The 288,358-nt window shown below is 38.1% G+C and overlaps 2 protein-coding genes, 1 long non-coding RNA gene, 1 other non-coding gene and 5 pseudogenes across 6 annotated transcripts; 5 read left to right on the top strand and 4 right to left on the bottom strand.

The window, feature by feature from the left end:
- Window positions 1-18,385: 18,385 nt before the first annotated feature.
- Window positions 18,386-25,848, bottom strand: LOC147822540 (uncharacterized). The gene is made up of 2 exons (XR_015445599.1): window positions 25,358-25,848; window positions 18,386-20,096 (listed from the first exon to the last, which is right to left on the bottom strand). It is a non-coding gene; the product is annotated as an uncharacterized LOC147822540 (long non-coding RNA).
- Window positions 25,849-39,941: 14,093 nt separating this feature from the next.
- Window positions 39,942-42,212, bottom strand: LOC101702141 (MAP/microtubule affinity-regulating kinase 4 pseudogene; annotated as a pseudogene).
- A 1,607-nt stretch (window positions 42,213-43,819) lies between these two features.
- LOC106010764 (cyclin-G1 pseudogene) lies at window positions 43,820-44,320 on the top strand (annotated as a pseudogene).
- Window positions 44,321-56,434: 12,114 nt separating this feature from the next.
- Window positions 56,435-100,209, bottom strand: LOC101716793 (ligand-dependent nuclear receptor-interacting factor 1 pseudogene; annotated as a pseudogene).
- Window positions 100,210-119,491: 19,282 nt separating this feature from the next.
- Slc25a53 (solute carrier family 25 member 53) lies at window positions 119,492-127,800 on the bottom strand. Of its 2 annotated transcripts, none has more exons than XM_004861478.3 (2): window positions 127,662-127,800; window positions 119,492-121,997 (listed from the first exon to the last, which is right to left on the bottom strand). In XM_004861478.3, the coding sequence occupies exon 2, from the start codon at window positions 121,964-121,966 to the stop codon at window positions 121,046-121,048; it is 921 nt and encodes a 306-aa protein (XP_004861535.1). In that variant the 5' UTR covers window positions 121,967-121,997; window positions 127,662-127,800; the 3' UTR covers window positions 119,492-121,045. The 2 variants fall into 2 exon arrangements, with proteins under 2 accessions (XP_004861535.1, XP_087052832.1); XM_087196706.1 differs by lacking the exon at window positions 127,662-127,800 and adding an exon at window positions 127,309-127,605.
- Window positions 127,801-127,862: 62 nt separating this feature from the next.
- On the top strand, window positions 127,863-205,955 carry LOC101716447 (uncharacterized). Of its 2 annotated transcripts, XR_015445600.1 has the most exons (8): window positions 127,863-128,142; window positions 128,408-128,575; window positions 128,667-128,794; window positions 129,160-129,206; window positions 138,780-139,078; window positions 192,398-192,546; window positions 196,417-196,627; window positions 198,149-205,955. It is a non-coding gene; the product is annotated as an uncharacterized LOC101716447 (transcript). The 2 variants fall into 2 exon arrangements; XR_015445601.1 differs by lacking the exon at window positions 129,160-129,206.
- On the top strand, window positions 129,215-130,924 carry Zcchc18 (zinc finger CCHC-type containing 18; annotated as a pseudogene).
- Window positions 141,053-141,654, top strand: LOC101716101 (N-alpha-acetyltransferase 50 pseudogene; annotated as a pseudogene).
- Window positions 205,956-206,980: 1,025 nt separating the features above from the next.
- On the top strand, window positions 206,981-240,257 carry Fam199x (family with sequence similarity 199, X-linked). The gene is made up of 6 exons (XM_004861477.3): window positions 206,981-207,516; window positions 216,638-216,857; window positions 231,866-232,015; window positions 232,340-232,501; window positions 233,661-233,927; window positions 235,142-240,257. Exons 1-6 carry the CDS (start codon window positions 207,320-207,322, stop codon window positions 235,310-235,312), a joined length of 1,167 nt encoding a protein of 388 aa, XP_004861534.1. The 5' UTR covers window positions 206,981-207,319; the 3' UTR covers window positions 235,313-240,257.
- The last annotated feature ends 48,101 nt before the right edge of the window (window positions 240,258-288,358 follow it).

A 288,358-nucleotide genomic window follows, 5' to 3' on the forward strand; every position in this document is an offset into this window, starting at 1 on the left:
GGTCTGCGCTGCAAGGTCCGAGGGTTGGCGCTCGAAGCTAAAGATGCAAATATTTCTTTGCACCCGCAGGCCAAAAGAAAGAACCTGCTCTGAAAGCCAGGAGAGGACACCCAACGTGAAGGCGAAGACCAGAGGTCCTCCGAGGAAAATCAGCTGACACCCTTCCCTTCCGCTCTCCTTTATACTAATTCTGACACCAATCCTCCTTAAAGTGGGCCTTCCACGCCCAGAACCACGCTGACTCAATTCAGCTGGGTGTTCCCGCTCAAGTTGACAAGTAATCAATTAACCACCGCAGACCATAGCAAGACAAGATTCCCACTTTCACCATTTCAGTTCGGCACTGTGCTGGAAGTTCCTGCCAGAGCAATTAGACGATAAAAAGTTAGACAGTAAAAGCTATCCAACTTGGAAAAGTGCAAGGAAGACTGTCTCTTCTTGCAGGTGGGCTGATCTTACATATAGACAGTTCTAAAGAATCCACCAAAAAGCTATTCAAGCTAATGAATTCAGTAAGGTTTTAGGATGCCAGATCATCATGTAACACGCCACTATGCTTCTGCACACTATAAATGAACAGTATGAAAAGGAAATTAAGAAAATAATTCTGTTTACTGTTTCATCAAAAAGAGCAAAATACTCAGGATCAAGTTCAGCCAGTGAGACGCAAAACTCACACACTTAGAACTATAGAACACTTTTGAAAAAAGTATAAAGACAGACCTAAATAAGCAGAAAGACAGCCTGTTTTCATGGCAGGGAGACATCATTTGTTAAGATGGAAATGCACTCCAAATGTATCTACTTCTTCAATTTCAATTCTTAACCCAAATTCCAATAGGCTTTTTGCAGAAATATAAAAGCTGATCCTCGAATACGGAATTCCAGGGGACTCTGAAATCAAAGTAACCTTGAAAACAAAGAAAAATGGTGGAAGACTCCCAATTCCCGATTTAAAAGCTTAGTGTGAGACTACAGCCGTCAAGACAGTGTGGTGTTGCAACTGAGTCCAAAAGTAATGCATACCCCCGTGGGTAGGCACTTTCAACAGGTGTGGCAAGGATAGTCAACATGCAGAAGGGTTTACATTTGTTGTGATCTTCCACAATATTTCATTCCAGTGTCCCGGGCAGGGCCATGGCATTCAGCAGACCTCTGCCAGCGTTTGGCATATCCAGTGCTTCCTGAGGGCACGGTGCTAAGGCTGCAGGGGCAGAATAGATCTCCTCACTGAGCTGCGGTCAGTCACCAGAGGGGACAATGTCCCAGGAGCATTGTGGGAAGCCCACAGAGCTTGGCACGCTGCTGACGAGAAAGCCTTGTCCTGGGACAGACCGCCCCGTGCCCCTGCTGCCCTATGCCATCCCTGGCAATTTCCTCCTCTGCCTCGGTTGCAGGCTGTCCAGAAAGCAGGGCTCCCCCTCCCCACCTCAGTTGCTGCACCCTGGGAATGCTGCCTGGCAGGTCTATTACCATCCACCCCCCTTGCTCCTCACACCCTGGAGGTGTAGAGGTTCCCTCCTTGCTCCTTGGTTTTGCTCTCGAAAAATTCTCCCTTTTTCCTCCGTAAAAGAGATCTAATTCTTTGAAAGTGCACACGAACGTGTCATGGGCCTAGGATTGCCAGATTTTTGCACGTAAAAATACCGAAGCCCAGGTACGTTTGAGTTTCCCAGTAAACGATGGCTATTTTTAGTATGATAGGCCCCCTTGCTGGGGACCAGACATGATGTGCACAGATTGGTGAGGGGCCAGACTGCAGGCCCCATGGTCCCACGGTCGGTGTTAATTTGTCTCAGGAACAGAGAAGTGTGCAAAAGACCTAGATTTCCTGGCTGTGTGGGAAAGCCATGATCACAGAGCTTGTGGAAAAAAGGTAACTCCCACTGAGGCCAATATACAGTGCAGACCTCCTGCTGTGGGGAAGGGCCTGGACTTGGCCCCTTTGAGAGGCTAAACTCGGGCCCTGTCTGGCCATCCTAATCTTACTACAGTCGCTGTTCCCTCCCGGGATAGTACACTACCCGCTCCCCTGTGCTCCTTGCTGATGAATAAAAGCAAGCAGGCCCACTGTGCAGTTCATCAAAGCCTGTCCACCAGAGACAGTCAGTGTCCTCCCGGGACCCCACTGCACATGGAATACCGTTTCTGTCTTTCTTTCTGGAGTGAGGCCTTATCTCAGCATTGTTTTCATTTGCATCTCTCGAATGACCAGTGATGCTGAACATTTTTTCATCTGTTTATTTGCCACTTCTTCTTCTTCATCTGACAAGTGTAAAGCTTTTGATGTCACAAACAGATCAAAAGAACAAACCTTGAGAGTATCTCTGAAAGGCGTTACTTCTCCAGAAGGGTGCATGGTTGAGCTAAATGAAGCCAGTCAGCACTCACAAGTGGCCTCTTGGGTTTTTATTCCCTGACACACTGTCATCACACAGTCATCACCCTTCAGTGAGTGGTGTGGCCTTACAGTCTAACCAGATTGGTTAATTCTTTGTTGTAGTTGCTGGGCAGAACAGATCTTGTGACTCAGGAATGTCTTTGTTGCACATAATATCATGGCTGGTGGACTGGCACATGGCCTTTTGTCTTAAGTTGTCTTTCTAAGAAATGGTGAAAGAAGCACCTATATGTTTCACAAAAATAGGATTTTACAGAAAAGTAGAGTTTCATATAAAATGGAGGTATCCTAAATATCCCCTTAGGTGGAAAAGAGTACCTTTCTTACAGATTGAATATTGAGAAAATGTGGCACATATTAATATAGCACTGCTTGGGCATTTTTTTTTTACTTAAATGTTTAACTTGTTTAGGTTTTCAGACATGTTATGTGGCAAAAATCAGTAGGAAGGCTGCTTCTTGTATTTTTGAAGGGGTCCTAAAAGGCAATATTTTGCTAGACATTGGTTAAAATGGTTACAAGTTTTGAAAAAAAATGCCTTTTAAAATCCTTGATGACAGAAAAAAAAAGCACAAGCCATGCTTTCAATGAGTGGCAGATAAAGACAAAGTCCTGCCTATTTCCCAACCCTGTGGCACTTTCTATGTCATGGCTACATCAGTTTCAGGATTGGTTTGTTCCAGAATGCTCTCACAACTTTTACAAAGACTGGCAGCCTCTTCTTGGTTATTCTACTCGGCATAAGTTGAGTTAGATAACAAACATCCCCTATGGCTTATTACAGCAGAAAAATGGGAACAATTAAAAAGTTTATGTTTATCAGACATTATCTTTTTTATAAAAGGCAATTTGAGAGCATTGTTAATGAAAGAAAGAAGAGGCAGGACATGAACTCAACAGTCCAAGCAAGTTTATTGACAAACCTGAGAGGGACCTTTCTGATCTGATGAGCAGAAAAGAGAAGGTTCTCTCTTATAGACTTAGAGGGGGTGTGTTAATGGTTTGGAAGGGGTGGGAGGGCCTCAGTTTAAGGAAACTTTAGCAAGGGACTTTTGATGCCTTTTTTTGATAATCTCACATTTCATTGGGGAAAGCAAAGGTTAATAAACAGAAACTTAGATCTCTTGAAATGGTGGGCTTTTGTCAAGATAGTTGTAGTCCTGCCCAGTCTCTATCATTTACTAAGTTTATGATAAGAAATAATTTTATCTTATACATTGATGTGTGTTTGAATAAATATTTTTTAGCTATGCTGTACTTCTTCACAGTTTCCTGAAAGATGTGGGTCCATCATTACATGGATAACAATTTTCACAACTTTAGAATGATAAAGTCAGAAGGTGCAAAAGTAGGGTATTTTTTCCTGTAATTTGGATATCTTTCTAGATCTTTTGATATTTTACATTTTAAATGCCCATGACTACTAAAGTTCTTTTTATAATCTTGGATTCACTTATGAGCATCTTTTTTTATCCAGGATAATTTGCTTTTGATAATATAAAATTTTGGTTAAAAATAATTTCATGAAGTCAGTATGAATGTTTAAGTTCAAAGGCCCCAAACAAAATTTCAAAGATTTTTTAAATTAATTAATTTTATTAGGACATAACTACCATACATAATGATCACATTTATCACGAGGAATTTGTACCTATACATAACACATCTTAATTCACTTTATTCCCCATTCCCCTCCTCATTCTTTAACCCTTCTTTGCCTCCCCATTTACAAATTTTGTTTCCATTTCTCCCTTCAATTCTCTCTTTGTTTTAAATCCATTTTCTCATCCTTCCATTCCCCATCACCTCTCCCTCGTTTCCCTTCCTATTTGAACAAGTTCTTTCTACTTCCCAATGTTAACCATTTATTTTGCTCCTTATTTACATTTTGGATTTCTCACACAAGAGAAACAATGCAATATTTAAACTTGAGTTTCTGATTCATTAAAGATTATGGTTTCAAGATGCATTCATTTACCTAAAAATGTGAAGTATATCCTTTATGGCAGAGTATTACTCCACTGTACGGAAATACCCCATTTTTTTTATCCATTCATCTGTTGATGGGCATATAGGCAGTTTTCAAGATTTAGCTTTTTTTTATTATTATTTTTTTGGTACTGGGGATCAAACTCAGGACCTTGCACTTGCAAAGCAGGTAGTGGAACCACCACTGAGCTAAATCCCCGGCCCCAAGATTTAGCTATTTTAAATTGTGCTGCTATAAACATGGGTATGCATGTATCATTGTGTGATGATACCTTTAATTTTGGGAGGAAGATATCTAGAAGAGGAAAAGCTGAGTCAAATGAAACCCCTAGTTTTAGTTTTTGAGGAATTTCTATATTGATTTCCATAGTGGTTGTACCAATGTATACACTCTCACCAAAAGTGGAGCCAGGTTCTTTTTCACCCACAGCCTCATCAGCTTTTGTTATTTATTGCTTTATTGATGATAGCCATTCTTTCTGGAGTGAGACAGAATCTCGATGTTGACTTAATTTGCATTTCTTAAGTGATAAGTGATGTTGCACATTTTTTCATATATTTATTTGCTGTTTGGACTTCTTTATTGGGGGGGCATATCAGGGATTGAACTCAGGACCTTGTGCTTGTGAAGCAGGCAGTGGAACCACTAAGCTAAATTCCCGGCCCTTGCTGTTTGTAGTTCTTTACCTTCAAAGTGTCTATTCATTTTTAGATGTCCATTTTTGGACAGGGCTTTCAAATTTGAGGGGTCTAATTCTTTTGAGTTTTTTAAATATTCTAGATATTAGTTCTGTGTCTGAGGAGTATCTGACAAAAATATTTTCTTATGTTGTGGGTTGTCTCTTGACTCTGTTGTTGGTTTCTTTTGCTGTTCAGAAGCTTTTTAACTTGATGTGTGATCTCATTTGTTGATTCTTGTAATACAGTCTGTGGAATTGGGGTTTTGATCATAAAGATTTGTCTATCCTATGTCTTCAAGAGTTTTACCTATTCTAACTGCCAGCGGATTGTTTCTGATTATTTAGATTTTTGATACTTTTCAATTTTAATTTAGTGCACAGTGAGAGGTATGGGTCTAGGTCAGTGGTAGTGAACCTTGGCATGTGTGCCACAGCGGGAACACAGAGCCCTCTCTGTTGGCACATGAGCCAAGTCACTTCAGTCAAGGTTTGACAAATTATCAGCATGCATACAACAGCAAACATCACATTAACTGTGCAAAAACATGCCAAATGCAAACTTTTACCACTCAATAAAAATCAGTTTGTATCATTAAAACCTCTGTTATTGTTTTTCTTTTAATAAAAAAGATGTTAATAGGTGAATTATTTTTTTCTAAACTAAAACCTCAGTATTCAGGTTTAATTGCAGTGTTGGCACTTTGCAATAAATAAGTGGGTTTTGGATTGCAGCTTGGGCACTCTGAAAGGTTTGCCATGACTATCCTAGGTTCACTCTTTGGCATGTGGCAAGATGTTTTCCCAGAGGCTATTCATTAAAGAGGCTATCTTTCTTCCAGTGAAGATGTTTGGACCTTTTGTCAAAGATAAGGTAGCTGAGTGTGCTTGGAGTTGTTTCTGCATCTTTTATTCTGTTGCAATGATCCTTAAGTCTGTTATTTGTCAATAACATGCTGTTGTTATTATTGTAACTTTGTAGTATAACTTCAAATCTGGGATTGTGATGCACCCTGCCTTACCCTGTTGTCCCAATTTGCTTTTTCTATTATATATCCTTCTGGATAAATATGACTTTTAGGATAGTTTTCTTTAGTTTGGTGAGGTATACTATTGGTATTTTGGTTGAAACTGCATTAAATATGTGTGGGAGATTAACTAATTGTCAACTTGGAGTGCCCAGCTGAGTCAGCATGGTTCTGGGTATGAAAGACCCACTTGAGAATTGTTGTCAATGACATAAAAAGAGAACTGGAGGGGAAGATTGCATGCTGTTGATTTTCCTGGAGAAGCTTGGCACAGCTGGTTTTTCTGATACAAACTTTGCTGTTCAGAGGAGGAGCTCAAGTCCTCGCTGTTACTGGGGATGGCTGCTGGTTTCTTCAGGGGAGTGCTGGTCTTTACCTTAAGCATTGCTTCCTGGGTCCAGTGCAGATCCCTCAGCCTAGTGGCACAGACCCTTCACCCTTCCAGCACAGACTTTCTAGCTTTTACCACTGGCCCTTGGGGCTTCCCAGTGCAGAGCCTCCATACAGACTTACATGAGACACTGCCGTGGGCTCTAGGCCTCTGGCTGGACTCATGGGGGACATTGCCATAGGATCCAGGCCCTTGGCTGGAATCTTTGTCTCTAGTACATGGACAGATCTCTTGCACTCCTCTGCATTTGATTTTTTGGGTGAATATTATTTAAAAATCCTATAAGTTATGTGTTCTGTATTAAGTCTATTATAAACCCTGATTATGACAATCTGTATAACAGTTTTGGAAATATGGCCATTTTCATCATATTGGTTTTGTCTATCAAAGAACAGGGGATATCTTTCCATTTTCTGATATGCTCTTTGATCTTCTTTTTAAGAGTACTGTAGTTTTCAATGTAGAGGTCTTTCACTTCTTGGGTTAGACTGATTCCTAAGTGCTTCATTTTTCTTGATGATGTTGTGAAAAGTTTGTTTCCCTAATTTCTCTCTTTGTGAGTTTGTTATTTGTGTACAGGAATGCTATTGACTTTTGAGTGTTGAATTTGTATCCTGCTACACTACCAAATTTGTTTATCAATTCTAGGAGTCTTTTGGTGGAGTTTTTGAGGTCTTTAATGTAGAGGATCATGTCATCAGCAAATGTTATGGCTTGTGCCTAGATGTTCCCCCAAAGACTCATGCATTCATAGATGGGGTGGCTTTTTCTGAGGTGGCTGAATGTAGAGTGTGTGATTGATTCATGGTGCGGTGCTAGGCTCAAGAGAACTAGAATTAAAGGTGTGAGTTCTACCCACCCAAGTAATCTAGATAAGATATAAAGGATAGAAATAGCTGTGGTTCCCCCTTGTTGCCTTTGTTGTGTTCCACCACCATAAACTGTTGCCCCTTTGCATACCATCCTGTCTTGGAGCCAGCTCATTATAGACTAAAACCTCTACAAACTGTGAGCTCAATAAACCTTTCCTCCTTTAACTAAGGGTTTCAGGTATTTTGTCTCAGCAACAAGAACAGTAGCTAACACAGTAAATAATGATAATTTAACTTCTTCCTTTCCTATCCTTATTTCTTTTATTTCTTTCTCTTGTCTAATTGTTCTGTCTAAGGTTTCCAGAACTATATTGAACAGGAGTGGTGATAGTAGGCATATTTGTCATGTTCCTGAATTTAATGAGAAGGATTTCAGCTTTTATCCATTTAGTATGATGTTGGCTGTTGGTTTGTCATAGTTGGCTTTAATCAGATTGGGATAAAGACCTTCTATTCCAATTTTCTTTAGAGTTTTTATCATGAGTGGATGTTAGACTTTGTCAACTGCTTTTTTTTGCTTCTATTGAGATGATCACATGGATTTTGTCCTTGCTTCAGTTAATATTGCTTTGTATATATTGAAACCATCCTTGCATCCCTGGGATGAATCCTAATTTGTCATGGTGTATAATCTTTTTGAGGATTTGCTACATTCTGTTTGCCAGGAGTTTGAGGATTTTTGAATATGTGTTCAATAAAGATGTTGGCCTGTAGTTCTCTTTTTTGGTTGGGTCCTTTCCTAGTTTTTCTATTAGAGTAATGCTTACTTCCAAGATAGATTTTTGAGAGTACTGCTTTCCTTTCAATTTTGTTAAAGATTTTGAGGAGCAGTGACATTAGATCTTCTCTAAATTTCTTGTAGAATTCAGAAGTAAATCCATAGGGACCTTGAATTTGTTTTGTTGGTAGTTTTATTTCTTCTACAATTTCATTGACTGATAGGGTTATTTAGAATATTTATATCTTATTGATTCTGCTTTGGTAATTCATTTGTACCTAGGAATCTATCCATTTCTTCAGAATTTTCCATTTTATTAGAGTACAGGTTATTAACATAGGTACCAATTAACTTCTGGGTTTCTGCAGGATCTGTAGTGATTTCACCCTTTTCATTTCTAATTGCGTGGATTTGAATCTTTTCTTTCCTTCTTTTTTATAAGGTTGAATATAGCTTTATCTATTTTATTGAATCTTTCAAAGAACCACTTCTTGGAGTCATTGATTCTTTGTATTTTTTTTGTCTCAATTGCATAAATTTCTGCTTTGATCTTTATAATTTGCTCCTTCATATGCACTTTGGGTTTAACTTGCTCTTTTTTTCTAGAAGCTTGAGGTTCAACATTAGGTTAGTTACTTGAGATTGCTCTGTTTTTGTGATGTGGGAATTCACTGCTATAAATTTCCTTCATAGGACTGTTTTCATTGTGTCTCATAAGTTCTGGTATGTTGCATTGGCACTATCATTCAATTGTAGAAACTGTTTAATTTCTTTTTTAATTTCATCTGTGACTCATTGGCTGTTCAGGAGAGTTTTATTTAACTTCCATGTGTTTATGTAGTTTTTGTGGTTTCTTCTGCCATTGATTTCCAATTTCATTGCACTATGATCTGATAATATGCATGGGATAATTTCAATTCCTTTACATTTACTTAAACATGCTCTATGATGTAGTATGTGATCTACTTCAGAGGAAGTCTCATGTGCTGCTGAGAAGAACGTGTATTTTACTGTAATTTACTGGAAAAATCAACTCTGATATTTCTTTGTTGATTTTTTTTCTAGTTGACCTGTCTGTAAGAGTGGACAGTTGAGGCCCCCTATTACAATTTTACTAGTGCTCATCTATCTTTTTCATATCCATTATTTTTTATTTTATGTACTTGGGTTACCCATATATGGTGCATATATATTTTTGATTGTTATCTTTTCTTATTGGACTGTTTCTTAACAAGTAGATAGTGATCTACTTTATCTCTTCTAATCAGTCTTGGATTGAAACCCATTTTATCTGTAATTAAATAGCTACTATTTTTCTGAGTTCCTATTGCATGGAGAATTATTTTTCATACTTTAATTTTCCATTTATATATTTTTTAGTTAAATGTTTCTTGTCTGCAGGATACTGTTGGATTTTGTTTCTTGATCCATTCTGCTAATCTCTTTTCATTGGTGAATTTAGACCATCCACATTGATGGTTATAACTGACAGGTATTGACTTATGAGGACCAATAATAGGTACTTTTTTCCGTTAACTTAATCGGTACAGTTCATGTACAATACAGTTACATTAATCATTGGGATCTTGTACCTTTACATGATGTATCTTGGTTCTTATTTTTTCTCCATTCCCCTGCCCTCCCTTCAACCCCTCCACCCTTCCCTATTTACAAAGATTTTGTTTCCATTTTTTTCCTTTTCTCATATTTTTCTTTTCCCTTCTTTCCTCTCCTCTACCCCTCCCACTTCCCCAATTCCTTTAGAACTTTTCTTCCTATTTCACAATATCTATTGTACATTTTGATCCTTATTTACAGTTTTAGTTTTTCACACCAGAGAAACTATTTGGCATTTACACATGTGTGTCCTATTTATTTCACTTAAGAGTATGGCCTCAATGTACATCCATTTATCTATAAATATCTCTAGTTTCTCATTCATTATGGCTGAATAGTACTCCATTTTATTTTTAAAAACCCCACATCTTCTTTATGCAGTCTTCAGTTGATGGGCAATTGGGCTGTTTCCAAGTTTTAGCTATTACAAACTGTGCCGCTATAGATATGGGTGCGTATATATCACTGTGGTATGATTCTTTTAATTCATTTGGGAAGATACCCAGCAGAGGAATAGCTGGGTCAAATGGAACTTCTAATCCTAGTTTTTTGAGGTATCTCCATATAATAGGTATTGTGAAATAGGAAGAAAATATTCAAAGAGGGAGGGGAACTAAAGGGGGGGTATGGGGAGGAAAGAAGGCAAAGAAAAAAAAGGAAAAATTGAAACAAAGCTTATGTAAATAGGGAAGGGTGGAGGAGTTGAAGAGAGGGAAGGGGAGTGGGAAAAAATAAGAACCAAGATATATCATGTACAGGTACAAATTCCCAATGATAAATATGATCATAATGTATACCTAAAATGTACCAATAAACTTTATGAATAAAAAAAGAATAAGAGATCAAAGATGGGAGGATGAGGTAGGATAGATGAAATAAAAGATTGGTGGAAAGGTGATAAGGAAATCATAACTAAAAATTATACTTTGTAAGAAGACTACAGCTTCCAGGACTTAGCCAAAGTGATCCAAGACAGCCTCATGCCAACATTCCTTGGCTAGATTTAAACCTCTTTACTAGCAGACTGATCACTTAAAAACCATAGATTGACTCAATTAAAAAAGTAAGGCATAGGAGCCTGGACCTTAGACAAATACTATCTCAAAGTCAACAGAACTTTGCCATATTTACACTAGTCCCCTACCATACTCATCAATAGAAGACCATAAATTGGTCCAATTAAGAGAGTGAACAAAAGGTTGAGCCAAGGTAGAGAATGTTTAAACCACCTATTTAAAAAACATATCTTTAAATGTGCTGATACCCTTTTGTGGAGGTGGACACATTTTTCCTCTAGCTTTTCACCCCCTCAATAAGAGTATAAATGTATTTAGTTCCAAACTGTAATGTGTCTCATTTCTCTAACCATCTACACTTCCCTGAGTGTGTTATACTCTCTGTCTTTGCCTAATAAACACTACTCATGCCTCATTCTGACAATTTCTGGAAAATCCTGTTTCTGTGACAGGAGTCAGTGAGCCTACTAAGGTAGGGTAAGTTAAGATTGGGAAACACAGATTCACCTTGATGACAGGGGGGCATAATTTTGCAATAAGATAAAAGCTTTTTTGTTGTAAATTGACCACATATGCAAACAGGATAGCTTTTGAGTAGAACATTTCTAATTATTAGGTTCTGAGAAAAATATTTTTTTTAATGAAAAATACAATGCACAGGAATAAAGTTAGTTTATTTGTTTAAAAACAATATGGCCAAAATATTGATCTCTTCTTAGTTAAACCTACAGCAGAATGTTAAAAAAGAGGTTTTATATTTGTCAAAATAATATCCCATATTCTTTACTGTCTGTTAAGATTAAATGTTTGAAAAACTTAATTCAGAAAATTCATATTTTTAGATATCTGTTTAAAGTTTTGTTTTACAATTCTGGTCACACAAACTACTGTCATGTGATTTTCCTTATTTTTAAAAATGTTATTGTCCTGGTATAATGTAGTCAGTCATGATTGTTGTCTTAAAATGCTGTAAAAGTAACTAAATTGTTTGGCTAAATTGTTACCTTATTTATTGCTTATAGTCATACAATTGGCAAGGGCTAAGTTCATCTTGGTGAATAAGAGATAGTCTTTTTAAAAATGAATTAAGTTGTTGCAGAAGAAGGGGCTTCTGGGCCACTGTATCACTGCTCCCAGTGCAGAGGAAGGGGTTTCGGGACAGCCATACCATCACTCCCAGCACAGAAGGGGCTTCCAGGCCGCCTTACCACCTCTCCCAGCGTAGAGGAAGGGACTTCTGGGCTGCTGTACCACTACACCCAGCACAGAGGAAGGGGCTTCTGGGCAGCTGTACCACTGCTCCTGGTGCAGAGGAGGTGAGCCTTGTGGGAGCCAACAGCACACATACCCTATCCCTGCCACGTTGAAATGAGAAGACACAAAACAAGTCTCAAAACCAGACTTCCAGATCACCTACAGCAACCTCAAAGGGAAACAAAATGGAACAATCTGATACTCAACCACCTGGACTCCCTGAACTGGCAACAAAAGAGGATCTGGAAAAAATGAAATCAGAAATAATTTCTCAGAAAACAGCAGAGATTGTGCTCATAGTGCAAGACATGATTAATAAATCTAGAGAGGAGCTGAGGAACATGATGGGATCCCAATATAGGAAACAAATGGAATCCATAAAACAGATGCAAATAGATTTCCAGGAGATTAATAACTCCATTGAAAGTCACCAGAAGATAAGATTGCAATTAGTTATCAAGAAAAAAATTGCTTCAAAATTGTAAAGGACCATGAGAACCCAATCCAGCAGCTGCTAGATGGTGCAAAGAAGAATAACATAAGACTGATTGGAGTCAAAGAAGAAACAGAAGAGAGTGCAGATGATATAAAAAACTGTTCACAGAAGTCCTGGTAGAAAACTTCCTAAGCTGTGGAAAAGAACTTTACATACAGATAAGTAAGGCATATAGGACTCCAAATAGCCATGATCAAAAAAAATCTACACATAGGCATATAATTGTTAAGATTCCAGAAATGCAACAGAACAAAGTTCTACAAGCAGTTAGAGAAAACAAAAACAAAAACAAATCACATACAAAGGAAAGCCCATCAGAATCACAGCAGACTTCTCAGCACAAACCATTGAGGCAAGAAGACCTTGGAGTGATGTATTCCAAGCCCTAAAGGAAAACAGCCTCCAACCCAGATTGATGTACTCTGCAAAACTGTCTTTCAAAATTGATGGAGAAATAAGATACTTTCATGACAAAGGGCACCTGAGGAACTTCATGAATACCAAACCAGCACTCCAACACTTTTAGAGGATATCCTAGGAAAAGACAATGAGGATCACAACCACAGGAAGCACAGCAGAATGAATCCATCTGGCATGACAAGAAATTAAATGTAAAGGGGGAGAACCCAACAAAAAGAAAAGGTCATGACAATGATAAGTGTATATGTATCAGTTATAATCATCAAAGTCAATGGTCTCAATTCACCAATCAAAAGAAACAGACTGGCAGAATGGGTCAAGAAGCAAAATCCAACAGTATGCTGCATACAAGAAACACACTTAATTCAAAAGGAAACTCATAGACTGAAAGTTAAAGGGTGGAAAACAGTACTCCATGTGATGGGAACCTGAAAAAAAAGCAGGAGTAGCTATCCTCTTGGCAGATCAAGTGGATTTCAAACCAACACAGATTTAAGAGAGACAAAGAAGGACACTACATCTTTGTAAAGGGAATAATCCAACAGAAAGAGGTGACAATCATAAATATCTATGCACCAAATGCTAGTGCACTCAACTATATAAAACAAATACTAATGGAAATGAAAAGTCATATATGCACTAACACAATAGTAGTGGAGGACCTCAATACCCCACTGTCACAAATAGATAGATCAACTAGACAAAAATAAGTAATGAAATATTAGAACTCAATCGAACTCTTGAACAAATGAACTTAACAGATGTTTACAGAGTGTTCCAGCCCACAAAATCAGAATACATATTCTTCTCAGCTGCACATGGGTCATTCTCCAAAATAGACCACATACTCCCACTAATAGAACATGTTTAAGTAAGTGCAAATGAAATGAAGTTATCCCCTGTATATTATCAGACCATGGTGCAATGAAATTGGAGATCAATAGTAAAAGAAACTGCAAAAATTACATAAACCCATGGAAATTGAACAACACATTTCTGAATAACCAATGGGTCACACAGGAAATTGAAGAAGAAATCAGACAGTTCCTTCAATTAAATGACACTGATAATACAACATATTGGAATCTATGGGACACAATGAAAGCAGTCTTACGAGGGAAATTCATAGCAGTGAATGCATATTTTAGGAAAACAGAGCGAGCCTAATTAAACAACCTGATGCTGAACCTCAAGCTTCTAGAAAAAGAAGAGCAGGACAAACCCAAAGCTCATACAAGGGAGGAAATTATAAAGATCAGAGGAGAAATCAATGCAGTGGAGACTAAGAGAATGATACAAAAAATTAATGAAGCCAAGAGTTGGTTTTTCGAAAGAATCAACAAAATTGACAAACCCTTAGCCAACGTTATCAGAAAAAGGAAAGAAAAGGCTGAAATCCATGCAATAAACAATGAAAAGGATGAAATTACAATGAACCTAGCAGAAATCCAGAGGATCATCAATACCTACTTTGAGAACCCTTATGCCAATAAGATGGAAAACACAGAAGAAATGGACAGATTCCTAGACACCTATGATTTACCAAAGTTGAACAAAGAAGACCTAAAAATTCTAAACTACAAAATATCAATCAATGAAATAAAAAACATAATTAAAAACGTACCAACTAAGAAAGGGCCAGGTCCTGATGGCTTCACTGCTGAATTCTACAAGACATTTAGAGAGGAACTACCGCCATTACTACTTAAACTCGTCAATGAAATTGAAAGGGAAGCAATACTCCCAAATTCATTCCTGGAAGCAAGCATCACCTTGATCCCCAAAGCAGAGAAAGACCCAACTGAAAAAGAGAACTATAGGCCAATCTCACCAATGAACATAGATGCAAAAATCCTTAATAAGATACTGGCAAATAGAATGCAGAAGATCATCAAGAAGATCATACAGCCTGACCAAGTGGGATTCATCCCAGGGATGCAGGGATGGTTCAACATACACAAATCAATCAATGTAATACACTATATCAATAGAGCCAAGGACAAAAACATATGATCATCTCAATAGATGCAGAAAAATCATTTGACAAAATCCAACAAGCATGTATGATAACCCTACAAAAAATTGGAACAGATGGTCTCTACCTCAATCTGATTAAATCTATCTATGAAAACCCAGCAGCCAATATCATACTAAATGGTCAAAAACTGAAATCCTTCACACTAATATCAGGAACAAGACAAGGATGTCCACTATCATCACTCCTGTTCAACATAGTTTTGGAAACATTATCCACAACAATTAGACGAGAGAAAGAAATAAAAGGAATAAAGATAGGAAATGAAGTCAAATTGTCATTATTTGCAGATGACATGATACTTTATATAGAAGACCCCAGGAATGTCATCAAAAGTCTTCTAGACTTAATAACCAAATACAGTAGAGTAGCTGGACACAAGGTCAATGCACAAAAATCAATAGCTTTCCTCTACGTGAACAACAGACTCACTGAGACAGAAATTGGACAAACAATTCCTTTCACAATGGCATCCAAAAAACTGAAATATCTAGGAATCAACCTAATGAAAGAAATCAAAGACCTCGTCTCTGAAAACTATAGCACTCTGAAAACAGAGATTGAAGATAATATCAGAAAATGGGAAGACATCACTTACTCCTGGGTAGGAAGAATCAACATTGTGAAAATGGCCATACTTCCAAAACTGCTATATAGATTCAATGCAATCCCCATTGAAATCCCAGCACCATACTTCACAGACCTTGAGAAAACAATCCAAAAATTCATTTGGAACAAGAAGAGACCCAGAATAGCAAAAGCAATTCTAGGTAACATGGCAGGGGGTATCACAACCCACAACTTGAACCTATACTACAAAGCTACTGTGATAAAAACAGCATGGTACTGGCAAGGAAACAGCCCCGAGGACCAATGTAACAGATTAGAAAATGCAGAAACAACTCCAGACACACTCATCCATCTCATCTTTGATAAAGGTGCCAAACACCCTCACTGGAGGAAAGATAGCCTCTTTAATAAATGGTGCTGGTGAAATTGGGTTTCAACTTGTCAAAGATTAAAACTAGACCTATATCTCTCACCATGCACTAAACTAAAATCAAAATGGATTAAAGATCTAAATATTAAAATAGAAACACTGAATTGGCTGGAAGATTGGTTAGGTAGAACTCTTGAAGCCATTGGTGTAGGAAAAGATTTTATGAACAAAACCTTAGTTGGCCATGAACTAGCACAAACAATCAACAAGTGGGATCTCTTCTTATTAAAAAGCTTCTGCACAGCAAGAGAAACCACCAGCAGTGTGAAGAGACAACCCACAATATGGGGAAAATTTTTCACCTGCTGTTCCTCAGACAAAGGTCTACTATCTCAAATCTATAAAGAACTTAAAAAAGTCAGGCCTCCCAAATTTAAAGACCCAATCCAAAAATGAGCATCTGAAGTGAACAGACATTTCTCAGACAAAAAAGTAGCAATAGCAAGTAAACATGTGAAAAAATGTTCAACATCACTGGACATTCAAGAGATGCAAATGAAAACAACACTGAGATTCCACCTCAACCCACAACGAATGGCTGCCAACATGAAATCAAGCAATAACAAACACTGGCGAGGCTGTGAGGAAAGAGGAACCTTGCTCCACTGCTGGTGGGAGTGTAGACTGATGCAACCACCGTGGAAATCAGTAGGGAGATACTTCAAAGAACTAGGACTGGAAGTCCCATTTGACCCCACTATTCCCCTGCTGGGTATCTTCCCCAAAGAATTAAAAGCATCATACCACAGTGATATATGTGCACCCATGTTTATAGCAGCACAATTTGTAATAGCTATAAGTTGGAAGCAGCCCAAATGCCCATCAACCAGAGACTGGATAAGAAAATGTGTTTTTTTTACAAAATGGGATACTACTCAGTCATAAACAATTAGAAATTAGACATATTTATAGCTAAATGGATGTGCATTGAGGCAATACTCTTAAGTGAAATAAAGAGGACACACATATGTAAATATTGAATAGTTTCTCTAGTGTGAGAAACTGAAAGTGTAAAAAAGGACTAAAACGTACAATAGATAATGTGAAATAGGAAGAAAAGTGGCAAAGGGGAAGGGAAAGTGGGAGGGGTAGGGGAAAGGAAAGAAGGGAATGGAATTTATATGAGAAAATGTAAAGAAAGTCTTTGTAAATAGGGTGGGATGGAGGGATTGAAGGGAGGGCAGGGGAAGTGCGAAAAAATAAGAACCAAGAGAGATTATGTAAAGGTGCAAATTTCCAATAATGAATGTCATTATATTGTATACCTAAAATGTACCAATTAAATAAAATTTTTAAAAAATGAATTAAGTTTATTGGTACATGTTAGATATACATAATGTTCACATTCATCATAGGGAATTTTTACCTGTACATGATATATCTTAATTGATTTTTCCCATTCCTCTTCCATCCCCTCAACCCATTTCCCCCTCCTTATTTACAAAAGCTTTGTTTCCATTTTTCCTTCTTTTCTCCATTTTTTGGCTTTCTCTGCCTTCCTTTTCCCCCTCCCCTGCCCTAGTTCCCCTTTCCATTTGAGCATTTCCTTCTCGTTTCATAATATCTACTATACATTTTGGTCCTTATTTACACTTTCAGTTTCTCACAGCAGAGAAACAATGTAATATTTACATGTGTGTGTTTGATTTATATCACTTAAGAGTTATAGTCTCAAAGTGTATCCCTTTACCTAGAAATGTCTCAAGTTTATCCTTTTTTATGGCTGAGTAGTATCCCGGTGTGTGTGTGTGTGTGTGTGTGTATATATATATATATATATATATATATATATATACACACACCACATCTTTATCCATTCATCTGCTTGATGGGCACTTGGGTTGTTTCCAAGATTTAGTTATGATAAATATACACTCATGTTTATAAGAGATAGTCTTGCTCAAAAATGTATGTTCTTAGTTGGTATAGTATACATTAATTTTTATGTACTATATTCAAAATTGTTTGCAGCACTGTATGTATACCTACACAATCCTGTGTTACTAATCTGTAATTCTTTGTCTTGGCATTATTGAATTGTGTGCTTTCTCCCAAATGATAATTCACATTGGTTTACAGGAAGAGGGGACTCTTAAGTATTGGCGTAATATACCTTTTCAGCAGGGCTAAGCTTGTTTCACAGATATATTGACTTTCTTTAATTAACTTGGTCAATGTTTGTTAGTACAAGTCTACTGTACAGACTGGATTTGTTTTTTCTCTTTTTAGCTTCTTTTATGTCTGTAACATTTGTAAATATTGCTTGTTAAAGTTCTAATGTTTGAGGATGCTGAGTACAAAGTAGACAGGATTAGACTTGACAGTGCACTCTAGATAAATTCAGTCTAAGAGCCTTTCTTTTAAACTGTTATTGCTCATCTGTCCCGGCCCGCGGGTAAGTCAACGGAGACCCTAGAGGGGGAGCGAGGATGAGAGGGGACAGGGGACACGAGAGATGGAGACAAGACAGGTTTCTGATCAAGTCTCGTTTATTGCAGAAGCTGTTACAACATATATACCGTAGGGCTAGAGGGGAGGAGCAAGAGGAGGGTACTGGGGCTACTTCCTTGTTGCCGGGTAGATTTGCAGCAGGCCCGGATATGTCCGTAAAAGGCACTCAAGAGTTCTAGCGGGGGGGCAAGGCCCCCCACAGGTCCTCCCTTTAAAATTATAATTTTAGAAAGGCGTCAGGAGAGCCAAGCCTGCGGGGGCTGAGCCTGTCTTGGGTCAGAGCAACACACGTGTCTGCACCGTGCACCTTACCCGTCATCGGTTAACCAGAGAATCAAGGCTCTGGCACCTGTCTTAGGCGGCACACGAGGGCTCTCTCATTGCATGGCACGCTTGCTCAGTTGCCCGTCATTGGCTTGCCAGCCCACTCACCAGGTGGGGCGAGAACACTTCGCCACGGCAAGGACCGAATCGATGGTCCGACATTCGTCCTGGTCAGCCATTGCCAATCTATTATAGTAGACCTGTATGGGCGCTGTTTTTATTGCCTCTATCTGGGCTCTAAGAAAGGCCATGATTTTGTTATAAAGTACGGGCCCTAAAGAAATGAGCAAGAGTAGACCCAATAAGGGTCCCAGCAAAGGGAGGAGATAAGGGAGGAAACCATTGAGGCCAGTCCAGAGGGGATTTTGAGTGAATTTTTGTCGTCATCTGTTTAAATCTTCCTGAAGTTCGCGAATTTTTCCCCTGACGATCCCAGATTTGTTGGCATAAAAACAGCAATGTTCATTTAAGGCTAGACTGTGAATAAGAGAGTTAAGCTACCCTGATTAAACTTTTGAAGATAACCAATGTGGACATGCTACAATAACATATTCAGAACTTAACCAATATGAACGTTTTGTAACAACATATTTAGTGCTTAAATATCAAGGACAACCAATACAATCAATTTATAACATATTTAGATAATATTCATTGTGATATGTCTCCCATAAGATTATATAATATAAAATTTACTAGGGGGTCCCTTTAATGAATTAAGACCAGAATAATCATTTTCTGGGTGGCCACTTCTATATTCATCAAAGGGAGTTCCCATCTATAATCGTTTTGACAAACAATTAAGAATATATATCTTTTTATTTTATAACTGTTAATTGTAATTTGATTGTTGCATGTGGGTAACAATGCACGTCACTTTCATAAAATAAATTTCAGTGGTACTTTGATCAATTAACAACCTGGGAAGAAAAGCATGTCTTTAGTTTAATAATATTATCTATAAGTCAATTTAACAATAGGCGAATATCCTTTGAAGAGGAAGGAACATATTGAGCTCAACTGTACAAACACAAACAACAGACAATAGACAAACATATAAGACAGTGTATAAAATTAGGGTGCACCCAAATATAACTAGCCAAATTGAATTATACTATTCTCTTTATGATTATTAGATTGTAATTGTAGGCGCCATTGTTAACTGGTTAAGATTGGACAACCTCAGGTCATCGGCATCATCAGCACACCTATCAACTTGTTTTACTAGGCGTTCTGGGAGCCACCTGGCTGACTTCATTTCCTTGGAGTAAATACACACCGATCCTCGGCCCCAGATAAGTACAGGATCCGGCCCGTGCCATGAGTGGTCCAGGGGGTCTTTCCACATCACCGAGGCAAATTGTCGTTGCGTCTCTGGTTGCCAGAAACGATTGGCTGCAGATAAACCTTTGGCATCCAAATTTAAGAAGTTAAGAATAAATAGTGCATGTGATATCAGATTTCTAGGAGACCCCTTAGTAGGATACCATTCCCCCTTTTTTATTTTGTCTAAAGTAATTTTAAGTGTGAGATTAGCCCTTTCTATAATGCCTTGTCCCTGTGGATTATATGGGATTCCCGTTATATGTGTTATTGTAAATTGTTTGTAAAATTTGGAGAAGCCAGAGCTGATATAGCCAGGACCATTATCTGTTTTAATTTGTTGTGGGCAGCCAAGCACTGAGAAGGCAGTGAGGAGATGAGCAATGACGTGTTTAGTAGCTTCCCCAGACTGCAGGGTGGCAAATATGAATCCACTATATGTATTAATGTTGACATGTATATATTTAAGATTTCCAAATTTAGGGTAATGTGTGATGTCCATTTGCCATAGGGCATTTGGAATCAAGCCACGAGGATTAACTCCCAGATGAGGTGTAGGAAGGTGCAGAGTGCACGTAGGGCAGGCCTTAACAATTTGTCTAGCTTGTTCTCTAGTAAGCTTATACATAAGGCGAAGCGTGTGAGCATTAAGATGATGGAATTGGTGTGCCTTCTGTGCTTGGTCAATCGGACTGGGGGCATCAGTATTTATTGAATAGGCAAAAGCCTGAGGTCTTGTGGCTAGGTCTGCTAAGCGGTTGCCCTCTGCAAGTGGGCTGGGTAGGTTAGAGTGGGCGCGAAGGTGCCCAATGAAAAAGGATTTGGATCGTTTTCTGATTAGATCTTGTAATTGGAGGAAAAGACCACCAGTCTGAGAGGCAAGTTTGATCAGTCCACATGTTTCTAATAAGGGAACAGATTGGGCAATGTAAGCACTGTCAGTAAAGAGATTAAAAGCTCGGGCAGGAAATGCGGTAAAGACCGCTATGACTGCCTGGAGCTCGGTTAACTGGGCCGAAGAGTGGGTGGTTCAGAACTGGACAATGTTATCATCCCACACATAGGCAGCCATTCCAGTGGAAGAACCGTCTGTAAAAACGGGTAGAGCCTCTGGCAGAGGAAAGCAAGAAGTGATCTTCGGGAAAATGAAGTCATGTCTGTTGGCAAAGTCAATAAGTTTGCTGGGAGGATAGTGGTTGTCCAATAACCCTGAATAAGAAGCAAGAGCAATTGGCCAGGAATCGGTGGTTTGTATAAGCCAATCGACCTGGTCCTTAGGGTAGGGTTGGATAATGACATCAGGTTCTTTTCCAAAGTACATCTTTCCATGGTCTCTGCCCAAGATAACTAGGTCTGCAACTGCAACATAATAGGGGTAAAAGACCCGCTTAGGGGAAACTGGGAGATGAACCCACAAAAGGGGAGCGGTTTGCCAAAAGACAGCAGTGGGAGAGAGGGAGGTTTTGCAGATGATATACTGTAAAGGAGAGTTATAATCCATAAAAGTAATTGTTTGATTTTGAATGGCTTGTTCCACTGTACTGATGGCTTTGCGCCCCTCGGCAGTGAGCTGTCGAGGTGAAGTAGGGTGGTTATCACCTTGTAGGGTATCATAGAGAGGCTTCAGGTCATGTTTAGTGAGCTTTAAATAGGGCATAAGCCAATTAATGTCTCCTAGCAATTTTTGGAAGTCATTTAAAGTCTTAAGACCGTCCAGCCGCAAGGTAAGCTTTTGGGAGGAAATGTGACGTCCCTTCATCTGAAATCCGAGGTAGTTATAAGGGTCTTTTAGTTGAACCTTATCAGGGGCAATCTGGAGGCCATGAGATTCAAGTGCCCGTCGAAGGTCAGCATAACAAGCTAAAACCTCACTTCCTAATTGCCCCGCTACAAGGATATCATCCATGTAATGGATAATATACATTTGAGGCCAATTGTCTCGGGTGGATTGGAGTGCCGTGGCTACAAATGACTGGCACAGGGTGGGACTATTGGCCATGCCTTGGGGCAGAACCAGCCACTGAAAGCGCTGCATTGGGGTACAGAAATTGGTCGCTGGAAGGCTAAATGCGAAGCGTTTTTGATCAGCAGGATGTAAGGGAATGGTGAAAAAGCAATCCTTTAAATCAATAATAATCTTGTAATACCCAAGGGGAATGGCTACCGGCGAAGGGAGACCAGGTTGTAAAGCTCCCATGAGTACCATGGTTTTATTAACTGTTCTAAGATCTTGTAAGAGTCTCCATTTTTCCGACCGTTTTTTAATGACAAAAATGGGAGTATTCCAAGGGGAGTGGCTAGGAATAATATGGCCAGCATGAAGCTGTTCCTGCACCAACTGTTGAGCTGCTGACAATTTCTCCTTAGAGAGGGGCCACTGATCGACCCACACTGGATCATCTGAGAGCCAGGTAATCTTTTCAGCATGGGCCGCAGGAGTGTCAATGGCCCCTATGGAAAATGGCCTAGCCCTGCCCGAGGGGGCCGAGGGACAGGCTCAATGGGGTGAGTAAGGTTTGTAGGGTGTTTCCCCAGTCCCGTTCCTGGAATGTACCCATTTTTAAACATCTGCATAGTGACAATTTCATTGGGGCTGGAAATAATTATCCCCATTTGTGATAGTAAGTCTCTTCCCCATAGATTAATAGGTAACCCTGAAATGATATAAGGTTGAATGGTGCCCTGATTACCATCTTGGTCTCTCCAGGTCAGATCTTTGGCACTTTGTTTAGGATTTTCACTCTGACCTATACCCCCGAGATGGGTGAGGGTGTCTTTTAATGGCCATGCCTGAGGCCAATCCTCTCCCTTTATGATAGTTACATCGGCACCAGTGTCAACCAGCCCAGAAAATTGTCTCCCATCTAACCACAAGGTCACGAGAGGCTTTTGTGCTGAAAGTATCTCTGACCAGTAAACATCAGATGAGCCGAATCCCTGGCTGCCTCGGGCGTTGTTTAGAGCCTTATTAGAGGTAGAGAGAAGGGGAAGGAGTAGCAATTGAGCAAATCTTTGGCCTGATTGAATGGTATTAATAACTTTGGGAGAAGAAACCATAACTTTAATTTCCCCAGAGTAGTCATTATCTATCACTCCTGGGTAAACCACCAGCCCATTTATGGTACTACTGCTTCGGCCTATTACGAGGCCAAAAGTCTCTCTAGGTAAGGGTCCAAAGACTCCTGTGGCGAGGGCCTGGACTCCCATTTCTGGGGTCAATACTGTGTGGGTGGTGGCACTGAGGTCCAATCCGGCACTTCCTTTTGTGGCTCTGATGAGGTCTGAAATGGATTGCTGTTTATTGGAGCAAAATTGAGCGCCCCGTAAATTTGTTTGGAGTTGGGGGCCTGGGGCTGGCCCCCTTTCCCGTTTCCCGAATTCGAATCCTTAAGAGGGGGAAGGGGTCGGCCCTGGGCATCAGTTTTGGATCGGCACTCACTCGCCCAATGCCTCCCCCGATTACATCGGGGGCAGGGCCCAGGGGGCGGAGCATTGGGGCCCTGCATTTTAGTGGTCGGGCATTCTCTAGCAAAATGGCCGGTGGCCCCACACCGGAAACACTTATTGCCGACGTGGCGTTGCAAAAATTGTTTGACTGTGAAGCCTTGCATGGCGGCCGCCATGGCAAGGCCCTGTTGGTAGGCGACCCCAATCTCAGAACAAAGGCGAATGTAGCCGGAAAGGTCAGTTTTCTTTTTATAGGGGCGGATAGCGGCCTGACAGGCGGCATTGGCGTTCTCAAATGCAAGCTGTTTAACAAAATCTGTCCCTGTCTCCGCGCTCCCAAAAATCCGGCCTGCCGCCGTGAGAAGGCGGTGGACAAAGTCCGCAAATGGCTCGTCTGGGCCCTGCCGAATGTTAGTGAGGGAGGCACTCACGTCTCCTTTGGAGGGGAGCTTTTTCCAGGCCCTAGTGGCGGCGGTCTGAATCTGGGCATATAACCCCGCATCAAATTGTATTTGTTGGTCGTTGGCGGCATAGGCCCCCTCCCCAAGGAGCATGTCAAGCACCCATCCATTCCCCGCCTGAGCATTGCGCCTAGCAGTTTCTCGGCAATTTTTAACATATTTAGATTTCCATAATAAATAATCACCTCCTGTAAGGGTGGCGCAGGCCAGAGTCTGCCAATCAATTGGGGTGAGCCAATTTTCTGCCACCGATTCTAAAATAGCCATGGTGTAAGGTGCACTGGCCCCATATTGAGCTGCAGCCGTTTTAAATTTTTTAATGACCTTAAAATCAAAACCACTGTGGTGTCTTCACGCCTGTCTCTGTGCGTCAGTAGTTTTAGTTACGGGAAAGGCTTCCGCATTTTTAAGTTTCAGGGATACTCCCGACCCGGATGGCACCCTAGGGGCCGCCCCTCTAACGGGGGGTCGTGGCTTAAGTTTGTCTTCTCTACGGACATTTTTATGGGCTTTGCCTGTTCTTAAGCCTTCAAGCTGGGTAATAAGTTCTTGGTGTTCCTTTTCTAACCTTATCTGTTCTTTTAGAAATTCTATTTTGTCCCGGAGTTCCTTTTGGGGATCAACAACAGGACATGCCAGAGTGGGAGTGTCGGGGCCTGAAGAGATATAAGGAGGGGGATATCCGGAGTCACCCCACAATGCTCCCCCCGCGGGCTCCTCCGACCCGGAGCCCTCTTGGGGCGGATCTGGGGGCGGAGGCGGGCCACGATAGGCTTGAAGGGAGGGATATAGGGGCGGAACCTTCCGCGAGGGTGGGGCTGTCCTAGAGGCGGTGGCGGAAAGCAAGGAAGCAGGGGTTCGGCGAGGCCCTGCCCTACAGGGCTTGGCAGGGTTCGTGGCCGTTTGGGGTTGGTCCGAAGGGACGTCATGTCCGTCGGGGGCGGGATCGTCGTCACTGTCAAAGGACATCAAGTCCTCTTCTTTGTCTGACAAAGAAGTCGTGGTCTCAACGGGCCTGGGCCCCGGCGCCATATTGGCCCGGGAGACTGCGTCAGAATCACTGGCAGGTGTCAGCCCCTTACCATCTCGGAGAGCTACCTCCCCAGCCTGTATAGCCTGCGCCACCAGTGGATCCCTCGCTTTATGAGAAATAATATCATTAATCAAATTCCAATATGAGAACGCCGCAATAGGGACCTTCCCGGGTCCGCAAGTGGCATAATAATCCTGGAGAGCTTCCCCCACCTTTTTCCATCTCTGTTCGTCAATGGTTCCCTCAGCAGGGAACCAGGGACAGAGATCTTTAATATAATCAAAAAATCTTAACAACTGTTTGACTGTAACCTTTACCCCTCGTGCCTGTAATGTCTTCTTGAGACCTTGCACAAACAATTCGTGCTGACTAATGCCCTGTCCCATAATCGCTGCTCAACTTACCGAGGTGCAAAAAGACGGCAGGTCCACGTCAATTGCAAGCCTCTCCCGTGTCGAGTGTGCTCTTTGTTCCTCAATCTTAATCTTAGGGCCCCTGAGCAGCGTCCTTCACTGGATCCCCCGTTCTCTGGCCCCACGTTGGGCGCCACTTGTCCCGGCCCGCGGGTAAGTCAACGGAGACCCTAGAGGGGGAGCGAGGATGAGAGGGGACAGGGGACACGAGAGATGGAGACAAGACAGGTTTCTGATCAAGTCTCGTTTATTGCAGAAGCTGTTACAACATATATACCGTAGGGCTAGAGGGGAGGAGCAAGAGGAGGGTACTGGGGCTACTTCCTTGTTGCCGGGTAGATTTGCAGCAGGCCCGGATATGTCCGTAAAAGGCACTCAAGAGTTCTAGCGGGGGGGCAAGGCCCCCCACACTCATCTTTGGCACGAAGTGTTTTTATGACAATTACTCCAACCATCTGTCACATCCCCTCCAATGTGGGACATGTTCTCACTGACCATCACAGGGAAAAGCTACCATGGCACCAAGGGACAAAGCTGCAGATAGTTAATTGGCAATGCCTTTAGGAAAGAAGAAAATACATTTGGAGGGAAGAGAGAAATGTTGCAAGCATCGAAGAGTCACCTGTGTTTCAATCCTAGCAAAATAAGTAGAATTGCAGATGTTTTGAAAAAGAGTTCTTAAGCATGATTATTTTAAAGCAAAAATTCCTTCTAGCAGGTATATTGTTTAGCTATCTCCTGGGATTGGCCTTCTTTTGCATTTGGCTTCACAACTTAAGTGACACTTTTTCAGTCTTAAGCATTTGGCTTCTCTTTGCTTATGCTCCAGTTTGCTACCTTTGATGAAATCAACATACCAGTCCAACATAAGAAAGCGTCAGATGATAAAGAACCCCAAGGTCCTCAAGATTGAAGGCTGAAATAAGCAAAGGGGGGATTGTAACAGGAACTATAAAATGGAACTTTAAACATTAGGGTTCTTTTTTTCTCTTTAGATACTAGTGGCTTCCTGAGGCCTAGGGCATAAATGATTTCTGTAACTCATCTAAGCCCAGATGAATGAAAAGAATATGCAGATGCTGACAACAGGAAGCCTTGAGCCCATTTCCTTTCCACAAGAAATGGGACTGTATCAGTCAGTGCTCATTAGAGAAGCAGATTTAATACAAGATATATAATATATAAGGATTTACAAGGTAGGCTTACAATGGCTGCTCACAGAGACAGATGAGAAAGAGTTCAAAAGGGCTGTCTGTGCAAAGAAGACCCAAAGGTTCCAGTCAAAGTTCAAAGGGCTGGAGCTAATGGAGTGACTCATTTGAATTCATAGTATGAGGCCAAAGGATATGTGCTGAAAGGCTGAAGAGCCTGCACTGGAAGCCAGGAGATGATTTCCAAGGTGAAGGTGAAGATTGGAGCTCCTCCAAAGAAGCAGAAATGAACCTACCTTCTTTGTAACCCTTTTTATTCCACTCAGGCTACAAGTCTATTGGTTGGTTCCACTCACACTCAGCATGGGTCTTCTGCCTTCAGTAAATCCCTTCACCCATATGCAGAACTATGCTAATTCAATTACTTGGCCATTTCTTACTCAAATTAACACAATAACTATCACAATCCACCCCTTGTCAGCTTGACAACCAGGCACATTTCCTCAAACCACTCTTAGTCTCCAGATACAATTACAAGATCATAATTACACCTAACATGGTACAACTATCCTGGGTACAAACAGAAATGTACTAATTCCCTCCCCAGAATAGAAGGCAATTTTTCTTTGAATAATGCATATTCCTAATATTTAATCCTTTGAACATTATAACATAGATTTAACAATACTTAAAAGAGCCAATATTAAGCCTATCAACATCATATTACATAGGAAACATATTGAAGGAGAATTATAATTACAATCTTCATTTCTGTAACTGATCATGGGGTCGTAATCAATATTTAGAACTCCCTTCTTCTATTCATTCTGAGTTCCCTTGGCTTTTAGCAAGTACTTTGGCAGGCCTTGGTTCTTTCCCTGGTAGGGTGACCCATATCTACATTCCTGAAGGTTCTGGGCCATTTATCATCCTTCCAGAATTGGGTTGTTGTAGTTTTTCATTGAATTTATTGACAAGGCATGGTAATACCAAGAGATGCCCTAAGGGATCTCCTGTACTCCAAGCATATTCTTTCTTTCCTCCATTGTGGAGTAATAGTCCAATTTCCCCTTGGGAGTCTTTGTCAATCACCCCTGCCAATACTATGATTCCTTTTTTAGCTTGTTCATTCAGAAGTATGAGGAGATCAAATGATCAGGGGTAAGTCTTAGCTTCCAGTTCAATGGAATGATTGTTGTGCTTCCTGGTACAAGCCTTCCATCTCTGGAACTAAAACTTCTAGGCCACCAGAGAATAAGGTCATGGGAACAGGAAGCAAAAATGGTTTTAGTGGATCACTAGGTGTAATGGTGAGTGGTACCATTCCCACTTCCACCTTTGACTTCTGGACCCATGAATCCTGGCTTTGGGAGACAGAGTATCATACAGTGAACACTGATTCAAAGCATATACAGCCTTTTGAAGAACCTTGCCCCAGCCCTACAAGCTATTGCCACCTACCTACATACCTACCTACCTTGTTCTGTCACTGCATCTTCAAAAGGCCATTTCACCTTTCTATCAATACAGCTGCTTCTGGACAGTGAGGAACATTGTAAGACCAGTGCATTCCATAAGCATGAGGCCATTTCCTCACTTATTTGGCTGTAAAATGGGTTACTTGGTCAGAGGCAATGCTGTGAAATTCTATCACGGTGGATAACATATTCTGTAAGTCTATGGATGATAGTTTTGGCAGATACATTACATGCAGGGAACGCAAATCCATACTCAGAATAAGTGTCTATGCCAGTAAGGACAAAGCCCTGCCCTTTCCATGATAGAAGCAGTACAATAAAATCAACCTGCCACCAGGTCACAGACTGATAACACAGGGAATGGTGACATATTAGGGACTCATGTTGGTCTCTGCTGCTGGCATATTGGACATTCTGCAGTGGCCTTGGTGAGTGGGAGTCCATGTTGCTGAGCCCATACATAACCTCCACCCCTGCCACCATGGACACTTTGTTCATGAGCCCATTAGGCAATGACAGGAGTGGCTGAAGAAAGAGGTTGACTGCTATCCACAGAACTGGTTATCCTATCCACTCGATTGTTAAGGTCTTCTTCTGCTGAGGTCACATTTTGGTGAATGTTTATACGTGATACAAATATCTTCACACTTCTTATCCCATATCCCAAATATCTTTGCAACCAATTTTCCAGTCATGTTCCTTCCAAGTTTCTGACCACCTGGCCAGACCATTGACTACACCCCAATGAATCAGTATATAGTCACACATTTGGCCATTTTCCCTTCTAGGCAAAATGTACTACCAGGTGCACTGCCCAGAGTTCTGCCCACTGGAAAGATATACCTTCACTGCTGCATTTCTTGGATGACCTGGAAAGGGGTTGTAATCCTGCAGCTGTCCACTTGTGGATGATGCCTGCATAATGTGTAGAATGATCTGTAGCCTAGTGTCTGCTTCCTTATCATATGGTATACCCCATGAGGCCATAGGTGCATGTGTGGAGAGAGAAGTATAGCAGGATTAGAAACCTTAGGCACCTGGGCAACTTCTTAATGTAACTTACTTGTGCCCTCTATACCTGCTCTGGCTCAGATACATATATGCTCCTTCCTTAATGATGGACTATTGATTTGCACATCCAATTTTATGACTTGGTGGATCAGATAATACTCAGCTCATGACAGGTGCATCAATCAGTGTTTACTAGAGAAACAGATATAATACAAGATATACAAATATATAAGAATTTACAAGATTGGCTTACAATGGCCACCCATAGAGGCAGATGTGGAAGAGTACAGAGGGTCTGTCTGTGCACTGGAGATCTGAAGGATCCAGTAGAAGTTCTGGAGCTCACTGCTATATCCTGTGTAAGTCTGTATCAGAAGACCAATGGATCTGTGGTGGAAGACTGAAGAGTATTCTGGAAGGCTCAGGCTCTGTGCTAGAAGCTAGGAGATGATGTCCAAGATGAAAGCAAAGACTGGAGTGACTGGAGCTCCTCCAAAGAAAGAGAAGCACATCTGTCCTTCTTCACTTCCCCTTTATACAATCCCTTTGACAAGGTGCCCTAGGGTGGATCTCCCATATCCTTAGGTGTGAAATTGCTGAACTGATTTAGTTGAGCTTCTCTTACTCAAGTTGACACAATTAATCAACTGTAACAATAGGCAACTCAGACTGCATGGTAACCTGATGTCTCATAGTCAATCATTAAGTTTTCACTAGGGTCCAGTAGCAGGCCTAAGGCTATTTGTCAAAGGGAGAGTAGTTGTCTGCAGATGATGGCAGAGCCTTGCAGCAAAATCCTAAAGGCCTCCACTGCAACTATGGAGACCTGCCAGAGACTCCAAGGAGAATCCCTACCTGCCAATGACATTTCAAGTACAATCAGATGTGCTGGATCATATGGCCCCCAGTGGAAGAGCAGCCTGCATCGTAGCCTGGACCTGCTGCAGAAGCTTATCTTGTTCTGGCTCCACTCAAAACTAGCAGCTTTCTGAGTCACTAGGTAAATTGGCCAGGGTAAAATACCTAAGTGAGGAATGTGTTGCTCCAAAATCCAAATAAGCCTAGTAGGTGTTGTGTGCTTCTTCTTTTGGGGGTTGTAGGGGAGCCAGATGAAACAACTTATCTTTTACCTTTGAAGAAGTATCTCTACAGGCTCCACACCACTGGACTCCTAGAAATTTCACTGAGGTAGAAGGATTTAAATTTTAGTTGGATTTATTTCCCGTCCTCTGGCTCTCAAATGCTTTACTAACAAATCCAGAGTGGTTACTACCTTCTGCTCACTTGGTCCAATTAGCATATTAGCAATATTATCAATGTAATGGACCTGTGTGAAAACTTGAGGGAGAAAAAGGCAAACAAATCCCTTTGAACTAAGATTTGAAACAGGGCTAGAGAGTTAGTATAACCTCAAGATAGGACAGTGAAGGTGTATTGCTGGCCTTGTCAGCTGAAAGCAAACTGTTCCTGATGGGCTTTATGGATAGGCATGGAGGAGAAGGCATTTTCCAAATCAGTAGCTCCATACCAACTACCAAGAGATGTATTAATCTGCTCAAGCAAGGAAACCACAACTAGTACTGCAGCTGTAACTGGAGTCACCACTTGATTCAGTTTACAATAATCCACCATTATTCTACAAGGTCCATTTATCTTCTTCACAAGCCAAATGGGAGAAAGCGCCTATGCATCTTTCAAGTCCTTGATAGTTGCACTAATTTCTGGAATCCCTCCAGGGAAGCAATATTGTTTTTGATTTACTATTTTACGAGGTAAATACAATTCTAATGGCTTCCATTTAGCCCGTCAACAATAATAGTTCTCACATTACAGGTTAAGGAACCAATGTGAGGATTCTGCCAAGTACTAAGTGTAGACATTTCTTGTTTAATAATCAAGTTCTGTTCCTGCAACTATGTCTGTAAAGGAGGTCACTAAATGAGGCATTGTATATAGTATGTACATCACAATGTTCAGAAAACAGAAATAGCCAAAAGAATGTCCAACCTGATGACTTTGCTCTTATTTACATAACTCTTACATGCAGTACTGTAATATATAACAGAACGTAAAACTACAGTACTGTACAGTACAATCAGGAACAATTACAATACTCTGTAAACAAGTTGTACTCTGCAAAAAATACATTGAGCATCTATAAACAAGATATATAGAACTGTACAAAAATGTGTTGTAAGTCCAAGTGGTGGGTTGTAAGTCTGAACAACATACCTTGGTCTTAAGTCTGAACAGTTTTTAAACAGGTAGGTTGTTAAATGAGAAATATCTGTATATCTATCCCAATTATGCATTCTGGAACATAGGAAATGACTGTAGGATGGATTTGAGGACCTACTTGACCAACTGTGAGTCAAACTTTTGCTAAAATTCCATTGATCACCTGACATCTATAGGCCCCTATTCTTATTGGAGGGCCACTATGATATTTTGAATCTGTTAGAATCAACATTAGTTCAGAACCAGTGTCTAATAGTCCTCAAAATGTCTGATCATTTCTCTTCTTCCAGTGTACAGTTACCCTGGTATAAGCCCTTACATCCCTTTGGGGAAGGATGGGACAAAGACTGACCATATAAATGTTTGGTGGTCCACCAGAGTCCTTCCACAAGGGGACCCAAGCACTCCTCCATTCAAGGCATTCTGGGTCTGTCAACTGGCTCAAATCTGAGGAATGTTTGCGGGACCATGATTTTCTGTTGCTACAATTTGAAGGCTTCTGTTCATTTGCTCTTAAATTTTTATAATTATATAAATCTAGTAAAATTAGTAGGCTTCTTATGTATTTCACTTTGGGAACACCATGAATAATCAGCCAATACCTTAGGCCTACGCATGTCAGACCATTCTGATCATTGTTTTGCTTTTGGTTTCCGTTATGGTAAATGTGTGCACCTTGCCTTTGGCAGTTAAATGCCACCACTTGACCTCTGCTACTCCAGGATACAATTAAATCCATTGCCCTTAAACCATGGTCTCCACCATGCAGTCTAGCACACAGAGCAGTGCATTTACAGGACTCTTCAGGGATTCTGGTGCTTCCTTCACAAATCTGTTTCCAACATTTTAATGAAGTGTACATTTTTTGGATCTTTCCAGTGTGGAGTATTAAGTTTAACATGATAAATCCACTCCAGTATTCCTATTTCCCTGAGCTTTTGAATCTCCTCATCAACAGTACACCACAGAATATCAGGCATCTCTAACTCATTCAAAATGAGTCATCTTTTGATCCATACTTCTGCCAACCAGCCAAATAAACTATTAACACATTTTTTACTCCATGAGCCACAACATTAAATTCAGAATCTCTACTTAACTGGCCCATATTGACAAACTCAGCCTGATCCACATGAATGTTTTTTCCACCTTTACCTCATATCCTCAAAATCCATTCACATACTTCCCTCTGCTTGTAAGAGTTAAAAATCTCAAGAAATTCTTTGGGAGAATAGTGGACTTCCTCATGGGTCAAACTATTTACCTTACTCTTAAGAGTCTTATCCAATTTGAGTCTGGTTATAGGCCTAGAGGCAAAAGTGGGTGGTGAGGGTAAGTCCTAAGAAGTGTCAGCACTATCATGCTTGGTCAATACAGGATTAGTTTTCTCAGGTATATAAGGAGAGGCCTACACCACAGGGGATGGGATGGGGGTGCCTCAGCCACTGTGAGTGGGGAATTCTCTTCCTGAAAAATAAATTCATTAGAGTCTAGAAGCTCAACATCCTCATCCTAATCAGAATCCTCACAAACATCTACATCTCAATTTCTGGGATCCCATTTTTTTCAAATCAGTGCCCTCACCTGTACTTTAGATACCCTTCGAGGCTGTATTTTATTAAATTTATGCTGTATTTCATTCAGCCAGTCAAATTATGAGGGCCTGTGCCTGGGTTTCTGCAGTCTCAGCCCTGCAGCTAAAAGGAGAAGAGAATCTCTTTCAGGATACACTTAGAAACTTTTAACTTTGTTTGTCTGGAGCTGGGAATTTAAATCTTTGAGCTCCTTATTTTCCCTTACTAATTTGTCCTCATATTTAGAAGACTTAAGATTTCCTATGTATGTTTTGAGCTCATTATTTTGCTTTACTAGCTTTAGGTTTCATCAAATTAGAGAGCCCAGTCTAGGGACCACTAAAGCCACTAAAGAATTTCATCTTTACAATTCTGTTTCTTTAGAGCCACTTCTGGTATCAAAAGTTGTATCAGTCAGTGCTCACTAGAGAAACATGATATAATATAAGATATATAAGGGTTTACAAAGTAGGCTTACAATGGCTGCCTGCAGAGTCAAGTGTGGAAGAGTGCAAAATGGCTGCCTGTGGGGTGGAGATCCAAAGGATCCAGTCCAAGGTCGAAGGCCTGGAGCTCACTGTGGTATTCCATGAAAGTCCGTATCAGGAGGCCAAATGGTCCATGCAGGAAGGCTGAAGAGTCTGTACTGGAAACTGAGAGAGAACATCCAAGGTGAAAGTAAAGACTGGAGTTCCTCCAAAGAAACAAAAGTGAGCCTTCCTTCTTTGTAACCCTTTTTATTCCATTCAATCTACAAGCCTATTGGTTGGTGCCAATCTCACCCAGGATGGTTCTTCTGTCTACAATAAATCCTTTCAGCCACACCCAGAAATATGCTAATCCAATTAGTTGGCCGTTTCTTACTCAAGCTGTTGCCACAGTTAATTAATATAGGAACAATGAGCCAAAGATGGCTATAAAGGATAAAGCAAGTGTAGAGATTTGCATTATCTCTCAGTGCTCCTCCTCCCTTCTGTTCCCTACTACAAAAGAGCCTTGCCACTTGTAAAAGGTGAGATGATGTTATGAGGCAAAGAGGCCACTCCATTTCCTTGGAGCTAGCTTTGAATAAATTCTTTTTTTCCTTATACCAATATACATCACCTTCTTTATTTGGTCACTGGTGAACAAATGAACCTGATTGTATGAACCTAAGTGGCCAGTAACAAACCCTTCTGAGCTTTGTTGAAGGAAACAGTTGTGGAAAATCATTATTTGATGATATAAATAGCCACAGCTCTTCAGCAATCCAGTTATTAACATGAGGAGTACAGTAGATTTCAAGGTGACTTATCTCTAAGTAAAAAGCTATATTGGGTGGTATATAATTAGAAGCCAGAGGATATTAGTGATTTAGATTTTATTCAACATGTATTACTTTTACTTCTAATTTTTTCACTTAATATATTTTATCAATATATACTGTTGAATTGCCACATACTAATTTTGTGTATTTATGGAGTACACTGTGGCATTGCAATACATGTATACAATGTGTAATGATCAGGTCATGGTAATGGCATATCTGTCACTTTAGACATATTATTTTTTTGTGTTGGGAACCTTCAGAATCCTATTAGATATTTTGAAATATTCAATTGTTTTCAACCATGCTTATCCCACCATGATACAGAATATTAGAAGACATTTCTCATATCCAACTGCACATCATGTCTATTAGCCATCCTCTCTCTCTCCTGCACACCTTTCCCAGTTTCTGAAAACCTCTATCCTTTTTTCTGCACTTTTGAAATCAAATTTAACTTTCACATATAAGTAAAAGTCTTTGTTTTTCTATGGCTGACCAATTTCTTAACATAGGGTCTTCCCATCCCACCTATGCTTTTATTATCATTACCCTTTTTTATTTTTCCATTATATATAGATTCTTTTTAATTAATTTTATTGGTACATTTTAGGTATACAATATGTTGACATTCATTATTGGGAGTTTGTACCTTTACATAATATATCTTGGTTCTTATTTTTCCCCCTTCCCCTGACCTCCCTTCAGCCCCTCCACCCCTCCCTATTTATAAAGACTTTGTTTCCATTTTTTCCTTTTCTTATATTTATTCCTTTCCCTTCTTTCCTTACCCCTAGCCATTCCACTCTCCCTTCCCTTTTGGACCTTTTCTTCTTATTTCACATAATCTATTATGCATCCTGGTCCTTATTTACACTTTCAGTTTCTCAGACCAGAGAAACTATTTGGTATTTACACAGGTGTGACCTACTTATTTCACATAAGAGTATGGCCTCAATGTGCATCCATTTAGCCACAAATTTCTTTAGTTTCTCATTCCTTGTGGTTAGTAGTACTCCATTTTATAAAAAAAAAAACCACCACATTTTCTTTATCCAGTCTCCAGTTGATGGGCAATTGGGCTGTTTTCAAGTTTTGACTACTACAAACTGTGCTGCTATGAACATGGGTGCACATAAATCACTGTGGTATGATTCTTTTAATTCTTTGGGGAAGATACCCAGCAGGGGAATAGCTGGGTCAAATGGAACCTCTAATCCTACTTCTTTTAGGTTTCTCGGTATGGATTTTCACAGTGGTTGCACCAGTCTACACTCCCACCATCCATGGAGAAGTGTTCCTTTTTCCCCGCAGCCCTGCCAGCATTCATTATTGGTTGATTTATTGATAGCAGCCACTCTTTCTGGGGTGAGATGGAATCTCAGCATTGTTTTCATTTGCATCTCTTGAATGACCAATGATGTTGAACATTTTTTCATGTATTTATGTGCTATTTGTACTTCTCTAAGAAATGTCTGTTCATTTCAAATGCCCATTTTTGGATTGGGTCTTTAAATTTGGGAGGTCTGTTTTTTTAAGTTCTTTATATATTGTAGATAGTAAACCTTTGTCTGAGAAACAGCTGGTAAAAATTTTTTTCCCACATTGTGGGTTGTCTCTTCACACTGTTGTGGTTTCTCTTGCAGTGCAGAAGCTTAAATCTTACTCTTCTTCATGCTTCAGGGAAGGATCAGACTTCCCAAAGATCCAGGCTTTATTGAAAGCTCCAGGTTATTCTCAATCTTATCTTCTAAAAATACAGAGTCAGACAAAAGTAATACTCATTAGATTATAGAAAACAAAACAAAAAGAAAACACAAACCCCTCAGTCATTGTCCCTCCTCTACTTGCCTTTTCTTCCTCCAGGCAAGATCTTGGAAAGAGCTGCTCTAGGTTGGCTTCCCATCTTCTAATTCCAACATCACAGAGTATCACCTCCATTGTGGCATTTATCACACTGTTTTATAAACAAGTTTAATTGTCTCTGCTTCACTAGACTGCACATTTTTTTGTGGTCAGAGGCTGTGTGTTTTATTTTTGTATACCCTTAAGAGGTATGCATTGAGTCTAGAATATATAAAGAACTTAAAAAAATCAGGCCTTCCAAAATTAAAGGCTCAATCCAAAAATGGGCATTTGAAATGAACAGACATTTCTTAGACAAAGAAGTAGAAGTAGCAAATAAGCACATGAAAAAATGTTCAACATCACAGGTCATTTGAGAGATGCAAATGAAAACAACATTGAGATTCCACCACACTCCAGAAAGAATAACTGCTATCATGAAATCAACCAATAACAAATGCTGGCAGGGCTGTGGGAAAAGAGAACCCTACCCCGCTGCTAGTGGAAGTGTAGACTGGTGCAAACACTGTGGAAATCAGTATGGAGATACCTCAAAAAACTAGAGTTGGAAGTCCCATTTGACTCAGCTATTTCCCTGCTGAGTATCTTCCCCAGAGAATTAAAAGAATCATACCACAGTGATATGTGTGCATCCGTGTTCATAGCAGCACAATTCGTGATAGCTAAAACTTGGAAGCAAACAAATTTCCCATCAACTGGAGACTGGATAAAGACAATGTGGGGTTTTTTACAAAATGGAGTATTACTCAGCCATAAAGAATGATAAACTAGAGACATTTATAGCTAAATGGATGCACATTGAGGTGATACACTTAAGTAGAATAAATAGGACACACATGTGTAAATATCAAATAGTTTCTCTAGAGTGAGAAACTGAAAGTGTAAATAAAGACTAAATGGTATAATAGATAATGTGAAATAGGAAGAAAAGGTGCAAGGGGGAAGAGGAAGTGGGAGGGGTAGGGGAAGAGAAAGAAAGGAATGGAATTAATATGAGAAAAAGAAGAAATGGAAACAAAGTCTTTGTAGATAGGGAGGGGTGGAGGGGTTGAAGGGAGGTCAGGGGAAGGGAGAAAAAATAAGAACCAAGATGGGTTATGTAAAGGTTCAAATTTCCAATGATGAATGTCATTATATTGTATACCTTAAATGTACCAATAAAAGTAATTTTAAAAAAGAGAGATGCATTGAATATCTTCTAGACAGTAGGCAGTGTTAAACTATGGTAAAATGGAAGAAGTTTGGGTTTGGATATTAGTATACCTCAGTTAGAATCTCTGATCTTTTTCAAGTTATTTAGCCTCTCAGAATCTGTTTCCTCATCTCATTTGTAAAATGTAATTGCAATATTTTCCTTGTAGAATGTTATGATGATTAAGTGAAGGAATGCCTAGTAAATAGAAGGCATATAACACATTTATTTCCCAAGATACTTATTGGAGCGTGATTTACAATTGTCTACATTCTGCCTCCCCCTTTTAGATTGTGAATTCCGGAAGAGCAAGGAGAATCCTATTTGCCTTTGTAAGCTTCAGATCCTAACAGTGCCTGACATATATTAGGCATTAAAACAATGTTTTCTGAATTAAAGATCCACTTCCTTTCCTCCAGAAATTTTGAAGACAAACTTTAAAGGACAAATTTTAAGGGAAAACGGAGAGATTCACATAAATAACTGTAAAAGAAAGCAAAATATAATGAGTAGCATATGGAAGCTCTGAGCAAAGTGCTTGGGAGGTTGACAAGAGTCAAACTTAACTTCCGACTGTGTAGATAAAAGTACTTCATGGAACTGGGCTCATAGGGGCTGGAACTTGAAAGATACTACATTTGATCTTAGCCAAAAGGCTGAGAAGTGATGGAACGAGAAAGATAAGTAGGATTATTTATAGAAAATATAATAGGAAGCATATTTCAGGCAGTAGGATCATTGTTAGAGTTTAGGATGTGTGGCAGAATGTAATATAGGTTGACATCAAAATTACTCCTTTAATTTTAAAACAGCTTTAGTTTTACAGAAAAATTGCAATAATAGGAAAGCTTCCATATGTAGGGCACCCATTTTTCCCTATTTGAATATCTTACATCAATATAACATATTTTTCATGAATAATGAACCAATATTGATACATAATATTTGTTTGTTTTTAATAGTCTATTCTTTTTTCACATTGTTTTTTGTTAGTGCATATTGGTTATACAAGTTAATGTATTTTATATGGGCAGATATATATATGCACAAAACATTCTTTGATTATTTTTATACCCATAACTCCGTTTTCCCTGCCCTCCCCCTAGTTTCACATTTTTGGATTCAATGAATAAAATATATTTTGATTATATTTATCCCCCCCTCAGTTACTCAACTTTACCCTCTTATTCTCTTCCTCTTATGTAATAGTTTCCCTTCTACTTCCTTGTCATCTTTTTATAGAATCCATATATTAGGAAGAACATGCAATAGATACATTATTATTAAATATGGACTACATCTTCAAATTTTTATTGTTTTTACCTAACATCTTTTTTGTGTTCCAAGATACTGACATAGGAAAAATATAACTCCCAACATGTTAGGTGTCAAATGTGCCACGTTCATGGTCTCAGAACATTGAGGAATGATGTCATGAACCAAAGGAGGAAGTTGAGACAGTTTTTTGTTGTTGTTGATTTTTGGGGGTTTTTTTGCTTTGCCAGTGTAGAGATTGTTAGTCTTCATACAGCATTTCTCTTGCTAATTCTCCACACATGCCCAATACAGCAGCCATGCTGAGATTACATACTGAGTTCTCTCAAGTTACACCATGCAGTCCCACTTCTGTCTGGGCTTTTGCTTTTACCCAAGCCCTGGGTGACTCCTATTCATCCTTCAAAGCCCAACTCCAGCATCAGTTCCTCTGGCACTTCTTTCCCAACCCTCCTTGTTTTTTCTTCTGGGCTCCGTAGGACAATGGTTTCTCTAGTGCTTGTCCTCCATAGACAGAGGCTCCTTGTGTCTCCGTGTCCAGCACTGGGATTGGCACAGAGTAGGCACTGGTCAATGACTATTTATTGAATAAATGTACTACTAGAGTAGGAAGAGGCTAGAGTCCAGTGTAACATGGCAGCGGGAGTGGATGAACGGGCCCTGATAGAGGACCTGGGTCTGGCGGGTGAGGCTGAGTTCTGTCCCGCTCTCTTCCACTTCATCCTCAACCCTCACCCCTGCCACTCCCCTCTGCAGAGGACCCCAGGAGGCTCAGGAGCAGCAGCGCAGGCTAAGACCAACACCTCCTCTTCGGCCCCTGGCAGGAACGGAGGGCCCAGGCCAGCGCGGGGGACTCTCCTAAGTTTATCGGGAGACAGGCTGCAGGTGAGGGGCTGACAGAAGGGTGGGGTAATAACTTAAAAACCGGAGGTGACAGCGGCAGCTCCTCGGGAGACCTCTGCAGAAGGGATGCAGTGGTATTTACAAGGATTTGTACAAAGTGCCCCCTCCCCAGCCTGGGGCAGTGGAGGGGTTCGAGCATGGGAGTGGGAGGGGAAGGAATCGGCCTCCCTGACCCCCACTGTCAGCTCCCCAGTTCTCCAGCCTTTAGGCTCAGCAGCTCTCCCTGCCTCTGCCTAAGATCTAATTCTTGAGCTGTTAGGAGGGATGGAAGTTTCCTCAGTTTCCCTTCCTGCCCCTGTCCGGTCCCCAAAGTCTTCTCAGGTGTCCCATGGCAGGATGAGGGGAGCAGAATCAGATGGAGGCTCCGGGAGGTGCCAGCTCCCACCGCCAAGGGCCCTCCCCTCCCCGTTCTCTCTGTCAGGAGGCCCCAGAGAGCAGCAGAGGGGGCAATCTCTGCGCCCCAATGTAACCCAGGGAAACCAAGACGGTGATATGGGAGAGATTCCCCTCCCTGTCCCCTTTTCCTCTTGCAGAAGCGAAGGGAACAGGAGAGAGAAAAAGGGACCCGGAGCCACGGAGGCTCAGAGCTCGAGGTCCTTGGAGATGCGGGTGACCAGGGTGCGGAAGGCCAGGGCAGTGCCCGCCACACAGCAGAAGAGCACACCCCGCAGGCCCTGCCGGGGCAGCTGGCAGACCTCCACTTTGAAGCGAGACAGGGGCTCAGGCCCGCCTGCACCCCCGTGCAGGCAGGCCAGCAGGAAGGGCTGTGGCTGGCGGCAGCAGCAGCGGGTGGCCACCGTGGCCTCGCACAGAGCTGCCATCAGGGCCTCCGGAGGGCGTGAGCTGGTCAGCTTCACACTCCAGGGGAATCGGAGCAGCCGGGGGCGGTTTCCGCTTGATCCCAAGGTAGATGGCCCCTTGTGACCTCAGGTCCCCCGATTCTTTCAGGTTCGTCTGTGACCCGTCGGGTCAGTTTGGAGGTCAGCTTGGTGAAGAGGTTGGTGATGGTGCGTGGCCGCCCAGCGGGCAGGGGCGCAGACTCATGGGCCAGCGTGGGAGAGGCAGGGGGCCCGTTCTGCACACCGCTGCCACCCCCTCCCCCTGCCCGCCGGTCCCGGACCTGGCCACCGTGGAAGGTGCTGCGGACGGTGGAGCCTGGGGCCAGGCGGCTCCGCTCCCCGGACGGGGGAGCCAGGCTGTGACTGGAGGGGGAGGCAGGAGGCACCTGTGGGGTGCCTGAGCTGTTTTCTTTGCCATTTGCCAACAGGGACGGGCCCTCAGCCCCAGGGCGCTCTGTGCAAACATAGGTGTTCCTGCGGGTCATCATGCTTGGGGGGAGGTTGTTAGGGGTGCTGGTGCTGTCCTTTCGCCGCTCGGGGATCTCTGCCTTGTTAGGGTTGTGAGCGCTGCTGACCATGGGGCTGGAGGGGGGCAGCCCCTGGCTCCCGCTGCCTGCCACGCTGCAGCTCGCCTTCCGGCAGGGCAGTCGCTCCTCCTTCAGCTCCGCCTCCCCCGTGCTGGTCGGGCTGCGCTTAGGGTGCAGGGGCGCTGGGGACGGGACGGGCCGCAGAAGTGGCTGTGCCTGCGCTGGCTGTGGTAGGTAGAGGACGGACGAGCTCTGCTGCCCTTTGCAGTGGTTGGTGCCTTTGCTGGAGCTTGTTCCGTTGGTGGTGTCACTGGGCGCCCGCACCCGTGCCAGGGCCAGCCCTGGGGCGCCCCTGTCGGTCCCCACCCTCCTCAGTCTTCCTGCCCAGCAGGAGGTAGGTGGCGGTCACTTCGTTGTACTTCTGGCTGGTCAAGGCCTCTTTGATTTCTTCCCGTGTGTAGCCCATCCCCACCATCACCTTAATTCTCTTGGTGTCCCCGAAATCCTCCTCGGGCTCTGTGTATGGCTTCAGCTCCTCACCCTCATAGCCGATGTTGATCCATTTGTCTTTCATTATTTGCTCTAGGGTATAGCGTTTAGCTGGATTCAGTACCAGGAATCTCCGCAGGATGCTTTCACAGTCTGCGGACATGTAAAAGGGGACCCGGTACTTCCCCCGGAGCATGCGCTCCCGCAGCTCCTTGAGGTTGTGGCCGTTGAAGGGCAGGGAGCCGCTGACGAGGGTATAGAGGATGACGCCCAGGCTCCAGATGTCCACCTCTGGCCCCTCGTACTTCTTGCCCTGGAACAGCTCCGGGGCTGCGTATGGGGGGCTCCCACAGAACGTGTCCAGCTTCGAGCCCAGTGTGAACTCGTTGCTGAAGCCAAAGTCGGCGATCTTGATGTTGGCCTCGGCGTCCAGCAACAGGTTCTCAGCCTTCAGGTCCCTGTGTACTATGTTTTTCTGGTGGCAATAGTGTACAGCCGACACGATCTGTCGGAATTTGGCCCGCGCTTCCTTCTCCTTCATGCGGCTGTGTGACACGAGGTATTCAAACACTTCTCCGGCACTTGCGTACTCCATCACCAAGTACAGTGTCTTCTCTGTCTCGATTACCTCGAAGAGCTTCACGATGTTGGGGTGGTTTAGGCCCCTCATGATGTGAACCTCCCGGAAGAGCTTCTGTAGGCTGCTGGAGTTCAGCTGGGTTTTATAGATGATCTTGATGGCAACCTCCCAATCAGTGAGGATGCACCGGGCCAGCTTGACTTTGGCTAAGTTGCCCTTCCCAATGGTTCTCAGCAGGCGGTAGTTGCCCATGTGGGGCTGCTCCTCAGGGCAGGAGGCGATGGAGTTCCGGCAGCGGACACCGAGGGAGTGGCTGGACCAGGACGGCCCTTTGTCTGATGATCGGCCACTGCCCAAGGTGCCATGCCTGTCCGAGTTGCGATCGTTGTGCGGGGTCAGCGCCGTCCGCGAAGACATCTTCTCCAGGTCCCTGGGGCAGGGATCCCGGGGTCCCCTCTCTCCCCCCCCCCCACCAGCTGGGGACGCCAGCTCAAAAGCCAGGCACCGTGGACGCCAAGTCTGCGCCGTGGGAGGGGCAGGGCGAGGGGACGGGACGGGCTCCGAGGGACCTAGTGGCCCCGCGCAGGGAGGCCCGGGGCGCCATGGGGGCAGCCGGCGGTGGCGGCGGAGGGGGCGCGGAGGGGGCGCCGAGACAGTTTTATTGGAAATAAGGAGAACAAGAATAGCTCCTGGATTTCCAGGAGGAGTCCTGACTGGGTGGCCCTTTGTCAGTGGTAATTTATACAGCAAAATCACAAAGTTGGTACAACATATGTCAAACAATAATCAAACTATAAGATTACAAGTATAGCCACTTAACTAATATTGATCCAATAGTGAAATGAGTTACACAGCAAGGATGTATGCAAAGAACAAAGACATTTTTGGGAAGGGAGGGAAATATGGGTCCAGGATGCCTTTTCATTTTCTGATATCCTCTTTGATTTCTTTTTTTCAGAGAACTATAGCTTATATTGTAGGGTTCTTCCATTTATTTGGTTAGGTTAATTCCTAAGTACTATATTCAATTTTTCTTGCTGTTATTGTGAATAGTATTGATTTCGTAATTTCTTTCTCAGTGGGTTCATTAGTTTTTTCTCCTTAAATTCTTTTATTGGTACATTTTATTGGTACAATACATTTTTGGTACATTTATCATTGGAAACTTGTACCATTACCTGATGTATCTTGGTTCTTATTTTTTCCCCATTCCCCTGGCTTCCCTTCAACCCCTCCATCCCTCCCTATTTACAAAGACTTTGTTTCCATTTTTTCATTTTCTCATATTGATTCCATTCCCTTCTTTCCTTTTCCCTAATCCCCCACTTCCCCTTCCCCCTTGCACCTTTTCTTCCTATTTCACATTGTCTATTACACCTTTTAGTCCTTATTTACACTTTCAGTTTCTTACTCTAGAAAAACTATTAGGTGGGCCTGGTCCGACCTGGAGGAGGGCGGTGCAGTTTTGGCGGCGCTGAGGAGCCTTCCACTCAGGACAGTTCTCCCTCCCTGGGACTCTCCCCTTCTGCCCTTGAGTGTCCTTGCCTCCTAGGCCTCTCCTATCCCATACCGTGGGGCAAGGTGAGAGCAGGCCCAAGGAGAGTGATTACGCCAAGGAGCCGCAGTCTCTAGCAAAATAATAGAAGGCCTGACAACAACTGACTCCCAGAAACTGCTACACCAGCTGAATACCCTGTTGGAGCAGAGGGCCAGATGTCAGCCAAAGGTCTGTGGCTTGAGACTAATTGAATCTGCACATGATGATGGCCTTAGAATGACTGCAAGACTGAGGGACTTTGAAGTGAAAGATCTTCTTAGTCTAACTCAGTTCTTTGGCTTTGATATGGAGACATTTTCTCTGGCTGTGAATTTACTGGACAGATTCCTGTCTAAAATGAAGGTACAGCCTAAGCACACTTGGGTGTGTTGGACTCAGCTGCTTTTATTTGGCTGTAAAATCAATAGAAGAGGAAAGAAATGTCCCATTGGCAACTGACTTGATCAGAATAAGTTAGTATCGGTTCACAGTTTCAGATTTGATGCGAATGGAAAAGATTGTATTGGTGAAGGTATGTTGGAAAGTCAAAGCTACCTTTGCCTTTCAATTTCTACAACTCCATTATTCTCTCATTCAGGAGAGATTGCCATTTGAAAGGAAAAATAGCCTAAATTTTGAAAGACTAGAAGCTCAGCTTAAGGCATGTCACTGCAGGATCCTATTTTTTAAAGCAAAGCCTTCTGTGTTGGCCTTAACTATCATTGCTTTGGAGATCCAAGCACAGAAGTGTGTAGAGTTGACAGAAGGAGCAAAATGTCTTCAGAAACATTTCAAGATAAATGGCAGAGATCTGACCTTCTGGCAAGAGCTTGTATCCAAGTGTTTAACTAAATATGCATCAAACAAGTGTTCCAAATCAAATGTTCAGAAGTTGAAGTGGATTGTTTCTGGATGTACTACATGGCAACTGAAGCACAGTTACTATAGAAAAACTCACCTTCCAACAATTCCTGAAATGATTTCTTAATTGGTAATTTTGGTTGTTATTTTCTGTATAGAGAAAATTGTATAATTTTCTTCTACAATTGAAGTATTGAAATAGTATCTTCAAAATAAACCAACTGGACTTGGAATAGCAAAAGGGAAAAACTGGTATCACCAATCTAGTCAGCTAATATTTGAAGGCATTTGCTATATATAAGGTACAATACCCTAAGGGCTGGGCATGGTGGTGCATGCCTGTAAGCCTAGCACTTGGGAGGTTGAGGCAAGAGGATCATCATATGAATTTGAGGCCAGCCTGGGCTACATAATTGAGTTCAAGTTCGGCCTAAATTACATAGTGAGACCCTGTCACCAAAAAAAAAAAAAAAAAAAAGAGAAAGAAAAAGAAAAACCCTTAGGAATTTCCAATCTCTGATATATATGTTGAGCATTTCATTAAATTAGCAGCTTAGAAAACAATGTCCTCTTTAATAATCTGAATTTTTAAGGTAGAGCTGAAGTAATTTTTTTTAATTGCATATTTTTCTAAATGTAGCCCTAAGCTCTAGCTCATTTAAAGTTATAATAGGACCAAAAGTTTGATCCATATATGAACTAATTTGAGACTGATAGCTTATAAGCAGAATCATTATGAACTTGAATGTTACACCTAAAGAAAAAGTAATACAAAGCAGATGATTGCTTCTGGGTTTCTGAAAATTACCAGTATGTCTCAACATACTGCTATTGCAATTGGAATAATAGAAAGTAATTACATTCATAAAAAACATAAACTCAGTCACTGCATATGTTCTATATGTTCTTGCCATCTAAATTTATTAGCTTACAGTAATGATTTATCTTTTCCTACTCAAAACTAAATGTTAATATTTAATACGTCCACATATGATTATGAAACTTGGGCATGAAAAATTTACTTTTAACAGCTAGTAATATTTAGTAATACTTTTGATAAGTTGGGATTTTTTGTTCTTTACATAAATAGTATTATTGCAGCAACAAAAAATTTCTTTGAAGCCTTTCTCCACAACCCTGAACTAAGGATTCCATAACGTTACAATTGATTTAAATTATGAACCCTCGAGCTGGGGATTTAGCTCAGTGGTGCCTCCACCTGCCTCGCAAGCACAAGGGCCTGAGTTCCATCCCCGGTACAAAAAACAAAACAAAACAAAATAAATTATGAACCCTCAAAACATCACAACTAGATTAGTATGATGTTCTCCATCTTTGGAAAACTGCCTAATTAATATACTGCTGCAGTAAGACTGTTTAGATTTGAATTCATCTGTAAAGCTAAAGACATAAATGTGAAACAATACAAGCCTGAAAAGGTGAACTATGAATCTTCATTTGTAGCATTAAACTTTCTATACTGGATCAATATATTATATTTAGGTGATTTGGAAAATGGTAACCTACTTAATTTAAATGTTAAATTTTAAATTATGAGGTTTACATTAAAACCAACATCTCACACATGCACTTTTTTAAGGCATAATAAAGGTTATATTCTAGATAATGCAATGGCTTCTTGGCACCCATATACAAGTAATAGATAGTTCAGAGATGAAAATGTTATTGCTATATGGGAATTACCTTTACATTTAAAAACATTTTGTATTAAGTCAAAATAAAGACCTATTAAGTTTGGCATATTCATTGAGCTATCTTTGATGTTTCTTCTAAAAAACAGGTGACATTTGTGTCAATGATAAAAATTTCTATACAGAATCTACTTCCTCACTCTTATCAGTTCCGTTAAAAAAATATGTTCTATTATATTACATAGCTAAGTCAAAATCAATTACCACTCTGAAAACTTGCTTTACCCTGAGTTCTGGCTAGATAAAGTACTCCAGGTTTTACTATGGACTGTTTCTATAAAACTGTCATTGCTTCAAGTTTTGTTTTGTTTTTTAAGGAATAGAATATACTTTCACAAATTTCCATAATGCGTCTTAAGAAAAGTAAGGAGGCACTGCCATAATTATGAGATTGCTGAGGTAGTGTTTGGAATTCTCCACATGAGCCAATCAATATAAGGAAATGTACATATATTGTCAGTGTTGTCAACAGTTAGTGCAGCTTGAAGCCTGAGTTTAACCAGAATGGATGTAACCAATTTTGACATCATGTTACAGATAACTAAGGATTGAAAAATAAGCCAAAGAACCCCAGTATATTATACCACTAATATTTTTAAGCCATGTTTTTTTGATACCTTCAGTTTTACCATAAGGCTGACATATTTCAATATTTTGAAAACATCAGTGTTAATTTTGAGTTGGCAGAGGTAACCTAACCAACTACCTTCATGTTTGGTACAAAAGATATACCTTTCAATAAAATTATTGAAATGCAAAAAAAAAGAAAAGAAAAAACTATTAGGTATTTACACATGTGTGTCCTATTTATTTCACTTAAGAGTATCACCTCAATGTGCATCCATTTAGCAATAAATATCTCTAATTTCTCACTTTTTATGGCTGAGTAGTACTCCATTTTATTTAAAAAGCCACATTTTCTTAATCCAGTCTCCAGTTGATGGGCAATTGGGCTGCTTCCAAGTTTTGGCTATTACAAATTGTGCTGCTATGAACAAGGGTGCACATATATCACTGTGGTATGATTCTTTTAATTCTTTGTTTGTTTTGTTTTGTTTTTTGGTACCAGGGATCAAACTTGGGTCCTTGCACTTGCAAGGCAAGCGATGGAACCACTGAGCTAAATCCTCGGCCCGATTCTTTTAATTCTTCGGGAAAGATATGAAGCAGGGGAATAGCTAGGTCAAATGGGACTTCTAGTCCTAGTTCTTGAGGTATCTCCATACTGATTTCCACAGTGGTTACACCAGTCTACACTCCCACCAGCAGTGAAGCAATGTTCCTTTTTTCCCACAGCCTTGCCAGCATTTGTAATTGGTTGATTTCATGACAGCAGCCATTCTTTCTGGAGTGAGGTGAAATCTCAGCATTGTTTTCATTTGCATCTCTCGAATGACCAGTGATGTTGAACATTTTTTCATATGTTTATATACTATTTCTGCTTCTTTGTCTGAGAAATGTCTGTTCATTTCAAATGCCCATTTTTGGATTGGGTCTTTAAGTTTGGGAGGTCTGATTTTTTTAAGTTCTTTACAGATTCTAGATAATAGACCTTTGTCTGAGGAACACCAGATGAAAATTTTTTCCCACATTGTGGGTTGTCTCTTCACATTGCTGGTGGTTCTCTTGCTGTGCAGAAGCATTTTAATAGGAAGAGATCCCACTTGTTGATTGTTATACTTGTTCATGGGTTACTGAGATTTTGTTCATAAAATCTTTTCCTACATCAATGTCTTCAAGAGTTCTGCCTAACCTCTCTTCCAGCCGGTTCAGCATTTTCGTTTTAATACTTAGATCTTTCATCCACTTTGGTTTTAGTTTAGTGCATGGTGAGAGATATGTCTACTTTTAATCTTTGGCAAGTTGAAACCCAATTTTTCCAGCACCATTTATTAAAGAGGCTATCTTTCCTCCAGTGAGAGTGTTTGGCTCCTTAGTTGAAGATGAGGTGGCTGAGTGTGTCTGGAGTTGTTTCTGCATCTTCTGATCTGTTCCACTGTTCCTCAGGTCTGTTTCTTTGCCAGTACCATGCTGTTTTTATCACAGTAGCTTTGTAGTATAGCTTCAAGTTGGGGATTGTGATATCCCCTGCCATGTTTCTGTTGCCTAGAATTGCTTTTGCTATCCTAGGTCTCTTCTTGTTCCAAATGAATTTTTGGATTGCTTTCTCAAGGTCTGTGAAGTATGCTGCTGGAATTTCAATTGGGATTGCATTGTATCTATATAGCAGTTTTGGAAGTATGGCTATTTTCACAATGTTGATTCTTCCTACCCAGGAGTAAGGGATGTCTTTCCATTTTCTGATATCATCTTCAATCTCTGTTTTCAGAGTGCTATAGTTTTCAGAGAAGAGGTCTTTGATTTCTTTCATTAGGTTGATTCCCAGGTATTTCAGGTTTTTGGATGCTATTGTGAAAGGAATTGTTTGCCCTATTTCTCTTTCATTGAGTCTGTTGTTCATGTAGAGGAAAGCTATTGATTTTTGTGTGTTGACCTTTTGTCCAACTACTTTACTGAATTTGGTTATTAAATCTAGAAGACTTTGGTGGTGTTCCTGGGGTCTTCTATATAGAGTATCATGTCATCTGCAAATAATGACAATTTGACTTCTTCATTTCCTATCTTTATTCCTTTTATTTCTTTCTCTTGTCTAATTGCCATGGCTAATGTTTCCAGAACTATATTGAACAGGAGTGATGATAGTGGACATTCTTGTCTTGTTCCTGATTTTATCGTGAAAGTTTTCAGTTTTTGACCACTTAGTGTGATGTTGGCTGTTGGTTTTTCATAGGCAGCCTTGATCAGGTTGAGATAAAGACCTCCTATTCCAATTTTCTGTAGGGTTTTATCGCGAATGGGTGTTGGATTTTGTGGAATGCTTTTTCTGTATCTATTGAGATGATCATATGTTTTTTGTCCTTGGCTCTGTTCATATAGTGTATTACATTAATTGATTTATGTATGTAGAACCATCCTTACATCCCTGGTATAAATCTGACTTGGTCAGGGTGTATGATCTTCTTGAGGACTCTGTATTCTTTTTGCCAGTATCTTGTTGAGTATTTTTGCATCAATGTTCATTAGGGAGATTGGCCTGTAATTCTCTTTTTGGGTTGAGTCTTTCCCTGGTTTTGGAATCAAAATAACACCTGCTTCCCGTAATGTATTTGGAAGTATTGCTTCCCTTTCAATTTCATTGAAAAGTTTAAAGAATAGTGGCAGAAGTTCTTCTCTAAATGTCTTGTAGAATTCAGCAGTGAAGCCATGAGGACCCGGGCTTTTATTTGTTGGTAAATTTTTAATTACATTTTTAATTTCACTGATTGTAATTGGGGTGTTTAGAATTTTTTAATCTTCTTCATTCAACTTTGGTTATTCACATGCATCTAGGAATCTGTCCATTTCTTCTGTGTTTTCCATTTTATTAGTGTACAGGTTCTCAAAGTAGGTATTGATGATCATTTGGATTTCTGCTGGATCTGCTGTGACTTCACCTTTTTCATTCTTAATTGCATGGATTTGAGATTCTTCTTTCCTTTTTTTGATAAGGTTGGCTAAGGATTTATTAATTTTATTTATTCTTTCAAAAAACCAACTCTTCAATTCATTGATTTTTTTGTATGGTTCTCTTAGTCTGCATTGCATTGTTTTCTGCTCTGATTTTTATAATTTCCTCTTGTATGAACTTTGGGTTTCTCTTGCTCTTCTGTTTCTATGAGCCTGAAGTTCAGCTTTATGTTATTTATTTGATCTCTCTCTGTTTTCCTAGTATGGTCATACACTGCTATGAATTTCCCTCATAGAATTGCTTTCATTGTGTCCCATAGATTCCTGTATGTTGTATTGACATTGTCATTTAATTGTAAAATCTGTATAATTTCTTCTGTAATATCCTCTGTGACCCATTGGTTGTTCAGGAGAGTGTTATTCAATTTCCACGTGTATGTGGGAGTTTTGTGTTTTCATATGCTATTTTTCTCCAATTTTATTGCACGATGGTCTGATAATATACAGGGGATAATTTCAGTTCCTTTGCATTTACTTAAACATGTCCTATGAGCTAGCATGTTGTCTATTTTGGAGAAAGACCTGTGTGCAGCTGAAAAGAATGTATATTCTGATTTTGTGGGGTGGAATACTCTGTAGACATCTATTAAGTCCGTTTGTTCAAAGGCTTGATTCAGTTGTAGAATTTCCTTGTTGATTTTCTGTCAAGATGATCTGTCTATTTGTGACAGTGGGGTATTGAGGTTCCCCACTACAATTGTCTTAGTGCTTATTTGGTTTTTCATGTCCCTTAATATTTGTTTTGTATAGTTGGGGGCATTCCTATTTGGTGCATATATATTTATGATTGTCATTTCTTCCTCTTGGATTATTTCCTTTACAAGGATGTAGTGACCTTCTTTGTCTTTCTTTTTTCGTGCAGGGGCTTGAACTCGGGACCTTGCGCTTGCTAGGCCGGCGCCGGAACCATTGAGCTAAATCCCTGGGCCTGTCTTTCTTAATTAGTATTGGTTTGAAATCTACTTTATCTGCAAATAAGATTGCTACACTTGCTTTATTCCGGGTTTCTGTCACATTTTTCCATCCTTTTACTTTTAGTCTATGAATTTCTTTTTTAATTCAGCGTGTGTCTTGTATACAGCATATTGTTGGATTTTGCTTCTTAATCCATTCTGTCAATCTATTTCTTTTGATTGGTGAATTGAGGCCATTATCATTGATGGTTATAATTGGTAAATATTGGCTCATCCTTGTCATGATGTTTTACTGTTGTTGGCTCTTTAATTTCTTTATTTTTCCCCCTTTCCCTTTAGTTTCTTGCCTTGCCTGATGGCTTCACTCTGTTGGGTCTCATGGAGTAGTGACCTTCATTGTCTTTTTCTAGGATATTTTTTAGAATTGTTTGGTGTGCTGGTTTGGTATTCATGAAGTTTCTCAGCTGTTCTTTGTTGTGGAAATATCTAATTTCCCCACCGATTTTGAAAGATAATCTTGAAAGATACAACAGCCTAGGTTGGAAGTTATTTTCTTTTAGGACTTGAAATACTTCACTCCAGGCTCTCCTTGACTTGAGGGTTTGTGTTGAGAAGTCTGCTCTGATTCTGATGGGCTTTCCTTCATAGGTGATTTGTTTCTTTTCTCTAACTTTTTGTAGGATTTTGTTCTTCTGTTGGGTTTCTAGGATCTTGACTATTATATGACTAGGTGTATATATTTTTGGTCATGGCTAGTTGGAGTTCTATATGCCTCACTTACCTATTGTCAAATTATTTTCCTCTGTTTGGGAAATTTCCTGCTATTACTTCTGTGGACAGTTTTTTAAAGTCATTTGTACTTTCTCCTGCTTTATCATGGACTCCTATCAATCTTATGTTATTCTTTGCATCATCTAGCAGCTGCTGGATCAATTTCTTGTGGTCCCTTACTATTTTTAAGAAGTCTCTCTTTTCATGGTCACTAACTCCAATCCTGTCTTCTATATTTGATATTCTATCTTTGCATTGACTCAACGTGCTGTGAATACTTTCTATGGAATTTTTAATCTCCTGAATATCTGTTTGAATCTGTTTCATGGATTCCATTTCTTTCCTATGTTGGCCTTTCATGATTTTCATTTCTTTCTTATGCTGCTCATTCATGGCTTCCAGCATGGTTCTGAGCCCTTCTATTTTTTTATGTTTCTTTTCTAGGGTCTCTAATCATGTCTTTCATTCTGCTTGCTGTCTCTGTAATTATCCGGGAAATTATTTCTGTTTTGAATTTTTCTAGAGCCTCATTCATCTATTTTGTTGATTTCTGTGCTGTCAGTTGAGGGTGTCCAGGTGGTTGCTTATCAGATTTTTCCACTTCATTTCCCCCAGAATTTGCCTTCGGTGAGCTGGAAGTCTGGGTTTATGCCTTGCTAAGGTATCTTCTCATTTCTAATTTTGTTGTTGGTGCTGTTTTTTGCTTTAATTCCTGGGATGATGCTTCAATATTTCTTATTGTGAGTATCTTTATTACTTGTATTTGGAGCCCTTATGGATTGATTGCTTCTCAGAGATATCTTCCAGGTATAGCTGGGCTCTTTAGGCTTTGAGTCTCTAATAACTCTTTGGCAATCTCATTTTCCATATACCAGGGAGGACAACTGATTAGATCAATCATGACATCTTAGCCCAATTGACACAATGAGCATCAACAATATCATCAAACACAGCTTAGAAAATCACAATTTGTGGTAGCAGTTAACATGTCACCTTTGATCATCTGAACTAGATAAAAATCTAGGGCCAGCCCAAAATATGCTTGTAGTAAATAAACCCTTCAATATAGCAAATTTACCCTTTGGGATAAGGATTTAGAAGGGGTTGGGGAGGGAGAGATAGAGAGATAGAAGGAGAGGAAAAAGTTAGAAGTGAGGCCAGAGGACATGGGAATATCATGCAAATTGTAGGAAACTATTGAAGACAGGAGGAAAAGACAGAGTGAAAGAATAGAGACAAGAACAGAACAAACTGACAGCAATAGGGAAGCTGGAAACTGTATTCACCTTCCTTTAAGAATAGTGACAGTCAAGAGGACAGAGAAAAAGAAACAATTTGAAACAGGACAGGAACAGGAGCAATGAAGGAGAGAAATGCAGAACATGAAGGGAGAGAGAGAGAGAGAAAAAGAAAAGAAAAAAATATATATAAAGGGGTCTCCGGGCCTCCCCCAGGATGTCTCTCCTGTCCTGGTAGACAATGCGGGCAGCAGTGTAGAGGTCTAATTCGATTAGTCTCAGTAAGCCAACTATAGTCTACTGAGATTCAGGCTGATTTCTGTCTCCAAGGCCCAAGTTGAGGTCCCTGACCTCCTGCAGGATAGAACTGCAGGGTTCTACTGGAGGTTCCAGCTGCCCTCCCTCCTAAGCAAGTCCGGGTTTCTATGGGAGGTGCTGATCCCACCAACTTACCAACCACAGTGGTCTAGTGTGGCTTTATTGCAGAGATTTTCTTTACTTTCCCAGTGGGCTTCAATTTTCATTGAAGAGCCTCAGAGAGGCCCTCTCTGTTGTTCACTTTTGCTCTATCTTCTGGAGCTCATAACCATGGCCTTTATGGTCCCCCAGGCACCTCTACAGTCTGGATTCAGATAACTTGCAGCCCACGTGGCATGGTCCAGTGGGGAGGCTGCTGAAGTCCGTGTGACCAAGTGTTCCTGCTGGGTTCATTATTAATGTATAGGAACACTCTTATTTTTGTTTGTTGATTTTCTATCCTGCTACATTGCTGAATTTGATTATTAATTCTAGTAGTCTTTTTGTAACTATTTGTTGATCTTCTATGTAAAAGATTAACATCTGAAAATAGTAATGAGTTGACTTCTTCCTTTTCTATATGTAACCCTTTAATTTCTTTCTCATGCCTTATTTCTCTTACTAATATTTCGAGTACTATATTGAACAATAGTGGTGATAGTGGACATCCTTGTCTTGAGCCTGACTTTAAAGGAAAAGCTTTGAGTTTTTCCCTACTCAATAAGATGTTGGCAATAGGTTTGCCATAAATGGCTTTTATCAGATTGAGATGGGGTCCTTCTGATATAGGAGAACTATAATTCCCAACCTGCTAGATGTTAGATACATCAAGTTCATGTTCCTCAAAATCAAAGAATGAATTCCAAGGAACTATGGAGATTTATTGAGAGATAGCTCCTAGAGACAGTAAGGGTCCTGAAAGTGGGATGCCACTTAGGTAATTTCTCTAAGAATGATTTATAGAGAAAATCATGAGGTTCGTACAAAAATCACGAGGTGAGTACAACATGGGTCAAATTATAATCAACCAATAAGATTACAAGTATAGCCGCTTAACTAATATTGATACAGTAGGGAAGTGGGTCACATAGCAAGGGTACGTGGAAAGAAAAAAAGGCATTTTGGGGAAGGGATGGGTCTTGATACTCTGGTCACTCACCTGGGTTACAAATGTCTATCTGGACTTTACTGGACCAGGTGATACCAATTATAGTATAATCTCAAGTTATTGCTTACCCTCAGGGAAGGATGTAGGGCTGGTAATTTACATCTTTATCTTGAGGTCTGGCCTTCAATGGATGTACCTCCAGCCACAGTTGTGTTGTGTTCTCATCTTCTGCACTGGCTCCCTTCAGGGCCTAGCCCTTTCTTACTGCCTATTAATTTCCAACTAATTTAGCTTTCTGTAATAATTTTATGCCTATTTTCTTCAGGGTTTTTCTCCTAAATGGATGTTGGATTTTGTCAAATGCCTTTTCTGTATCTATTGAAATGGTGATGTGGTTTTTATCTTTGCTTCTGCTTATGTGGTGTAGGGCACAGGAGAACGGGACGTTATGAGAACTTCTGCAATAAGTCCTAGTCTTCTGTGAGCCATGACAGCACAAGGTGAATTAATTAATATAGACAGAAAAGATAGAAAAATGAGACTTAGAGAAGAAGCTGAGCTTTGGGCCTGATCACTGCTGCTCTCTGCAGCAAAGACAAAAGACCCTGAGCATGATACACCTGTATTCCGTACATCGGTAGCAACAACTGTAACAGTTGACTCAGAGGGCAGTGGTGGTGATAATCCTAGAACAATGAGGAACCATGAAAATGAAGATTTTGTTCCTCCCCAGGATGTCTTTTTATTTTTGTGTATATGTTCATTAAAAAGATTGGCCTGTAGTTTTCTTTTTTAATTGCATCATTGTCTAGTTTGGAATTAGGGTAATGCTAGCTTCCAGGAATTAGTATAAAAGTACTCCTCTCCTTTCAATTTCATTAAACAGTTTGAGGGGTATTGGTGTTATATCCTCCCTGAAGTTCTTCTAGAATTCAGTGATGAATCCATTCAGTTCTAGGCTTTTATTCGTTGGTAGATTTTTAAAAAATATACTGCTTCAATTTCATTACTTGCTATTGGATTATTCAACATTTTTAAGTCTTCTTATTTTAGTGTTGGTAATTCATGTGTCTAGGAATTTGCCCATTTCTTCAAGATTTTCCAATTTGTTGGAGTACAGTTTTTCATAGCATGATCTTCTGATTTTTGGCAGTGTGTGTGTTGTGATTTCACCTTTTTCATTTCTAATTGTATTGATGTTGGTTTTTTCTTTTTTTTGTAAGTTCAGCTAAAGATTTCTCTATTTTGTTTATTCTTTCAAAGAAACAGCTTCAAAATTCATTGATTCTTTCTATTGTTTTCTAGTTCCAATTTCATTAATTTCTACTCTAATCTTTATGACTTCTCCCCTTGTACTGTTTTGGTTTGGAATGTTCTTGCTTTATGAGCTACATCATTGGGTTGTTTATTTAAGCTGGCTCTGTGTTTCTAATATAAGCATTCACAGCAATACTTTTCCCTCTTAAGACTACTTTCCTTGTGTCCCAGAGGTTCTGGTTTGTTTGTTGGCATTATTGTTTGATTCTAGGAATTTTTTAAAATATATGGCTCTATTAAGAAAAGTATTCAGATTAAAAAGTATTAAACATGTTCAGATCTACTTTTCATGCTATTTAACATATGCACATATACAAAAAAGGAAATGGAGAAAGGGAATAAATTGCTGCCCAATAATACATCACTTTAAGCCAATAATACATTAAACACTCAAATAGACTGAATTCTAAATACTGCTTTGGATTTACAAAACAATTTTGTAGAGATATAAAATAAGTATCCTTCACACTTGAGAAATATCTCAATATTTAAATAATGCTGCTGTAATATACTTTCTTTCATGAAATTAAAAAAATAAAAATGGTAAATAGAAAGTATCATCATTTCATGGTAAGGAGATCAAGAGTACATATACAAACTCAATGATAAAGTTATTTTTACAGCTCATTTCCTCCCTTGAACTGTAGAATTACAACAGAATATAATAACTACTGTTGGAGAAACATATGAGAAGTTTAGCTAAAGATACAATAACAAAAACCCTGTACAAATATCCAAAATTGGGGAATTTCAGTTAAGACAATAGAAAAATAAAGAATTTTTCCTTCCAAAAAAGCTATCTAAAGATAATATTTCAGGTACCCCATGTATATTAGTCACATGTCATGTGAATCAAGTTTTCTGAATTCCTTCAATAAAATTTTATAATCAATTGATGAAAAAACAAGTTTCATATTCAAAAACATTTTCAGAAGGCATCTATAATTAACTTCCAATAGTCCTTCTTTAGTTTGGATTTCAGTGGTATCCAAAATACTAAATATAAAACTCTAGGAAGAAATAATTCCTAAGTTAAAGTTGTATGGCATTCTCAGTAGTGCAATGAAATCTTATACTGTTCTGCTCAACACATAAATCACACCTTTGTCCACGGTATCCACACTGGTATTTAAGTAGCTGTCTCGGTTATTGGAGTGGCTGTCAAGGAACTGCAGGGTTCAGCAATATCTTCAGTTTCAGATATCCACTGGTGGTCATGGAATATATTCCTGGTAGATATGGGGTGACTACTGTGTTATTAAAAAGGCTTATTTTTAAAAGTTATTGTATTGAAGTCTTTAGGTACAGGACATTTTGTTATTTTTGTTGCATCTTTTTAGGCATTTCTTCAAGAGCTATTTCTTTCTCTCTCAGCACCTGTTTGTCTTCTTATTTATTTATTTTTTTTGTCTCGGATCATTTCTTTCAATTCTGGTGGTGTCACTGGGAAAATATCTTCAGTATAATTTTTATTAAAGGGATGACTTTGTTCAAAAATTACATTTGAGTTCAATGAACCTTTCTGCTATTTCTCTTGGGAGCAGTGTTTTATGTTGGTTCTCTTTCCTTTGGTTTTGCTGTGGTGTGGGAGAATGTTATGTTGTGGTATATCTGAAGTTGGCAAAATACTGCTAAGGGGTTCAGAAATGGTGACATTTGTTTCCCCATTTGTGACTGTGTTAAAAACACTCTCAGTTTTTCTCTTTGTGCGATCAATCTTAATGGTTTTTGCTTTTCTTTTCTTACCAAAATTCTATTTGTTTTGTGCTTCCTTCACCACAAACTCTTTATATGTACCACTCTTCACTAAACTGCTAGAGTAATCAACATCTTTTCCAGAGCCCAAATGGTCAGGAATTTGAGTAAGCCAAACTCTCAAATATTTAGTGAGACCAAATATCTTTTTAAATTCAGCATCACTCTTCAAATATGATGCCTTATTAATGCTTTCTTGAGAATCTTTCTCCTCCTTGCTTTCTTGAGTAGTTTTGTAATGTTAATGCCATGTCATTCCGGATCAATGAGAGGCTTTGCCTGAATTTTCCTCTGTGGGTTTCAGGAAGACCCTCTGTAGGTTGTTGGATATTTTAGAGGGGTGGGGAACAGTACATCTAGGGACATGGGTAGTATACCATCAGGGTTCTCATAAGGGAGAGAACCAGAGGAGAGAATATTGGGCTGCAGTTACCAGCAACACAGAAAGTGCTGGAGAATGCCACTAGGAAATGTTTAATTTTGTCCTTGATTTCTTCTCTGACCCATTAAGTGTTCAAGAGTGTGTTATTTAATATCCAATTGTAAACGAAATTTCTGTGGTTTATTTTGCAATTAATTTATAGTTTCATACACTATAATCTGATAGGGTACATGAGATGATTTCTGTTCTTTGTTTTTATTTAAGCAGGCTTTATGCACTAGTGTGTCATCTATTTTGGAGAAAATTCCATGTGTTTCTGAGAAGAATGTGGATTCGGTTGTAGTAGGGTAGGCCACTATAGATATCTTTTAAGTTTATTTGATTGAAAATGTGTTTCCACTCTGATATTTCTCTGCTAATTTTTGGTTTAGTTGATCTGTCTCCCTGTTAAGGTGGGGTATTGAAATAATCCACTATGATTGTGTTGGTATTTATTTGATCTTTTATGTCCAGTAGTGTTTGTTTTATTAAGTTTGGTACCCCACTATTTGATGCATATATATTCACAATCAGTGTCTCTTCCTGTTGAATTTTTCCTTTATCTAACATGTAGTGACGTTTTTTGGACTCTTCTTATCAGTTTTAGCTTGGAGTTTATTTTGAGAATAAAATTGCTATCCCTGCTTGCTTTTAGGGTTGTGGTGCATGGGATACTGTTTTCCATCCTTTGATTTTTAATCTGTGAATTTCTTTTTGAATTAGATGTGTTTCTTGAATGCAACAGCATGTTGGATTGTGTTTTTTTTAAATCTAGTCTGCCAGTCTGTGGCTTTTAATTGGGGAGTTAAGCTAATTTACACTGAGAATTATTACTGAAATGTATTGACTTACTCTTGTCTTTGTGTACTTTTTCTATTGTTACATCCTTAATTTTCCCTTTGGTTTAGCTACTCACCTTGCTTGATACATTCATTCCATCTGACTTTTTGGCTTTTTGTGGCTTTGTTATCTTCGTCTAGGATATTCTTGAATATTTTCTGGAGTGCTGGCTTTGTGTTGCTGTATCTCTTAAAGTGTTCTTTGTTGTGGAAGGTCCTTATTTCTACATCAATTTTTACAGATAGTTCTGTAGGGTATATTAGACTGAGTTGGAAGTTGTTCACTTTTAGACCTGGCCTGAAGACTCTGGTCTGATAACTCTGAGTTATCCTGGCCCTTAAAGTTTGTGTTGAAAAGTTATGTTGGTTTTCTCTGACAGCTTTTAGCATTCGAGTTGTCTTTGTTATTGATGTTGGATATCTGTGATTTTGACTATTATGTGCTGTGGGGAGTTTCTATTTGCATCATAGTTTTATGGTGATCTGTAAGCCTTTCTTATCTATGTTTGAGTTCTTTCCTCATACTTGGACATTTTTCACTCATTTTCTGTAAACAGACTTTATTCTATGTGTGCTATCTTTTAATTTCTCTAACTCCAAATTGTCATAGGTCAGTCTTCTTAGAGTAATGTAGTAGGTGTTGGATGAATTTTTCTTGTCTCTTATCCCTTTTTTGGCTTTTCTGAGTAAATTGTCATGAATTTCCATTTTGTGCTCAATTTCTGAAACCCTGTCTTCACATTGGTCATTTCTGCTATTTATGAATTGCATAGAATTCTTTGTTTGGAATTTCTGTTTGCCCCCTTTTCATGGTGTCTATATCTTTGCTAAATTTGTCATTCCTAGTTTGAACCATTTTTGTCAGTTCTTCCAATTTTTTATTTGTTTCTCTCATATCCACATTGGTCATTTTGTATATTAGTTTTACTATTTGGGGGGGGGGCTTATGTCCTCCTAGAACTCACCAAGTTTCTTTACTTCCTCTTTAATCATTTCACTCAGCTCGGCTATCTGGTGTTTACTTTCCTCTCCATCAGTGCCTTTTGGATCTGCCTTGGGAGAGTTGGCTTTTTGTGGGCATTTTGTTTCCTCATTCTTTCATCTATCTATCTATCTATCTATCCATCTTGTTGCTAAGGGTTAAAGTCAAATAGAGTGAAGAGGATCTCTTTAGTTATGTTCTGTTCTCCAGTTATGTGTTCTTGGCTTAATTTGTCCAGAGATGTTATTTACTCTTTCAACTTATTTATTTTAATCAGGTTGGAACTTGGCAGTGGGTTGTAAGGAGAGAATATCTACTGGGTATAACAGTGTCAACAAATCCAAGCATACTTCAATCATAAACATTAAAACTTGTTTTAATAATTTTACCCTTTTATCAATATGCCTTACAGACTACATTGTCCTGGGATGTGGGGGCAGGGGGTAGTGGAGATGAAGGGTAAAAGACAGGGGTATGTCAATGGGATAAAAGGAAGGTAAAAGAAGTGTCAATAGGTTAAAAAAATAGACAAAAAGTCCAACTCTGTTGGAGTTTTGTTTTTTTTGTTTTTGTTTTTGTTTTTTTGGTACCAGGGATTGAACTTGCACTTGCGAGGCAGGCAGAAGAACCACAGCTAAATAGTCAGTGAGATTGTCAGTGCCTGTTAATATGTTTATAAGTAATTTTATTTGGATCTTCTAAGCCCAATTTTCTTAAGGATTAATCTGGCATGCCCTTAAATTATACCATTTAATTTATAGCACTAGCTAATTCTTATTCTCTAATGTACTTATACAGTCCCATATTATAATCATCTTCCAAAAACCCCACCTCTGAGCACATGAGATATTGGGGTAATATTTTAGATTTCAACCCATAACAAAAGATCTCTCCAAAGTAAAAGTAACTTTGTTACTCAAATGGGGTACTGGCAAGACACTTGACTTGTTATTTATATGCAACCTGTGAGCAGTTTTCCCTTCAATGAGAAACCCCTAATTAGAAAAGGGGATAAAAATTTTGTTCTTGACTTTATCTAAAATGATCAATGACACCACCTTGGCCCTGGAACATATACAGGTAAATGTCAGGTCACAGGTCACAGTTGTTGTAGAAGATAGAATTGCCCCATAATTCTTCCTCATTTTCAAGAGTCAGTCTGTGAAATTGTTAATATATTCTCCTGTTTCTATATTCATACTATGAACAAAATTTAAGGGTCAGTACAGAAACTTAAGGAAAAAGTCATCTTTCTAAGATAGACCTTTATAATTTGTAGGAATTGTTTAGCTGCATGGGTCTGAGATCCAGAGGGGAATGGTTGAGGGCAAAACTATGGGGTGCCTTTACCCTGCTACTTAGTCTTATTTTAGAAGTCTAAAATAAATACTGTGTAAGAAAATTTGAAAAGGTTTGGTTTCAGTCTCTCAGACAGATAAAGTGGCTGATGGGGTGGTATACTTATGGGGAAACTTACTGCAAGCCAAGATGGTATAGAAATTAAGAGAAGATATTCCTGGGAGGCAATTCTTGAGGTGATTAGGTTTCTGGATGCTTTTCAAGCAAGGAATTGATTGCTCTTTGTTTCATATCATTTTTTCAAGAATAGTTTTACAGCAAATACCCTTGGAAGATATAGCTAATTTCTCTTTCAGAAGTAAAAAGCAGGAATGCATACTGTCCAGCATAATAAAAATTTTGTCTCTCATTGAAGTGAATGGAAGGCATATTACTGCGCATGTTAAAATATTCACATTCTCTAAATTCAAACATTCACTCCTTTATTGGATCCAGCTTATAATCCTGTAAAGCATTCAATTTTAGTATATGTGCTGCTGAACTAAGCATGCTGTAAAGCATTCAGATGTCATCTGTCCCTCTTCATGTTCTTTTTTGAAAATTAGAACTGTAAAAACTATGATCATAAAAATTAGATTATATTTAAGTTATTGAGGATAAGGACTTCAACCCAGAAATCTGAGAGGAGATATATTTCAATGTAGAGATGTAAATCCAGAGTTGTACATGGGCATAAATCCTGCTTCTTCTATTATGTTGAGAACTTTGATGATCGATTAAGGGGAAATAAGGATTATACCCACCCTTCTTTTTTCAAAACTACTTGAATGTTAAGTAACTTTGTTTTATTTTTTATTTGTCCCTTCTTATTTCAGTGAGGAAGGAAGATACTTTGTGACACTAGTCCTCAGTAGTTTATAATGATTTCCTTTAAAGCCCAAGAATTGGTCAATTTTTTGAGTGTTTCATTTACACTTTTTAATAAATTGTAATTTCCTCTCTTCATTAGGATATAAAAAGTTGTAAGGGACATCAGTCTCAGCCAGTTGTTGAGATCAATATTGGATAACCTATAAAAATGAACCATTTTCTCAGAAATGAAATATGACCTTCCAAGACAGACAAATCACAAAGACTATCTAACTTTGGCAGAACCCTGCAATCCCAATACAATGAATATACTCATACAGAAAAATACTATAGAGAGCATCCCTAAATGAGAGGGATGAGAGGGTCATGTTTGATTGAGGAGAAACTATAGAAATCTGGGTTTTTGGTCCAATTCAGAAGAATTCTTGTGGGATATGATACCTCCAGGACTCCTCTTGGGATCATTAGGGTAAGAATTTAGGATAAATGAACCACCTCAGAGAAATATTACTTATTATTATTCTGGAATATCAGACAAATATCATGAAAAATGGAAAAAAATTACTTTCTTCCCAAGCAGAACAGGAGCTATTACGATGCCTTAACTGCAAGCAAAACTTCGGGGTGGGCTTTGAGATTGCCTTATATATCAGGAACAAAATATTTGAAGCCAAGTTTTCTTTGCAGAGTCGTGTACACTCTCAGAGGCCTCTGTACTAGTTCAGGCCTCTGTATTGTACTGTAAGTCACTTAATGTCTATCAAGTTTTTTTTGCTGCTTTAAAATGCCAGTGTTAGTCCATAGTGTGGGGCCTAAGCCCATCATACCTCACCAAGAGACAAAATGTTTTCCACATAAACTGTGTCTAGAGCCTGGCAACCTGTTAACAACCCAGCCCTAACCACAATATCCTTCTTCCTCACTGACAGATCCCAGCAACAGCTCTAACCACAGACCCCAGAGATTTACTTAGCCCTAGCAACATCACCTGCCAATTAGAGTCTGATGGGAGGGAGACCCTGGGCCCCCAGTCCCCTCCCTGGACCTATATCCTGCTAGCTCAACTCCTCCACTCCTCCTCCCCAATAAAAGCCTGCTTCGTCTTCCATTTGGGGATGATTATTGGACTCATGGCCCAGGTATATGATCACCAGAGATGATAAACTTCTACTTTAAATTTTCTTGTGGCTGATTATTTTGTTGGTTTTGCCATGGGTCTTTTCTGTACTATCACATATTTTCTTTGTCCTCACTGTTTCCTCAATGAAAAAAATGTGCTTTTTACTGAGGACATATGACATTCAAAATTTTCTCCAATGTTATTTTGGCATATCGGTCTCATACATATCGTATTATGTGACAGGGTCATTCTAAGAAATTGAAACCTTTAGGACATTTTACAGTAAATTTAGGTGCTTTGTATTTGAAAATTCAGAAATCAAATAAGAACATTAGCAAAAAAATGTTAAAAATTCACAGGAATAGAACTGTGGAGTTAATACTTAAAACTCAAGGTTGACTGATACTGAAGAAATCTAGGCAGGAAAGAGGAAAAATGGGTTTGATATTGAAGCCCAAAAGAGGAAGATAACACATCTGATTATTCATTTCAGTGACATTGTTCAAAATGGATTCTGTTCTTTTCCAGGCCATATTGTTTCATTTTGAAAATGCAAACCTTCATGACTTGCAATTTTGCATCTCTGAGGTTATAGAAGTGTCCAATAAGAGGAGTTCAAGACTCACCCTTTAGGTGCTCAGCCAATGATAGACCTTCATCACCTGAGCCACAGTCATTGGCCCAAAGTGCTTGTTCAAGTAGCCAAGGATGGCAGATGTAGTAAGATGCTTCTGCTTTTCTTACTCCCTAAATTCTTTCTGTTACCAAACCTGCCCCATACATGATACTGTGGATATGTAGCATTGTAGGTGCAATAAAGAAATACAGATTACTATTGGAGTGCCTGGTTTTAGGGAATTGCTGAAAGAAATTCCTGATTATAAGAAAATTCATTGTCTCAAAATCAGAACAATCAGATACTAGGATCAGGTTCAACTCCAACTCTTATCACCAAGCACTCACTCCCTACAATCTCCATACTGTATTTATGTGTGTCTGTTCATCTATGTCCAGTGTCTCACATGTGGTAAATGAAGTTTATAAGCGTTAGAAATTTCATGCTGCTTAAGGGCAATAACTCCACTAGAGGATACAGGAAGTCATGGAATGTGAGATTGGTCATGGAAGGGGTAGGTCAAATGTAAAACAAATCCAGTGTCTACCACTTTGGCCCAGTGAAGCAAAGACTTATTTGTGTGCATCTACTTTGTGTGGCACACAACAACTCATCAAAAAAATGTGTGTTGGGGTTTATTTCATCAGGAAGGCTGCTTGCTTCTGGACACTACTCCCACAAGAATTCTTGTCTTAGTGCCCTTCCTCTTTATTCTGGACAGGGCTGTGATTGCTCTGACCCATGGGTAGTGATTAAAGTGTTTGTTGTCATGCCTGTTTCAGAACTAAGACTTAAGAGGGCTGATTGTTAAAGATCTCTGAGCTGCTGCATAAGAAGGCTCCCCTGCTGGTGATGCCACCTGAGATGCCTATGGGACTCTACAGAGAGGAACAAGATTCAGCTGAGCCAGCCCTCCAAGCATCAGGCCTTTGACTACAAGTCAAACCTTACTGAACTAACTTAGACATTAACTGAATGCCACTGAGTGACCCTTGTCTGGCTAATAATTTTAAGGATTACTTACATGTTGTAGCTCTTCCTGTCTTATTTGAACAATATTTGGAACTTCAAAGTTGTACAAATACTTGAAAAAGTCATCCTAGAAGTTATTTTAAAGATTAAATGATCTGGGAAAGAGCTAGATATTAATATCCAACTAAGACCTCAGTATAAATCCCAGACCCTGGAAGGACTATGTCCTCAGTGAAAAAGCACATTTTTTTCCATTTGAGAAAGAGTGAGGACAAAGAAAATTGTATCATTTGGCCTTGATTTCTTGCTTGGGGTAAAAAGTTCCCTTCCAAATTTGAAATCATAAGCTTATCCACATTAGTAGCATTGTCCAGTTACATTTCTGAAAACAAACCCAGAGTTATAGTGAATGTAAATCTCACACTATCTGGAGGAACCCAATCTAAATTGAGGCTTTAACAACACTTATAAAGCCCTGACAATTGGTATGCTTATCATTAAAAACAAAAATCTGGAGGCAGAACAAGATGGAGCGATATCAATTGGTAATCTCTCCAAAGACACACCAGATTGAACAGGTATTCATACACTAAACTACCTTCATAAGAACTGTGAAATCTGCTAAGATACTATAGCCCTTGTATTTTTTATAACATAATGAAAAGGTACCTTAAAGAAAGCAGGAAGGAAGGAGTTGTCCGGAACATCCCTCTAAATAGCTCAGCATGGACAGAGATGCCTCCCACATGGGTGAGGGAGAAGCAATTAAGCCCAAGCCTTAGACTTGAAAGCCAGTACTACCAGACCTACCATGCTGAAACCCAGTGCTGGAAAAAACCCAATCACTCCATATCCAGGGTGATATCTGAAGACTTAAGCTGCTGAAACTTCATTAAGCCAGGAGATTGATTGGCTCTACCACTCTTCCTCCAAACTTGGGTACCAGAATCGGGAGCAAGATAACACCTGCTGAGGATCAAGGCACAGAAGCTAGCACATGGCTTTGTCCCTATGATACCTACCACCTGGTAGAAACTAAAGGCCCTCTATGCAGGCCAGAGCTCACAGATGGAGCCTCTATACTGACTGGTCTAAGTATCAAGAGGAGACCTGTGTGCCAGCAGGACAGAATCTAGTTTTGTCTTGGATCATTTCCAGCCTTGAAGTGGACCCAGAGGCTTAGCAGGTTCCTGCAGCTGGGAGTCTCAGGAATGACTCAGATTAGCACCAGCCTTAGTAACCCAGGTATTTTCTGAACCACCCATCCCCCACAGCACAATTATCACCAGCCCCATAGGGCTCTAGAACTGCCCCACCATCAAGTAGAGACATGTGACTTGGGGGGAAAGACTTGTGTTTCAGCCTGCATCATCACCAACTGTGGTATGGCCCTCAGTGCAGCCCTGAAACTGTGCAGGTTCTTTGGCTGTGCAACTCAAGTGGCCAAAGGACAGTCTTCAATGCTACTGGAACCTTGGGAAACACAGCAAAGTCCAAGGCCCCACTGGCTGAGGATAGGAGAGGGAAGTAAAAGAATTTGCCCTAAAATTTTAGTGCTAGGTTGGTGAAACCAAATACTAAGAAGATCATAAGGGTCCCATCCCAAAGCATGTTTGTGGACAAAGCCTCTGGAACAGGTCCAGTGCTGGAAAAGATAAGAAGCCCCATTCTATCAGACTTCTGTTCCAACTAGCATCATATGTGGCTGGTTGCAGTGGTCTTAGGCCTTGAGTCCACCTCAGTAATAAGCAGCCCATAGCAGTGTGGACCTTGATTCTACTCCAGTGTTGTGCTGAACTTAATGGGTTGGGGAGTCAGGTTATGACTCAGCTTTGGGAAATTTGTGGCCACAGATGTGGCATAGGATCCTGGGATTAGTCTATCTGTGATTAATTTTCTCAGAGCCAGGCAGAATCCTGTCACATTTAAGTACATGCCAGTAACTGTGGGTGCCTAGGCTTCAGAGAGAAGCTTGTAGAGCCAAAGTACTGCTTCTAGGTACTCTCCTGGTTCTTTCTGAAGAACACACAAATACTGTATTTGGGACAAATCTGGGCTTGGATTGCCTTCTAGTATTGAAACAGTGACAACAGCACATTCATGGCAAATATGGACCTCAATGCTATCCACTGCTGAAATAGTGGAGTTTACTACAGGGCCAGATAAATTAAACACCTGACTTAGAAGTATTGGAAAGAGAGGCACAAAGGAAAGCCATATTAGGAAACCTGAAAGAAATACCTAATCCTTTAATGCCCATATGTCTATGCCAATAAGCACCGAGAGCTTTTAAGAAACCATGATATCACCTATCACTCAAAATAAGGTGCCAGAAACTGACCAGATAGTAATCAGTGTGGGTAAACTCTTACATAGAGCACTTTAAACAACTGTTTTGAGGAAATTAACTCAGTTTGAAGAAAACTCAAACTGTTCAGAACTCTAACAAATAATCTGATTAAAAAATCAGGGAAATAGATCTACATAAACATTTACCAAAGGTGATATAAAAATGACTAACAGGTACATAAATAATCATCAGGGTAATGCAAATGAAAACCACAATGGGATATCAACTTACCCCAGTAAAGAATGGCTACTATCAAAAACTCTGACGATAACAGATGCTGGAAGCATGTGGAGAAAAAAGATCTTTTGTACACTATGGAAATCTAAGTTAGTACAGCCATTAGGGAAAACAGTTTGTAAGTACCTCAAAAATTGAAAATAGAACTATTATTTGCAATCCCATGTTCATTGCAGCATACTTCACATTATCCAAGAAATAAAAACTAACTGTCCATAAATTGGTGAATGGACAAAGTTTGGCACATACATACAATGGAATACCACTCAACAATAAAAATAATGAAATCTTGTCATTTGTGACAACTTGGATGGAGTCAGAAATCATTATGTTAAGTGAAATAAGCCAGGCATATTAAGATAAGTACCATACGGGCTCATTCATGTGGACTCTGAAATAGTTAATCTAATAGAAATTAAGAGTGTAACTGCGGTTACCAGAGGCTTGGCAGAGTAGAAGGGAGGGATTGGGAAAGATTGATAAATGGGTACGAAGTTACAGTAAGAATTAGAAGTTCTCCAGTGATTTGCATAGTAGGATGACCATAGGTAACAATAATGTACTATAAATTTCAAAAATCTAGAAGAAACAACTTTGAAAGTTTCACCATAAACAAATGATAAATATTTGAGGAGATAAGTATGTTTAACCTGATTCAAACATTACACAATGGATATATGTATCAAAATATTAGATGGCAACCTACTGATATTTATAATTTCAGGGGTTGATCTTATGTTTCTGTGGTACTGGGAACTGAACCTAGGGTTTCTGCAGACTTACATCCCCAACCTTTTTTTTATTTTTTATTTTGAGACAGGGTGTTTTTTGTTTTTTTTGGTACCGGGGATCAGGGTCTTGCTAAGTCACTAAATTGCTCAAGCTGGGCTCAAACTTGCACTCCTTCTACCCTAGTCTCCCAGACTGCTGGAATTACAGGCATGTGCCACTGTACCTGACTTGATATGTACAATTTTTGTGTTTTTATGTGTCAGTTAAAAATAAATTTAAAGACCCCAATCCCCATGAATAACAAACAAAAAATAATAATCACCATCAGCACAACAAAGAAATCAAATGTGCACACCTTCAAAGAGTTATCATGTACAAAGTACAGTGGTACTTTGGTTCATGAACTTAATTCTCTCCACAATTCTGGTTGTAAACCAGATTGGATGAGAACTGAACCAAATTCAATAGTTAGGTTCAATGTTGACCTTCTAGTGAAATTTCATTTGGTTCTTGTCCAATTTGGTTTGTGACTAGAATTGTGGAAAGAATTAAGTTTGTGAACTGAGGTGGTGCTGTGATAAATAAGTGCTTAATATGTTTAAATAAATGACAACATATAGAAAACATAAAGAAAAGCAACCAAAGATAAAAAACAATCAAATAAAATTTCCAGAAGTAAAAAATGGATGCTCTGAAGCAAAGGAGCAAAGGAATTTTAAATAACAGATTAGACTCATCTAACTAAAGAATTAACATGCTGGAACATTAATTGAAGAAATTATGCATAATGCATCCTAGACAGATCAAGAAAATGAAGAGAAAAAAGAGAGATGCTAAGACACAAAGAATGGACTAAAAAAATCATACAGTACATTTCACAGGATTTTGTACATAGATATACAAGATGTACAAGATGGTCACATTCAATGACTTGAGGAGCAGGGAATATAAAGGTTTGGCTGTTTCCTCCCAAGGAAATTCAGTAACTCTGATGGGTCATTTCACCCTCAGAGCTCCCCTTACAATTAAAAGGGGCTTTTGTTTGACTTGTATTAAGGATACACTTCTCCCTTTGCCCATTCCTGCTATCTTCTTTCCCTTTCCTGGGTGAAAAATAAATGTATCTAAAAAATATACATATGAGAGCATCTGACACAAAGTACCATCAAAAACCCAACAAAAGGATCAATGTGCAATATGTATATGTTCCAATATCCCATGGTGAACATATTCATTATGCTTCACCAAATTATACTAATAAAAAATTTTAGAAAGCGGTTATTGTGGTGCTGGATAGCAGAAAGTAAAGAAGAATGAGATGTCGCCCTAATTCTTTGTGCTATTACTGTCTAATGAAGAGCTAGCACAGGTATACTTCCAAATGACAAAATCCTTCTGTGGAGCAATAAATAGTATGCACATTTTTCAGTTGGAGAGCCTGAGACTCCAGGAGGGAGCAATCAATGTAGGCTGGGATAGTGAGGGCATCTTTACAGAGGAAGTATGATTTGAGCCATGATTTGCAAGGTGAACAGGATTTGGAAGACAATGTAGGAGGTGGAAGTGAGAGTTCATGAAAGTGAAGAAAAGAGCTTACCACAAAGCCCCTGAGTTGACCATGCTGAAAGCCAATGAGTCAACAAGGCATTTTCTAATTGTTCCCTAGCAACCTCCCATAGCTACTCAGAGTATCCTTATCTCTGCAACTTCACTAACCTAAAGTGGGGTTCAAGCAGGAAAAATCATATACCTTTATTTCACTATCAGTGATAACCAGATGGAGCCCAGGCAGCCAGGAGACTGAGCTCATACACCTGTCTGGCACTGAATCTCATTCTTACTCCCTCAACTTGCCTTAGGGCCTGACTCTCAGGACTGAAAATCAGCATAACCACATTTCATTGATTGCTGAGTATGCACCCTGCACTCTGTTTGCCTTATCTCACTGAATTTTGACAATAATTTGTAGGCCCTGTCTTCAATAAGTCCATGTTGCTAGAACAAAATAACAAACAAGCACAAGTTAAAAGAGGAAAGGTTTATTTTAACTCACAGTTTGTAGAGAATTCAGTCTATAGTTGGCTGGCTCCAAGGCAAGGCATGCCAGAGGGACATGGCAGAGGAGAAAGAGTCTGTGGCGGGATACACAGAAAGTGGCAAGCAGCCATCCTCCCTTCCCTTTTTATTCCATTCAGGCTACAAGCCTAGTGATTGGTGCCACCCACACCCAGGTTGGGGCTTCCCATTATCCACACCCAGAACTATGCTAACCTAATCAGTGGACTAATTTAGTTATTGCACACTCATAATCTAGTACCACACACCCACAATACAGCCACCTCCCAAAAGCCCCACCTATGAGCACATGAGGCTTTTGGAGGACATCTAGATATAAGCCATAACATTTCTTAAATCACAATAGTCCCTATTCTTCACAGGACACTGAGGCTCAGAGAGGTCAAGAAGCTCCTTACCCAAGCCAGTACAGGTACAGCCAGTGAGAGGCAGAACTGAGGTTTGAATCCATGTCTCTTCTGACTCCAAAACCTGTGCCTTAATCACTACTATCAGAGAGTTTAGTCCCACTAACACACATCAGTCATTGGACCCAATGCTCTCACCATGTTTTTCTTCTTCCTGTTAACTTACTCTAGCAACACCATTTGTTTCCAGAAAATAAAGACACCATAAGCATACAGAGGGCTAATTATGAACAAGATGATATTAAAAAATCAATATTGAGTAAAGTGCATGGATATTTGTTAATGTCCAAGTCCTTCCGCAACCAGCCTATTTAAATCACAAATCCTACCCTTCCAATCCAAACTCCCTCAATCTATTCCTTATTTCACAGCATACAACATCTTCTAACATTTATAATTTATGCACATGTCAAGTGCAGTGATTATATGGCTCCTCTTAGTGGAACACAAGCTCAATACGGAGTAAAATCCTTGTCTTGTTCCATGTTATCTCATTCCTATCAGTTATTTGGAAGAGTATCAGGCATGTAGAAAGTGTTTAAAATAAATATTTATTGAATACTTCAATGTCAAAGGTATTCATTATAGCATTATTTATGATAATAAAACATAGAAAATGTTCATCTGTGCCTGGAAATAGTTAAATCATGATCCTTTAAAAATTGTAAAGTACTCACATTCTCCCACAAGACTTTGTGTTCTGTAAATCTTCAGGCTCCAAGAGATATTCTTATTCTATCTGAAGATCTTTTTCCTAGAAGTGTGACAAAACTCCCTAATCTTGCCTATTGTCTCAGCACAATTCATAGTACCTCTTTCACTTTCAAAGTGTCCACATTTATCGGACAAGAAATTATATGTTCACCCTTCCTATGAAGAAGTAAAGAAGCCTAACATATCAAGTCCTTTTCCAGCCTTGACCCAAATGCTGTGCAAGGATCTGCAGCTCTCCTAGGTGAGGATGGGTTCCAATCTTCTGGAAGGATTAGCCAGCCTCTCTTTAAGAAGATAATGAGGAATGATCAAACTAAGAATGTGATTTTGAGTGGTTTCTGAGTAAAACTGAGCTTGTTGGAGTGATACAAGAACATGGATAAAAGAATGCCTACAGTGCAAAGTTACCCTCATTGGGGAGGGGTAAGACTGAGTGCAGCCTGCTTTCTCAGCACATCTGTGCCCAAACGAAGCAAAAAGTTGGAGAAAATAAAAAAAAAACAAGTGGAAGAAAGAGAAATCAAGGGATCTAGACCACTCCCATAGTCCTTGGTTTGACCTACAACATAGGCCATGTTCTTGGTGTAGAGGGGCCCCAGCTAAGCCTTGCAGTGCTGGCTTTTGCTGGCAAATGGAAGGCACTAGGACACAGTAAGACTTTGGGGACTATTGAATTAAGTAGTTAACTGGAGATGCAGAAATCATGAGAAAGTAGTGTTCTAACCTGTTGATGATCACACACAATCATAAATTTTACCACAAGGACACATAGAAAAGCCACCCAGAAAGAAGGAATTTGATTTCAAGAATGTATTCAACCAATTTCCAATATGATTAGATATTAGAAAATCTGTGAATATGATTTAGAAGGTAGAGAAGAAGAAATGTAGGTAGAAAAGTAACTATAGTTCTAGAACATGACCAGTGTTACTGAAAGTTACTCAAAACCACTTTATATCTTTACTCACTAAACTTATGACGAGACATTCCAGAAACTCTAGACTCAGCTTGTCCACTTCTCATATACTAGTTTACTACTTGGCCAGAAAACTTTTACAAAGCCAGATTGACTGACATCTTAACTCCAACAAGACTGAGGAACAGACCAAAACACAGTAGAATTTGTAACAGGGACCTAGAGATTAGACCTACAGATGCCTCATGGGTAACTAAATGTAGGATGATGCTTTTCATCTCTGTTTTCAATTTTTTGTCTCCTTTATTACCTTAAAACTGTAGGTCAGATCCCTGCTCAGCTCTGCATGTAAGCATGTTAATTACTTAAGGAGTGTCTGTATTACAAAGCTTATTCATTCCAAATTTACCTGGCCTATATCATCTCCCTTCAAGACTTAGGACACCAAAATAAGAGTCACTAAAGTCATTTTCTGAATTTTCAGGGACATCCAATTGCCAGCTTTTACAAATTCCAATTTCAGATCCCCTTGAGCAATGACTAGAAATCTCCAGTCGTTGTCCTAAGGCTACAATCACCATGGAGTCCAGGGAAATCAAGCCCTTGCAGACCACCCCATGCTGAGGTCATATCCTCAAGTGGAAGCAATTACCCCATGATGGAAACCAAGGCTGACCTCTACACACACACACACACACACACACACACACCCACCTCCAAGAAAGAACAATCATGCTATTGGAACCAAATTGCCCCTCAAGCCATAAGGATTTCTCCAGAGGTACAAAACCAGACTGAAATAATGACCAATTAGACTATAGCTCACCCTAACAACGAACAGGACAGTCTGAACCTCTTCATCTGAGTGTGCCTCTCTAGCTGCTCAAACTGGAGTCTTTTTCTATTCTCCCTTACTTGTAACTCTGCCTAATAAATCTGCCTATGTCTCACAGTGACATACTGTATACTGAAAAGTTTGTCTGTGACATGAGTTGAGAGATGTACACCATAAACTGTGCTGAGGTCTCCATTTCTTTTGGGTTGAAACTCCTCATTCGGTGACAATTTTTGTGAATAAACCAAAAGACAAAAAGCATGTTAATCTCCAAAAGTCACTACAATTTTGTAAATGCTTGATATTTATGTCACCTAAATGCCTTTTTTTTTCCCATTAAGTTTATTGGTACATTTTCGGTATAAAATACAGTTACATTCATCATTGGGATCTTGTACCATTACATGAGTATCTTGGTTCTTATTTTTTTCCCCTTCTCTTGCCCTCCCTTCACCCCCTCCACCCTTCCTTATTTGCAAAGACCTTGTTTCCATTTTTTTTCCTCTTTTCATATTTTTTCCTTTCCCTTTTTTCCCTTCCCCTACCCCTCCCAATTCCCCTGCTCTTTTAGACCTTTTCTTCCTGTTACACAATATCAGTTATACATTTTTTAAATTACAATATCAAGATCTAGGAGACATTACCACAGATTTTACAGAATTTAAAAGGATATAGAACGCATATTACAAAAATCTTTTTTGAAATAAATTTGACAACTTCTGAGAAGTACCTTGGAAGACAAATTAATGAAACTAACTCTGGAGGAAATATAAAACTGGAAGAGCACCTATTAAAGAAAGTATATTCCTAGCTTGAAAACCTACCTATATGACAACAGCAGGCTCATAAACATATTAACTGATAAATTATACCAAACAATTAAAGGAGAAAAAAGAAGGAACACTTCTCCCCTCATTTTAGGAACTCAACATTGTGCTAATCCTAAAATTGGATAAAGATAATAGAAGAAAAAAGTATGAACATAGATAGAAATTTGTTTAACAAAACAAACTATTGGAAGTCAGATCTGGCAGGATGTAGAAAGTGGTTTTGTTATAGGAATCGCAGTGTTGGTTCAGCATTGGAAGATTCACCCCCAAAAGTCATCATTTAAACAGAGGAAAGGAAAAAGCCATATGATCCTGTCACTAGTTGGAGAAAAAGTATTGGACTAAATTCTACAGCTGTTCATGGTAAAAGCTATCAGGAGACTAGAAGTAGAACAGAACCTTCTCAACAGATTAAAGACGTATACTCCACACTTCCAGTGAGAAAACCTTATATGAATGGAGAAGATACAATGCTTTCTCCTTAAGGTGGGGAACAAGGGCAGATATGCTTACTCTTTATCGGTCCATTAAACTTTGAAACCTAGGCCCCACCAAAATAGTCTGGCAATAAAATGACACAACTAGGATAGGATTGGCACGGCAGAAGGAAAATCTTTATATGTAGATGAAATGATCATCTACAGAGAAAATACTAAGAAATCTCTAGGAGCCCCTAGAACTTGTACTTGAATTTAGCAGGATCAGAAAACACAAGGTATGTATAAAAATTCATGTCTGTGTATATGCTTGCTATAAATGAAGAATTGGATATTGAAATTTAAAAGTTATGTAGGAGTACAAAGGATCTAGAAAAGTTAAAAACAAAAACAAAAACAAAAACAGTGTTGGAAGATGTTTAGTACCTAATTTTAAGACTTCTTTTAAAGCTACAGTCATGAAGGCAGTGTTGGTGTAAGGAAAGACATATAGATCATTGGAATAAAACAGAGAATCTAGAAATAGAACCACACATAAATGGTCCACTGAGTTTTGAAAGATTATTTAACATTAGCATTTTATAGAATACAAACTCAATTCAAGAGCTGAGGAAGAGATAGTGTTTGCAGCAAATGGCACTAGAACACCTGGTATCCGTATATAAAAAATTAACCTCAATCCTTTTTTTTCCATACATAAAAATAACTTGAAGGGATATATGAACCTAAATATGAAAGCCTAAAAGTATAAAACTTTAAGAAGAAATTATAAGGGAAAATATTTATGAATTCAGGGTAGGCAAGAACTACCTAGGATACTAAAAACATGATGTATAAAAGAAAAAAATTGATAAATGGGATTCCATCAAAATTTAGAACTTTAAATGACATCATTAAAATGAAAAGTAGTCCTTAAACAGACCATATTTACAATACATATAACCTACGACCAAAATATATAAAGAATTCTTAGAGCTCATTAATAGACAACCCAATTAAAATGTAGACATAAGATGATAAATAGCCAGTATAGTACAAGGAATGGTGTGCAACTCTAGAATCAGAAAAATACTAATCAGTACAATAATAAGACTGAATTATACCCTCATTAGGGAGATGAAGCTAAAAGTTTTAAAAGCCTTGTCATGACCTTTTCTTTTTGTTGGATTCTCTCCCTTTGGATTTAATTTGTCACGCCCAATGGATTCATTCTGCTGGGTTTTCTGGGGTTGTGATCCTCATTGTCTTTTCCTAGGGTATTGTCTAAAATTTTTTGGAGTGCTGGTTTGGCATTCATGAAGTTTCTGAGGTGTTTCTTGTCATGAAAGTATCTTATTTCTCCATCAATTTTGAAAGATAGTTTTGCAGGGTATATCAATCTGGGTTGGAGGCTGTTTTCCTTTAGGGCTTGAAATACATCACTCCAAGCTCTTCTTGCCTTGAGGGTTTGTATTGAGAAGTCTGCTGTGATTCTGTTGGGCTTTCCTTTGTATGTGATTTGTTTCTTTTCTCTCACTGCTTGTAGAATTTTGTTCTTCTGTTGGATTTCTGCAATCCTAACTATTATATGCCTATGTGTAGATTTTTTTTTGATTAAGGCTAGCTGGAGTTCTATATGCCTCACTTATCTGTATGTCAAGTTCTTTTCCTCTCCTTGGGAAGTTTTCTGCCATCACTTCTGTGAAGAGTTTTTTTATGTCATCTGCACTCTCTCCTCTTTCTTCATTGACTCCAATCAGTCTTATGTTATTTTTCTTTGCATCATCTAGCAGCTGCTGGATTGATTTCTCATGTTCCCTTACAGTTTTAAAGCAATTTTTCTTTTCCTGGTCACTAATTGCAATCTTATCTTCTATATGTGAAATTCTATCCTCACATTGGTTCATTCTGCTGAGCAGACTTTCCATGGAGTTTTTAATCTCTTGGAAATCTGTTTGTATCTGTTTTATGGATTCCATTTGTTTCCTATGTTGGGATTCCATCATGTTCCTCAGATCCTCTATTTTTTTATCTGTGACTTCTCTAGATTTATTAATCATGTCTTGCACCATGAGCAAAATCTTTGCTGTTATCTGCGTAATTATTTCTGATTTCATTTTTCCCAGATCCTCTTTTGTTGCCATTTCAGAGAGTCCAGGTGGTTGGGTATCAGATTGTTCCATTTTGTTTCCCTTTGGGGTTGCTGTAGGTGATCCAGAAGTCTGTTTTTGAGACTTGTTTACGTGTCTTCTCATTTCCATGGGAGGGGATGCTTCTGGTGCCCACGCAGCTCACCTTCTCTGCCCTAGGAGCTTGGGATGGCAGCGGGGGGGCTTCCTCCTGGGTTCTGGGACTGGTTCAGCTTCTCTGCCCTAGGTGCCTGGGATGGAGGCAGGGAGCTTCTTTCCGGGTACCTAAATGCCTTTTAAAACCCAAAATGTTAATGTGAACACAACAGACCTCAAAGGAAAGCTCAAATACCATTGTATGACAAAACACTACTGTCATTCCAATGAGAAGTATGAAAGTGCCAAGAAAGGATTGTATCACAGTATGATTTAAAATCATGATAAATATTAGTCACTGATTTTTTTGTAAAAGGCTTACTCAAAAGGAAGCTAAGTATTTTCAGTTGATCTGATTGCACTGCATATGAGTATCAAGAATAATCTTGATTTCAGAACAACTTTACAACTTTAAAAAATTAATAGAAAACAAAAAATTATGTAAATTATGCCAGCCAATGCTTACTGTACAAAGCAGGAATTTTAATGAATTTATTTTAAATTAATTTAAAAATCAATGAAAACCTATTGCATCATGTCAACATAAATTACAAATTGAAAAATACATTTTCCAAATATTACAAAGGTGATTAACATTGACTAAGATATTTAAAACTCTCCTAAATACCTGGCCTAAGAGAATTCAGCTGGATTTTTATCTGCTTCTAGATGTTACCCATTGCTGTATCACATGAAATAAACTTCTGAAAAATTTCACAGAAAATTTCAGAGAGAATGAGAGTGAAAAAAGTAAAGATCCTTAAAATGAAAATATTCCAATGAAGGATAGCATAAAAAATAACAAAAATGATCATAAAGGAGAGCAATAAAGTGTAACAGGATTAAAGGACTCTTCCACAGTGGGCTGGAATTAAAATACCACAATGCTTTCTTATGGCAATGTAGTAGCTTATCTCTTCACCAAGTCATCCTCTAGTTATGGTAAAATTTTTAACTAAATTCTAAATTTCTGCAGAAGTTGACTTTTTAGACTTCCTTATTCTGATATTTCCAATGATGCCATTCTCTAGTTTTAAATTTATACAGTGTAATGAAATCACTCAGTTATATTATTATTATTTTTATAGTACTGTTGATTTAACCCACAGAGTGCTAAGATACAGCTCCAGGCCTTTCTTTTTATTAATCCAAAACAGAGTCCTGCTAAGTGCCTAAGTTGTCTTTGAATTTGTGATCCTCTTGCCTCAGCCTCCCAAGTATTTGGAATTATAGTCATGTGCTACCATGCCTAGAAGCATACACTTATTTAAAAAAATTATCTTCTTTGAGAGTTTACTATTACACTTGCTTACTTTCAGAGATTTGTAACAAAATACTTGGTTAATTATAATATTTGGTAATTTATAACAATATTTAACCTATTATTTGGCTTGATTTAAAAAATCTTTCTCTAATTGCTTTTTGAATTATAGCTGTAGAAATTTCATATTCTGAAATATGCTAAAATATATACACAAAGTTAAAATGGCAAGTGAAACTCAAAATGTAAGTTTTGCTACTACTATGAATAGTAACATTTTGAGTGCTTTCCTACAAAAAATTATACCTTTCAAAATTTTTTCTTATATTTGAAAGGCAATTTTTCCTTCTACTTTATGCTGTTCCTGTGTCAGCTGAGATGAAAGATACTGTGTAAAATCTACATAAGCCAAAAATCCAAAATTATCAAAATATACTAATTATTACAGAAGAGAATAAGTCCAAGGCAACATTTTTAATGTTAGTCCAAAGCTAATGCTTATCAATTTATGAAACTGAAATTTTAAAAGTGGTTCATATGGTGCCAACCAATATGGAATTATCTTATAGTAGCCTACCTTTCCTATTGATTACAATTAAGTCTCAGAGTGGGGGGATACAGAAAGAAATCTTTTCTTCTTCTTTCTTGGACCTGCTCCAAGGTAATCTCTGATTATAATGCTGCAGTGCTATGTTGGAGCAGAAACCTACAACCCAACTCCAAGAGATACTTATCTTAATGGACACAAGAAAGAAAGAAGTCCTGCTGGTGAAGAGTATAGAGAGTATCCCTGTTATCTTTCTTTGTCTTTTTTTCTCTTGAAACTTTACCCAGGAGGGCAGTCCTAGGCATGTACAAATGCTCAATATACACTCAAAAAATGGGAGAACTTTTGATTTCTAGGTATAGGAAAGGCAAAAGGGGACTGTGGCATCACGAGAGTGACCATGATATCTTGGGGAACAGATCTATCTAAGTCATTTGCTCATATTTTTGCACTCAAATTTTAAAAAGTTAGGTACAATCCATAAACCATGAAATATCCCAGCTCTTCCCTCATGTGTCTTTTACAACTGCAGTCATCATTTTACTTATTCATATAGTATAATCACTAAGTAATTGGTATTCTTATTTTTTAAAAACAATTATAGTTTAGATCAATCAAAATTAGGTAATATATTTTGTCTTTATTCAATTCCTTCTCTAATGTTCTACCTTTCTTTATGTAGGTCCAAGTTTCTGAACTATGTATTTTGCCTTTTCCCTTGAAGAAATTCTTCAAACACTCATTTAAGGCCTGGTCTTTTTGTATTTGTGAAAATCTTTTGTAGTCAAAGAAATCAACTTTAAAAAGAAAGATTTCTCAAAAGTTTTGGAATGAAGCAGTTCATTAATATAAGAACAAATAACAAAAAGCATCAAGCCATGAAAAAAACAGCGAAAATTAGAAAATAGTAACCTTCATATGAATATTAACATCCACATATCTTGAACAAAAGGTAATTATCCTCCTTGGATAGGACATAGGGTATGGCTTTCACTGGCTGGGAGGAGAGGAATGGTGGGGTCCAAGGATCTATACAGTTCCACCTCTCAGGACCCCGTATGTAGAGCTTCTCTCGGGTTCCTATGAGATGTGGACAACATATAAGGGTACAGATGCCACAAGGAGCCTGCTATCGTGTCTCTTTCATGGTATCCTACCCTGTGTCTTCCAGACCAGAGTGTACTTTTATTTTTACTTTTCTCTTTTCCTCTCTTATTCAGCACAAGTTCACTCTGCAGAGTCAGTTTCTCCCTCACTCTCACTTTTCAAATAAACTTTTAGCACTGTTTTTGGCTTGTACCATTCAATTCTTTGATCAAGGCAAGAAAGACCTGGGTTACATTTATTTAGTGATCCATTTCTCAAAGGAACTACCCAATAACACTCCTAGTTATCTTAGTTATCCTCTTAATTTGGTGCAAGGGGCAAGAAACACGTGCCGCTGAGTTCTGTGTTTATATTTTTAAATCATCCGGGCTATAACCAAGCATGCCAACAACCACAGACAAAGAATCCCACCTTGTTTTTCAACTTCCAGGATGAAATGCACAGAGGCTCTTCCTGCTTCTTCCCAGCAAACTGCCCATTCCATAGGGCAATGGCTGTGGCTGAGAGCCATCCCCCAGGCAGTTAATATTAAAATTTATATGGAACCAGAAGAGACCTAGAAAGCAATCTGTACAACAAGGACAAAGCAGAGGGCCTCACAGTCCTGGACTTCAAGTTATAGTGTGAAGCTACAATGATAAAAGCAGAATGATATTGGCAAAAACAGAATTGTGGATCAATGGAAGAGAATAGAGGATGCAGAATCAACTCCCGGCACACTCAGTTACTATACCTTTAACCAAAGGGCCAAATGCTTTAGCTGGAGGAAAGCTAGCTCTTTAACAAATAGTACTGGGAAAACTGGTTTTCCACATGCGAAAGATTGAACCTACACCCATCTCTCTCACCATGCACTAAGCTAAAATCAAAATGGATCAAAGACCTAAACATAGAACAGATTCGAGTAATCTGCTGGAAAACAAAATAGGTAAAACACTTGAAGACATAGATGTAGGCAAAGACTTTCTGAATAGGACCCTGGTTATGTAAGAAATAATACCAAGAATCAACAAATGGAATCACATCAAATTAAAAAGCTTCTGCACAACATAGGAAGCCACCAACAGACTGGCGAGACAACCTACAGAATAAGAAAAAAATTTGCCGGATGTTCTTCACAGAAAGGACTAATGTTAAACTCCCACCCACCAATTTAAAGACCCAATCAAAAAAATGGGCATCTGAAATGAATAGACACTTCTCAGATGAAGAAGTACAAATTGTCAATAAATACTTGAAAAAATGTTCATCAACACTGGCCATTCAAGAAAAAACAAATAACACCAAAATACCATCTCCCTCCAGAAAGAATTGCTATTATCAAGAAATAAATCAATAACAAATCCTGGTGAAGCTGTGAGAGAAAAGGTACAATTCTTCATTGATGGTGGGAGCATAAATTGGTACAATCACTATGGAAATCAGTGTGGAGTTTTTTCAGAAAATTAAAAGTAGAAATTCTATGTGACCAGCTATTCCTCTTCTAGGTATCTTCTTGAAAGAGTTTAAGACATCATATCACAGTGATATATGATGCATACTCATATTTATCACACCACAATTCATAATAGCTTAATCTTGGAAGCAGTCTATATGTCCATCAACAGATAAATGGATTAAAAAATGGCACTTATACACAATGTAATACTACTCTGCCATAAAAAAGGATAAACTTGAGTCATTTGCATGAAAATGGATGCACACTGAGACCATAATATTAAGTGAAGCAAGTCAAACAAGCAACCTTAAATGCTGCATGATTTCTCTTGTATGAGAGAGAAATTCAATATAAAGTGCAATATAAAAGACCTAATAGGACAAAAGAGAGAAAAAAGTTATTGTAATCCAGGAGGATGTATCTAAAAGTGTATTTTGATTTAGTATAAATGTCCCATGTGTTTTCTATGTTTTTTCCCTACTAATCTGGTTGTTGCTCTGTATATATGCTAATTAACTTTATAAGGACTTCTAAATAAATGACTCTGATATTGACAAAAAAGGAGGGGTGGAGGGAAAGGGGAAAAAAGAATTGAAATGTATTATATACATATACCAATTCTCCACAATGAATGTAATCTTTATATACTGCAAATGTGTACTAATAAGCATTTTTAAAATGCCTTCTTTAAAAACTAGCCATCTTACCCTTCTCTTAATTTGGTGCAAGAGAAACATTCATAAAAATTTCTTGATTCATATTAATAATTCATCATATTGAAATAATCCCACAACAGGGAAGAACTACACTAATTTCCTCCACAATCCTTTAGGCTGAACATTCTAGGAAGCCTTTTATTTATTCATCCTGGGTCAACATTCACACTTTTACCATGGCTTTGAGGCATAAGCTACTCACACTGGATGCTCCCATCATCCAGGCAATACATAATTATAATATTTATTTTTATAATGTTTATTTTATTCCTCAAAGAAGCTATAATATTTATTGCACACCATTTTATACATTTGTTGTTTTTTTTGTACCCTTGTTTGCTGTTTTATTCCTTTTCCATTCCTGCTTCTGTCTCCAATTATCTTCCTGTTCTCATTTTACATCTCCTGAAATGATTCTTTAGAAGTTTCTTTAAGAAGAATTCTTTCAGTGCAAACACAAAGCATTTCCATTTTCTCTGAAATTCCCTTATTTCTGAGTTAGGTTCTACAGAAACTGACTTTGAGATGAGATTTCGTGTACAAGACATGTACTCAGAATCAACACCCGAGGAATGTATGGAAGGAGGTCAGCATCGGCAGAGAGAGCAACACATCTTTACTTCAGGAGCAATGAAAGCCTCTTATGATCATCAAAGTTTTTCTTCTTTGTACAGAAATAGCCCTGAGACATTGGCTGTGGGGCATCTTGGAGTGTGTGTGTGTGTGTGTGTGTGTGTGTGTGTGTGTAATTAGGGACAAGGCAACTCCTGCCCCCTAATGCCATACTCCAAAGGACAAATGAGTGAAGGATTGTCACCTGCTTGCACTACCAGTAACTAAAATATCAGGTCAGTTCTTGAAGGCATCCTGGATGCCCTACTCACATGTATATCACAGCCTCCTTTGTCACTATTAAGTGATAATTTAACTGGTACTAGACCACCAAGTTAACACACATTTTTCACTCAGATCTTGCTTTTGGTTTGCATTTACTTATACACAGTGGCTGACTGTCACACTCTTTGTTTTTCTTTTACAAATCCTTTTTAAATAAACTATTATAATCACCATGTTTTCATTTTTCTGCAGCTTTAGTGTGATTGCTATATGTGCACTTCCTGAATCTAGGAAAGCATGTCATTCTTGAATCACATAAAATTACCAACTATTTCCTCTTTGAACATAATACTTCCTGGTTCATTCAATATTGCACCACAAACTGTTTGAGATACATAAGGTATGATAAAAATACAGTGAATGCCTACATTTTAGAAAATTATTACAGTGAGAAAAAATGCTAAGATGATGGTGGAGCAAAGGCCAGCAGCATATCGTATCCCCTCTAAGAGCTGGAATTTGAAAAAACAACTTAGTGAAGAGGGAAATAAAAGACTTCTGAGAATAAAAAAAGAGCTGACAGGAAAACTAGAAATCACAGAGTAACTGTAGAAAGTGAAGACAATGGAGAGAAAAGTAGTCTGAAATGCTAACCCTAGCTCCCAGGGAGAATGATCTGTCTTCACAAATACAAGGTAAGCCTGGAAAGAGTAGGCAGTTTCAGGGAGAAATACTGTTAGCCCCAAGAAACTCCCCTGGTTGTTGTAATCTGCAAACACACAGTGGGATATTACAGAGTGACTTCTTTTTTTAAAAAAAACTTTTGATCATTTTATTATCTTTTACATTTTTAAAATTTTATTTTATTGGTACATTTTAGGTATATAATATAATGGCACTCATCATAGGAAATTTGCACAGACTGACTTCTTCCACATGGCAGGAGAGAGTTGGGGAAGAAATCCATTACAGTGCCTGTGATATCTGAGAGTGATTATGCAGGAGCTATTTGGGGAGGGAGTTACTTGTTTAAGACTGAGCTGCTTCAGAAATCATAACTTATGAAACAGATTTTCTGTGGTCACCCTGCTACAGTGACTGAGTGGAAGACTGCCACAAAGACAGCCATAAAGAGGGGTTGGGCTAGTCCTAGAATCCCTGAGAAGTTTAAGCAGCAGTGAGCTTAGGTCAGGTAGGACACAGTGGCACCAACTTCTGCAGTGAGAAGCCATTCTAGTTATGTGTGGTTTTCTGAGGGTGGTGGTTCTTCATGCAAGAGCTGGCATTAATTTCAGCAGACTGCTTGACCCTTCCCCCATACATACTTGCAGCACAGAGCTTGGTCTTTTGTTTGCTTTCACCATGTGCCAAAGTAATCAGGGATACTCCTTAGCTTGGACAGTTGCCACATCCCAGGGTATATGGACAGACGAGCCTTGGAGCAATAGGGGCACCTCACAGGCCCACAGACCATAAAGCTAGTTGAAGATTGCAAGGACTTTGAGGTGCCCAGAGGGTACTAACACTAAGAGCTGCTGGAGTGAATATGGTCCTAGGGAAAACACCACATCATTGGTTGACCCCACCCAGAAAGAAACACAAAATGTGGGTATAGAAATAAAATAGGTCTTAATTGTAACTCAGTATCTGTTCCAATATTTGATGGATTCCAGCACTACAGGCCCTGGAAATAAATCACTTACATAAACATGTAGAGAAATTTTTTGGACTAATTTATATTTTTATTTGTTCAATTTTTGATATTTTTCTTATTCTTTTTTGCTGTTTTTTATATTTTTCTTTCCTTCTTATTTTTATGTTACTTTTTCCTAATTCTATTTACTTAGTTTTATTATTTAATTGGATTCTTTATCTCACTTTTCTTTCCTCCTCCTTCTCACCTTACTTTACTTTCTTTTCAAATTTTACTTTTTTCATTCTTCCCTTTCCCCATCCCTTCTATTTTTGTCATTATTAGTATTAAGTTTTATTACTTTTAGGATATTTAGCTGACTCTGCTGTTATTGTTGAATTCTTTTCTATTGTTAATTGTGGTATAGTTGCTGCATTTAATAGATATTTACTATATGTCAATATTTGGTATGTCTTCCTGTCTATATTGTTATTGCAGATCTCTTTTCTAATGTTAAGGGTGGGAGTAGGGAGTAGGTTGGGGAGGGGCCTAATTGTGATTGTATGGTCCTCTGGCTTGGCATACCAACCAATCACTGCAGACCTTCAATGTGAACTGGACAATCTTTCTGAGTGCTCATTGTGACTGAATGGTCCTTCTGGTTGATAGTACATTAGTCAATCACAGCGTGGTTAGATGAAGTGATGGTTAACTGATTGTATCAACTTGAGTAAGAAATGCCCAAGTAAATTGGATCAGCATAGTTCTGGGTGTGACTGAAGGGATTTACTGAAAACAGAAGAGCCACCCTGGGTGTGAGTGATAGCAACAAATAGGCTTGCCACATGAATAGAATAAAACAGAAATGAGGAAGGAAGACTCACTTCTGTTTCTTCCAAGGACCTCCAGTCTTCACCTTTACCTTGGATGTCATCTCCTGGCTTTCAGCACAGAATCTTCAGCCTTCCAGTGCAGACCCTTCTGCCTACTGATATGGATTTGCATGCGACACTACAGTTAGCTCCAGGCCTTCCACTGGATCCTTTGGATCTCCAGTGCACAGACAGCCCTTTTGCACTTTTCCACATCTGACTCTGTAGGTGGCCATTAAAAGCCAATCTTGTAAAATCATATATAATAAGTCCCCAACTAACAAACATTTGAGTTGTGAACTTTCACAGGAGTACTGCATAAGACTCATTTTGTTGGCTTACAAATGAATCTGACTTACAAACAATTCTCCTGGAATAGAACTCATTTGTAAGTATATCTTGTGTTAAATCTATTTCTCTAGTAAACAGTGACTGATACAGATAATTTCCCTGTCTGCCATCTCTTTTCCTTATCTCATGGGAATTCAGTGTGCCTGTATAGTCCTTTGGCTTGGCATCACATTGACCAATCACCATGGATGTCTTGTGCCTTTGAATCATCCTGTTGTCTCTACTACAGAAAGGTGGGAAGATACCCCAGAGAAGAAAAGGTCACAGGACCACATCAGCTGACTGATGCTTCATGGTGAAGATTTTGAATAGATGTCACTAAAATTTCCTAAAGTATGCAAATTTCAGTTCTAGCTCATTGAAAAAATTTGACCACATTAATCATAATCCATTATCCCAGTAAAATGACTCTAGGATAATTTGATCTGTTATTCCTTAAAGTCAAAATTTCTGGTCACCTCCCCCATAACTGACCTTGAATTGAGCTGGAAACTCCCTGACATGGACAGCAGGATGCTCCTGAATGTTAAAGGGGATAGTCATACATCCCTTGTCTCCATATCTAACTCAAACTCTTAGTGAATCAGAAAAAGTAGAAATGGCAAAACCACCATCTCCAAACAGAACATAAAGATAAATGGTGATAGTTACAAATATAAAAATTCTTAAACATCAACCAAGTGTAAAATTGTTTTCTTACTAATATATAGGTTCTAAAAATATAATAAATGCTAGTATGGGTAAATAAGAGCTGCTTGGGGAAACTAATGTTAACATAATTCTCTAAGAAACTCCTTGGGGGTAAAGATGAAATCAAGGGAATAGATAATATTTTTTAAATTTAAAGAATTTCCTTCAAGGATCTATGAAAATACATTCAGAAATATTTCTTAAATATATGGAAGAAAAAATATAAATTATAGAAATTGAACCAAACAAGGACTTACAGATGAAAAAAATTAAAGAAATAGAGATCATCATGAGAATTATGCCAAATGGCCAAGGCATCCAGTGGTGTCTCCAGCCAGATTTTTAAGGATCAAGTAATTCCACTCTAATATGATGGCTTGAAATTGTGATCAGATAAAAGCCCCTTTTTTCAAATAATATAATGTTATAATGAAACCTGTTGAAGAAGGCATGATAAGAAATTCTGAACAGATTATCTTTAAACAATGATACAGAAATCTTACTTGAAATATAAGTAATATTGCTATTATGGTTTGTGTCTAGATGTCCCCCCAAAGCCTCATGCATTCATAAGTGTAGCTTTTCAGAGGTGGCTGGATCTAGAGTATGTGATGCTGTGCTCAAGAGTGTGTGATTATTAAATTAGTTTACTGATTGGTTTGGCATAGTTCTGGGTAGGATTAAGGATGCCCCATTCTGGGCATGAGTGCTATCTGCCCTAAGAGTGGGTAGACTGGATAAGATATAAGGGACAGAAAGAGAGTCATCACTTGTCACTTGCTTGCTGCTTGCTGCCTTTTGCCTGCTCTGCTTTGCCAAGGACTGTTTATTCTCTGTGATGACCCTCTGCCAAGCCACTCTGCCTTGGAGCCAACTGATTATGGACTGGAACCTGTAAAAACTGTGAGCTAAAATAAATATTTCCTCTAAGTTTGAGTGTCAGATATTTTGTCTGTGAAACTAGAAAAATAACTTAGACAATCACATAAGATTAAAACCCCATAAGAGAATAGTTTACTGCTATAAATAACAATCCAGATGCATGAAACAAAGAACATATTATTAATGGCACAAATATACCTCATAAAGCTTTTTTGCAACATGACCTCTATTACGAAATTCATTTAAACATATAACCAAAGATCTGAACACAGAAATAGCTAAATGAAGAAAAAAATTTACCTTTTTCAGGCTTCATCAAAGCAGAAGTAACTAATTTAACTCATTGAGATTTATTTATTTTATTGTTTTCCAGTTCTGTTAGCCAGCTTTCTGTCATTGTGACAAACTACCTGAGATAACTTATAAGGAGAAAGAGTTTATTTTGGCTCACAGTTTCAGAAGTTTCAATCCAAAGCCATATGGCCCTATTCCCTTTGGGCCTATTTTGAGGCAGTAGATTGTGGCAGGGCCACATAGCAAAGAAAGCTACTCATCTTATATGGCCAGGAAAAGGGTAGGGGAATAGGATTCCAATATCTCTTTCAAGGGCATGCCCCAAATGATCTAAATTTTTTCCACTAGGCCTCATCTTACAAAAGTTTTACTAAATTTCAATAATAATCACAGGCTGGAAACTAACCCTTTAACATATGGGCCTTTGGGGAACTTTATCCAAACTATAGCAACATTCCAGCAATATACCAATATAACTATAGCAATATACCAGCAACTGAAATGCTGGAAGCACCTAATGAGAGCAGCCCAAGCCCTATTCTCTATTGGCTTAGCTGATGAAGGACCAGCAGGTCCTGGTTCACAGGCATTGGCTCAAAGTGTGAGCAGGTGACCTAGCCTGAACCTGGTGTTCACTTTCCTTTTCAACTCCTTGAGGAAAAAATTAGTGTTTAGTTTTGGTTTTAGGTTTTTGGTCTATTTGTTTCTTTGGGGAGTTTTGTTTGTTTTCCTTTAATTGTGGAAAATTAAGGATATGAATCATAAGCTGTAAGTGAATTTGCCTCCTCCATCTAACATCATCTTCAAAGAAGGATGGTGACCAATTAAGAAAACGAGGGTGAATCTTACATTCTTTTTTTCAATTTTTAATAATTCTGTTGTTTTTTCCACACTTTCAAATACATGTATCTGATAAAAATTAAGTAGGACGATGAAAACTTCTCTTTCAGTACACTGCTCCTCCCAAATATGATTGGTCCTGATATATTACACAATATAATAGACTTATTCTTTCATCATGTACTGTCACTATGGAATAATTGGAGAATAACAGGGTGGAAGTAGATGAGATGGGGCACAAGAAGGTTGAAGAAGAGGATATTTACTTTTATTTCCAATTTCCAGACATTTTCTACAGGTGACCATATCATGATTTTACTTGTTGTTCCTGAGTATTTCCTAATAGTATCTCTTTCACTCTGAATCGTGTCCCAACTTACCACTCCTTACTTCCCACAGTAACTGGATCATATAGGAAGTATAGTAGTTCTCCATTCTTTGTTGAATGGACAGATAAGTGAATGAACCATATTATACAAGAGAATGATTCCTAACAACTCATGAGATCATTACTGCATTGCATGACATCTGCATAACCCTTCTCCTGCTCTTCTTGCTTACAACCTCTCTCTTACATTGCATCTTTATTTCCTTTCTCTCCAAACCTATCTCTCCAAAGTGTTTTCCTTTTCTTTTCTTGAACCATGGATCGAACTCAGGACCTTGTGCTTGCCAGGCAGGCACAGTGCCACTGAGCTAAATCACTGGCCTTGCATTCTATCTTTTTAAAAAATTTTATTTTATGGTACATTTTAGGTATACAATATAATGACATTCATCATTGGAAATTTGCACCTTTACATAATCTCTCTTGGTTCTTATTTTCCCCCCTTCCCCTGCCCTATCTTCAACCCCTCCATCCCTTCCTATTTACAAAGACTTTGTTTCCATTTTTTCATTTTCTCATATTAATTCCATTCCCTTCTTTCCTTTGCCCTACCCCTCCCACTTCTACTTCCCCTTTGCCCCTTTTTTTCCTATTTCACATTATCTATTATACGTTTTCATCCTTATTTACACTTTCAGAATCTCACACTACAGAAACTATTCGTTATTTGCAAGTGTCTTATTTATTTCACTTAAGAGTATCTCCTCAATGTGCATCCATTTAGCTATAAATGTCTCTAATTTCTCATTTTTTATGCCTGAGTAGTACTCCATTTTTATTTTTAAAAGCTACATTTTCTTTATCTAGTCTCCAGTTGATGGGCATTTGGGCTGCTTCCAAGTTTTAGCTATTACGAACTATGCCACTATAAACATGGGTAAGCATATATCACTGTGGTATGATTCTTTTAATTCTTTTGGGAAGATACCCAGAGAGGAATAGCTGGGTCAAATCGGACTTTTAATCCTAGTTTTTTGAGGTATCTCCATATTGATTGCCACAGTGGTTACACCAGTCTGTACTTCCACCAACAATGAAGAAGGGTTCCTTTCTCTCCACAACCACTCCAGTATTTGTTATTGGTTGATTTCTTGATAGCAGCCATTCATTCTGGGGTGAGTTGGAATCTCAGCATTGTTTTCATCTGCATCTCTCGAATGACCAGTGATGTTGAACATTTTTTCATATGTTTATTTGCTGCTTTTACTTCTTTGTCTGAGAAATGTCTGTTCATTTCAGATACGCATTTTTGAATTGGGTCTTTATATTTGAGAGGTCGGATTTTTTTAGTTCTTTATATATTCTAGATAGTAGTCCTTTGTCTGGGGAACAGCTGGCAAAATTTTTTTTCCCACATTGTATGTTGTCTCCTTGCTCTGTTGGTGGTGTTTTCTTGCAGTGCAGAAGCTTTTTAATAAGATGAGATCCCAGTTGTTGATTCTTTGTGCTTGTTCCCGTGCTACTGAGGTTTTGTTCATAAAGTCTTTTCCTACGCCAATGTCTTCAAGAGTTCTACCTAACTTATCTTCCAGCAAGTTTAACATTTCTGTCTTAATATTTATATCTTTAATCCACTTTGATCTTAGTTTAGTGCATGGAGAAAGATAGGGGTCTAGTTTTAATCTTTGGCAAGTTGAAATCCAGTTTATCCAACATCATTTATTAAAGAAGCTATCTTTCCTCCAGTGTTTATGGTTGGCTACTTTGTCAAAGATGAGGTAGCTGAGTATGTCTTGAGTTGTTTCTGCACCTTCTAATCTATTCCACTGATCTTTGGGTCTGTCTCTTTGCCAGTACCATGCTGTTGTTATCACAGTGACGTTGTAGTATAGTTTCAAGTTGGGGATTGTGATACCCCCTGCCGTGTCTCTTCAATGTAGAGGTCTTTTGCCTCCCTAATCAGATGCATTCCTATATATTTCATTTTTTTGGATGCTATTGTGAAAGGGATTGTTTCCCTAATTTCTCTCTCAGTGAATCTGTTATTTCTGTACAAGAAGGCTATTGATTTTTGAGTGTTGACCTTGTATCCAGCTACTCTACTGAATCTGTCAAGTCTAGAAGTCTTTTGGTGGAGTTTTTAGGGTCTTCTATGTAGAGTATCATATTGTCAGCAAATAATGACAGTTTAACTTCTTCCTTTCCTATCTTTGTTACTTCTACTTCTTTCTCTTGTCTAATTACTGTGGCCAATGTTTCAGAACTGTATTGAACAGGAGTGGTGATAGTGGACATCCTTGTCTTGTTCCTGATTTTATCATGAAAGTTTTCAGTTTTTGACCATTTAGTATGATGCTGCCTGTTGGTTTTTCATAGATAGACTTTATCAAGTTGAGATAAATACCATCTATTCCAATTTTCTGCAGAGTTTTTGTCATGAATTTTGTCAAATGCTTTTTCAATATCTATTGAGATGATCATATGAGTTTTGTCCTTTGCTCTGATAATATAGTGTATTGCATTTATTGATTTATGTATGTTGAACCATCCTTGCTTCCCTGGGATAAATCTGATTTTATCAGGGTGTATGATCTTCTTGAGGACCCTCTGTATTCTGTTTGGCAGTATCTTATTGAGGATTTTTGCATCTATGTTCATTAGGGAGATTGGCCTGTAGTTCTCTTTTTCTCTTTTTCGGTTGGGTCTTTTTCAGTTTTTGACCATTTAGTATGATATTGGCTGTTGGTTTTTCATAGATGGCCTCTATCAGTTTGAGGTAGAGACCATCTATTCCAATTTTTGGTAGGGTTTTGATCATAAATGCATGTTGGATTTTGTCAAATGCTTTTTCTGCATCTATGGAGATAATCATATGGTTTTTGTCCTTGGCTCTATTGATATAGTGTATTACATTGATTGATTTGCATATGTTGGACCATCCTTGCATGCCTGGGATAAATCCCACTTGATCAGGGTGTATGATCTTCTTGATGATCTTCTGCATTTTGTTTGCCAGTATCTTATGAAGGATTTTTGCATCTATGTTCATTAGTGAGATTGGCCTATAGTTCTCCTTTTCGGTTGTGTCTTTCTCTGCTGTGGGGATCAAGGTGATGCTTGCTTCCAGGAATGAATTTGGGAGTATTGCTTCCCTTTCACTTTCATTGAAGAGTTTAAACGGTAGTGGAAGTAGTTCCTCTCTAAATGTCTTGTAGAATTCAGCAGTGAGGCCATCAGGGCCCGGGCTTTTCTTAGTTGATAAGTTTTTAATTACATTTTCAATTTCATTGGTTGATACAGGGTTGTTTAGAATTTTTAGGTCTTCTTCATTCAACTTTGGTAATTCATATGTATCTAGGAATCTGTCCATTTCTTCTGTGTTGTCCATCTTATTGGCGTATAGGTTCTGGAAGTAGGTATTGATGATCATCTGGATTTCTGCTGGGTCTACTGTAATTTCACCCTTTTCATTCCTAATTGCATGGATTTGGGCCTTTTCTTTCCTTTTTTCTGATAAGGTTGGCTAAGGGTTTGTCAATTTTGTTTATTCTTTCAAAGAACCAACTCTTGGCTTCATTGATTTTTTGTATCATTCTCTTAGTCTCCATTGCATTGATTTCTCCTCTGATCTTTATAATTTCCTCCCTTGTATGAGCTTTGGGGTTGTCCTGCTCTTCTTTTTCTAGAAGCTTGAGATTCATCATCAGGTTGTTTAATTGGGCTCATTCTGTTTTCCTAATATGCGTATTCACTGCTATGAATTTCCCTCATAAGACTGCTTTCACTGTGTCCCATGGATTCCGATTTGTTGTATTGTCATTGTCATTTAATTGAAGGAATTGTCTGATTTCTTCTTTAATTTCCCCTATGACCCATTGGTTATTCAGAAGTGTGCTGTTTATGAAATTTTTTGTTTCTTTTGCTATGGCTCTCCAATTTCATCGCACTATGGTCTGATAATATACAGGGGATAACTTCAATTCCTTTGCCCTTACTTAAACATGTTCTATGTGTGAGTATGTGGTCTATTTTGGACAATGACCCATGTGCAGCTGAGAAGAATGTGTATTCGGATTTTGTGGGCTGGAACACTCTGTAAACATCTGTTAAGTTCATTTGTTCAAGAGTTCGATTGAGTTCTAGTATTTCAGTACTTATTTTTTGTCTAGTTGATCTATCTATTTGTGAGAGTGGGGTATTGCAGTCCCCCACTACAATTGTATTAGTGCATATATGACTTTTCATGTCCATTAGTATTTGTTTTATATAGTTGGGCGCACTAGTGTTTGGTGCATAGATAGTTATGATTGTCATCACTTCCTCATGGATTGTTTCCTTTACAAGGATGTAGTGTCCTTCTTCATCTCTCTTAATCAGTGTTGGTTTGAAATCTACTTGATCTGCCAAGAGGATAGCTACTCCTGCTTTTTTTCAGGTTCTTGTCGCATGCAGTATTATTTTCCACCCTTTAACTTTCAGTCTATGAATTTCCTTTTGAATTAAGTGTGTTTCTTGTATGCAGCATATTGTTGGATTTTGCTTCTTGACCCATTCTTCCAGTCTGTTTCTTTTGATTGGTGAATTGAGACCATTAATGTTGATGGTTATAACTGAAACATATTGACTTGTCATTGCCATGACTTTTTCTTTTTGTTGGGTTCTCCCCCTTTACATTTAATTTCTTGTCATGCCAGATGGATTCATTCTGCTTTGCTTCTTGGGGTTGTGATGCTCAATGTCTGTTCCTAGGATATTGTATAAAATTTTTTGGAGTGCTGGTTTGGTATTCATGAAGTTCCTAAGGTGCTCTTTGTCATGAAAGAATCTTATTTCTCCATCAATTTTGAAAGACAGTTTTGCAGGGTACATCAATCTGGGTTGGAGGCTGTTTTCTTTTAGGGCTTGGAATATGTCACTGCAAGCTCTTCTTGCCTTGATGGCTTGTGTTGAGAAGTCTGCTGTGATTCTGATGGGCTTTCCTTTGTATGTGATTTGTTTCTTTTCTATAACCACTTGTAGAACTTTATTCTTCTGTTGAGTTTCTGGAATCTTAACAGTTATATGCCTATGTGTAGATTCTTTTTTGAGCAAGGCTAGTTGGAGTTCTATATGCCTCACTTATCTGTATGTCAAGTTCTTTTCCCCTGCTTGGGAAGTTTTCTGCCATTATTTCTGTGAAGAGTTTTTTTATGTCATCTGCACTCTCTCCTGTTTCTTCATTGACTCCGATCAGTCTTATTTTATTTTTCTTTGCATCAACTAGCAGCTGCTGGATTGATTTCTCATGTTCCCTTATAATTTTGATACACTTTTTCTTTTCCTGGTCATTAATTGCAATCTTATCTTCTATATCTGAAATTCTGTCCTCACATTAGGTCATTCTGCTGTGTAGACTTTCAGTGGAGTTTTTCATCTCCTGGAAATCTATTTGCATCTGTTTTATATATTCTATTTGTTTCCTCTGTTGGGATTCCATCATGTTCCTCAGCTCCTCTCTAGATTTATTAATCATTTCTTGCACTAGGAGCACAATTTCTCCTGTTATCTGAGTAATTATTTCTGATTTCATTTTTTCCAGATCCCCTTTTGTTGTCAGCTCAGTGGGTCCAGGTGGTTGAGTATCAGAGTGTTCCATCTAATTTCCCTTTGGGGTTGCTGTAGGTGATCTGGAAGTCTGGTTTTGAGACTTATTTACATGTTTTCTCATTTCAACTGGGGGGGGCAGGTGGGGTGCTCTTGATGTCCGCGCAGCTCACCTCCTTTGAACTGGGAGAGTTGGGCCAAGGCCCGGGAGTGGTGGTAGGGATGGTGGCCCGAAAGGCCCTTCCTCTGGACCAGGAGCAGTGGGAAGGTGGCTCAGAAGCCTTACCTCTGGGCTGAGAGCAGCGGGATGGATGGCAGCCCAAAAGCCCTTTCCTCTGGGCTGGGAGGGGTGGGAGGGATGGCGGCCCAAAAGCCCCTTCCTCTGGACCAGGAGCAGTGGGACAGCAGCTCAGAAGCTCCTACCTCTGGGCAGGAATTCTTTAAATGCTGAGAACTTGATTAGCTCCAGTGCAGTGGTCTGGTGGTCCGATGTCCTCTGTGTCTTTGTAATGTGGAAACAGGTGACTGTACAGAGAAGAGGCCAAAGGAGCGGGGGGGGGGGCAGTGGATTGCTGCCAGGGCTCGGGCTGATTCGGTGTTTTCCACGTGACCGGCGACCTCGGGATGGCATCTGCAGACCTGCCTGTCTGCAGTGGGCTGATTCGGTGTTTTCAGCATGACTGGTAACCTTGGGACCACATCTGCAGACCTGCCTGTCTGCAGCGGGCTGATTCGGTGTTTTCTGCGTGACTCTTGGGGGTTTTTTTTGGTACCAGGGATCAAACTCGGGACCTTGTGCTTGTGAGGCAGGTGCCTGAACCACTGAGCTAAATCTCTGGCCCAAGCTAGCATGTTTTTAATTATGTTTATCTATAAGCCAACTTGAGTTACAGGGAAACATCTTAAAAAATCCAAAATACCAAAAGAAAAAAGCTCAAACATAACAGTTCTACGTGTTGTAACAAATTGAACAGACAGACACATAAGACAACTTGTTTATAAACCAGAGTGCACTCAGATCTATTTGGCCAAGTTGAATTATTATAACTTTTATAATTTTTAGATTTATAATTATGAAAAAAGACTAGTCAGAACTTTGTAGATCAATTAACCGATATCTCTTATAATAAGAATCAAAAGGAATAAAAATCTTCTGCACCTGTGAAAGCAAAGACCATTTTAAGATGGGCCCTAACCTGACAGTTTATCTGACTGGAATACCCAGCTACATGGGCTTTTTATGGTTGCTTTTATAGCCACAGTTGTTTGATAGCCACATGTAACTGTTTTCTCTAAAGGGACAGACTGTTACAAGTAATTTTAACTATCTCCAGGGGGGTGCGCTCAGGCTAGGTTTGCATGTGGAAGAGACTAGGTGATACTCTTTGGAGCTAAGTATGAATTTTAAACAGTCAGGGAAGAAGGCCTGCCAAGGCTCCAACCTGCTGTGCTGCAGATGTCTACCTATGACAGTTTTTCTCATTTTGAAAAAAACAAAGGAAAAGAAGCCATCCCCATCTATCCCTCTTGTTCTGTAGCCAATCTAAGGTGTCCCTTAGACTTTATCTCATCCTGTGCCAGTGGAAACAGACTACAGGTGCAAGGACGTGGGCAGAGCCAGGTTAGCTATTTTTACCATTCTCTAATTTTGTCTGAGGGATGAAAGATAGATAAATTTGGACTAAAACTTTTACACTTATTTTTTGAATTTTAGAATTAAACCTAGACCAGTTTTTTATATGGCCCAGAGATAAGTGAAGGTAAGCTTTACTCTGGAAGGATTCCAGGGAGGGGGAACTCACCATTTTGGAAGCTTTGTCTTGAAATCTAGCAGCCACAGAAGAGGGAAGTGCCTTGAACCAAACACTGCTGAGAACTGTATTAGTTTTTCAGGGGCAGGGCAGTGCAAAAGGGACAGAATAGTGCCTTTAAGTATGGCACAAGCACTAAATCTTATCCATCTCAGGTGTAGAAGAACAATTAAGATCAGGAGCTTTTACAGAGTGGATCTGTAATCCTTAGCAAAAGCTATGATTGACTCAAACTGAATTGCCAAGCAGAAAGTCAAACCAATAATCAAAAACCTGAATGGCTGCTTTTTGCCTCTTGAAAGAGAATGAAAGTGTTTTAACTATATTGTTTAGGGTTTACCCTTTTAATGAATTACTCTGAATCTATAATATCTAATTTATGATTTAGATACCCTACAGGGTGTTGAGTAGCTCCCTGATCTTGTAGAAATACTTCCAAAGCCATGTTTTACCTATTATTAACATATAAACTGAGATGTCCTGTAGGCAGGCACTTGGAACTGCTTGTTTGAGCTTCTGGAATGTGGTCTGTGAATCAGGTTCCCAGGTTAAAATATGGGTATGTGTCTCTTGAGTTTTTTATAAGCTGATCAAGGGGGTCACACAATCTCATTATATCTTGCTATCTGAATGCTACAAAGCCTATAATTTCCAGGAATCTCATTAGATATTTTAGAGTCTTGGGCTGTGGAAAGGAAAGAGTTGGTTTAATTCTTTCTTTCCCCAGTCTTTGGATTTTCTTAGAAGGGCTAAATATCTTACCTCAAGTCTGCAAAGCTGTGCCTTAGATCTAGAAACATTATTACCTCCATCTTATAGAAAATTTAGCAGACCAGATGTATTGGTTTGAAAGCTCTTCTGAGGGGGCACATAAGAGCATACCATCTACATACTGTAAGACTGACTTGGAAAAAATTATAGTATTTTTTTTTGTCAAATCAGGATCCAGAGAGGTTCTCAGCTTTTTCCTGGTAAATAGTTGACAATTTAAAATAATTGAAGTGCTTAGTTTTCATGTTTCTTAGACCTTCAAGAATACATCCCTAGAAATGTCTTTTATTTAATCTCCTATCTGATTGGCAGGCCAGTGCGGTTCTTGTATAGGAACTGCTTGTGTTCCAGTAGGAACCAGTTGTTCCCCTGGTTGCCTGTCTTTTGAGGTTCCAAAATTAAGATAATATTTGTCTCTATATGTAGCAGCAGCTTATAATACTACTTGTCTCTCATTAAAAATCAATATTTGATTTAAGAGCAACATTACATCTTCTTAATCTAGTCCATAGGTTGAGTAAGTCCTCTAAAGACCTGAGTGATTATATCAGTGTCATCTGAAAACTTAATCTTGGGTCTCACTTGATCTGTCTTAGATCACTGAGAGAAAAAGACATGTAAACACAGGTAGTCCCATATTTGCCATTTACTTCTTGCAAGGGATGTTGTCTTTGAGGGACTTGAACAACTTAGCTAAGGATGTATATAGCCTCATAGAGATTAATTATGGCTGGCCTAGAAATTCTACCCTCAGCACCTGGTGGTTAGAGCAAGGAGTAGCCTCAGGCTTAGAGGTACTGAATGTCTTAAGGGTGAGATGTTTCTCATTTTTCTATGGCCCACATTTACATTTGAACACAAGCAAGAATCACTTCTTAATGTAAAGAAAATCTCAACATAAGGTTATTTTGACCATTTTTTCTTTTTTAGTATAATTTTAATTGTGAGATAACATCACAGTACTTTTCTCTGTGTACTTGGCTTTAGGAGGTAGACACACCATATAAGGGTGTAGAGAAATACTAAAACGTTCCTTAATGTATTCCAAAGGAGTAAGAGGTTTAGATATGGAGTTCCTAATCTGAAACAAGAGAAACAAATATGGCATCCCATAAGTCTCTGCTTGATTCCTGTGCCCCCTAGGGCATCCCCCAAGGTTTATACCACTCCAGGGTAGATAGCTACCATCTGGAGAGAGAACTAGAAAATAAAACCAGACTGGACTGTCTACCCTTTACCAGCGAGTGATCTTATCTTTCTCAGGTAAGTCATATCCTTATTCCAGTAGCTGTTCTTAAAACACAAGTTACAATTGACTTCAGCCATAACAGTCATGTTTAGAAAAGGAAGTACTGTTAGCAAACCAAGAGGTTTAAACCACTGCTATCTAGTTCCTTGAAAGAGAGAGAGGAAAATAAGTCAGCAGTCAAATTAGGGCACTTTTTCTGCAAAATAGATCACCTCCAGAGATGGTAAATCAGAGATTCTGCCCTAGGCCCTAAGGCAGAGAAAGCTGAGACATTTCTATTGTCTATCCAGTCATTTAGGCAACTTTTATTAACAGCAATACAAAAAAAGGTCCATTTAAAATTTACTAAGTATTTGAAACTCATAGGTCCTCCTAGTGGCCACAATCTACATAGTAAAGGCACTCTTACCAACTTCCTATGCACTCAATAATGAAGAGAAAGACTGAGCAAAATAGTTGCATATTTTAGTTAGCATGTAAAAACACAAAGGCAAGTAACTGCTATTTTTCCTAGTGTAAGAAAAAACAGGTGTTGCAAGTTGCCTTAGTCTGACTTTTTGGAAGGAGGAGCAGTCTGACTACAAGGGATTCTCAAATGAACTCCCAACGAGTTGGAGAAAAGTTTAAGGGCAGTTTTTAACTCACTAGCAGAGAGAAAAAGTCCAAATAAAGCTCAAGCTGGTCAAACACCTAAAAATCACCATATAGCACTCTGTAAATCCACAACCTATCAGCAAAGGTATTTTTTTCTACACTCAGCAATGATAAAGATCATGCCTGGGGGGAGAAAAAGTTCAAGTAGCTTTGAATTTATGAAAGATTTGGGGGTTTTATCATTTGTCTAGAGGTCTGTCTTATTAGTAGTAGAGAAACAGTCCAAACCTGTAGCTCAACTCTTAATAGAAGCTTAAGAAAGGGCTCTGACAGCATTGTTTTAGATCACTCTGAGACAGAGGATATCTGATGATCACTTAAAGATTCCCCTTTCACCTCACTGAGGAGTCCAGATAGGGACAAGATGTGGAGATTTTCTGCTGATTACCCAAATGGGCTGTCGGGAGCTAGTTTTTCCTAAGGGACCTTTGGGTATCCACCGGAGAGTAGCCCCGGCCATGACCCCTCAGTTGTCACCTCAGTTTCTGCTAGTTCCATGCAATCAGAGATCTGTCTCTGAAAGGAACCCAATTGCCTATCTGGTCATCATTCCACCCACCATTGGCATCAATGGGAGTGAGGATTCACCAGAGGGTAACTGGAGAAACCTGTCCTCTGCTTTGAGAGTGGCAGCTGCCCTAAAGGCAATTACTAGCTGGCAGATTAACCACTATTTGGCATTTTATAAGGTACAGATAAAAGTCCAAACTGTCTTTATCTGAGACAATTTCATAAGAGACCAATTTTACAACATTTTTAAGCAACTCAGTCCAAATGCAACACACACAAAACAAGAATAAAATGTAATTTTGACAAAAGACAATGCATAAGGAAAACAATAAATTTGTAAACATTTAAAATACAACTTAAAATTAAGACACTTTTGAAACAAAAGCCAAAACAAAGGCCAGAATTTATGAAACAAATGTCAAGAGCCTATGAAACAAAAAGTTACCATCTATGAAGCAAAAAGACCAAATTTACCTATGAAAGAAAACTCTTACCTCCAGCCAATAACCTCAACAGGACCTCCAAAATGATACAGGGGGAAGAGATGTAACTCCCAAACCTATTAGATATCCAAAACGTGAGTTTGTGCTCCCTAAATTCAAAGAATGAATTTTAGGAACAGCAAAGATTAAAAGTAGGAAAAATTTATTGAGAGAAAGAAAGCTTCTGTCTAAGAGAGACAGAAGGGGGACCAGAAAGTGGGTTGCCCACTCACCCCACTTTTCAAAGATGTTTTATACAGAAAAGCCATGTGGTGAGGTGGGTACAAAGTAGGACTAAACTATAAGACCCAATGGAAATTTACAAGGTGGGCATGAGGTGAGACAAAACTATGACCAATCAATAAGATTACAAAGTACAATCACCCAGGTAATAATGATTAAATGGTGATCAAATGGGAAAACAAGTCACATATAAGGAATTTTTTATTTAGAATATCAGTCACTGCCATCTATCCCCATGGGAAGTAGTGCCTCTTCTTTTTATAATGCTAACCAGTGAATGTGCCTCAATTGTTCTCCATTTTGGGTCCTGGAGGGCTGGCACCTTAAGGAAGGCCCCGTCTAATTGCCTACAAGATATCTAATTAATTTACATATCTACAATAGCAGCAGCCACTGGAGAGGATTATTGCAGGAGCAGGTCTTACATCTTTGACAGACTGAAGCACAGAGTGAGGGGAGTCTTGAAATATAGTAATATCTCCTTAAAAGATTTTCTAGTTTTGTTTTTCCTAGGTGGGTCTTTTCATGAGTTTCCAAACAAAAGAGTAAGCAGTGTGCGATGGGATAAAGATTCAGGTATCTGGCAAGGCATACAAGGGTGATCCAACCCTGAGAGCTCCCTGTTCTTGAGCCCACAGATTTTCTTCTGGTGAACATCAGCCAGGATTGTTTTCTGCATCTGGATGTGTACCATCTTTTCAAACCGGTAAGGGTGGGAGGATGTTGGGTCTGGTTTGTTTGGCAGCTTCTTTAGCTGCCTGGTCAGCTAATTGGTTTCCTTCTGTGATAAAGTCCTGTCCTTTTGGGTGACCTCAGCAGTGAATAGTGGCCACCATTTGGGGCTCCCAGATTGCTTCTAGGAGTTGAAGTATCTCTTTTTTGTTTTTAATTTCTTTTCCTCCTGCTGTTAGAAGTCCTCTTTCTTTGTATATTGCCCCGTGAACATGAACAGTGGTAAAGGCATACTTTGCTTCAGTATACATATTAACAATCTTTCCTCAAGCCCATCAGAGGGCTTGAATGAGGGCCCAGAGCTCTTCTCTTTGTGCTGACCATCCTTTGGTAAGAATGCCTACCTCAGTGACCTGGTCTGTGGTAAGTACTGCATACCCTGCCAGTCATTTTCCCTCTTGTATGAAGCTGCTGCCATTAATGAACAGGGTAGCATCTGGTTGAGGCTTGACTCTTCAGTGAGGTCAGGTTGGCTGTAGAACAGCTCATCAGTAACCTCTTCACATTCATGGTCTGGATGGCCTTTTTCAGCAGGCAAAAAGGTGGCTGGGTTTAAAGTCTGTACAGCCCTGCTGGAGCCCAGCCCCATGGACACCAGCAGCCCATGCCCCTTCGGACCATGCCACTAAAGGCATCTGAATCCACACAGCAGAAGTTCCTGGAGGAATATAAAGGCCATGGTTATGAGCCCCAGAAGATAGAGCACAAGTGAACAACAGAGAGGGCCTCTCTGACATTCCTCAATGGAAATTGAAGCCCACTGGGAAAGTGAAGAAAAACTCTTCAATAAAAGCACACTGGACCGTCATGGTTGGTAAGTTGGTGGGATCAGCACCTCCCATAGAAACCCAGACTCGCTTAGGGGGGAAGAAAGCTGGAACCTGCAGTAGAACCTTGGAGAATTTAATCCTTCAGGAGGTCAAGGACCTCAACTTGAACCTTGCAGACAGAAATCAGCCTGAATCTCAGTAGACTACAGCTGGCTTGCTGAGACTAATTGACTTAGAGCAGCACATTGCTACCCACATTGTCTACCAGGACAGCAGAGACATATCCTGAAGGAGAACTTTTTTTGTTTGTTTGTTTTGCTTTATATATTTTTCTTTTTCTTTTTTCTTTTCTTTTTCTCTCTCTATCCCTTCTGGTTCTATATTTCTCTCACTCTTTGTTCCTGTTCCTATCCCATTCAGAATTTTTTTTCTCTCTCTGTCCTCTTGATTGTTACTTTTAGAGGAAGGTGAATACAATTTCTAGCTTCCCCCTTGTCAGTTTGTTCTGTACTTGTCTCTGTTCTTTTGCTCTGTCTTTTCCTCCTGTCTTCAATAGATTCCCACAATTTGTGTGATCTTCCCATGTCCTCTAGCCTCACCTCTAATCCTCTCCCTCTATCTCTCTACCCCTCCCTCCCCAACGCTTTCTACATCCTTATTCCAAAGGGTAAATATGCCACATTAAAGGGTTACTTACTACAAACATATTTTGGGCTGGCCCTAGATTTTGATCTAGCTCACACAGTTAAAGGTGACAGATTAACTGCTACCACAAATTGTCATTTTCTAAGCTGTGTTTGATACTGATTCTGTCAATTGGGCTAAGGTGTTGTGATTGATCTAATCAGTTGTCCTCCCTGGTATACTGAAAACAAGATTTCCTAAGAGTCATTAGAGACTCAAAGCCTAAAAAGACCATCTATACCTGGAAGATATCTCTCAGAAGTAATCACTCCACAGGGGCTCTAAACACCAGTAATAAAGATACTCACAATAAGAAATATTGGAGTATCAGCCCAGGAAGTAAAGCATAAAACAGCACCAACAACAGAATTAGAAATTAGAAGACACCTTGGCAGGACACAAACCCAAACTTCTAGCTCACCAAAGGCAAATTCTGGGGTAAGTGAGGTGGAAAAATATCATAATCAACCACCTGGACACCCTGAAACTGATAGCACAGGAAGTAACAAAACCGATGGATGAGGCTGTAGAAAAATTCAAAAGGGAAATAATTTCCCAGATAACTACAGAGATGGTGAGCAGAGTGAAAGACATGATTAGAGGCTCTAGAACAGAAACAGATAAAAAAAAAATAGATGAGCTCAGAACCATGCTGGAAGCCATGAATGCCCAGCAGAAGAAAGAAATGGAAAACATGATCACCCAACATAGGAAAGAAATGGATCCATGGAACAGATTCAAACAGATATTCAGGGGATTAAAAACTCCATTGAAAGTATTCACAGAGCAGATTGAGTAAATGTGAAGATAGAATATCAGATGTGGAAGACAGGATTGCGATTAGTGACCATGAAAACAGAGATTTCTTAAAAAGAGTAAGGGACCATGAGAAATCAATCCAGCAGCTACTAGATGATGCAAAGGAGAATAACATGGGACTGATAGGAGTCCATGAAAAAGCAGGAGAAAGTACAAATGACACACAAAAAAACTGTTCACAGAAGTAATAGTAGAAACTTCCCAGACAGAGGTAGAGAATTTGACATACAGATAAGTGAGGCATACAGAACTCCAACTAGCCACAATCAAAAAAAAGCTACACCTAGACATATAATACTCAAGATCCCAGAAACCCAACAGAAGAACAAAATCCTACAGGCAGTTAGAGAAAAGAAACAAATCACCTATGAAGGAAAGCCCATCAGAATCATGGCAGACTTCTCAACACAAACCCTCAAGTCAAGGAGAGCCTGGAGTGAAGTATTTCAAGTCCTAAAAGAAAATAAAATCTAACCTAGACTGTTGTATCCTGAAAAATTATCTTTCAAAATAGATGGGGAAATTAGATGCTTCCATGACAAAGAACACCTGAGAAATTTCATGAACACCAAACTAGCACTCCAAACAATTCTAAGCAATAGCCTAGAAAAAGACAATGAGGGTCACTACTCCATGAAGCCCAACAGAGGGAAACCACCAGGCAAGGTAAGAAACTAAAGGGAAAGGGAGGAAAGCATAAGAAATAAAAGAGCCAAAAACAGTAAAACATCATGACAAGGATGAATCAACATTTATCAATTATAGCCATCAATGATAATGGCCTCAATTCACCAATCAAAAGAAATAGATTGGCAGAATGGATTAAGAAGCAAAGTGCAACAATATGCTGTGTACAATAAACACACCTAATTCAAAAAGGCATTCATAAACTGAAAGTAAAAGGATGGAAAACAGTTCTCTATGAGACAGGAACCTGGAAAAAAGCAGAGGTAGCAATCTTATTTGCAAACAAAATAGATTTCAAACCAAAACTAATTAAGAGACACAAAGATGGTCACGACATCCATGTGAAGGCAATAATCCAAGAGGAAGAGATGAAAATCATAAATAATTATGAACCAAATACGAATGCCCCCAAATCTACACAAAAAAATTAAGGGACATGAAAAACCAAATAAGCACTAAAACAATTGTAGTGGGGGACCTCAATACCCCACTGTCACAAATAGACAGATCATCTGGACAAAAAAGCAATAATGAAATTCTAGAACTGAATCAAGCTTTTAAACAAATGGACTTAATAGATGTCTACAGAGTGTTCCACCCCACAAAATCAGAATATACATTCTTTTTGGCTGCACATGGGTCATTCTCCAAAATAGACAACTTGCTAGCTCACAGGACATGTTTAAGTAAATGCTAAAGAATTGAAATTATCCCCTGTATATTATCAGACCATAGTGCAATAAAATTGGAGATAAATAGTATAAGAAACCGCAAAACCCCACAAACACATGGAAATTGAATAACACCCTCCTGAACAACCAGTGGGTCACAGAGGAAAATAAAGAAGAAATTAGACAGTTCCTACAAGTAAATGATAATGCCAATACACCATACAGGAATCTATGGGACACAATGAAAGCAGTTCTATGCAGGTAATTCATAGCAATGAATGCCTATATTAGGAAAACAGAGAGAACTCAGATAAATAACCTAATGCAGAACCTCAAGCTCCTAGAAAAAGAAAAGCACAACAAACCCAAAGCTTGTACAAGAAAGGAAATTATAAGGATCAGAGCAGAAATCAATGCAATGGAGACTAAGAGAACAATACAGAAAATTAATGAATCAAAGAGTTGGTTTTCTGAAAGAATAACTATGATTGATATACCTTTAGCCAACCTTATCAAAAAAGGAAAGAAAAGGCTCAAATCCATGCAATTAAGAATGAAAAAGGGGAAGTCACAACAGATCCAGCAGAAATCCAGAGCATCATCAATACCTACTTTGAGAATCTGTACTCTAATAAAATGGAAAAAACAGAAGAAATGGCAAGTCCTAGATAGATATGAATTGCCAAAGTTAAATGAAGAAGATATAGAAATTCTAAACACCCCAATTACAATGAATGAAATTGAAAATGTAATAAAAAATTTACCAAGAAAGAAAAGCCCAGGTTCTGATGGCTTCACTGCTGAATTCTACAAAACATTTAGTGAAGAACTATCCCCATTACTCTTTAAATTCTTCAATGAAACTGAAAGGAAAGCAATACTCCCAAATTCATTCCTGGAAGCAAAAGTTACTTTGATTCCAAAACCAGGGAGAGACCCAACTCAAAAAGAGAACTACAGACCAATCTCCCTAATGAACATAGATGCAAAAATCCTCAACAAGTTACTGGCAAACAGAATACAGAGGGTCGTTGAGAAGATCATACACCCTGACCATGTCAGACTTATTCCAGGGATGCAAGGATGGTTCAACATTCGTAAATCAATAAATGTAATACACTATATGAACAGAGTCAAGGACAAAAACCATATGATCATTTCAACAGATGCAGAAAAAACATTCGACAAAATCCAACACCCATTCACTCTAAAAACCTTGCAGAAAATAGGAATAGAATGTCTTTATCTCAATCTGCTCAAGGCTATCTATGAAAAACAGATAGCCAACAACTTTCACAATAAAAACAGGAACAAGACAAGGATGTCCACTATTACCACTGCTGTTCAATACAGCTCTGGAAACATTAGCCACAGCAATTAGCCCAGAGAAAGAAATAACAGGAGTAAAGATAGGAAAGGAAGAAGTTAAACTGTCATTATTTGCTGACGATATGATACTCTACACAGAAGACCCAAAAAACTCTACCAAATGACTTCTAGACTTAATTGACAGATTCAGTAGAGTAGCTGGATACAAGGTCAACACTCAATTTATCAATCGCCTTCTTGTACATAAATAACAGACTCGCTGAGAGAGATATTAGGGAAACAATTCCTTTTACAATAGCATTCAAAAAAATGAAATATCTAGGAATCAATCTAACTATGGAATCAAAAGACCTCTACACTGAAAACTACAGCACTCTGAAAAAAGAGATCAAGGAGGATATAAAAAATGGAAAGATTTCCCTTGCTCCTGGGTAGGGAGAACCAATATAGTGAAAATGACCATACTTCCAAAACTGTTATATAGATTTAATGCAATGTCAATTGAAATTCCAGCAATATACTTCACAGAACTAGAGAAAACAATCCAAAAATTCATTTGGAACCAGAAGAGACCCAGAATAGCGAAAGCAATTCTGCAGGGGATATCACAATCCCCAACTTGAAACTATAGTACAAAGCCACTGTGATAACAACAGCATGGTACTGGCAAAGAAACAGACCTGAGGATCAGTAGAATAGATTAGAAGGTCCAGAAACAACTCCAGACATACTCATCCACCTCATCTTTGACAATGGAGCCAACCATTCTCATCTGAAGAAAGATAGCCTCTTTAATAAATGGTGTTGGAAAAACTGGATTTCAACCAGCCAAAGATTAAAAATAGACCCATATCTATCACCATGCACTGAACTAAGATTGAAGTGGATTAAAGATCTAAATATTAATACAAAAACACTAAGCTTGCAGGAAAATATGTTAAGTAGAACTCTTGGAGACACTGACATTGTAAAAGACTTTATTTACAAAACCTCAGTAGTGCGGGAACCAGCACAAAGAATCAACAACTAGGATCTCATCTTATTAAAAAGCTTCTGCACTGCAAGAGAAATCACCAACAGAGCTAAGAGACAACATACAATGTGGGAAAAAAATTTTACCAGCTGTGTCTCAGAAAAGGACTACTATCTAGAATATTTAAAGAACTTAAAAAAATTAGACCTCCCAAATTTAAAAATCTAATCCAGAAATTGCCATCTGAAATGAACAGACATTTCTCAGACAAAGAAGTAAAAGCAGCAAATAAACATATGAAAAAATGTTCAACATCACTGGTCATAAGAGATGCAAATGAAAACAAAGCTGAGATTCCACCTCACCCCAGAAAGGATGGCTATGAAGACATCAGCCAATAACAAATGTTGGACAGGTTGTGAAGAGAAAGGAACCCTTTTCTATTGGTGGGGGTGCAGACTGGTGCAACCACTGTGGAAGTCAGTATGGAGATACCTCAAAGAACTAAGACTAGAGTTTCCATTTGACCCAGTTATTCCCCTGCTGAGCATCTTCCCAAAACAATTAAAATAATCATACCACAGTGATATATGTGCACCCATGTTTATAGTGGTACAGTTTGTAATAGCTAAACCTTGGAAACAGCCCAAATGCCCATCAACTGCAAACTGGATAAAGAAGATGTGGGTTTTTTATAAAATGGAGTACTACTCAGCCATAAAGAATGAGAAACTAGAGACATTTATAGCTAAATGGATGCATATTGAGGCCATACTCCTAAGTGAAATAAATTGGACACACGTGTAAATACTGGATAGTTTCTCTGGTGTGAGAAACTGAAAGTCTTAATAAGGATCAAAATGTTTAATGTGAAATAGGAAGAAAAGGGGCAAAGGGGAAGGGGAAGTGGGAGGGGGAGCGGAAAGGAAAGAAGGAAAAGGAAAAATTATGAGAAAAGGAAAAAATGTAAACAGAGTCTTTGCAAATAGGGAAGGGTGGAGGGGTGAAGGGAGGATAGGAAATGTGTAAAAAATAAGAACCAAGACATATCATGTAAAGGTACAAGTACCCAGTGATAAATGTAAGTGTATTGTATACCTGAAATGTACCAATAAAAGAATTTAAGGGAAAAAATAAAGTCCGGACAGTTTCCAGGGTGACCCTGGGATTTTTCGCAGAGTATCCCCTGTTACTGGGCCATTCTGGCAATAGAAAGCCAATTTATGCCCTTGACTATTCATCAGAGCCATAACTGAGGGGGGAAGGACTTTTACTCGAAGGCTCTATCCCAAGGTCAGTTTTTCTGCCTCCTTGATAAGAGTCACAGCTGCTGACAGAGCACAGAGGCAGGGGAGCCATCTAGCTACCACAGTGTCTACTTGTTTGGACAGGTAGGCCACTGGCTTCTGCCAGGGCCCTACTGAGTCAGGACTCCCAGGGCTACAGGGTCCTGAACAAGGACCTTGAGAAAGCCTTGAGGAAGTCTTGTCCAGGTTAACTGTGTTTTTTCCCCTGCACTGGGGTCTTCTCATTCAAAAGTGAAAAGTGGCTGGCTTGGGGGAGCTAGCCTCAGGCAACAGAAGGCATCTTTAAGATCCAGGGAGGTGACCCAGGCTGTGTGAGGTGAGAGTAGACTCAGTAGGGTGTAAGGGTTTGGAACTCCCCAAAGTAAAGTCACTGTGGCATTGTTGATTGCCCAGAGGTCCTGTACTGGTCAGTATCCATTTCCATCCAGCTCTTAACTGGCAGCAGTGGTCTGTTCCAAGGGAAATGGCATTCCTTTAAGATCCCTGAATGCTTCAGTCTGCTGGTGTGTTCCTGGATCCCAAGTAGTGCCTCTCTGGGTATAGCATATTGCCTCAGTCTGATAGGCTTTGTCCCTAGTTTAAGTTCCACCAGGATTGGAGGCTGGTTCTTGGCCATCTCAGGTGGGGACTTTTCAGCCCAAACCTCTGGAAATGTCTCTAGCAACTCTGGGGGGTTTAATTTCTTCCTGACTGGCAGTGTGCAGTTTCCGTTAGTCCTCTCTGGGGATGGTTACAGACAGTGTCAGTCCTTTTTGTGCATCTAGGGTCAGGTTAGCAGGTCTCTTGGGGATAAATGTTATGTGCACCCCAAGTTTAGTCAGCAAGCCTCTTCCTAGGAGAGGGATAGGGCACTCAGGCAGATACAGCAAATTGTCGACCACTTCACGTGCCCCAATTGGCAGGTCTTTGCTTGGCAAAACTGCCATGACATCTGAACTCCAGTTACACCCACAATGGTGGCGTCCCTCTTGGTGAAGGGGGCTACCGGGGTGGTCACTACAGAGTGTTCAGCTCCTGTGTCAACCATGAAACTGTCATTTTGACCTTGGGCTCCCTGGGGCCTAGAGTGAGGGAGCCCAGTCTTTCTTAATCTGACTCAATCTCTGCAAGTCCAGTCACACCAGGTATTGGAGGCTCATGCTGGTAATGGGAACCAGCGCAGTTGGGAGCTTGTGGACTGAGTCCCAGAGGCTTAGGTTGCTGGTTAGAGCTGGTGAAGTCAGAAGACTTTTTGCTTGGGGTGCTTTGCCTCGGGTTGGGGCACTCATTTTTCTAGTGCCCAATTTCTTTGTAATAAGTACATTGGTCTGGGCATAAGGGGTTTGTAGTCAGTTTCTCCCCTTGTGTGGTGGTCCTGGCCTGTGAGTGGGATCTCGTTTTCCAAGCACAGCTGCAAGGAGTGAGACCTTCTGTTTCATTTTTCTTTGTGCCTCTCATTGGGCCTCATGGTCTCAGTTAGCAAAGACCTTTGTGGCAACCTCAAGCAGCTGGGTAGCATTCATGCCAGCAAACCCCTCAAGCTTTTGGAGTTTGTGGCGGGTGTCAGGAGTGGTTGGGCCATAAAAGTAGCATTCACCATGTGCTGGTTTTCAGGAGCCTCCAGGTCAAAGGGCATGAAGATGTGAAATGCCTCTCAGAGTTGCTTGTAGAAGTCACCAGGCAACTCATCTGCCTTCTGCAACACAGAAACAGTCTTGGACATGTTAGTTGGCCTTTTGACAACCACACAGACTCCTTGTAGGATGGCCTCATCGTATCTTGTGGAGGGCCTCTTGTCCCCATGTAGTGTGAAAGTCCCATTGTGGCCTAGTCTCAGGAAACATATCCTTGGCCTAATCTGCTGGATCTTGGCCAGTGGGGGCCAGATCTGGGAGGCAGTTTCTGGCCTCAGTGATAATTCTACACCTCTCTTCAGAGTGTAGAGCAACTGGCAGCAGTCATCCCAAGTGTGCAAGTGGGTTGGAAAATGGAGTCCGTGAGATCCGAGCGAGACTGGGTCTTCTCAGAGTATGATGGAGTATGTTGTTTCCAGTTCAGAAGATCAGCTGTGGTAAAGGGTTAGTAATAGGGGATAGCAGGTCCAGGCTGGATGATGTCATTTTCCAGGATATGGGGCATTGGTCGGGTCTCACAGACTGGCAGCTGAACAGCTGGGGCTTGAGTCAACTGTAGACGGCTGACAAGAAATGTCTTAGGAGGAAAAAATCTTGTTGCTACTCGGGGTGGTGGAGGGACTAGAGGCCAGAATTGTGAGAGGTGGATAAAGACAAGGGCTGGCAGGAAATGGAGATGGGCTTGTTGGGGCTTCATAAGTGGCCTGCCTGATTGGACGGTGGCGAGTTGGCAGGTGGACTAGCAGGCAGGGCTGGTGTGAGGAGTTTGAAGGTGATGGGCTTTCAGGAAGAACAGGAGCCAGCAGTAGAAGTGCAAACGGTGGCTCATGGAGATAAAGTGGTGGCTGCAAGTCTGGTGGGCCCTGATGAATTGGCTTTTTCCAGGTCTCGGAGAGATGGCCACTACTTTGGGCTATGAAAACCTGACTCTGTCCCTTCCTACCAATGCAGAATTGGACCCAGGGGGATAGGGTCTAGGCAACCTCTAACCAAGAATCAATATAGAGCAACTGATCATGGTAGCCTGGTTTGTCAGTAATGACTTTCCAAACTGCATGCACAGTCTGAATATCCAGGGTTCTACGAGGGGGCCACCCTACATTAAACTGGGACCAATCTATTTTGCACAGGGTCTGAAACCTTGCAGGCTTCAGTCTAACTCCATATTACCCACTAAATCCCTTCTTAAAATTTTTGATGATGCAGTCTAGGACTGTGGGTTTACTATGGTTGTTATCCATAGTGTATGTAGTGCCCTTGAGTGGTGGTGCCACAGACAAAGGATGGGAGCCTCCCAAAGGAGACCACACAGGTGTCCACCTGCTGGCGTCCCTCACAGGAGCTTAGGTGCATTTTGGCTGAGCTGCGTGGGTAATCCCTTGCCTGGTCAGCCTCCCCGTACAATGTCACCATGGAACCACAGGGTAGGACCCAATCAGATTCCATAACCGAAGCTGTGGAGCTGCACAAACCAGTCATGGAGAACCATGTCTGGTTACACTCACTCACACATTCACCAGTTACTCAGAGGTTAAAACATTCCTGACTGAGTTCTCTGACTCAAGACCATGAGAGGTGATCAGACTCTCCTGTCCACTGGCACAGGCCTGACTGGGTTCAAACTGGGCCCCAGGGCAGGGGGCGGTTACTGTATCCTGATGTCCTGAAGGAGTGTTTTAGTCCACCTCTTCTCCTGAGTCCAGTCAGGAGAAGCAAGCACACTCATCAGTCACCCTCGCCTGAGAGGGGGTGGAGCTTAACAGAATCTTCTTGTGAGGGGGCCAGAGCTTAACAGAACATTACTGGAAGGTCATGCAGTTCAAACAGTCACAAACCATTTTGATACACTGGGCAGAAGCCCAGAAGCACAAACGTATATTTCCAAAACAAAACATTCTGTGGGGAAAAAAATGGAGGCAAGGCAAGGGCCTTATTTTATAGCACTTCTCTATCACTACTACCATACCACAGAAACTAAAGCTCAAGCAAGTGATTTCCTTTCTTCTCTTTGCTGCCTTTATACAAAGGTTCTTGAACCTGTGGGAGTTAAAAAAAATGGCATAGATTCCTTTTTTGGCTAGTACCACCACTAGACAAATTGATGAAAAAGCAGAGGGTACTGAGGCACAATTGTTAATGAGTCACCATGGTATCCAATCCAGGTTGACCAGTCTACTGCTTTTGACAATAAGGCAACAATGCTTGTTTTGGTTGGATATATATTTGGAGGATGTGCACGAGAACATGTTATGTATACTTGTGTTGCCAACCAACACCACAGTTGCAGAACTATTCAAGTATTTGAATGATTACATATCAGAAAAACTGAATTGGTCATTTGCCAGTAGATGCACAGACAGAGTAGCTGCTATGACTGGATGGCTTTCTGGCTTCAGTGCTGAGTCAAGGAGGTTGCTTCTGAATGTGAGTCTGTGCATTGTCATCCATAAAGAAATGCTGATTAGCCAAAATATGTTACCTGAACTTAACAATGTTTTGTAGGATGTGATTAAAATTATCAACCACATTAAAGTACAAGCCCTTAACTCATGTCTGTTCGTGCACGTCTGTGAGGAGATGGATGCACACACATCTTCTCTTATATACATAAGTGAGATGACTTTCTAAAGGTGGATCACTGGCCAGAGTTTTTGAATTATGACAGCCATTCAGATTCCTTTTAGAAAAAGCCACCACTGGTAACACATGTTAGTCACACCAAATGGGTCACAAAACTTGCTTATTCCTGTGATATATTCAACCTGCTAAAGAAACTTGATCTGTCCTGTCAGAGGAGAACAACTGTATTCAAGTTGGCAGATAAAGTGATAGCTTTCAAAGCCAAACTGGAATTATGGGGGTGACAAGTAAACATTGGGATATTCGACATATTTCAAACAGCAGGGATTTTGAAAAGACTGAGCCAGGGCCTTCTTTCTCTCAGCTAGTGTATGATCACCTATTTCAGCTTTCAAAAGAGTTTGATCATTACTTCTCAAGCACAAAAGACTTCTGAAGTTGGAAGGAATGGATCTGTGACCCACTTGTGAATAAACCAGGTGAACTGACTTTGTCCATAGTAAAAGAGGATCAACTGCTTGAGATTGCAAATGATGGTGTCCTTAAAAGTATGTTTGAGACAACTTCAAATCCCTATATGTTCTGGATTAAAGTCAGGGTAGAATATCCTGAGGTTCCCACAAAAGCACTGAAATATCTGCTTCTATTTTCAAAATCCTATATTTGTGATGTTTTCTGCAATGACAGCAACCAAAAGGAGATTGTGAAGTAGACAGGACACAAGAAACACACTTTAGGTGTCACTTTCTCCCATTACCCCTAGATGGGACTATCTAGTTGCAGGAAAACAAGCTCAAGGGTCCCACTGATTCTGTCTTATGGTGAGTTGTACAACTATTTCATTAAATATTACAATGTAATAGTAATAGAAATAATGTGCACAATAAATACAATGTGCTTGAATGATCCTGAAATCAGCACCAGCACCACCCCATCAATGGAAAAATTGTCTGCCACAGAACCCATCCCTGATCCCAAAATGGTTGAGAACCACTGCTTCATCTGACTTCGAGATACAGTGGACCCTTGACTTACAAACTTGATCGGTTCCTGAGGGCTGGTTGTAACTCAAATTGGTTGTAAGTTAATACAGTTAAGATCTGGATGTTTACCTGGGTACATGCTATAGATAACAAGAGGCAAATGAATCTTCCATTAACCTAATTAACTCAATTTTTTTTTTGGTACCAGGGATCAAACTCTGGTCCTTGAGCTTGTGCAGCAGGTGAAGAAACCACTGAGCTAAATCCCCAGCCCTAATTAACCCAATTTTTCATATATCAGACCAATCATAACTTGAGGGTCCACTGTAATTACACTTTCCTGGTTTTCCTCCTACTCTATCAGTTATTCTTTCTTAGTTTCCTTCCCTGGCACCTCACATTTTTCCTGACCTCTTAATGTTAGAAGTCCCTAGTGATATAGGCCCAATATTGCCAGGTCTTCTGAGTTTTTGAAGAAAACCCTGAAATCTGAGTATTTGTGTGAAATTTCCCAGTTTTTAAATTTTGAGAGGCCCTAATTCCCCCTAAAAGGTCCATACTAATATTCACCAGTAGACTCAGTTTGCAAACTCTGAGCTAGTAGTTTAAAACTCTAACACTAATCTAGAGTGTGATGGTATAGTCATCTTACAGCAAGTCTGGTAAAAATTTTATCTTTACCAAAGTAGAACAGGGGAATAAACTCTCCCATGAAAGTATAGTAGGTTAGAGGAAATTTGCCACTCTCCTCAGAATACATTTGAACACTCAGTAGCAGGGTCAAATGATGACCATATATGTGGCACCTGGCTCAATATCTTAATGTTTTGTGTGACTGTTATTGTCTTCAGGTAAGATGCATTGGTTTTAGCTGTTATTAGCTACAGTGTTTTTAAATAGTATTGTCTCCAGATGATTCTATTGGTATAAATTGGTGTTTCTCTTATACTTTCCTTCCAGTTAGTGACAAAACAACATTTATATATCAGGCCAAACTCCTTAAAAGGGTAGAAGGCTGAAGATGTAAAATATCTGTAATACATGAAAAGTATCCATTAGATACTTCTATGGCCCAATATTGTGCCAATCTCCATGGTGAACTCAAGAGAAAATTATGGTATATCATATATCTCAAGGATTTACTAAAGAAGAGTATGAACTAACTTGGACTCTTATATATCAACTAGCATTTATTGGACATCTACTACTTATCAGTTGCTAAATAAGGAATGAGAGGTACACAACCACAAACTAAAAGGGATGCATGCCCTCAAAGAATTTACAAAGTCTGGAAAAGACAGACACATCCACAGAATATGAATAAAGTAATAGAATGCACTATATTAGAGATATGAATAAAGTACTGTGTGAGTAGAAACAGTTTATTGTGACTTGGAGGATTATGGAAGATATCATACAGTAAGTAGAGTTTGAGTTGGGTCTCAGGTGATCTAGACTGGTGTAGATGAAGAGCTGGAGAGAGGAAATGATTTCTCATACCATTCAAGTTCTTCCACAATTAGCCCCACTGTTGTGTTCTCAGACCTAGCTACATCTTCCAAGAAATTAAAGCAAGCTTTTCATGCCTAATTCATCTATCAACCATCTTCTAAACTCATGTTTGAGTTCCCAGCTTGTTTGCTTTGTAGCACAGTGAAGAAGAGCAAAGGATCTGGAGATAAATTTAAATTTTGGTTTACGACTTACTGGAAATAAAATCTTGGGCAAATTAAAAGGAGAAATAGTGCTTATTTCATAGAATTGCATGATAAATTAGATAATTTTTATAAAGCATTGGTATAGAACCAGGTACAGAGTATGCACGCAGTGAATGTAAGAATTATGAATCATATCTTTACTTTATCCATCCCTCTGATTCTCAAGTCAATTAATACAGTACTTATAGCATCTCCACTTGTGTACTAGATTTATTAGGCATCATGGAACACACAATATGAATAAGACACTATCTTTGTACCAATGACATGACAGATATAAGATAAAAAATATGTAAGGACCAGGGATATATCTCAGCAGTGGAGTGCTTGCCTAGCATGCACACATTAAAGACGTAAAAAGGCAGGGCAGATTGAAAAACTTGTTTTCTTGCTTTGACCTTACAGAGCATGAGGAAGTCATACTTCATGATGACAAGGACCATCTCCAAATCTAACATTATTATTCTATGACTGTAAGTTCTATATCAAGATAAGTACTGGGGTAAAATGGAAAGGAAGAAAACCTAATCCTACCTGGGAGAGTCAAAGACAACTGCATAAAGAAAATAACATTTAAATTGGGTCATAAAGGATGGGTCGCATTTGGTTAGGAAAGCAATGAGGGCAAAGAGATTCTAGGAAGAAGTAGAAATAAGAAGGAAGGGAAGTGTAAGGCACACTCAGGAGATACCCAGTAGTCTTGTGTGGTTGGAAATTGAGATTCATAATGTTTAAGTAAGGAAAAATAGGTGGAAAGGTAGCCTCATGTTGAATTATGGAGAACCTTGAATGATATGCTGAGTGGTTTGGATTTTATGTTGTAAGGTATTCACATTGGAAGATGTAAAGCAGGTCCACTAAAAAGATTTGTAGCAATATTTCAGGTACAAAATAAATAGGGACTGAGCAATGACTGTGGGTCTAATAATTGAAATAGAAGGACAAATGTCTTTTGGTTCTTTTAAAAATATACTGGAGACTGGATAAAGAAAATGTGTTTTTTTTATAAAATGGAGTACCACTCAGACATAAAAAATGAGAAATTAGAGACATTTATAGCTAAATGGATGCACATTGAAGCAATACTCTTAAGTGAAATAAATAGGACACACATGTATAAATACCGAATAGTTTCTCTGGTGTGAGAAACTGAAAGTGTAAATAAGGACTAAAATGTATAATAGGTAATGTGAAATAGGAAGAAAAGGGGCAAAGGGGAAGGAAGTGGGAGGGCTAGGGGAAAGGAAAGAAGGGAATGGAATTAATATGAGAAAATGGAAAAATAGGAACAAAATCTTTGTAAATAGGGAGGAATGGAAGAGTTGAAGGGAGGGCTGGGCAAGGGTGAAAAATAAGAACCAAGAGAGATTATGTAAAGGTGCAAACTTTCAATGATGAATGTCATTATATTGTATACCTAAAATGTACCAATGATTAGAATGAATAATTGATAATGCAAAATAGGAAGAAAAGGTCCAAAGGGGTAGCAGTAGTGGGAAGGGCAGGGGAAAGGAAAGAAGGGAAAGGAAAAATGATGAGAAATGGAAAAAATGGAAACAAAGTCTTTGTAAATAGGGAAGGGTGGAGGGGGTGAAGGGAGGGCTAGGAATGGGGAAAAAATAAGAACCAAGATGCGTCATGTAAAGCTACAAGTTCCCAATGAGAAACGTAATTGTGTTGTATACCTAAAATGTACCAATAAAGGAATTTAAGAAAAAAAATAAAATCAACAGTAGGAGGTTTTAATGCTTCAACAACAACAACAACAAAAAATATATAAACCATTTTGTACATATTATTGAACAATTTTTAATTGAACATTTTTGAAGAATAGGGTCCATTCATTCTACAAATATTTATTGAACACTTATGTATAAGACAGTCTAGGTACTGGAACTAGAGTAGTGAATGAGGGAGTCCATTCCCTGATATGTTAGGATACTTGGGTTGACATACCAAAAAATGATAAAACTGGAAGTGCAGAAACTAGGAATAAGTTGATAGAGGGAATAAAATGTTCAGTCTTTACATACCAAGCTTAAAATGCCTACATCCCAGTGAAAATTTCAGGTAGGCTGTTGGATACAGATATCCTGGGCTTTTTTGTACTCCATCTCACAGTTCTCCATTATCAAAATGTATTTAAGGTTTGTTATTTACTTTTTGAAAACCTGATGAATTACTGGCATCTTTTTGATATAATATATTCTATTTGTTGATTAATGTATATAATATTGAACATGTCAACATAAGAGATCACTGAAAATGAATCAATTTCTCAAGAAATGTGTATTTTTCTCTTGGAACAAAACAAAAAAATCATTATCTATAGGAAACTCATTATAATCCTATGCATGATAGTCCTCTTTGCTGTCAGTAATTGGTAAAAAAAAATTAAGCAACTAATAAAAACCTAACAGATTATTAAGCACTGAGGAATATTATGAAACTTTGAGAAACATTAAAATTATAATTACAACCATTATTTTTGTTTACATTAAAAACAATATTTTGTGGAAATTAAAATCTCATCAGCAATTTTTGTATAAAATAAAATGCCTTTTTTGCAGCTACTAATACAAATAGTTAAGAAACTCTTGAGAAATAAAAATGAGGTGGAAAGAATTTCTCCATTAGCTATCAAGATTTATTCCAAATCTACAGTAATAAGGTAATGCCATACTGGCACAAGATTAAACAAATACACCCTTGTAATAAAAAAGCAGGCCAGAAATAATCCCATGAATATATTAATACTTTGTATTTGACAGAGTTGTCATTATAAATGGGGAGGGAAAGACTTTTCAACAAATGACATTGGGGCAATTGGATATTTAAAAAATGAAATTGAATTTCTCACATTCTACACAAAATTAATATCAAGAATATTAAAGACCTAAATTCAAAGGATAAAACTATAAAAATTTAAACATTAATATCTTATAATATCATTACGGTGTTGAGGTAAAGAAAGATTCCTTTGGGGGGCACGAAAAGCACTTATCATAAAGAGAAAGGATTGATAACTTTGACTATATTATCATAGAACTTCTGCTTATCAAAAGAAATCATCAATGAAATGAAAAAATAAATGACCAAATGGGGAAAGAAATATGCAGCACGTGTAAAGGACAAGGGACTAAAGTTCGAACAAAAAATTCCGACAACTTAATTTGAAAAAGTCATACTACTCACTAGAAAAAAATGGAAAATGTCTTAAACAAATATTTCATAAAATAGGAAATCCAAATGTCCAATAAGTGTATGAAAAGATGATCAACATTAATAATAATCAGGAAAATCTAATTATAAGATTCCATTTTAGGCAAAAAGCTACTGAACAGGCAAAACTTGTCTTGTAATACCAAGTGTTTGCCAGCAGGTGGAGCAATGAGACTTGTTGGTAACGAATGTTAAGGGTGTAAATTAGTACATAGCATTCGGAAAAGTTAGGCATCATCTACTTGAATTGAAAGTGTCCATGCTCCATAAACCAATAATTCAATTCTTATGAAAATACCCTAGAGACACCCCTGTTATGTACACTGCCAAGAATATTCATCGCAGCAATGTTTTGTTACTGTCAAAACCTGAAAACAAGAATTCCCCTCAAAGTTATCATGGATAAATTGTATATTCATACAGTCATATACTGTCCAACATTAAAAATGAACCAAATACAGATATCTGCAACAATATGATGAATTTTACAGTGTAGAGTGAAAGAAAATAGTTACAATTTCAAGTTTATAAAGTTCAAATATCAGTTAAAGTATGTTGTTTGGGTATGTTAATAAAGAAGATAAACCTATAAACAAAAGCAAAAATAAAAGATTATCACAAAAGTCAGAACAGGGTTACCTCTAGGATTAATGTTGACATTAATTACTAGAAAATGATTGCACTTTTAAACTTTACTCAGAATATTTAAATGGAAAGTTTACAGGTCTATATAATTTGACAACATTACCTAGGTTTTTATAAGGACCAATTTGTAAAAATTAGCTAAATTATAACATGCTATAGTTGTAAATCTGTTTATAATTGAATAGCTTTGAGTTTCAACATAATATAATGTAAATTGTATGTATTATAGTGCAAATATTAAAAAATGTAAAGTTAACCACCATTTTAGTTTGGTTTTTTTTTTTTTTTTTTTGGTATTTTGAGACAGGGTCCCATTTTGTAATTCAGGCTGGCTCTGAACTCACTACGTAGCCCAGGCTGGCTTTGAGCTCAAGACAATCCTCCTACCTCAGCCTCCCAAGTTCTGGGATTATAGGCATGCACCAGCACACCCAGATTAGTTTTCATTTTATAATGCTTTGTAATAACAGTGTCTGTATTTATGTATTTCTTTGTGTTGCCAGGGATCAAACCTTGTGTATACTAGGCAAGTGTTCAGTCACTGAGATATACCTCTAGCCCTATACAATTATCAGAGAGGTGAAACATGTTTATGTACACGTTCCAATCCCCTACAGTGAATGTAATCATTACATACTGCAAACATGTACTAATAAAGTAAAAAATGAAAGAAAAAAAAAGAATTTGAATCTACGAATACTGAATCTAGAAATATAATAATTGATATATGCACTTCTAGGTTCAGGAAAATTATTTTGTGTGTACACATAGAGAATGTACATTCAAATAATTGAGCAAATGAAGTAAATAATAATGTGAATCTGAGTAAAGGTTATATGGATGTTCTTTGTGCTTTATTTATACTTACAATGTTACCATAAATTCAAAATTATTTCTAAAATAGGAAGTTAAAATAAAGAAAGGGATATGAACTGATGACATAAGTGGAAATCAAAAATTGTACTTGGAGATAAAAGCACCTCTTGGATAAAACTGGAAAGGTGTAGTGGTAGTTTATTCTCTTCAGTTTACAACCCAAAGACATAAGCTAAGTTACAAAGCTTTGTAAACAATATTTTCTTCTGAGAGTTAGCCTTAAAATATAACTATCTGCTGTCCTATTTTTCCTTTCCATCTGCCAACTATGTGTTCTACTTCCTTGTATTCACAAGTATAATCATCTCCTCTATCCTTGGGTGTTGGTTCCATGATTCCTCATAAATTCCAAAATGTGCAAATCCTCAGATCTTTTATAAAGTATGGCCTTCAGTATTTGCATATAACCTCCCCTCTCTAGATTAATTATAATGCTTAATATAAGGTAAATGCTATGTAAATGGTTGCTATACTATGTAGTTTAGGGAATAATGACAAGAAAACTTATACATATTCAGAACAGTGTAATTTTTTCCCAGATATTTTCAATCCACAGTTGTTTGAATACAAAGTTACAGAACCCACAAGTAGGGAGGAATGACAGTGCTGTCCTAACCCACCTAAATCTGCACATATCAGATTCATCTGTAACTCTTGTGGACACCCATTTTCTGTTGACCTTGGCAAAAGCTCTCTGGTAGCAGATGGCCAATTCTGTCTTAATTTCTGTAGCATTCAGTGAGGAATTCTCATTTCTGGATCTCCAGTCAGGTGATTGATTATAAGGGCAAATTTGGTTCAGTAAGGAGGTGCAAACAGATTCTCATGATATCACCTATAAGGGGAGAATTGCAACACATATCAACTTAAAATACTAAAAATTACAATGTTGAAATGAATGGACTAGCTATGCAATGTGATTCTGTTTGTGAAATTTCAGTTCTTAAAGTTCTTCTAAGAGCAAATGTGCCATCAATAATACACTCATCAAATGTTCCAGTTGAAATTAATTTTTATTATTAGTATTATCATTATTGGCATTATTATCATTAGCATAAAATTAACCCACTATTAAAAGAAAACAAAACATACCCCCAAAGGCATATGTCTTGCTGACAATGAGTCAGTAACATTATCTTCATGTAGAAGGGACAACACCCTGAGGATATAGACCATATCACAGCTTGATAATCAATTCCAAAATTTGCCAACATTATTGAGCACCTAGGCACAATGGAGGATTTAAAAATGCATATACCAATCCCTGCTTTCAAAGATTGTTACAGTATACTAGGAGGTATTGAAAAACATCAAGAACACAACGCCACATGGATCAATGACATAATGGAATCAGTGGCATGTTGATGTAAGAGACAAATGTAACATTTTGTTGGGTAAAATAGAGAAAAGGCTCATAGAGAATGTGGGATCTGGACTAGACTTTAGGGAACCGGAAGATTTTGGCAGACTGGTCAAAAGAAGGAGCAGTGCAAGTGCAGAGGATAGTATGAGTCAAAGTATTGTGATGGATAAGTTCATGGCACATTTGGAGAGAGAACAATAGTTCAATTTGGTTGATGTCTGGGGTCCATGTGAGTGGGAGTGATGTGATAATATGTTGAAAATTACATGGGGACGGACCATATTTTGAATAGCTCTGAAAGTCAGTTTAAGATTTCTAATCTTTGTGTCATAGTAACTATATCCACATCAACAAAATACACAGTTATTTATGAAGCGATATGGTCATTTCACTTCCAGATTTCTTAGGGAAACCGAAGCAGTTTCTGGGCAAGGAAATAATCTTGCCAGCAAAAAAGTCCTAGCAGATAACACTAAGCAATCTATAAAAAAATTTTCTGTTTTTGCATGTAATTAAATGTCATGCTTCAAAGTCTTTATTCTTTATATCCAGGGGCCACATTTCTTCTTATTCCCAACTCCAGCCCCACCAGTTCTTATGGCACCCAATGAGTGAAACAAGCCAAATTTAGGATTTCCAGTCACAGCTGCTACCCTGCAACTAGGACCTATAATCTGAAGATGTGAGAGTGATTATGAGAGGGGTACTGAACAACATCATGAAAATGTAGCCATCTGAGAAGTTTTATGGAGTCCTCAGAGTCAAGAACAGTTTTTTGAAATTGGAGTCCTGCTCAGTTTGGTCTGGAGGATACGTGGAGGGGTACAAAAACTCAAAATGCCTGAGTAAGGTCACCTTATAAAGGTTCCTTTTATTAGGGAATCCCTTAAAGGAATGGCATTTAATCTGGGTTCCTAGTTATTTAAGGGCCGCCTGGCTCTGAGGCTATTGAAGCTCTGGATAGATAGACTGGAGTAACTTTCTCTTTCTGACCAAGGAATGTTGTTAGGATTTGTTTGTGCCCAATAGGATGATAGTTGGGAACTTTTCCCATGCAATGACAGTTGGCAGATGTTAAAGAATACCTGTGTTAGGTAACCAAGCCTAAAGAAGGAAGCTATATAGGAACCAACCGGGAAAGATTTAGAAGAACCAAGATGCCACGACCATACTGCCTACAGCTAATCAGTCTTTCAGCTCTTTTCTGGAGTGAGACTTCTTCTGCAGGAAGTCATGGATAGCAGTAGTGAGACCCCATGTCACGCTGGACCTTAGGATGACCAGAGAGCCTCCTCGGTAGATCAGGAGTACCTTTCGACCCCGAGTGTCCCACACATCCTGCACAGAGGCCCACAGGGTTGGCATTCTCTGCCAGCCAATGTGGGACTGCATATTGGCAACTAGCACAATCAAAGGATATAGAACTAGGCAAGTGATTGTTCCATTGACACTACCAGATACCAAGGCAGGAACCCAATGGGGCAGGCCTTGCTCTGCCAAGCCATCCTGGATGGGATCCTTAAAAGAGAAATAGAGAGCACTCCCCAGGCTGTTCCTGACAAGGATAGGCCAGAAACCACGATAATAGCCCAGTGACAGCCGCCCCCAAAACCCATAAGAGTTGAATTCCTTGAGAATGCTGAAGGTGCTGGGGAAGCGAGCTTGTTTTCGACCATCCTGGAGCACATTTTGTACTCTTTCAAAGGGGCTGAGTGCCACAGCTTCCACTACACCAGACATGAGTCCTGCAGCCCAGCGGTGTCTCAGAGAGTGTGGCCCAACAGGGGAGAGAGAGCCGAGCAAACTATCATAAGTCCCAAACAGTAGAGTCCCTTGCAATGTCTTAGAAAGAAGAGGGGGGTAGATTCCCCTGTAGAAGTATTGAGGGCCTTCATGCCAAAGCTGTCTCACAGCCTCTGACACTGCCACAGCATGGATCTGCTGCCGGAACACAACCTTATAGATGGGAAAAGTCAGAAAAGTAGACATAAAGTTGGAAATGGCCCCAAGAGTGTAGGCCTGGGAGTTCCAGCTTTTCATTCCTGGAGCTTCTGTTCGTGTCCTGTGCTGAAGTTCCTTCCCAGCAGAGTGGTTCTGCTCCTTCATGCTGAAGACAACTGGGGACTGATGGAACAAACTGGTAAGAGGGGGAAAAAGAGGTTAGCCTGATGATTTACATCTGCTGACAAGCATTTTCACTGCTTGGTTAGAAACAGAGCCCTGGGAAACTCTGGTCTAAGGAAACAAGCAACTCTGTGGGCCAGTTTCTGAGAAAGAGGCATTTTCTCAAGACATTAAGAATTCATCAATACCTCATCTGGGTATTTTTACAAAAGAGCTAAAGACATCATATTACAGTGATACATGCATACCCATGTTTATAACAGCACAACTCACAATAGCTAAATCTTAGAAGTGGCCTATATGTCCATCAACAGATGAATGGATTAAAAATGTGGTATTTATACAAAATGGAGTACTACTCTACTATTAAGAATAAATTTGAGTCATCTATAGAAAAATGGGTGCACCTTGAGACCATAATGTTAATAAGTGAAATTAATCAGATACACAAGCATAAATATCACATTTTCTCATATGTGAGAAACTTGGAGTATAAATAATTTAAAGAACAAAATAAAAGATAGATAGTAGGAAATATGGAGATGGACTGTGTAGATGGGAAAAATATCTGAGAGGGGGATCGGAGGGGAGAAAGGGAAGTAAAAAAAGATCAAGTTGCCATATGTTCATGTTCCAATTCCACATGATGAATGTATTTATTATGTATCACAAACATATATTAATAATTTTTTTCAAAGTAATGAATTAAACAACCTTAGTCAGGCATCATAGTGCATGCCTGTACTCCAGCATTTAGGGAGGCTGAGGCAGGAGGATCACAAGTTTGAGTCTCACCTATGCAACTTAGCAAGACCTTTTCTAAAAATAAATAAATAAAAATAAAAAGGACAGGGGATATAGCTCAGTGGTAGAATACCCCTGGGTTGAATTCCCAGTACTACAAAAAAATCAACCTTAAATTAAAGTAAAGGCAGTTTTTAACAGACATTTCTACAGTATTTTGCTGACAAACAGATGTTCCAGTATTCAAGGGATCATGACTGAAACCCATTAAACCAGGGAAAGAGGACTCCAAAGTACATTATATCCAACTTTCATTACATAAAACATCAAATTTGGTAAACTACTAATCCAGTAAATTCCATTTCCTTTTCAAAACTTTGTTGCTGTTGTTGTTTACAGTGCTAGGGATTGAACCTGGGGCTAGGCAAGCACTCTACAACTGAGCTATAACTCCATACTCCAAAAATGTTTTTTAAAGGTGCCCCGCAGTTGTAGTGCAATATTTTCTCTAGAAATTCGTAGTAAATTTGAGTAGGGGGTAAATCTTCCCCCTCTTCTCTCTGTAAATTTGAGATCAAATTGTACCTATGTCATGGCAATGTCCCACCTCCTCCTCCAAATTGAGGGCAGGAAAGAGCAGCTGCTCATTGCCAGGAGGCTCAGCACCTGGCATTTCCAAGCCTAACCTTTTAGGCTCATAGGCATTGACAGAGGTTTTCACAATCTTGGTGCTATTAACATTTTAGGCAGAATAATACTTTATTATCAGTGCCTGGCTTGTGCATTGGAGGATGTGTAGTGGCATTTCTGGCTTCTACTCACTGCATACCAGTAGCACCAGTGGAGACTTATCAAAAGCAACAATCAAAAATCTTTCCAGACATAGCCATTTGTTCTTTGAGATGCAAAACTGTTCTGGTTTCAAAATCATAATACAAGGCGAAATGTCAGTACAAGGACTCCAAACTATTGTTCTTATCCCAGAAAGGCCTGGAAGTGGGTGGGGTAGTGTGAGAAGCAACTTGGAGACTGGACACATGAAGGAACTTTGGGATCAAAAGAAACAAGAGCTAGGTATGGTGGTACACACTGTAGTTCCAATACTTAAAAGGCTGAGGCAGGACGATCACATGAGCCCAAGAGTTTGAGACCAGATTGAGCAATAGAGCTAGGCCCCATCTCAAAACAAAAGAAAGGAATGAGTGCTCAGTTCGGAGCTTTCTATTGTCTGGAAGTTAAGAGAGGCCTCAAACAGCTCTCCTACCAAAGGTCTTCTTTCTCAAATCATACCTGTGCCTAAACAAGCACAGGCAGTGAGATAAATATTTGTCTCTTCTTCCACCTCAGAGTGCAGTAATGTTCCAGTCCCTCCTCAGCATTTTATAAACACATGTTCACAGACTCTCCAACGCAGACCAATTTAGCATTATGAAAATTAGTAAGATTTGGCAGACTAGCATTCTAAGCTCCAGTTCTGTTATCAACTTTCTATATGACCTTTAGAAATTCACTGGAGTTGAATCTATTTCAGTTATAAAATTAGCAGACTGGGTAAAATGCTCTGTAAGTATCCCCATAACTTTATAATGTTTTAGGGGGTTGATGTAAAGTAATTCTGAGCAACAGTTGATAGAGGAATTGTACTTTTCTATCCCTGATTTGCCATTTATGCAAATTATGTTGAGGAATTAAAGGTGAATAATAATTTAGAAACACCTTGCCTTAATATCTAACTCCTTATTTTATAAATCTAATTCTTTTTATTTTATAGAGAAAAGGAAATCTACTGTTCTCCTGTGTATTTTTCTGTTAAAATGCTTTGGGGGCAGACACTTCTTAGACTGAATTCTGCCTCCATTACCTACTGAGCTCAGATAAGAAACTATTTTTATTCAGTCTCAGATTTTTCAGCCACAAAATGGGGACAATAAGACCTAACACAAAAGGTTACTGTAAAGATTAATAAGAAAATAAGATAAAGAGTTCAGAATCCATGACTTGGTGGCTTCAATAAAATGTTTGAAAAAAAGATGCTTCCCATCCTCCCTATCCATCTTCACAGAGTACATGCTCCTATTGGATACTCAGGCCAGCCAAAACCAGATGAAATATCATGCTTTAACAAATCCTATCTTCCCATGGGAGGCAGGGAAGGCTTTTCTCTCATGAAAGCAAAGGTGCAATTTAAACAATCTAGGAAAGCCCAGCCTCTTAACATGAAATCCAAAGCAAAGACTGTACCTAGAGTTGGTCTTGAGCAGTTACCACTTGAACTTGAGATTTTCCTCCTATGTTTACAACTTAGTCAAATGTCTGTTTCAACAAGGCTGCTCAGAGGCTTAAATGAGATAGTAGATGGAAAGTTCCTGGAACAGAGGAGGCAGCCAGACAAAAGTAGCTATTATTGTTTCATCTGAAAGCTTTATCTCCTAACCTCCAAGTTTTTAAGCTTTATTTGTTGAAACTGCAAAACGTGGTCTCATTAGAGCCATCATTTAGGTCACACACCCACACATGGGGCCATAGACAAGGGCTGATGCTCTGTATCCAGTTGGATCTAGCTTGCAAATTTGCAAATGTTCCTCTCAGTCCTGCTCAGACACCCTTCTTTGTTCTAATGGCCCAACCTTTACCCAATCTACTTTGTTTCAGTATTTTTATCAGAACTCTGAATTTCTGTCAGTGTTTTGGTCCTATCTGATTCCATCCTCACCAGCTCCAACTGCAGGTATGCAATGTGGTGATGATCCAAATATAAAACAAGATTCTGCTGAAAGGCCAGTATGAGATGCCATGGTACTGGCAAGCAGAAGCAAGAGTCTGAAGAAGAACCAAGAACTATTGCCAGCCTCACCCCTAACTTTGAGGTGAGCAATTGGCCTTCTCTGTCCCTCTTAACACTCTCCACCCTCCATCACCACTACCCCTCTGTTTCATCTATGAGAAGAAGGCCCCAACCTTGTGACGGAAGATGCTCTCTCCAAATATGGACTGTTTACTCCAAGGAATTCTAGGTACAGGGGTTGTAAACAAGAGGGCAGAAAGGAACAGGTAACTACCTTACCAGGCTGAAAATGAACCCAACAGCAGTTGAAAGGCATCAGACTCTTCACTCACTTCCAAGCATCGGGAGTCAAGAAGTCCCACAGAGGCCTCCTAGCCACCATCTATATAAAGGAAGTAATACCTGCTCTCTAAGAACCTGAAGTCAGGGAAAATGGAACAGGTTTTCTAGCCACTGGCTTCATCGCCCATTTACTCTGGACAACCGTGCATGCCGTTTCCATGGAGTTGCTCCTTCTCTAGGGCCGGTGATCCCAAGTCCAGCAAAGGAGAAGTCCCCTGAAGAGCTCACAGAAGGGCAACCTAGCAACCTATCCTTGAGCCAGGAAATGAAACAGCTATATCAGTGGCAGAGAGCTGTAGTGTGGGGGTCAGGTTAAATGGTGTTTCATTTCTCATACTTCTTCGTCAAGCAGGAGTTGAATGAGGAAGATGTTATGAAGAAAGTTTATAGAAGAATGGTTCTTAGCTGTTTGGGGGCCAAAAACTCATTTGAACATCTACAAAGCTATGGACTCAGAAAAATGTCCAGAGTTCAAGGTTTCAGAAAAGAGCCCAGATAGGAAACTGCTCTGGAGTTACACTTCATGACAAATATGCTGTGGACAGATGCACTGGTGGCAGGCCCATTTACTTATGACCTTCAGAATGATAAGGTGTTTAGAACAGTTAGTTCACAAACCTCTGTACACCTCAGAATCAACTACAGCAATGGTTAAAAACACAAAACACACTCACCTAGTAAATCAAAATCCCAGAAGTGGGGCTCAGGAATCTGCCTTTCTAACAAATTCTCCAAAATGTTTGGTACCAGCACTTCAGTTAATAGCATGAGTTCTGGATTCAGAGACTCAGTTCAAATTTTGAGTTCATCATGTAATTTTAGATAAGTCATTTCACCTCTCTGAGCCTTATCTCTTTGGGATTATAATGGGTTATAGAAAAATTTCTTTGGGGTTTTTGAGACAGGGTCTCACTTATGTAGTTCAGGTTGGGCTTGAACTCAGCGATCCTCCTGCCTTAGTCTCCTTAGTGCTGGGATTATAATGTGCACCACCACACCCAGTTTAGAAATGTTACTTTTATAAACAGGCAGCTTGTTATAGTGTAAACAGGAGAATAAAATGGAAAAGAAAGGTGCCTCGGTTTCTCTTCTGTACAATGGGTACCATAAAGGTTCCCTTTCTCTTGTCTCATACTTCCCTCAACACTACCATCACATCAAGATGGCTGTTGGGATGATTAGAGACTACCTATGTAAAATGCTCTTCAGACAGCACAGTAGGGCAAAGAGCTGGTAACAACAGAAGAGACCAGTGTGCAAAATCAGATGCTGTTACTTATTTGCTGTAGGACACAGGGCAGGATGGCCAAGCTTTCTGTGGTTGTTTCCTTATCTTTAAAAAGGAGATAATAGTCCTTGCTTAATAATTCTACATGGCCCCAAGTTGCTCCTCCCATCTTGTCTTGGCTCTTCTCCGCTAACCCTTAATCTGACCCCACAGAGGAGTGCTTACCTGGGGCAGTCTTTGAAGTCAGACTTGATGACTTGAGTGTGAGCACTTGGCTCTGCACTTCCTAACCATACTGCTTGGATGCTTATGAATCTTTCTCTGTTAAATGGGCAAACTGTTACTTCCTTCATACGGTTGCTGAGAATAAATGAGATGTCCGTGCAAGCGCATTTGCACACACGGAAAACGCTGAGCAAAAGCTTTTTCCCCTTCCCTCTATACAAAGGTAAAGAACTCTCATTGTTCACTTGTTTTCTGTCCCGCCTCACGTTTAACGCATCCGGTCTCAAAGAGCAAAGAGCAGCAGCGGAAGGGGGATAAGAAGAAGGGAAGCGAGGGGAAAGCAATAAACTCACGAGTAAAATGGGCCCGGTTGGTGCGTCCAAGCTGCACTTGACGACACGCCAGCTCCCGCGAGGGTCGGCCACAGCCCCCGCCGGCCCCCTCTCCTCTTAGTATTAGCATTGGGATGCGAGGCTGCGCAGGGAGCCCCCCTCTCCCCCCGCGCGCCCCGCTGATTGGTCGGGCTACTGGGCTCATCAAGCTCTTTTGTCTCAATGGGCAGAGGCTAAAAGCAGCCACGGCTACTGGGCAGGAGGAAATGGAGGGCGGGGGGAGTCGTGGCTGCCCAGGAAACCGCGCTGCCCGGACTCCGCTACCCATTGCTGGGCAGCGGTGTTGAGAGCTAGCTCTGTGGGGCAGCCCTGGCTTGCTTCGCGACCGAGGAGGAGCCATCCTTTTCCCCTGCAGGACCTCAGAGACCGGAAAGAGAAACACAGTTGTGACGCCCAAGCATCCGTGACACCCTAACATCCGCCGCCCACCTACAGAGCCTAGGTAAAGAAAGGAAGACGCGATTGTGGGGTAGGGAGAAGCTCCACCAGTTTAGGAGCGGTTCTTGGTTTGTAAAATCGGTAACTGCGAGGCAGGAGAAGTACTTCCATGGTCCAGCTACGCCGATGATGAGGGAGGTGGAGTTCACGTGGATGCTGCCCATTGGGTGGGATTTGCCAGAATTGGGGAGGGGGGCATTTCCTGGGAGGTGGGAGAAGACTTGAAAGCTGTCTGCTTTGAATTCCCTTTGCATCTCTTCTCTTCCCAGGAAGAAATACGGATATGGGGGCCTGACTAGATGCTATTCCCTTTCTCAGTGACAGCCCACCAAAGCTATTCTGAACTTGAACTCTTGTGCTGCTGATTGCACAACTGGCAGGCCAGTGGTTTCCCGATGGGAAACGTAATGAAGAGGATGGTGGGTTCTATCCAGAAGGTGGGATAGGGAATTTTCTGTCTGGTCACAGTGGAGGGGGATAGCAGGGTAACGAATGAGGCTGCTTCTGATGATAAACTCTTTCCCTCAGCTATGGCATAGTCTCAATGGCTTGAGCAGCCTGAACTTCAACCTCCTGTGGACAGAGGTTGACCACATCAGGAGCCTAGCTCTCTCTCATAGAGGGCACCAGTTGCAAAGGCTGAAAGTGAAATAATGGTGAGCACTAGTTTCTGAGCTTCTGTAAGAATTTGAGAAATAAAGGAAACTTTGAGGAGTGTGGTTGAGACCTAAGATCATGAGATTAATGGAGATCTTACTTATTACCATAAATCTGTGAGACTTACCATATTGTGCCCTATTTTGAGAGCTCAATATCAGCATCAAAGAATTCTAAGCAACAGTTGCTGCCCCTCCTGAAGAATAGGTGGGCAGGTGATTGCCAGTCTCCTGTGGGACAGTTTTAGTGCAGTAGGTGGATATAAAATGCATTGCAGGGTATTCAGGAGGGTAGGGAATTTGAGAGCCGATGGGTTCCCCCACAGCCTATTAAGATTTGACCTGTTTTTTCTCCCCTCTTACAGTTCCTACTGAAACAGAGGGAAGGCACAACCCAGGAACATTACTTTGGGTATGCTTACATATTAGGCTAAAAAAAAAAAGACCAAACATCCTATGTTCAGATGCCCTATTGTGCTCAGGCGTGGCTAGCATCCTTGCATGTGTGAGAAACACCTGGTGGCCAAATATCGCCATGCCACCATCGACCCATTCCATGATGAGGTGTCTGGAATAGAAACCCAGTCTTTTAATAATCCATATGACGGAAAGAAACATGAAATTGTTCTCTGGTAGGGTGGTATTCAGGGGGAATAAACCTTTTGTGACTGACTGACTCAAGTCAAGAGAGTCCTGCCAGATTGAAATATGTCAAAAGAACAAAATTTCAAGCCCTTAATGAAAACCCTTAGGGGCCCTGCCTGAGAGGTCATGCATTTGCTCCAGGCTGCCAACCCCAACCTAAATGTGGTAACTTTTAGCAGGCAGTGAAACTGGTGTTTGGGGAGTCTGAGAGAAGTGTGACTGCTCATGGTAAATTTAACACTCTGCACGCACAATGGGAGAAAACCTTCTGTGTGGTCCACTTAGAGGCAGCTGCAGAATACTATTCAGGCAGGCACCCTAGCTGAGAAAGTTACAAACTAAACTCACCTACACCAGCTCCTGGTAGGGGCTGAGCTGAACAAGGGCAGATGCTTCAGGTTTAAGCATCTTCTCAAGATGTATGCAAACAAGCAGTAGCAGCTTCTCAATTTCCTGGAGTTGATCAGGATGATAAGGGATAGGAATAGATGATACCCTTGATGACTCAGATGAGGATGTGATCCTGGTAGAATCTGGGGATCGTCCCTTTCATCCTTAGGTGTTCCAGCCTTTGGAGGCAGGAACAGATCATAGGATCAAGTGTTGGTTATTGATTCTGTCAGCAAGTCCAGGACTCAATCTCCTTCCCCCAGTGGTTCTGGGCATAAGAATGATGAGCCTAGAGTTATTTGTAGAACTAGGAGGCAAAAGTACACAATCCACTGTACCTATTGTTAGTAGCTAGGAGGTCTACTCAAAAGAAAACTGTGACAATGAAAACAACAACAAGGCCCAGGTTTTTTATTCTGCAGGAGCTGGCACATAGAGAAGAGATATCAAAAGAAGTTCCTGGAGAACACAGGGAACCCTCTGAGCCACTTATGTTGCTGCTACACCCATCCCTAAATGAACTCTTAACTGTATCCATAGTCTGTTAATGGGTAAAATAGTAGAAAGGAGGTGGGCTTCAAACTACATGAATTAATCCACAAAGTAATTTCTTTTTGGCAGGAAAAAGACATCTTACATATCACCACAGTGGAGAGGGATGCCCTGCCCTCTATCCTTGCTCCTTCCTTTGCCTGCTTAAGGATCTGTTCTCTCTGTGTGTTTTGCTTTGGTGACTGTATTCTGTTTATGAAAAGAATATCTCTGTTCAGCCTCCAAAAATAAAGAAAAATACAAAAACTAAAGTACAAATTATCTGAAAAGTCACATCGCTGTTTAACCATTGTTAGACTTTTGGTGAATTCCTAGCTATTTCCCTCTCACTGTATTCTCAGGTATATATGTATAGATAGATAGATAGATAGATAGATAGATAGATAGATAGATAGATAAAAGTGATCAAATATAAGAGCTGTCCTATACTGTATTTTTTAACCAAACAATACATCTTGTGGGCTTCTCTGTCAATCGATATATATATATATATATATATAATATTTATTGGTATATGTTTGCAATACATAATATATACTTTCATTTTGGGGAATTATCTTAATCTTTGGTTTTGGGGGGGTTTTTTGGTACCGGGGATCGAACTCAGGACCTTGAGCTTGCGAGGCAGGTGGCAGCACCACTTAGCTAAATCCCTGGCCCATCTTGATCATTTTTTATCCCCATTCCCCCTCTCTAACTTCCCTTTCCCTATCTTTTCTCTCTCCCTTCCTCATCCTTTATTCCTGCTCAAAAAGTTTTCCTTTTATTTTACTCTTTATTTATAAATAGGTAAAGAAAATTATATATATACAGTGATATATATAGTGATATTATGTATAATGAAATTTACTCTATAAATTTATTTATTTCTCTATAAATGGGTAAAGAAAATGTGATATATATAGTGATATATATAATAAAATTTTATTCAGCCATAATGAAGAATAAATTCAAGTCATTTGTAAGAAAATAGATGGATTTTGAAACCATAATATAAGTGAAAAGGGTTCACATAGAAATATCACCTGGTTTCTCCCATATGAGAAACCCAATTATATATAAGCATCTAATTTAATATCTGTGTGTGATGTTATCACTTGGGCTAGGTCTGAGGGTGCCTGAGGCTGAAATAAGGAACCTATCCCTCCCTTGTAGAATAAGTTTGCAGCTTTGCTGACTCCTGCTGTGGAAAAAAGATTTTTCAGGAAACATCAGGAAGAGATAGGAGAAGGGTTTATTAGACAGAGATTATAGAATGCAGTCAAAAGTGTACTGCAAGCACAGACAGAAATTGAGATGCATTCTGAGGTGAATTGAGTATATGTAAGGTGTTGTCTTCAAGATAAGGAAATTAGGATATGTATTCATACTGTCTGTCAGGTTACAATGCAAGCCATCTACATATATTTGAAGTTGAGATATGCTACCCACCAATATCATGGTTTCTTTGAGGGTGGAGAAAGTACAATTTGCAGGTGTAAAGGACAGGTCCAGAGCGGGGATTTATAGGCTTGTCTTTAAGACCTTAAGGAAATCTTTTTAAAAATTAATTTTATTGGTACACTTTAGGTATACAGTATAATGGCATTCATCGTTAGAGATCTGTACCTTTACATAATATAATTTTTTTCTTAAGTCCTTTTATTGGTACATTTTAGGTATACAATTTGTTTACATTTATTATTGGGTGTTTGTACCTGTGTTTGTACCTTGGTTCTTATTTTTTCCCCATTACCTGAGCGCCCTTCACCCCCTCTAACCTTCCCTATTTACATAGACTTCATTTCCATTTTTTTCTTTGCTCAGTTTTTCCTTTCCCTCCTTTCCTTTCCCCTTCCCCTCCCTTCACCCCTTCATCTTTGGACCTTTTTTTCTATTTCAAATTATCAATTATTCATTTTAATCATTTTAACCCTTGTTTATACTATCAGTTTCTCACACTAGAGAAACTATTCGGTATTTACACATGTGTGTCCTATTTATTTCACTTAAGAGTATGGCCTCGATATGCATCCATTTAGCTAAAAATGACTCTAGTTTTTCATTCTTTATGGCTGAATAGTACTCCATTTTATAAAAAAAATCACATCTTTATCCAGTTTCCAGTTGATGGGCACTTGGGCTGCTTCCAAGCTTTAGCTATTACAAACTGTGCTGCTATAAACATGGGTTCACATATATCACTGTGGTATGATTCTTTTAATTCTTTGGGGAAGATTCCCAGTAGGGGAATAGCTGGGTCAAATGGGACCTGTAGTCCTAGTTCTTTGAGGTATCTCCATACTGACTTGCACAGTGGTTGCACCAGTCTACATTCCCACCAACAATAGAGAAGGGTTCCTTTCTCTCCACACCTCCGCCAGCATTTGTTATTGGTTGATTTCTTGATAGCAGCCATTCTTTGTGGGGCGAGGGAATCGCAGTGTTGTTTTCATCTGCATCTCTTGAATGACCAGTGATGTTGAACATTTTTTCATATATTTATTTGCTGTTTTTACTTCTTTGTCTGAGAAATGTCTGTTCATTTCGGATGTCCATTTTTGAATTGGGTCTTTGAATTTGAGGAGTCTGATTTTTTTCAATTCTTTATATATTCTGGATAGTAGTCCTTTGTCTGAGGTACAGTGGCTAAAATTTTTTCCTCATATAATAGGTTGTCTATTAGCTTTGTTGGTGGTTTCTTTTGCAGTGCAGAAGCTTTTTAATAAGATGAGATCCCAGTTGTCGATGCTTTCTGCTAGTTCCCGTGCTGCTGAGGTTTTGTTCATGAAGACTTTTCCTATGCCAATGTCTTCAAGAGTTCTAACTTATCTTCCAGCAAGTTTAGTGTTTCTGTTTTAATATTTAGATCTTTAATACACTTTGATCTTAGTTTAGTGCATAGTGATAGGTATGGGTCTAGTTTTAATCTTTGGCAAGTTGAAATCCAGTTTTTCCAACACCATTTATTAAACAGGCTATCTTTCCTCCAATGATGGTTGTTGGCTCCTTTGTCAAAGATGAGGTGGCTGAGTATGTCTGGAGTTGGTTCTGCATCTTCTCATCTATTCCACTGATCCTCAGGTCTGTTCCTTTGCCAGTACCATGCTATCTTTATCACAGTGGCTTTGTAGTATAGTTTCAAGTTGGGGATTGTGATACCCCCAGCCATGTCTCTGTTGCTTAGAATTGCTTTAGCTATTCTAGGTCTCTTATGGTTCCAAATGAATTTTTGGATTGTTTTCTCTCGTTCTGTGAAGTATATTGTTGGAATTTCAATTGGCATTGCATTGAATCTATATAGTAGTTTTGGAAGTATGGCCATTTTCACTATATTCGTTCTTCCTACCCAGGAGCAAGGGATATCTTTCCATATATCTTGATTCTTGTTTTTCCCCATTCCCCTGACCACCCTTCAACCCCTACATTCCTCTCTATTTACAAAGACTTTGTTTCCATTTTTTCATTTTCTCATGTTAATTCCATTCCCTTCTTTCCTTTCCCCTACCCATCCCGCTTCCCTTTCCCCTTTGCCCCTTTTCTTCCTATTTCACATTATCTATTAAACATTTTGATCCTTATTAACACTTTCAGTTACTCATGCCAGTGAAGTTATTCAGTATTTACACATGGGTGTCCTATTTTGTGCATCCATTCAGATATATGTATACATATATATATGTATACATATGTATACATATATATGTATATATATAAAATTTATCATTCTTTATGGCTGAGTAGTACTCCATTTTATTTAAAAAAAACAAACCACACATAGTTTCTTTATCCAGTCTCCAGTTGATGGGAAGTTGGGCTGTTTCCAAGTTTAAGCTATTACAAAATATGCCACTATGATCATGGGTGCAAATGTATCACTGTGGTATGATTCTTTTAAGTCTTTTGGGAAGATGCCCAGCAGGGGAATACTTGGGTAAAATGAGACCTCTAATCCTAGTTCTTCAAGGTATCTCCATACTGATTTCCACAGTGGTTGCAACAGTCTACACTCTCATCAACAGTGGAGAAGTGTTCCTTTTTCCTCACAGCCCTGTCAGCATTTGTTATTGGTTGATTTCATAATAGCAGCCATTCTTTCTGGGGGAAAGTGGAATCTCAGCGTTGTTTTCATTTGCATATCTCAAATGACCAGTGATGTTGAACATTTTTTCATATGTTTATTTGCTATTTCTACTTCTCTGTCTGAGAAATGTCTGTTTATTTTAGATGCCCATTTTTGGATTGGGTCTTTAAATTTGGGAGGTCTGATATTTTAAAGTTCTTTATATATTCTAGATAGTAGACCTTTGTCTGAGAAACAGCTGGTAAAAATGTTTTCCCACATTGTGGGTTGTCTTTTCACTCTGTTGGTGGTTTCCTTGCAGTGCAGAAGCTTTTTAATAGGAAGAGATCCCACTTGTTGATTGTTGTGCTAGTTCACGGGCAACTGAGGTTTTGTTCTTAAAACCTTTTCCTACTCCAATGTCTTCAAGAGTTCTACCTAACCTCTCTTCCAGCCAGTTTAGTGTTTCTGTTTTAATATTTAGATCTCTAATCCATTTCAATTTTAGTTTAGTGCATGGTGAGACATATAGGTCTAGTTTTAATCTTTGGCAAGTTGAAACCCAGTTTTTCCAGCACCATTTATTAAAGAGGATATCTTTCCTCCACCAAGGGTGTTTGGCTCCTTTGTCAAAGATAAGGTGGCTGAGTGTGTCTGGAGTTGTTTCTGCATCTTCTAATCTGTTCCACTGGTCTTCAGGTTTGTATCTTTGCCAGTACCATGCTGTTTTTATCACAGTAGCTTTGTAGTATAATTTCAAGTTGGGGATTGTGATACCCCCCACCTTGTCTTTGTGGCCTAGAATTGCTTTTGCTATTTTAGTTCTCTTCTGGTTCCAAATGAATTTTTGGATTGTTTTCTCCAGGTCTGTGAAGTATGGTGCTGGGATTTTAATTGGGATTGCCCTGAATCTATATAGTAGTTTTGGAAGTATGGCCATTTTCACTATGTTGATTCTTCCTACCCAGAAGCAAGGAATGTCTTTCCATTTTCTGATATCTTCTTCAATCTCTCTTTACAGAGTGCTATAGTTTTCAGAATAGAGGTCTTTGATTTCTTTCATTAGGTTGATTCCTAGGTATTTCATTTTTTTAGATGCTATTGTGAAGGGAGTTGTTTCTCCAGTTCCTTTTTCAGTGAGTTGTTGTTCGTGTACAGGAAAACTATTGATTTTTGTGTGTTGACCTAGTGTCCAGCTACTCTACTGAAATTGGTTTATAAGTGTAGGAGACTTTTGGTGGAGTTCTTGGGGTCTTCTCTATAGAGTATCATGTCATCTGCAAATAATGACAGTTTGACTTCTTTGTTTCCTGTCTTTATTCCTTTTATTTCTTTCTCATATTTAATTGCTGTGACTAATGTTTCCAAAACTATATTGAACAGGATTGATTATGATGGACATCCTTGTTTTGTTCCTGATTTTAGTTTGAAGGATTTCAGTTTTTAACCATTTAGTATGATATGGGTTGTTGGTTTTTCATAGATGGCTTTTATCAGGTTGAGGTAGAGACCATCTGTTCCAAATTTTTGGTATTGTTTTTATCATAAATGCGTGTTGGATTTTGTCATATGCTTTTTCTGCATCTACTGAGATGATCATATGGTTTTTGTCTTTTGCTCTATTGATATAGTCTATTAAATTTATTGATTTGCATATGTTGAACCATCCCTGTATTCCTGGGATGAATCCCACTTGGTCAGAGTGTATGATCTTGAAGATCTTCTCCATTCTACTTGCCAGTATCTTATTAAGAAATTTTTCATCCATGTTCATTAGTGAGATTGGCCTACAATTCTCTATTTTAGTTGGGTCTTTCTCTGCTTTTGGGATCAAGGTGATGCTTGTTTCCAGGAATGCATTTGGGTGTATTGCTTCCCTTTCAATTTCACTGAAGAGTTTAAACAGTAATGGCAATAGTTCTACTCTAAATATCTTATAGAATTCAGCAGGGAAGCCATCAGGTCCTGGGCTTTTCTTAGTTGCTAATTTTAAATACATTTTTAATTTTTTTGATTGATATTGGGTTGTTTAGAATTTTTAGGTTTTCTTCATTCAAGTTTGGTAATTCATACATATCTAGGATCCTGTCCATTTCTTCTGTGCTTTCCATCTTATTGGCGTATAGGTTCTCAAAGTAGTTATTGACAGTCCTCTGGATTTCTGCTGGGTCTGTCATAATTTCACCCTTTTCATTCCTAATTGCACAGATTGGGGTCCTTCCTTTCCTGTTTTCCTAGGGTTTGTCAATTTTGCTTACTTTTTCAAAGAACCAACTCTTTCATTCATTGATTTTTTTTATCATTCTCTGAGTCGCCATTGTATTGATTTCTGCTCTGATCTTTATATTTTCATCCCTTGTATGAGTTTTGGGTTTGTCTTGCTCTTCTTTTTCTAGAATCTTGAGGTTCAGCATCAGGTTGTTTCTTTGAGCTCGCTCTGTTTTCTGAATATGAGTATTCACTGCTATTAATTTCCCTCATAAGACTGCTTTCATTGTGACCCATAGATTCCAATATGCTGTTTTAACATTCTCATTTAATTGTAGAAACTGTCTGATTTCTTCTTTAATTTCCTGTGTGATCCATTGGTTATTCAGGTGTGTGTTATTCAATTTCCATGTGTTTATAAAATTCTTGCTGTTTCTTTTGCTATTGATTTCCAATTTCATCTCACTATGGTCTGATTATATACAGGGGATAACTTCAATTCCGGTACATTTACTTAAACATGTTCTATGAGCAAATCTGTTCTCCATTTTGGAGAATGACCTGTGTGCAGCTGAAAAGAATGTGTATTCTGATTCTGTGGGGTGGAACACTCTGAAAACATCTGTTAAGTTCATTTGTTCAAGAATTTGATTGAGTTCTAGTATTTCATTGCTTATTTTTTGTCTAGTTGATCTATCTATTGGTGACAGTGGGGTATTGAGGTTCCCCCCTACTATTGTATTAGTGCTTATTTGATTTTTCATGTCCTTTAGTATTTGTTTTATATAGTTGGATGCACTAGAGTTTGTTGCATATATATTTATGATTGTCATCTCTTCCTGTTGGATTGTCCCCTTTACAAGCATGTAGTGTCCTTCTTTGTATCTCTTAATCAGTGTTGTTTTAAAATCCATTTGATCTGCAAAGAGGATAGCTACTCCTGCTTTTTCTCAGGTTCCTGTCCCATGGAGTATGTTTTCCACCCTTTAATTTTCAGTCTGAGTTTCTTTTTGAATAAATTGTGTTTCTTGTATGCAGCATATTGTTTCATCTTGCTTCTTGACCCATTCTGCCAGTCTATTTCTTTTGATTAGTGAATTGAGACCATTAATATTGATGGTTATAATTGATATGTATTGACTTATCCTTGTCATGACTCCTTCTCCTTGTTGGATTCTTCCCCTTTGCGTTAATTTCTTGTCATGCCTGATGGCGTCATTCTACTCTTCTTCCTGGGGTTGTGATCCTCATTGTCTTTTCCTAGGATATTGTTTAAATTTTTTGGAGTGCAAGTTTGGTATTCCTGAAGTTCCTAAGGTGCTCTTTGTCATGAAAGTATCTTACGTCTCCACCAATTTTGAAAGATAGTTTTGCAGTGTACATCAATTCGGGTTGGAGCTTGTTTTCCTTTAGGGGTCAAAATACTTCACTGCAAGCTCTTCTTGACTTGAAGGTTTGTGTTGAGAAGTCTGCTGTTATTCTGATGGGTTTTCCTTTGTATGTGATTTGTTTCTTTTCTCTATCTGCTTGTAGAATTTTGTTCTTCTGATCGGTTTCTAGAATCTCAACTATTATATGACTATGTGCAGATTTATTTTTCATCATGACTAGTTGGATTCCTATATGCCTCAGTTATCTGTATGTCAAGTTCTTTTCCCCTGCTTGGGAAGTTTTCTGCCATTCTGTGAAGAGTATTTTTATGTCAGCTTCACTCTCTCCTGTTTCTTCTTTGAGTCTGATCAGTCTTATTATTCTTCTTTGCATCATCTAGCAGCTGCTGGATTGATTTCTCATGGTCCCTTACTATTTTTAATCAGTTTTTCTTTTTCTGGTCACTAATTGCAATCATGTCTTCTATACCTGAAATTCTGTCCTCACATTGGCTCATTCTGCTGCGTAAACTTTCAATGGAATTTTTAATTTCCTGAATATCTGTTGGCACCTCTTTTATGGATTCCATTCATTTCCTATGTTCGGATTCCATCATGTTCCTTGGCTGCTCTATTTTTTTTTTGCTTAAATTCTTTTATTGGTATATTTTAGGTATTTTTTATCTGTGTCTGCTCTAGATTTATTAATAATATTTTCCACTATGGACTCAATCTCTGTTGTTATCTGAGAAATTATTTCTGATTTCTTTTTCTGCAGATCCTCTTTCATTGCCAGTTCAGGGAGTCCCGGTGGTTGAGTATCAGATAAGTCCATCTCATTTCCCTTTGGGGTTGCCTTGGGTGATCTGGAAGTCTGGTGTTGAGATTTGTTTACATGTTTTCTCTTTTGAACAGATGCAGCCTGCTGTACCTTTGTTGAGGCGACTTTTTGCTCATCCAGTGGTCTTCAATTCTCAGCAAGACACCAAGAGGCCTTTTCTCTGCTTCTCTCCACTGTGCCAATTCCTGGGTTCAGAATGGTGGCCTCCTGGATACGTGCACTGCCCTGTTTTCCAGGTAGAGTTCTGGCTGTGGCCTATGCACACTTGGGATGGTATCTGGGCATGCCTCTGGCTTGAGCCTCCTCCCCTACATAGCTATTGTCTGGGAGGGCCTTTGGCTGGGGGCTGTGCAACCCAGTTGCTGGTGTCTGGGGGGGCTTCTGGTTGGGATCTTCATGCACTTACCAATCATATCTGGGTGGGCCTTTGGCTGGGCCTCAGATCATTTCTGTTGAATACAATTTTAAAATCTCAATTTCCTGTTTACTTAGTTTTTGTTATTTTTAATCCTATCCTATCTCCCCCCAGACTTTAGTATTTTCTTCTTAAGGGGTTACAGAAGGCCCAGCAGTCTGACTTCATGTAACTGCTTCAAGCTAAAGAGCAGCATTGATCTTTCCTAACCAGGGACAGAAATGATCTAAAGGAGACATAAGAAAATTGGGTTTCATCTTTTAAAGAAGCATTATATTTTAATATTCTAAAAAAGAGGGCAAGGGCATATGAAATATTAGCCCACAACAACTATGGATCATACAACATAAAAGAATTTTAATACACAGTATCATATCCAGAGAAATGAGAACTTTTTCTCCAAGTTGTTTTAGAGAACCAGGATGGTAGCCAGTCAATGAAGCTTACAGCAGAGTCTGATATTATACTGATTTGTGAACGTAGATCTTTTAATGCAGAAGACACATTTGCAGAGTCATCAGGAATATACACACAATATTCTGTTTTGATAATGGCACAGGTTCTACCTCTGCTGCTGTTAGAATATCTAGAGCCATTTGGTTTTGTAGAATGAATTTTTTTATTTTTATTTTTTCAATTTAGTAATGAAATACCTTCTGCACTGTCACAACTTTTGCATACAATTAGCAAGAAATTTAATGTGCCACATTACATCTCCAAGTCCTATTTGGGAAATAAAGATAGTAGCCAGATGATCATATGAGTGAAAAATTAATCTGGTCTGTTGATGTCACAAGACTGGGAGGTTATCTGTTTGATCTATGGTTTTAACCCCGTGCCTTTGGACCATGGGTACCCTAATGTATATCTTTTTATCCATCCTGGAGGCAATCAAGTTCATAGGCTTGTGCCAAGATCCATTAGGTACTGTTTGGGACTGGATAGCTATTTTCAGCTTTTGCCTTTCAGTCAGTAGCGAACAAGTCAGTCTCTCTTAACACAATAGTATGACTACAACCCTGGGCAGGAATCCTTCCCATATTTTGGGTGCCAACACTATTTATCATAAGTATGATTTTTTTGTTACCAACAAAAGGGTGCTAGTTGACTGGTGTAGTTGACTGGTGCTGGCCTAGATGTAGAAGCGGACAACTGTCTACAAACCCAGCATGTATCTTTGTTAATGCTTTTGGCATATTGCTGGGCACAGTCAAACAAAACATTACTTCTCCCAGTGGAGAATGTTTTAAGGATTAAAAAATTGTCTGACTTTGATTTTAAACTGGTAATCAAGTGCTCGCTTCGGCAGCACATATATTAAACTGGTAATCGATTTTTGTAATTTCTGTAAGTTATAAGTGCAGCTGGAGACTGCCAGCAGGGGCTAGTGCACTCTTTGGAGCCCCCATTTTATATTTAGCCTAGCTTTTAACTTAATATTTTTCTATGTATATTTTAGTTATACTTTCTTGTTGGATGTTTAAGAACAAGTTAAAATGAGGACTGTGGCACAGCACGGTGGCAGGTCTGGCTGGTGGCAGGAGGAAGGAGAGTGCCCCGTGTGCACGTGTGGAGGAGCAGCAGTACCTGCGAGACATCCCCACCCTCTCCGTAGATTCAGGGTTCAGGGCCGTGATAGACTTTTGCAGCCTCTGTCACCCCCTCAACTACCTACGCTAGGCGAGGAGACCAGCTTGGGTTGAGTGGCCCAAGCCGAGGGCACGGAGAGCTGAGTGGCAAGGACGATGACGTTGAGACTGGTGGTAATGACAGCCTCTGCAGGCGGGGAAGATGAAAGGTAGTCGATCTCGGAGATGTAACACCACACGATATCAAGCAGTCGAAGAGGTTAAACCAGGTCATCTTTCCAGTCAGCTATAATGACAAGTTCTACAAGGATATGCTGGAGGTTGGTGAGCTAGCAAAACTTGCCTATTTCAGTGATATTGCTGTAGGCACAGTATGCTGCAGGGTGGATCATTCACAGGATCAGAAGAGACTTTACATCAGGACACTAGGATGTCTTGCACCTTACCAAAGGCTAGGAATAGGAACTAAAATGTTAAATCATGTCTTAAACATCTGTGAAAAAGATGGCACTTTTGACAACATCTATCTGCATGTCCAGATCAGCAATGAGTCAGCAATTGACTTCTACAGGAAGTTTGGTTTTGAGATTATTGAGACAAAAAAGAACTACTATAAGAGGATAGAGCCTGCTGATGCTCATGTGCTTCAGAAAATCCTCAAAGACCCTTTTGGTCAGAATGCAGATGCATAAAAGACAGACAACTGAATGAATTACAAATGAACTTTCTCGCATTTGCTTGTCACCAAATAAAAAGAGAGACCCATTAATTCCCCTGCCCTCTTTATTAAACTTTCCCCCCTTGCTCACTTGTTCTTGGTTTTCCTTTTTCCCCCTGCCCTTTGACTCTTTAAAAGTTTTATTTCAAGGACTTTTTAAAATAATCATGTTTGGATTGTTTTAGTTCTCTCAGTTTTGTGAGGTGGTTGGATTGAAGGAAGATCTATTTAGTTTCATAGTTAAGATGTATAACCTGAAAATTTTGAGTATCAAATGATTTCAAATATTTTAGCTTTTTAAAAAAATGCCCTGCTTTCACATTGAAGGACAGAGCCTACAAATATTATTTCAAAAGACTAAAAGAAGCAGCAGCAATATCTTTTTCTCTGATTAGACAAGTTTAGTGTGTTTGTGGTACTTTGGATTTTTAAAGACTATTTGTGGGATGCTTATCCCTGGACATTGCCTTCACTCCACCTTTAGTTGTTCTGAGCACTCTCTCAGGAGTTGGACCATTGTTATCCTTGTAAGAAATACTAAGCTTATTTATATTTTTAAAGCAATTGATTTTTCTCTTCTTGCTGATGAGTGGGGCAGTTTGGGTAGGTAGTGTTATACTTTGGCCTAAGTATTTGAGTTAAACTGCTTTTTTGTTAAGGAGTGGACTGATTGTCAACAGGTTTGCTTTTCCTGCTATTGTTACTAGAGGTATTAACATTTAGAGTGTGAGCTGGTGAGATTAAATTTTTTTAATATCCCAGCTAGAGATAATGGACTTCAATTGACCTAAAGTTTATTGTGATTTAGTTTTTTCTCCTGTTCTTTTTCTTCAGTAAGCCCAACAATATTATAATGAGTTTAACATTAAAAATGAAGTTGACATCCTTATAGGTTAACACCCCTAAATAAACCTGAAGCAGGTGTTTTTCTCTTAGACATATTTAAAATACCTAAAGGAAAGCTTAGATGGACTCGTGGCACAATAAATGCATGTAATGTCAACTAATACAGGCTGTTAAAAATGTGGCCAGTGTTTGCTTATATAGGAAAGAATATCTAGACAGTATTTTTTGAGAATAACAAAGTTATGATACTCCTTAACTGTTGGAGAATATCCCGGATTTGCTTATACTCTGTGCTTACAATATTGAGTTTAAGGGATAAGAGGAATTGCTAAACAAATTGTTTCTATTCTTGGAAAAATAGAAGCATAAAGTGTTAATAGTACAAATATCACTGTGACCTCCTTCCTCTAGTGACAGGACTGGTTTTATGCTAGATCATTACCTGGCAAGTAGGGAGTGGCTGTGACAGGGTGATAACTTTTCATAAGATGAGACACTTGAAATACTCATGTTTTCCTCTAGTTGTCCAATCTCTAAAATTTGCAGTTTTTAGATTGTCAGTGATGGTGGCTCAAGAAATGTTCTTGGTAGAATTAAGAAATGCACAAAACTTGAGTTTTCTGTCATTTGACTTTAAAAGGAAATTTGAATTGTAATAATACCTTATATGTAAAAGTCTCATCTCTAAATAAGTTACATGACAAAATTACTTTACAGAATGTTTGCACACACTTTATAACCTTAAGTTTTCATTTGAAAATGTAAAAGTACAAAGTAAAATAGACTTAAGTCTTGAGTGCCAAGAAAAATTTTTAAGAAAGATGGTTGATGAATGAGTCTATAGGGTCTTAATCTTAGTGAAAATGTAGAAAGACCATGCTGATTTCTTTGGTGTCTGTTCCTTAATCCAAATCCAAGCTTAGAAGAAACGTTTAACATTGAGCACCTTTACCTTCATGGATGTTTCAGCTTGTTCTTGCCAAGAGAAGAGTGCTTGAGTTACAGAAAGCATAATTAGCATGAAGAATTCAGCTTTTTTGTGAACTTCTAGATATCAAAATAGATTTTGATATATAAATGAATTTTCTGAGATGACACTGCCTCTATTTCTATAACTATTTCACTTGGACTATCTAAGCAGTCCTATGAATGTATTCCTAAATGTGGTTATTGAAAACCGAATAGCTACCTCACAATTAAGTACATGTTATTTAAAGATAGAAGAAAAATATTCAAGGTTGAATTCAGTGTGTAGGCTTCCCATCATTATACTTTCTTTTTCTGCACTAGTCAATGACTTAATCTAAATTCTTAGTGTTTGTAATGGATTAATTGTCCTCCATCAAACTGGTATTAAATAATTCCACTTATACAAAGGAAGATGTGGAAGAATTAGAAACTGGGCACTACTAGTTCATATGTCTTTGAGTCAATAAAGATTAATATCCAAAAAAAATAAAAATAAAAAAATAAAATGAAGACTGTGTTAATATTAAATCTATCATTTATTTATTTATTTATTTATTTATTTATTTATTTATTTATTTATTTTAGGCTCCTTAGGGTATTACTTTTAGGGCCATGGGAGAGCCTCTTAGCTTTTTAAGTTTTTTTCCCCATCAGTTGTGCTGCCTTCCAGGATGGGTTATGGTTTTGCTTGATCGTATGGCTATCCTTGAAAGCATGGGGACATTTCCCTCTTTATTGACTCTCCTAAAAGCACAATATACACTAATTAACTCCTGTTCTCTGGGGTCCAACAATCTCCCTGCTTGGGGTGTTGTGTGACTCACCAGAGTTGTAAGATCCTTTACGGGGGTCCTATCACATCCTGGGTCCTGGTGGAGCTTGGAGGGCAAGAGCCAAAATATTGGTTGTACTCTTAGCCCAGATACCTTTTTTAGCTTTGATCTTTAATTCTTAGTTATTAAATACCCAGAAGTCCAGTAACATGAGTATTGCAATGGGAACAGTAGCTTGAACTATGATAATCTTACCTGGATATCAAGTACTTTGAAATATAAAGTAGGGCCAGAGAACTCTTTTTTTTTTAACCAACCATAGTTGTCTTAAAAGTCAAATTCATATAGACTATACTTATTTACAGATGTACTTTATAAATAACTATTATTCAGTCTTTAATTTCTAGAGTGACATTGCCTGGACTGTATATTGTTTAGGCATATTTGACAATCATAATACAATTATATAAGAATCCCATAAACATAAACCTGATAAAGTCTATCATCATAAAAAAAATTTAGTCTGGAGGTCACCAGTATGATACTATGTTTTCCTAAGTTTTGCATCCTAGAAAGTCTGTACACTTGGGAAACACAAATGCATTTAATATACCATCAGATTAGCAATAATTAGTGTCACAGATATTTAGAAATCTTCACATATATTTACTTAAGTTTTATTTTTAAGGCAAAATTTAGATTCCTTGAACAAGTTATATGGTGTAACTGTACTGAGAAGAATTAAAGAACATTTTTAGAGCTCTTATAAGTTTAGGAAACATTGTTAATGACCACAAATAGAGTCATTACTCAATATATAAGTATATCTCATTTATATAACAAAACATTTGTTTAATCTAGACCAATAGATGTAGATCAAATTTTAAATGGCAGGACCAAATTTAAAGAGGTGCCAAAAATTTTGATCATTTTATATGTCTAAGGTCTAGATATAATGTATATTGTATAAAAGAGAGCCCTCATAGTTTCTTTATATATGTTAAATTCAATTTTGAAGCTTAGACTCAAGGAAAATTTCATCTTTAGATTCATATATTTCTCTAGTCCTAGATATAGGATGTGTTGTAAACTAAGATAATAGTTGTTCATTTAACCAATCATAACCTGATTATTGAAAACATTTTATAAGTTAACAATTAAATAATCTTTAACTCTTGAAACACAGATTCTTAAGTAAGCAAAAGACTAACAATGGAAAATGTGAGAAATCAACTTAATAAAAAATAAACATAAAAAATATACTGTAAAACCTTTGTATTTTAATCTAGTTTTTATGTTTAATGAAGAGTAATTTAATACCTTACAAAACTTTGCATTAGACATAGAAAACTTAGCCTTTTAGTTATAGCCAACATATATACACATATAATTTTTACTAGCATCTGTTGGGGTAGGACACAATAATGCTCTGGGAAAAAACTGGAGAAGCCACCCATCAGTGGAGAAAACTGAAACAAATTGGTTCAGTCAGCTGCTTTGTCAGCCATAGGGGAAAAATTTTTCCAGTAGTGCCTTAGGAACAAAGGGCCCACTTAGGGGGAACAATTTTTTAAAATACTATTTTAATGGTATTTATATACTCAGGTTAACCATTATTTTAGATAACTCATGAGAACTATAGTAACCGTTTTTAAGATATATATAGATATCTATAGATATCTTAGAAGTTATTGTACACCAAATGCAATAGACATTATATTTATAAATCCATATTTTTGATAAATATTATCTTGATTGGTTAATGACCTGGATGAAAACATGTCACCAACTTTAAAAAACTTCCTTACTCTTATTAACTCACAGTTAAGCCATGTAAACAAAAATATTTGGGCCAATGTGGGTGTCTATTTCTCTTTAGGCCAACATAAATAGAATTTTTGGAGGATAATATATATCTGAAAGTAACATAGCCCAAATCATATATAATTTTTATGTTACCAAAATTTTAGGCTTTTATTTGCAAGTCTCATGTAAACCTTGAGACTATTAGCCCTCATTTTGTAAGGTTTTGAGTGAGTTTGGCCACCCCCAAAACCTGCGTAATTGATTCTTTTTTGAAAAGCTCTAAGAAAACCAGAAGAAAAAGAAATTGTGGAACTGAAAAAAAATTTTAAGAAGCACTTGAATGTATTTAACCAATTATTAAAAGAGATTAATAGGTGATAAACCAACAAGCTAACATATAGAACACATAAAACTTTACCTTAAATTAAAATGTACTGTTAGATGTTTTGGCCATGATGAATTATAATCTTTTTATAGTTGTAGATAACTATGAACAGATTAGTCAGAATTTTTCCCAGGTTATTAATTAGCTCTTTTTTTATATAAGTCATAACAATGTTTTTAATACTTTAAGCTATTGTGAGTACCTTTCTTATTAGTTAACACTATAGACTTATAGCCAATAAGAGTCAGAAGGGGAGAAAAGAGAAGATCTCTGAGGCCTTGTCTTTTTACTCTTTAGTTTTTCTTTGGAGAAAAATCAACCTTTTAAAATCTTTTATCCTAAATTGGTCTCAAATTTTAAAAATATAACATGAAGGCAGTGTTTTGGGGACAAACATTGAGTTACTCATAATCCTGTAAGATCTACTATATATGCCTTTGAGATCTCTCTTGTGTACTTTTAGAAAGAGAGAAAAGACAGGATCTTTCCCTGAAGTAAGGCACCCTGGGCCTCCTGCTTCAAACCAGGCTCCCGCTGCACAGTGGCAAGCCACCCAAACTGGGTTTAGGCTGTGTGTGCAGACTGCCTAGTGCTGGGGTATTGCTCCAAGTACACATGCCCCATTTTCTAGAACCAGAATTCCCCAGGAGGGCAGCTCCACTCGGAAGCACTCTTGAAAGGTGGTTCTCCCCTGCTTTTTTGTCACTGACTAGTCTAGGTGTCCCTACTAGTCAGAGATATCTGCTGCTTATGTAGCTATTCCAACCTTTATCAACAGATCAGGAAAGCAGTAAGAGAAATTGTACACAAGAGCTGAATTTTACTCAAATATCTCCCCCAAAGATTGTTGCACCTAGAGACCTGTAACACACACGAAAGGAACTCACAAAAGGGTTTGAAAATTCTGGTGATGTCACTTAGATAGGGAGGTAAACTTACAGTCAAAATTATCATAAGAATACCAGGACCAAATACAGTGGAGGAAAGAAATGCGCTAGAAAGAGAAGAAACATGAGAGAGTTGGGACTTGAAAAGCCTCCATATGGCTCTAGGACCCACCAAAGTAGCAGCAGAGAGCTGAGAAGGGCTGGAGTGGGACCCTTGCTGCTGGGCTGCGGGCCTCTAAATCACAGAGACTGTGCACTCCCCCTCCCCGTACACACACATTAGGCTCCTCCACTCTCTAGTTCCCTGCCTCTCTTTGATAACTAATATCTGAAAAAAAATAAAAGTACTTGAGTTTTCTGACAGATGAAAGCCTGAATAGGGAACAATGGACAAGAAGGTGATTGGAATTTTCTTGGGGAAGAGAGGAGAAATAATAGCAAACCACTGGGCTTCTTCTTGGTCTGAGTCCGTAGACTACACAAAGTCTCATGGATAGCATTAGCTATCACCTGAATGATCACTTGAATCTGCACAATTTAGGACAAGTTCCCAGTCACCCAACAAAAATGGGGAGCTGTGGCATCAGGCAGACCAAGCTTATGCCCTTCAGGTTTTTTTTTTAGAGGGGGGAATGAGAGAGAGAGAGAGAGAGAGAGAGAGAGAGAGAGAGAGAGAGGTATCAAAAGAGCAGGTTAGAGGCTTTTCCCAGTCAAAATGTTTAGGTATGTGTGTTTGCATGTGGAGATTGCTTTCACCAGTGTGACTCAGAAACTGATTCTCCCCAGTGTGTTTCAGAATTGGAGTTTCCCATGCTGGTTGCCTGAGAAACTTTGCTCAAGACTTTGGATGTGCCCTCATCCTTACTTTGTTTCTTCCTGGATGACAAGATTGCTTTGAGCCTTATTTAACCCAGGAATGGGGTGTGTAAACACTAAAGGATCACCTAGCAAGATTGTTACATGTCCTGGAGAATGCTTCCTGACATCTCTTTCCATTCCTGGCTCCAGAGAGCAAGTGTCTCTTGTCTTTGGTGCTTTGATGTACAAGCTCTTATTTTCTAGTGGTTTAGGAGTCTCTAACTGCTGGAAAAGCAAAAATGACCCTGAGGCTAAAGAGTGAGGGAGAGGAAAAAAGATACACTATGCTTCAGAGGCAAAAGGGTTGGGAGAGAAAAAAAATGGGTTGGGAGAAAATTGCACTTCAGAGGGACAGGGGTTAGGGGGAAATTGGGGAAGAGGGAAGGAAGGAAGGAAGGAAGGAAGGGAGGGAAAGAAGAAAGAAAGAAAGAAAGAAAGAAAGAAAGAAAGAAAGAAAGAAAGAAAGAAAGAAAGAAAGAAAGAAAGAAAGAAAAAAAGAAAAAAGAAAAGAAAAAAGAAAGCAAGCCAGCCAGCCAGACAGACTTTGGTCAGTTACTCAGTCTTGCTCTCAATGTTTCTTTTTACCTCCTGGCTGACACACCAAGAGTTGTTAATGGGCTGGGTCTCAGGGTCTCCGTGGCTGAAATAAGGAACCTATCCCACTCTTGAAGCATAAGTTTGTAGGTTCACTGACTCTCACCACGGAAAAATAATTTTTAGGATACATCAGTACAAAACATAAGAGAGGTTTATTAGAGATTTTAGGACACACTCAAGAGTGGGGGTGCAGGCACTTAGAGAAATGAGATGTATTCTGAGATAGAGCTGAGTACATTTAAGGGGGTTTCTTCAAGATGGGTGATCTAAGATGTATATTTCTACTGTCTGTCAGGTTACAGTACAAGTCATCTACACCTGTTTGATGTTGAGACATGCCGTTTACCAATATTGCTGCTCCCTTGCGAGTGAATGAAGTGCAATTTACAGGTGAAAAAGACAGGTCCAGAGCCAGGATTTACAGATTTATTGTCTTTAAGACCTTTAGGGATTTTTTTGAGCATGTTTTCTGGAAGGGAAAAGGGTTGAGAAACTTTTGCTTCTTGAAGTTGCAGTTAAGTACAATTTTTAAATTTTGATTTTCTTGTCTTCTTTTTACTTAGTTTTTTAAAAATAAATTTTATTTTATCCCATTCGGCCCTCAATCTCCCCTCCCTATGTACAGAAGCTTTGTTTCCATTTTTTTCTTCTATTTTCACTTTTTTTCTCTTGTTCCTTTCTTTCTCCCTCCCTTTTTAGTTTTTAAATCTTATCTCAATGTTACTTTCAGGAACATCAGAAAAAAATAAAATTAACTATAGAAGCTATAATGGGAGGTGGAGTTTTTATCAATCTCATTTAGAGATAAGGAAAGAAGCTAGCATGGGCAAATATCTCTCCAAGGAGCCTGTTATCACAACTGACCTGTCTCCTAGGTCATACAGCCAAATTCTGCATCTGCTAGTTAATAATATTCCAGTGTTCTTGAATGTATCCTGAGATATTTGACCATAGGAGGTTAGAAAATGAGTGGTCCAGAGGCTCTATTCTGTTCATATTGGAAAAACTCACCTGCTCCTGCCCCATCTTCTTGCGAGAAGTTGTTGAATGATGACATTTGACCTTCATCGCTGAGGGTCCCATGGTCCTTGTGAAACAATTATCATTGTACAAACAATGCAAACCTGCACTTGTTGTTTCACAAAGGCAAAGTATGAAATTGGGGATAGGAAGGAGGGAGGTTAAAAGAGAGGTGTTTATTGCAAATATAAGAAAAAATAGCTCCTGGTGGTTGATAGGTCTCCCACTACCTCAGCAGCTATTAAGTATAGTAGCTGCCCTCTTCCTATTGTGCCTTGCCCCCTCCCCTGTGTGACATCATGACAAGATGGTTGCTCCCACCAAAGAATAAAACCTTCTTCCCAGCATGCCCCTGTTCCCGCCTAGAAAGTAAACTAATACTCGCTCACCTCCTACCACCTAGTGACATCACCGGCTCCTCCATTCCCTAGTCACTACCTCACTCAACCCCACCTCAGCCCCTACAAACCCCACCCCGGTCTCTATAAAAGACTCTCCCTGCCCCGGCCATATTGCTTTTGTCTCTCCTTTGTTCAGAGACAGCCCCCGGCAGATCTATTCCCCTAATAAAGGCTTGTTGTGTCCTGGTCTGGTTTGGTGTTCAGCCCTTTTACCTGAGAGTGGTGATATAGGAAATGGTATCAGGACCTCTAAATATGATATAAGGGACATATTATAACTCTCAACCAGTTGGATGTCTCAAATGCTGGGTTCATGTTCTCTAAAATCAAAGAATAAATTCTAGGAACAATGGAGGTTAAGGGTAGGAAATGTTTATTGAGCGGATAGCCCCTGAGAGGCAGGAGGGGTCCCAAATGGGTAGCCAAGGATCTCACTTTTCAGGGGAAGAGCAAAAACCCATAGGTACAACATGGGTTAAAGCTATGAACAACCAATAAGGTTACAAGTATAGTTTATTAGGTAATAGTGATCCAATGGGGGAACAAGTCAACATAACAAATGTACATGGAAAGATCAAAGATTTTTTTCTAGAAAATGATGGGTCTGGAGGTTTTGGTTACCCACTGAGGTGACTGATGTCTATCTAGACTTTATTAGGCCAGGAGTTACCACTTATCTTGTCCTTTGGGGAAGTATACAGGCCTGGTCATTTTATCTTTATCCTGAGGCCTGGTCTTCAACAGATTTGTCTCCAGCTACAATTGTAATGTGTTTTCATCTTTTGCACTGACTCTGCTTCGATAGCTCAGCTGCTAGAGCAGAGGACTCTAGGAAATCTCTATGTCGTCAAGGGCTGAGCCCTATCTGACTGCCTATAATATTTCTACCTAACTTAGCTGTCTATAATATTGGATTTCCAGGAGGGGTTCCAGAAAGTGGTATGCTGGAGTGGTTTTTGATGTTGTTGTTGTGTTTTCTTTTGTCCTGGTCTTGTATGGAACTTGTTTCACTATCTAGTGATCACCTATCATAGGTGGCTCTGTGATTGGTGAATAACCAATTGGGAGTTAGACTTCATAATACATAGTCTAAAGAAATCAGTTATTCAGTTTGACCAAGTTCAAAGGAAACTGGTCATTCTGCATTTCTCAGCTTCTCAAGTCCAGCCCAGAGGTAAGGAGAAGTTAACTAATTTGGCACATTCTGAGTAAGAAGTCATTTTCTGGGAGGAAGAATTCTTATCTGCTCATCCTTATCCTAAATTATCCTTTTTCCTGTGGTTTTTTTTTTTTTTCAGATTTTTAAGCTTAACTAGTTGCATAGTTTGAATTAGCTCTCAACTAAGAGTATGTGCTACTCTTTATATTTATCTTAGGCCCATCCCTTACAGGCTGCCTACTTATAAGGTAACTAACTAAACTATCTTTTATACTTGTAGGTCTCTAACCTAAAAATAACAAGACTAATGAGATGATTTCACTTAAGGCAGGGAGTAGAGTGAAATGAATGAATTCTGCCCTAAAGACCTGAAGCAGTTTGTCCAGAAGGTAATAGGGGCTCTAGTGGGATGAGAATACAGGGTATGCAGCTGTGGGAGCAGCTGCCAAAAACAAATAGCATAGAGCCTTCTGGGTAGGGGAGAGCAGGAAGGAGGAGAACATGATGACCAGGCCAGTGGACCCACAGGGATAGGAACAGGAAGCCTGCTGGGAATTGTAGCTCCAGGCCTCACCTGGAGCCCTCTCCCTGGGCTATACCTGAGGAGTATCAAGATTGTATGCTAGCAAGCGATGGCCTGCTCAATTAGGGACAAAGGAGATGCAAGCAGAGGCCCTGAGGGAGGAATAGAAGCCAGGTGGTACTAGGAAACAGTGCAGCATTCCTTGTTCCTACCTTGGTGTGCTTCTCTCCCCCAAATCACCCCTATCAGCTACCTTTTCCCTAGCCTCTTGTTCTATTTTACCGTTCTCCCTACAATTTCACTTTGCAAGCACCCCCTTCCCCTGGAGCCACACTAACTTCTTAGTGGAGATCATTGGAGGCTCAACCTGCTATGCTCTTCCCATCATTACCTGACTTGCCCTCACCATTCTATGTTGTATTTAAGCCTTAAACCTCATAGAGTATGAATCTTTTCAATTTCACTACTTCAGTAGATATTACCAAACTCTATATGAGAGTTATACCAATTCCCACTACAACATATAAATGTTTGAGAGTTTCTGTTGGTCTACATCCTTACAAAAACTAGACCTTGTCAAAAGTTTTATAATTGCACATGAAGATTTTCATACCTTTATCTAAATTTAGTTCAAGGCACTTCTTTTGTATGCTACTGTAAATGTAATATTTGTTTAAATTTCATTTTTGAAGCACTTTTTGATGGTAGACAGAAGTATAATTGATCTTTTGATATGAATGCTGTATATTGATTTTGCTAATCTTTTAGTAATTCTAAATTTTTTGTAACTTCCTTAGTGTTTGCCACATACACAAGCATATCATCAGTAGCTGATAACAGTTTATTTCTTCTTTTTGTTCAAAGCATGTAAAATTATTTTGGACTTAAGTCACTGGCTAGGACTAAAAATATAAGAAGTGGTAAGAGAGTTTATCTTTGTCTCATTCCAGAACTCAAGGGGACCATTTTCAAAAATTCAATATTAAACATGACATTTGCTGCAGGTAGATTTTTGGTAGATACTATTATCAGATTTATAATATTTCCTTCAATTCCTAATTTACCATAAGTTTTTTAAATCCTCAATGGGAGTTAACAATCATATATTTTCCTTTATCTATTAATATGTTAGATTACATTATTTGGCTTTGCATTAATAAATCAACTAGTTATTACTGGAATAAACTCAATTTGGTCCTGATATATTATAATTGTTATATATTACTGGTTTCAGCTTGCTAATATTTGTTTTGGATTTTTATATCTTTGTCTATAAGGGTATTAACTTGCACTTTTCTATACATGTAATGTCCTTGTCAGACCTGAATATCAAAGACTTGTTGGTCTCCTAAAACTAATTGAGGAGCAGTTTCTTTTTTCTCCTTTGGCTTTCTCCCTTTGAAATGAGATAAGAGGTCCAAGTTATTTAATTTTTTTTCCTAACTTTATTGTATCTGATTATTTGCTTGTAATTATGTGTCTTAGTCCACTTTTTGTGGCCATAAAACAAAATATCTGAGATAGTGTAATTTATAAAGATTAGAAGTTTATTTGACTCATGGTTCTAGAGGATGAGAAGGCTAAGATTATGAAATCAGAATCCATGTGGTATGTAGTAAGGGATGTTTTGCTGCATTAAAATATGACAGAGGGCATCACATTGTTAGACATATAAGTGGGCTCCACTCCTTATGAGTGGGCTTCTTTCTTTGTCTTCTTATAAAGCTACTAGTGCCAGCATGAGAAGCCCACCCTCTTGACCTCATCTAATCCAAATTACATCCTGTATTGGAAAATAACAAGTTATATTTTTCTTCCGCTGTCACCTCACATCAGTCAGCCCAGAAGACATTTGTGACTACAAAACAAGTGGGGATTTATCTCCACAAGCAAGGAAGCAGCAAATACCAGCTGAGCTCTCTTTAATTCAAATGAATCCTGACACCACCTGAAGATAGTGTCACAATACTCTCTCCCCTCAATCAGATACCACTCAAAAGCCGCAGAGTATTTTTTTTTTTTTTTTGGTACTGGGGATCGAACTCTGGTCCTTGCACTTGCAGGGCAGGTGGCGGAACCACTGAGCTAAATCCCTGGCCCCAACCTCAGAGTATTTTTCTGTGCTTCTGACCAACTGAGTATAAATCAGGTTGAGTTAATTTGCTTAAGAGGCTTACTGAGTGCAGGAAAACACATTTACAAATTTATTATAAAGGATATTGTGAAGGATAAAACTGGAGAGATGCATATGGTTAATTATGAGTGAAGGGGTATAGAGCTTCCATGCCCTCTTATGTAAGCCACCTTCCAGGAATCCCTATAAGTTCAGCTTTCTGGAAGCTCTCTAAACTCCATCCTTTGGGTTTTCATGGAGGCTTCATTGCATAGGTCTGACTGAGGCATGGACAATGGTGTAAAAATAAGATTCAACTAAAAGGATATGATTGAGGTTTGCATGGCAGCCAGTCTCAAAGTGGTTAAGAGTGTGAATGTACCCAAAGTGAATGCCTCTTATATGAATCTATGACTAAGTATAATAACATTGAACTGAATACACTGAAAGAGTAGATAATACCTCTTGATAATTAAAATCAAAATCACATCACTAGAAAGTAGAATCTAACCATACAGATCTTCATATCAACAACAAAAAGTATTCACTCGGGCTGGGGATTTAGCTCAGTGGCACCATGCCTGCCTCACAAGCGTAAGGTCCTGAATTCGATCCCCAGTACCACAAAAATAAAAAATAAAATAAAAATTAAAAAGTATTCACTCTATTTGACCCCAACCCTCACAAATATGTATATATAGATATAGATACAGATAGATAGATAGACAGATACCTCATTTGTCAAACGCAATTCATTCCAAATTCATGTTCTTACACCAAGAAGTTTGAAAACTGAACATATTTTCCCATAAGAAATAATGAAAAACAAAATAATTGGTTTTGAAGCCCCAAAATTACACTTATAAATTCATTTTTCCGGGACTTTAACATATTTCACAATTATTTCTTTCTGTAATTCTATTGTGGCTCCCAGAGTTTTCCTCTTAGCTTTCCTGCTGCTATCACCAACTTTTTTGGAACTATAGTTACGACATTTTACAAAAATAAATCCCCTCCCAAAAAGGACAATGATGAATGTTTTAGCACTAACACAAGCACTGTATGTTGTCTGGGTGAGAGTGGCACTTAGACTGAAGCATCTCCCCTTTGTGTCCATAGCAAGTGATGTGTAGCTCACTCTTGGCCCAAACAGGTTTTTTCAAGTTAGATTTTCAGTTTGACTATCAAGCAAAATTATGAACACCAAGTAGACTTTGTTTGAACTTTGCTGTTTGAGTAGTGCAAAGTTTGAGCTTCAAGCCATTTTACAACCTAGGTATCACTGTTAGTGATGGTAAACTTTTTAGAGACCTAGTGCCCAAACCACAACCCAAAACCCACTTATATATCACAAAGTGCCAACACTGCAATTAAACATGAATATTGAGGTTTCAGTTTAGAAAAAATAACTGATGTCTGATGCTCAGCTGCTGGGATGAGTTGGATCATGTACTGACAGAGAGGGCTCTGTGTGCTTGCTTCGGCATACATGCCATAGGTTTGCCACCACTGATAAAAATGCCTCCAAAAACACAACTCTCCCAAAGCCGATCGAAAGGGCACTGAAGGAGAGGAAAGCAAATACCAAACGGCTAACTCATGATTAATTGGAGTCAGAGAAAAGTCGAAGGAGAGCACATATGGAACAGAAGTATTTGTTTACAGAAATCATAGCAGAAAACTTTCCAAGAATGGAGAAACAATCCAATAAACATGTAAGTGAGGGATACAGAATCCAAAATAATTGTGACCAGACACATCATACTCAAAATCTCAGAAGTCTAACCTGAGAATAGAATATCAAAAGCTATCAGAAAAAAGCAAAAAATGACCTATAAAAGTAAAACCATTAAGAGTACAACAGTCTTCTCAACACAAACATTAAAGTCGAAGGGAACTTGGAGTGAAGTGTTTCAAGTACTAAAGGAAAACAAATTTCAACCAAGATTAAAATATTCTGCAAAACCATCCTTCAAAATTCATAAAGATAGAAGAATATTCCATGAAAAGACCACCTTAAAAAATTCATAGCCACCAAACCAGCATTCCAAAAAAATTTGAAGGATATCCTAGATAGAGACAATGAAGCCAAAAATTCCAAAAAGTCTGAAGGCATGAATACATCAGGTAGGATGAGCAGTTAAACAACAGGTAAATGTAACAGGATCAACAACAGAAAAGTAATGAAATGATAGGAATAAGTCAATATTTTTCCTGAATAAATTTCAATGTAAATGACATCAACTCCCCAATCAAAACACACAGGAGAGAGCAGACCTGTGATGAAGGAGTGGCACCCATGCAGTACACTCCCATGTGAGAGAGCAGGCCAGGAGTGGGGACTCCCTGATGTGTGAGAGCGGAAGTGCAGCTGGAGGAGTGGTGCCCTGCCTTCACATTAGAGAGCAGACACTTGGTGGTGCCCTCCATGTTAGACAGCAGACTTGGAGCAGTGTCCCCACCCTCACATGAGAGAGCAGGCCTGTGTTGGAGGAGCAGCATCCCATCCCCATGTAAGAGAGAAGCCCAGGAGAAGTGTTCTGCAACAACATAAGAGAACAGGAGAAGTGCCTCCCACATGTGAGAGAGCAGACCCGTGCCAGAGCAGTGGCAATGTGAGAGAGCAGATCCACAACAGAGAAGTGGTGCCCAAGCCAAGGGGAGCATAGCATTGGGCAGTAGAGGCAAAGACTAACCAATTGACACAATCTCTGACAAAGACAATACCTAAGGAGAGAAGGGAGCAACCAGAGCCCAACAGCCCACTTGAACCCCTACCTTGCAAACTACATCCAGCAGAGAACAGAAGGCTGAATGTGTTCTCCATCCACCAAAGAGAACAAGGACACACCTTGACTTGAACAATAACATCAGCCTTGAGAGAATGAACAGAGAGAGAGGCCTCTAGTATAGAGGGCATATCAAAGACCCATAGGCCTTAAAGCTACGCATAGAAAATTGTGCTAGCTGGATCCCAAGACTGCAGTGTGATAAGAAACACTCATTAAGTAACACAGGAATTTTTTGACTCAATCTTTTTTTGATTATTCTATTTTGAATTATTTTTATTTTTCTTCATTGGTTTTCTTTCAGGGTTTTCCCCCAATTTTTTCTTTTCTTTTAGTCTCTCTTTTCTTTTTGCCTTTTATCTTTTTCTCTTCCAACTTTTTTCCTCTTCATTCTTCTTTCTTTTATCTCTTGTTTTTGCTGTTTATCATTTTTTTTTCTTATTCATTATTTCCAATGACTGTTCTGTATCACTGTTAATTTCCTTTTACTCCTTAGTAGGACCTCCTATCTTATTTTCTCTCCTACTGCACATATACTATCAATTAATTTTTCAAAATTTCCTTTTGTCATTCTCTGGTTTCCTACCCCTCCACCTTTACTACTATAAATACTAACCTCTATGCATCTTTAGATAAGTAGTAAACTTTACAGTATTGCTGTTGAATACTGTGCTATTATTAATGGAGGTAAAGTTGTTCCATTTAGTAGATGTTTAGTGTAGGTCAATAGTAGGTCAATATTCGGTTTGTCTTAGTGTTCATACTATAATTATACATCTCTTTTCCATGGACAAGTGTGGTGCATTATTGGTCCTTAAGTGTTTGTCAATATGCAGTTTGTATTTAGAGCTATAATAGATGCTGATTTTTGTTACTATAGCAAGAGTGTAATAGTTCTTATTATTAATTGATTTTATTTAGATGCAAATATCTAGATTGTGTAGGGGTCATTAACAATGTGGTGGTCTCTTCTGAGAGAACTGGTACTGAGATAAACATGCTGCAAACCTCTCATCTCAAGGAAACAGGTGATTCAATTCTGGGACATAAGCAAATGCAAGTAGTTAGCCACACTTAGAGGACACCACGGAAAAGTAGATATTAACTAAACAGATCTTCATACCAGAAAAAACAAATTTCCGCTACATAAATCTGCAACCTCAACACAAAAGAAACTAACAAAAATAGAAACATGAGAACAGATACAAACAAAATGTCTCCAAAAACTTTCAACTCCTTCCAAGCTGATCAATGAGGCATGAAAGGGGAAAAAAATCAAAAGCCTCATACCCAAATTATTCAAAATGCTATCAGGGGAGACAACAAAATAGTTCAATAAGCCAAATGGCAAGATCATAGAAGATATAAGTAACAAGATATTAAGCCAATTAAACAAAATTATTGGTGAGTCTAAAGAAGATGACCATTTGACCCAGCTTTTCCCCTTCTTGGTAAAAGCATCATACCTCAGCAATATATATACACCCATGTAGGGAACAGGGAAGGGGGATGTTACTAGAACTCCTGCAATGAGTCCTAGTCTCTTGTGACCCAGGACAGCACAAGGAGAATTAATTAATATATAGACAGAAATGAGACTTAGAGAAGAAGCTGAGCTTTGGGCCTGGTCAATGCTGCTCTAGGCAGCAAAGATAAAAGACCCCGAGCTTGCCACACCTTTATTCAGGTACTTTAGGAGTAACAGATGACCCAGAGGGCTGTGGCAATAAGCCTAGAACAATGAGGATCTTATGCATATGAAGATCCTAAGTCATAAGGAACTTATGTTGATTAGGAATTTGTCCATCCCCAGGATGTCTTCAGCTGGTATAATCCTGCCCTGGAGCATCACAGCATCATGGGACCATTGAGGCCTTAGCTGTGACTGGAGGTGAAAATGGAGTTATGTCTCCACATGCCATAGCTAGCCTGTAGGCAGGAAAACTAGGCCTAATCATAATTTTAATTGTGAAATGATTTTTCCCCAAAATTATGTAGAATTGCTCCCAGTACACCCATGTTTTAGCAGTACAATTTGTAATAGCTAAATCTTGGAAACAGCCCAAATGCCCATCAATAGTATGAATGGATAAAGATGTGGTTTCTTAATAAAACAGAGTACTACTCTGCTATAAAGAAGGATAAACTTGAGACATTTCTAGGTAAATGGATGCACGTTGAAATCATACTCTTAAGTGAAATAAATTGGACACACACATTTAAATATTGTATTATTTCTCTGATGTGAGAATCCAAAAGGCTAAATAAAGACAAAAAGGTATAATATATATTGGGAAATAGGAAGATAATATTCAAATGGGAAGGGCAGGAAGGGGGGGAGGGAAGGAAAGGAAAAGGAAAAAAGAGAACAGATGGAAACAAAGCAAATAAATAAACAAAGCAAAGTAAATAAGGAAGGGAAGAAGGATTGAAGGAAGGGGAAGGGATTGAGGAGAAAAGCAGAATCAAGATATGTTTTGTATAGGTAAAAATTCTCCATAATGAAATGAATGTGAGATATATATAGATAGATCTATATAGATCTATCTATCTATCTATATATATATATACACACACATGTATGTATCAATAAGATTAATTAAAAATAAATATGTAAATATCATGCTCAAAAAAATCCTAAGCTAGTACAAGGAAGGAAATTATAAAGATCAGAGAAAAAATCAATGAAATTAAGACTATAAAATACAAAGAATAAATGAAGAGCAATTTCTTCAAAAGAAGAAACAAAATAGACAAACCCTTTGCCAATCTTAACAAAAGCAGGAGAGACCCCAATCAATGCAATTAAAAATGAAAATGTTGAAATCATAATGGACACTGCTGAAATTCAGGTGAGTATTAGCAACTACTTCACAAACATGTATGTCAATAAATTGGAGAATTCTGAAGAAATGGATAGATTTGTAGACTAACATGAACAGCCAGAACTGAACCAAAAAGAAATAAAAACCCTGAGTAATTGAATAACAGACAATAAAATTGAGGCTGTAAAAAACATACTACAACTTAGAAAATCCCAGGTCTGGATAGAGTCACTGATGAGTTCTACAAGAACTTCAGGGAAGATCTAACACCAATACTTCTCAAGCTATTTAACAAAACTCAAAGCAAAGGAGTACTCCTAAATTTATTTCTGGAAGCTACTATTACCCTGATTCCAAAACCAGACAAGGATCCAAACAAAAAGAAAACCATAAGCCAGTGACTTTAATGAATGTAGATACAATTATTCTCAACAATATACTGGCGATTAGAATAAAATGAATCATCAAAAAGCTTATACATCATGTCTAAATTGGATGCAAGGATGGTTCAACGTGTGCAAATCAATAAAAGTAATATATCACATAAACAGAAGCCAGAAGAAAAATCACATGATCATCTCAATAGACTCACAAAAAAACCTTAGACAAAAATCTAACATCTATTCATGAAAAAAATCCCTGAAGAAAATAAGTACAGAGGGACCTTACCTCAATCTGATAGAAGTCATTTATGACAATCCTACTGTCAACATCATATTAAATGAGGGAAAATTAAAAGATTTCCCTTTAAAAACAAGAATAAGACAAAGATGTCTACTATTAGCACACTTGTTCAACGTAGTACTAGAAACATTAGCAAGACCAGTAAGGTAAGAAAAAGAAATAAAAGGGATATGTATAGAAAAGAAAGAAGTGAGATTAACACCATTTTCACACGATGACCCTTTACATAAAAGACCAAAACACATCCATGAAAGGACTCCTAGAATTAAGCAATATAGCAGGATACAACATCAACACACAAAAATCAATAATGTTCCTGTACTCCAAAAATGAACTCACTGAGAAAGTAATTAGGAAAACAATACCATTCACAATAGCATCAAGAAAAGTTAAATACATTGGAATTAACTTAATCAAGGAAGCAACAGACCTTTACAATGTAAACTACAGTATTCTGAAAAAGGAGAACAAAAAGGACATCAGAAAATGGACAGGTATCCCTTGTTCCTGGATAGGCAGAACCAATATAGTCAAAATGGCCATACTTCCAAACTGATATACAGACTTAAAACAATCCCAATCACAATACCAAGAACGTTCCTCATAGAACTAGAGAAAATAATCCTAAAATTCATATGGGACCAGCAGAGATCCAAAATAGCAAAAGCAGTTCTGCACAACAAGAGCAAGCAGGAGGTATCATATACCAGGACTGGAAGTTGTATTACAAAGCTACAATGATAAAAAAGAAAAACCAGCATGATACTGGCACAAAAACAGACAAAAGGATCAATGGGACAGATTAGAGGATGCTGAAAGAATCTCAGGCAAATTTAGCTATTTGATCTTTGACAAAGGGGCCAAAAACATGCACTTGAGGAAAAATTGCTTTTTTAATAAGTGATACTGGGAAAATTGGCTATCAATATACAGAAGATTGAATCTAGATCCATATTTCTTAACATGTACAAAACTAAAATAAAAATGGATCAAAGCTTTTAATGTGAAAACAGAAACAATCTTCTGGAAGATAAAACTGTAAGACTCTTTAAGTCATAGGCATAGACAAGGACTTTTTGAGCAGAACTCCAATTGCTCAAGAAATAGTACCAAGCATCACAATTGGTATATTGAGCCAAAAGAGCTTCTACACAGCAAAGGAAACAAACAATAGAGTGAAGAAACAACCTAAAGAATTGGAGAGGAGAAAAAGTGGCAGAGCAGTGAGTGCCAGCAACTCAGCTTCTCCAGGACAAAGTGTCTATTTTGGAAAACAGTACATTGGAGAGGAATTGAAGGAAAAGGAGATTACCTGGGAAGCAAGAGGAAATTGACAAAAGAGAAGAAGAAGAAAAAAGGATTAAGTGATACAGAATAAGTAGATCACACTGAGGAGGAGAGAGGAGAACCCATGCAGACTGCATCACCACCGAGAGTGGCTGGCCACCTGCTAGCCAAGAGACAAAGTGAAACTAAAAACTTGCTCACAGAGAACTAGAGGATCACCAGCAGTTAGAACCAGCAAGGAAAACATGGGATACTGCTTCCAGAGTGGCCTTCCACAGTCAACAGTTGATGTGTGGAACAAGAGCTGGTGGGAATACCATTTTAGGAAAGGGCTCAGTGTTTGAACTTGGGTCCCAGAGCAGCTCCTTGGCTCCAAGCTATGCTCCACACAGTCAAGTTTCCAAAGTGGATGAGGGAAGGACAGCAAGGAGAGATAGCCAGTGGTTGGACAGAAGGCTGGAGGGAGACTGGCTGAAGAGCCGGAGCTGGTAGTCATGGGCCTGGCTCCAGCAGGTTTGCATCCAACACCATTCTGGGGGCAGACTGCCACCTTAGACTTTCAGCATCAACAGAGATAGGTCCTGGCTATGACCTCTGTTCCTTAATCCTAGGCTAAGGAAGAGCCACATGTCTAAAACAATAGAAAACACTCTTCTATTATTTTTGTTATTGTATTTTTTTTTGCTGTTTCCTCCTTCTGTTCATTTTCCTCCATATTTATTCCATTACTTTCCACTTTTCTTCTTTTATGAGCATTTGTGTTTTTGAGTGTATGCTTCTCTTCCTCTTGCCTTTTTCTTCCAATATTGTTTATACAGGGTAAGTGAATTCTCCCTTATTCCTTTATATTCCACCTACATTTATCCATATATTTTCAGCTGAATTCTTTCTCGCTTCTTATTCTTTTTTTTGCTTTTTGCTTTTCCCCCTTTCCATTTGTCTAACTTTAACTTTTTCTCTAATATTTATATCAGTCATAGAATCTTTTCTCATCATTTCTCACTACCAATTTTGTACAGTTTTCCCTGCTATCCCTACCTAAATATATAACATACCTTTACTATCATTAAGATCCTTTGTCCCCCCTCCTATTTTGTCCTTCCTATATCACCGAGTAGAAGACTTTTTACAAAACTTTTTCTCTTTTCTTTCCCCCTCCTAACATTACTTGGTCCCCAACTCCCTGGGCCTTAGATAATTGATTTAATAAAATTACTGTTGAATGCTGTTTTTCATCAATACAGGAGAAACAGCTATCATATTGAGTCCATATTAACTGTGGGTCAATACTTGGGCTGTTATTATGCTTACACTATAACTATGGATTTTTTTTCTCTAGGCTAAAAGGAGATCCAAAATTGGGTCTTATGATATGTTATTTCTAAACTTGCCCTAATAGATACCACTGTAACAGATTAGCCTGTATTAAAATACAAAGAAAGGACTTTATCTTAGGTAACTTGACTGTATCTTTTGTTTTGTTTTGTCTTCCAATAATGTTATTCACTATGGTTTATTCAATCAGTAATCATCTTATTAATCCATAAATTTAGCTGCTTTTCCATCTATTCCATAACTTCATCACACATTAAAGATGTTATTTTATCACTTTCCAGAGTACCCTTATGTAAAGATGGGCAAATTTCCCCCTTTTTTTCTGGATATACCATCCTGATGATTCATTAACATTGAGCTTACGGCTGATTTATGCCCGAATTCAGCCTTCCTAATGCATATATTTTCTACATAAGGCATATCACAGCCTTCTGGCACTTAGGAACAACAGGTAACACTTCAACACTATGATTAGGGGTCATTTTAAACAGTAAAATTGCCAACAAAAGGAACAAAACTGTGGCGTTAAATAGCCCATGAAAAGGACACTGACAGCCTACTAGCTAAAGCAAGAAGGCAGTGTGTAGCCTTATCTAACTTCAGCCTTGAACACTGAATGCCTAGCAGCTCAATTTTGTTGCAACTCTCTGCAGGTCCATGAATGACAATGAAAGTACTGCAAGTACTGATTGTGAGGTTATAGATAAATTTTAGCAAATATGCAAATTTGCAAATACGAAATCTGTGAATAGTGAGGATCAACTATAATATATATATATGACACACACATATCTAACCACAGGTGTGTGTCTGTGTGTGTGTGTGTGTGTACCATCTAAATAAATAGCAATTGCTAATTGTTGAGGCTGGATGATGGGTATATTGGGGTTTGTTATACTACTCTCTCTTTATATGTGTTTGCAATTTTCCACAATAGAAAGATTTGAAAAGTGGTTTATTGATTCATTGGACTGATAGTCTACTTTTCCTTGATGTAGGTTTTCCTTACCAGTATGTGGAAGTCTGTAGCTGTCAAAAGTGAAGTCAAAGTGACTTTATGGTGCAAACAGCTATCCACTAATGTCTCCCTGTGGGGCATTAATTTAGTACTTACTCCCAGTTGAAAGTAGAACAGTGACAGAGTTTTAAGGTCACCAGTTCTTTCTCTTGGAAATAATTTCTGAGTAATTATCCCAGAGGCAATAGTATATATTAGTCTGAGAGCTCACAGAGCCCAAAGAAGCTTACCCTGGTTTTAATATGTATGATGGCTTTAGCAGAAGGTTACTTAGATGCTAGTCCAAGGGTGTGGATTCCAGTCATGTTTTGGCCTGGGTTAACTCAGTAATTGAGAGAAAAGGTCTCAGCCAACCATTCTTGGAAAACTTATTACTTTCCAACTAGCCTTCATATATTCTCTTGACATTATACATGGGAAAGCATGACATTTTTAAAGATCCAAGAGGACAGACACCTATTTCCAAGATCAGACCCTGCACCAGTGTTTGGATCTCATCCTTTCCCTTCTGAGAAACACATGCATTATCTCTTCCCTCTTTTGCATCTCTAATTTTCTCTTTTTCCTATATCTTCTCCATCAGCATGTGCATATTCTCAACTCCACCACTTTTATAGAAATCCTCCTTCACTCTTATGTGATCCTCCAGCTGTCAATAGATTATTCTCTTTCTGAGTTTAGTAGAACTATAACAATAAATTACCCTAAAACTTGGAGTTCAATATAATAATTTTATTATACTCATGATTGTGTGGGTGAGGAATTTGGGCAAAACTCACTGTACAATTCTCCTCCATGTGGCTATTCTTCTGATACGATTACTCAGTGGTATCCAGCTGGTTGGCTGGATTGGTCTTGAGGGTCCCACATGGCTTCCTTCATATTCCTGGCACCTTAGTGGGAATACCTGGAAATTTTAGCTTAGCTGGATCTTGTTCTCTATTTCTCTGTCTCTGTCTGTCTCTGTCTCTGTCTCTCTCTTTCTCTCTGTGTGTGTGTGTGTGTGTGTGTGTGTGTGTGTGTGTGTGTGTGTGTGTGTGTGATCATCTCAGGGCTTCTCCACTTGGGTTCACCACATTCAAGAATAGGGGATTATACAGTGGGATGGCCACAGTTAATAGGAGTCATATGTTGCAGTTTGCCACCAACATGCACTCAAACCACTGCAGTCTGATCACAATCTCTGCCACTCTATTGAAACTGTAAATTCTGAGGTAAAAAAAAAACTTTCACTTGATAAATCCAATAGATATTTTTGAGTGCTTGCTTTGCTTGTTTTTTTCTGAATTTGACCCTATTGGCCACTAACTCTTATTTTCCTTCTATGGTTTCTGTATACCACATTTCCTGATTTATCGTTCAGTTTTCTGGATATTTCTCAGCCTCCTAAACTAACTTGTTCTCTCTCCCTCTCTCTCTCTCTCTCTCTCTCTCTCTCTCTCTCTCTCTCTCTCTCTCCATCTATCTATATATCTATATCTCTCTATATAGATATATAAATATATATAGCTACAGATAAAGATACACACACACACACACACACACACACACACACACACATATATATATCCCATACTTCTCTACTCTTCCAAAATCCTATATACTCTGTATAGATGTCTTACTTAAAGCCAAATTCATATTTTCCCTTAAACTTGTTCGCTTTCTTGTCTTTTCCATCCTGTATTTATTATCCATCTGGATAATCAAAGCAGAAGTCTGGACATCATTCTTCACTCTACTCCTCTCTTTCACTTCGCTGCATACACTTCATCACTAATACATGACCATTCAATCTGCTAAAAATCTTAATCAATTTATCCACTTTTTTCCATCCCAGGTAGTAGGTCTAGCTGAGGATTGGGTGGGAATCTTGGCCTCTCAGTCTAATCTGTAAACTGCAGAGAAATTAGACCTTAATACAGTAAGCTCAAATATTGCTTTTTTTAAAAGCAGAGATGATTCAGAGATTACTAGGATAAGGGATATTTGATGAATGAAACTCTTTATTGGGAGTAACATTCAAGTTGGTGGCAGTGGACTCCCCACCTGTGTGGTGGGGTTATTTCAGTTCATGGGAAGCCCCAAGTAGGGGATTATCAAGTTTCTCATATCTCCAAACATGCTATCTTAAAATAAACCACCTTTAGCTTACTTGATTATAAAACCTGGCTTTATCAAGTCATATCATCTGGATCAAAAACTCAGATCCTAAGTAAAAATCCTTACTGTACCCCCAGAACATTCTTGGTACATATATTACAGGTTATTTTTTTTCATTCATGATCTCTTTTTTTTTAAATTTTATTGGTCCATTTTATGGGTACATTTTAGGTATACAATTCGTTCACATTTATCTTGAGTGTTTGTATCTGTACATGATATATCTTGGTTCTTATTTTTTCCCCATTACCTGTGTGCCCTTCACCCCCTCCACCCTTACCTATTTACATAGATTTCATTTCCATTTTCTTTCTCATAGTTTTGCCTTTCTTTCTTTTCCTTCCCCCTTCCCCTCCCTTCACTCCTTCGTCTTTGGACCTATTTTCCTATTTCAAATTATCAATTAGTCATTTTAAACATTTTAACCCTTGTTTACACTATCAGTTTCTCACACTAGAGAAACTACTCAATATTTACACGTGTGTCCTATTTATTTCACTTAAGAGTATGGCCTTGATATGCATCCATTTAGTTATAAATGACTCTAGCTTTTCATTCTTTATGGCTGAGTAGTACTCCATTTTATAAAAAAACCCACATTTTCTTTATCCAGTTTCCAGTTGATGGGCACTTGGGCTGCTTCCAAGCTTTAGCTATTACAAACTGTGCCGCTATGAACATGGGTGCACATATATCACTGTGGTATGATTCTTTTAATTCTTTTGGGAAGATACCCAGCAGGGGAATAGCTGGGTCAAATGAGACCTCTAGTCCTAGTTCTTTGAGGTATCTCCATACTGACTTGCACAGTGGTTGCACCAGTCTGCACTCCCTCCAACAATGGAGAAGGGTTCCTTTCTCCCCACAATCCCGCCAGCATTTGTTATTTGTTGATTTCTTGATAGCAGCCATTCTTTCTGGGGTGAGGTGGAAACTCAGTGTTGCTTTCGTCTGCATCTCTTGAATGACGAGTGATGTTGAACATTTTTTCATGTATTTGTTTGCTGCTTTCACTTCTTTGTCTGAGAAATGTCTGTTCATTTCAGATGCCCATTTTTGAATTGGATCTTTGAATTTGGGGGGTCTGATTTTTTTCAGTTCTTTATATATTCTAGATAGTAGTCCTTTGTCTGAGGTACAGTGGCTAAAATTTTTTTCCCATATTGTAGGTTGTCTGTTAGCTCTGTTGGTGGTTTCTTTTGCAGTGCAAAAGCTTTTTAATAAGATGAGATCCCGGTTGCTGATTCTTTCTGCTAGTTCCTGTGCTGCTGAGGTTTTGTTCATGAAGACTTTTCCTGTGCCAATGTCTTCAAGAGTTCTACCTAACTTATCTTCCAGCAAGTTTAGTGTTTCTGTCTTGATATTTAGATCTTTAATCCACTTCGATCTTAGTTTAATGCATGGTGATAGGTATGGGTCTAGTTTTAATCTTTAGCAGGTTGAAATCTAGTTTTACCAACACCATTTATTAAATAGGCTATCTTTCCTCCAATGAGGGTGGTTGGTTCCTTTTTCAAAGATGAGGTGGCTGAGCATGTCTGGAGTTGTTTCTGGATCTTCTAATCTATTTCACTGATCCTCAGGTCTGTTCCTTTGCCAGTACCATGCTGATTTTATCACAGTAGCTTTGAAGTGTAGTTTCAAGTTGGGGATTGTGATACCCCCAGCCATGTCTCTGTTGCTTAGAATTGCTTTAGCTATTCTAGTTCTCTTATGGTTCCAAATTAATTTTTGGATTGTTTTCTTTAGTTCTGTGAAGTATATTGTTGGAATTTCAATTGGCATTGCATTGAATCTATATGGTAGTTTTGGAAGTATGGCCATTTTCACTATATTCATTCTTCCTACTCAGGAGCAAGGGATGTCTTTCCATTTTCTTGTATCCTCTTCAATCTCTTTATTCCAGAGTGCTATAGTTTTCAGTGTAGAGGTCTTTTGCTTTCTTTGTTAGATTGATTCCTAGATATTTCATTTTTTTGGATGCTATTGTCAAAGGAATTATTTCCCTAATTTCTCTCTCAGTGAGTCTGTTATTTGGATACAAGAAGGCTATTGGTTTTTGAGTGTTGACCTTGTATCCAGCTACTCTACTGACTCTGTCAATTAAGTCTAGAAGTCTTCTGGTGGAGTTTTTTGGATCTTCTATGTAAAGTATCATATCATCAGCAAATAATGACAGTTTAACTTCTTCTTTTCCTATCTTTATTCCTTTTATTTCTTTCTATTTTCTCATTTCTGTGGCTAATGTTTCCAGAACTATATTGAACAGGAGTGGTGATAGTGGGCATCCTTGTCTTGTTCCTGATTTTAGCATGAAAGTTTGCAGTTTTTGACCATTTAGTATGATGTTGGCTGTTGGTTTTTCATAGATAGCCTTAATCAGGTTGAGATAAAGACCTTCTATTCCAATTTTCTGTAGGGTTTTTATCATGAATGGGTGCTGGATTTGTCAAATGTTTTTTCTGCATCTATTGAGATGATCATATGGTTTTTGTCCTTTACTCTGTTAATATGGTGTATTACATTTATTGATTTATGAATGTTGAACCATCCTTGCATCCTTGGGTTAAAGTAAGGCACAAACTCAGACTTCCACCCCACCATGGGTAAATCCTGGGGGAAATGAGATTGGAAATGTCCCATAACCCACCACCTGGATACCCTGAACTGATAGCACAGGAAGTAACAAAACAGATGAATGAGGCTTGAGAAAAATTCAAAGCAGAAATAATCTCCCAGATATCTACAGAGATGGTGAGCAGAGTGAAAGACATGATTAGAGGATCCAGAACAGAAACAGATAAAAAAATACATGAGCTCAGAAACATGCTGGAAGCCATGAATACCCAGCATAAGAAAGAAATGGAAACTATGATCGCCTAACATAAGAAAGAAATGGAATCCATGAAACAGATTCAAACAGATATGCAGAAGATTAAAAACTCAATTGAAAGTATCCACAGCAGATTAAGGGAATCTGAAGATAGAATATCAGATATAGAAGACAGAATCATGGTTAGAGACCATGAAAATAGAGATTTCTTAAAAATAGTAAGGGACCATGAGAAATCAATCCAACAACTGCTAGACGATGTAAAGAAGAATAACATAAGACCGATAGGAGTCCATGAAAAAACAGGAGAAAGCACAATTGACATAAAAAAAACTTTTCACAGAAGTAATAGTGGAAAACTTCCCAGACAGAGGTAGAGAATTGGACATACAGATAAGTAAGGCATATAGAACTCCACCTAACCATGATCAAAAAAAATCTACATGTAAACATATAATAGTCAAGATCCCAGAAACCCAACAGAAAAACAAAATCCTACAAGCAGTTAGAGAAAAGAAACAAATCACCTACAAAGGAAAGCCCATCAGCATCACAGCAGACTTCTCAACACAAACCCTCAAATCAAGGAGAGCCTGGAGTGAAGTATTTCAAGCCCTAAAAGAAAATAACTTCCAACCTAGACTGTTGTATCCTGCAAAATTATCTTTCAAAATCGATGGGGAAATTAGATACTTCCACAACAAAGAGCACCTGAGAAATTTCATGAACACCAAACCAGCACTCCAAGCAATTCTAAACAATATCCTAGCAAAAGACAATGAAGGTGCAACTCCACGAGGCCCAACAGAGGGAAGCCACCAGGCAAGTTAAAACACTAAAGGGAAAGGGGGAAAAATAAGAAATAAAAGAGCCAACAAAAGTAAAACATCATGATAAGGATAAATCAATATCTATCAATTATAATCCTCAATGTTAATGGCCTCAATTCACCAATCAAAAGAAATAGACTGGCAGAATGGATCAAAAAGGAAAAGGCAACAATATTCTGCATACAAGAAACACACCTAACTCAAAAAGAAACTCATAGACTGAAAGTAAAAGGATGGAAAACAGTTCTCCATGCCACGGGAACCCAGAAGAAAGCAGGGGTAGCAATTTTATTTGCAGACAAAGTAGAATTCAAACCAAACCTAAGAGACACAAAGATGTTCACTACATCCTTGTGAAGGGAACAATCCAAGAGGAAGAGATGACAATCCTAAATATATATGCACCAAATACGAATGCCCCCAACTATACAAAACAAATATTAATAGACATGAAAAATCAAATAAACACTAACACAATTGTAGTGGGGGACCTCAATACCCCACTATCACAAATAGACAGATCATCTAGACAAAAAGTTAACAAGGAAATTCTAGAACTGAACCAAGCTATTGAACAAATGGACTTAATAGATGTTTACAGAGTGTTCCACCCCACAAAATTGGAATACACATTCTTTTTGGCTGCACACGGGTCATTCTCCAGAATAGACCACAAGCCAGCTCATAGGACATGTCTAAGTAAATGTAAAAGAGTAGAAGTTACCCCCTGTATATTATCAGACCATAGTGCAATAAAATTGGAGATCAATAACATAAGAAACTGCAAAACCCCAACAAACACATGGAAACTGAATAACACCCTCTTGAACAACCAATGGGTCACAGAAGTAATTAAAGAAGATATTAAACAGGTTCTACAAGTAAATGGTAATGCCAGTACAACATACAGGAATCTATGGGACACAATGAAAGCAGTTCTAAGCAGGAAATTCATAGCAGTGAATGCTCATATTAGGAAAACAGAGAAAACTCAGATAAATAACCTAACGCAGAACCTCAGGCTCCTAGAAAAAGAAGAGCATAACGAATCCAAACTCATACAAGAGAGGAAATCATAAAGATCAGGGCAGAAATCGATGCAATGGAGACTAAGAGAACAATACAAAAAAATCAATAAATCAAAGAGTTGGTTTTTTGAAAGAATAAATAAAATCGATAAACCTTTAACCAACCTTATCAAAAAAAGGAAAGAATGAAAAAGGGGAAGTCACAACATCCAACAGAAATCCAGAGGATCATCAATGCCTACTTCGAGAACCTCTACTCCAATAAAATGGAAAACACAGAAGAAATGGACAGATTCCTAGATACATACAAATTGCCAAAGTTAAATGAAGAAGATATAGAAATTCTAAACACCCCAATTACTATGAGTGAAATTGAAAATGTAATAAAATATTTACCAACAAAGAAAAGCCCAAGTCCTGATGGATTAACTGCTGAATTTTACAAGACATTTAAAGAAGAACTAACGCCATTACTCTTTAAACTCATCAAGGAAATTGAAAGGGAAGCGATACTTCCAAATTCATTCCTGGAAGCAAGTGTTACTTTGATTCCAAAACCAGGGAAAGACCCAACACAAAAAGAGGCCAATCTCTGTAATGAACATAGATGCAAAAATCCTCAACAAGATACTGGCAAACAGAATACAGAGGGTCATCAAGAAGATATTACAGGTTATTATAATAGTGACCAGCTAGGTTCTCATAAATGACCAAGTAGTTCCTATCCAAACCATCTTCCCTCAGCTGTACAAGAATATACCCTGTACAAAATATTAAAAACCACTACCTATAAGTATTGATGAGCAACCCAAAGCAGGTAGAAACTGGAAGAGAACCAACAAAAGAAAGGCGCAAAACTAGATAAGATTCCCATTTTTTAAAGCTTTTAGCCATGGAACAGGCTCCAGTCAGTGTCCTGATATATAGCTAAAATTGGGTCATACTGGGTTGAAGAGCAGAGGATAGAGCTCAAAGTTTTCACAGCAGCTGGAAAGTATGGGGAATAAAGAGAGCCTCAAGGTAGAGTCCTAAATTCTGTATACAAATCACACAAATCTGACCAACTTCTGAACTATGCACACATGAGGCTATGTTCAAACTTTCCAGATAAGGCTAAAAGAATTGAATAAAAATTTCAGTTGCTGCTACCACAAGAGGGACTGAATACAGAGTTTGAGTTCAGTCCATTTAACTCCCTGCTGAAACAAACAAACAAAAAAATCAATACTCTTTGTAGAGATATAATAGATTCCAGATTCTCTAAAACATGTCCTCTCATTGTCTAGGAGATGAGTCAAAATGACTGGTTACATAAGAAGCAGGAAAATGTAACCCATTCTGAAGAAAAAAGGTGATTGAGGAAGACTGACCCCAAGAAGACTCGTATGTTGGAATTAGCAGACAAAAAATTTAAAGTAGCTTTTATAGCTATGCCCAAGAACACAAGGGGAAATATGTTCATAATGAATAGTGAACAGTTGCCTTGAAAACCATGGGAAGATGACCAGCCTATACACGGAGACAGCTGGTTCAAGGTCTAGAAGAAACTAAGCATGACAGGACTTGCCAGGACATATAGCAGCCTCTGATACTGCCCTAGCTCAGATTGCATTTTTTTCAGATAGACTATCAAAACAGCCCCATAAATTGCTTCCTTGCTTCTAGTTACTATTTCTTATGACCCCTGTCATACACATGGAAATCCTAAACACATCCACATGGATTCCAAAATTACTTTTTAGAACACAACTTTTATCACTGAAAGTACCAGAAAGACAACTCAAACTTGGGAAAAAGAGAGAATATATTAGAAATCCCACATAAACATAGGTAGATGGGCCTCAAAGATAAGTAAGACCAGAGATCTGAACACCACTAGGAATCTCTCAACTGCTCATCCTACAAACTGCATTATTTTAGATAAGTTTCTTACTTGTGGCTATAACAGAGCCACCAACAGTTTCTGGCAACACATTTCCCAGCTGTGTCACAAGAGTGGGACACAGTATTGTTCCCCCAATTAAGTTCAGAAAAATAATGGGAGAAAAGGATTCTTATTATCCTGGCCTGGATCACATGACACACCTCACATGATCAAATCATCTGTGGCCAGGGAAACAGGGTACTATGATTGAAATACCTCACTAAAATGGCATGGCTGGACAGGAGAAAGGTAGTATACACAAAAACCAAACAAACAAAACAGAGGGTTTTACTAACAAGCAAAGAGAAAAACACTAGAAAAACAAACAATAAAGGTCTAATAGGTTTTCTATATTCCCTACTTTAATGGATGGCAATAGGATTCTCCATGCAAATGTCAGAGTCCTACAGTATGTCTTACAGTAGAGACTGTTAACTGTCCTCAATATCTGTTCTCCCCTGTCCCCTCAGCATTTTGAGTTATGGAACATAAATGTGCTGGTTGAGTTGCATCTTATACCCCAAGGACAAATGTCACATTGTCAGTATGATAGGACAATAACTCTTAAGGAAAGAGAAATAACTTACTATTCTCTTTAACCCACTGTTATTTTGGTTGTCTGATAATTTACAACTGAACTAAATCCTAACTCACAATCCCTTTACTTCCCCTATCTAATCAAAGCAAAACAGTGCAGATTTTATGTGTGGGTTAGAGATAAACCATCTGAGTTTGAGTCTAGGCTCTGCTACTTACTATCAGTCCCACAGATTTCTTTATCTCTATATTCCTGTTTCATCATGCATAAGATTATGTTAATGATATTTATATATTTCATAGGTTGGTTGTGAGGTTTTAGCAAAATAATTCATGTGTGCACTTAGATTAGTTCAATGAATGTTAGCTACCATTTTCAGGGCCTGCCAAGTTTATCTACTAAAGACCTTGGAAGACTGTCCCTTCCTCCACAGCCCAAATAACACTTAATCTCACTTCCATAAGCCCTACTTCTAGACTGAGCAATAGAGTGAGGGACACTCCCAGGAAGAGGGACACTCCTAATACAGTGACACCATCATCAGTGTACACAGAACCAATCAGAAAAGTGCTATTTTGGTTGAATGAGAAACTTGTTACTTCAATTCTTTATTTGAATATGATGATGTTCAAGGGACCAATCAGAAAATGCTATTTTTTTATCTTCATTTGCATCTGGTCATAATCAATCTAGTGACACTAATTTTGATCCTTCATTTACAAGTAATAGGAAGCAAAAGAGAAGAGGGTAATTTACACATGGTGTGATGCCAAGTGAGTGTTTGATAGGATGATTTTTCTCAATGGCTTATTTACATAAATGAAAAGTAACCCAGGAATTTTGGATAAAAAAGACCACTTTCTTTTATCCCCAGGGCCACTGTGAGCCTTTTCACCAGCTTGCTCTCACTCTGGAGCATGCTTCTTTTCTGCCTTCAATAAATGTACACTTTCACTACCTTTTCTGTATATCTTGTCCATTCTTTGTTCAATACACTAAGAACTTGGAAAAAAGTTCCACAGGACCCTCCATCTAGTCACAATCCCATTCCTCCATAGAATCTTTCATGGTGCTTCAGCCTGACCATTTTAAAACACCCCAACCGAAACAGGTCATTCCTGTTTGAATTCACTGAATGATTCTCCCTTACGTATAAAATGAAGCCTTAACTCCTAAGCTTGGTGACCAAAGCTCTTTTGGATAATGGCCAAAATGACCTTTCTGGGTTCACCTCCTGCTACTTCTCCACAATACCTCCACACCCCAGCCATACTGAACTATTCTCTATCATCACCTCCCTAATCACCTCTAAAGTGTCAACCACTCTCATTCCTTCTCTTCTGAACTCTATCCTTTGTCTGCCATGGCACCACACTCTCCCAATTTTTTTTTGCAGTATCCTTGCTTATTACTTTTCTTTTTCATGGGTTTCTCATCCTTCAATTCCTCTGTAAATGTTTCCCAGAGTTCCATCCTTCACTCATCTCGTGTTTTACTGCGTGTACTGTCTCTGAGAAATGACATCACTTTTAAACCCCACATATCTGCTCATGACTCCCATATCTTCACTACAGATTTCTGTCCTGAGCTTTGGTTTCAACCATCCTGACAGATCTCTCTTGAACAGCACCCAGACTTCAGCATGTTCAAAGATGAACTCATCTTCTCCACCCCAAATATGATTTTCTTCTTTACTCTGAATCTGTTCATGACATCACCATTACCCAAGCCTGGAACTCTTCATTCTCCCCACCTAAGAAATTACCAAACCCTGCCAATTTACATCCTCAGTAATTCTCTAATGTTTCCTCTCTTCATACTCACTGCCATCACTCTAGTTCTGACCTTCATTCTCTCTAGCATGGACTCTGCAATAGTCTTCTCCCTGCCACTAATCTCTCATGCCACCAGAGCAACAGCCAAGCTATTATTATCTGCAGTGAAAACCTCATCATGTCACTGCCCTATTGTAAACTTCACTGGTTCCTACTACTCACTTAGACAAAAATCACTCTATTCCCTACGACGTACCAGGAACTATGTCAATATAAGAAATGCAATGTTGATCACAAAATGGCCCCTGCCTTTTTAATGAGTTTACTTTCTATCTGAAAAGAGAGATACATAAGTACATAGTAAAAATACAGAGTCCACCAAAAAATGTATACATACTTCAGCAGTTTGCTGTACTAATAAATGTCTGGAAACTAATGGCCACCACTTTGAGCATCTCTTGTAATAGTAGAGGCCAAAGGTAACTTGTATTAATCTCATGATGTCTAAATAAGTTGAGCACTAAAATATTTATACAAGTTTTGCTTTTCCTGATGTATACATTTTTTGGCAGATGCTGTATAATGTGATAAGTCCTGTGACAGGTATACTCATGGAGCATTATAACAGCATAAGACTGAGTTCTTGGGGACAGTCGCTATGTCTTCCTAATCTTTTATCCTCAACATCTGGTACCAGGTTTTGTTCACTAGAGAATATTATCTAAATACTGAAAGTATATTCTCTGATCTTCAGTTTCTACATAAAATATTTCACAGCTCATGCATCAAATGAATGCAATCTATAAACCTTATCTGAAGCCTTTTTTGAATAAACCAATTGCAACTTTTTAAAATGAGATAATCAGGTAAATTTGAGCACAGGATAGATATTTGATAATGTTAAGGAATTGTGTGGGGCATTAGTGTTATAATAGCATTGCCATTGTGTTAGAAAGTATTTTTAGAGGTATATAAGAAAGCATTTTAGAATACAATATTGTCTGGGAGTTGCCTAAAAATGATCCAAGGGTGTTGGGTGAACGTGTACCTGAAACAAGATTGACAATTCCTATGTTAATAGTTGCTGAAGTAGTGTGAGTGATAAAATAAATGACAAATTTCATCTCTTAGGATTTTGTAGCAATTAAATGAAATGTTTATGCAAAATTTCTGGTTACAGTGCCTGATACCTCAAAAAATGTTAGTTTTGCTTCTCTGCTGGCCCCGTTATGTTCATGCCCACAGGGGCATAGCAGGAGAAACAGCAGATCAGTGATATGAGAATTAGAATCCCATCATCTGAATAACTGGAACATACTTTGATATTATTTTTCTCCGCTGTCTGTTAATCACTGGTTAAAGTACCAGACATCTCCCATGGCAGCCTTGGGCAATAAGGGCAGTGCTCCAAAACCAAAAGAACAATGCTGCCAGCAGAGCCACGCAGGCAGAGCACTGCCGGCTGACTGAGCCCAGCTCCCGGAGGCCACGCCCACTTGCTAACAGGAGCCGGCCACTCCCACTTGCGACCAGGAGCCAGTAAGGACACCCCGGGCACTCCCACCAGCCCCCAGTGGAGCTGCACCAGCATCCACAACAACAGAGGGGTCCCCCCACCCTGCCGCCCCGCCTCTGGCTGTGCAACTACCTGGTTCCACACTACAGAGGCACAGGGGGACATAAAGGCCAGTGTCCTGAGCTGCAGAAGTGAACAACAGAGAGAGGGCGTCTCTCAGGCTCCTTGATGAAAACTGAAGCCCACTAGAAAAATGAAGAGAATCTCTGCAATAAAGGCACACCAAACCACCGTACTTGGTAAGTTGGAGGGGTCATCACCTCCCATCAGACCCTGTACTTCCTTCAGGGGAAAGGAAACATGCAGTAGAACCTTGCAAAGTTCAACCCTGCAGGAGGACAGGGAGCTCAGCTTGGGACTTGCAGCCAGAAATCTGCCTGAATCTCACGGGTCTATGATTGGCTTACTGAGACTCATTGACTTATAATTACACACTGCTGCCCATGTTGTCTATTGTGACAATAGAGACATACCTGAAGAAGTCCCTTCACTTTTATCTTTTATTTGTTATTTTCAAAATTACCACTATTTTTTTGCTCTTATTTTTAATTTTTTCCTTCATTTTTTACTCTTTTAAAACTTTTATTTTTCTTTTTTCTTTTTTTTCTCCTTTCATTCTCTTTCTTTCTGTCTCTCCCTCCCTCCTTCCCTCCCTCATTCCCTTGCTGTCCCACATTGTTCTTCATCTCCTTTTGTGTTCCTGTTCTGGCTCTAATTCATACTTCTTTATTTTTCTTTTCTTCTCTTTCCTTCTCTCACCTGTGTCCCCAGGCCTCACTGCTAACCTTCCCCTATCCTTCTACCTACCTATCCTTCCCTCCCCAACTCCTTCTAACTCCCCATTCTGAAGGGCAAAGTTGCTATATTGAAGAGTTTATTCACTAAAAAAATATGTTGGGTTGGTTCTTGACCTTTATCTAATTCACACAGTTAAAGGTGATAGATTAGTAACCACCACAAATGGTCATTTTCTAAGAGGTACTTTATGCTGTTATGTTGCTGATTGTATCACTTGGGCTAAGGTGTTGTGATTGATCTAAGCAGTTTTCCTTCCTGGTATAATGAAAATGAGATAACCTTAGAGCCATTAGAAACTCAAAACATAAAGACCAGCTATATCTGGAAGACACCTCTGAGAAGCAATCATTCCATAAGGGTTCTAAACACATCAACAAAGATACTTACAATAAGCAACTTCAAACTATCAACCCAGGAACTAAACCAAGGACAGTACCAAAAACAAAAATGAGAAGACATTTAAGTAAGGCACAAACTCAGACTTCCACCGCACAAAACGCAAATTCTGGGGGAAATGAGGTGGAAAAGTCTGATAATCAACCACCTGGACACACTGAACTGATACCACAGGAAGTAACAAAACAGATGAATGAGGCTCTAGAAAAATTCAAAGCAGAAATAATCTCCCAGATAACTACAGAGATGGAGAACAGAGTGAAAACATGATTAGAGGCTCTAGAACAAAAACAGATAAAAAAAAATAGATGAGCTCAGAAATGTGCTAGAAGAAATGAATGTGCAGCATAAGAAAGAAATGGAAACCATGATCGCCCAACATAAAGAAGTGGAATGCATGAAACAGATTCAAACAGATATTCAGGAGATTAAAAACTCCATTGAAAGCATACAGAGCAGACTAAGAGAATCTGAAGATAGAATATTAGATGTAGATGACAGGATTGCAGTGAAGGACCATGAAAACAGAGATTTCTTCAAAATAGTAAGGGACAATGAGAAATCAATCCAGCAGCTGGTAGATGATGCAAAGAAGAATAACATAAGACTGACAACAGTCCACGAAAAAACAGGAAAAAGTACAATTGACATAAAAAAAATTTTCACAGAAGTAATAATAGAAAACTTCCCAGACATAGGTGGAGAATTGTACATACAGATAAGTGAGGCATATAGAACTCCACCTAGCCATGATCAAAAAAAAATCTACATGTAGACATATAATAGTCAAGATCCCAGAAACCCAACAAAAGAACAAAATCCTACAGGCAGTTAGAGAAAAGAAACAAATCACCTACAAAGGAAAGCCCATCAGAATCACAGCAGACTTCTCAACACAAACACTCAAGTCAAGGAGAACCTGGAGTGAAGTATTTCAAGCCCTAAAAGAAAATAACTTCCAACCTAGACTGTTGTATCCTGCAAAATTATCTTTCAAAATTGATGGGGAAATTAGATACTTTCATGACAAAAGAACACCTGAGAAATTTCATGAACACCAAACCAGCACTCCAAACAATTCTAAGCAATATCCTAGAAAAAGGCAACGAAGGTCACAACTCCATGAGGCTCAACAGAGGGAAGCCACCAGGCAAGGTAAGAAACTAAAGGGAAAGGGGGAAAACAAAATAAGAAATAAAAGAACCAACAACAGTAAAACATCATGACAAGGATGAGCCAATATCTATCAGTTATAACTATCAATGTTAATGGCCTCAATTCACCAATCAAAAGAAATAGACTGACAGAATGGATCAAGAAGCAAAATCCAGCAATATGCTGTATATAAGAAACACACCTAAGTCAAAAAGAAATTCATAGACTGAAAGTAAAAGGATGGAAAACAGCTCTCCACATGACAAGAACCCAGAAAAAAGTAGGGGTAGCAATCTTATTTACAGACAAAGTAGATTTCAAACCAAAACTAATTAAGAGAGACAAAGATAGTCACTACATCCTTGTGAAGGGAACAATCCAAGAGGAAAAGATGACAATCCTAAATATAAATGCACAAAACACGAATGCCCGCAACTATACAAAACAAATACTAATGGACATGAAAAACCAAATAAGCACTAATACAATTGTAGTGGGGGACCTCAATACCCCATTATCATAAATAGACAGATCATCTACACAAAAAAATAATAACAAAATTCTAGAACTGAACCAAGCTATTGAACAAATGGACTTAATAGATGTCTACAGAGTGTTTCACCTCACAAAAACAAAATACACATTCTTTTCGGCCGCACACAGGTCATTATCCAAACTAGATGACATGCTAGCTCATAGGACATGTCTAAGTAAATGTAAAAGAATTGAAGTTACCCCCTGTATATTAACAGACCGTAGTGCAATAAAATTGGAGGTCAATAACAAAAGAAACCGCAAAACTCCCACAAACACATGGAAATTGAATAACATTCTCCTTAAAAACCAATGGGTCACAGGGGAAATTAAAGAACAAATTAGACAATTTCTACAAGTAAATGGCAATGCCAGTACAACATACAGGAATCTATGGGACACAACGAAAGCAGTTCTAAGCAGGAAATTCATAGCATTGAATGCCCATATTAGGAAAACAGAGAAAACTCAGATAAATAACCTAATGCAGAACCTCAAGCTCCTAAAAAAAGAAGAGCACAACAAACCCAAAGGTCATACAAGAGAGGAAATTATAAGGATCAGAGCAGAAATCAATGCAATAGAGACTAAGAGAATGATACAGAAAATTAATGAATCAAAGAGTTGGTTTTTCGAAAGAATAAATATGATCGATATACCTTTAGACAACCTTATCAAAAAAAGGAAAGAAAAGGCTCAAATCCATGCAATTAAGAATGAAAAAGGTTAAGACACAACAGACTCAGCAGAAATCTGGAAGATCATCAATACCTACTTTGAGAATCTGTACTTTAATAAAATGGAAAACACAGAAAAATGGACAGATTCCTAGATACATACGAATTGCCAAAGTTAAATGAAGAAGATATAGAAATTCTAAACACCCCAATTACAGTAAGTGAAATTGAAAATGTAATAAAAAATTTACCAACAAAGAAAAGCCCAGGTCCTGATGAATTCACTGCTGAATTCTACAAGACATTTAAAGAAGAACTAATGCCATTACTCTTTAAACTCATCAAGGAAATTGAAAGGGAAGCAAGGCTTCGAAACTCATTCCTGGAAGCAAGTGTTACTTTGATTCCTAAACCAGGGAAAGACTCAACCCAAAAAGAACTACTGGCCAATCTCCCTAATGAACATAGATGCAAAATAATTCAACAAGATACTGGCAAACAGAATGCAGAGGGTCATCAAGAAGATCGTTCACCCTGACCAAGTCGGATTTATCCCAGGGATGCAAGGATGGTTCAACATCGTAAATCAATAAATGTAATACACTATATTAACAGAGTCAAGGACAAAAACCATATGATCATCTCAATAGATGCAGAAAAGGCATTCAACAAAATCCAACACTCATTCATGATAAAAACTCTATACAAAATTGGAATAGAAGGACTTTATCTCAACCTGATTAAGGCTATCTATGAAAATCCAATAGCCAACATCTTAGCAAATGGTCAAAAACTGAAAACTTTCATGCTAAAATCAGGGAAAAGATAAGGATACCCACTATCACCACTCCTGTTCAATATAGTTCTAGAAACATTAGCCACGGCAATTAGACAAGAGAAAGAAATAAAAGGAATAAAGATAGGAAAGGAAGAAGTTATACTGTCATTATTTGCTGATGATATGATACTTTACATAGAAGTCCCACAAACTTGGCCAAAAGACTTCTAGGCCTAATTGACAGGTTCAGTAGAGTAGCTGTATATAAGGTCAACACTCAAAAAACAATAGCCTTCTTATACACAAATAGCAGACTCACTGAGAGAGAAATTAGGGAAATAATTATTTTTACAATAGCATTCAAAAAAATGAAATATCTAGGAATCACTCTAACAAAGGAAGCAAAAAACCTCTATACTGAAAACTATAGCACTCTAAAAAAGGAGATCGAGGAGGATATAAGAAAATGGAAAGATATCCCTTGTTCCTGGATAGGAAGAACCAATATAGTGAAAATGGCCATACTTCCAAAACTACCATATAGATTTAATGCAATGCTGATTGAAATTCCAACAATATACTTCACAGAACTAGAGAAAACAATCCAAAAATTTATTTGAAACCAGAAGAGATTCAGAATAGCAGAAGCAATTCTGCAGGGGGTATCATAATCCCCCAACTTGAAACTATACTACAAATCTACTGTGAGAAAAACAGGACGGTACTGGCACAGAAACAGACCTGAGGATTAGTGGAATAGAATAGAAGGTGCAGAACCAACTCCAGACATACTCAGCCACCTTATCTTTGACAACAGAGCCAGCCACACTCATTGGAGGAAAGATAGCCTACTTAATAAGTGGTGTCAGAAAAACTGGATTTCAACCTGCCGAAGATTAAAGCTAGACCCATACCTATCACCATGCATGAAACTAAGATTGACATGGATTAAAGATCTAAATATTAAGACAGAAACACTAAACTTGCTGGAAGATAAGTTAAGTAGAACTCTTGAAGATATTGGCATAGGAAAAGACTTTATTTACAAAACCTCAGCAGCACAGGAACTAGCGCAAAGAATCAACAGCTGGGATCTCATCTTATTAAAAATCTTCTGCACCACAAGCGAAACCACCAACAGAGCTAAGGGACAACCTACAATATGGGAAAAAAAATTTAGCAGCTGTATCTTAGAGAAAGGACTACTATCTAGAATATATAAAGAACTGAAAAAACAGACCCCCCCAAATTCAAAAACCCAATTCAAAAATGAAATGAACAGACATTTCTCAAATAAAGAATTAAAATCAGCAAAGACAAAGAATTAAAATCAGCAAATAAATATATGAAAAAATGTTCAACATCACTGGTCATTTGAGAAATGCAGATGAAAACAACACCAAGATTCCACCTCACCCCAGAAGGAATGGCTGCTATCAAGAAATCAACCAATAACAAATTCTGGTGGGGGTGTGGGGAGAAAGGAACCCTTCTCCATTGCTGGTGGGAGTGCAGACTGGTGCAACCACTGTGGAAGTCAGTATGGAGATACCTCAAAGAACTAGGACTAGAGGTCCCATTTGACCCAGCTATTCCCCTGCTGGGTATCTTCCCAAAAGAATTAAAAGAATCATACCACAGTGATATATGTGCACCCATGTTTATAGCGGCACAGTTTGTAATAGCTAAAGCTTGGAAACAGCCCAAGTGCCCATCAACTGGAAACTGAATAAAGATGTGGTTTTTTATAAAATGGCGTACCACTCGGCCATAAAGAACAAGAAACTAGAGACATTTATAACTAAATGGACGCATATTGAGGCCATACTCATAAGTGAAATAAATAGGACACACGTGTAAATACTGAATAGCTTCTCTAGTGTGAGAAACTGAAAGTGTAAATAAGAATTAAAATGATTAAAATGAATAATTGATAATTTAAATAGGAAGAAAAGATTCAAAGGAGTAGGGGTGTTTTTTGGAGGGGAAGGGGAAAGGAAAGGAGGGAAAGGCAAAATTATGAGAAAAGAAAAAAAATGGAAACAAGTCTGTGTAAATAGGGAAGGGTGGAGGGGGTGAAGGGCGCACAGGTAATGGGGAAAAAAATAAGAACCAAGATATATCATGTACAGGTACAAGCACCCAATGATAAATGTAAATGTATTGTTTACCTAAAATGTACCAATACAAGAATTTAAGGAAAAAAATCAAAAAACAAAACCAAAAGAACAAAAGAAAAGGAATCATGGCCTGAACTTTTGTGAACAGGACAGAAAAACTGATTTAAACATAAACATGGATTCTTGTTTGGGACAGGGCTTTTGTTTGTTTCTTTGTTGTTTTGTTTTTCTCTTATAGATTGACACCCTCTGTAATTTTACCACCTGGTGGCCATTTAGCAAACACTTCACTTACTTCTTAGGAGGAGTTTGCATTAACCTTGCATTTTAGAAAGTTCTGGAAGGGAACTGCCCCTCTCTGTTAACTCTTCCCTGAACTGCTTCAAGTTAGTCAAATTCTTCTTCCTGCCCTACAAAGTGCCTGGTTCTCAAGTTCAATATATCATCTATTAGAATTGTTTAACTCTGAGCATTCATTCACCAAACAAATTTATTTTGTCAGTGCCTCAGCTAGAACAGACACTGAGGTACAGGAGACTTCATGGTGAGCAAAACCAATTGAAGTTGTAAACAAAGAATTTAGCACACAGGGAATTAAAACAGCCACCTTTTCACCCAGTATAAAAAATAAAATAGTTTAAAAAATACATATATATGTTTTTGTTTTCATTTTTGGTGCTGAGGATTGAGCCCACGGCCTAGTACATGCTAAGCATGCACTTTACCCAGTTTTAATATTTAACATGTTGAGCACCTAATATTGTCAGAAAATTGTCTAAGTCTTTTACATATACTTGCATTATCTTATTTAACATAACAAATCTATGAAGTAGATAATATTATCCTCATGCTACAGATGAAACAAAAGAGGCACAGAAAGGTTAGATAAATTGCCTACAGTCCTACAGCTAGGAAGTGGTAGAGCCTAGACTCAAGCATAGTTAGGTTTAACCCATGCTCTTATATATGTACATAAAAAAATACTACCGTACCTTCAGTACTTTAATGTCTATCTGATGATTGAATAAATTTAAACCTTGGACTTCCTAAGGAGGAGGAGGAAGAAAACAAAGCTCAGGTAGTAGGGGACTAACCAGAACAAGAACTTAACATTATTCCCTAAAATCTCACCTAGTACTCCGGGGAATTCTCTTTGCTTGATCTTTGCTCTACTGTAGCCCTGCACCATCCACTTCTGGAAGTAAGCACTCTTCTTTTAATGTTCTGTGTCAGATATAGACAAAAGCCCTATGATTCTGTGTGTGTGTGTGTGTGTGTGTGTGTGTGTGTGTGTGTGTGTTAATGGGGATTGAACCCAAGGGTGATTTACCACTGAGCTGCATCCCTAGATCATTGTACCTTTTGAAATAGAGTCTCATTAAATTTCCCAGGCTGGGCTCAATCCTCTTGCTTTAGCTGGGATTACAGGTGTGTAACACCATGCCTGGCTGATGTGATTCTTCTTAACATGATGGAGATATGCTGGCATTTTCAAGAAGATGCTACCAAATTCTAAAAGGAGAACAGGATGAATAAACTAACCACTTTCAGGAAGCATTCAAAAACAGTTTAAGATGGGCATGGTGGCAGACACCTGTAGTCCCAGCTACTCAGGAAGCGCAAGAATGAGGATCAGTTGAGCCCAAGAACTCAAGAGCAGCCTTAGCAACAGGGTGAGACCATATCTCAAAACAAAGTTTCGAGCCAGGCGTGGTGGCGCACGCCTGTAATCCCAGCACTTGGGAGGTTGAGGCAGGAGGATCACCATGAGTTCAAGGGCAGCCTGAACTTCATAGTGAGTTTGGAGCCAGCCTGAACTACAAAGGGAAACCATGCCTCAAAAAAAAAAACAAAAACAAAAACACCAAAAAACACACCCAAAATACAAAAAACAAACAAAGTTTCTATTCTGACCACACTTACATGGTTTTCAGGATTTGTAGGTTTGGTATCTGGGTTCGTGGCTGAACTCATATTTAAAATATGGCTGCTTTTGACAAGCACTTATTTTGTGCAAGGCATTGTGCTTTGCACTGTTGATATATGACTTCATTTAATCTTCCACTACATCTGTAAGGTGGACAGATATTGCCATTTCGCAGATAAAGATAACAGGGATGCACATATACAGTAATTTCTTCAGGGATATATAGCTAACAAGGAGATCTGGGATTTGAATTTAAGTTGTTTGACAGCAGATCTTGACTTTTTGACCACTAGATTGCACCGCTTCCCCTCCTTATTATTTTTAATCATTGCATATTCTCTGGCTTTCTTCCAGAGATAAGTTAGAGATGTATCCTTGCAGTGGCTCAGTGAGGGGAATGAATAACATCCATCTCAATGACTTATGTTAAATTTAACTTCTTCTTATTTACTGTCTGTTTTCTTCAACTAACCAACTCTTACCCATTCTTGTCAGGCCAGGGTCAAAACATATACCTATCACTGGTTCAAGGTGAGCCTGGGTAATTTAGTGAAACCCTGTCTCAAAAAATTAACAAATAAAAGTTCCAGGGACATTGCTCAGTGGTAGAGCACTTGACTAGCATCCTCAAGGCCCTGGGTTAAATCCCCAGTACTGAAAAAACAAAAAAAAAACCCTCATGCCTCCTTCAGAAAGCCTTCCCCAATCTCTCCAGTTTTTCTTTATTAACATTAGTCTCTTCTAAATTCTTTCCAAGAAAGAGTCCAAGTCCAAGTGAATAAAATTTCTGGAGAATACAGTCACCAGTAAGGAGACTTGGTGGTCCCTGGGAAATAAACATGGCTTTAGCATATACCCAGATGTTTTCAGATGTCTATGGACACAGAAACATTCTGGCAGGGGCAAAAACCATATGGTCGTACTGACTGCCCATAATTCTCACACACTGGTCTGCTCATGAACACAGTCTAGCCTGAGTCCCAGGACAGTGAATACACAGGCAGAGGCCACTATAAGCATTTTCTTTGCTAGTCTAAATCCTGCCCATTGCTAAGAAGTTCTGATCCAAGGGCCGGGGATTTATTTAGCTCAGTGGTTTCGCCGCCTGCTGCGCAAGCACAAGGACCTGAGTTTGATCCCCAGCACCAAAAAAAAAGAAGTTCTGACCCAAATATCCATACACATCAAGATTATTACATATGGAGACCTATTATACTCTAAGTATAATAAAAACTTATGACTAAGGACTTTGAGAATGACAAAATAAGAACCTCTCAAAATCTGCTCCTCTAAAACATCAACAAGATCTCAGCACTCTGTGAGGCTGAGGCAAGAGAACCACAAGTCTAAGCCCAGCCTGAACAACTTAGCAACATAGCGAGACTCTGACTCGAAATAAACAATAAAAAAGGGCTGTGGATGTACCACAGGCAAAGTCCTTGAGTTTAGTCCCTAATACTGAAATAAAAGGCAACAAAAATATTGGCAAAAATTTTTAAAATAAACCGTTTCAGTAGTCTGGAAATAGTCAAAAAGCTAACAACAACCTGAAGAGTATTTATTCAAGAAAACAATTGAATCACAGCAAGAACACTGATCTTTGTGGTCATTTAACTTGCCTTATTCCCATATCCCTCTCCCCTGGTCAGTCATGAAAACCAGAAGCCTTGCAATCATAGTAAGCTGTGACAACTGGCAGCTAGCCCAACTGGATATCTACCTGGAAAAAAAGTTGAACTACAACGACTTTACAACATAAGCCCAAGTTGCCTCAAAATACATTAATGTAAAATATTAAAGTCTTAGAAGAAAAGACATATGTAATTCTTTGTAACCTTAGAAATTCACATGAATTTTTACAATGAATGAAACAACAGATATTTTGTAATTTGGCCAATAATCATGAAGTCAGTTGGTGATTGTACTCAATATTTATAATCAATATCTTAGAGTGTTCACTAACGAAACAATTTCAATAATTGTACTAGGGTTTCTGTTCTTATTTACAGATAGAAAGAGTTACCCACAGAAGCTATTGATACATACCAAATATGCACACATATAGACACTTTAAAAGTGAACTTGATTCTATCAGAGTGAAATAATGAAACTTCGACACACGTTGTTGGAAATAATACTGTATTTTCCTATCATACAATGAGAAAGAGATGAGCAAATATCTCTTATCCTCTTATCCACTGGTAAGTAATCTTACTAAGGAGAATTAAAGAGCTAAAAATCTTCACAGACAGTTTCAATATGCATAAGTATTATGCTAACACCTCAAACAAGGTATATAGAGGCAAACATTCATGTAAACACAATAAAGTAGAAATCATTTTTATAGATAACTCCTGATAACTGAAAATAGTGGGACTTCAAAAGCTTGTTACCATAAACAACTACAATATTAAATCTTTTTATTCACTGAATAGTTTCTCAGTGTTAATATTATTTCTACTTTTTCTGCTTATAAAATCTCTATGCATCTCTGTTAGTGTTAATCAAGAATGTTAAGTTAAAGAAATAATTGAGAGCTGGGAGTGCAGCTCAGCGGAGTGCTTGCTTGGCATTGCAAGGCCCTGGGTTCAACCTGTAGCACCATAAAAAGCGAGTTAAATAATTCAAGATCTTAGTTTAGAAAGATATACAATTTTATCTACAGATATTTCAGTTAGTATACTGGTAACTTCTTTCCATTTTTCCCTTGACCGCCCACTCTGTCCACTCTGCAGTCTCTGAAACCAAAGAGCCCCTTATCATTAGCATGTATGCTAGCCTTTTTTCCTTCTACCAACTATGCCTTCCTTGCTCCTTTTATGTTAACCAAACTTCCCACCTTCTTGGGTTACTATTGTTTTGTAATAAACTAAAACTTAGTGGTATAAAACAATCAGTTTTTGTGGTTCTAGAACTAAGGTAAGGCATAGCATGGATGGCTCATTTCTGTTCCATTGTACAGTATCTTGGGCTTCAGTTTGAAAGACTCGATGGCTAGGGGCTGTAAGAGTCTAGAAGTGCTTTCATCGATAGGTTATTGGTTGATGTTGGCTAGCAGCTGGAACCTCTGGTAGGACTGTTGAACAGAGGACATATAGATGCCCTCTGCATAGGCCTAGGATTTCTCACATCCTGGAAGTCTCAGTGAAGTTGGACTTCTTACATGGAATCTCTGGACTCTAAAGGTACAACAGAGCTGCATTGATTCTTATAGCCCAGCCTCGGATATCACAGTTTTATTTTCCCCTATTTTATTGGTTAGTACAAAGTCTGCCAGGATTGAAAACAGAAGGAAATTTGACCCTACATCTTAATGGAAGGATGACAAGGTCACATTATAGAAGAAAGTGTGAGATGAGAGGTAGCATTGTGGTCATCTTTGAAAAATACAATTGGCCACATTCTTTCATGTACTTCCCTTGCTTAAATATACTCTGATCTGATTTTTTTCAAGGAAAAAAATCACCTCAGGAGACTAACATTTTAACTGGGGCTCCTAAAATGTATTGGAGAAGCTTTCATCCACATCCAGACTTTCTGTTTAGCACATATGACCATTTTTCTGCCATCAATGGCTCCCAGCAGAGAAGGAATTTGGTTTCCTATGGGCTGCTGGACACAGTATTAATCATTCTGAGGTGGAAAGCAGCCACTGACATATGGGAGCTGGCTTGGTCCTCACAGCTAAGCCTTGGTGAAACAATTTCATATCCCAACAACATCATAGAAGGCCATTAAATGACTATGATGACCAAGAAAAAGTAAAACCACTGCACAATCACGTCTGAAGAGAAAAAACACAAAATTTGACCAAATCACATAAATGACCACAATTAGTAAAGGCTAAAGTACTTTACAATTAGCTTACTTCTAGTCTATCCTTCTTCTAGATAAGATTTATTAAGATACTTAGTCACTTGTGCCAGGCCTGGTGGGACCTGTAATCCCAGCATTATGGGAGACTGAGGCAGGAAGATCACAAGTTTGAGCCCAGCCTGGACAACTTAGTGATTTAGCAAGTCCTTGTCTCAAAATAAAAAATAAAGAAAGGGTTGGCATGTAGCTCAATGAGAAGGCTCTGGGTTGATTGCCCAGTGAAACACACACACACACACACACACACACACACACACACTACCCAATCATCAAAAAGATGCCATTTCCTAATAGAACCCAATCTACAGCAAAGCCTTGCTTCTTTAAATCTTCCCCAAAACCATCCCACACATGTACAAACCCTATAAGTCTTTTCTGACACAATCTAGGACACGCTATAGTTCTCCACAGCCTTCAATGCAAGGAGTAATCAACTCATTGTTCAATCACAGGTGTCTTGGTGGTCTTTGGCTAGAAGGCCCTGACAACTACTCTATGAACTTTAAATTTATGAAATACATTTCTGGCCAAGGTCATTTCTAATCCTGTGAACTCCATCTTTTAGTCAATCAGACTGGATTTGGCTCTTTTACACTTCAGTCTTAGGAAACAATTATACAAATTCCTTAAATTACCAGAGCTATTAAAATGCTCCTATAAAATATATATTTATATGAGTTCTGGTCCTTCAGTTTTCCTCCTGGTCACCTTATTAAGTGTAAAAAGATTACCCTGATAGCAGTAGCGATGGCTGTTCTATTCACCGCATGGTCACAGAACCTAAGGCAACCTGGCTTCAGCCATCCCAGATGCTTATGTCTGCTGTGCAAAAAGCAATAGATATGCACAGGACATCTGGCTCATTAGTTGCAGACATCAGATTCTAGAACATAATGCTGCAGCTATCTCCTTCTTCTACTAGTGAGTTCTTAATTTTTCTCCTAATTTTATTTTGCAAAGAAAAAAGTGACATTAATTATGATAATTCCCCTTTGGGCCCTCTTCTTTACAGTTCTCACTTACTTGATGCAAAGACTCTTATCCTCAGAAAGACCATTCTAGGTCAGAGCTATAGCACAATAGTAGAGTCCTTTCCTATAATGCTTAAGGCCTGGGCTCAATCCCCAGGACAGAAAGAAAGGGAAGTTCCAAATAAAACATTGTCTTCCATAGCCTGGCAGTTATTGCCAGATCAGAAACTCCATTTCAAGTTAGAGACACATATTCATTTATTTAAAGTTCTTTAAGAAATCAGCTAGTAAAACAGAAAATTTGGATTGGAAAGTAATCCATCTGAACTTGAATTCTGGAGTAATCATGTGTTTATTGCTTTGACAGATATAGCCCAAATTTCTCTATGATATGCATCTACTCTCAGGACCACTGACATTATTGCATATTTGTTACAACTCATGACCATGGCATGGTGCAAAGAATGAAAGATTACTTGGAGTCAGTGTCCAATTCAAACTCCAAGAGAGCCCAGAGGGGCTGCCCTTAAGGAAGACCCCTCAGTGTGAGAAAATCTCAGAAAGAGCAGTGACTAACTAAAGCCACTGTGGCTTTTTATGGACAGAACCAAGAAGCAAGGATAAAGGACAAAGGAAGGACAATGTCTGTGCAGGAATTCATGTAGGGGACAGAGAAAGGACAGCGGAAGGTCAGGATGGTCTGCTACATGACTGACCTTAGAGCCAATTTAAGTAATAAATCAGAATATGGGGAGGACAAGGGCCAGAGCATTCATTCCTTAAGGCAGTGTGTTTGATACTACTTGGACTTGTGGCCCCATGGGCTATCTCTAACCATGCATTTTGGGAGGTTTTGGGCATATGATTCCAAAAGTCTCTTATCTCTGCATATCCAAGAGATACATACTGTAAGACCGAGGCCCTTACCAAACGCTCCGAGGAGCTGACTGCAGTGAAGAACACCCGGGAAGGAACACACCGGACAAGTTGGAAAGTAAAACAGACCTTTATTAGTCTGGCCAGACGGCACTCCCAAAGCAAAATAGCTTAGAGAGGCAACTGGCTCAGAGTCCGTGGCTGTTCTTATAGGGGGTTGAGGGGGAAGTTAACATATAGAATTAAAGAAAAGGGACAAAGGTTAGTGGTCGACTGTCACGTATTGATGGTCAGCAGACATTTGCAGCTTGTTCTATAGATTGTGGTGTCCGGAACATCAGTTCTGGGCAAACAAGGAGTTGAGTAGTTTACTTTGGAACTTTAGGTGTGTTACAGATTTTTATCTAGTGTCCCAAAACTAACAAGCATCTTTATCCATTAACTCACATTTAATCACAATGGGGCTGGAGAAAAGGAACAAAGGTTATGCAGTCCCACAATACCTCTGGCCAATGCCTCCACAAATATTCATGTAATAAAATTACATCATTTCTAATTAGAAATCATTTAGGACATAGAGCTGAAGAACTAAAATTCACATAGGCTTGATTTGTCTCCTCACACTCAATAGAAAATTCTTCTGCCTGTAGGACTAAGTATGGATTAGGCACAAGTGAGGATTAGTGTGCAAGGGAGAAATCAGTGCAGGAGCAACAGGAAGAAGTTCACAAACTGTGTGTCAAATTTTATTAATTTACAAGAACTCTGTGTGTGTGTGTGTGTGTGTGTGTGTGTGTGTGTGTGTGTCTGTCTCTCTCTCCCTGTTTCTTTCTCATTGACTCCCCTAGATGTGGGTATGATTGAGAACAGACCTCTGAAATGTATAGGGAACTGGTCATTATAGCATCTTGCTGATCCTCTGCAAAGACTGAGAACTAGGACAGTTTGGATATTTTTGTAATTTTATGCACTGTGTATTTGTCTTGGATTTCTTTTGTTATGTTTTATATTCAGTCTGGGAAGAAATTTTTAAAATTAATTTTATTGGTACTCTTTTGATATACATAATGATCACATTCATCATCGAGAATTTGTACCTATACATACTATATCTTGATTCTTCTTTTTCCCCCATTCTCCTCCCCTTCAGTCCTTCTTCTCCATCGTATTTACAAAAGCTTTGTTTCCATTTTTTCCTTCTATTCTCTCTTTATTCCTTTTACTTTCATTGCCTTGCCCCTCCTCCCTGCCTTGTTCCCCTTCCCATTTGAATGTTTTCTTCCTATTTCCCAATATATATCATCCCTTTTGGTCCTCATTTACACTTTAAGTTTCTCACATAAAAGAAACAATGCAATATTTAAACATGTGTGGCCAATTTCTTTCACTTAAAAGTATGGTCTCAAGGTGCATCCATTTACCTAAAAATGCCTTAAGTTAGCCTTCTTTATGGCAGAATAGTACTCCAATGTATATAAAAACCACACTTTATCCATGTGTCTGATGATGGGCATATGGATTTACTTATTACAAATTGTGCTGCTATAAACATGAGTGTGCACATATTGCTATAGTATGATGCTTTTAACTCTTTCAGTAAGATACCAAGAAGAGGAATAGCTGGGTCAAATGGAACCTCTAGTTTTAGTTTTTTGAGGAATATTCATACTGGTTTCCATATTGGTTGTACCAATTTACATTTCCATCAACCATGGAGAATAGTTCCTTTTTCCCCACAGCCTCACCAGCATTTGTTATTAGTTGATTTTTTTTTGTTTTTTTCCAGTACTGGGGATCGAACTCAGGACCTTGCACTTGCCAGACAGACATTGGCACCACTGAGCTGAATCCCTGGCCCAGTTGATTTGATGATGATTAGTGAAATTTCTGCAAATGTGTACTGGCCATTTTCAGGCTTATGGAAGAGTTTGGAGGGTGAGTATGGACTGCCACCTCCCCAGAAAACTGTTTAGCACCAATTTATAAAAGCAAGCTTCAATCTACACCCTAGCAAATAGGATTTCTGATTCTCTGTGTTATGGAATAAAATGATTATTTCTTTTTAGGAGGGAGGGTTTTAATTATGGACAGGAAAAGAAAACTACCTATCATACTTTTGCAATTCCGACTCCTTATACAAATCTCTCAATTAGATTGTCACAACTGACCTTCTGTTTTTAAATTTCAAACAATTAATTACCAGAAATTAGAAATGCCCATTTTTTATTATTGATGACAACATAGGGGTTTGCATTCCATTGTAAATAACTAGCTACCTGAATATAACTTAGCAAGGCATTTTAAAAGAAAATAGCTACTTCATCTTTTTAAACTTTTATGGTACAAGGCATTCTGCCACCTACAACTGAAGAAAAACAGCTTTGTTTAGTTTATGAAGATCATTGCTCCCTCAACCAAAATATACATGTGAACAAGTTTTATTAAAGGATAGGAGAAAAACCACATAACATCGGTCTAGTTGATGATTTTATGCATTTGACCCCAAAAGCTCATAAAACTAAAGAAAAAATAGACAAGTAGGATTACATCAAACCAAAACTCTTCTGCAATGTAAAGAATTAACAGAACAAAGAAACAGCCTACAGAATGAGAGAAAATACCTATAAGCCATAAACCTGATAAAGGGTTAATATCTAAAATATATAAGTAACTCAACTTGATATTAAGAAAGCCAATAACCCAATTAAAAATGAGCAAAGGAGCTAAATAGACATTCTCTGAACGAAGACATACAAATGGCCAACAGACATCATCATGAAAATACAAATTAAAACTTCAATGATATATCATGTCATACCAGTTGGAATGACTATTATAAAACAGATGAGGGGTTGGGGATGTAGCTCAGCAATAAAGCACTTGCCTAGCATGCACACAGTGCTGAGTTCAATCCCCAACACTGAAAATAGGATGAAAGGTAGATCTTAGAGAAGAGGTGGAGTAAAGAGGATTTATGTACACTACTGTAAAAATTCAAATTAGTACAGTCATTATGGAAAACTATAGAGCAGTTCCTCAAAAAACTAAAAACAAAATTACCAAACTGTTATTTCCTCCATCCCCTCCCCCAAAGAAAACACCCCACACATTTAGCTTAGTGAAAAGGAAAAAGGCTTTATATTCAGAGCTAGTTCACAAGAGATAGAAGGGCCTCGTATTGCCACAAATCACCATATCACTGTGTTCAGGTATGCAAGGGCCTTTTATAGTAAGAAGGAGAGAGGAGAAAGAATACAATTAGACAAAAGACAGCTCCACAATTGTTTCATCCCTCCTGGCCTTTTTCTACTGCCTTTCTTACTCTGGAAACAAAATTGGAGCCTGATCTCCTGGGGCCAGCACCTAAATATTCCGTCCATTCATCTGAGTGGAGGAGAGGTGGATGGTGGTGGTGAAGTCCTTGGACTGGTAACTATGGAGAAGCAGTTTATTTTTAAAAATTCTAACTTTTAAAGATGTCTTAGTTACTTTTTTTCTGTTGCTGGGATAAAACACCTGATGCCCAAAAGGTAAAGGACGAAAGGTTTATTTTAGCTCACTGTTGCTAGATGTTTCAGTTCATAGTTGGTTGACTCCAAGGTAGGGCACCATGGGAGAGGAGAAATAGTCCATAGGAGGGCAGGCAAGAGGCAGTAAAGCAGCAGCAGCCTGCCTTCCATCTTTCTCTTTATATTCCACTGAGGCTGCAAGCCTATCGGTTGGTGCTACCCACACCCAAGGTGGGCCACCCATTATCCATACCCAGAACTATGCTAAACCAATTTAGTTACCAAACACCCTAGATCCAGCCATCTCTGAAAATCCCTACCTATGAGCATATGAGGCTTTGGGGAGACATCTAGATACAAGCCATAGCAAAAGTTAGACATTTTGCCCTGCCGGTTATAATATTATCCAGCAATCCAACTTTTGGGTATATATCCAAAGGATTTGAAATCAGTATGCTGAAGAGATAACTGCACTCTCACGTTCATTGCAGTAGTATTCACAATAGCCAAGTTATGGAATCAATCTAAGTGTCCATCAATGGATTAATGGATAAAGAAAATATCTTACATGTTCACAAAGGAATATTTTTCATCCTTGAAAAGAAAATTCTGTCACTTGCAACAACATGGATGAACCTGGATAACATGAAATAAGCCAGGCATAGAAGGATAAATACCATATATATATATAATATATATATATGATATTCATATTCTAAATCACTCGTAGAAGTAAAGAAAAAGGTAGTTAATAGGCTGGAGAAGGGAATGTGGATAAGTTGGTCAAAATATACAAAGTTTTAGTTAGAAAAGTTTTGAGATCTAGTACTCTATATTTCAAAATTGTTAAATGTAAATTTCAAATACACCACAAAAAAGTGCTTCAGCTGATGGATATGTTAACTGGCTTGACTGAATCATTCCACATTATATACATATGACATCACTTTGTATCTCATAAATATGTCAATACACTAAAATAAAAGTTTTTCTAGGGGTTCAGGGTAGCTCAGTGGCAGAGTAAGTGCTTAGCATAGGTTCAGTCCCTAGTACAAAAAGAAATTTTTTTCTATGCAGTGTTTAAACAAAATCTATTTGATTTCATATCCATTGTATTTTAACTCAGATCTGACCTCTTAAGAGTGTGTCTAGCCTTGTCTATAGATATCCCTTCAGGTTTACTTATGTTAAGTGTGTTTAGACCAGCAGTCCCACTAAGTGTGGTCCCAGGGTCAGTAATATTAGCATCTCCTGGGAAATTGTTAGAAATGTAAATTTGGAGGCCCACACCTGACTGGCTTTATGAATGGAATCCAGCAATGTGTGTTCTAACATGCACTCTAGTTAGGAAAGTCTGAGAACCACTAACTTGGACTTATATTGCTGTTTCAATAAAACAGCAGGTTTGACAATTCAGAAACATTAAGAAATTGCCTAGCCAAGTTTTTGGTGGGTGTGCAATTTCCTGTCCTGAATGCAGTTTGCTGGAAAACCAAAAAACTAGCACATACAAGTTTCAAATGGTCAGGCTAGCAAGTCTGTGTGTGAATCCTGAACTGCACTCATGCCCAGAGTTTGTCGGCTCTGCTTAAAGAGCAACCTTCCCCACGGGTAATACTGATTCTGTCAGAGAGGTTCTGGGATTGTGATGGGTAAAAGCTCTCACCAGAAATAAAGTGGTTTGGGCCTTAAGAACTACTCTGCCCTTCAAGCAACAACACCTAGACAAAAAGGGAGGGCATATGCCTAGAAGAAAACTGCACACATTTGCTATTTTCTTCAAAATACATTAAATCAGCACAACAAAGAGCAGTCCAGACCCTATCCTGAGAGGAGTCTGTGGTCAGTGGTAGGTTTTGATAAAACACGATGTATCGCTGTCTATCCCGTTGTAATTGCATGTGTCCAACTGCAGATAGCAAATGGCAATCTGTATATGTCCAGAATAAAGCTTAATTATTTCCTTCAAAGAACCGGAAACTATGGGTCTGACTCACTCCAATAAAATCATTCCGTAATAGTGTGATTCAGGTGTGTTGGTGCCCGGCAGACTACACGTTTTCTCCCTGACTTTACCCTCCATTCATCATTTTGCGGCCTCACCCGTAGACCTCGTTGGTTCCCAATCACGAATAGCCCGAAAATCCACACATCTCAATATTGACACACACAGCATAGTTACACGCCCACTTAATCCTGCAGCCACGCCATCAAGTGTCGCCACCAGATCCGTTCGTCTGTCAATTCCTCCCTACTTCTCATCCCCTCTCACTTCCGTTCCCTTCCCTCGGCGCAGCTGGTGGCAGGACGTGCCTAGTCCTCAGCCTTGAGAAGTGTTACAAACCTCTGCCATGTCTGCTGTCCTGTGGCCGACAGTCCCTGCTCTGCGGCTTCAGAGAGCAGCCGCGGTGGCAGTGGCCAGATCCGGACCCGCTCGGCTCATAGCCCTCACTTAAGGTGGGCCATAATAAAGAAGCACACTACAGTTCACGTTTCCAGGAGCCCAGGTAAGGACGAAAGCAGAACCCCCACAATCCTCTTTGCCTCTGCTCCCAGCTCCCAGCTCCATTAACCCCTTCATCTTCATGTTCCTTACCCCGTGGTCTTCTTATTGCACACGGTACAGGTGGTTAGGAGATCCAGGTGACTCAACTGGTAAAGAAGTAAAAGACCAGGCCTATCCGCTTAGTCATATGTTGAACATTTCCCACTTTGCTTATAGGCTGACTTGCAAGTTTATCAGTCATTCTAAAATCGTCTTCATTTACTTGTTAATGAACAGTTTCTGATGCTGTCTTTAAGCTGATGGACTAACCCAAACTCATATTTACCGTGAACCTACATACCTACGTAACTCTACATTCCCTTCCTCTTTTGTTTGGCTCAGTCTTACTCTAACTATATAATTAAGAGCACAAACTTTGAATCCTGAGTTTTGACTTTGAATAACCATGGGATTTGGGGCAAATAATTTAAACATGCTGTTCCATTCCTTTCTTATCCCCTGTAGAATGGGTATGATACTATAGTAATAGCTACCTCCAGGGTGGTAATAAGAATATAAAAATTTCATTTAGAACATTGTCTGGCACAGAGTTAAGCAGTATATTGAAATATAAATTATAATTCTTGCCTTTGATGGAATATCTTCTCACTTAAGTCCTGGCTAATTAATAAATGGTAGTAGTGGCTAAGGTGTATAGATCAGACACTATGATAAGTGCTTTATCTTCATTTTAATGTTGTTTAATCCTCACATTAACCCTTTGGTGATACTTAAGTGTATTATCCTTTCTTAACCTCCTATTTTATTTTTAGCAGATAAAAAATTCAAATCAGCCAGATAGTAGCTAACTCAATAACTTGCCCATGATCAGAAAGCTAGTAGTAAACAGAGCCAAGATGTAAGCTCAGACATGTCTTGGTATCTCTCAAATATCACTGAAAAGAAGGTTGGAAATTCTATTCAAGCATTTTTTTAACCCCCAAGAGCAGCCTCAATATCTATTATGGTCAGGAAGATTGTGTTCTCTTCAAAAGCATGAAAAAGCCACCAATGAAGCAACCATTTCTCCCTTGAAGGCTGGCAGCAACAGAGATGACTAAAATAGCAGTTATCCTAACAGGTTACTGCCTTCCCTTGTGTCTCATGGGCCCCAATATTGCCTATTCAAACTGAGGCTACTAAGAATAAAAGTGCAAGATCTTCACCTCACCACATTCTGTAAAACATGGATGTTATCAAAGATTTTGCTTATTTTAGGACAAGAGACTAATATTATATTTATTATTATATGTGTATTAAAGTGTCTTGTTAATATATTCTTCTGACTCCAAAGTAGTAATAATTTCCATATTAGCAGCTCCCAGATTCAAGCATTACTGTTTTATGCCCCAAAGAAAAAGAAAATCCTCTCTTTCTCAGATTAAAACAAACTGGAATTTCTTCTATTCTCCCTAGAGTCTACTGAGGATCTTGTTATTCTTGGTTCATACCCACTTGTTCTTTCTTCCCAATTTATTCTCAGGCATTCCATGGTGTTTTTTTTCGGGGAAGTACTGGTGATGAGGAAAGGATGGGAGAGGAAGAAGACACTGTATATCCCCAAGTTTGCCGAACGTAAATGAAGCACACTGCCTTGTCTCCACCTCTGTAACACTTTTATAGCTCTCTGACCCATTTCATTTCTTGACATGTCCGAGCTCATTGCCCTGCACACCCAGAAAAGCCTCTGGGTTTGAATTGAAGATTAATAATCTTGTCTTTTTTAAAAATCCTCAACACCCAACAGTAGAGCACATGTTTGGGCTTGGCCTTCTGAAGTGGTTAGGTTTACAATGGAAAACGGCAGAGATATATGTATTAGCTTTCTCATCTCTGAGACACGATACTCAACAACCACAACTTAAAGGTGGATGATTTAAGTTGCTCATGGTTTCAGTCCATAATCAACTGGCTCTAAGGCAAAGATATTATTTTGGTTTAGATCTAAAATGTCCCCCAAAAGTCTTGTGATCAGAAGTGGGTTGTATTCAGGTTCTGCAATGCTTTCTGTAGTATGTTTCAGTCATACATTCCTTAAGGGCTGTTCTGGAGTCTTAGCATATATGACAGTGTTTCTTTACTATAATATACATACTGTAGTCTACAGGCACCTTTACAAAGCAGACAGACCCATCCCTCAGCAGCTGTGAGTGTTAGCTTCTAACTTCAGCTGCTTCCTTTTGTGGAGAACTGCACTATGTAGAAAAACTTCCATGCCTGCAAGATCACCATATAACACCTCCACCTCATGTAAAACCCTGATTCCTGTAGCCAATGACTGACTGATGATCAAGATACAAGGTAAGGGCACCTGGCTTCAAGAGTGATCAATATTTTGGTGCAAACCCTACTTCAGAGCAACTCCTGGAATAATGTTAAAGCTGGTTTCCAGCTGTCTTAGTTTTAGCCCTGCCCTGTTCTGCGTCTCTCACTCCTCTGAACCAAGAACTATGCCCCACCCCCCCAATGGGTCTGCTTTTAAAGAACCCTCTCTAATGCTTATTCTCATTTCATGTTTATCAGAGGTCTATGTAAAGAGGGCTTTCTGTACACCCTCATTACAGGCAGAGCAGTCATGTCCATCTCTGGGGATGTCAGGAGTCACTTAAGGTACAACCGGGTAAGGCCCTCAAATAAAAGTTGGACATATGTCCTAAGCTAAATTAAAATGAGGCCCAGCTTATTCCTAACATAGCCTGTCTGGCTGATGCTAACATACCACATTCTGTCAAATTAGAAATGAAGATGTATATGTTAATGCTTTATTGTAATTCTTCTCACTATGAATATGAACAATTCTTATGATTATTAGAAAGTTATATAGTGTTTGTTAAAAATTTGGTTGGATTACAATTATTTTGTGTGATAGTTGATCGATTGTGCCAACTTGAGTAAATGATGTTCAACTAACTTGGCTAAGCATCATTTTGGGTATAGAAGATCCACCCCAGGGAGAATTATCACCAGAATAGTATAAAAGGGAAACAAAGAAGGAAGGATTGCTTCTATCTTCTTTAGAGAAGCTCTAGTCTTTCAGAGAAGCATCCAGATGATGTCAGTCATCTTGACATCATCTCCTGGCTTCCAGCACTGACTCTTCAGTTTCCAGCACCAACCTTTCAGCTTTCTGGTGTAGACTGTTCAGCCTTCCATCGAAGACCCTTTGGCCTCCTGATACAGGCTCCCATGGGACACAATACTGAGCTTCAGGCTTTCAATTGGGATCCTTCAGATCCCCAATGTGCAGACAGCCCTTTTGCACTCTTCCACACCTGACTCTGTGGGTGGCCATTGTAAGCCAATATTGTAAATTCTTATATATTTATATATCTTGTATTATATGTGATTCTCTAGTAACACTGACTGATATATTTTGTTATAGTATTCTTGCTACAGCAAGAATTATTACAATAGCTTGAGTTTTAATGGTTGTTTTACTTCTGTTAACTGTAAGCTCTTTGTTATTGAAAATAGTCAAAGAATAAGGCTAAAGTAGGATACCTGTTAGGAATTTCCCAGAAGTGTTAAAAAAAAAGAGAGAGACCAGATTACCAGTTTGCAAACACCAAAAATATACACTGTAAATAATTCTGCTATTATTTGAAAACATAGCAAGATATCTTTATAAACATTAGTCAAAATATTTTGGAAATGTATGGGTACTGGCTAAAAGTAATATTAAGATTGAAAAAGTACAGGTTGAAATGACTAGATTTTAAAATTACACATTTATAAGGTTGAAAATTTTGTAGCACCTGGCATCTCATTCAATTTTTTCCTCCAACATACACATCCTACTATATAGGCCCTTGTACAGCCACCCACACTAATCTCAGTTAACTAAATCCATTCTTCTGTCCCACAATAAAAGAGCCAACACAATAATTTTATTGCAATTATTCTCTCAAATAATTTCTACCTGAATAAGGACCCAGTCATATCTGAAAACCCATTTTTGAGTTTATTTGGAAACATTCCTTTTGGTATTATCTCTTTTAATTATGTCTGTTATTTATTATTTTTAGTTTTTTGCATATTTATTTATATACCACAAAATATTTAAATTCCTTTGCTTTGTTATTTAGTAAAATATATTGATCATCTCCTTATCCCAGAAAAATCAAATTATGGAGGGAAGATCTTTTAAGTGATTTTTTTTTTTTTTTTGGTACCAGGGATTGAACTTGGGATATTGCATTTCTGAGGCAGACAGCACAACCACTGAGCTAAATCCCCAGCCCTAAGTGATTGTTTTTTATTTTGTAACTGAAACATACTCTTATAAGAAAATATCATTTATGTTAAAAATTCCTACAGATCTGAGAAATGTTAGTTGTTTCTGAAAACCCTTTTCTACATTAGTAGACCACATATTCATCATGTGCAATGTTTTAGTTATGTACAATATTTTTTACTGTGATATAAGAAAAATGTCATATTAATGCACATGTATACTGAAGAAGAAATATAACTTTATTTTTTTCATTAATTTTATAAGTACATTTTAGGTATACAGTATGCTGACATTCATTATTGGGAATTTGTACCTCTACATAATATATCTTGGTTCTTATTTTTTATCCCCATTCCCCTGCCCTCCCTTCTACCCCTCCACCCCTCCCTATTTACAAAGATTTTGTTTCTATTTTTTTCCTTTTCTCATATTTATTCCTTTCCCTTCTTTCCTTTCCCCTACCCCTCCCATGAAATATAACTTTCTTAATTTACTTGTGACAGTGAAGTTTTGGTAAGAGCAATTGAAAAATGATGAATTATCCAATTCATTAAAATTTTTAAGGTACTGAAACATTAGAATGTATAAAATTGTAAAAGGGAGCAGTATATTTTATTTCCTTTTCAAATATGAGAAAATTATCTGAGGACAAATATGTAAATGTTATTATAATAGTTCTCTTCTTTGCTATTTCTCGAAATTTTGCTTGTTATCAACCCTTAAGAGTTTCTATGATTTTATATAATTAATATTACTTACCAGTTTCTAATCAAAAGCATTTTCTAAGTCTATCATTTATCTTTCAAATTTTATCAGTTCACCACAGAAATGATTCAGAATTTCAGTGTCACACTGTTTAATCTAAAATGACCATCTTTTCTTGCCAAATTAAAAGCTTCTCTTCTAGAAACTCAGGCCAAATGTTGCTGCTGTGAAATCTTCGCAAATCTTTCCCCCCAAGCTGAATCCGTCCTTTCTTTACATGGGTACTATGAAGTCTTATGCCTATTTGTTTTGGACCTAGTATCTCACTGTATTGCAATTATATTTTGTATCAGTTAGCAACTGTGTTTGACTGTTGTTAAGAAATTCATCTTTACTTGATATTCTTGATATTCTGTCAGTATATTATATATTCTTCCTATATATTTGTGGCATAACATATGCATTATGTTTCTGTATCATGTATTATATCTCTAGTTTTTCATTTATAAAAGTTGTGTCCATTCTTTCTTTGTAAATTAGATATAATATTCATTGTCTTCATTGGAGGTGAGTTAAATTATTATCCTTAAGATATTTTGTAAAAAAATGTTGTGTATTGTCTCTAACATCTCACATTCTGGCCCATTAATTTGTCCTCTAGGGAAAAGAATCAATAGATAATTTATCAGTAGGTAAATTAAGAAAAAAGGCACTCTGATAAAATGTACCAATAAAAGAACTTAAGAATAAAAAAAAATGAGTCACACACACACAAAAAGAACTAAAACCATAATTACTTTATGGGAATATTGGATTTCTTCTTCTCTATGAGCCTCTTAATTTCATGCTTTATAAGAGGCTTGGAAAGTAGAAGTCCTACATGATGAGGTTCAGAGCATAGCAATAATTTAGACAGTGGGCTGAATGGTAGCTCTCTCAGGAGATATTTCCACTTCCCAATCCCTGAAACCTGTTACTATTACTGTGAATGGCAAAATATTGGATTAAGTAAGTTAAGGGTTTTGAGAGGAGGGCTTTATCCTGAATTAATTTGGTATGCCTTAAATCCAATGATAAGAGTCCTTATAGGAGTAAGGTAGAAGGAGATTTGATGGTTGTGCAGGGAAGATAATGTGAAGATGAAGGCACAAAGTGATGAGACTATAAGCCCAGGAATGCTAGGACAGCACCCAGAAGCTGAAAGAGGTAAGAAACCATTTTTCCTCTAGAGACCCTGGAGTGAGTATGGTCTTGTGAGATTTCAGACTTCCAGCCTCTAGAAGTGTGAAAATAAATTTCTGTTGTCTTAAGCTACCAAGTTTGTAGTAAGTATTTACAGTAACCTCAGAAAATCAATACTTCTGCTTTTGGTTTCACTTTCACAGTTTTACATGCTGCCCTCCCAGAGCCATGCTGCTCGCCCTCCCAGGATTTCTTTTGAAATCTTCATGGAAGCCTCTGTGACCCCATAACTCTTGCATCCTGTATGTCTAAAAACCAGCACAGCATGGATAACACCAAGGTCTACTACCAGCTCAACCAGTAGCTTGGGCCCTTGGGTAAAGGCTGTAGGAACCTCTCAGTGCCAGGGTGGCTGGGCATTGTGAAATAAATCTTAGGGAACCAATTCCCTAGACAACCCTTCTAGAATAGGGTGGCTTGGGGCTCTTTTCTCAAAGCAAAGTCTTTCAAAGGTATTTTCTTTTTTGTACCTTTGAGCCCGTGGAGGTTAGAGTCTAGCCAAATCCTGAGATGTCTTCAAGCCATATCTCCTAATGCAAAGTACTTGGGTCCTTTTTTTTGGTACCTGGGAACAAACTGTGGACCTTGAGCTTTTGAGCTTAAACACTAAGGTAAACCCCTGGCCCACCTGGGTTCTTTTTAATGCTAATCATTTCAGCAAGCAGGCTTTGCATGGCCCCACCTTTGCAGGCACTTGCTTTCTTTCTGATAAAATCTCAAACTTTCCACATTTGCTTTTTGCTCATGATTCTCACTATAGATCTGGCTAAAAGCAGCCAGCAGTACCAATGCCACAAGTCAGAACATTGGCCCAATTTGAAATTTTCTCTGCCAGAACAGTTGGTTCATTGCCCTTAATCTCAGCCCCCTGCAAAATCTCAAGACAAGGGCCAAATGAAGACAAATCTTCTGCCAGAATATAACACACTGGCCCCTAGCCCAAATACCAATGGAGTCCTTGTTTCCAACTGAAACCTCCTAAATCTGGCCTTCAACTGTCTGCATTTCTATGAGTGTCCTAGTCTTCTGAACTCTGACAAGAATCTCCAGTCAAGATCTCTTTACAGCACTGTAGGGCTGTAGAAAACAGTTTATTTAATTAGGTTATGAGTGAGTCAGCTAGCAAGGGTAAGGGCCTGAGATAGAGTTTGGTAATCAGCCATACCTGTGGGGATTTAAATAAAAATATACAGTGAACTAGCACTTTGGACCACGAATGAACTTCCTTAGGCAAAATGGAATGCAACCCATTCCCTCCTAAAGGGAGATGCAGTCACTCCCTGCTAAGTTTCTGCGTTCTGAGGAAATTATAATGTGAAATAACCAGTTTTTCCTAATATCCCAGTTTCCTGTATACCCTACATGTGAAAAAACTGGGTTAGGACAGCCTGAGTTCCATTTGGTCAATTTTAACTTCACAGAGTCACCTGTGATAGGTGGTCACTAAACAAGCAATTCCTATGGCTTGCTTATCTATAAATCACTAGATTGAGAGGCTGAATGGCTAACCACTTGGAAACCGTCCTGGAAATCCAGGAGCTGTTCTTCCTATTATTGCCAATAAGAACTCTCCTAACCTTCTTTGGTTTGTGACTTCATTCCTTGACTTTTGCAGAATCACAGGGCTTCTTTAGCCAGTATCTTCAAACCATTTAAAACTCCCACAAACTGTTTCCAAAGGCTTCTAAACCACGTACTCAAGTATAGTCACAGCAAGGACCACATTTCTTTGGTATGGATTTTCTTCATTAGTTACACTCCCATAGCTGGTACAAATGTTTCCTATTGTCCTAATGCAAAGTACCTGGCATGTTTTGAATGCTAATCTTTTCAGCAACTGTGCTCTCCATGGCCGCACTTTTGTAGGTGCTTCCTTTCTAGAATAACAAAAGGAGAGATTTTTTTTGTATTAAATTCTTTTATTGGTACATTGTAGGTATACAATACAATTACATTTCTCATTGGAAATTGTACCTTTACATAATGCATCTTGGTTCTTGTTTTTTGCCCATTCCTAGCCCTCCCTTCATGCCCTCCACCCTTCCCTATTTACAAAGACTTTATTTCCATTTTTTCCATTTCTCATCATTTTTCCTTTCCCCTGCCCCTCCCACTACCCCTACCCCTTTGGACCTTTTCTTCCTATTTTACATTGTCGATTATTCATTCTAATCATTGGTACATTTTAGGTATACAATATAATGACATTCATCATTGGAAATTTGCACCGTTACATAGTCTCTCTTGGTTCTTATTTTTCACCCTTGCCCAGCCCTCCCTTCAACCCCTCCATTCCTCCCTATTTACAAAGATTTTGTTCCTATTTTTCCATTTTCTCATATTAATCCCATTCCCTTCTATCCTTTCCCCTAGCCCTCCCACTTCCTTCTCCTTTGCCCCAAAAGGAGAGATTTATTGGGCTCACTGTTTCCAGTGGGTTCAGTGCATAGTTGGCTGGCTCCAAGGCAGAAATGGCCTGGTTGAAGGACCTGGTAGGGGACAGCTACTCATCTCATGGCAGCCAGGAGGTAGAGAGAACAGGGAGGAGCCAGTGACAAGAATACACCCTTCCAAACACATGAGACTTTGGGAGAGCATTTTAGACCAAAACCATAATAACAGTATAACTTCTATTTTCATAGTATTTACATTGCATTGCCTCTTATAATCTAGAGATGATTTAAATATATGGGGAATTGTGCATGAGTTATATGTAGATACTATGTCATTTTATATAAGGAATTTGAGAATCCACAGATTTTCCTATTTTTAGGGGTCCTCAGATCAATATTCTACAGATTCCCAGGGATAACTATACATAAATTTAAAGGGAGTATTTGAGAGCAGGTGTTTTCATTATAAGTTATGTTGATAGGGCAGGGCATAGAGTTTAACATTGGAGTACAGCCTATTTATGTAACAGTTCTTCATTTATTGTGCCCCCTTTCTCCTCTTGCTCCTGGATTCTTTCCACTTCCTTCCACCTATTTTAGTTATATGCTTCTCACTAGGATCAATGTAAAGAGTTTTTCTGTAAAATTAAATATATTTAATTCAAATAGTTTTATTGAAAGACTATGTCCTTATTTTATATGAAAATAAATGTTTTAATATTATAAATAGTGGGCTGTGCTAAAGTTTTTCTTCATTTTATAAAATGAGAAATTGAAAATGTTGGGTTTTCCTCTGAATTTCTTTCTTTCTTTCTTTCTTTCTTTCTTTCTTTCTTTCTTTCTTTGTACTGGGAATCAAACTCAGGACCTTCGTTGGGCTTGTCAGGCAGGCACAGCACCACTGAGCTACATCCTTGGCCCCAGTTCCTCTGAATATTTTTAAAAAATATTCATCCGAGATTGGAAGTGCTTGTCTAGAATATAGAGAAAAGAATAGTAAGAGTAAAGAACAGTATATGGCACCTAGTAAGTTGATTTGAACTGAACAAGTTAAGTTCCACATTTTCAACTGGGGAATGTGGGTTTTCAGGGAGTAAGAGGGGAATATCCAAGTCTCCCTGGGAGTCAAGGAAGGTTTCACCTAGGAGGGAGCTTTTGCTCTGGGGCTTCAAAAATTAGCAGGAAAGAAATGGCAAGGTATTCCAAACAGAGTGCATAATGTGAGCTAGTGAAAACAGCACAAAAGATCACTACATGTCCTGCACGTCCCAGTAGCCTGGTGGCTGGAGAGTAGCATTCTCGAAATGAAGTGATTAAGGGTGAGGTAGGGACTATTTTTTTCCTACTGGGCTCGTTTCTCCTTCAGTTCATTGCTCAGTGCTGGGCACACACGCTGCAGAGGCTCAATAAATACTTGTTGAACTGAGGGTGATGGAGCGTGCTGGGAACAAGTCCATCTGGATTCTTTCTCTCGCACCCGCAGTGTGACCTTGGCCAACTCTTTTTTTCTCCGGGTTGTGGTTGCTGTTTAGTAACCAGGTGCGAGCAGGAAAGCAGAGACGAAGTTGGTTTAAGGTGTCAGCCTTTACAACGCCGGAATCCCTGATTCTATGCGTAGAAGGTGGGGCGGGGCACATGGGGCTGCAGCCTCAGTTCCTCCTCCGCTCCAGCAGGGGGCAGGTGAAGCGGCTCCCTACTACCCTTCCTCTCCAGGCAGGCGTCCGGCTGACTGCGGCAGTCGCAAGCAGTGAGCGCAGTGGGTGGGGCCCGCCGGTGCGGGTGGCGGCGCTGCGCTGACTGGCTGGGCCGGGCGGCTGCGGCGTAGGCTGCAGAGGCCAGTGAGGCGTGGACTCGGTGACCGGCGGGCCGCTGTGCCCTCGAGCAGCTTCTTCGAACGACCCTGCACTCCCTGCCTGCAGTCCCTGGGCAACAGTGGGCCGTGACTCTTAGGGAGCCAGTAAGCTGCGTCGGGCTCACCTCCTGAGCGGCGGCGCTATCATACAGGTTAGATTGGGCGCAGGGGCGGGTGCGGGAGCAGCCCAAGGCCAGAGAAAGAGCCCGAGTCAGGCCATCTCCAACTATGTCCGACGAGGCGTCGGCCACCACTTCCTACGAGAAGTTTCTAACCCCCGAAGAACCTTTCCCACTCCTGGGACCCCCTCGCGGAGTGGGCACCTGTCACAGCGAGGAGCCGGGCTGCCTGGACATCAGCGATTTCGGCTGCCAGCTCTCCTCCTGCCATCGCACCGACCCGCTCCACCGCTTCCATACCAACAGGTCTGTACCGCCGGGGAGGGCAGGGGTGGACTTCGCACACCCTGCCTAGGGCTGTAGAACGACGCGTCGCGCCCCCGCCCTGTTTGGACCTTCGCCCCTTCCCCCACCTTTCTTCTGCTAGCCCTCATTCCTGGGCTCTTTCCCTGCTTTCCCTCCCTATTTTCACCCTCTGATTTTTCTTCCACTGGCGTTTTTACTCGTTTTCTTTTCCTCATGGGTCTAGTTACAGCGATTCCTTCCTTCCCTACCTTGTCCTTTTCTCCCCACGCGCCCCCCATCTGTACCTTGAGAATCCCAAACCACCACCCTTGATTTTTCGATGCGCTCCTGTTTCCATACACCTGCAAAAGTTTAACCTCTTCTATTTTTGGTGCGCTGTATTGTGGATTTCTGGTGGGTCAGAATCCATCCACATCTTTAGAAAGGTAGCACTTTTAAAACTAGACCTTCTCTTTCCCAATTTTAAACCTGTTTCACAGCTCTGTTCCCCCTGCCGCCCTGTTTTTTTAGCGGAGTTCTTGGAAACTAGTGCATTCTTTTATTTTTTCCCTCATTTATGAACACTGCTTTAGATCTTGCCAAAATGTGTAGGCTTAAATCTGGAAAATTTCTTCCTGTAACATGTCCTTTGGCTTGCCCCACCCCCTGTAGTGGTGGGGGTCAGAGCAAGGCTTAGAATGAGCTAGTTTATACAGATTTATCAGAGGATGCATTTTCTAACTGGCTTCATTGAAAGACAGCTTTCTGGAGAATTCTCTCATGCAAGCATTTAAGTTTTATGCCAAACGTTGTGGGGGATATGAAGATGTTTCAGTTATAGACTTAACTTTTAATGTAGGTAGATATTTAAGATATGTGTGTACAAAGTGCTGGGAGAGTGTATGGAGAAGGGACTAGGTAGGAGAGGGAGGGATTCATCTACTGAAACTTTGGAGATAAGGAGTCTAGTTCTCATGTCTGATCCAAGTTTACTATGTAAGTTTGATCAAATTCTTCCACATTTTTGTATCTTTTTCAAATATCCTCCCACCCCCTGAATCAAGCTGAATTTACTGAGCTCCCAAGGAAAATGTAAAACATGATTCTTACCTAACGGAAAGCTATAGTCTGTGGAAACAAGATGTTTTAGTTGAATACATTCACAACGTCAGTATAACGCATTTCAAAAAGAACCAGCAGTAAATTTTTTACTATTCCACATCTTCATTACAAAAATGAAGCTGTGGACCAAAGAGAAAAGACTGAGTTGAAGATCATGTAATCTATTACAAAGGCCTAGACAGACCTATGCTACTCTCTGGAGCTAGTGGTAAAACGTGGATCAGAACTAATGGACCAATGTTATTAATGCTCATTTTGGTTTCTTAGACTAGCTCACAGAAGCCTAAATACATACTTAGCCCATGATATAATTAACATGAATGTAACTTGAATGAAATCATGTGTGTTTAAGGTTATTTGCATTGAAAAATAATATAAAAAATATCTTTTCATATACTTAGTATTTAAGTTTTACAGTTTTGGAGCAAGTTGCATACCCAGGAAAGTTAAATGACTTCAGAATTGCTCTGATATTGAGGGCAAGGAAGTGAGGAGCAGAGGTTGAGGTTAAGCATTGCCAAAAGGAGTGGTGGTAATCTGGAATGAACAATTCCCCCTTTTTTTTTTTTTTTTTAGTACTGGGCAGGCAGCCGAACCACTGAGCTAAATCCCCAGCCCTGGAATGAATAATTCTTACTCTTTAATTTGTTCTTTCTCCTCTGCCCCATTTTTTTTTCCTTCAAATTCTTCTCCTTAAAGACTATGGTAAAGTCAAAGTGGTTTCCCAAAACAAGAGAGGAGCACTAGAAGGGGAAGTTCTTGTTAAGCCCCAGTTTTTCCAAGTCAAACATTATTTTTCCTAATTACTCCCTGGTTTTTTAAAACCTCCTTTTTTTACCCTACTTTTCACAAGGCTTGGAATGGGAGCAGGGGAGCTCAAGCTTTATATTCTTTTCAGCAGAAAGCTGAATTGGCAATATTTATAGCAGATGATATTTCTGTCCTAGACCACCTTGCTTTTTAATTTTTTTCTCCTGGCATGTACTGTCTTTTTATCCCTTCTCAAGATGATTTTTGAGCGAACCATATTCTTTATGCCATTTCTTTTCAGGGAGAAGCAAACAGCTAAATCATTATATGGGGGTAAAGTTAATTTAGGGGCTTATTTTATTTTGAGGTTGTGTGTGTCACTTTTTTTTCCTTCACATCACACCATTTGCCAATTCAAGCAGCAGTCCAAAAATCAGATATGAGAAATTGAATAATAAAATTTTGCTTTATAATTTTGCATTATAAAACAAATTTTATTGCGAGTAGAAAGGTTATTAGTGAGTATATATTTGGTTTACCCTTATTTTGCCTCTTTTTCTGTTATCAGATAAGAAAACGAGATTGTTTAGATAATGCCATTGATAAAAGCTTTATGATGACAACTTTGTGCCTGCTTATTTGCTGGATTCTGGGCTACATTTGCAGTCTTTCTTAACTAAGAAAGCTACAGTACTAATACTAATGGTCTCTGTGGCCAAATTCATGTCGTGTTCATATTAGAACCTCCTGCCACATAGGTTTAGGTTCAGGAGAAAATAAATTATGTGGCCATAACCTTGGGCTGTATATATATAGCCCAAGCTGGCCTGGAACTTGTGATCCTCTGGCCCCAGCCCACCTGAGTGCTTGGATTATAGACATGTACAGTACTGCCAAGCCCAGCTACATAAGCAGTTTTTAAAGCATTCATACTTTCCAGCTTAATGCAGTGGTACACACCTGTAGTACTAGCACCAGCTACTAGAGGCTGAGAGAGGAGGATTGCTTGAGCCCAGGAGTTGGTTGGGCAACATAGTGAGAAACTATCTCAAAAAGAAAAAAAAGAATCACATTTTCCTATGAGTATCTTTTAGAATTTTATGATCTAGTTGAGTTTGTCTAGAATTTTGGAAAAATAGAATAAATTTTAATAAGACAAAAATTAATACACTTAAACTTGAATATCAGTGTCAGATATATATATTTATATACATATATACATATATGTGAGTGAGTGTATGAGTGTAAGATACTATTTTTGGATTTGGGGACAGGGTTTTTCTGATACAAATGGAGATTTTCTCTTAGCACTTCCATCATGGGTTGGTCTGTATACTTACCATGTCTACTGCAATCACCGTCACCACCACCAAAAAGGGATGACTTTAGCAAATTGAAAAGTTCTAAGGATATTGGTAGGTCCTTTGATTAAACCGTGAGATCAAAGAAGTTAATATGAGCTACCAGATGTGTTATTCTCTTTATCTTTCAGGAGTGCATCAGTACCTTGACATTAAACAACTATGAAAAGTATGTGGGAGGGCAGTGCCTTACTTTTTTATACCCTATTGGGAGGGTATGAAGTAAACTAGTGAATAAATCAGTTACTCAGTTATGAGATTTTTAGAACCCTATATTCAATCATCAGTCAGAAAAATCCCAAGACCATTCTGTGTCAGTGTGTGTGTGTGTGTGTGTGTGTGTGTGTGTGTGTGTGTATGTGTATGTGTGTATCTCACTGGGAATCAAACCCATGATGCCTTCACACATGCTAGGGAAGCACGTTAACCACTAAGCTATATCTCTAGCCTCTGTTGTTTGCCTTTTATACCATCTACAATTTTCCTATGTAGTTATAGAACTGGAGGTACAGAAGAGTTTGGGGCTCAGGTCGGAGAACCATACTGAAGGAATTTGGTTTAGGGACTTGTTGAAAAAAGTTGAGAATTGGTGTTGAGGCTTTGGAGAAATTCCCAGGCTAGAAATACAGATTTGGAGCCAGGCGTGGTGGAGCACATTTGTAATCCCTGCACTCTGGAGTCTGAGGCAAGAGAATGGCAAGTTTGAGCCCAGCATGGGCAATTTAGTGATTTAGCAAGACCTGTTTCAAAGTGAAGAGGGGAGGGTGTTAGAGATGAGAGGAGATTGTGGGGAAGAACTCGGAAGCCCAAAAGGGAAAATTAGCCCTAGAAATGACACAAAACATTTCTTTACTTCCAAAACAGTACAGGAGGTAGAAAATTTGGATAATGATCTCAAGACAAGTGAGGTACGAGGGAGAAGAATAGAAAATTTATGTTGAAACCTTGAAGGTTTGCCTATTGGACTCTAGAGGAGGTGAGGGTGGTTACATGGGGATTCTGATAGGAAGTCAGAGATGAATAAAAGTTATGATTGGACCAGCCCTCTAAGAATGAATGTATAGCATGGACTTGGAATGACTTTCATCAGCTTGACAGTTATAACTTTATTTAGAAGTGCTCATTGGCACTATTCTCATCCCAAGAGGCAGTTTGTTAGGTCCAGTTGTAGTAGGAAGGAGCTACAGAGAAATATGTACATCATGTTCTAGTTTTTCTTAATTTTAACATTAAAGTGGCTACTTATCAAAATACTATGAAAGTCCTTAGGCTGTGTATTCTTGCTGAAAAGCCTTGCAAGGAAATGTTTGCTTTACCTTTTAAATTAAAATTTAGGCAACAAGCCTAGTTACTGAATTAAATACCATTTCAGTTGGGGTTCTTGTGACTGTTTTTCTTTTAAGGTTTTGGAAAATTTCCTTTAAGAGTAATATTACAATTACAGCTAGAATTTTAGTGTTGAGATGTTTCTCTTACTGGAATAAGATGGAAGGACTTGTAAATTTGTTTTGTAAAAATTTTTTTATTAGTACACGATTGTGGTACATAATGTTTACATTGGTTGTGGGGAATTGGTACATGAACATAACACATCTTAATGCTTCAGTGCTGAGCATATGCAGGATGGATATTCATTGACAGTTTGAAACTGCTGGGACAGTCTAAAAGAATTACCCTTAAATTTTTCACTATAGAAAATAGAAGGTGTTAAAAAAAAACTATGCAGACCATGTATGATTCATTTTCCTAGAGGTAACAACTGTCAATATTTTGATGTTTCTTTAATGTTCTGTGTAGAGATACAGGTTGAATATCCCTTATCTGAAATGTTTGAAACTAGAGATGTTTCATAATGATTTTTTTTGAATTTTGGAATGTTTGCATCTACGTAATAAGACGTGTAGATACAAAATTCATTTATATTTTATATATACCTTATGTACATAGCCTGAAGGTAATTTTATATATTACTTTTAGAGTGCCTGTATTTGACTGCAGTCCATCACATGAGATCAGAGTGGAATTTTCCACTTGTGTCAGGTTGCCCTTCTTGATTTTGGAACAGAATTTTGGATTTTCAGATTAGGGATAGTCAACCTGTATAATTTTTAAAAATCAAGGTATTTGTGATCTGCTTCTTTTCCCTTAACATTATTGAATGCTTTCCAATAGTCTGAAAACATGATTTTAATGATAATAAAATACTATTATTGAGATATATCATTTAATTATTCCCCATGTTTGGCAGTCATTTATTTTCCCTTTTTTGCTATTTATAAATAATATTGTTTGGACATGTTTGTTCCTACATCTTTATTTCCAAATATGTATTCAGGGAAAGGAATAGATTTCTTAGAAATTTCTGAGTTCAAGGGAATGAACATTTTTGAAGCTCTCGGTATACATATACTAACAAATTGCTTTTCAGAAGGATTATGTCTACTTACACTCCCACTAGAAATGAATAAAAGTATTTCCTACTTTGTTTTATTCATACTACCTTAAAAAATTTATATTTTCAAATTAGAAGATACAAAACTTTTAAAAATCTTTTCATAAAAAGTATTGTTTTTCTATTTTGTAAATGATTTGTTTCAACTATGAGCCTAGTTTATTTGCCATTAATAATAAAAGAGAAAACCTAGAAGCTTCTGAAAATATCTAAAACTTTCTTATATAGTCATGAATCTGAAAAACTGAGAACATACTAATTTTACCCTAATGTAAAGGCATCAAACCAAGCAAATTCTTGACTCTTGTCAGTGATCTGGTAGTGGTTAGATTATTAAATGTGACATAGTTTGATAAAAAGGAATGTCATTGTTTCTCATGGAGGGAATACATTTCCAATGAACATTTGCATGCTGAAAAGAAATTCTAATTAAAAACAAGTATCTAACAGCTTCTTAAACTCTCCTTGGGACATAGAAAATACTGATTAAATATTTGCTGAATGAGTGAATGAATAAAGAGGGGAAAGTCAAGTGAAATTTGAATACTCAAGAGAAAAAGTTTGTTCTGTATATTGTGTAGTGGTTTACTGTGTTTGGGACAGAACTTATAGTTGGTATTTAGAGCTTTTATCGTAAGACCTGAGCAGTTTGACTTATTCCACTAGATTTATTCATTTTTTTGAAAATGAGGATACTGCCCCCCTTACAAACATGTGATGAAACTAAGTAATACTAAAAGTATGCTGGAATTCTTAGATGAATTCTAGATTTATAAAAATATATTGATACCTGCTTTTTATTTACTGAACTATAAAATAGTTTAATGTGTGTGGTTTAGTGCTTTAAAATGCTGTCTCTTCAACTCAAAGGAAAAGATACCACAAAATTTTTCAAGTTGCCAATATGTTGTAAGTTGTTAAATTCTCAATGTAAGATTACGACAAAAAGTAAAGGAAGAAGTTTTAAAAACTACATAATTCAAGAAAACCTGGATTTAATGAAGGATGAGGGACAGCAGGATGTCATTATTTCAGAAGCTTGTAAATTGCATGTCCTGCAGACATGTACTAATAAAAAAGTGAAAACAGAAACTTAAAAAAAAAGATATGAAATCATTACCTTAAGGATTAATTCCCTATGCTACAGGCAGAGGAATGAAAATTTTATCATTAATAGTATAAAACTAGTGGAAACTTACAAAAGAAAATAGATTGATAGATTTCAAGATTGAAAATAAAACCCCCAAATCTCCAGTAACAAATACTACAAAATGTTAATATACTTAATGTATGAACTCATAAAAAATAAAACATTAACACATAGAAAAACAATATAAAAAATATAGCCAATTTGTATATTAAAATTTGATCTTGCTAATCACAAAAATAAAAATTTATATAAAACATTTCTGTTCTAGGAAATAGGTAAAATTTTTTACAATAAAAATTTCAGTGCTATTAAGGTTGTGGTGAGATGAGCTTTGTTTTTGTTTTGTGGTGCTGAGAATTAAACCCAGGGCTTTGTACTTGCTAGGCAGATATTGTAACACCTAGCTTTACACACAGCCTGAGATGAACATTTTTAAAAATTTTGGAAAGTATTTGACTGACCCGTGCAAGTGGTACACACTTGTAACCCTGACACTTAAGAGGCTGAGGCAAGAGGATGGGAAGTTTGAGCCCAGCCTGGCAATTTAGTGACACCTTGTCTCAAAAGAAAAAAAATAGGAGCCAAAGATGTAGCTCTGCAGTGCCATGTCTGCCTGGCAAATTCAAGGTGCCGAGTTCAATCCCCGGGAGGGCGCAGCGGTGCTGGGGGTACAGCTCATTGTGAAGGTTTGAAGGTCAATCCCCAGTATTACACACACAAAAAATGACATAAAATAAAAATAAACAAGAAGTATCTGACTAAATGAATGAAGACCCTTGGAAGTTTTCATATTTTTGACTCAGTACTTAATAGTCTATCCTTAAAGAATTTATATTTGGATAAATAATTATAAACAAAAAGATCATCTCAGTATTATATGTAATAAAGAATGGAAACAGCTTACCTATCTGTCATTGTGGGGAAAGTTGAATATATTGTGATTAAAATGTTTTCCAAGTAATATACAGGTTGAGAATCCCAAATGCAGAAGTCCAAAATCTGAAACTTTTTGAATGCCAACTTGACACCACAAGTGCAGAATTCCATTTTGACCTTATTTTTTGGGTTGCAGTCAGAATTCATGTGCATTAAAAATATTATATAAAATTATCTTCAGGTTTTGTGTATTAGGTACATATGAAACATACATGAATTTCAATTTGGACTTGGGTCTCATCCTAAAGATATCTCATTAAGTATTTGCAAATATTCCAAAATCCAAAAAATCTTACTTTTGAGATACTTTTAATCCCAAGCATTCCAGATGAGGGATACTCAACTGTACCTAAGAAAATGTTCATTATATGATGTTAAATGAAAAACAGGGCACTAAAATAGATATATACAGAATGATTGCCTATTCTATAAAAAATATATATGCTCATGGAAAAAAATAGACCAAAATATTATGCTATTAGTTATTGCTGAATAATAGAATTATTGGTCATTTTAATCTTCACACCTTTCTTATTCCATCATTTCTTCAGTGAATGTGTATAATAGTTATAAAAGTTATTTAAATATATAAACTACTTCTTGAACTTGTACTTGTGTACTTTGATGGTGCTTTTTTCTCTTTCCTGAAACGGCTTTCATCCTTTTAATGTAATAATAGCTGCCATACATTGAGTACTTTTTATATGTGCTAAGCTCTCTGTATGTATATAATCTTTGCAATAACTCCATTTTAAAGAGGGGAGCATAGGCTTGAAGAGGTCAGGATTTGCTTAAGATCAAATAACTAGCAAGTGACAGCAAGAATTTGAACTCGGTATGGCACCAGAACTTACTCAACCACTATACTATATATTTTGTTTATGTATGAAAGTTCTACTCTATTCCTAATTTAAATATATCTTTCTTTTAAAACTATAAAAAGTTTGAAACTGCTTTGGGAGTGAAAAGGGTAGTGTAATGAACCCTGTGTACCCATCACCCAGCTTCAGTTGTTCACGTATGTCATCATGCTTTATACCCCTAACCCATTCCCCAAGCCCTTCCTTATTATTTTGAGGCAAATCCCAGACATTGCATTTTATTCATTAATATTTTAATATATTACTAAAAAATAATGGTAATGGCTTTTTTTTTTGGTACCGGGGATCGAACTTGGGACCTTGCACTTGCAAGGCAGGCACCGGAACCACTGAGCTAAATCCCCAGCCCCAGCTTTTTAAAAATAATCACATTATCATTACACTTAAAATACGTTTCTCATAAATGTTGTAAATGTGTCCTATTAATATCTTCAAATTGTGTGAATTTTGTAGTTCATGTTATGATGTCTTTTGTGTTGTGTTTTTGAAGGTGGAACCTAACTTCTTGTGGAACAAGTGTTGCCAGCTCAGAATGCAGTGAGGAACTGTTTTCATCAGTTTCTGTTGGAGATCAAGATGATTGCTATTCTCTGTTAGACGATCAAGAATTCACTTCTTTTGATTTGTTCCCTGAGGGCAGTGTCTGCAGTGATGTCTCTTCTTCTATCAGCACTTACTGGGATTGGTCAGATAGTGAGTTCGAATGGCAGGTAGGTTTTTTCTTTTATTGACATCATTACTATATAAGTTGAAGTATGAATTTCTCCTTTGATATTTCATTTCTACTTCAAAGTTTCTCTTGTATCTCCAGACTTGGAGATTCTTTGACAATATGTTTTAATGTTAATAATTAGATGAAATGTGTATTAGCAGACTAGTGTACCTTTTAGGGTTCTGGTGCTACAGATATCCTTTTATAGGTTTTCTTCTACAAAATAATCAGTACTTTTATATGCATGTGTCTAAACATACTTATTCTCCCTACTTTGTAATAAATACCCTTCATGTCTTTAATAGGCCATATATCTGCATCATGTTACGTATATAATACCATAAATCACTATTACCATGAATATGTAATTTTTGGATTTGTTATCAGAATTGCAATATAGTATCTTATTTTGTATTCTCTTTGTATGTAGAGATATTTTTGCCTGATATTATTTTTCTTCTCGTGGCATATATACCTTATAAAATGGCTTTGTGGCAAATTGTTTGAAAATGCTGCATTATGAGTGTTATCAGAAAATGTAAATCATGTTATTGCAACATCCATTTTCTGGTTGTAAAAGACAGTAATATTTGCAGAAGTTTTCCATGTATATAGCAAATGTTTTATTCAAACAGCTAAACTTGAGTACCTCTACTGTGTTTTAAAACCATCAAAATACTTGAAGTTGTACTAAAAAAGAATCAAATATTAGTTTCATTTTTATTAAAGTACCAATACCGAATAGCATGAAATTGAAATTGAAGTCTTCAAAATCACTCTCCTGTGATTATCACTGTTAAGAGTTTATACAGATACAAGCATGTTTGCATATATAAATAGGATTATACTTCATCCACTGTTTGGTCTTGTGCTTTTCTTTCAACTAATACATCTCAGTTTTTATAGTTGCATCATAATTTATTTAATTAGTTTTCCAATAATTGGGTTTTATGTTGGCTTGTTTTTTGTTATAAACAATGAGTAGTCTTTAAAAAGAAAAATATTCACAGTCTCCTTACGTTGTGTCCTATTTCAACTTCTATGTTATATATATTTATAAATATGATTTGGATAAAATTTTATAATTTTTGAGGTAAAATTTACCATTTTAATCATAAAATTTATAAATCAGAGATTATTAAAATAGTAATATTGTTGTATAAACTTCATCACTAATTCTAGGATATTTATCTCACTTCCAAAAGAACCCCAAACTTGTAAACACGTAGTCACTTTTCCCTTTTGCCCTTATCACCTGGAAACAACTGGTCTGGCTTCTCTGACTTTGTATGTTTTTAAGATTTATCCACGTTGAAGCATGTAATAGTCCTTCATTCCTTTCTGTGGCAGACTTGTATTCCACTATGTGAATAATTCTACACTTTATCTACTCATGAGCTGATGGACATTTATGTAATTTTTACTTTTTTTACAGGAAGTATTTATTGAAAGATAGGTAACTTCTATCTAAGACAGAAGGGGGCTCAGAAAGTGAGTTGCTCTTTTTTTTGGAAAGTATTTATTGAGAGAAATTTAACTTCTAAGAGAGACTATTTTCAACAGTTTTGCTTTGGATATTCAGATATGACTTTTCATGTGGATGCATATTTTTAATTCTCTTGGACATTTCCCAGGACTGGAATCCTAGGTCATACGATAGCGTTTATGTTTTAATTTTTTTTTTGGGGGGGGTACCAGGGATCGAACTCGGGTTCTTGCGCTTGTGCAGCAGGCAGCGAAACCACTGAGCTAAATCCCCGGCCCCTATGTTTTAATTTTTTGAAGAACTGCCAGTGTATTTTCCAGTGTGGCTACACCATTTCATATGTTTTTATCAGGAGTGTATAAAAGTTTATTTCTCTATATCCTTGCCTACACTTTATGATTATAGCTATGCTACTGGGTGTGAAGTAGTATCTCTGTCACTGTAATTATAGATTGCAATTCTCTTATGACTAATGGTATTGAATATCTTTTCATGTCCTTATTGGAAATTTGCATATCTTAATTGAGTAAGCAACTATTTAAATCCCTTGCCCACTTTGTACTTGTGTTCTTTTTAATTGTAAGCAATCTTTCTATATTCTGTCTGCAAAGCCCTTTACAGATACATGATTGACAAAAACCATTTTCCCATCCCTTGGATTATCTTTTCACTTGAAAGTCTTTTAATATGCAAATATTTTTCATTTTGAGAAGTCCAATTTATCTTTTTCTTTGTTGTGTTTATGATGTCATAATTTAAAAAGCATTGCCTAATGCAAGATCATGAAGATTTTCACCTGTTTCCTTCTTAAGAGTTTTTAGTTTTTATATTTAGGTCTTTGGTGCATTTTGAGTTACTTTTCATTTACGATGTGAGATGGAAGTCCAAATTTGTTCCTTTGCATGTAGATTTCCAGTTATTGAAGCAGCATTTATTGAAAGACTGTTTTTCCTCATTGAAGAGTCTTGGCACCTTATTGAGTATGGTTTTATTTTTGAACTTTCAGTTCTATCCCTTAATATGTGTGTTCTTTCTTATGCCAGTATAACACTTTTAATTATAGTTTTACAATAAATTGTGAAATTGGAAAGTATGAATTCTTCCACTTTGTTTTTCTTTATAAAGATTTTTTGGCTTTTTTTGCGGGGGGGTCTCTTGCAATTCCATATGAATTTTAGATCAGATTGTACATTTCTGCAAAAAAGGCAGTTGGAATCTTGATAGGAATTGCATTGAATCTGTGGATTGCTTTGGGGAATATGCCATTTTAACATTATTGAAAACTCCAAAGGAAAAAAACAATATTGAATACTCTAGTCCATGCATATGAGATGGAAAGGCTTTATTTATATATCTTTAATTTACTTCCATGATATTTTGCATTTTTCATTGTCAAAGGCTTCTACATTTCTTGGTTAAATTTATTCTTGAATATTTATTTTTTATAATGCTCTAGTAAATGGCATTATTTTTAAATTTCATTTTTAGATTGTTTATTGCTGGTACATATATAGAGATACAGTTGATTTTTTTAATTGATTTTGTATCCTTATCTTTGCTGGACTTTATTACCTTTTAATAGTTCTTCCCCTGGGTAGTTTCTTTAGGGTTTTCTATATTTAAGATCAGGTCATCTGTGAAGAAAGCTAATTTTTCTTCTTTTTTTACCAATGTGGATGCCTTTCATTTTTTATTAATTACCCTGGCAAGATCATAGAAATGGTGAAAATGGGTAGATTTGTATCTTTCTCCTAGTCTTAGGGGAGAATTTTCAGTCTTACACCATTGAGTATGTTAACAGTAGATATTTCAATAACTGCCCTATATGGTACAGAGGAACTTTCCTTCTATTCCTAGTTTGTTCAATGTTTTATTATCAGGAAAGGGTATAGTGTTTTGTCATGTACTTTTCCTGCATCTATTGAGGTAATATACTGTGGGTGGCTTCTTTCTTCATTCTATCAATAGAACTGAATAAATTTCTATCTACTACTAGAAGTAGGAGTGTTGTAGTGATTATTTTCATATATTTAACCACCCTTATATTCCTGGAATGAATAAGTCCTAACTGGTCATGGTATTTAATTCTTTTATTGTGCTTCTGTTTTACAGCATTTTGCTAAGGAATTTTGCATCTATATTTATAAGTGATATTGGTCTCTGATTTTCTTGTGTCTTTGTCTGGCTTTGGTATTAGGGTAATAACATCCTCATAGAGTTAGGAAGTGTTCCTTTTGTAGATAACATTTTGTAATAAAAATTTATTATCTGCATAATATATTTTAATGATTGCATAATATTCCTGCTGTTGGACGTGCCAGAACTTGTGAAAATATTTTCTTATTTACATCCATTTCAAGCTTTATTCTATTCTAGATAACAACAGTGATTATTTTTATGTGGGTACCATTTATTATTTAGTACCTAATTTTTCTGAGTGTGCATGTTTAAATCAGACTACAGGAATTCTTTTTTTTTCCCCCATTACGTTTATTGATACATTTTAGGTATAAAATACAGTTACATTCACCATTAGGATCTTGTGCCTTTACATGATGTGTTTTGGTTCTTATTTTTTCCCCTTCCCCTGCCCTCCCTTCACCCCCTCCACCCTTCCCTATTTGCAAAGACTTTGTTTCTATTCTTCTTTTCTCATATATTTTTCTTTTCCCTTCTTTCCTTTCCTCTACCCCTCCCACTTCCCCTACACCTTTCGACCTTTTCTTCCTATTACACAATTATCAATTATACATTTTTAAAATTACAGTATCAAGATCTAGAAGACATTACCACAGATTTTACAGAATTTAAAAGGATATAGAAAGCATATTACAAAAATCTTTTTTAAATAAATTTGACAACTTCTAAGAGGTACCTTGGAAGACATATTAATGAAACTCTGGACGAAATATAAAATTTGAATAGCACCTATTAAAGAAAGTATATTCCTAGCTTGAAAACCTACCTATATGACAACAGCAGGCTTATGTACATTTTAACTGATAAATTATATCAAACATTTAAAACAGAAAAAAGAAGGAACACTTCTCCCCTCATTTTATTTTTTTTGGTACCGGGGATTGAACTCGGGTCCTTGTGCTTGCAAGGAAGGCAGCGGAACCACTGAGCTAAATCCCTGCCCTCTCCCCCCTCATTTTAGAAAATCAACATTGTGCTAATCCTAAAACTGGATAAAGATAATAGAAGAAAATGTATGAACATAGATAGAAATTTGTTTAAGAAAACAAACTATTAGAAGTCAGATCTGGCAGCATGTAGGAAGTGGTTTTATTATAGGGATGGCAGTGTTCGTTCAGCACTGGAAGATCCACCCCCAAAAGTCATCATTTTAACAGAGGAAAGGAAGAAGCCATATGATCCTGTCACTAGTTGGAGAAAAAGTATTGGACTAAATTCTACAGCTGTTCATGGTAAAAGCTATCAGGAGACTAGAAGTAGAACAGAACCTTCTCAACAGATCAAAACCATGTACTCCATACTTCCAGCAAAAATGCCTTATATAAATGGAGAAGATACAATGCTTTCTCCCTAAGGTGGGGAACAAGGGCAGATATGCGTACTCTTCATCTGTCCATTAAACTTTGAAACATAGGCCCAAACCAAAATAGTCGGTCAATAAAATGACAAGTAGGATAGGATTGGCAAGGTAGAAGTAATATCTTTATATCTAGATGAAATGATCATCTACGGAGAAAATACTAAGAAATCTCTAGGAGACCCTAGAATTTGTATTTGAATTTAGCGGGATTAGAAAACACAAGGCATATATAAAAATTCAGGTCTGTGTATACTTGCTATAAATGAAGAATTGGAAATTGAAATTTAAAAGTTATGTAGGAGTACAAAGGACCTAGAAAAGTACAAAAGAAAAAAAAAACAGTGTTGGAAGACATTTAGTACCTAATTTTAAGACTTCCTCTAAAGCTACAGTAATCAAGGCAGTGTTGGTATGAGGAAAGACATATAGATCATTGGAATAAAACAGAATCTGGAAATAGAACCACACATATATGGTCCACTGAATTTTGAAAGATTATTTAACATTAACATTTTATAGAACATAAACTCAATTGAAGAGCTGAGGAAAAGACAGTGTTTTCAGCAAACGGCACTAGAACACCTGGTATCCATATATAAAAAATTAACCTCAACCCTTTATTTCCATACATAAAAATAACTTGAAAGGATCTATGAACCTAAATATGAAAGACTAAAACTATAAAACTTTAAGAAGAAATTATAAGGGAAAATGTTTATGAATTTAGGGTAGGCAAGAATTTCCTAGGATATAAAAAACATGATGTATAAAAGAAAAAAAATGATAAATGAGATTCCATCAAAATTTAGAACTTTAAATGACATCATTAAGAAAATGAAAAGTAGTCCTTAGACCATATTTATAATGCATATAACCTATGACCAGAATATATATAGAGCTCTTACAGCTCATTAGTAGACATCCCAATTAAAATGTAGACACTGGAAGATGATAAATAGCCAGTACGGCACAAGGAAAGGTGTGCAAATCTAGAATCAGAAAAATACTAATCAGTACAATAACAAGATCATATTACATACTCATTAGGGAGATTTAAGTTAAAAGTTTTGGTTTTTCTTTTTTAAGTTAAAAGTTTTAAAAGAACAAATGTCAGCTTAGGTGTGAACCAGTTAGAACTTTCTAATACTGCTAATGTGAATGTAAAATGACAAAACCATTTTGGAAAACAATGTAGAAATTTCTTGTATTACTGTTAAGAACCAACAGTCCTGTTCTTTTTTTTTTTTTTTTTTTTTTTTTGGTACGAGGGATTGAATTCAGGACCTTGCACTTGTGAGGCACGCGCTGAAACCACTGAGCTAAATCCCCAGCCCTAACAGTCCTGTTCTTAAGATTTTACTTGAGAGGAATGAAAACACATGTTCACAATAGATTTGTGCATACAAGTTGACTATCCCTTATCTGAAATTCTTGGGAACCAGAGTGTTTTAGATTTTCGTTTGAAATCCACTTGATCTGGAAAGAGGATAGCTACTCCTGCTTTTTTGGGGGGGGGAGGGTTCCTGTCACATGGAGTATTGTTTTCCACCCTTTAACTTTCAGACTATGAGTTGCTTTTTGAATTAAATGTGTTTCTTGTATGTAGCATATTGTTGGATCTTGCTTCTTGACCCATTCTGACAGTCTATTTCTTTTGATTGGTGAGTTGAGACCATTAACATTGATGGCTATAACTCATACGTAGTGATTTATCATTGTCATGACTTTTTCTGTTTGTTGGATTCTCCCCCTTTGCTTTTAATTTCTTGTTGCGCCCAGCGGGATCATTCTGCTGGGCTTCCTGGGGTTGTGATCTTCATCTTTTCTTAGGATGTTGTCTAAAATTTTTTGGAGTGCTGGTTTGGTATTCATGAAGTTCCTAAGGTGCTCTTTGTCATGAAAGTATCTCATTTCTCCATCAATTTCGAAAGATAGTTTTGCAGGGTACATCAATCTGGGTTGGAGGCCGTTTTCCTTTAGGGATTGAAATATGTCACTCCAAGCTCTTCTTGCCTTGAAGGTTTGCATTGAGAAGTCTCCTGTGATTCTGATGGGCTTTCCTTTGTATGTGATTTGTTTCTTTTCTCTCACTGCTTGTAGAATTTTGTTCTTCTGTTGGGTTTCTGGAATCTTAACAATTATATGCCTATGTGTAGATGTTTTTTGATCAAGGCTATTTCGAGTCCTATATGCTTCAGTTATCTGTATGTCAAGTTCTTTTCCCCTCCTTGGGAAGTTTTCAGTCATCACTTCTCTGAACAGTTTTTTTTATGTCATCTGCACTCTCTCCTGTTTCTTCATTGACTCCAGTCAGTCTTATGTTATTCTTCTTTGCATCATCTAGCAGCTGCTGGATTGATTTTTCATGGTCCCTTACAGTTTTAAAGAAATTTTTCTTTTCCTGGTCACTAATTGCAATCTTATCTTCTGTATCTGAAATTCTGTCCTCACATTGGCTCATTCTGCTGTGTAGACTTTCAGTGGAGTTTTTCATCTCCTGAAAATCTATTTGCATGTGTTTTATGGATTCCATTTGTTTCCTATGTTGAGATTCCATCATGTTCCTTAGCTCTTCTATTTTTTTTATCTGTATCCTGTCTAGATTTATTAATCATGTCTTGCATGATGGGCACAATCTCTGTTGTTATCCGAGAAATTATTTCTGATTTCATTTTTTCCAGGTCCTCTTTTGTTGTCAGTTCAGGGAGTCCAGGTGGTTGAGTATCACAATGTTCTATCTCGTTTTCCTTTGGGGTTGTTTTAGGTGATCTGCAAGTCTGGTTTTGAAACTTCTTTCTGTGTCTTCTCATTTCAATAGGGGGGTGCTGCTGGTGCCCGCGAGGCCCACCTCCTCTGTGCTCACAGCGGGTATTGCGGCCCGGATGCCTCCTGTTGTGCGCTGGGAGCGGCTCACCTCCTCTGTGCTTGCGCGGGTCAGGAATTCTTTTTTTTTTTTGGTACCGGGGATCGAACTCGGGTCCTTGTGCTTGCAAGGCAGGCAGCGGAACCACTGAGCTAAATCCCCGGCCCTAGAAATTTTTAATAAAGTGTAATCAGTCTTGATGATTTTGAGAAATTTTTGGTGTATTTTATATGATTTATTTAGAGTTCTTATCTATATTGTTACATGGTGGCAGGCTTTTTAACTTTTTAAGTACTGACTTCTTAACTTACTTCATGAGTTGTTAGTATGGAAAATCTTCCCCAACCACTCACTATTAATGTATATAAGGGACTTCAACATTGGAACAATTGGCCTGCCTTAGCAGTGTGCTTTCCCACTTATCAAATTGGAGTATGGGTACTCTGTTACCATGGATACTTACCTTTTAAATATGCTGAAAGTTTAAAAATTCTATCTTGCCTTTGTGGGACCTTTTAGTGATGAACAGTAATTACCCAAGAGAATAATTAGAAGTTGTGTTAGGATTAATACAGAGTAAAAATCATTCACTGTAGTTAAAATATTTCTATCATGTGTTTTGTGATTAAAAACTGCATTTGTTTAAATTTTTAATACATGCTTCAGTTACTACTAGAGTAAATATAAATGTTTCACAGAATCTCTGGGAAGAACAATACTAATTAGGCATGATTTTAACCTTAGAGTGAAGAATCATCTTAACAGTTGAAGTAGAATCAAAGCATTTTGCTTTGCTGATAGTTTTCTTTGCTTGCAGTCCTGTTTTCATTCTTAAAGATATATTTGACTAGTCTGAAGAGCTTGAGAATTATTTCTATTGTTGAGTGGGAAAGCTTAGAAAATTTGAGGAGTAATTCAACTGTCACATTTCAAACCTAGAAGTGCAATCTGAAATTACACATAATCTGTTATAGCAGTGAGTTTACACATAAAATTCTGCTACATGCTGCGGAAAATATGGTGGAGCTTTGACATCATTTTCCGTATGTGTCACAGTTCCTGGTTATTAAACAACTACACCAAATACTGTCCCTGAAAAATATAGGATGGGATTCATTAAGCATGTTTATTCTAAAATATATTATCAGCTTTGAAATAGAAAATTGCTGTTCTAATAAATATACAGGAGCCCATGCAATTAATTCTGCTGTACAACTGCTGCATCAGTCCCATACATTCAATTGACAGTTTGATATTTCCACAAGGATAACCTCATTATTTAATACTATTAACCTCTTATCTGATACTGAGTTGTTGTTCAGTGATGCCACTTCCAGTACAGCATTTCCATTTAAAAAATAGATCCTGTCTTGTAACGTGTCTTACAGCATGGTGAAAAATGACTATGTCTGTTCCAATGACACTTGTGTTTACATCTCCCCTTATCTCTTTAGACTGTGCATATCCCACATTGAATTCTTCTCTCATTCCAAACTATATCTAAAGGAAGATTGCTGGTATAGTTAAAAGCACTGGACTTGTGTCCTACTTCAGATTCTGCCACTGGTTGTATGACTTTCTTTGGACATCATTTTTTTTTCCTATCTTTGTAAAATTGAGGTGTTAGACTAGAAGATTTGTAACATTGCTTCAGTTCTCTTCATGTAACAATTGATAATTTTAATTATATCATCCTGGGTGGGTTATATAACCACAAAATATTACCACTTTTCTTCTGGCCTCAACATCTGACTTTGTATTAACCATTCATTTATCAAATAGTTTTGTAAATTGTTTTTCATTCAAAATTCTTCATATGTTCCCATTTTTCTTTCCATTTTTGCTTATTTTAGTCCAGGCCTGGATCACAATAATAGTATCCTAATTCAAATCTGACCTCACTCTTGTTTTGTTGCCATAGTGCTTTTTAATGATATTCTCAAAGCCCAGTTTCATCAAGTTTTTTCCACTTAGAAAATGTTATGGGCCCACTTTTATATGGCAAATGACAGTGTCTGGTTCTTCTGTTGAACTTTCAAAACCCTACCACTGATGTTCTGTTTTTAATTATGCTGTTTTCTACTTTATCCTGTTTTTTCATCTGTGATTTACTAAATTATTCTCCTTACTTGAATGCCTTTAGTTTTCCCCTTTTTGTCATTCTGAAACACTACCTTATGAAAACTTAACCCAGCCACTTTTCTACCATTTGACATTCTCTAAGGGTTTATGCTACCTTTTTTTAATGGTTCATATCCTTGGCAAGGGATGAGAAAAAGAAAAACATCTTATCTCATTTGTATACCTTTTATCAGTCTTTTAAAATCAGTGACCTTTATCTGCTGTTTTACTGAAGACTGATTCTTTTTTGCTTTTCCCAGAAAAAATGGACAAAGGACCATTACCTTTTTATATCCCCTCACTCTCCCAGAACTAAAGGTACAAATTTAAATGGCTAGCCTATAGCTTAGCACCTAGCAAATATTTTCTAAAGAATATCTCTGAAGATTTTGATGAATATTTTTCTTAAATTTTGAAAGTGTATGTTGTTTATATCTTGGTTTTGGTTTTGGTTGTACTGGGGATTGAACCCAGGGCCTCTATCTAGATCGCTAATGTAGTAACAACAGAAAAATAGCAGATCATTTTCTTTTCCTTTCCTTTCTTTTCTTTTCTTTTTTTGGGTGGAGGGGGCCACCAAAAGCTGGAAAAATGATGGCTGTTAAGTGTGCATTTCGCAGTGATACTTATACAGTACTAACTCAATAATGTTAAGGCTAAGAATGAACAATTCAAGTAGCATTAGTTAATGAGATTTTAAAAGAAATCATGCAGACTTTCAGAAGCTACTTATACACTTGGATTCATCATTGACTGCCACAGTGAAGATGAAGGTTTGAAGAGTAGTAGCTACTTGTAGGGATGTAGAAATTATGATCTTATAACAGACAATTTAATTCTGAATTTCATGGTCATCTTGCATAGTGATTAGTCCTGTTTTTGTGGTATCACTGATCTCTTCTATATTACTGACTCCCCAGTGCCTACATGTAATTGCTATAGCTCTCTCATACTTTAATCCTGCAACTTTAACCCATTGCTAAATACTTCTATTGATGACCTGTCATCTCAGACCTAGCATTTGTCATGTACTATATTGTATAATAGCATGTGTGTATAATTGTGTTACCTTCCCAAGTGGAGTATCAAGTTTTTGTGTAAGGCCAGTGAGTTATACACTTCTTTGACCTCTGTAGATATTTTAGTCCTCTGTGTGTAATAGCTCAAATATATGTGATTTCAATAGTTTTGGTAACTTTTAAGTTAAAGCCTAAACTTTTAAAAGCTTAAAAATTGTCCAGAGTTCAATATAGTTGTGAGGTACACAGAACAAAAAAACAACGAAAAGGTACTGCTTTATACTCCATAAATATTGTTATGGTTTATATCCAGGTGTTCCTCCAAAGCCTTAAGCACTCATAGCTGGGGCTTTGGGGAGATGATTGGATCATGGCGGTCATGATACTCACCAGTGGATTAGTCCATTGATGAGTTTATAGCTGATTGTGATGTTGGGAGGTGAAGCCTGGTCTGGAAGAGGTGGATTACTGGAGGTGTATCCTGGAAGGATGTATCTCCTTCCCTCCTCTCTTGATTACTCTCTGCTTCCTGTATGCCATGCCCTGAACAGTTTTCCTGTTATAGCCCTCTGCCATGCCACCCTGCCTTGGAGCTAGCCATCTATGGGCTGAAACCTACAAAATGTGAGCCAAAATAAACCTTTCCTCCTGTAAGTCTTGGGTGTTGAGTATTGTGTCTCAGTGATGAGAATATAACTAAGACAGATTTTGGTAACAGAGAAAAGGGGCCATTGTTGTGATGCTGCCTGACCATGTGGTTCAGAAGCCTTTGGAACTGGCTTACAGGAGGAGTTTGGAAATGCCACCTGGAGAAGTAACCCTAGAATGCTGTGAGCTGAGCTTGATGGGAGATTCTGGTTGGAACGTAGAGGACCAGAATGTTGACAGTAATGCAGTCAATAAAGACCAAGCATAAGAGATATCAGTTGGGATGGACTCCATTGGCAGTTGGACTCCAGACCATGTGTGTTCTGTTCTGGCAGAAAATTTGTGTGTATTTTGCGTATACACACAAATTTTCTGAGACTTTTATTTTCTGAGACTTTTTTTTTTTAAATACACACAAAAGTCCTGAGACTTTTTGGGAAACTGAGATTAAAAGCGGCAGACTAATCTGGTGGAGGGAATTTTAAGGGAGCTAAATATTCAGGCTGTGGTGGGTATTGACTGTTGGGGGATTTTAGCTAGCTCTACATTGAGAATTAAGAGCAAACAGCCCAGCAGAATGATTTAAAAAGTTTTGAGTTTGGCCAGAAAGGAAGCTCCTGTATAGTTGGGGACTATAAGGATGGAGCAGAGGAGAGCTTGGTTGCTGAAATGATTAACATTGAAAAGAAGCCAAGTGCCTTGGATGTGACCAATACATAAAATGCCTTCAGAGAATGTGAGGAACCAGGAAAGCCCTACCCTTTACAGGCTCAAAATTGCCAAGGTGAAAGACTTGATTTGTGAAGAGAGCCCCAGGCCACCATGCTCCACAATGGTGGCAGCCTAGGGTTTGGGAATTGATTCCCTGGGATTCAGTTCACCGTGTTCAGCCATCCAGGCACTCAGAGAGAGGCCTCTGCAACTATCAACAAGATGTAAAAGGGCTCAGTTACTGCTTCAGCTGACATCAAAACTTGCTGTTATCCTTGTGATGCTGATTTTATGTGCATGCAGAATGCAAGAGTTATGGTGTCAGGGAGACTTCCTTTCAGATTTCAGAAGAAGGCTTGGGAGGCCGGGCAGTGTGCCCCAGAGAGGGCAGTATATGAAGCTGTGAGAGTGAAGCTGAAAGTGCAGTGAGGACCCCAGGATGTTGGAAAAGCCAAGAACATGGGCCCTCTGAGTAAGCTGCAAGGAGAGAGCAAACCTGGCCAAAGAGAGAAGCCACCACTGGTAATGCTGTAGAGTGGGGCTGCCCAAGCCCTTTGGAGTTCACGTCTCACCACAGATTGCCCCAAGTGCTGGACAAGGAACTATGGGATTTAATGTTTGCCCTGCTGGATTTTGGTCTTGCTTTGTCTCATTCCTTTCTATCCCCCTGTTTGTACTTTTTCAAATGGGAATGTTTACCCTGTGCCTTTGAATGTCAGCAGTGTTTTAACTTTCTTTACATTTTCCAGGGGCTCACAGCTAAGAGTTTGCTTTAAATATCAGAGATGGGCTAAATACATTTTGCATAAAGCAGTTCACATGAGTTTTTGTGAAGCTAGGGGTGGAATGTTACGTTTTATGTTTAGATGTCCTTCCAAATCCTCATGCATTCATAGATGGGGCTTTTGGGAGGTGATTGGATCATGGGGCTTGATGCTTATCAGTGGATCAGTCCACTGACTAGTTTATAGCTGGATGTGATGTTTGGAGGTTAGGTATGGTCTGAGGAGGTGAGTCACTGTGGGCATGACCTGATCTCCCTCCCTCCCCCTCCCTTGATCTTTCTCTCTGCTTCTGGCCATCATACCATGAGCAGTTCCTTCTCTGCCATGCTCCTCAGCCACACTGCCTTGCCTTGGAGCCAGCTGACTGGATTGAAACCTCTACAAACTGTGAGCTAAAATAAACCTTTCCTACTTAGAGTTGTAGATGTCAGGTATTGTGTCTCAATGACAAAGTAACCAAGACAAACATGGAACCTGTATCTTTGAAAGTTGTTGTGTGCTCCTTTAGAAGAAAAGGTCCTACTTGGTAATTAATATCTTAAGTACATTTATTTAAATTACAGTCCATTCTAATTTTTGGAGATGATGGCTATGCTCCTCACTTTAATTGTGGTTGTAGATTGACAGGTACATGCATATGTCCAAATACATCAACTTGCATATGTGGGGTTTTGTTTATCAAATATATATCAATAAGGCTTTTAAAAATCAAATCCACTAGTAGGCAATATAAAATGGCATGTATTGGTGTTTGTCTCATTTTGACCTGATTTGATTTTGTGTTAGGCTTGTTTTTATTTCCTCTTTGTCTACACTTCATATTCTGTTCTTTGAACTTTCTTTTATAATCTTTCTGATCTTTAAAGTGTTTTATATCAACAGCATATTTTAATTGTCTTGAGATTAATATGAACTTAACCATGATTTATTTGTCTTTAGGTTGGCAGTATATCTAGTGCCATGGCAAAAAGCCAGTTAGGGGCAGATCACTCAGGTCTAGAGACCAGTACTTCTTTGTCATTATGCTCTGTGGGCCCTGGTGACATTGGCACTATAAATTAAAACTTTAGTGACAATTATCTCTTAGGTAGCATTTTAACAAATCTTGATTTTAACTCATCATGGTGGTACATGCCTCTAATCCCAGCTCTCTGGGAAACTGAGGCAGAAAGAACACAAGTTCTAGCCCAGACTGGGCAACTTAGTGACTTGGTGACTTAGTAAGAACCCGTCTCAAAAATAAATCAGACACAAGCTTAAATATTGCAAGATTTTTCTTATATGAGAAACCCAAAATATAAATAAAGAATAAAATAAAAGATAGATTATAAGACATAGGGAGATAGTTTTGTTCAAATGGGAAGGGGATCAAGAGATGGAGGGAGGCCAGAAGGAGGGGAGGGAAAGGGGATAAGAAAAAGAATTGAGATGGGTTATCTACATGTACCAACTCCCCACAAGGAATGTAATCATTATGTAATATAACATGTACTAATAAAAAATAAAAGCTTAAAAAAAGAAGGCTTACTTCAGTGCAAAAGCTCTGGGTTCCAATCTCCAGTACTACAAAAAGTCTTGATGTTTATTTTAAGCTCTTGGAAAACATCATTTATTGAATAAGTGAATATATCCAAAGAATATATTGATGCTGCTTTTTATAAAATAGGGATGGGTCAATTAATATCCTCTGATTCTGTATTTGCCATTAGTTTTAAAGTAACTTTTAATCAATGTGTGAAATGTATTGTGGTATTTAAAATGTATTTTTAAAAATTTTGCTTTCCCTAACCTTTTCTCTCCTTATTTTTATAAAGTTGCCAGGCAGTGACATTGCCAGTGGGAGTGATGTACTTTCTGATGTCATACCAAGTATACCAAGTTCACCTTGCCTGCTTCCTAAAAAGAAAAACAAGCACCAGAATTTAGATGAGCTTCCTTGGAGTGCAATGACAAATGATGAGCAGGTAAAGATGTCTACATTCTTAATTAAAATCATCTATGTGGGGCTGAGGATGTAGCTCAGTGATAGAGCATTTGTCTAGCATATTCAAACCCCAACACCCCCCCAACCAAAAAGGAATGTGTGAATACATGAAGCACATTTTATTACCTATTTAAATCCACTCAGTAAATGTGGATTGCTTATAGTAATTCTATAAGCAAACTGTAACTTTTTCAGGAAACAGATAACAATGTTAAGTGCTTCTGTAAATAAAACATCATAATTTACAAACTAAAAGATTAGAGGTTTCACCATTGACATTTTGTTGTAACTTTTCATCACATAGGTGGAATATATTGAGTATCTGAGTCGTAAAGTCAGTACTGAGATGGGTCTTCGGGAGCAACTTGATATTATTAAAATCATTGATCCTTCTGCTCAAATCTCCCCTACAGACAGTGAGTTTATTATTGAACTTAACTGTCTCACAGATGAAAAACTAAAGCAGGTATGTAAAGTAAATACAGATTGTATACCTATTGAAAAATAGCTGTAACTTATAAAATGTAAACTTGAATGATATGTACCTCCATAGAGAATTAGAGTAAAATCACTTTTGTGAAATAATATTTGAAAAAATGACGGGCCTGGGGATATAACTCAGTGGTAGAACATTTACCTCACATCCATGAGGCCCTAGGTTTGCGTACCAACAACACAAAAAAGGAAGGAAGGGAAGGGAGGAGAAGGGAGGGGAGGGGAGGGAGGGGAGGGAGGAAAATGAAGGTAATATTTGAGAATTCATTGTTTTAAGAGTTTTTCCTTTTTGGTCAATGTGGATCTAGAACCTGATCTTCAGTTGTATAGGCTTTGAAACTTAATCACTTAAGGAATGGTTAAACTAAGATAACAGATTTATTCTGATGAACTTAACAAGAGATGAATTGACAGAATTGAAGTACTGTACTAATAAATTAGAACTATATTTTTATAAACATCTGAGGTTATTTTATTAGTCTTATGAAGTACTTGAGGCTGGCTAGGGTAAATCCTAATGAATTCTCCCTCTGCCATTCTGAAATATGCATTTCTGATATTTTCTAAATATGGTCTTTGCTGCTATTTTTTTCTTGGTACATACCTAAATGAGTACTTAGGATTTTATGTTCTACTTTAGCTTTGTTTTACATTTATTATTTATGAAAATTTTCTCTAATTTCAGTATTTTTCTCAACATACATAGACTGTAGTTTTCTCCATGTTAGCCCATTTTTCATTAATGTGGTATGTTGATGCTTTGCATTTGAAGACAGGTACCATTAGCTCCTAATTAAAATTTAGGAAAAATGTCCAATCATAGATATAATTACTAATTTACTTGAATCATCTTAAGTAGAGACTTCTCACAAATACTTAATTTCAACTATTTTATTTTGTTGATAGCTTTTATTTCCACATGTTCTTTTCTTATAGTCTTAAATTTTGAAGGTTCTTTGGTGCTCGTTTCTGAATTTAGATTTCTCTGGCCTTTCTATTCTACCTTATTTATACATCTACATCATTTTGACACAATCTTTCAGGTTAAGGACAAGTTTTTTTTTCTCCAGCACTTTAAGGCTAGAACATCGAGGTACAACAGTAACCAGTTTTTGTCCACGTGTCCCAAGGTCAGAAATTATATCAAGGAGCATAGCCTTCGCCAGCGGCCTGCAAGAGAGGCCTGGAAGAGAAGCAACTTTAGTTGTACAAGCACCAGTGGAGTGAGTGGTGCCAGTGCCAGTGCCAGCAGTAGCAGTGCCAGCATGGTCAGCTCTGCTAGCAGCAGTGGGTCCAGTGTTGGAAACTCTGCTTCAAACTCCAGTGCCAACATGAGTCGAGCACACAGTGACAGCAACCTGTCTGCAAGTGCAGCAGAGCGGATTCGGGATTCAAAAGTAAAATGTCTAATTAATATAAAACTTTATCTTTCAGTATTAATATTTGTACTCTTTCATTTAAATTTCTTGAAGAATAAAAATTGTCCTATTTAGAAGCCTGTGGGTGTTGGGTTTAATTGAACAAGCAGGATGCTGTGCTGATGAACAAAGTACTCTAGGCTGAGAGCTTTTTTTTGTTTGTTTGGTTTTTTTTTAAGGCTGAGAGCTTTGAAGTACTTTTGACCCACAACAATATTGCATTCAGTTTTATCTTATTTTTGTGTCTGTTTTAATGAGTAATTCTCAAGATAGCAATACTGACTGCAACTCACTACTAGGTGAATCTCACTATGTTGCCGATGTTGCTGTCTATTAGCTCCTAAAAGTGTTGTGGGTCTTTTGTCTCTTAAGTGTTTTCTGGATGTTTTAATCTTGAATACCACTTCTTAGCTAATTTAGAATGTAATAATGCATTCTGTAATTTATGTCTACTTTTTTTCACAGTTTAAAAAATATTCTGTATAATATTGTAGGGTACTTTTTTTAAAAAGCAGTTATAAGTGTATATAGAACAGTCCAGTTCCTTGTATTGGCACAGTCTGGAGCGAATTTAAAGAGGAAAAGAGAACCTCTTTGGGAACTCAGTAGTTCTTTGAGGATACACAGTGATTCCTTCCCTGTGTCTTAGTGAAGTAGCAGAAGCATAGCCAGCTTTGTTGGTTGCCAAGGGATTTCTCTGGATATGTGCTCATTCCTCAGTGCACCAGTGATGAAGACTGAAGTATCCTCTAGGATTCTAATTAAAAAGGCATGCCTTTTTCTAAATCATTTTAAAATTGCTAGTACTGTTGGGTACTAAAATAAGTATTAGAGATTTGGGCAATATCTTCTAAATTTTGTATTCCATATTATTCCCTTAAATTTATGTTCTCTATGCATTGACATCAGTGTACCTTAATTTGATTTAAAATAAGACTTCAGTGGGATCAGATATTCATGGGTAGTTAAAATGATTGTTCTTGGTCAGAAGAATCATTGATTAAATATCATAAAAATAGAATCTTAATCATTTTCAAATTAAAGTTAATTACTCACTTATTATAAGAATCATACTGTCGAAGAATTTGAACAGGTCTTAAAATTTACAAAATAGAGAATTTGATCCATAAGACACTTTGATGTAGATACAGCAAGAATAAGCTTTACTGATCTAGAACTTTTTACTTTGACAGAAGCGATCCAAGCAGCGGAAGTTACAGCAGAAAGCCTTCCGCAAGAGGCAGCTGAAGGAACAGAGGCAGGCCCGGAAGGAGAGGCTCAGTGGGCTCTTTCTCAATGAAGAGGTGCTGTCCTTGAAAGTGACTGAGGAAGACCATGAAGCAGATGTGGATGTTTTGATGTAATAAGAATAAATTTATCTCCGTTCTTTCTAAGCATTATTCTATCCTTATTGGTTTACATGCATCTTGACCAAAATTTTGGTTAGGGCTGTGCTGATGTACCATTAATTATTTAGGCCAGTGGTTCTCAGAGGACCTGCAACTTCAGCCTCACATGAAAAATTGTTAGGAGTGTGCACTCTTGGGACCCACTCTAAACCTAGTGAATCAGAAACACCAGGGGAGGGACCCAGCATTTGTATGTTAACCAGTGTCAGGTTATTCTGATGCACAATCTGGCTTAAGAACTACTAGTTTAAGTAAATGTTTTGGCTGTTGAAACTTTATGGTGATTAAGTGGGCGTTTTAAAAGACTAGTACTTCTACAGTTTAGGAGATATTCAAGGTACTGCTGACATATAATTTATTGTGTCAGTATGTGTGTGTGTGTGTGTAGAGATCATAATTCAGTTCTCTTCTTAATGTTACAGTTTCTTAGTTTGCTTTTTCTAAAGGGCCATAGAATAATTCTCACCTGGTAGAAATCTTTCTTGAGGTAGAGATTAGGGTTATATGTGTGCAAGGTATGGATTGCTATTTACAATAGTGCCTTCATTAGGTTTAGTTCTGTTTTCATTCATTATTAATTCTGTGGTATAAGAACAGGTAATAATCTTTTTTCAGTTCGATTTTTTAAAATTTATATAAAATCACTCCCTTCTGGAAGTGATGACTACTGAGAAAATAACATTAGTAGTTGATAAATTTTAGACTTGATGCTGTGTTGATTACTATTCAAATAGAGGAATCATTTAGGCAAAACAATTCTACTTTTCCATTTCTTTCTGAAATTTTAGGCTATAAATTATCTCAAAGACAGAAAATTTAAATCTCTCTCCCTCCTTCTCTCCCTCTGTCTCCCTCATTCTTTTTGAAGATCATTTTGTATCCAACACAGCTTTAATTTTTAAATATTTGGTATAACAAGTTTAGGGATGTGAACAGTTTAATGTTCAAAATTAACTGATGACACCCCTTAGCATTCTGCTAAACTGCTCTGTAAATTGCTCTAAGAATACAGAGCAGTGAGAGATACAGAAGACCTTAGCTGATGAGTTATTGATGAAACTCTGAATTTAAATGTGAAATTGTGGAGTTTCTTTAAATGTTTTTAGTTTGTTAATTTAGAAATATAGTGATTCCTTTTCTTCTACCACATGTCTTTGAACATTCACATAGGTTAAATAAGATGTAATTGATACTACTGACAATCAAGCTGCTTTCTGACATTCATAATTTTCTTTTTATTATGGGATAACATTAAGGAGGTACTCATAGTTCTGTAGAAAGAGTCGTAATCAATACTTTTTAAAATTCTAGAGTCCAGAAGTTACTTTTTATAAACATTAGCTTGTTAAAAATATTAACAGTTTAAACTTTTATTTGATAGATTTAAAGCTTGCTTACAATCAAGTATTTGGAAATTTTGATTTCATTTCAGTTCCTTGAAGGTTTAAGGACTGAAACTGAGGATAAAAATACATTGCAGCTTTGCCGAGGTTTGTGGTATGATTGTAACCTTTTGAAGACTATTAAATCCAGAATTTAAAATTTTACTAAAATAAAAGCATATGTATTTATGTTTTTCAGCTGGAGTAGGCTTTTTGACTTTCCTTCTATCCCCTCCTTGCTACTCCTGGCCAGCTCAGAGGGCTGAAAAGAGTTTGGGATAGACTCAGAGGAAGTCAGAAAGGATCAACCCAGTTTTCCCTTTTAAATATAGCAAGAATGAAGGGAGAGAAGAAAAGATACATCTGAATTCTCTACCTACTTTTAGAAAAAGCAAAATCCTGCAGAATGACTGCCTCTTCTCTTTATCTAGTCTTCAGGTAAAATAGGCCACATTTGGAGACTGCAGTGTAGCATTTTTATCTCTCACAAACGTGGAAACTGTTTACTTGACAGTGATCACTAAAAGGAAATCCTAAACAGGATCATGATGTACTGTAATTTAAAACCAACTCCTCTATTCTCCCAACAATCACATAGTCTTATTACCTTAGATTTAACTTAAGTCTCTATTGAATAAGTTTACCAAAGTGCCACAAAGCGGATTTTGAAGTTGGTAAAGGTTCTGTCATTCATAGAAGTGCATCATGAAATTTTGTGTAAATTTGGGGTCCACTATCTTTATAGTTCTATAAATTAGAGCCAGCCTATAAAACTGATTTGGAGGAGATTAAAAAATTCTTTTGGTTAAAAGAATAAAATCAAACAACTTGGGCTTGCTTATGCTCTAAGAGAGAGATTTAAGTCTTTATCCCTCTAGCAAAGAAACTAGCACAAAAACAAATAAAAACATCTTTTTTCTTCTGCTGTGATTTTTATGTGTATTGATACCTCATGTAGATAATTCAAGTTTAAATGATAATTTTTGGACTAAGTACTAATTTATTCAGTCTGATATCTCTCTGAGTTCCATTTGAAACAAATCCAACTCAGTATTTTTTCTTCTTAGATACAAACCCAAAATTAACCAATTAATGAAAAGGCAAGAGTTATTTGTTCTGTGTTGATTCCCATCTGTATAGAACTAACATTGGGGCAAATAAGTCTCTTCTTTAAAACTAAACCTTATTAACTGAAATCATGATAAAGTCCCCATAGTTTTATCTAGAGACCTTTTACTACAGGTCTTTTAATAGTATGTCAGTCCCTACCACAGCTTTTAAAAGTATGAACCTCAAGTTAAACAAACTGGCATGTATTTTTCTACAGTTTTGCAACTGATTAAAGGAAGGCAGTGTACTATAATGTGTACTGGGGTGTATATAAAGGGCTAGTTTGTTGGATCTCAACAAGAACTTAAAGTAACAGTAATACTTTTTTTAAAAAATGAAACTTGTTAAATGACAGCCATTTAGTCCAGTTCATTTGTCCCTTGGGTAAATTTGACACTGCTAAATTAATCCCAAAACTGACATATAAACAGTGACTCTTTATAGATTGGGTGGACACCTCATTTCATTTAGCTTTTAAAAGTGCTAAATTCCTTTCTAAAGGATAAATTACAAGAAACTATTATATAAAGGTATCTAGATTCTGGTGAGCTTTAATAATTGTGAAATTTATCAGATACCTTTGTATTTAAGCCAAAAATGTTAGTACATAAACAGTGTAGAAGTTTGGTTTGTTTTGTGTTTTCTAGTAGACTCTTTGTTCATGGTTTACTCTTTGTAGCCTCATGTGCCTTAATGGTGGTGAACTCTGTACTTTTTTTGTGATTATCAGGCTTTTCAAAACTCAAAAATAATCATTATGGTATAATTTGTTTTGTAGAATGCCTATGGTGTTTGGATATAAGTAAACAAAACCATTAAATTAAGAGTAATAGAGTATAGATCAAAAGAAAAACCTTCAGACCTTGAATTTCATTTGCATACCATTGCTTTAAAAATCTTTTAGCTCCTCAGGCTTCAAGAAGATGCTTGTTTGGAATTGATGGGGGGCTACTTAAAGTCACTTTATAGCTTGGGATATTTGATAGTAAAATTTCCAATTGCATTAAATAGTACTGTTGATGTTGAGTACACTGGCACTCAACATGTCTAATTAGAGGTAAATTTAATCCTGAAAAGAACTATTAGGAAATATTTGTCTACACATGTATTGTTGTAACTTTGGATTAGTTTTAAGTCAAATAAGCTAAGATAAATTTTATCTTAAAAATGAAGATATAGTAAAAGTGGGTAAGAACCACCCAAGAGATATTTTGAGCTAGGCATCTCTGTTAGCATAGGTATCTGGAACATATTCCTTTAGAGTCTTTGTCTTATTTCTTTGGAAAATAATTTACTTATTTGAAAAAGCATAAAAGTACCTTCTAACTGGCTATTAAGAGTAAGGAAGTTGCATGGTTTAGCTGAAGATCTGAATTGACTGAGTAAAATTTTATTTTCATTTTTTAAATATTAAAAGTGTTGTATTTGTTTTCAGCTCCCTCTCTATCTTTTAAAGTAAGGTTAAATGACACTTTAATTTAATGTTCATTTCAAACTCAGAAACATTGGTTGGTCTTCACTGAATTCAATAATACTTTTTCTTTATTGTCAAGTTCTGTTAAAACTTTGTTGTTAGTGGAGCCTGTGGAAATGTGTGTTTTTTTTGTGGTGAGGGATAGGGGTGAAAAAGGGAAAATTGCTTAATTATGCATATACATTTTGTCTATGTAAAGGAAATCATAAAATTAACCTATAAATGACAAGTTAATGCTTACTATTCTGAATTGTTTCAAGAAACAGTGGCCTGTAGCCATAACTTGTTTTGTAGAGCTGCTTACTCTTACAGAAGTGACCTGTTGGATTAAAATTGAGACTTTGGAATTAGGTTATCTAGCTGAGGCTTTTAAGAATGGAGTGAATAATGTCTGTTCATGTAGTGGGTGAATTTAATTTCCTGTGTACTTTTATTTACATATAAATACTATCCATTCTAAATCTTTGTGTTGGAAATCTAATAGGACTGTTGTCAAGAGATACTAACTATAAACATGAGTATAAGTAAAACATTTCAAAGATGGTTAAAAATTTCAAATCATAGGTTTTTTGTGTTTGTTTTTAGTTTTAAAGATTAGTTATGTAGCATCAATATCATAACCAAAGCAAGTAGGAAGTTGAGTGGTTTGGAGAATCTTCAAATAGTCTTTAATACTGTAATATATCAGATCATTAACCAGGATTGTTCCTGTATTCCTGCTAAATGTATTACTATATTAATGCACTTTTGTATATATAACTGTCTTCTGTACATTCTGTACTTAAAGTGTATATAAAGCCTGTTTTTCCTGAATTTGTGAGGGAATAACAATAGTTGCAACACAGTTTCTTTGTATTTTGAGTTCCTTCTTGTACTTGAAAGTAGTTGTTAAATCTATGTATGTATGGTTGTAATTAAAACTGGCTATGTGGCAGAGCTGTCTTTTGAACTGAATATCAGAATGAGAAGTGTCATTTTAGTTATTAAGAATTCTTATAATAGCATCCTTTTTATTGTTCTTTTGATGTACCTTGGGTCTCTATAAACCCTACTGCTGTTTATTTCTTTATACTTCTTAATCAGCTCCTTTCATACTTCATCCTAGACCATTCACCAACAGAGAAAAATAAACCTCTTTTCTTTTGCTCAGTTTGGTTAAGGCTCCATAAACTGTTGTGCTTTTTTGTTTGTTTTGCTTTGTTTTGTTTTTTGAGAGCCTCAGTTCCCATATGTCATTGGCAAAACATTTTTTCTGAAGAGATAAGATTTCAAGACATTTGCATTCATAATAACTCTAAACTAGGCATTATTTTTGTTGACAAAAAGAATTTATTTCCTTAAGATTCCTTAAAGACTGCTTTAAAATCTTTTTAAATTATGACTTTATGAAAGAAATATCTGGCAGCTTAATGGATACAGGATCAGTTCAGCTTTTCAGCAGCAACTTTATCTCTTGCCACCAGAGGGAGGTCTGTGGTTGTTCTCCCCTTTGAGAAAGGTCTTAGCTGCTTTTGTTTTTAATTTCAGAAGGTGGCATAGATCTTTTTCTCAAAATTCCTTTTGTGGTATTAAATACTTTCATTTAATAGTCAAAGGTAAGTTAATTAAGCTTGTTTAATGAAGCCAGTCTTATGCTTTTCTGTATTCTTCAATTTTTAATAAATGTAAGTTAGATATTAAGTGAAACGTGTGTGTAACGTGTGTTTCTTTCAGGTATTCTAGACTTGTACTGTCCTTATAGTAGCCACTAGCCACATGTAGCTATTTAAATGAATTAAATAAAATTTAAAATTTTGTTCCTTAGTCTATTAGCAGTGCTTCAAATGCTCAGTAGCCACATATGGCTGGCTAGAGGCCACTTTCTATATTTGGAAAGCACAGGATGTAAAATATTTCCATTATCACAGAGAGTTCTGGTGGATAGTGCTGCTTTAGAGGTTTGTAGTGGCCATTATCATTATTTTACTAGAGAATAGTATCAGTGGCTTCCCACAGTTAGCTGTTGTAGGTGGTATGAGAGAAAGCAAGCTGTGTCTCCTTTTCTGCTTCATTAAACCCACTGCCAAAGTTAGGAACTTGGTCATTTAATGGAGAAATTTCACAAATATTGATCATTTCATTTGACAGTGAAAAAGATTTACTGTTTGAATATTATGGGAAATTTGTTGCATTGTCTCAGGTGCGTTTGTTTGTTTTGGTGCTAGGGATTGAAACAGGGCCTAGTGGATGCTGGGCACAAGATTTACCATTGAGCTATACCTCAAGCCTCACAGTTTCCAGTTGTTACTGTAAAGAGTACTGCCATGCGGCTTTCTCTGTGTTCACCATTCGATGTAAAAACAGTTGTAAGTAATAATACCTACAACAAAGAAGTAAATACATACGTTTTTAGATTAAACTATGCTTACAAATAAGTAGAAGTGTGGATTTCAGAATCCTCCCTTAGGGTGTTTCTTCAGTAATTCTTGTAATGTGAAAAGAACATCACTACTTCTTGGGTCTGCCAGTCTTCCATCCTCTCACCATCAGTTTGGATCTCATGGTAAGTGGGATATTTATATTATATTATCCATGTTTCTTAGTAATAGGTTGTAATAATTTAGGTAGAATGTCACGTCCTTTCATAGTGAGTAAATAATGTTTTTAACATTCCACTCGTCACCAGGATCCTGTTAGACATTTTATATAGTTTTGTGTTTCTTATAAAAATAGCAGATAACTGGATTTATGTGTTTTCAACTTTGCAATACTAAAAATTCGAGTAGTGAGAACAGTAAAATGAATTCACATATACTTCAACTCTTCTCCACGTTATTCTTGTTTCTGTTACCCTCACCTAGCCACCTCCTCACCTCACCTTATGGTAGTACAGCTAACTCTAGGTGACAGAATTTTATTTTTAAATATTTCAGTATATGATTTTTAAAAGATAAGGATACTGTTGTTTTATATATAATACCATCGTACCTCCAAAGATCATACATCTAAAATACTTATTTAATATCAATTGTTGAGGCTGGGGATGTAGCTCAGTGGTTCTGTCACCTGTCTTGCAAGCACAAGGTCCCGAGTTTGATCCCCGGTACCAAAAAAAAAAACCCAATTGTTTAATATCAAAATCATAAGTTGTTATTAATTTCAAAATAATTCTATATTTTGCTGACACTATTATAAAATTATTTTTAATATTGCTTATAAGTCCTTATGGTGTTTTGAACACATATTCAGTGAAAGTAAGCTGTCTACTGCTTTTAGATAAAAATGTCCATATTTTGTTACTAAAGCCATGGAATAATTTGGGTAGCTGGTAGGAGGAATGGAAGCAAATGTTAAATTGAAGTAGGTACTTGCCGTCCCATCTATGGGTCCAGTAATTTTTTAAAGCCAAAATTGGCCTATGTGGTACAGTTTTCGATGTATTTATAAAAAATTCCGTGAGACCTATTTATTTCACTTATGTGTAAATACTGAATAGTTTCTCTAGTGTGAGAAACTGAAAGTGTAAATGAGGACTAAAAGGTATAATAGATAATGTGAAATAGGAAGAAAAGGGGCAAAGAGGAAGGGGAAATGGGAGGGGTAGGGGAAAAGAAAGAAGGGAATGGAATTAATATGAGAAAAAGAAAAAATGGAAATAAAGTCTTTGTAGGTAGGAAGGGATGGAGGGCTTGAAGGGAGGGCAGGGGAATGGGGAAAAAATAAGAACCAAGAGGGATTATGTAAAGGTGCAAATTTTCAATGATGCATGTCATATTGTATACCTTAAATGTACCAATATAATTAATAAAAAAATTCTGTGAGAATATTTTAGAGGCTATAAGAACAAATAAAATATTTTTATCCCTAGAAAATAAATGTTGTTTTTTTAACAGATGTAACTGGTATTGGCTTTTGTTTTGTGTTTTACCAAAGTTTGTACTTTATAGTTAAATTGTAGAGTTTGAGCATTTGAAGGAACTTTGGAGATTATCATGTTTAGTGGTTTCTAAACTCGAGCAGTGCATCAGAATTCCCAAGAGGAGGGAAAGGTGGAGGGGGTGAAGGGAGGACAGGGAATGGGGAAAAATAAGAACCAAGATACATCATGTACAGGTACAGGTACCCAGTGATAAATGTAAATGTATCGTATACCTAAAAATGTACCAATAAAAGAATTTAAGGAAAAAAAAAAGAATTACCAGGAGGCTTATGAAAGCACGGGTGATGGCCCCACCCTTAAAGTTTCTGAGATCCGTAGGTTTTGGGCTGGCTTGAGAAATTGCATTTTAAAGGACTTCCTATATGATGCTGGTGCTGCTTATCCAGTGAACAGTCTTTGAGAACTGTTGATGTAGTACAATCACTTTTTGCTTTCATTTTGTAAATGAAGAAATTTACACTAATAGAAAAGTGATTTCTTTGCCCAAGACTGGTTAGTATCACAGCCAAAGGGTTTTTTTGTTTTGTTTTGTTTTGTTTTTGGCCATGCCAGGGATTGAGTCCAGGGCCTCATGCATGCTACCATTGAGCCACAGGTCCACCCTGAAATCCAAATCTTGAGGGTACCTTATTCACATTCCAAGTCCAGTTCTTTTCCCATTACACATTTACTTTCTTTAGAATAGTTGGTTCTAAAAGCTTTTTAAAAAAAATTCCTCTTCATGTTTTGATTCTCTAAACAGTGGTAAATTTTTATCTCTCTAGATCAGAAGTTTCTAATCTAGAGTCTAGGAATAAAAATTGTTGGTCAAACTTTTGTTTGCTGATGTGTTTTCCTGGAGAAAGTTCAATGTGTTTTATCAAGGTCTCAAGTGACTTTCCTTTTCCCTAATGACTAAGACTGTCTGTCTAGGGCAACTTCGGTTTTTGGAAATAATTAAGGGTCATTTGATGGAGTCTGATGGAGTCTGGTGGTTAAAGTGGATGAGAGTCCTGGAGATTGCTGGGCTTGGTCAATATGGTGTGATTTTTAAGGTAATGAGATTTTATGTGTAGACTAACAAGTTGTTTTGATGTATATTAAAGAAAAGTTTCTGAATTATTTTGACAGTATGATTAGTCTGGGTGAATCATCATGTCATATAGTACAATTGTGTCTGAGCTCTGGCTTAGATTTAAAAATAGAGTTTTTATTCACAATCCTAACATACTCTAAGAAATGCCTTTTGCTAATATTTTTTAAATATTGGGTTAGATATTATAGAGTTGTTAATCAAATGATATATCAGAACTAGTTGATAAGCTGGAAGCTTGAGAACTATGTGCTTTTTTATTTTCATTATTAAACCATTCTCCTTATTTGCATATGAGAAGCGAGGCTAAGAGGGGTTAAGTGTTTCGGTCATATTGTTGAATGATGACAAATTAAGGATGAAAATCCAAGTTGCTGGAGCTGTAGACTAATTCTCTTTCTACTGTGTCACAATGCAACTACATTTCTTAGTGGATTGCACTTTTTTTTGGTACTAGATATTGAACTGAAGTCCATTGTACTGAGCTACATTCCCAGCCCTTTTTATTTTTATTTTTATTTTTATTTTGATACAGGGTCTTGCTAAGTCACTAAGTTGCCCAGGCTAGGCTAACTTGTGATCCTCCTTCTTCAACTTCCTTGAGTGTGGCAATTATAGGCATGCACCACTAATGCGTGGCAGTTTGCACACATGTACACCTTGTACTAAGAGATTAGAAGGAACCATTTTTAGATTTTGGTATATATTTGTACAACAATGGTTTTACAGGTGTGGTCCTAGCATTTAGACTTGCAAATCAACATCACCTGAGAACTTCTAAGGGGTACAAATTCTTGGGCCCTATCACAGACTTATTGAGTAATAAATTTGGGGAGTGGGTCACAGTCTGTTGTTCATTTGTACTGAATTTGGTTATTAAGTCTAGAAGACTTTTGGTGGAGTTCTTGGGATCTTCTATATAGAGTATCATGTCATCTGCAAATAGTGACAATTTGACTTCTTCATTTCCTATCTTTATTCCTTTTATTTCTTTCTCTTGTCTAATTGTGGCTAATGTTTCCAAAACTATACTGAGCAAGAGTGGTGATCCTTGTCTTGTCCCTGATTTTAGTGTGAAGGATTTCATTTTTTGACCATTTAGTATAATACTGGCTGTTGGTTTTTCATAGATGGCTTTTATCAGATTGAGGTAGAGACCATCTATTCCAATTTTTTGTAGGGTGTTTATCATAAATCCATGTTGGATTTTGTTGAATGCTTTTTCTGCATTTATGGAGATAATCATATGGTTTTTGTCCTTGGCTCTATTGATATAGTGTATTACATTGATTGATTTGCACATGTTGAGCCATCCCTGCCTCCCTGAGATGAATCCCACTTGGTCAGGGTGTATGATCTTCTTGATGATCTTCTGCATTCTATTTGCCAGTAGCTTATTAAGGATTTTTGCATCTATGTTCCTTAGTGAGATTGGCCTATAGTTCTCCTTTTTGGTTGGGTCTTTCTCTGCTTTGGGGATCAAGGTGATGTTTGCTTCCAGGAATGAATTTGGGAGTACTGCTTCCCTTTTACTTTCATTGAAGAGTTTAAACAGTAGTGGCAGTAGTTCCTCTCTAAATGTCTTGTAGAATTCAGCAGTGAAGCCATCAGGAGCTGGACTTTTCTTAGTTGTTAATTTTTAAATTCTGTTTTCAATTTCATTGATTGATATGGGGTTGTTTAGAATTTTTAGATCTTCATTCAACTTTGGTAATTCATATGTATCTAGGAATCTGTCCATTTCTTCTGTATTTTCCATCTTATTGGTGTATAGGGTCTTGAAGTAGGTATTGTTGATCCTCTTGATTTCTGCTGGATCTGTTGTAATTTCACCCTTTTCATTCCTAATTGCATGGATTTGGGCCTTTTCTTTCCTTTTTCTGATAAGGTTGGTTAAGGGTTTGTCAATTTTGTTTATTCTTTCAAAGAACCAACTCTTGGCTTCATTAACTTTTTGTATCGTTCACTTAGTCTCCATTGAATTGATTTTTGCTCTGATCTTTATAATTTCCTTCCTTGTATGAGCTTTGGGTTTCCCCTACTCTTTTTCTAGAAGCTTGAGGCTCAGCCTCGGGTTTTTTAATTGGGCTCCTTCTGTTTTCCTAATATGTGTATTCACTGCTATGAATTTCCATCGTAAGACTGCTTTCATTGTGTCCCATAGATTCCGATATGTTGTATTGGCATTGTCATTTAATTGAAGGAACTGTCTGATTTCTTCTTAATTTTCTCTGTGACCCATTGGTTATTCAGAAGTGTGTTGTTCAATTTCCATGTGTTTATGAAATTTTTCCAGTTTCTTTTTGCTGTGGATCTCCAATTTCATCGCACTATGGTCTGATAATATACAGGGAATAACTTCATTTCCTTTGCACTTACTTAAACATGTTCTTTGAGCAAGTTTGTGGTCTATTTTAGAGAATGACCCATGTGCAGCTGAGAAGAATGTGTATTCTGATTTTGTGGGGTGGAACACTGTAAACATCTGATAAGTTCATTGGTTCAAGACTTGGATTGAGTTTTAGTATTTTGTTGTTTATTTTTTGTCTAGTTGATCTCTCTGTGAGAGTGCGCTATTAAGGTCCCCCACTACTATTGTATTAGTGCTTATATGATTTTTTATGTCCATTAGTATTTGTTTTATATAGTTGTGTGTACTAGTTTTTGGTGCATATATATCAATGATTGTCACCTCTTCTTCTTGGATTGTTCCCTTAACAAGGATGTAGTGTCCTTCTTTGTCTCTCTTAGTCAGAGTTGGTTTAAAATCCCCTTGATCTGCAAAGAGGATAGCTAGTCCTGCTTTTGTTCGGTTTCCTGTTACATGGAGTATTGTTTTCCACCCTTTAACTTTCAGTCTATGAATTTTTTTTTGAATTAAGTGTGTTTTTTGTATGCAGCATATTGTTGGATCTTGCTTCTTGACCCCTTCTGCCAGTGTTTAATTTGATTGGTGAATTGAGACCATTAACATTGATGGTTATAATTGATATGTATTGACTTATCCTTGTCGTGACTTTCCTTTTGTTGGATTCTCCATCTTTGCATTTAATTTCTTGTCATTCCTGATGGATTCATGGTGCTGGGCTTCCTGGGGTTGTGATCCTCATTGTCTTTTCCTAGGATATTGTTTAAAAGTTTTTGGAGTGCAGGTTTGGTATTCCAGAAGTTCCTGAGGCGCTCTTTGTCATGAAAGTATCTTATGTCTCCATCAATTTTGAAAGATAGTTTTGCAGGGTACATCAATCTAGGTTGGAGAGTGTTTTCCTTTAAGGCTTGAAAATCACCACTCTAAGCTCTTCTTGCCCTGAGGGTTTGTGTTGAGAAGTCTGCTGTGATTCTGATGGGGTTTCCTTTGTATGTGATTTGTTTCTTTTCTCTCACTGCTTGTAGAATTTTATTCTTCTGTTGGATTTCTGGAATCTGAACTATTATATGCCTATATGTAGATTTTTTTGATCAAGGGTAGTTGGATTCCTATATGCTTCACTTATCTCTATGGCAAGTTCTTTTCCCCTATTTGGGAAGTTTTCTGCCATTACTTCTGTGAACAGTTTTTTATGTCATCTGCACTTTCTCCTGTTTCTTCCTTGACTCCATGCACTCTGATATTATTCTTCTTTGAATCATCTAGCAGCTGCTGGATTGATTTCTCATGTTCCCTTACAATTTTAAAGCAGTTTTTCTTTTCCTGGTCACTAATTGCAATGCTATCTTCTATATCTGAATTTCTGTCCTCACATTGGCTTATTCTGCTGTGCAAACTTTCAGTCGAGGCTTTTTGTTTTTTGGTTTTGGTTTTTGGGTTTTGGTACTCAGGATCGAACTTGGGACCTTGCACTTGCCAGGCAGGTGATGGCACCACTGAGCTAAATCCCCACCCCTCAATCGAGTTTTTAACCTCCTGGAAATCTGTTTGCATCTGCTTTATGGATTCCATTTGTTTCCTATTTTGGGATTCCATCACATTCCTCAGCCTCTATATTTTTTTTTATCTGTGTCCACTCTAGATTTATTAATCATGTCTTGTACTATGGGCACAATCTCTGGTGTTATATGAAAAATTATTTCTGATTTCATTTTTTCCAGGTCAACTTTCGTTGCTACTTCAGGGAGTCCATGTGGTTGAGTATCAGATTGTTCCTTCTCATTGCCCTTTTCTGTTCCCTTCGGTGATCTGGAAGTCTGGTTTTGGGACTTATTTTTATGTCTTCTCGTTTCAACAGATGCAGCCTGCTGTGTCTTTGTTGAGGTGACTTTTTGCTCACCCAGTGGTCTTGAATTCTGAGCAAGTCACTGAGCAGCCTTTACTCTGCTGCTCACCATTATACCAATTCCTGGGTTCAGAGTGGTGGCCTTCTAGATCCCTGAGCTGACCTGTTGTCTGGGCTTCTGGCTGGTGCCTGAGCACACTTGGGATGGTATCTAGGTGTGCCTCTCGCTGGGGCCCCTATGTAGCTGTTGTCTGGGAGGGCCTTTGGTTGGGGGCTGCGCACCTCAGTTTCTGTTGTCTGCACAGGCTTTCGCTAGGGTCTCCTCACACTTATCAATGGTATTCGGGTGAGCCTCTGGGTTTTGCTTGTGTGCCTGTACAGCTCTTCTCCAGGTGGCTCCCTGGCTGCTGCCAGTGGTATGGCCAGCCTCTGGCTGAAGCCCATGTGCCTGTGCAGCCCCTTTCTGGGTGGGCCTTTGGCTTGGTGGGGTATGCCAGAGCCTCTGGGTTGGGGGTGGACCCCCAGCTGGGATCCGCCCTCAGCCATGCTGGTTAGGGCCACACAGCTGCTCCCCAGAATTTGCCCGCATTTAGGAATGGAATGCCGGGCCTCCAGCAGGAGCCTGTGGGCCCATGCAGCTCCTCTCCGGGCAGTCTCCTGGCCTGCAGTGTGTGCCTGAGCTTCCTGTGTCAGGGCGGACCCCCAGCTGGGATTCTCCTGTAGCTGGCCGGTCTGTGTCATACAGCTGCTCCCCAGGATCTGCCTGCATTTAGGGATGGAATTGCGGGCCTCTGGCATGAGCCCGCATGACCATGTAGCTCCTTTCTGGGCAGCAGCAATAGTAACTTCTTAATTGCACCTAAAAAAATACAACTATCTCACATATAACTGGAAACACAATAATGCCTTCTCCAGAGGCTCAATATTTCCAGCATTTTTATCCCTCCAATGATAGCATTTACTATTGCATAACCTCACCTTTATGCTGTGAACTGGCTGTTCCTCTCGGGCCCCCAGCAAATTTTGGTCTGCTCCACTCCTTACCCAGAAAGTTATTTCCTTTTCTGATCCATCACCACATCCTTCAAGACCTGGCTTAAGATTTCTGTCTTCCAACTACCTCGCTCATTTTTTCAGGACATGTGTTTTGAGTGGCTATTCATTGGGGATGTAGAAATAAGCCAGGCATACAAGACCAATTTTCTTTCCTAGAGCTTACATTCTAGAGGGTAGAAGAATGAGCACAGAAGTTAGGGAAGAAGTGGGAGAAGTAGATATAAAAGAAACAAATAGGATAATTTCAGATAGTCAAAATATTATACGAAGAAGAAAAATTAGGTAATTTGATGGAGAGTGATTGGCAAATAGGTCACTCTAGAATGGGGAATATTGAGGAGAAGAAATTTATGCTTTGACCTGAAAGACAAGATTAGGAAGCAGCCATTTATTCCTGGTAAAAGACCTGATAGGTCAAAGAAACAGCTTGGAGAATAGTGCTTCACACAAAATAAGTACTTTGCAGATTCTTGTTGAGCATATAGTAATGGTTTTCTATTACCATTGCTTGTAAAGTTAAAATGATTCTTCTTTTAGGTAAGGCCATTCATGATTATTAAAACGGAATAAATCTTTCTCACCCAAACACCATCATTTATCACATTATATTTAACTTAATGCCTACAGAGATGAGAAGAAAGAATGTCAGGGTCACTAAATATATCTGGTCAGCCACCAGCCATTGCAATTGTTAACCAACTTGTGGCCTTGCTGGGGTCAAACTGGATTCCTGGAAGCATAGTCAGAGTCACAGAGCACTGTACAGGAATACCTATTTGCTAGGAACAACATGCTTTTTAGACCAGGGGTTTCAAGCTAAACAAGGAATGTTGCCCGGTGGTACCCACCAATGGCTTGAGAGGGTTATTTCCAGGGAGCAACATAGACATTGAGTCCATTGGGCTGGGGGTATAGCTCAATGGTACAGCATTTGCCTGTAGCCTTGGGTTTAATCTCTAGCACCACAAACAAAGAAAGAAATTGAGTCACTTGATGTGTTAGTTGTCATCATACCAGCAGAATTTCTACAGTTTTCCTTTATCTCTTCTCTCTGTATGCTCATCTCTCAGTAGTCCCCTCTCCTAACCACCAGTCTGCTACAGGACTGAAATTCCATCATAGGTCATTCCTGCACTTAAGATTTGTTTACTGGAATCCCTGTTTATAAGCTTATAGGCTATCAGACAGTGAACACACCATTCCATTACTTCCTCTTAATATAGTACTATAGTAAGATTAGTCAAATTGTCTTAAATTTATGCAACCTAAGCACAGGGCAAGACTCTCCAGAACAACCAGTAACACTTGTGCAACTCCCTCGGCTCTACTTTTCATAGTTTAAGGGAAACAGAACAGTGATAAATGAAAAAAAGTGATATAATCAAAGTTTTCTTTTCCCACTACCATCTTTTTTGTCTTCCATGTTCCCATTTTCTATCCACCTCCAAACAAATCTACAATTGAGAAAGAAAAAATAACTAGATCCTCAGGCTCTATACAGGTCTATGGGGGAACTAGGAATCTATTTTAACACCCTCCTCCACATGACTCATGTTTATCTTCCTCAGACCACACTGAGAATCACTAATTTAAGATGATAGATGCTTGAGGAGCAGCAGAGACTGAGGTTTTACAGTTGAGTTTGTTCATTTGAGTTGAGGTTGCTACAAGACCTGGGATCTGGATAAACCATATATAACCAAATACATCACACTAGGCACTCACTGGTCAGAGTAATGATTTCTAACAACTTAGCAACCATATTTGAGAAAGATATTTGAAAGCATGTCAGGACAGGGGACTGGGAAGAAAGAGATAAAATGGCTGCCACTAGGCAACTGAAGAGGGCTATACAGAGAGAGGAGGGCTAGACAGGAAGAATTGTCATCAGTCATACAGGGGGCTTTCTTTCTTTACCCAAAGATGCAGAGGCACCTAGCTGAGCAGGTATAACTGCTAATGTATTTTTCTAAAGCATAAAGACTGGAAGAGGTGCTGCCATGCGATGGGTGGGGTCATGGATGGAGCTAATAAAAAATTGGATCAGAGTTTGATCCACTCATTCCCAAGCCTATGCTTTGACCCTCTAATAGTAAGTTATATCCGTGTTCAAACTGTGGCTTTTTTTGCCATCCCTGCCTGATGAAATCCTGCCCTATCTCTCAAGGGTTATCTCAGATGTAGCTCCCTCTGTGAAGCCTTGTCTAATTTCATGTGCTTCATCTCCAGCAGATGTCAGCCCTCCTTCTGCCATCGAATTGGGGGTATAGAAGAACAAGCCTCTAAGGGGTCAAAGCAGTGAGGTTGAATTTTAACTACAACAGCCATGTTTGCAAGGAAGGGAATTGAATGGAGGTACTTAACACCCAACAAGCAGGGCAGGGAGTCTTTGGCCAGAAACCAAGGAAAATAGACCACCCGCTAACTGAGCATGTGCAGTTGGGAGACTATTCCCTGACACAGTAGCTGGGAAGATAGATGTATATAGAAGGAGGGGTGACAAGAATGCAAGAAAGGCAAAATCATCTGAGAAATTTGTTACGAAAGTAGACTCATAGTTTACATTCCCAGATACTTTAACTGGTGCTTGCTGTAGAACACAGGAATCTACCTTTTAGAAAAATGCCTCAGATAATTCTGATGTGGGCACTCAAAATAAGGTGATCTGGTCAGGGGTTTTTGGCCTTCACCACATATTAGCATCAGCTGAGGAGCTTTTACAGCCAACAATGGCCAAGCCTCACTCAACCCCAATTAAATCAGAATCCTTGGTAAGTGAACCCAGGCAATGGTATTTTTAAAAAATTGCTCAAGTAGCTTCGTGGGGTGGCATGTGCCTGTAATCTCAACTCTCTGGAAGGCTAAGGCTTAGTGAGACCCTATCTCAAAATTCTAAAACTCAAAAAGGGATTGGGATGTGGACCAATGGGAAGATGGTTCAAATCAATCCCTAGTACACAAAATCAAAATAAAAAACCTCCAGAGTCAGTTCTTGAGCCCAATCCTAGGCTAGCTGAATCAAAGTCTCTGGAGGAGGGGCTTGGGTAGAAATTGGTATTTTTAACAAAAGTTTCAGGTGATTCTTAAATTCAGGCAAGTTTATGTAATTAACAATGTGTTTGGTGGTGCATTCCTACAATCCAAGCACTCTGGGAGGGTGAGATAGGAGGACTGCAAATTTAAGCCCAGTCTTGGCAGTTTAAGGATTTAGCAAGACCTATCTGTCTCAAAATAAAAACAAAATGTGGTGGGGCTGGGGATTTAGCTCAGTGGTTCCACCACCTGCCTCGAATGTACAAGGTCCTGAGTTCAATCCCCAGTACCCTCCCCCCCAAATATGGTGGGGATGTAGCTCACTGTGAAGGCCCAGTTTCAATTTCCAGTGCCACAGGAAAAAATAAATAAAACAAACAAACAAATCTTGCCCAAGTGATTACAGACATTCTTCATTTAATGACCTACCTGTTTAATGACTTTCAGACTTAAGACCAAGATATGCTGTTCAGACTTATGACCCACATTTGGACTTACAACACAGGAATGTGGGCTTCAGTGCAGCCTCATGGCTTCTTCTACTTCCATATTTAATTCTGTGGGAAAAAACTCCACATACTTCTCCATGAGCATGCTGTCTATAATATACTGTCTACAATATGTTCTCAAAAGTGAATGCAGCAGAACTTGAGGCTATGGATCTAAATGTTGAATGGTTCAGGAAAGTGGAACTGCAAATGAGTGAACTTTTACAGTGCCATTTTGAAGTTTATGAAAGAAAAAAGAAAAGGACAGAAACAGACCTCATTCATGAGATTGTCCTTAAAAGCTAAACTCACAGCTTCTATTACTTTCAGTTCTACTTTGTCATCTCCCTTACCCAAACCTACATCTCCTGATCATACCTCTGATGATGATGAGTCCACTGATGAGGACTTTGAAGGATATGACTAAAATGATAGCTTGAAGGCCTTTTTTGTACCGTTCTGTGCATCTTATTTACAGAACCTCAATATCTTTTTTGTACAGTATACCTTATTTATACCATACTGTCATTTTTGCTGATTGTACACTACAGTACACTACTGTAGCTTTATGTTTTGTTATACATTCTAATACTGTATGTAAGTTATGCAAATAAAAGTAAAGCCATCAAGTTGGGGTTTCCATTGGCCTTTTCATTGTTCTGAATATTTTAGTGTACATGCTATATACAGTTTCTCATTTAGCAACAAATCCAATTAATGACCTAGTTTTAGGAATGGAAATCAGTTGTTAGATGAGGAATTTCTACAGCATTCAACAAACTTTGCATACCAGTGAGTGCTAGAAGTTCTTTTCTCTTCAGGCCAGAGAGACACAGAGAAAATCTGAGAGACTGCAAATAAATACATTAAAAAGATGAGTATATTTCATTGTGGCTTTGTATTTTAATAGATCTTATACTTACAGGCAATTTTTTGTAAACATTAGTTCTTTTTGCTGGGAGCAGTAGTGCAAGCCTGTAACCCCGGCTGTGCAGCAGACTGGGGCAGGATGACCAGGAATTCAAAGCCAGTGTGAGCAAATTATCAAGACCTTCTCTTGAAGAGGAAAGAGGGAGAGAACGAAGAGGAAAAAGAAAGAGAGTGAAAGAAACAAAGAAAGAGAAAGTGAATATAAGTGTCAGATATAAGAAAGGAAAGAAAAAATAAATTCAGGCTAATTCTTTTTTTGTGGTATTAGGAATCCAGCCTAGGAGCAGTCTACCTCTGAGCTAGATACTTTGTCTTTTTTATTTATTTTGAGACAGAGTCTTGCTACATTGTCTGGGCTGAACTTGATTGTCCTGTCTCTGCCATCTGAGTAACTGGTATTAGAGGTGTGTTACTGTGCGCAGCTTTAAGAAATAGGGTTCTCACTACATACCCCAGGCTGGCTTCAAAGACTCCTGTGATCCTCCCACCTCAGCCAACCATGTAGGTGGGACTGAGGTAGGAGATTAGGGCAGGGCAAAACTGGTTAAGCAAGTGAGCATGACCTGTCAGTCGAGAAGACTCAGGGCACATGCACAGAACACAGAATCCAGGATGACTGTGCAAGTCCTTGAACTCTGTACATGAGACTGGCTGAACCAATTAGAAAAATGCCATTTTCAATTCTTTATTTACATCTGATGCAAAACCAAGCAGGTCTTTGATAGGACAACTTAAATATGATGTCAGGCTAAGTGAGTTTCTGATAGGACAACCATCCCAAATGCCTTATTTGCATGAGGGAGAAGCCACCTAGGAACTGGGCATACAAAAGATACTTGCCATTATCCTTGTGACCACTGTGATCCCTTTCCACCAACCCATTCTCACTCTGCAGGGCATACTTCTTTTCTACCTTCAATAAATGAAAATTCTCACTACCTGTATTGTCCATTTCTTGGTGAGCACAGCCCGGATGTAAGGCCTTTTGAGCAAAGTTCCTCTCTCTCTCTCTCTCTCTCTCTCTCTCTCTCTCTCTCTCTCTCTCTCTCTCTCTCTCTCTCTCTCTCTCTCTCTCTCCCCTAAAGGACATAAGCTCATCCACCTGATGCCAGGACTCCCCTTGTTGGGTGGATGGAAACATGTCCTAAGCTATGCAGATTCAAGTGGTCATTTATGTCATAACTGATGTTATCCTCAGGACCTAGTGAAGTCTGTGGACTCAAACTGAGGAACCCACTGGTTTGCTTTTTTTTTTTTTTTTCACCTCTCTCCCCTGTGAAAGCCCCAATTTCATCCTTGTCCCTTCTCGCCCACTCAGGCTACATATCTGTCAGAAAATGCAAATCTTTTAACTTGTTTTCTGATATGAGTTATCAGGGAGAAGCAGGGAGCTGGAAGGTGGAGGAGGAAATTAATGAGAGCTGGGAGACTCATGGAGCTTTCTCATGGCTCCAGGAACAGTGTGTCCTAGTGTGTCCCACCATGGAAGTACATGGCTGCTGTGTTTTCCTAGCTGGTAGGATAGACCCACAGACTCATGGGAAGGGCACCACTTTGGTCTCACTTTGCTGCCTGTCATGGACTTCCTGGGTCTCAGGGCTACCTGTGGAGCCCTGCTTATAGATTTTTTTGGAACCTCTTGAGGTCACTTCTCTAATGCTATTTTGCTTCATCCCTCCATCTTATTTGCTTCATCCCTCCATCTTATTTGATTCTAGTATTCTTATGATAATTTTGGCCTCAAGTTTATCTCCCTTTTTATTTTTTCTCTTTCCCATTTTCAGTCACTCATTGTGGGTACAAGTCAGTTAAGAGCTACCAGAGCATCTGTTATAAATCCAGTCACAGAACAGACCATTTTAAGCTTCACTGGGCACAAGAAAATGTTTATGAGTCATACAGATTCCATGTGTGTGCAACCTAAAGTTTAATACGCCTCTTTTGCTCTCACAATTTTGTTCTTTCCAATAATTTATTCACTTTCTCATTCTCTTTTGGGGCAAAGGGCACCAGTAACTTGACCTCATGCTTGTGTAGCCACCTACCCCAGCCTTCCCCTTTTTGTGTTCAAAGTCTCATTTGTGCATTTCCCTTGGATGGCCTTTCATCTCTAGCTATCTTCAGTGGAGTTACTTTCTCAGGGAATATTTAAGGCCTCAGGGAGCCTTTCTGCATGTTTGTCAACTGTTTTATCCTCAGTTGACCTCAGGGAGCTATCCCAATTTATCTTTCTGTTATGCTTTTCCACCTTGTTTGTCAGCCATGTTTTCCCAACTGACCTCATGGATACCAGCTTTCAGAGAAAGTATGGGCCTCCTTTCTTCTTCTCTTCTAAACCTAGTTAGATCCCTTCCCTGTTTCTTCTAATAGAAATTAAGGTAATTTAGAAATGTGCCTTAAGGGCTTAAGTGGAACAAGGGAACCAACCAAAAAAGGTCAACTCAACTGATCGAGTATGCAGAAGTAGAGCTGGAGTATTTTAGTCAATAGATAATAGACTCTATTTTTGCATTTGGCATTTTCTAAGACTATTTTCTTTTTTCTCTTGAATGCTGAAAAACAGGTTTCTATCTCTACTGCCTAAAAATAATTACCAAAGTCTTTTTTGTTATCAGAATAAATGAGAGAGATATTGTTTCTCAAGTAGTTAGATGGAGCCAATAAGGTGCTCCACCCTGGTCATTAAGGAGTTATAATGGGCTGAAGGCTATAGAGTTATAAGAAAAAAGGCAACAGTACCCCTTCCTTTGCCAGAGACATTTGGTAGTGCAATTTGAATCTTAAGGTGGAATGCACTGGGGCCCTATGGGTCTGCGTCCTTCTGTGGGGATGGCTTCAGAAGGACCCAGATCTAGTTTTCTCTCTCACATGCCGCACCATGCACCATGGGAAACACCCTGAAGATCCCAGCAATCTTGCCATTAGGTTATATCCTTACAAATTAGAAACAATTTGACCCTGACAATCTGAGAAAAGTCAATTTATTTACTATTGCAATGCTGTTTGGGTCCAGTTTGAACTAGGAAAAGGCAAAAGATGGGTTCAGAATGGAAGTTTAAATTATAATACTGGAGATTTCCAGGAAGATGGCAGAGTGGTAACCAGCAGCAAGTCAGCCTCTCCAAGATTTGGAGTCCAGGCACTGGAATATAGCAACGTGGGAAGAGATGGAGAGAGTGGACCCAGCAAGGATCTGAAGCAAGAATTGGAGCGCAAAGAGAGGGACTTCAATGCAGAAGAGAGAGGTAGCAAAAAGTGCTTTCTCCCTGAATCCCAGCTTATGCTGTGAGAAAGGTGGCTTGAAGCTACTGAGGCACGATGATTATGGGTAACTCCAGAGGCCTCCATGGAGAAGCCTACCAGTGGAGTGGAGCAGTAGATGCTGTGGGCTGTAGTGGCTGGTGAGTGATTCTGGTCCAGACATCCTCAGGAGAGAGCAAATGGCTGGTCACCATTTTGGAAAGGGGCCAGTTGAACCTGGGACTCAGAGCAGCCATGAGTTGCAGGCATCTAGTGGCTGCCAGTGTCAAGGTGAGGCACAGCTGTGGGAGACACCCAGGGTCAGGGAGCTGAGTTCAAAGTGGCAAGAAGTAACTGGAGAATTGTGGCTATACAACTCCAGTCCCAGCCTCACAGCCAGAAACCAGGATCAGCATGAACTTCAGTGGGGGTGGAAAGCACAGGCTTGCTGGGATTACTCACCACCCTGTCATAATTTTACTGAAGTATTTCTGGGATCAACCAACGTGGATTTTGGCCCTTTCTTCCCACTTGATTTACCAGTGACAGCAAAGACATGCCCTGAGGTGGACATTTTTTCTTTTTCTTCTTCCTTTCTTTTCATTTTTTCTTGATTTTTTGTTCTTGTTTTTATGAGTGTGAACATTGTTTCTAGTTTTGTTGTTATTTTGTTCTGTTCCTGTTTGTGTTTCTTCTTTCCTTTCCTCTTATCTTTTTCACCAGTTTCCCAAAGCTTGTGTAATCTTTCTTTGTTCTTCAGCCTTGCTTCCAATCTCTTTCTATTCTTCTATATCACTGTTTTTTCCTTTTCCCCCTTTAAATTTTCTCCCATTAGAGTTAAATCCCTCTTTTGAAGGGACATTTACTGTATACAGCTTTCTAATTTGCTATAGATATTATTATATAACTACAAATTTTGTTCATATAGTTAAAGGTGGCAAATTAATATTTACCACAGTTTGTCATTTTCTAGGCTGTGCTTGATGCTACTGTTATTACTGATTAAACTACTTTAGCTAAAGTGACATAGTTGTTCTAATCAATTGTTCTTCCTTGTATGGCTAGATCTAGATTTCTTCAGGGTCATATGCAATACTATAGAGTAGTGTCAAACAGGCTAGGCTAAACAGCCAGCAACTTCTGGCCTGTTTGCTAGGTCAAACAGCCAGCAACTTCTCATCCATAATAAATTGAAGAGGTAGGATTCTGCAACAGACTCAAAACCCAAAAGCCAGCTACACCTGAAAGACATCTGAGGGGTAGTCATTTCCTAAGAAGTTCTCAATACTAGCACTAAAGCTACCTACCATAAGCAATTTATAAGCATCAATGTAGAAATTAAACTAAAGAAATAGAAAATGAGAAGACACAGAAGCAAATGCAACCTCAGACTTCCAGCTCACCCAGGGCAAACCCAGGGGACAGTGAGGTGGAATGATTTGAAACCAACCAACTTGAAGTCTCTGAAATGATGGCAGCAGAAGTAACAAAGCATATGAATGAGGCTCTAGAAAAAAAAATCAAATTACAAATAATTTCTCAAATAACTAAAGAGATGATGACCATAAGGAAGGGCATGGTTAGTGAATCTAGAGTAGATACAGATAAACTAATAGGAGAGCCTAGGAAAATGGTGGAAACCATGAATGCCCAACATAAGAAAGAAATGGAATCTATGAAACAGATTCAAACAGATATCCAGGGGATTAAAAATTCTATTGAAAGTACATGCAGCAGAATCAACCAATATGAGGGCAGAATTTCGATCTAGAAGACAGGTTTGTGGGTAGTGATCAAGAAAACAAAGATTTCTTAAAAATAGAAAAGGACCATGAAACAATCAATCCATGCCCCCAGCCAGGAGCTGTCCAGTGAGGAGTGGAGCATTGTGGGGCCAGCCAGGCAGGCGCCTGCAGCACCCACCTCCTGCAGCACCCACCTCCTGCCTCTGGCCTCCAGACTGCACCTTTACCTGGATCCACACCCCAGAGGCACAGGGACTCATAAAGGCCATTGTTCTGAGCTCCAGAAGATACAGCAGAAGTGAACAAACAGAAAGAGGGCGTCTCTCAGGCTCCTTGATGAAAATTGAAGCCCACTGGAAAAGTGAAGAGAATCTCTGCAATAAAGACACACCAGACCACCGTACTTGGTAAGTTGGAAGGATCATCACCTCCCATCAGAACCTGGACTATCTTCAGGGGAAAGGCAGCTGAAACCTGCAGTAGAACCTTGCAGAGTTCAACCCTGCAGGAGGTCAGGGAGCTCACCTTGGGCCTTGCAACAAGAAATCAGCCTGAATCTCAAGGGTCTGCTGCTGGCTTGCTGAGACTAGTTGACTTCAATCTGCACACTGTGGCCCACATTGTCTATTGTGACAGCAGAGACATACCCTAAAGGACGCCCTTCATTTTTATTTTTTTTATTTTCAAAATTATTTTTCCCTTATTTTTAATTTTAAGTTTTAATTTTTTTCTCTACTCTTTTCAATTTTTTCCTTTATTCTTTTTCTTTTTTTGCTTTTCTTTCTCTATTCCTCTTCCTCTCACTCTTTCTCTCTTGCTCTTCCACCTTGTTCTTTATCTCCCTTTTTGTTACAGTTTCTAGCTTCCCTATTGCTGTTAGGTTGTTCTGTTCTTGTCTTTGTTCTTTCATTCTGTCTTTTCCTCATGTCTTCAACAGTTCCCTGGAGTTTGCATGATCTTCCTGTGTCCTCTGGCCACACTTCTAACCTTTCCGTATCCTTCTACCTATTTATCCCTCCCTCCCCATCTCCTTCTAAGTCCCCATCCGAAGGGTAAGGTTGCTATATTGAAGAGTTTATTCACCATAAACGTATTTTGGGCTGGTCCTCAATTTTGATTTAATTCACATGGTTAAAGGTTATAGATTAATAACTACCACAAATTGTCATTTTCTAAACTGTGCTTGATACTATTCTTGTTGCTAATTGTATCACTTGGGCTAAGCTGTTGTGATTGATCTAATCAATTATCCTTCCTGGTATAATGAAAATGAGATTGCCCTGGAGTCATTAGAGACTCAAAACCTAAGGACCAGCTATATCTGGAAGACACCTCTGAGAAGCAATCATTCCATAAGAGTTCTAAATACAAGCAACAAAGATACTTACAATAAGCACTATTGATCTATCAAACCAGGAATTTAACCAAGGATAATACCAACAACAAAAATAGAAATGAGAAGACATCTAACCAAGGCACAACCCCAGACTTCCAGCTCACCAAAGGCAAATTCTGGAGGAAATGAGGTGCAAAAGTCTGATAATCAACCACATGGATAATCTGAACTGATAGCACAGGAAGTAACAAAACAGATAAAGGAGGCTGTAGAAAAATTCAAAAAGGAAATAATTTCCCAGATAACTACAGATATGATGAGCAGAGTGAAAGACATGATTAGAGACTCTAGAGCAGAAACAGATTAAAAAAAATAGTTGAGTTCAGGACTATGATGGAAGCCATGAATGCCCAGCATAGGAAAGAAATGGAAACCATGATTGCTGAACATAGGAACGAAATGGAATCCATGAAATGGATTCAAACAGATATCTAGGAGATTAAAAACTCTATCAAAAGTATACACAGGAGACTGAGAAAATCTGAAGATAGAATATCAGATATAGAAGACAGAATTGCAGTTAAGGACCATGAAAACAGAGAGTTCTTAAAAATAGTGAGGGACCACAAGAAACCAATCCAACAGCTCCTAGATGAAACAAAGAAGAATAATATAAGACTGATAGTCCACAAAAAAGCAGGAGAAAGTACAAATGGCATAAAAAAATCTGTTCACAGAATTAATGACAGAAAACTTCCCAAACAGCAAAAGAATTTGACCTACAGATAAGTGAGGCATATAGGAATCCAACTAGCCATGATTTAAAAAAAAACTACATCTAGACATATAATAATCAATATTCCAGAAACCCAACAGAAGAACAAAATACTACAAGCAGTTAGAGAAAAGAAACAAATCACATGCAAAGGAAAGCCCATGAGAATCACAGCAGACTTTTCAACACAAACCCTCAAGTCAAGAAGAGCCTGGAGTGAGGTATTTCAAACCCTAAAAGAAAACAACCTCCAACCTAGAGTGATGTATCCTGCAAAACTATCCTTCAAAATTGATGGGGAAATAAGATACTTCCATGACAAAGAGCACCTGAGAAACTTCATGAATAGCAAAACAGCACTCCAAAAAATTTTAAACAATATACTAGAATGAGATAATGAAGGTCACAACTCCATGAGGCCCAACAGAGCAAATCCATCAGGCAAGGCAAGAAATTAAAGGGAGAGGGGGAAAATAAAAAAGAGTCAACAACAGAAAAATAAAATGAAAATGATAAGTCAATGCATATCAGTTATAACCATCGATGTTAATGGTCTCAATTCCCCAGTAAAAAGAAACAGACTCCCACCTGCTACGCAAGCGCAAGGACCCGAGTTTGATCCCTGGTACCAAAAAAAAAAAAAAAAAAAAGAAAAAAAAAGAAACAGACTGGCAGAATGGATTAGTAAGCAAAATCCAACAATATGCTGTATACAAGAAATGCACCTAGTTCAAAAAGAAACTGAACAGTAAAAGGATGGAAAACAGTTCTCCATGTGACAGGAACCAAGAAAAAATCAAGCGTAGCTATCTCATTTCCAGACAAAGTAAATTACAACCCTAAACTAATTAAGAGAGACAAAGAAGGTCACTACATCCTTGTAAAGGGAACAGTCCAAGAGACAGAGATGACAATCATAAATATTTATGCACCAAATACTAATGCCCCCAACTGTACAAAACAAAAATTAAGGGACATAAAAAACAAAATAAGCACTAATACAATTGTAGTGGGGGACCTCAGTACTCCACTGTTACAAATAGACGGATCATCTAGACAAAAAATCAACAATGGAATAATACAACTGAACCAAACTTTTGAACAAATGGACTTAATAGATGTCTACAGAGTGTTCCACCCCACAAAATCAGAATACACATTCTTTTCAGCTGCACATGGGTTATTCTCCAAAATAGACCACATACTAGTGCATAGAACATGTTTAAGTAAATGCAAAGGAAATGAAGTTATCCCATGTATATTATCAGACCATGGTGCAATTAAACTGGAGATCAATAGCATAAGAAACTGCAAGAATTTCGCAAACACATGGAAATTGAATAACACTATCCTGAACAATCAAGGGGTCACAGAGGAAATTAAAGAAGAAATTAGACAGTTTCTACAAGTAAATGATAATGCCAGTACACCATACAGGAACCTATGGGACACAATGAAAGCAGTTCTATGCAGGAAATTTATAGCAGTGAATTCCCACACTAGGAAAACAGAGCGAGATCAAATAAACAACCTAATGCTGAATCTTAAGCTCCTAGAAAAAGAAGAGCAAGACAAACCCAAAGCTCGTACAAGGGAGGAAATTATAAAGATCAGAGCAGAAATCAATGCAATGAAGACTAAGAGAACAATACAAAAAAAATCAATGAATCGAAGAGTTAGTTTTTTGAAACAATAAATAAAATTGATAAACCTTTAGCCAACCTTATCAAAAAAGGAAAGAAAAGGCTCAAATCCTGCAATTAACAATGAAAAAGGTGAAGTCACAACAGATCCAGCAGAAATCCATAGGACCATCAATACCTAGTTTGAGAACCTGTACTATATTAAAATAGAAAACACAGAAGAAATGGAAAGATTTCTAGATACATATGAATTACCCACCCAATTAAAAATTTACCAACAAAGAAAAGTTCAGGTCCCGATGGCTTCACTGCAGAATTCTACAAGACTTTTAGAGAAGTATTGCCACTACTCTTTAAACTTTTCAATGAAATTGAAAGGGAAGCAATACCTACAAATTTATTCCTGGGAGCAAGTGTTACTTTGATTCCAAAACTAGGGAAAGACACAACCCAAAAAGAGAACTACAGTCCAATCTCCCTAATGAACATAGATGCAAAACCCTCAATAAGATACTGCAAAACAGAAAACACAGGGTCATCAAGAAGATCATACACCCTGACCAAGTGGGACTTATTCCAGGGATGCACGGATGGCTCAACATATATAAATCAATAAATGTAATACACTATATGAACAGAGTCAAGGAAAAAGACATATGATCATCTCATTAGATGCAGAAAAAGCATTTGACAAAATTCAACACAGATTCATGATAAAAACCCTTCAGAAAATTGGAATACATGGTTTTTATCTTAACTTGATAAATGCTATCTGTGAAACACAAGCAGCCAACATAATACTAAATGGTCAAAAATCGAAAAGTTTCACGCTAAAATCAGGAACATGACAAGGATGTCCACTATCACCACTCCTGTTTAATATAGTCTTGGAAACATTAGCCACAGCAATTAGATAAGAGAAAGAAATTAAAGGAATAAAGATAGGAAAAGAAGTTAAACTGTCATTATTTGCTGATGATATGATACTTTACATAGAAGACCCAAAAAACTCGGCCAAAAGACTTCCAGATTTAATTAACTGATTCAGTAGAGTAGCTGGATATAAGGTCAACATTAAAAAACAATAGCCTTCTTATACACAAATAGCAGACTCACTGAGAGAGAAATTCAGGAAACAATTCCTTTTACAATAGCATCCAAAAAAATGAAATATCTAGGAATCAATCTAATGAAGGAAGCAAAAAACCTCTACATTGACAACTACAACACTCTGTAAAAAGAGATTGAAGAGGATATAAGAAAATGGAAAGACATCCCTTGTTCCTGGGTAAGAAGAACCAATATAGTGTAAATGGTCATACTTCCAAAACTGCTATACATATTCAATTCAATCCTGATTGAAATCCCAACAGTATATTTCTCAGAACTAGGAAAAGAATCCAAAAATTCATCTGGAACCAGAAGAGACTTAGAATAGCAAAAGCAATTCTAGGCAACAAAACATGGCAGGGGGTATCACAATCCCCAACTTGAAACTATACTACAAAGCCACTGTGATAAAAACAGCATAGTACAGGCAAAGAAACAGACCCAAGGATCAGTGGAATAGATTAGAAGATGCAGAAACAACTCCAGACATACTCAGCCACCTCATCTTTAACAAAGGAGCCAACCACCCTCATTGGAGGAAAAATAGCCTATTTAATAAATGGTGTTGGAAAAACTGGATTTCAACTTGCCAAAGATTAAAGCTAGACCCCTATATTTTACCATGCACTAAACTAAGATTGAAGTGGATTAAAGATCTAAATATTAATGCACAAACACTAAAGTTTCTGGAAGATAAGTTAGGTAGAACTCTTGAAGATACTGGCATAGGTAAAGACTTTGGGAATAAAACCTCAGTAGCATAGGAATCAGCACAAAGAATCAACAACTGGGATCTCATCTTATTAAAAAAAACTTCTGCAATGCAAGAGAAACCACCAACAGAGTTAAGAGACAACCTACAATGTGGGAAAAAAATTTTACCAGCTGTTCCTCAGACAAAGGTCTACTATCTAGAATACATAAAGAGCTCAAAAAAATCAGACACCCCCAAATATAAAGACTCAATTCAAAAATGGGCATCTGAAATGAACAGACATTTCTCCGACAAAGAAGCAAAAGCAGCAAATAAACATGAAATAATGTTCAACATCACTGGTCATTTGAGAAATGCGGATGAAAACAATGCTGAGATTCCAACTCACCCCAGAAAGAATGGTTGCTATCAAGAAATCAACCAATAACAAATACTGGCAGGGTTGTGGGGAAAATGGAACCCTTCTCCATTGTTTGTGGGAGTGCAGGCTGGTGCAACCATGGTGGAAATCAATATGGAGATACCTCAGAAAACTAAGATTGGAAGCCCCATTTGACCCAGCAATTCCTCTGCTGAGTATCTTCACAAAAGATTTAAAAGAATCATACCACAGAGATAAATGCTCACCAATGTTTTTGGCGGCCCAGTTTGTAATAGCTAAAACTTGGAGACAGCCCAATTGCCCATCAGCTGGAGACTGGATAAAGAAGATATGTGTTTTTATATAATGGAGTACCACTCAGCCATAAAGAATGATAAATTAAAGACATTTATAGCTAAATGAATGCACTTTGAGGCCATACTCTTAAGTGAAATAAATAGGATACACATGTGTAAATACTGAATCGCTTCTCTGGTGTGAGAAACGGAAAGTGTAAATAAAGATCAGAATGAATAACTGATATTGTAAAATAGGTAGAAATGGTCTTTTATTATTTTCTTAGTCTCAATTGCATTAATTTCTGCTCTGATTTTTATAAATTCCTATCTCATACAAGCTTTGGGCTTGACTTGCTTTTCTTTTTCTAGGAAAATAATAAAATGAATCTATGAATCAAAGGGCTGGTTCTTTGAAAGATTAAATCAAATAGACAAAACCTTAGCCAACTTTATAAAAAAAGGAAAAATTACTCACATCCATGCAGTTAAGAATGAAAAGGGTGAAATGACAATAAATCCTGCAGAAATCCAGAAGATCATTAATACCTGCTTTGAGAACCTGTATTCTAATAAGATAGAAAACATACAAGAAATGGGCAAATTTCTTGATACATATGAATCATCACAGCTGAATGTAGAAGATATGAAACTTCTTAATAACCCAATATCACTCAATGAAATTGAAGATTTAATTGGGCTGGGGATTTAGCTCAGTGGTTCTGCTGCCTGCCTCACAAACGCAAGGTCCCGAGTTTAGTCCCTGGTACAAAAAACAAAATGTGTGTTGTAGAATGGTTTTAGTTCTAAAGGAGTAGGGGAAGTGGGAAGGGTAGGGGAAAGGAAAGAAGGGAAAAGAAAAAATATGAGAAAAGGAAAAAAATGGAAACAAACTCTTTGGAAATAGGGAAGGGTAGAGGGGGTGAAGGGAGGGTAGGGGAAGGGGAAAAAAAATAAGAACCAAAATACTCATGTAAAGGTACAAGATCCCAATGATGAATGTAACTGTATTTTATACCTAAAGTGGACTAACAAACTTAATGAAAAAAAAAAAAGAAAAAAAAATGTACCAACAAAGAAAAGCCCAGGTCCTGATGGATTCACTGCAGAACTGTACAAGAAATTTAGAGGAAACCTAATCCCACTACTCCTCAAACTTTTTAATCAAATTGAAAGGGAAGCGATACTCCTAAACTCATGCCTGCAAGCAAGCATTGTCCTGATAGCAAAACCAGAGAAGGATCCAACCAAAATGAGAGCTACAGGCCGGTCTCCCTAATGAGCACAGATGTAAAATCCTCGGTAAAATACTGGCAAACAGAATGCAGCAATATCAGGAAGATTTATACACTGTGATCAAGTAGGGTTCATCCAGGGTTGTAGAGATGTTTCATCATATACAAATCACTAAATATAATACACCATATTAAGCAGAACCAAGGACAAAAATCACATGATCATCTCAATAGATGCAGAAAAAGCATTTGACAAAGTCCAACACCCATTCATGATAAAAAAAAATGTTTTGGAAAATTGGAATAGATGGTCTTTATCTCAATCTGATAAAAGCCATCTACGACAAACCAACAACCAACATCATACTAAATGATCAAAAACTGAAAGCTTTCACTCTAAAATCAGAAACAAGACAAGGATGGCCACTATCACCACTCTTATTCAATATAGTTCTGGAAACATTACCCAGAGCAATTATGCAAGAGAAAGAAACAAAAGGAATAAGGATAGAAAAGGAAGAAGTTAAATTATCATTATTTGAGGGTAACATGATATTCTACATAGAAGACTCCAAAAACTCCACCAAAAGACTTCTAGATTTAATAACCAAATTCAGTAGTACAGTTGAATACAAAGTCAACACTCAAAAATGAATGGCATTCCTGGACACAAATAACAAACTTACTGAGAGAGATGTCAGGCCATGTGAGTTTCTGATAAGACAACCATCCCAAATGCCTTATGTGCATGAGGGAGAAGCAATCTGGGAACTGGGTATACTTGTGCAAAAGATCCCTACCAGGGGGCTTGATCAGTGCTATCAATCCGGGAGGGAGAAGCCAGCAGGGCCAGGAGGCCCACCTTGGCCATGCCTGTATTTTGCAAAAATCTCCCTTGGTACGCTCATGGGGTATTCTCATTGAAAGTTCAATCAATTATGAACCGAAAAATTCAGATGTCTGGGGTTCCTTACCAATATCGTGCTATATTCAAAGATCATTTACATTAAATTATTCAAAAACGGTAAAAGACAATAATGGTGATGAGTCCAAAAAATCCACAGGAAAGAAGACCTCAGCGTCACGTGAAGCAAAATACTCAGGGACCCACCCAGAAAGGACAGTAAGCAATATTGCAGGACCACATCCATTTTCTCCCTCCCGATTAAGTATGGAAATTTACCTGTGAATTCAAGAGGGAGAGGCAGCCACACTAACCCTACAACTGTGGCTCCTGAGGACCGCATCCTGCATGTTGGAGAATGGGCTATGTCATTTTCTACCTGCTTTAAAATTACTGTTTTAAATTTCCTCTGCAGTCTGTATTTATGAACATTTTGGTGTGTGTGTGTGGAGAGCTTCTTCAGAGTTTAAGCTTGTAATGAAGGAATTTTTTAAAATAAAGGTTTGAAATTCTTAAAACAAAAAAGACCCCCACCATAGCCTCATGGCCTCTGTAAGGTTTTTGACTGTCCCACTCTCACTCTGCAGAGCACACTTCTTTTCCACCTTCAATAAATATAAATCCTCCCTGCCTTTTCTGTGTGTCTTGTGTAATTCTTTGTTCAAGATACAAAAAAAATATTCAAAGAATATCTATGTGAAACCAAAACTGGTAACAAGAGTATGGGTGCACCGTTTTCAGCATTACTTTATTATTTGTCAACTATTTGAGAAATTCTGAGGAGAATTTAATTCAATTCAATAAACTTGCACTAGTTGCTAACCATGAATGTTCTTTCAAAGTAGCTCAAAGATAATGATTCTAAAATAATGAATACCAAGTCTTGTGGTAAATTACATGGAAATGCTCTCTGCTCACATTCTCTCCTCTAATATTTACCATAATTTTATGCCACAGGTACTATTATTGTTTCCACATTTACAGATATGCTGAGACACGGAGGGGTTAAACAATTAGTCCAGATCACTAGCTGTGATATCTGGGTTTTAGACCATGGCAAACAGACTCCTTTCTGATTCTCACAGTCTACTGTGGCAGCCATCTATTGAGCACTTGAAAATGCAGCTAGTCCAAATTGATATGTGCTATAAACCTAATAAAATACATATTTTGTTTTAAAGACTTTTTATGAAAGATTATAAAATATCTCAATAATATTCTAATACTATTACATGTTGAAATGTGTTTTTGTTTGTATTTTTGTAGATAGGATGTTGCTATGTAGCCCAGGCTTGCTTTGAATTCTCCATCCTTTTGTCTTTCTCTCCTGAGTGCTGGAATCACATGTGTATGTCACCATGCCCAGGGAAATGCCATTTTGAGAAGAATTAAAATCTAGGATTATATTTAATTTTACTTGTACCTTTCTTTTTAGTGTGACTACTAGAGAATTTTAAATTACATATACGCTTCACATTTTTTCCCTTGTATATCTCTGCTCCAGTGGCTGAACACTGAACTATGACTTTTGCTTGAATCAGAGATTAGGCAGATAGGTCATGCTGTCAAGAAGCTTAGGAAAATATACGAATCAGGCATTTCTTTCTAAAACTGTATTATAATTAAGTGGTATGAAAGAGGAAGTAGAAAGAATTTCTAGTGTGTTGAGTGGCAGGGGAAACATTTAAGCTGATCCTTAGATTAATGGTGATGGTAAGGGTAAGGGAAAATATGAGGTATAACTGAAAATATGATAATAGTCTAGTTTGGGGTGTATGATACAGCAGGGAGACTAGAAGCTGAAGCTGGATAAATAAGTAAGGATCAGTTCCTAGCAGGACTTGGACACCAGGTCAAGGGGTTGGGACTTTACATGGCCCATTTTAAGGAGGCATTGACAGATTTCAAGCAAGAAGCTATAAAATGACTTGGCTTTAGGAATGTTACTTCTCTAGCTTTATGGAGAGTGGCAATGGAGATGTGGTTGGGCACAGAGAAAGTGATGGTAGGGAAATGTTAGGAGCCTATGCCAGCAGTTCAGGGGAGGGGCAATGAATGCCTGAAACTGATTGTTGGCAGTAAGAATTTGGTAGGTACGGATTGACTTGGAAAATACTACCAAAGTAGAATCACCAAATTTTGTAGTAGGTTGGAGCAGAACCCAGAGAGTGAGTCAGGTACAATTCAGTAAATGCAAAAAGTGGAGTTTTTCTGGGGTTTGCAGATTGGCAAACCATGTCAACAGGTTGGAAACTCACAAAGTAGGTGAACAGGGTCAGGGTTTCCCAGGATTCTAGGTGTAACATGACTTAAATGGGTAACCTTAGAGTCCAGGCTGGCCCGAGGCAACTGAGGGATAAAAGGTGGGAGAAACTGAGAGAAGGAAGGCAGGGCTTGATGTTCTAGGAGCTGGGGAAGTCACTTCCAGTTTTGGCTTCAATTTATTCATTTGAAAAAGGAGATGAAACTAGATGATCCCTAAGAGTCTTCTTGAGGACAATATTCTTTTTTTTTTTTTTTTTTTTTTTTTTGTGGTATGGGGATCGAACTCGGGACCTTGCGCTTTCGAGGCAGGTGATGGAACCACTGAGCTAAATCCCCAGCCCACAGACAATATTCTTAAGGCCTGCATTGATAGATGTGTATGTAATCAAGACATGATAAAGTTACCTTTATTCTTAAGATCTGTGTATATGTATTGGCGCTTTTTCCTCCTTACACTTGTGATAAAGTCTCACTAAAGTTTTCAGTCACAACAAATTTATAGATGGTAAATTTGGTAATTGGGAGAAGAGACTGTAAAATATTTAAAGATCATTTAAATATTTCGCTGTCCAAGAAACTACAATGACTAAAGTACAAAATAAAGAAAAATATAACTACAAGGAGTTACTGAATTAAAAGTGATTAGCTCTGCCACCTGCCTCGCAAGCGCAAGGTCCCGAGTTCCATCCCTGGTACAAAAAAAAAAAAAAAGAAAAGAAAAGAAAAAAAAGTGATTAGCATCAGCTTAAAGCTTTCAGTACTTTTCTACTTATTGATTCTAAATCCATAAACGATAATAGTGCTCAATTTAAATTCCTTACACCAAGTGCAGCTTTTTAGGGCCTGTCAGATATCATGCTGATCTTTCAACAGCACTTTGCATATGCAAAGAAAATTAGTGGGAATGAAAACAGTGTAATTTAGACCAGTTTATCAGTGTATCTTTTCATTGCATACAATTGGTTTTGACTTAAATAATTTTAATTACACATATAATATGATACCTGGTTTTCTACATACACAGTCCTGCTGATAAAAGATGATCTGACAGCAGGCACAGGTCTATCAGACTCCTTCAGAGGCTGAGCAGAGGAAGAATAGGCTGAGAAGGTAGAGGAACAGAAGCAAATATAATTTGAGGAGGAAGAATCCACAAAATGTCCTTCTTCCAGCAATTTCACATGTCTTGACAGTCTCGGTCAAAATTGTCTCACAGGCATCCATAGAAAAGGGAGGAAGCCTAGAACTAATTTATGGTATGGAGGCATGGGCAGAGAAGGTGTAAAGAAGAGTGTATTAGTACATTTTCTGTTGCTATAACTGAATAATCACCGACCAGGTAATGTATTTTATTATTTTAAAAATTTGAGACAGTGTCTCGCTAAGTCACTAAGTTGTCCAAAATGGGCTTGAACTTGCAATATTTTTGCATCAGCCTCCCAGGTGTGCACCCCAATGCCCTGCCCAGACCAGGTAATTTAATAAGAAGAGAAGTTTATTTGGCTTCCTGTTCTGGAAGCTGAGAAGTCCAAGAGCCTGTCACAGGCATCTGCTCAGCATCTGGTAAGGACTTCATAATATGGTATGACTTGACAGAGAGCATCAAATAGTGAGACAGAACAAGCTAGCCAGAAGGAACTTGATTTTATAACAATGCTCTTGATATATCCATTAACCCATTCATGAGGGTATGGCCCTCACGACCTAATTACCTCCCCAACATCCCATCTCTTAACACTGCTACATTGGGGACCAAGTTTCCAGAAGAAGAATTTTAGAAGGATACATTTAGGCCATAGCGAAGGGTGTGTCTCAGTGGCCTATAGTGATTTAAACAGATGATTTGGAAACATGAGTACTAGGAGATGGAGTTGTCATCCAAGTCCTTTCAGCAAAATTTGACTGTTGTATTCATGATGCCTGAAAGCCCTTATTGTAGTGTTTCTCCAAGCATGGTCTAGGAACCACCTGCATCAGTATCAGGTTTGGGGAAATATTTTTTAAAAAATTGGTTTCACAATTCCCAAACCCCATTCTATACCTTCTGAATTAGCATTTTTGGGAATGGAGTAGAGGCATATGCATTTTGTTTTCAGTACTAGGGTTTAAACCTGGGGGTGTACTATCACTGAACCACACTCCATCCCTTTTTTATTTTATTTTTAATTTCCAGACAGGGTTTCACTAAGTTGCCCAGGTGGGACTTGAACATGTGATTCCCCCTACCTCAGTCTCCTGAGTAGCTGGGATTGTAGCTGTCCATCACCATGCTTGGCATGACATATGCATTTTAATAAGCTCCAGGTGATTTGAATGCAAACCAAAGTTTGAGAACTACTGCCTGAGGAAAGCAGAAACCTTTTAGGTGCATATCATGTGTTGTAGTTGGCATAGTGATGTTTGGAGAATTCAAGTCATTTTAATAAATGTGTGGCTTTTATATTACTTGTTCAAAGCTACCTGTTTTTTGGTTCATTTCCTTCCAAGTTTTCCAGCATCTATGAATAGTATCAGAATGATAGACTGTGAAAACTGGGGACAGGCAGAGTAGGTTATTTCCTTTGTAGAGAAGATTCAGACAATAGCTTCAATTCCCCCAACTTCTTATTGCCTTGTGTCTGTTCTTAAGAGGAAGACATTCAGTCTATTACTGTTCTGTTAACTGTAGGTTTTAGAGTTGCCCTTGAATTGTGAAGGAAATCATCATCTATTCCTAGATTGCTAAGAGGTTTTTTTAAAAATCAAGAATGGAAGTTTGATTTTATGAAGTGCTCTTTCTGTGTCTACTGAGATAATCAAATGATTTCTTGTTTTTATCTTTTAATTTGGTAATTATACTGATTTTTGAATGCTTGAAGTTTATGCTTCAGCAATTCATGAAAATTCCTTAAGTTTCCATGAGATATTATCACCCAGAGATAACAACCTGGCTTTAATACAAACTTATATTTATAATTCATCTCAAAAGTTAAAGATGCCTTTGTTTAGTTGGTGATAATTTTTAAATAGAGACTGAAAATCTAAAATGATTTGGGGCAATAAAAATGTTATATATATCTTGTAATGTGTATCTATTGTATTTTCATTTTGTTAACTCTGTTTAAAGAGTGATATTATCATGCCCTGTTTTCTGTCAGATAGTTTTATTTGTTCTATAAGACAGGTGATCTTGAGGCTGAAAAAAATTATCTCTCAGTAAATTACTTTTAACTTACTTATTGAATTTTAAATACCATGCCCATATACCATCTAAGAATCTATGAGATAACACTGCACTTTATTTCTTTGCTTTACTCTGTACTTGTAAGTAACATCTAGTTCTTAGCCAAAATGGTGATAAAATGATCAACATACCTGATCGGTAGCTCTTGGAAGGTTTACATTGATTATGGCATGAGCATCCTGCTGTACGGTAACTGATGTCATCTTGCTCATTCTATTTAATGTCTTTTCTTTTTCATAGTTTATTGAGTCGTAATTTTAGGATAATAAGTAAAACTAGCAGTGGAGAGTGTTTTAGAGAATCTCCTTCCATTGAAAGAGAAACTGTTGGTGAAGTTGTTTGTAAAATTACCTACATTCCTGGACTTGTTTTGTAATGACTTGCTATAAATGTCCATTTGACTATGGAAAACACTAACAAAATCTTTCATTGTTTGCATTTTTCTTGATTGGTAGAAACATGCTTGAACACTTAAAGAGAAACAAAGGAATTTTCTTTTCCTCATTCAGGATTTGTTCTTCTTTTTGAAGGAGTAGGGATGGTAAATCATAAGTGGGAATGGGCAGAACGAAGACACAATAAGTACATAGTTAAATATTGAATGGGTTATACAAAGTACCTTGTTATTGTATGTTTATGTGACTTAAAATTCTGTATTATAGAATTAATTTGACTCTTCAGGAACTTCTTAAAAGGAAAAACTACAAATGTGGTAAAAATGTGGGATGAGATTATTCAAAAGGTAATCAAATAGCCACCAGATATGTCCCTGAGGATGAAGGGTGTCTATGTATTGACAGAGGGGGCGTAGGAGGCAAAGAACTGCTATTACTAGTTCTATACAGATATTGTTACCTATAATTAGTAGTGTCACCTATTTGCTCCTCCAGTATCACTCATATGTAGCTAAATTACCAGGCCAACATTCAGTGGGACACATTAATCATCATTTCTTTTTTTTTTTGTATTAAATTCTTTTATTGGTACATTGTAGGTATACAACACAATTACATTTCTCATTGGGAATTGTACCTTTATATAATGCATCTTGGTTCTTATTTTTTCCCCATTCCTAGCCCTCCCTTCACGCCCTCCACCCTTCCCCATTTACAAAGACTTTATTTCCATTTTTGCCATTTCTCATCATTTTTTCCTTTCCCTTCTTTCCTTTCCCCTGTGCTTCCCACTACCCCTACCCCTTTGGACCTTTTATTCCTATTTTACATTTTCGATTATTCATTCTAATAATTGGTACATTTTAGGTATACAATATAATGACATTCATCATTGGAAATTTGCACCTTTACATAGTCTCTCTTGGTTCTTGTTTTTCCACCCTTGCCCAGCCCTCCCTTCAACCCCTCCAGCCCTCCCTATTTACAAAGATTTTGTTCCTATTTTTCCATTTTCTCATATTAATCCCATTCCCTTCTATCCTTTCCCCTAGCCCTCCCACTTCCTTCCCCTTTGCCCCTTTTCTTCCTATTTTACATGACCTATTATACATTTAGTCCTTATTTACACTTTCAGTTTCTCACACCAGAGAAAGTATTTGATATTTACACATCTGTGTCCTATTTATTTCACTTAAGAGTATTGCCTCAATGTGCATCCACTTAGCTATAAATGTCTCTAATTTCTCATTTTTTATGGCTGAGTAGTACTCCATTTTATAAAAAAACCACATTTTCTTTATCCAGTCTCCAGTTGATGGGCATTTGGGCTGTTTCCAAGTTTTAGCTATTACAAACTGCGCTGCTATGAACATGGGTGCACATATATCACTGTGGTATAATCATCATTTCTTGTACATTAATTAGTGATTTTCTGATCAAGAAAGTTTGGTTTGGTGGTTGTGCTTCATGCTGGGTGTCTGACCAAGGTTGCATATTGCTTCTGGTTTGTTCTAATTTGGACCAGGTATGTTAACTGTGGGGCTCAGAATGAAGAGGCACTGGACACTCAAGAAAAGTTTTTCTCCTGTCCATGACAGCAGCACAAGAGTTAAGTGGGCAATGGATTTGTGTAGACATTTCTCCAAAGGTAATATACAAATGATCAACAAGGACATGAAAAACTGCTCAACATCCTAAGTCATTAGATAAATGAAAGTCAAGACCACAATAAAAGTACCAGCTCACACAGACTAGGATGACAATAATCAAGAAGTTAGGTAATAAAATGTTGATGGAGATGTGAAGTCATAGCCTTTTGTAAGAATGTAAAACCATGCAGTCATTTAAGAAAACCATTCAGAAGTTCTTCAAATGGCTAAACATGTACTTACCACATGAACTAAAAATTCTACTTCTAGGTACATATCCAAGAGATCTGAAAACATACATCACAAAATCCTTGCACACAAATGTTCATAACAACCTTATTCATGATAACCATGGGAATATGGAAAAATCCAAATGTTCATTAACTACTGAATGGATAAATAAAATGTGGCATATCTATATAATGGGATACTATTTAACCACAGAAAGAAATGAAGTATTGATTCATGCCATGTTATGGTTTGTGTCTAGATGCCCCCCCAAAGCCTCATGTTGTCATAGATGGAGCTTTTACAGAGGTGGCTGGATCTAGAGTGTATGATGCTGAGATTAAGGGTGTGTAATTACTAAATTAGTCTACTGCTTGTTATGGGATAATTCTGAGTGTGGATAATGGGAAGGCCCACCCTGGTGTGAGTGCTACCTGAATATAATATAAGGGGCAGAAAGAGGGCTGCCACTGTCGTTGCTTGTGGCTGGATGTTTGCTTCCTTTTACCTGCCCACTTTGTGATGCCCCTCTGCCATGCCACCCTACCTTGGAGCCAGCCAACTATGAATTGCAATCTCTACAAAGTTTGAGTTATATTAAACCTTTCCTCCTTTAACTTTGGGTGTCAGATATGTTGTCTCAGCAGTGAGAAAAGTAACTAAGACATACCACAATATGAATGAAACTTGAAAACACTATGCTAAGTATAAGAAGCCAGTCACAGAAGATCATGTATTATTCCATTTATATAGAATATCCAGAATAGGCAAATTCATAGAGAAAGAAAGTAGACTACTGGTTAGCAGGGACTGTGGAGAACAAGTGAATGCCAATAAGATGGGTTGCTCCTTTTTGTGTTGTTGAAAAAATTCTAAACTTACTATGGTAATCATTGTACAACTATGCTTTTTTCTAAAAATCATTGAATTATATCCTGTACATGAATGAATTTTATGTTATGTAAATTATCTCTATATACACATACACAATGCACAGAAAAATGCTTTGCCTCTGAAAGTCTAGTCTTGAAAACAGCATACTGTCATTTCTACCTATTTCCAATGGCCAAAGCAAGTCACCTGAATGAGCTCAAAGTCAAAGGGTAAATACTTGGCCTCTACCAGGAGAAAGTGCAAAGTCACAGGTCAAAGGACAAGGATGCGAGGCGGGGTGAAGAATTGGTGTCAATAATTTAAAATAGCATGCTATACCAATCTTTCTTCTTTTTCTCCCTATTTAGATTCTAGACCTTATTCAAAGACCTTACAACAATTGGTGCTATTGTATTATAATATTCAATACAAATCCCTGAATATAACACTTAAAACATTCAAAAATTTTTTTCCTTTCTTTTTAAAAGACTGTACCAAAAACTGTGCTCCTTTAAAATTTTTTATTTTGAATTTACTTCCCCACACTTGGATTTTCTCTGTCACATCTGGCTAAAATGGACTAAAATAGACTAAATTTTTCATTTAAAAAAAGATCATATTCTCAAGAAGCATATTCCAGGAAAATACAAGCTTTCTAGAAATCGAAACAAATGGAAGTTACCGGCTACACAATATTTAGGATGACTTGGTTAACACCAGGGTTGCTCACTCCAAAAGTTAAGATTGGGCTTTCACCTGATACTTCAAATAAAGAATGTAAATGTCCTGGTTGAACAACTGGAGAGGATTACAAGGCTCCCATTTCTTTGGTTACAGTGAAATTTTGTTAAAAGTGTGTTTTTCTTAAAATAAATATATATGAATTAAACTCCATTTATGAACATCCATTTTTCCTCTATAAAACATGCTACTTCATTTTTGGCATAGTAATTGTCCAAACATTAGATGAATACATCTTACACTTTTTAGCCTGTGTTTCTTTCTATGATATTATAAGGAAACTTAGTGATAAAGAGAGGCTTCAGAAATAAAAAAGTAATCAAGGTCAATTCTGAATCTAGAAATATGCTTAAAGCTTTGACATGTACATACCTTCCCGACTCAAAATCTAGTTCTAAAAGTTTATCCTAATACGATAATAAGAATTTGGTATAGAGATGTATATACTCAGACAAATAATATGAAATTCCTGATAGCTGATCATTTTACCTACAACAATGACAATTACCCATGGTTAAATCTAATATAAAGATGTTAAATATCTGTGGATAACCAGGGATAATTGAAATTTCCAACAATGAAATACTGATTAAATACGTTATGGCAAAACTTAAATAAAATTCTATGAAGCCACTAAAATCATAATGATTGAAATGCACACTTATTGCTATAGAATGAAGACATTCATAATATATTATTAAGGGAAAATGATATTACAAAACAGAACATATAACATCTAATTTTTATTTTTTTATGTAAGTATACATTTAGATTAAAAGACTAGAAAGATATTCATAAATATTTTCACAGTCATTAACTTTCTCCTTTTTTAGCAGTACTTATGATTGAACTGAAGGCCTCACACGTGCTAGGCAAGTGCTCTACCACTGGCCACTGAGCTACATCCACAGACTTTTTAACTTCTTATTTCAGGACAGGGTTTCACTAAGTTTCCCAGGATGGTCTCAAACTTAGCAGCCTCCTGCCTTGGCCTCCTGAGTAGCTGGGATTAAAGGCTTACACCGTGACTTGGAGATGTAGCCCAGTGGAGAAGAACTTGTCTATCTTGTGTAAGGCCTTGGGTTCAACCCCTAGCATTACAATAAAATGCAACGAAATAAAATAATAAAGGCATGCACCACTATGCCTAGTCACAGTTGCATCTCTTGGTAGTAGGATTGCATGTCATTCTTGCAATCTACACTTGGGTTTATATATTTCCTAATATTTGACAATGGATTATAACTTTAAGTTATATAAAAATCAATTCTGTAAGTGAATCAGTCATGATGATTTATGGTAGGAAAAGACACAAACAATTTTGCAATCTGTTTGGTCGAACCCAGCGTTATTTTAAAGCATGATACATAATGGAACAAAATTGCCTTTAGGAAAACCTGTTTCCACCTTTAGTACATAGAATAGGTTAGACAGCATTATATGACATAGTCTTGAGCTATTTTGAATGGGTGAAAATATGCCATTTATTTAGCTATAACTTATACATTATGGGAAAAGTTTAAGGAGAAATTCATTCATGGTGTATTCTCTTTGGGGGAAATAAGCATGTGAATAATTGGCCTAATAAAGAACGTGTCTATCACTTTTTGAGCACAGTCCTTCCACTTATATCTCTATATACTCACTCATGCCTTTTTCCTCCTGTATCTGAAGAGCTTAAACCACTTTCATATCTGGAATCAGTTCGTACATACCTTTCAGTATGAAGCCGCAGAGCTTATTTTTTCCAACTGGACTTAATGTTATATGGGACAGTGCCATACAGAAAAAATATTTTTAAGTATATTAATTAGCTTTCACTTCTACTTACTAACTTCTAATTATTAATTTAACAGATCTTAATACATTTTGACCTGAATTTGATTTGTGAAGTTCAAAAAGACCTAAAAATTCAAAAAAAGATTTATCACCAATGACATATGATACATCCTTAATTATAGAAGGAAAAGATTTATTTGCCAATATAAATAAGAAAAACAGTGAATTTAATTCTCCTTTCCTATAAAATCAGCATTCCTTACTGTGTTGGTTTTTGGTGAATATGTCTGTGTTTGTGCTTGTATGTATATCTATCTGTATGTCTGCACAGGTGTGTGCATATGTATGTCTGCAAGTGTATGATTACATTTGATGTGTGTTCATATAAATATTTATACATACAGATATGTTATATATTTATGTACATATTATATTTATAGCCATATCAATCTGAGGTATAGAATATTTTGGTCCACTAAAAACCAATTGAAATATGAATATACTTGGAAAAATCGCCATTAGTAATGTATCATCAAGTTACTTAATATTTTTGATTGCAGAATAATAAAATAAAGAGCTCATTATAGTTGTAGTATGCTTGTAAGGAATTTAGGCTTTATAAATTTTGAGGAAAGCAGAATTAGTTCCTATTTATGGTGAAGTGTATTTATTCTTCATATTTCAAAGTAGAATGACTAACTCTAACAGACTTAAGGGTACTGTTTCCTCCTTCCTTTGGATAGAAAACCAAGCTAACCATTTGCAGGTGGATATATTCTTTACAAATGAATAGATGAGTTTCATGTATTAAGACTACAACACTACATAGCTGGAAGTAATAATTTGATGCTAAGTAGTTATATTTTGGCTGTATATCTGCCACTATGAACAAGAAATTGCCAAAAAGGAAGGCCCTATGCTACTTTCCAAAAGCCTAGGGTTTTCAGAAACCTGGGGATGTTATACTGCATATTTGTGGGGACCTAGGTGAAATGATACTACCCTCCAGGTGAATTTCCTCTGACAGCTTTTTACATTGGAGATTCTTGGGCAGGGCCCTGGAGGAATGACCCTGCTTCTATTCTAGTCATTGACTTACTGTAGGAATTAATAATTATCCCATTGGAGGAATCATTACTGTCTCTAAAGAAACTAGAAAATTGGATGCCTAGATTTAGGGGGAAGGGATTGAGAGATGATATCAAAAGGGTAGTGTTTTGTTTTGGGATAAGAAAAATGATCTAAATTTGACTGTGGCCATGGTTGTACAACTGTCAGTGTAATAAAATCTACTGAATCTTACACTTTGTAAATTGTGTTGTATGCAAATTTAGTTCAATAAAGCTCTCATTTTAAATAAAAAACGAAACTAGAAAATTGGAGGGGATTCTCACAACTAGATTTCTCACTTTTAGATGAGCTTAATATGGTTAAAGAAATATTTGGAGACAGTCAAATTCTGTACTATAGGGTTCCAGCTCTGAAAGGAAGACTGTGGCTTTCTTGTGCTTGCCTGTGGTGGAGACCTGGAAGGACAAAAGTGTGTTTTGGGTGGAACCAGCCCTAGGTCTCCCATGATCAGGTCTTTTGGCCACATATGAGCCTGTGGTTTCTGCTGGGGTGTGCTGGGAAAGATGCCCCTATCTTTGATGCCTTTGGGTGTTGGTTCCTCATTCTCAATCTCTCCTCTCACTTCTAGATGCACTATGATGCCATGTATTTTTTCAACATTTACTATACTCATCAGAGTCAATGGTCTTGCTGACTATTTCACATTCCAAGAATTGTGGAGTGGGGGGAGGACTCTTTGAGATTATTTAACCCCTTCTCCCAGTCAGAAGGCCTCACTGGGAACAGCTTGAGAGCTGCATCTGCCAACAAATTGAAATATGGCTGAAGATTGCTGGGGACAATGAATAACAAAAGAAAGATAAAATCAAATGAACTGATGTGATTATTTCAGGACATATTCAAGCTAAATATCTTGAGTATGTACGTGTGTGTGTGTGTGTGTGTGTGTGTGTGCACAAGTGCATGTGTATGTGAAAAGGAAAGAGGGAGAGGGGGTGGTCCAAAATGCAGAGGCCAGCACATGACTTGCATGGAGCATTTGAGTACTTTGCTTGTACATCATGTCCATAGGGCAAGAGGCTGTTGGCTCACTATCCTACAGGCAATGCTGAGTGTGATGAAATTCACCCTCACTACTGGGAAAGGGTGGAGGTTGAGTTCCAAAGTGGACAAAACTCAGATTCTGGAGCACAGCCATTGGATCACGGTGTCACAGATTCCAAATACAATTGAACAACTATAGATTCACATCTACTGTGGGAAAGGGGAAAAAAGAGAAAAAATAAATAGCTACAAACATAAGTAAGACACAGCAGGCCTCTGTCCTCACATCACTTAATTTCCATTTATGATGCTTTTTATTTGCAGTGTTTAGAGTGTAAAACTTTTGTTGTGAAGATGTTAATAATAAATATGCCATTCATTTACTATTTTCTTAAGGACAATGAAGGCATATTAAATGTAGAACTGTGGCATTTGGTATTCAAGACTAATTTTTCTTTAAAAATCAAAGAACAAGATTTACTTTAAATACAAAACTATGAAATCGCAACAAACACCATATGAGCTACTTTTAAAAATAGCAATGAATGGTGGGAGTGTAGACTGGTGCAAGCACTGTGGAAATCAGTATGGAGATACCTCAAAGAACTAGGACTGGAAGTCCCATTTGACCCTGCTATTCCACTGCTGGGGATGTTCCCCAAAGAATTAAAAGAATCATACCACAGTGATATGTGTGCGCCCATGTTCATAGCAGCACAGTTTGTAATAGCTAAACCTTGGAAACAGCCCAAATGTCCATGAACTGGAGACTGGATAAAGAAAATGTGTTTTTTTAATAAAATGGAGTACTACTCAGCCATAAAAAATGAGAAATTAGAGACATTTATAGCTACGTGGATGCACATTGAGGCAATACTCTTAAGTGAAATAAATAGGACACACATGAATAAATTCCGAATAGTTTCTCTGGTGTGAGAAACTGAAAGTGTAAATAAGGACTAAAATGTATAATAGGTAATGTGAAATAGGAAGAAAAGGGGCAAAGGGGAAGGAAGTGGGAGGGCTAGGGGAAAGGATAGAAGGGAATGGGATTAATATGAGAAAATGGAAAAATAGGAACAAAATCTTTGTAAATAGGGAGGGCTGGAGGGGTTGAAGGGAGGGCTGGGCAAGGGTGAAAAATAAGAACCAAGAGAGACTATGTAAAGATGCAAATTTCCAATGATGAATGTCATTATATTGTATAGTTAAAATGTACCAATGATTAGAATGAATAATTGAAAATGTAAAATAGGAATAAAAGGTCCAAAGGGGTAGGGGTAGTGGGAGGCGCAGGGGAAAGGAAGGAAGGGAAAGGAAAGACGATGAGAAATGGCAAAAATGGAAATAAACTCTTTGTAAATAGGGAAGGGTGGAGGCCATGAAGGAAGGGCTAGGAATGGGGAAAAAATAAGAACCAAGATGCATTATGTAAAGGTACAATTCCCAATGAGAAATGTAATTGTGTTGTATACCTACAATGTACCAATAAAAGAATTTATTAAAAAAAATAATAAAAATAGCAGTGAAATATACACAGCATATAAGTTACCATCTTAACCATTTTTTAGAATTAATTTTTTCAGTACACCTTTGATATGCATAATGATCACATCCATTGTAGGGCATCTTAACCATTTTTAAGGATACAGCTCAATAGGGTTAAGCACAGTATTGGACAAACAATCTTCAGAAGTTTTTCATCTTGCAAAACTGAAACTCTCTACCCATTCTCCCCTCCTCCTAGACCCTGGAAACCACTATTTTATTGTCTGTCTCTGTGATTTTGACTATTTTAAGTATCTCATATAAGTGGAATCATATAGTATTTGTGACAGGTTTACTCTATTTAATGTAATATTCTCAAGGCTCATCCATGTTATATTGTGTGTCAGGATTTCTTTCCTTTTAAAAGTTGAAGAATAATCCATTATATATATATATATATATATTTTTTTTTTTTTCCATCTCTTGCCTATTGTGCTTGCAAATAATTCTTGTCTGAGTCTTGTACAAATATTTCTTTGGGACCTACTTTCAATTCTTTTGGACATATATGCAGAAATGAAGTTGCTGGTTCATATGGTAATTCATTTTTAAGTTTTTGGAAACTGCCATACTTTTTCCATGGTGGCCACATCATTTTATATTTCCACTAATAATACACAGGAGTTTCAATGTTTTCACAAAACCACTGACACTTGGTTTTTGTTTTTTCCAGTGCTGGGAATTGAACCTAGGGGCTTCGCATGGAGCTACACCCTTAGCCTTTAAATTTTTTTTTTTTTTTAATTTTGAGATAGGGTCTTGTTGTGTCTTTAAGTTGTCCAAGTTGGGCTCAAACTTGCGATACTCCTTCCTCAGCTTCCCAGAATGCTGTTATTAGAGTGAACCACAACGATGGGCTTTTTTTTTTAAGTGCATATTTTAGTGAATACAAGGTGAAATCTTATGGTTTTGATCTGTGTTTTTCTGATGATTAGTGATGTAGTCTATTTTTACTTGTGTCGCTTGTGCTTTTGATGTCATATATAATAAATCATTGGCAAATTCAACGTCATGAAGTTTCCCTATATTTTTTTCTAAGAGTTTTAGATGTTACTTTAGATCCTTTATTCATTTTGAGTTAATTTTTATACATTGTGTAAAATAAGAGCACAATATCATTCTTTTTCTTGGGGTATCTAGTTTTCCCACCACTGAATGATGTTGACATCTTCGTTGTAAATCATTTGACCATATATATTATTCATGAACTACTTTTATAATTATTGTCAGATAGCTTATGCCCACCCAAATCAGCATACTTTGAAAACACTGGATTCAAATTAGCTGAGCTGACCATATTTGTGTTATGGTTTTGTTTTGCTTTTTAAAGTATGAGGCTTCTAGATTCCAATGATGAGAAATGTTCACCCCGAAAAAGGGAGGTCACATTCTTTTTTAAAGAAGGTAACTAAATGGCAAAATGCTTGCCTAGTGTGAGGCTCTGGGTTCTATCCTCAGCATTGTCAAAAAGAAATAAAAAGCTTACATCAGACAAAATAGAATTCACTTAATTTTTTCAGGTAGAAAAATAAATTTGAAAAAATTTCAAATTTGATATCCAGTGGTTTTTTCTGCTTATGTTTTATCCAGATATATGACATAATGATGTATGGAAATAAACCCGTAATACATCAGAATGTCAAATAAATTGGGTTATTCTTCTTAATGGAGTTTTCTGATGTCTGATGAATTCAAAATTAACAAGAAACCCATGATCTTGTATTTTTGCATTTTCTGTTGAAAACATTGTAAAAACATTCATTAGTCTTTTTCCTCTCGTTTAAATTGTCTAGCAAATGGAAGTGAAATGTTTGATTCAAATATGCATAAGTCACAATGATGAAAACTGGTTTGGGTTCTGTCACAACCACTTGTCAGTTGTGTGATTTCGGGCAGGTTATTTTACTGCTTTATGTCTTAGATTTCTTATCTGTAAAATAGCAATAGTCATAATTCAGGCAAATTGCTTAGCACATTATTTGGCACATTGTAGAAAATATTAGTTATTAGCATTATCACTGTTTACTATTGTTAAGTGTTCAGTATCATCGCAGATGCAATGAGGGAACAAGAAAAATAGAACATCCACATGGAAACTTCCCCCACTTTCTATGCAGTTTAGGAATCCAAAATCTACGTCTACCAAACAGTTAAGTTTCAGTGGGAAGCTTTAAATTATGAGGATTCTTGTCAAATGAGTGATACACATTTTAGGTCTACAAGGTTCAGGAATGGAGAGCACAGTTGAGCAGGTGAGATTGAGAAAAGGAAGAAAGAGGAGACAGAGAAAGGAAAGAAGAAAAAAGCAGGATAGAAGCAGGCAATCCTGGAATGATTCAGCTGGAGGAAGCAGGAGGAGGAAGCAGGAAGAGAAAACAGCACAAACAATTGTGTGGGTTAGAAATGCTCTGGGGATCTGCTGAAAGGTGGTAGTGTCACAGAGTCATTATTTGGGACAGCAAAGTCCTTGCTAGGACTATAGCTATAAAAGATGTAGGCAGTTAGATGGAATGTGTGCTAACTTCTCTCTAAATGACTATACAAAGCACAACACAATGAAAATAACAGAAAAATACTAAAGACATGAAAAGGATAAAAGAAAAAATGATTTCATGCATTTTGTCTTTTCCTGCAATAAATTATAATTCCGTTGAACCAGTATTTCCTACAAGTGTGATTCTATTTAATTGAGAGTATGGTGTATTATATTAGAATGATGTTCTGCATGATGAAAGTGTGGTTAATGATGGACTGACTGCATATTAAATGGCAATCCCATAAGACTGTAGCCTTATAACATCACAGCATGTTAGTTTGGGTAAGTACACTCTGAAGTTCACACAATGATAAAATTATGTTTGGAATGAATTAACTCTCTTAACCACTTACCAGTCCAATTATATAGATAAAAGATGACCAAAAATTGCATATTTTCATTAATTTTTATAAGACACTATAAAAGGAAATATAAAAAAGACAATTCTATGAAATTTATTCAGGACAAGAATTGACTGGTTGAAATGACATTTGCCCAAGTTACGCTCGGGATAGTCATTATGTAAGCAAACATGCTGCCCTAGTGAAGCTCAGGGTAAACTGTTGAGTAGTTAAGTAAAGTATTAGGCACAGGTTTGAGACTATAGAATATGTTCATCCAATGGAAGAACAGATTTGGAGATACCCTGAACAACAAAAGAGCTCATTTAGCACCTTGTAATATTTCTGACTTCCTGCTGGAGTTGAGGTTTTGATGTGGTAGGTGGGCCCATGGAATTCATCAGACATGTTTGGAAATTCTTTCTGGTTAAAATAAAGAAATAGAAGCAACCTGGCATTTTCTGAGGTGTTAGGGATGATTCCTTTGGCCAGAGACAATTGCACTGTGGGACCCTCCCACACTGCTAGTTTTCCCACTTTCCTTGTGAATATTTCAATCCTGGTGAGACCCCCTTAAGGGAATAAGTTCAGTTTAAGGAGTATAGAAATGAGAGGAAGAGAGAAAGGCATCCTTATTCCTTCATCTAGTGATGGGGACCTGAAAGGATATTAGGGACTATTTGTATATGAACATGAGTTTTTCCAGTGTTCTCTTTTGTAAAGCCCAATTGGCCAGAATCACCTCCTTAAGGATGACTGGCTATCTCTCAGAGACAGAGCCCTATTGCCAGTGCCCACTTACCATCCAGCTCCCTAGACACTAGCAACAGCTCAGGGCCCAGCCATGGACGTGGATTTCTTTCTTTCCTGGGTTGCCACAGCCTGATCTTCCATTTGTGACTTCTGCTTTATCTCTGCCTCCTTTGTTCAAGGGGAACTGTCCAGTGACTTTTCTTTTACCCTGTCTCTTATTTATTCTCTAAACCAAGATTCCTGGGCATGGAATAGAAAATTGTGTTCCAACTCTGAATTAGTCATAGAGGCTCTAGTTTTTTCTGGGGACTGTGTTTCAAAAGGGACCAGGTGTATCAATTATGCTGCCCATGCCAGTGTGCCACTTCTTCAATCACTTGTGTCCCCTTGTTTGTGAAGCACAACAGAATGTGCTTTCAGAAGCAGTCTTTTGTATTCTTAGAGTCTAAAAATATTTGCATGTAAATGTTGGGAATCCAAACAGTCTCCTTAAAATCTACACTTTGCAGAAGGAGGCATACAGACCATCGAGGTGCATTTGAAAATTAAATTTACACCAAATGCACCTTAGGTGTTTGGCCCATAAGATTGCACTAATGCCTAAGAAGGAGAGAATGTAATGTTGATTGAGGCAAAGCATAAATAATCATATTTAAAAATGAATACAAGTTGCATAATGAAAATTTCCAAACTATTAGCCTACTTTATAAAAAAAGTTAATTCAACACAAGCCCAGAGCTGGCTGTTGCTCATGTGTTGTGCTGCCAGTTGGCAAGCACAGCTTTGCAAGAGGATTGAGGGAAATGAGAGTTATTGTAGTGGAAGCACACTTGGCCTTTTGTGATGAGGGTACAAACTGCATCACTCTCTCAAGCCCCTGCTGTTCTGTGCTGGAGAGTGGACACCAGGATACTGCAGGCCTTCAAGGGAAGATGCTTACTTTTCCTAGAGGTAAAGTGGCCCAGTGCCAAGGCTTGGGGAAGAGCCCTGAGAACTGAGAGTACAGTTCTTGAAAGAAAGCATTCTAGGCAAATGAAGATGATAAGGACCAAAGAGGAGCTGTACCTGGTCTCCTGTGCACTGCCCCTATGTTTGCAATCCTGGGCCCTAGAGGAGAGCAGGCCACACAGAGGCTGGCTTTCTCTGGGATGAATTTCGCATGCCCTTTTGGACAGGAAAGGCCATTCCACTGCTCCAAGCCTGCATTCCTTCATCTGGAATATTAAGGGAGTGTACTAGATGACTGTGAAAACCTCCTCAGTCCTTCCTTCTAGAAAAAGAAAGGCACATTGCTTGTCAGGGTGGCATGAAACAATGAGACTGTGTTATTGTTGTCTCCATCCTTTTACTGCAGTACTCATAGTACTCATGAGTATTTATCTCACCAAATTAAGGTGGGCATGTGTGAAGGTACTTCAGAGGAGAATGAGAAAGTGCTTGCTAGGCAAGAGGAGCTGAGGCAAGCGTTCATTATCTCTGAGACACCTTACTGCCTTGACTAATTGGGAGGGAGGATTAGGAAAGTCTCAAACGAATCTTCCTACTAAAATAATTTCATGCAGCATTCTCAGGAAATGGGTATATGATGAGAGTTATGTTGTCAGTTTCCTGCATTGAGTGTGTCCCCTCAAGGTTTGGAAACTTCAGTCCAACTCCTATTGGTCACTTTGTACAACTCCTCCTCTTCTATTAATAGGTGCCCCTGGACTACAGGAATTCAAATTAGACAAAGTTGGATTACCAATTACGAAATGCAATGAAAAACTCTATTTAGGTGCCATATTTTACCTTTAGGTTTTCAAAAATTCCTAGAGTATTCACACCAGCCCTGAATGATGGGTCAGAAAAATTATACATCCACACATTTTCAGGAGCATGCCTAATTTTGGGTAAAGCACCCCCTTCTCAGAATTCAGGCAAGCGTGTCTATTCTTTTGTGAACAACTTACATCAAACTCTCTGCCTCCATTTTGTACTTATGTACAGCAACTACTCTCTTTGTCCAAAAAGCCACTTTTCATACTCAATGGTGACCTTTATATTCTCAGCTAAAGAATTTTCTCATCCCTCTTCCTTTCTTGCCCTTTTCTCTAAGTACTTGTAGTCCAAATGATGGCTTAGAATTTTCTCAAGGATTTTCAAGTGAAATCTCAGTGGTTCTGATTACATCTGTTTAAAACAAGATCGAGGTAATACAAATTGTTTTAATAAAAAAAATTTTAATATACAAATATATCTTACCTTCTCCTTGCTTGATTTGACCACAAAAATTACTATAGTGAAAACTCCCAGACATGTATTCTTCACTGTGAAACAACTTTCTATAGTGAGAGCACATCCAGAATTATTACATTACTGTAAAAGGCTGGAGTTCCTGCACTCCGAGATTGTGTTTATAATTCTTTGGCCAAAGCTAATATCAGAAAAGATGATCTATCACAAGTAAACATATTTGCTGATAACAGTTTCTAAAGTTGTTTTATAAATCAAAGAAATCTTTGTATTAGAATAATTAAT

This window comes from Heterocephalus glaber, unplaced genomic scaffold (genome assembly GCF_053883595.1).
Source record: "Heterocephalus glaber isolate CG9 unplaced genomic scaffold, H.glaber_assembly_v1.0 deba00001613, whole genome shotgun sequence".
Lineage (NCBI taxonomy): Eukaryota > Metazoa > Chordata > Mammalia > Rodentia > Bathyergidae > Heterocephalus > Heterocephalus glaber.

Bases quoted from the DNA above. Each gene is read 5' to 3' on its own strand.
- Fam199x (XM_004861477.3), top strand. From the start codon at position 207,320: ATGTCCGACGAGGCGTCGGCCACCACTTCCTACGAGAAGTTTCTAACC. The intron at 216,858-231,865 runs GTAGGTTTTTTC...ATTTTTATAAAG, and splicing joins ATAGTGAGTTCGAATGGCAG to TTGCCAGGCAGTGACATTGC. The intron at 233,928-235,141 runs GTAAAATGTCTA...TTACTTTGACAG, and splicing joins AGCGGATTCGGGATTCAAAA to AAGCGATCCAAGCAGCGGAA.
- Slc25a53 (XM_087196706.1), bottom strand. From the start codon at position 127,436: ATGAAGGAAGTAACAGTTTGCCCATTTAACAGAGAAAGATTCATAAGC. The intron at 121,998-127,308 runs GTAAGCACTCCT...CCCTCTTACCAG, and splicing joins GACTTCAAAGACTGCCCCAG to TTTGTTCCATCAGTCCCCAG.